The 288,358-nt window shown below is 40.3% G+C and overlaps 6 protein-coding genes and 2 long non-coding RNA genes across 13 annotated transcripts in view; 4 read left to right on the top strand and 4 right to left on the bottom strand.

Moving 5' to 3' along the window:
• RAI14 (retinoic acid induced 14) overlaps nt 1-6,824 on the bottom strand; it is an 85,838-nt gene extending 79,014 nt beyond the window's left edge. For 4 of the 5 annotated variants that reach the window (XM_015848303.2, XM_015848305.2, XM_015848306.2 and 1 more), the window contains exon 1: nt 6,693-6,824. The gene's annotated coding sequence lies outside the window, so the exon portion shown is untranslated. The other variant, XM_015848304.1, reaches the window with a different exon arrangement.
• Nucleotides 6,825-13,822: 6,998 nt separating this feature from the next.
• LOC107305767 lies at nt 13,823-15,565 on the bottom strand. The gene is made up of 3 exons (XR_001551891.2): nt 15,470-15,565; nt 14,805-14,902; nt 13,823-14,640 (listed from the first exon to the last, which is right to left on the bottom strand). It is a non-coding gene; the product is annotated as an uncharacterized LOC107305767 (long non-coding RNA).
• A 47,560-nt stretch (nt 15,566-63,125) lies between these two features.
• C1QTNF3 (C1q and TNF related 3) lies at nt 63,126-78,806 on the top strand. 2 transcript variants are annotated; one of them, XM_015848398.2, is made up of 6 exons: nt 63,126-63,739; nt 68,672-68,783; nt 70,931-71,085; nt 74,408-74,537; nt 75,066-75,165; nt 76,929-78,806. In XM_015848398.2, exons 1-6 carry the CDS (start codon nt 63,452-63,454, stop codon nt 77,086-77,088), a joined length of 945 nt encoding a protein of 314 aa, XP_015703884.1. In that variant the 5' UTR covers nt 63,126-63,451; the 3' UTR covers nt 77,089-78,806. The 2 variants fall into 2 exon arrangements, with proteins under 2 accessions (XP_015703884.1, XP_015703885.1); XM_015848399.2 differs by having other exon boundaries at nt 63,193-63,535.
• Nucleotides 78,807-81,668: 2,862 nt separating this feature from the next.
• On the top strand, nt 81,669-100,437 carry AMACR (alpha-methylacyl-CoA racemase). The gene is made up of 5 exons (XM_015848396.2): nt 81,669-81,951; nt 86,817-86,960; nt 88,291-88,451; nt 93,007-93,193; nt 99,418-100,437. Exons 1-5 carry the CDS (start codon nt 81,669-81,671, stop codon nt 99,825-99,827), a joined length of 1,185 nt encoding a protein of 394 aa, XP_015703882.1. The 3' UTR covers nt 99,828-100,437.
• A 911-nt stretch (nt 100,438-101,348) lies between these two features.
• On the top strand, nt 101,349-114,605 carry SLC45A2 (solute carrier family 45 member 2). Its single transcript, XM_015848455.2, has 7 exons — nt 101,349-102,001; nt 103,133-103,309; nt 105,657-105,973; nt 109,049-109,192; nt 109,875-109,998; nt 110,949-111,154; nt 113,304-114,605. Exons 1-7 carry the CDS (start codon nt 101,563-101,565, stop codon nt 113,526-113,528), a joined length of 1,632 nt encoding a protein of 543 aa, XP_015703941.1. The 5' UTR covers nt 101,349-101,562; the 3' UTR covers nt 113,529-114,605.
• Nucleotides 114,606-122,891: 8,286 nt separating this feature from the next.
• Nucleotides 122,892-128,759, bottom strand: RXFP3 (relaxin family peptide receptor 3). The gene is given in 2 exon segments (XM_015848444.2): nt 122,892-127,939; nt 127,941-128,759. Coding segments are annotated over 2 exon segments (1,476 nt in total). The 5' UTR covers nt 128,067-128,759; the 3' UTR covers nt 122,892-126,589.
• Nucleotides 128,760-135,204: 6,445 nt separating this feature from the next.
• On the top strand, nt 135,205-284,205 carry ADAMTS12 (ADAM metallopeptidase with thrombospondin type 1 motif 12). The gene is made up of 23 exons (XM_015848413.2): nt 135,205-135,539; nt 141,111-141,469; nt 192,904-193,078; nt 214,762-214,958; nt 216,837-216,920; nt 218,442-218,566; nt 220,467-220,616; nt 223,485-223,628; nt 225,815-225,959; nt 229,723-229,815; nt 230,023-230,168; nt 230,999-231,168; nt 236,606-236,739; nt 245,209-245,329; nt 249,816-250,060; nt 250,954-251,095; nt 258,289-258,415; nt 263,851-264,061; nt 266,068-267,210; nt 271,111-271,263; nt 273,223-273,396; nt 279,105-279,258; nt 281,313-284,205. Exons 1-23 carry the CDS (start codon nt 135,428-135,430, stop codon nt 281,543-281,545), a joined length of 4,737 nt encoding a protein of 1,578 aa, XP_015703899.1. The 5' UTR covers nt 135,205-135,427; the 3' UTR covers nt 281,546-284,205.
• On the bottom strand, nt 160,436-173,885 carry LOC116652493. Its single transcript, XR_004305579.1, has 4 exons — nt 173,805-173,885; nt 166,419-166,541; nt 161,889-162,013; nt 160,436-160,703 (listed from the first exon to the last, which is right to left on the bottom strand). It is a non-coding gene; the product is annotated as an uncharacterized LOC116652493 (long non-coding RNA).
• Nucleotides 284,206-288,358: the final 4,153 nt, after the last annotated feature.

The raw sequence follows: 288,358 nt of genomic DNA, 5'->3' as shown, positions 1-288,358 counted from the left end.
GAAAAAAAAAAAAAATCAAGAGAGATTTCAAAGGCTGAGAAACATCAGGCAATATCCAACAAAACACAAACTTAACAGGTCTTTTCAAAATTAAAAGTTAAGCTTATCTGAATAAAATAAAAAATAAAATAAAATAAAATAAAAGAAGAAGTTTAATTACACCAACTAATAAAAAAAAAGTAGAACCAAACACTTTGCACTGGAAATCAATAACAGATCTCTTACCGTATACAAACTGTCAGATGACAGTCTGCTATAAGCTGTCTTTCCCCTTCCCATGCCCTCACCTCTTCTTTCTCCCATAAACAAAATATTTGTTACAGCTTCCATGGGAATGAAGTAGTCATCTTTGGGGTGATAAGAGAAATGGTAGCTCCTTATAGATGCATGCTCAGAAGAGATGCAAAGCTGAATTCTTTTGGGGAGAAACCTATTGCAGTCTAATCAACAAGCTTTGTTAGCACTCCCAGTATGCTGTTTTTCCCCATCTTGAGGTAGGAAGAAGGGAAGTGAGTTGTGATGCCATCAGAAGCCAACTTATTTTTTTCCACAAGTTACTTCACTTCTTGTGTAAGTGCACTCTATACAGAGGATTTGAAAATGAAATCCACAGAATAATAATAGAAGCATGGAAAAACACACAAAAAACTATTTCTGAGTTCAGAGCATGTTATATCTGTATTTATTTTCTTTAAAAGATAGTTAAACGCAAACACTTCAGCTGTAGAGATAAAAACCCATGAAGCAGTGAGGGCTGTCTTCTCTTGGCACTGCTTTAAGGAGGAAGTCACCTCTCAAAGGGTGTAATTATTGGAATTGATGCAAAAAGAGGTCAGCATCCTGATTCAGCAGAGCTTTATGACAACCGCTCATTTGCCAGAGGGGGAAATAAAGGAAGCACCGTTAATAAACTCCTTTTTTTACAAGACAGGAAATGACAACTAGAAATTCACTAGGGAGAATCAAGACACTTCAAAACTATTTCTGCAATGAATCACAGCTATTAACAAGAAGCAAGTTCTACCTATTGTGGCATTTCCCCCTTTATCAAAATAACTGTGTAATAAATGCTGAGTGCTGTCATTCTGTAGCTGCAAGTTACCAGTACGGAACTGCTTAACTCCAGAGATTCCCTACAGCTAATGCTGATCACGTGCTGTCAACCATTATATCTAAAATTAAATATCTTCCATCTCATCTTCCCTCAGCATAATAACAAGAAAGAGTTTTCAGGAGCACAAGTCACAGAAAACATCCCTAGGTTGATGGCAAACCTATCTAGTGAAAAAGCAAGATATATTGATGCATTAGTAATATTCAACCTCAATAATTTCACTGAAATTCTGTTTTAATATAGACCAGCATCTTCAAGTTTAAGTGTAGGAAGCAGATTAAGATAATCTTCCCCACTGATTTACAGTAAGATTTTGGCAAACCACAATAAACAACTGTACTGATCTTTTATTTTTATTTTTTCCTTTCAACACTTTGCTGCAAAACCTAAGCAAGGTCCTCCACCCAGTATGGATGCTACAAATAATACATTGAATGACCAAAGATTCAGTGATGTAATAGTAAAACAGCCTCAGGATACGCAGTGCATACTGTTCATGGTAATGACTGCTACCCTTTAACGATTAGTGCATGCTGAATTTAATTAATTTTAAGTGTTAAAGGACCTGCATCTCTTTCAGAACACACTGAAGAGTTTCCATCTCAAAATGCTCTTCTGCAGCAAAGCATCATTTATAACATCAGCTGATTACCTGATTCACTCCCAAAAATTCCAGATTTTTTTTTCCAGCTTATGTGGCTACAGACTAGAGAGACTCAATGCAAGATCTGTCAACATAAAGGGAAAATGATGCATATGAAAACAAAAAGTCTAGAGAAGTACCATTGCTGCTATATAATTCTTTGTGTGAATGTAACTACTCTCAAAGGAGAAAATAAGAAGTCCCAGAAGTCACTTCAACTACAACAAAACAGCATCGTTCATTCCCTGAATAATCATCATCTTTCTGCACGAGCCCTGATGTGACCCAGGAGAACAAGCCTTTGAAGCAGTCAGCTCTGCAGAGCTGCCAGAGGCATCCTCAGCTCCAGCATTTCTGCCGCTGCCCATCTTCTGTACCCAGCTTGTCAAACACTTCACACGCCTGAGCTCCCCTGACCTACAAACCTATACCAAGAACATGCCAAAACACAAGCCTCTCCAAAGCCACTGGACAACCTGAAGGCATTAGCAGCTACCCAGACTCTCCAGTTGTTTGCATGTGAACACAAGTAAATCCACAGTGTCCTCAAAGTAAATAAACTTTAGAAATCCACTAAGCACTCCATCTATGACTACCATCTAATTACCACCCAGCTGAGCATATTTCTCTACTTCTCAGTCCAAAGCAGAGAAACAGACAATCAGATCAAGAGTTACAGGAACATTTCCACAGCCTTTGTCAACACACCTCAGTTCTTCCATCTTGAATAATCTATCTTCCTATTCCTATCATAGGAAAAAAAGCAAATGGAACTTAGTGTCACCTATAAAGACAAATAATTCTTGGCTTGGTTAATCTGCTATTACTTACCAATGAAAACATACCGAAAAAATGCACCAAGAAGCCCAAATACTACACAAAAATGGGAGTGATTTATAGACCGTTAATCCCATGCAGAACAGAATCAGACATAAGAGATAGCAGGGGCCTTGGGTAACTTAGTACAATCCCTCAATCTGCTCACAAATCACTGACAAGGATGTGCTGAACTGTACAAATTTAAGCATTTGAGCTCAGAAGTTAAGAACTCCACAGATATTGCATCACTAACAAATGTAGTTATCTCTCCTTCCTCCAGAATGCTTTTCCTCAGCTTTCTACTCTCATACATCCTCTACATTCAAAAGGTGCAAATATTTTACTTCATTTCTAATGGACACAGCTATAGCCAGTTTCCGTGGATGTTATACAACTAATACAAACCAATACTCAACTATCAATCTAGGATATGTGCAATCTGTTAAACTGTTTTCTCCTATGGAAAAGTCTGTACGAGCAAGGCTTTGTACGTAGTTAATTACAGAGAAGATTAGAGAAACAATTAAAATGTGACACAGCTCTGACTTGTTTACTTGACATACTGGACAGAACTCCAGGCAAAACTGCATCTCAAGTGAAGCCCAAGCACTTTTGTCATTTAAATCATTATGCTACAACTTCACTGTTCTTACTGTAGTTCCTTTGTCTCAAACTATCTGTCAAAGGTGAGCTCAAAGCAAGACAAGACTTACTGCATAAACTAGGACATACCGTTATCTTTCTCTGCTTTGAATTTCCACATCTCCAAACTAAAAGGTTCCCCCACACTCTGCGTCACTCCATTTTGAGACCATATTCCTGCAGTTCATCATAGATAAGACACACTGCAAATCTGAAGACTTTTTCCGTGTTCAATATTTAGTCCAAGGGGACTAGACAGGAACTTAAGCATACAAATCCAAACTGAAATAGAGAAAAAGGCTGCAGAGTTCCACTTTGCAAACGCCAGTTATTTAAATGAGAAATCCAAGAAGATAACAACGAGAGCTTGTTTATACTAACTTCCTAATTTCTGTATTATTCAATAAATTGCACTTCAAAAATCAGTAAACATGAGAGTCTATATAGACGAAACTTTCAGTCTGAAAAGAGACAACTGCATCAATTTATAGACAAATACTCTGAAATAGCCAAACACAGAACAGCATCATACTAGAGCATGAGCTAAGAAGAACTGATTTAGGTTACCAAAAACACCTGCCAACCCCACTTCCATTAACTAAGGCCTTACACTGCTGAAAGGCCTTGGAAGAATATCCCACTGAAAACCTCTCTAGACTACAAAAACTTTCAGAGATGGTGCTAATAACACAGCTACTCTATTCAGCTTCCAAGTTTTTGGGTGGGAAAACATTTTAGCTGATCAAAGCGCACTACATTTTTAAACACTGTCTGAAAATGAAAGGGAACTGGATGTGTTTAGAATCCAAAAATTTAGTACATCCACATTTCATAAAAGTCATTAGGAATTCAGATTTTTTTTCCGCCCTGAAAGACTGTCAGTGATATGAGTAGAACATCAGCAAGATCAGTATCCACATCTTAGTGATAATCGAATCAATTTTATCAGATTTCATTTATGCTGTTGAAACTCATGTTCAGTAGCAGCAGTACTAGGCACTAGACAGGTACTGGAGAAGGTGCAGCACATAGGATACTTCTCTGCTTCAGATACCTGCGAACATCTAGAAGGCCCTAACAGATATCCTGGTGGGAATTCAAACAGGACCTCACATACCAGGTTCTAAGAAAGCATCTGAGTGCCAAATTTCCCACAGACATCTCAAGGCATTCCAGTGCCTCTGGTAATTCAGATGTGAGGCACTCTTTCTGCATGCCTACCAGCAATAGCTCCCAGTAGCTTCCTGAGCCTCAGCATCTATGAGGAAAGAAACTGGAACACCATCTACCTACGGTCATAGAAAGACTTGCATACAAGTTTTTTTCTTCCTAATAACTGGACAAACTCTGGACAAGCTCTGACACTCCTCTGCAGTGTGTCTTACAATCTTAAGTGCAAGTGGAGATGGTCCATTACTTCCACAGTTTACCAACAGACTTCCATCTGTTTCTGGCAGTCTGACAGTAATAAGCTTCAATATAAAATATTACCTGAATCACAGCTATTTGCCCTATCTCCTCTACAGGTTAAAATTGCACTATTAGGTGACTCTCAGCAAGGACTGACAACTCCAAAACAATCTCCAAGTTACCCCACATGCAGAGTTACCACCATTATTTATGCATTCACAGGCACCTAGACAGCAACCCCAAGGAACATGTAACAGGGACTAGGATTCTCAGACAAGCAGGAAGTATGCAGACAGCAGGAGAGCCAGTTATTCAAATCTATAAGCACAGAAGATGTTATGGATTGCTATGTTCCTGCTCAACACCCCGTTAATAAAAGCTGCCTGGGATTTTCAGTAGTCCACCATCTCCACCACTAAGTGAAGCACAGAGCCTACAACTGATTTGTTCTAGTTTTGCTTGGCTTTCCTCTACAGCTGTTTCAAGTATTAGCCCTATGCAAAAATAACCAGCCCACAACCAGCTCACAAAAGGAATGTGATCAGAGTATTGTTGCAGTGGGATTTAGAAACTGCTAACATCTCACATAAGAAGTTCATTTTTGTGGCCTCCTGCCACTACTTCTCACTTAAAAGAGGCATGAAGTAATTACCCATGAGAGAGAAAAGCAACATAGCAGGGAGCATACAAAAGAAAAAGTAAAAGATGGGGCAAATGAGTAAACTCTTCTGTGAAACGCCTGCATCACCTGTGAGATCAGCAGACTCCTTCCACGTCCCTTCTACCATCAATGTGCACCGTTTCTTGGTTTGGGGAAGGAGAGGGGAGGAGGTTTTATTGCCTTGCTAGCAGATGCAGTCTTGGAAGAGGGAAGAGCACAGGGCTGATATTTTTAGAGGTTGGACAGACAGATGCCTGCTACTGCACAGTGACTTACTGGCACTGAGCTCGGCCTGAACTCAAGAGAACCATGAGCTAATATCCAGCTCTTCCACTCTGGTTCATACAGCTCTTATGCAATTCTTCTATTAGTAAATAAAATCCCATTGACAGCTGAGTCAATGAGTGTCCGGAGACAAGAGCCAAGCAGGTCAGTGACAGATATTTATCAAATTCATTTACTCCCAGTTAACCCAGAAGGCCTTTCTAAGATGACATGCACACAAACAACATAAAATTGAAACACTGATCTGAAACCTGCTGGGATACAAAAAGCAAAAAGAAGAAAGAAAAGGCCTCCCTCCAGCTTGTACAGCAGCAGCTCTAAGCAAGAGCTCGGCGTTAGTTCTGCGGCAAGCAAGCTCACTGTAGAAACACTGACAAGAATTCGCTCCAACGCCACAGTGCCAGCAGAGCAGAAATCGTAGCAAACTTCTGGCAGTCGTAAGGAAAGTTCAGATTGAGACAAGTGGACGGCTCCAGGCTTCTCGCTGCCGAACTCTGTGCAGGAGAAAGCCAGCCCTCCCGCGAACTCTGTGAGAAGTTGGGAGCGAAGGATTCCGGCTGGACTTGATGCGATTAGGGATTTTCTCAATTGTATTTCGAAGCAGACACACACACAAAAAAAAAAACCCTGAGGTTCCCTTTCAAGCTTCGCTGCGGCCGCAGGGCTGGAGGGCGGCGCGGTCTTTATGGGCGATGGGACCCCGGCCCGGGAGCCGCCGTTCAGAGCTCCACCAAAGCACCGCCCGACACCGCCGGTTCGGTCCAGGGTCCGCCGGAACCGCTCCCCTCAAAGGATCGGGGAAAGAGGAGGCGCGCCGCCCACCCCCGCCTGTCAGCCCTGCCGAGCTCCCACGGAAATATAAAAACACATAAAATAAACACAAGGAGAACAACCAAACGGCGGAGACTCACGGGCTGCTCCACGCTCCCCCCTCCGTGCTCTCCGGCCGCGGCGAGAAGGAAGAACTTTCCTCCTGTTGCTCCACGCGGAGGAGCCGCTCCCCGCGTACACCCACCGCCAGCAGCACCAGCACTACCGGGGGCGGGGGCAGGTGGTCGCCGCGCACAAAGCCCCTATTCACAGCACACCGCCTCCCCCTCGCATCGCATCGCGCTCACCGCAGGCTGCAGCCTTGTCCCCCTCCGCTCGCCGCTGTGTAGGGCGGAGCAGCGCCGCCGCGCGCCCCGGGACACTCAGCGGCTCCACGCGGATAGGGCGGGGGGCGTGACATCATCCCGCGGTCACGTATAGGGGGGTGGGGGCTTCTACAAGCGCTTCTCCGCTGCTCGGATTCCCCTTTCTCAGAGCACTGGGCTGCAGCAAAAAGGAAACACAAAAGTGGGTTTCTTTTAGTGCCTGGATTCTGAACCACGGTGGAGTTTGGTGACACAGGAGCCCAGCAGTTCTACGGTCCCAAGTGGGCTTTATGGCTGTGCCGACGTACCGCTTCACTGAGTGCCCTCCACAAGTCGTCTTCTTCCTCCAAGTTGAACCGCCATCAGCAGCCAACCACTGCCCCACCTCTGCGTCTCACCGCTAACACCACCGTCCCGTTCCCTGTACAATAAACCAGGATGCTTCACCTACCAGTTGTCCCAGCCAGTTGGTGAACCTCCTCCACCACCAGAGGTGCCAGCCCGCTCCCCACCTCCCCATCACCAAAACCCATCTGCTGGTCCCTCCACCCCATCACCAAAACCCATCTGCTGGTCCCTCCACCCCATCGCCAAAACCCATCTGCTGGTCCCTCCACCCCATCACCAAAACCCATCTGCTGGTACCTCCACAACAACCGCATTCCACACCTCACTGTTTGCCTTTAATCTTTGCCATCTCTCCTTTCTGTTCCCAACCATCCACACCTTCTAAAGTGGCAAACAGTACGGAGAGGAAATGAGCACTTGAAAATGTTAGGCCGGTATTGTAATGGTGGCAAGTATTGTTATTGAATAAATACATTTGATTATACCCGGGAGCGTACTTTCCTCTGTTTATGTGCAGTCCTTACACTGGCCGATTTATTTTACATGTGTTTCACCTTTGAGAATGGCCATAATTGTGCCAACACCATTTCCTCTCCTTTTTCTTTTAAAAACCCGCGCACCTCTGTTAACCTAACAAAGTTAACGCCGAAAACATAATTTGCACAGAAAGAAGGAAAATAGGTAAAATAAACCTGCCCAGCAATGTTAGCTCTGCAGCTACAAAATGTGTTGCAATTATTATGCAATTATTTTTAATTCTGGTGTAATGTGTGTGCGTATAATGAGGTTAGAAAATACCTTGCCCACTTCTTCCCATGCTGGCAAAACACGAGCATGATTTAATACTTAAGTACACTCTCTTTGAGTGTCTCAACCATTATGAATGTCTACTTCTGTTTTCAGTGCCAGGGTATCGTGAAGATGGGTTTGGTATGCTTGCATGGGATAGTCACATATGACATCACTTTAGTACTAAGTATATTTTGGCTGTGGTACGATTTTTAAAAAGAAAAAAAAAAAAAAAAGAAAAAAAAAACCAGTTCTTGAGAACTGGAAAATATGATATTTACTAATTCCCAGAGAAGCATTTTTCACTGTATTATAAGCTGCAATCCAAGAAGAAGAATTTGGGCTTTGTAGCAGCAGCTAGGTTAAATTTGTTAAACTAAGCTGATGCCTCATAGACCCTGAGTGCCCTCCAGTCTGGTCTCATTCCACGGTAGACAGTGCCTTCACCTTTCCTTCCCTGAGCTCCCTTTAGTGTTTCTCTCCAAGGGCATTGCCTAAAAACTCCTATGTATATTTTGTGGCTCACACCTCTCCAGGTAGAGCACAGGACCAGGGGTCAGGAGATTTCGTGTGCTGTAGAGCACTGGAATAGCTGTTTTTTCCCACCTGTGCCTCTACTGTCTGCCTGTCTGTTGTAACAGCAGCACTTTGAGACCTGTAGTTATTAAATGCTACCTGTGAACAGTCAAAAGTTGTCAGCAAAATGGAGACAGTCTATTCAGCAACTCACAAGGTGGAGTGCATTCAATACAAATGGAAGAAGCTTAGCTTATCACATAGCACACTGGCTATGCCCTATACCTCTCCAATCCTTTATCCCAGGAACATGAGAAGGGGGGTGAAAGAAGAAGACAGTATTGCCTTCTGTTCAGCCCCTCCTGGAAAAGGTCAGGTGCTTGCAGCCAGTAGTGACCTGGAGCCACTGCTCACCACAGTGAGGATGTAATGAAATCTCCTGTGCCTTCCTATCTACTTCTCCCAAAAGGAGGGGCCCGTAAGTGGCTTAAAGATGTCTTCAATCACACCTTATCACTCTACTGTCTTGATAGTATCTGCTAATTATCTTACTTGGCATTGTTACCCTTTTTTTTTACTGCTTCTGGCTATTGCCTTCTGCAGTACTCAAAGCTCCAGTCACTTCTCCTCTTAAAAATTATTTGTAAAAGAAATTGTGCTCCTGAACTGGTTTATTACTTCCCTTCTATCTTGAAAGCAGCTTAAACTTGTTCTGTAATCTCTAAGTGTCTTGTATTGTCTTTCCACATTGGACTTGTTCTGAATTGATTGCTTGCAGTCTGAATATAGCTTGTTTTGATAATAATGTCTTATTTTTTGCTGAAGAACAATTTAAAGAAAGATTATTTTTATATTTTGAGGTGTGCTTTTGTTCCTGGGTTCTTCTTTGCTCACACTGAAATATTTTTTTTCACCCTTTGTGACAGATATCCCTCATAAATGCAGGAATCTCTGTCATAACAAATGAGAGAGACTTTTAAAGTGTGTTTTTCATTTATCTGTTCCCACCAGAGTGCTTTCTTTTTTTTAATAACTTGCTAGCCCAGTTAGTAAATGCATCTCTTGTGTCTCAGTTCACAGTATGGCACATTTCAGAAAACCCAGGGAGGAATTTTTCTCCTTTACTGTTCTGTGCAACTCACACAGCAGCAGCAGAGTGTCCTTCTGATGCATAAAGAGGTATGGGGGCAGCACAGGAAAATACTGAAGAGTGAAGAAAGTCGCAACTGGAGCTGTTCAAACAGGGCTCTTAATTGAGACAATATTTTGAGAGGAAAGGCTATCAGCTCCATCAGCTGTATCCCATAAATCTGTGTATTTCTCATCTGCCATAGGAGCTAAAATAGGCTGTTCTCATCACTGCTAAATCTTTTCACGGGGTTTGCAGCAGAGATCAGCTGGACCTCAGAGATCATGCCTTAAAACGTAGTCTTACCTGGATGGAACAGGAAGCATAAATGCCTGAGCTCATTTCCAGTTAGGAAGTAGAACAGCTCTCAAGAAATGTAGTATACTCTTCTCTCCCTGTGAGAAGAAGGACATTATCTGCCTCTGGACATATATATTTTTTTTCAGTTTAGTTTTACCCATTGGGTTATACAAAAGGAATTAATACAATCCTTCTTAACTACAAAGACTAAAAATCCTCTTTTTCCTATTCACTTTCTCACATTATTATGGAAATTAGCGCTTGTGTGTTAGTGTCTTTGATATGAATGTGCTTTCTTTATGCTTTACTAGGAGAAAAATAATTTCCTGGCCTTTCCACTAACATCCACTGTAATGTAAGTTTACTGTCTTATGGAAATTCCCTGTGGGTACCACAGCTTGGAGCTGCAAGGTGGTGAGCCTGATTATATAATGCAGTTTTCCCAGAGACTCATCTACAGAATTATCCCCAAAACATATTTCATTCTTAAATTATTTTCAAAACACGAGTCCATGGAAACTACAAAAGAGGATTAAACTCTTCTTCCACAAGTTGTACCTAAAATGTCAGTGGATCTATGTGAATAATTTAAAAAAAGAAAAAAAAAAAAGAAAATGCTTTGTATCTTTTTTCAGAAAAACTCAGCAAGCAGAAAGGCAGCTCTCCAAACCAGGGGGAAGACCACTGGGGGTAAAGAACAAAGCTTTGTTAAAAATCCCAGAATCAAATAGGCCTATTTTAGTTTTGTATATTATGTATGAACTTTACTGGTGTAGCATTCCCTGCCTTGGTTTTTTTTTTGGTTTTTTTTGTTTGTTTTTTTTTTTTTAACTAAGACAGCACCTCACCTTCACTGCTAATGGTGTAAGGAATTATGGAAACTCTTTGAGATTTGGCTTGCTGAATTTTTTCCCTTTCTTTCTTCCACATGCAAGAAGATTTTCTCATTGCTCAACACTGCAGATAATCCAGGAACAGTTGGGAACCAAGATCACCCGTGAGGAAATCTCTTCCATCCCAGGATCTGTGCAACCCAGAGACTTCTCTGCAAACTCGAGGGCTGACAATCCTGCAACATCTGTGTGAAACTACCAGGCTACTGGAAGCCAGGCAGAACACACCTTGCAGAGAGCTGACTTCAAACTCTCAGTAAATATAAAGGGTTCTTTGAAGGCCCATCACTGAAAGTCCTGAAAGGCCAGTTGCCCAAGAATAACCACAGAGATTATACTAATCTGAGGATCACTAAAGAGTAAAGCCCTAGTATTCAGTTACGCTGGAGAGCACCTTGATTATGTTGTAATAGCACAAAAGTCAAAGCAGTTCCCACAGGCAGAGGCAGTTATACTGCATATATACTCCACACCATGCCGAGAGTTGCTTTGTCTCTTCTCTTGCTGTAAAGTTTCTGTTTCCATTCAAGATTCGTAAATCAATTTCCTCTTCCCATTCAAACCGAAGAAAACCACATTCCTGCATATTTTATATGTCTATTTGCATTGCAGAGAAACCAAGCACCTTGCAAATGGCATTTCAAACTGCTGATTTTTATGTCTTTGCTCTGTACAGGATTTCTTAATGTGCTGGGCATCTGCAAGCTGAAACTTCAGCTCTATCCCATGCTTTATTCATGCGACACAACTTGTGCTGCTGATTTTATTGTGGAGGTGCAAAATCATATAAGCGCTCTTTCTTTTGTTATGTATAGTAACAACCTGACTTCTCGAAAAGAAAAACAGAAAAAGAAGAAGCTTTCTTTTGTATCTCTGTAACCAAACCAACAGTTTGTTTGCATTTAATTCACTAGCGGTGCATTCAAAGAACCAGGTGTACACAGACTTGGTGTAAATGAGCAACATACCTTCCTTTTTATTTCTGTGTACATGCTGGATCATAAGGAGAAAACAGCAAATAGTTGCTAAGTGTGATGGGATCCAAGGTTAAGACTCTGATTTAATATGCAAATCTTGGAGATTTCTGCACTCTGCAGAAGGACAGATACATAAATCTTATGCAGTCCTACTTGAACAGAGAGGCTTTGCATAGGGGCTTCTACAGATGAAGCACCCAGTTGTCACCAAATATGTAGGAAACAAAGCAGTGAGAGAAAATCTTTGATCAGTCTTTGATATATTGTACCAGTTCTTAGACAATGTGACAAGCGAAAACATCACGGAGGAATGCAGTTGTGTATGCAAGACTGTGATTGTGGAGCCAAGGGCTGAATTTAATGAACTGATGAGATCTAGGTTTAGCATAACAAGGTTAAAAAAGCCAAAGATACTCTCTGTGGACCTGAACTGTTATTAATTCATTGCACTCATGGAAAAAGATCATACATTTTTAAAGTGATATCTTTAGTCCAGCAGAATTTTGCCATGTGGAACATAGCTCATCTGTGCAATGACATGTTGAAACTTCTTGACTCTCACAGTTCTATCTTATGTACTTGCACTGGCACTTCCATGTTCCATTTCAGATATTTCATGGCCTACCATCAAAGTTGCCTCAGTCTCTTACGCAGGTTCCCTTTGCCTTCAGGGCAGAATATCTTTGCTGCCCTGTAATGACTCACAGGATCACATCATCCTGCACAGAATTACCTCAAAAGGCCACAGTAGTCACCAGCTGCATGATTCCTGTCTTCTTCCCTAGCGCTCATCCATCTGTTATGACCCACTGTAAATTCATTACCAAGTCCAGGCCGAATTTTACCCTTCTTTCCCAGTCAGAGGAATACATGCAATAAAAGCCCCAGTGTGCTCTTGCCACAGACCCATTTTTTCTTTCCCATTATGCCAACCATGCCATGAGTATTTATTTCCTAGGAGACATTACTGCTTCTTCCTCTGCTTCCCTTTCCCTCACAAATGAAGATCTGGGCAGACAGACAGATCAATCTGTCCCACCAAACAGACTCTGGTATAGAGGAATGGAGAATTTTTTCTCCCATGGATTGTTACGTAAACCACTCATTCTCTATTTGGACAGGTGGAAACTGGTAGTGAAGACACTCAAGAAGCAGACATTTTCTTTATAATTGGCAAGAATCTGGGAGCTGGCAATTCAAAAGGACTCAACAAAATGAATGGCCAAGATTGTGGGAGGGGAGCAACAATCCACTGCAGGCTTGGAGACTTTCCAGAGTTGTGGAGTAGGAAGTGGAATGCAGGGAATACCGAGCAATGTACTCTTTGTGCATGTGAACACCATGTTGTAGCTATATTGATTTGATGTCAGATTAGATGCTCTCAGATTTAAGCCAAACCAAGTTTATGCTGAGAGGTGACAAACTGTGTACATAACCACTATCAAAGCAAGCACATTGACATGATGGATAGTACTCAGAGTTCCTAGAAGTCTAGTAACACTTTGGAGTGTCTTACTGTAGTCGACCAGTAAACAAAAATTTCAGGTTTACTCATACCAGCACTTTCAGTTTCAAACTTTCCCTGAATTTGAACTTAGGTACAAGAAATATGAGCAGAACACCTCTCTAGAAAGGGTTCCAGGTTATGCAGGAAAGTTGTGAAGAAGTCCAGCAGCATCTACCTTTAGAAAGCCAGACTCTGGATCCTGTAAGTTTTTGCCCTGGGCGCAGCAGTCTCTTCTTGTAGGCCATGACTGCGAGAGCCCAGCTGACAGTCTGGTGCTGCTTCTACTTCCTTTGGCTTTCAGATAGAATAAACATCATTACATATAAAAAGTCAACATTTGTTTCTAGTCAATTGCTAGTTATTCCCTTCTTCTGACTTGGAAGGAAAAACATAACTACTGAGATATATGGCTATAGTTTATTAATTAAATTTAAATGCATTTAAAATAAAAGCCAAGAAACTGTACCTTCAGGCTAAAAGTATGATAGTAGGAATGGAACTTTTTACAATGAAGTGTAATAGTAAATCACAGAAAAGTAGTTAGGAAGGAATAGCTTACTTGGGTACTTGCCTGACATTTTATTTTATTCTCAAATTTTAAAACATGAAAATATATTTTGTAATTTTATTTATTTATTTATTTGTCTCATGATGTTTCCAGCAAGTTTTGCTAATCTCAAAGCCTATCACTTATAGATTCATGCAGCTACTCTTAAATTCTGTCAGTATTTACTCATGAATCCTGCATATGTTTCGCACTATATGTTTCCCTTGCAAGTTGTAAGTCCAGCTTATATATGAAGAAACCTGCATGATGAAACGACATTCACAGTAATCGTACCTGTAAAATTCGTTCTTCAGAGATTGCAGAGAGATGGTAGGCAGCTGCAATCAGGTGCCTACAGGTGAAGATGACCATCTCTGATACTGTCTACCTACTTTAACATGCTTTGTGCTTTGTGAGATTTGTCTTCAGGATTACATTTGCAGTCCATCTGCTTTGAAAAACTCTATTAATGTAATCAAAGGAATCAGAAATTCCCTTGGGAATGGCAGCCTTGCCTTTGAATTTCATTTTCATTTTTATTTTTATTTCAGACAGAGCATTTGTGTAGCTTTTGAACTTCCCTCAACCTCTGTCTTCATTAACATCATTTGGTCCCAAGGTTATTCTGACGGTCCCAGAAACCGACCTTTCCTCTAATATCTTTTAGAATATGTCAAACCATACCTTTTCCCCTCTATAAGAAATGCCCATTACACAAGTGAATAGAAGTTCTCAGTAAGAGACTTCCACACCTGGCTGAGAATGAGGTGTGCTTTCTTCTCCAAACTATTTGGTGCAAGATCAGAACAGCAGCAGCTCAAAGCTCCTGGACTTACACTGCATGCAGCTATGAGTTTTTCCTTCAGGCACATTCATTCTGGTCTTCTGAGAAAAGCATCACCATCACAGGGATTTCAAAAATATCTGAAATACAAGAGGCAATGAGAATCTGGAATGGAAATCTTTCTGTGTTTAATTCATATGCACCAAAGCTGCTCTGCATATCGAACCAACATGATGCAAGATTTACACCGAATAACATCAAACCAAAATACTGACATAGACACAGACAGACTTTCCTGACTTACTTTAAATTTGTTTGTTTCACCTCGATTTAAGAATCAGGACTGGGTTAGCTGCTTTATCTTGTGATGCAGGCAAATGCCTGTCCAAATCTCCTCTCTGCCTGAAAGAAGGTGGGATTGCACAATAAATGTATCAGTGTGCAAAGAATGTATCACATTAAACTGAATCCAACCCCAGTTCAATTTATGACAGAGTTACATCAGTACTTAGGATAATTTAATCTACAAACATGCATTGCTCTGTACAACTGATATTCAACAAAGCATTGGTTTGCTAGGCATGGTTTTGTGATTCACTAGAAAACAAAATGATATAATTCATTTTTTCCTCATTTTTCCTCTTACGGACAGTTAGAGAACAGTTTCTTTCCTTGAGAACATTGAGATTTGTTGCTGAGTCTCAAGATAAAAGCATTAGCACAGAATTTGGCTTTGTGAGCCTCGTACTTTATGTGGAAATTTGGTTCATTAACACAAACTTTTTTATATTTAACAAAAATGTTTATTAGTCAAGAACTCTCAGAAAAAATATAAATCTTAATTTTTTGCCAATTAGACCTAATATAATAATTGAATTTTAATTTGTGTTTATAGAAGTTATTTATGCTGTTTCTTGTACACAGAGTTCCTTAAAAGTGATCCAGTTACATTTTCACTGCTAGACTCACCTTTTAAGTAAGAACCTATCCTTATGCTTTCCTTAAGCTAATGTTAAGTAGGTGTCTGTTCCTGGAGACAGATCTGCTTTCATTTACACAGTTACAGATCACAGTAATTTTAAAACCAGTCTGGTGATTGGATCCTTAGGTCTTATCTCAATATTGAAACTAATTATGGGAGAGTTAACAAAAGCTGAGTCAGTGCTGAATCATAAGATGATGACTGTATTCTTACCAGCATTCCAACCATACCAGTATAGATGGCAGATTGGACTGCTGCTTTTCATTGGTTGTGGGTTTTTAATTCCTCTTAATTACCAATTGCAAAATACAGGCTTGGAATTTACAGTCTGTAAAACAAAATAAAAGTTACTAAAAACCCTAATATTCCTGAATCAGGACATGCCGTTAATGCAGAGCTACTTACCTGATTATGTACTTGCTGTTTGTTTAGGTTGCATCACAAGAAACCAGATCAAAACCGGTTAAGCCCTCAGTTAAGTAAGCCACATCTTTGCACCAGAGATATTATACGACTTAGCAAAAAGAATTTGCATTTATATATTGTAGTGTCAGAAGCAAGCAAACAAAAAAAACAACACCTTTTTAGTATGAATCCATCAACTAATAATTGTTGGAGTATTTGGTCTGGAGCTGCAAAAGAGGTTTATAGCTATTTCCTGGTCCTTGAAATTCTCAAAGGGAAGGCATTCATTTATGGAATTAAAATGAAAAAACACAGATGGCCAGTGTTGATAACCATACCAAAAGCAGTTAGGGGCCAAACCTGGAAACATTTTCTTACTCAGATAGCTTATTCTCACGCAAATGTTTCTATTAAAACAAAATGGTTTACAGATATAAAAAAGGACTGAAGTGGCTAAATATCCGACAAATAGCTAAAGCCTGTAACTATATGTGTATTACAACTAATTTAAAATATTGCAACAGATGTTCGTATTCCTCAATCCTTTTACTTCATGAACACGTATTAATATAAAATGTTCCTCTCTTTCCTGCCCAAGTGATCTAAAGATCAAAAGCGAGCAAATACTTCTCATCAAATCCCCCGGTAGTAGCAGGCTGAGACTTTATAGATTAGCTAATCAATAAGACCTATTTATGTTAATTTAAATTTTAATCAGTACAAACCTGACCTAAGATTTTACTGCTCTGAGATGAGATGAAATTCATAGGAGAAAGAGCATTTATATTGAATGTTGGAGCACCGTCTACTAAATAGGAAATTCAGCATATAAGATTCTTTCTTAGACCATCCCCTTGAGGTCATAAATCAAGCGTGTAGGCAATCATTTCTAATGTCAAGAGCAGCCATTAAATATCATTTATGCTGACAGTTCCCTTCACTGATCAGAGGACAATTTGGGCTTCATAGCCACACATGCAAAGAAGTGCCCTGTATTCATCTTCCCGTGGAACACATGTACATTTTCGAAAGGACAATTCATCTATCAGGTTTTTTTTAGATATTTCCATTCATTATGACTATAATTGATGGAATAAGTTTCTCCTGTTCCTTCTCTCCTTTTCACTCCCTCCCTTCTGTCTTTGTCTCTGTTTCATTTGCTCTCTGTCTGGACTTTTTTTTTCCTTTATATCCCCTGTCACCCCTTTGCACTTTTCAACAACCTGTGTTTTCTTTTCTCTGTTTGTCTCACTGTCTCCCACTCTGATTTTAACACCCTGCTTCTCTTCTCCACTCTATCTACTCACCCACCATTTCTTCTCAAGCACTATGTCAAGAAAGACCACCATTGCAGTGTGACTCAGTTTTTCTAAGGCTGCTGATCATAGATGAGTCTTTATAAAGGCCAAATATACGCTTCTATTTACCAGTTAATCTGTTTATCCAATCCATCACAGTGGAAAACTATGCTGTTTTCCCAAAGCCCAGATCTCTTCACTTCCACCATTAATTACCTAGGAAAGCAGAAGCAGCCCCATGAGCATTCCCTGAAGGTCAAAAGAATGTGAAAAATATTCCAAGGCTGGTGATTAATTTCCACTGTCTACCAGGCCAGAGTGGGCAGAATTTCTAGGGCTGGACAGAAAATTTTGCCGTGGGCTTCTCTGGCCAGCTCATCAGGTAGCTGTAGCTGACCTCTTATACAAGTGTGTCTTCAGTCATTTACGCATTTGGAACTCTGATGCATTTACATTAAGTCTCCTATACATAGCTCTGCCAATGAGAGAGGAGTTCTGAGTGGCTGTAAATTATATTCATATCTGAGGCTGAGGTGGTGGAGTGTTAGAGCACAGTGGTTACTGGCCCCTGGAATTCAGTTCCAGCTCTGCAAAAGCTGTCAGGAGGAGCCGGGTGCCTTGCAAGGGGGGAGAAGTTAGTGGGGGGAAATTCTGTGGCACAGACTACACCTATGATGTGATGGAATGCTCACAGTAGTAACTAATAACCATAAAAATCCACCCATCATACTTTATTTTTGTAGATCTTTATCTCTATTTTTATGATTCCCCAAAACTATAAAAGGTACAGCATTTTAACGGTGATAGATGGGTAAAGATGTAATAACATTCTTTTTACCCTTAAACAGGATTAACATGGAAAATCACGAGTAAGACTTAAATAGGAGGAAAAGCTATGCACAGGACTGTTGATATGAATAAGAAAGCTAGTTTTGTATTTATAAACTCACGTGTCTCCAAAGCAGATTCTGAATGGAAACTTCATGTTCACACCGAGGTCACTGATGAAATCATTGCTATTCATGTACTGTGATTAATTCAGCTCTGTGGGGTTTGAGTCCTTGTCCTTCCCATTTGGCCTCTATTCCTCCACTCCAGCCTCCACTGGCTTAGAAGAGTTATGATCTGGGAGACAGCAATACGTGATAACTTAGAAATTACACTATGAATGCTCTGTAAATATGTTTTAAAGCAATAATGAAAATGCATGAGTAAAAACAGATAAGCCTGGAAAATCTCTCCTATTTCACTAAATTGTTCGCTCAAGTGTAGTTTCTTTTTCTATCAAAAAAAAAAAGTTTCTCAGGAGTGTAGGCCTAGATCATGATTTCCTTAAGCTTTAGCACTGGACAGGTAGATATTCAGAATGGATGGAATATCAGCTAAGGGAAGCATCTGAAAATTTACCTGTTGAGACAGTGAAACAACATAGCCTCAAACAAAAGTTTCCTCTGTGGCTGGTACAAGGTTTTACAGGCGGTGGTGGCCTGAGAGGAGATGAGTGAGGAGGGTGTGTTTGAAGATAACGATGAGCTAATGATATCACAGATCTGAGTCAGTTATAAAAATACAAAGGTCATTCCTCAATAAAACCTCTACACTAAAAATATGCTTAAAAAAAAAAAATAAAAAAAAATGCTCTGCCTTCTGAAAACTGGGGAGACTTTTACTGCACCATCTTCATAAATACCAGTACAAAATCTGTACAGTGTGGCCTTAAAGGTAATTGTCTTAGCTCGGCTCAAGAAACTGTGAGCTGTAAGCCCAAGTTCCAGGCTGCAGTGTGTAATGGAAACTCTGTATGCTGGCCTTACTGCTGAGGAAAAGTGGAAATGATGTGAAATTCCATCCTCAAAGCGATGCTGCCTGTGTATTTTTGACCTTTGTGTATGTTTGATTTATAAACACGGCATAATAACCCTGAGCTTTACATGAAAATTTGTAGCTGAGAGGGACAGAGGAAGGGAGAGAAGCAGAATGACAAATTTTTTTCTGCTTATACTTTCTGATCTTATTAACATTTAGGAAGGTCAGCAAAAGCAGAAAATGAACAAAAAATATATTTCTTATGTGCACGCATAAACAGAAATTTAATGCTGTTTGTTTGCGTGCATAGCTTTATTCAGCTAACATTGAAAATACATAATGAAATGGGTGTGGGTTCTCTGGGTGTGAATGAAAAAGTAATACTGAAATATAAATACCAGCTCAGTCCACAAGTGTGCACTGAATACAGATTCAACATTTCTTTTTTCTTGTTGCTAACCTAGGTTAGCACAGGCCAAAGCAGTGCAAACACTAAAGAGGAATGAAAGGTTGTGGTCCAGCTGCTTGACAAACAAACCTTAGCTATTGTCAGTATTGGTATGGCATCCCAAACTAACTAGCAAGCTGGAGCTGATCTACATTAAGATCTAGTGATGCAGTTGTAATACAAGCATAGAATTTACAAATGGAAAGAAGAACATGGACTTCTAAACTAAGCAAAACAGAGTTGACATGGCATTTCTATATCTAGCAGTATAAGGACAAAAGCATAATGCAACAAAAGAAGAAATGAGAGTAGGTCATTCCTCTGTGTTCCACGGGTGCTGATGTATATCACTGGTGCTGGGCGTGAAGAGTTTCTTGTAGGCTGGATTCCAGAGCCCCACCAGCAGTGCTGTGCTGGAGATAAATTAGTATACCCTCATTGCGCACATTAATTTTCAAAAGTCCTTCCTTGGTGTTCTGGAAAAGCAATTTGGAAAAACCTCTCTGTCCTTTCAATGCAATCACAGGCTCCAGAAATTCCTCAAGCACTGAAATCAATCTGTCTGTGATACTCCTCCCCCATCACAGACAGAGCAGTAAATTTTTATTTAGTTCCAGACACTGGCCTTAGAGAACTACTTTTAGCATCCTTACAAGTTCCAGTGTTCTCATGTTGCATACAAGTCAGCAACACTAGGACTTCGTGTTTCCTACCTGACTCTGCAGAAAAAGGAATTCTTTGTCTGTAGTTTCTAGCTCAATTAAGTGATAGTGTTTGTCTAACTACAGCTGTGGCTGTCTGTGGTCTTTAGCCACAGACCTTACCACTTCCCTTTTCCTATCCCTAGGGCCCCTAAGCCTCTTCATCTTCTCATGCATATTCAAAAAGTGGTCAATAATTTGGCGGCCTTACATCTCAGCCTGCCATAGACAACTGCAGCATTGATAGACACAGAAGATGTTGCCAGACCAGGTTTATAGTTCTCATCCCATACCGTGGCTGGGAGATCGACACGTTTTTTGATTTATTAAAGCCTGGACCCTGCCGCTGGTGGGAATGTAAAAGCTGTGTGCTTAGGTGGGAAGACAGTCGGAAGTTGAAGGGCATGTAGCCTCTTAAGATAACTCACAATTCTTTGCTCATCTTTTGAAAATCAGCCTATTTTTTCTTCACCTTTGCTCTGGACAGATAGGCACACTCAACTCTTAGACAGTCTGCTGGAAAACTCCCAAATTCTTAAGGCAATAGGCAAGCTTGTCTTGATCAGCATCAGATTAATCTGTCCCAAATAAAACAGAAAGGAAAGCCATGGTGTTTGACTAAGTTTTAAAAGGGAATTTTAGCTGCCAGCCCCCTAATTATGTTTACATGTTTCTTTGCCCAAAACGCAAGTCATGGTACACTGGTGAAACAGGAAACTTTCACATTCCAGAAGGTCCAGACATCACAGAAACCACTGTGAAAAGTTCATGCCATCGGTCAGCTCGTCCCATGTGGCTTCGGTCAGGCACTGTGCGCCTGAGAACTGGCGAACTTACGGTCTGAGCAGCATGGGCAGGCACTGTAGAAAGCGTGGGGCTGGGCAGGCAAGCAAATGAGGTGGTGTTAAAACCATTAACTGTCTGATATGAACTTGTTCACTGTTAGCTCAGAATATTATTTAAGTAATTCCCACTTGAGGTGATTTTCAGTTGTCAGAAAGCTTTTATTCCAGACAGAGCGCAGTTCTCTGCTTGGCTCATTTCCCTGTCACAGCAGCATTCTCTTCAGAGACTTAAAAATGACAGAAGTCAGTCTAAATTCCTACAAGAACAACGTACGCTCTTCATGGATAAAATATTTATTTTGCTTTTCAGGCATAACCGCCATCATACGTAGCATCCAGCCTTCATGATTCTGAGTAAATTCATCAAATAAAGGGTTTAAACTAGAGAGGAGCCAGAATCAGAAACCTGGATTCTCACCAGCACTCTGACCTTGGCCATCTTTCAATTGTTTTCCAAGCCTTTCAGCAGCACCACTTCTATGTGCTGCTGAAATCTAGATCTAGACATGCTGAAACTTTGCAAAGTGATTCAGTTTCAGAACTAAAAAACAAAGTTTTACTTTGTAAAGAATTGAAACCAAGTTTTTAATTACAAAATGGTGACTTTGGATGACTGCATTTTGAAATGAGATAAAATTAATGATTGTGACTTTTTTGACGTGGGTGCTTGAAACATTTTGAATATCCTGCTTTTCTTGAGAAATTTACACCTCAAATCACTTATCATTGTTTAAAAGTCTCTTCCTTCACAGAACTGTTTAGTGGTGGGGAGCGCGTAGTTGAATTGCTTCAGAGAATTGATGGATATAATAAAACTAAAAGAAAAAAGAAAAAAAGAAAAAGAAAAAAAAAGAGAGAAAAGCTGATTTTATCCACAAAAACTCATCTATCACATTTTAATTGTTTGAACACCTAACTCAGTGTGCACAATTCTGTTTTTGCTTTACAGCATTACCAGCAATACAATGTACATCAATCACTTAGAGATGTCAACTAAAATTTTATGTTTTAATATCTGCTAAGGAAACCCTATAAGCACAGAGCTGGCCCCACATTCCGGCACCACAAGCAGTGAGTCTTTGGCTTGCAATCCTAATGGTGGCCAGATAAAAACATTTATTTTAGTTTAAAAAAACGTTAATTTAGCTACCCCTACCCTTTAGCAAGCTGGGCAAGGTGAAGTTAATATCTCTCTGCGAGGCTCTCTGGCTTAATGATACTATAGAAGTTAAATGTGGCCAGTGAAAGGTTTTGTTCTGATTTGCACTTTCTGGAGTACGGCACTGATGACAAGGAAATTACCATTATGTAAATGGAAATAGAAGTGAAGCTCAAAGTGAAGTCCAACTTAAAGATGAACCAGTTTTATTACTTATTTAATATTGAGTATCTTATCCATTACACTTGAAGCTAAATTTCTTGTCTACAGAAGTCTGTGGGCCTTCAGCAGAGCAGTGTGTACTTGCTCCCAAACACCCTTAAAATAGCATTATAACACTCTTGCTGTTTACTGGCCTTTCTCTGTCAACAACTGTGCTTTTTGTATGAACACACAACATATGTTTTTCATTTCCTTAGAATAGTAAGAAATCTTTTTGCAGAAACTGATGCCTAAGCAAATTGCAGATCTGTGATATTTCCATTAAGAGATCTTACTTTCCCAGTGTTAAGTGCTTTTGCTGGTCTGTTAAGAAGTCCAAAGACATGAAGTGAAAATTGTTCCTGAGGCCACAGAAGCATTTTAGATTTTTCCAGTGAGGCCTATATCCAGGACACTGAAATACGTTTATTTTTCCTTTTTCTATTCATAAGTTATAGAGATAGGGAAGAGATACAGAATTCATTCTAAAAAATGTTGTCTCAATAGGAGAAGAACAACTTTCACAGGACTCACACTACACTTTGCCTTACTGAGGAGTAACTGGCATACTCATTCCCAGGGTTATAAAGGAGCAGGCTGATGTGGTTGTTGGGCCTCTCTCCATCATATCTGAAAAGATGTAGCTGCTGGGAGAAGTCCTTGGGGACTTCAAAAAAGGAAACATCACTTCCATTTACAGGAAGGAAGGAGGACTGGTGAGTCTTACAGTGTATCTGGGAAGACCATGGAACAGATCCTCCTTAAAGACATGCTAAGGCACATGAGGGTTGAGCAAGTGATCTGAGACAGCCAGCATCGCTTTACCAAGGGAAGGTATTGCCTGGCCAGTACAGTGGCCTTCTATGATGGAGCGACAACTTTGGTAGACAAAGGGAAGGCAACTGATGTCATCTACCTGGACTTAAACAAGACATTTGACATGGTCCCCCACCACATCTTCAGCTCTAAACTGGAGAGATACAGATTTGAGGGGTGAATTGTACGGTGGATAAGAAATTGGTTGGAAGTCCATAGACAGATGGTGTTGAATGTCAGTATGTCCAGGTTGAGGGTGGTGACGAGCAGTATCCCCCAGGGGTCTGCCTTGGGATCAGTGCTTTTCAGTATCTTCATCAGTGATATCAGTGATAGGCTTGAGCACACCCTCAGCAAGTCTGCCAAAGACACCAAGCTGAGTGATGCATCTGACACATTAGAAAGAAGCGGTACCATCCAGAGGGACCTCACCAAACTCCAGAGGTGGGTCATGTGAACCTATGGTTTTGCACTTGGGTCAGAGTAACCCCAGGTATGTATACAAGCTGGGAAAAGAGCTCCTTGAGAGTAGCCCTGTGGAGAAGGACCTGGGGGTCCTGGTGGATGAAAAACTGTATGTGAGCCAGCAGTGTGCTCTTCCTGCCCCAGAGACCAGTCATGTCTTGGGCTGCATCAGATGAGGGATGGCCAGAAAGGACCCTCATGAGGCCCTATCTGGAGTACTGCATCCAGGCCTGGGGCCCCCAATACACGAAGGATGTGGAGCTGTTGGAGAGTGTCTGGAGAGGGCCATGAATATGATCAGAGGTCTGGAGCACCTCCCCTATGAAAATGGGCTGAGGGAGCTGTGCTTGTTTACCCTGGAGAAGAGAGGCTGCGAGGAGACCTCTTTGCAGCCTTCCAGGATTTAAAAGAGGATTATAAGCAGGAGGGGAATCAACTTTTTACTTGGGTAGACAGTGATAGGACAAGGGGGAATTATTTTAAGATCAAGGAAGGAAGGTTTAGACTGGGTGTCAGGGGGGAGTCATTCAGTGAGCTGCTGGAACAGGCTGCCCAGAGAGGTTGTGGACACGCTGTCCCTGGAGTTGTTCAAACCCAGGTTGGATGGGGTGCTGGGCAGCCTGGTCTAGTACCAGCTCTGGAGGTTGGTGGCACTATCTATGGCAGGGGGGTTGGAACCTGATGATCCTTGGGGTCCCATCCAACCCAAGCCATTCTATGATTCTACGATTCTGTGATTCTATGATTGTATGATTCTATGATCTGTGTGGTAGCTGCAGCAGCAGCTCACAATGTGAGTGTCTTTATGGGGGGTGACTGCTGTTACCCTAGCAGCTGATAGGATAGGACACAGGGAAAGAGAAGAGGGATGAAAAACCTCCATTCCTAAAGTGGTTGGTGTCTCTTCTGCTTCCCTGAAAAGTTCTTTTAGGAACGTTAAGAGCTCTACAAAACATAGAGCAGCAAAGTGTCAAACATTTAAAGCCATTTTTGATAAAATATCTTACAGACTCAAATACGTGGCCTGAGAGCCTGGTTTACATATGTATGCAATCAGGAAGTTGTTGGCTTTTTTATACATATATTGTAAGTCTACATCAAATCAAACATCGGGTTTTTAGTAGCTACAGGTGCAAATTCAGTGATGTAATTACTAAAAGGCATTTGCAGATATCTGCAGATATTGCAGGAACTTTGCAGACTGACTGGTTGTGTGCCTGTGGACTGCTAAGGGCCAGTCCCCAGTGCATGGGGCTTGTAACAATACCTATGAGCATACACAGACACTGTCATCTCCAGCTTCAGAGAAATGTGAGGTTAAAGACAGAATTAAGAGTCTACTCAGGAAGAAACACAATCTGGCTTTGCATTACAAGACTGGAAACAAATTTACTGTGAGTACACAAAATCAAAAATCTTTCTTCATCCTCTGTTCCTCACCTCTAATTCCTGCAGCCCATGTTCCTGTATCTCCTGCCTCACCACCAAGTGAGCCCATGAGGCTCAGGTGTCCCTCCTGACCCTGCTACAGCTCTCCAGCTCGACTGGCCTCTCTTGTGCCCACAAAAAGCTTCATGGCTTCAATAGGACTGTGATATAGAATAATAGAATCACAGAATCACCAAGGTCAGAAAAGAACTACAAGATCATCCAGTCCAACCGTTCACCTATTACTAATAGCTCCCACTAAACCATGTCCCTCAACACAACATCCAGTTGTTCCTTGAACACCCCCAGGGTCAGTGACTCCACCATCTCCCTGGGCAGTCCATTCTACTGCCTGACCACCCTTTCTGAGAGGTAATATTTCCTAATGTCCAGCCTGAATCTCCCCTGCCACAGCTTGAAACCCTCTGGTCCTATCACTAATGACACGAGAGAAGAGGCCGACCCCCAGACCACTACAACCTCCCTTCAGGAAGTTATAGAGAGCAATGAGGTTTCCCCTGAGCCTCCTCTTCTCCAGGCTGAACATTCCCAGCTCCTTTGACCTCTCCTCATAAGGCCTGTGCTCCAGACCCCTCACCAGCTTCGTCGCCCTCCTCTGAACACCTTCCAGGGCCTTGATGTGAGGGGTCCAAAACTGGACCCAGTACTCAAGATGCAGCCTCACCCTAGCCGAGTACAGGGGGACAATCATTCCATTGGCTTCAGCCCTGCCTGTCCAGATCCCTGGGTTAGGGCTGATGCCAACAGGGACAGGCAGAGTGGCTCTGAGCTGACAGTGCAGCACAGCATGGATTAATCTCAGGAAAGTTCAGAGATAATATTTCAGTTGTCAGGACCTGACAGATCGGTCTGTTGTTCAGAGGTGGTGCTGAGCCAGGGAAAGTGAGTAACTCATCCATGCTTCAGATTATGGCTGAGTGTGCATACGTGGCTTGTGAATCCATTTGTGTAACCTGCTTGCCAGGGGCCAGTAGCCAGCTGGACAGCCAGAGTTCCTGTATCTCTTGGCCTCTGTCTGGCTATGACTGCCTCTTTATCCAGCCCTCAAGTCAATGAGAAAAGGTATTTGGAAAGGAAAGGGAAGACAGAAATATTGTCTGTGTGGAGCAGGGAAGGGCAGGTGCGAGTAGTTTTTACCTAGGCATCCCTAAAGATTTGGATCCAGTCTTAGTTTTGGGGTTTTTTTTTGTTATTTTTTTTTTGTTTGTTTTTTTACTGGTGCTTCCATTCATGTATTAGATGTATAGGCATAGTGTGTCTCCTAGGCCAGGTCCTTGAAAATGCCTGAGCCCTACTGTGACAGCAACAGCCTTTCATTCCATAGGCTGGATAAAAGCAACAGTGATGCACAAATAAATCGTCTCCCTCAAGAGCAGAATCCATAATTTAATCTCAAAAGCATCTCTTCCAGACCTGTCTGATGTACCATCAATCTTAGTTCCACTCCTTTCACTTCACTGACACTCCCTCACCAAACATACTCAGTAAGTTTTCCTGCCTTGGTTTTCCTTCTACTTCCTCTACTGGCACTCCTCAGGCAACTCTGATTTTCCTTCCACTCTTCCTGTCTGGATTCCCATTTCCCTCGGTGATCTGGTCTTTGGTCTCTCTGCTGTATCATAGGTTGGTTTTCACATTACTATTCCTTCTGTCTTTCACTCAGACTTCCCACACGTGGATCAGCCTCTCCATTCTCCGAGCCAAAATCTCGTGGACGCTTTTCCCAACAGCTACACTTGCCTAACCAGTTCCCACCCACACTCCTGATTGTGTCAACCTCATGCCTCCTCATTCTTCATGCTAAAACAAGTGTTTCTGGTGTCACATGTGTTACATGTTGGAGCAGATCAGCCAGCTCCTAAAATTTAAAAGCCTAGGTGGAAAAGGAGAAAAAGGCATTGCTCGTTCAATCTGCTTCTGAGCTCCTTGGGCTGCTGCATGGGAATAACTCACGGGCAGTGCTCGGAGACAAATGAGTGCTGGGTGTGCTGGAAAGCCACAGGCTTCACTTGGTTTCCTTCAGACAAATACTTTGCTCTGGGCACTCCTCCGCACGGAGCTTTGCCTTGCCTTGCCTGTGTTCTCTGCTGCCCGGAAGCTGTGTATGATGGGGTTTGTGTGGCCTAGAGTTCCAGTTAACAAGCTCTATTAACAACAGGATGTGCATCAGCCTCAAGCAACCCTCCCCTGTACTTTGCGTGCTTGTCCCACCACTGGCATGGACAGAGCTAAATTCCTCTCCTGCAGGCTCTCTTCCTCTCACAGCGCACAGCACCACAGGGGCTCCACATCAACTGTGTCCAGAACATTTTTCCCGTGATTTTGTGTGCATTCTTTGGATGTCAGTCTCATGGACTGTACAGTTTGCATGCACTGCAGTGACACTACCTAGTAGCTCCTGCTGGCTGCTATTTCTTTTTCCCCCTCTGGAAAGTGTTTTACGTTTAATAAGAACGAAAATAATATTGAAACAAATTTGGACCAATCTAGGATATACCCAGCAAATGAAAATTCAGTACTAAGTGATATCCATCCAGGAGAACTTTGAACTCCACCTAAGGAATATAAGTGAAAAATCCACCCCTGTTATTAGGTGTTGTACATTGGTTTGATTTTTTTGTTCAAATGCACTAACACTCAGTGAAATTCACTTGGACTTTTCCATAGTCTTTCACAGCTGTGTCTGCTTAGTATTCTCATTCGGGTGGACAGAGTTTTCAGAGGATGATTATTCTGAAGGTTTGTTTTCCAGGTAACACTTTCTGTCCACTCTTCTAATGGCCAAATTAAACAGAAATCTTAAAATTATCAGTTGATTGGACTATTTGTAAGAAAACATCCAGGGCTAAAAACTAAAAGGTTGCTTTACTACAATGACTGGAATTCTTTGGCATGCCAACAGAGTTGCCAGCTGGCTATAATAGAAGAAAAATGAGCAGAGCATCTGCAAGATATTTACAGTGAGGGTAAATGCAGGGTGAACAGCCTCCAGAGTTTATCAGTGGTATGCAAAGGTCAAAACGTTTATCATATCAATTTGATGTTAAAAACCCTAATGAGAAAGGGATCCTGAATATTCTGAGTAAGTCCCATGCTGATGAGTTGTGTCTTCCTGAGTTCCCTTGGGAAAGGGAAGGGAAGGAAAGGGAAGGGAAGGGAAGGGAAGGGAAGGGAAGGGGAAGGGAAGGGAAGGGAAGGGAAGGGAAGGAAAGGGGGAAAGGGAGGGAACGGAGGAAGGGAAGGGAAGGAAGGGAAGGGAAAGGAGAAGGGAGAGGGCGAAGTGTGGTACAAATTGGCGGCAAGTGTAAATCTGATGAGAAGAGTCGAAGAATGTGAACAGGGGAAGCGGGAGAGCACACGGTGGCTGACGGCGAAGGGAAGGCCGAAAGGGAAGGGAAGGGAAAGGAAAGGAAGGAAGGAAGGAGATATGTATGTCTGTGTATGTATGTCTGTGTATGATGGTGCACAGCGATGATGTGGAACTGCTGTTCTGTTGCCTATGAACTGCCGAAGCCTTGTCTTGAGCCACCTTTGTTGTCTTACCCAACACCCCCATTCCCTCTTCTTCGAATGGATTTCATTATCACTGTCTGGAATGTACAGGACATTTCTTCCAGACAGTAATGTACATATATAAACAAAGCAAAAAGGCAGAGGAAGCAGATGCTGGTCCCTTCGATGCACTACCATGTCTCAGATGAACTCCAGTGTCTCTGTCCCAAAAGGGTTGCTGGGAAAGGAGTAAGAAGGAAAAGTCCCTGTAGCCCCCAGCCCTACTGCTTTGCAGTACACATTTCTCTGCCCTGCTGCCAGTGTATCAGCCCTGCCTCACCCCCAGCTGGACTGCTGCTGATGGCAGGGGATTTCCAGGAACGGGGAAGTGTTCCAGACTTCTCTGTCACTGCTGGAGTGCAGGGGGCTTTCCAACATGCAGACTCCCATTTCCAAACACTAAATCGGAAAGGGAGAAAGGGTGAGTGTTTCAGTCTAACTCTCCTTTAATAAATGAAATATGAGCTTCAGACCCCCCATTTTAGACAAATTGAAGTCCTAAGGTACAAAGAGCACAAAAGATGTTATGAAACAAGTTTTGTCTTTCCACCTTCCTGCTCTCATTTTTCAGACATTAAGGTCAGTTCAAGGTCTCATCTCTGCCTGCAGAATAAAGTGTGCAACTCCTGATGGCCATTTCTCCCCTCAGCCCAAGGAGAGCTGGGGTCTCCCAAAGAGGAAATTTCAAACTTCACTGCCTTAACAAACTTAATTCCATGCTTTTCTGCCCTCTCCCTCCCCAGTCTCCATCCAGTATCTCAGTGATGCTGGGAAGTTCAGAGGTGAGATGCTCAGGCTGGGAAGGATGAATGGGAAGAATGAATGGTATTTGCACTCCTTGGCTGTTCCAAGAGCCCTTCTCAGCCTGTGGTCAGGGCAAGCTGTGGACAGCAGCAATCCCACCACAGCCATACCTAGCAGGTTACTCACTACTTCACAAGAAGTGAGATCAAGTCCTGAGGGTCTGACTTTGTTCTCTGCTTCATGTGTGGTGGTTAGGGTGACTCCTCTAAAGCAATGCAAGCACCAGGCTGGTTTAAGCAAGAGCCCTTGGCACTTTTCCTCCACATCCTGAAGGATGTTTCTTAGCTGTGGGCTGTGGTTGATCAGAGAGACATGAATGAAAGCGTGCTCTCTAGACCTTAGCTGTGAGCAATGACAACTGGTTTCAACTATGTGATTCTCGAGGAGTAGTGGCAACTTCTTGTTCTTCATGCTTGCAAATGCAGTGTACCTTAGAGCTGCTTTCAATGAAGTTAATTAATCCTGTGAGTCCAAAATCACAGCTGGAATAGTCTGTGTATAAACTAGTTTCTCTCATCTCCCTGCCCCCTTTTCCCAGGCAAACAGCCCTAATCTGAGGCAGAACTGAATTTGAGGGAGGTGAGGCTGCCCCTCTGCCTTCAGCCTCTGCAGCTCTTCATGATCCATCTGTCAAAACTAGCAAGCCATATACCTGACCTCTCATTAGAAGATACCCAGTGTTATTTACAGCATCCTGCAAAAGAAAAAGCAAAGAGGAGTTGCAAGATGGTTGTGTTGTTTTAAAAGCCAACCAGCTGCCTAGTGTGGAAAGCCTGGGCAAGCTGCAGGCAGAGAGGAGCAGACCAAACTCCTGCCCTGCTTCTCCAGTATCCCGTGCTGTGATTTTCTGATATTTACAAGTCATTCTGTTGCCCTCTTAATTCCTCAGTATATGTTTTGGGAGAGTAACAGTGCAGTTTTGGAGAGGGCAGAGTGGCAAGGTATTAGAAGCTTCAAGGGCAGCTATGCATGGAACCTGCAGGCCCCAGTGGAGGAGGGTTTGGTAGGGAATTCAGCCAGAGGAAACAGTGACAAATGTCTGGTCTGTGGAGAAGGGATTAGGAAGAAGAGGAGAGGAGAGAAAAGAGAAGATAATAGGGTAGGAATGTTGTTCTTGGAAGAATTCTTTAAAGAGGAAGCAGATCATATAACAGCTATGGCAATAGCACTAGCATCTTAGTTATATGGGACCCTGGGCAGCCTGATCTGGTGCCTGATTTAGGGGGTAGCAGTCAGCCCATGGCAGGCTTGTTGGAACTGAAGGTCCCTTCCAACCCAACCTATTCTATGATTTATACAGCTGGGTTTCATAGTATTCAGGGTTGCAATTACTGCACCATATTCATTATTCTTTTGCTCAGTTTTGCATTTAGGACCCCTGCCTGTGCCTACAGCTTATTTAACTGCCCCTGTTTCATCCTGGGAGAAAACAAGTCCTATAGTGGCTTCCCTGTGCTTCTTTTCATACACCAGAGCTGCTTGAACCTTTCCACTCTCTCCAAGGCAATGCCTCCTGCTCTGTAACCCACTTTCCTGGGGCATGCTGCTGCTTCAGACTCCATCTGGAAGGGATCAGATAGCTCCTTGTCTGGTAGGAATCATTTCCTTTAGGTGAAATGCCTTTTTCTGTACTTGGCAGAGATGAGCTTCCTAAACAACTTTCTGTGTGTGTTAACACAGTGTGTTGTTTCTTTTACTTTGATATGAGGAGGTTTTCAGACAGAGCCCCCTCCACAGAAGCATAGTCCCAGGAACAGAGCATGCACAGAGCCCTGAGGTCTGTGCCACTGCCCTTGTCCCTGTAGTGCCAGAGAAACACTGTCAGGCACAAGTAGGATGACACACCCAGCACCCCTGGAAGGGAAGTTCCAAGTGCTGTTAATTCACTGGTTTCATTATTCTGCTTTTTTTTTTTTTTCTTTTTTCCTTTTTTTCCCTTTTTTTTTTTTTTTTTCTTTTTTCCCCTCTAGTGCTGCTCCATGAGATTTGTCTGTGGTCATTTTTCTGTTTGCTGCAGACTCCAGAGGTGGGTAGGTAAATACAAAGTAAGGACATGCAGACAAGCCTATCTCATCCTACTGTAGGATGCCGGAGACATTAAATCCCAGCACACTCAGCACAAAGGGTGGCCTCAGTCTGTCCCAGAAGCCCACATACCACAGCCTGCTTTTCCTTCAAGGCAACCACAAGTAGATTTATTTGTCTAGAGGAAGGGGAAGGAACAATTTTAACTCCTTCCTGGTGCAGCTGGTCAGTGGATTGCTCCCTTACGTAGCTATGTGTGAGGTGGTCTAAGCCTCCCAGATTCAAACAGCTCTGGAAGGGTGGGATGTTTTTTTAACTGTTCCTTTCCTCAGAAGTGATGGGGATGTCCATCACCACAGGAGTCAACACCTCAAATCATAACAGCTGTTGCAGAAACATCTGTACCCTCACAGCTATTACAGATTTTGGATAGACGAAAACCTCTCCGGTCTCAATATAGCGGTGTTGAAATTTCTTTGCTTTGGTTTGTGCCAGTCCTCATCTCATCAGTGCTAATACTGTGACCTTTGCAGTACTAAGTCCTTTGTTTACACTGGGACACTTCAGCTTCCATCACAGGCTCCATGCAGAAACTGCCTCTGTCCCTTGACTTCACGCTACTACAGCTCTGCAGCCTTGGCATGCCCTACTTGGAAAATGCAATCCAAAGCAAATATCATTGCTGCAGGAAATGTGCTCAGCAGTGTGAAAGTATTTTTCTGCTCCCTGCCCCAGCACAAAAGTTCAGCTCACCCCTTCCATCCCACCATTCCCTTATTTTCTGGGCTGTAACACTTTGCTAGCATAACCTTCCTGCTCCATACCTTAACCAGCAGAAACAAATTGATTTGTTTTTAACAGCTTCGCCCTCAGCTGCGCAATGGCCCATTAGTTATCATTCTGTAAAACAAGCTGAATCTTTAAGAAGGTACATGACTGCATTTCTATTCTGCCACAGCAGTCCGCTGTTGGGAGGTCAGAGACTGTGTGAAATGTGTGCTTTTCTGCACAGCTGCAGTGGAAAGGCATTCAGAAAGGAGAAAGGGAAAATGGTGCTGGAGTGCAGTCTATCTTGTGATGTGTTTAACTACAGTGGTAAATGATGCTGGGGACACATGCAGGGGCAGCAGATGTGCCCATGTCCTCCAGGGATCCTTTGCTGCAGCACTCAGCTTTGCATTGTGCTGCTCACACCGTGGTGGTTCAGAACCAGGAAAACCCATCCTTGCTTCCACTGGTGTCTCCCATGTTCTCAATGAGCACGTTGGCTGAAGGAAAATGTCCCAGCAAAATGCAGTTTTCTAAAAATAAATATTCAGCATTCTGAGAAATGATTGTGGACCACAGATAACTTAGCTTGCATTTTCTTTAGGTCAGCTGCCTGGAGCCCTATTTATCCTCCTCTGGAGCTCCTGCTAATTGCTCTGAGAGCTGAAACCTCTGTTTGGACTGTGCTTTTCAAAATATGCAAAAGCACTGGGTATCATTTCACTGTAGGTATGTACAGAACAATTGAGCCAGAAAATGTAAAGACCTTTGTGTCCACAAAGTGTGATGCCACCTATTTAATTTTAGCCATCTAAAAGCCATGGCATCTCACCTAAGTGATTCGTCTGGTCTCTCTCTATAATCAGTAGCAGGCGATAAGCCTGTCTGGAGATGACTCATTCCATCTATTTTAGGGTGGGCTGAATCACTCCCTTTGCAGCTGTCATTCTGTCTGTTGGCTACACGAGGAATCAAAACAAGTCCCTTATACCAGAGGTACCTAATGTGAAGTAGCTAGAATTACAGCTAGGAACCCTCATTCTCAGTAATACCAAGAACTGCAGACCAAGAATGCACTATGCTCCCTGCATGTTGTCTGATATGGAAAACAAAAAACAAACAAACAAACAAACAAACAAAAAAACAAACCTTAATAATAATTAAAATATATATATAAACCTTTGTCTCATTTCTATACACTGCTATGGAGGAATCACCACTGCCTTTTGGCCTATTGCATTTTCCCTTTCTGTGTTTTCCTTGGGTGCCAGGGTTGCTTTTAAAAAGCAGTGAGACAGGATGGCAATGAGCATAGTGATGGCTGTCCCAGAGGTGCAGCATGATTAAACATCCCACAAGCACCTCTAAGATGGGGGAATTAACAGCCATAAAGGCCACTTCCTTTGCAACTTAGTCTTGGATTTCTGGCCACCTGGAGGAGCAGGAAGAACATACTGTATGGTATAATGTATAGAGTACTATGTGTGCAATTAAGCATCACAGTGCCTTTCCTATGACTTTGACCTGGAGCTGCCTCCATTCTGTATTTCCTTTTGTGCTCACTTTGACCTCTCGTACAGCAGCTGCATAGCAATACATTCCCAACTGAAATGTTAGTTCAAGTTAGATGTGAATCCTCCTCCCACCACCAGTGCTGCCTGCTGATTCACTAAGAGTGACTGGAGGAGGGAAATACACCTTGCCTAGCTCCAATGGACTGACTTTCACTGAGCTGCTGCACCTCAACGTGAGATTTGCACAACATCACAGTACACATGCTGGGGGTCCAGTAGGTCCTGTGTGCATGTATGGCAAGGGCTGACTGCATAGGAAGCTTCTGTGAAACCAGAGCATGATGTGTGGGGAAAAAAAAAATAAATAAATTAGAGAAGAAAGTTTTAGAGAGTGGGAGAGGCAAGGAGTTGCTTCTTTAATGGGTGCATAACATCGTATGTAATTACTGTCTTCATGCCTGTCTAGGTGTTTGTATGACCTTAATACTCCTGTACCAACTACAACTGTTTAAGCAGTATGCAAATTAGAAATGCACTATGTCGATGCTAGCTTGTCCTACGTCTGGTTTTGTTACTCAGAAGTACCTGATCTCAAGCCAAAGTCTTTTCTGCAGGATGCCAGCATGCTATGTGGCAAGCAGCTTCTGTTTCATAGTTTTCCATCCAGACTTTTGAATCCAAGGCAATTGCCAAGCTGCCTGCCAGGCCAGTTAGGCGATCACTCAGGGTAGTAGCAGTCTGCTTAACCAACATTTTCCTACAGTTACTTAAGAAGGGTGTAGAATTTTGGAGGAATATTTCAGCTTGTCTTTAAAAGGCAAAGTGTGTTTCCTCCCTTACCTGCTGTATCTGACCTCATCCTCCACACCTGTACTGTCAGCCTGCTCCCAGTTGGTAGCAGTTTCCACCCTTTATGCTAGTGCTATTTGTGAAAACCTCTCCTAAGAGCTCACTCTCTGGCCAAACATATTTGATTACTGAGTATTTATCAGTCCTGGCTGACATGTGCTCTAATAAACTGCGGCTTCTTCTTTGGCCATTTCTTCTTATATTGTGGCAGTTTAATTAATTAATTAATTAATTTTAAGAGCAGCATTGTAGAGACTGGAATACCTGGGCAAATTTCAGCTGGAAAATCTTGCTTAAAGGAACTTCCTTTGGTAGTAACTATAGGAAAATTATTCTTCCCTCTCAGTCCTACTAAAAGTGGGTGTGCTCTAGCTGCTGTCATCCCATCTTTGGCTGAATAGGGGGATGGAAACATGATGAAAACAGTTTCAAAGCAGATTCATATGAAAGTGAGTGTCTCCAAAGAATTCATAGGAGGATCAGTTTAGAGGAAAAAATGTTATTAGCTATTCACAAGTGGGTGTTAAATACCAACCCCCATAAGCTGCTTCCATGAGTCACCTTAGAATACCCCAGTGATACAATGAAAAATTGTATCTGAAGAAGAGTTGCCATAGAAACACAAAAATAGCTCTGGAAGGGATGTTGGAGGGCCAGTTAGTCCCTTCCTCTGTTGCAAGATAAGATCAGATATAATTTAACCATTTCCGACAAAATTTCTCTATTTTTAGAAACCTCCAGCTTCCTAAGGCCACCTGCCCCATTACTTAACTTCTCTGGAAAGGTAACAGTCTATAGACAGTTAATTACTCTTGTTGGCATCCCTACAGCGCTTAGTTTCTGGATTTATGATGATAATTTCCCCCTTACAGACACAGGTTCTATAGGTGAAGCTCTGCCAGTGCTCACTGGAGGGGAATGATTCCTTTTGGATCATATTTACTACCCTTCAAGTGTAGCTCTTGTATTTTTGCACAAGGATGGCACATCTGGCACATGGCAAGTTGCATTCTGCCAGAGCTCCCAGATAACATGTCCATTCTGCAAACTAGAGTGAATAAAACGCACATGCCTTGTACAAGCTAGCTTGTGCATATTGTCAAGGGGACCTTCCTCTTCCTCAGCAGTGCTTTGCAACGCTTGTGGAGCAGGCTCATGTGGACAGTGGGAATCACAGTGAAACTCAGCCGCTCCTGTTCACACTGAAATGGCTCTTGCTGCTGTTACAGGGCGTTGCAGAAGGATAAATATTGTATCTCCTGAATGAGTTCAGAGTTCACTGCCTGGAGCCCTGCATGCAGAGGAAGAGGACTGCAACTGTTTTTCCTGCGCAGTCAATGCTGACTCCTTCCCACTGAGAAGCTGGTATTTATTCCTCATATTTACCACTTAGCAGGGCTGTTGGCAAGGCTCGTGTACAAGACTGTCAATTAGTTTGTGCTAAGAAACCTGAACAACCCGGAGTTCTCAACCGCTTTGCTCTCTATTGGAAATGCTTCTACCTGGGAACGGTGTGGATTCTTGCGATGTCTTAGAGTTTTCCTTTTTAGTTGTCTAGTTGTTTTACTTGAATACCATACTACTGAAAAGACATGGGGTTTCAGTGTATACATTTTGTGAGGAAAAACAAAAGTAGTAAATTGATTTTTTCTTAATCCATGTACTGAAATCATTTGGCATGGATATTGTATTTGAGTCTTCTGGAAGACAGTGCAATCAGACTTCTTGACACCTTTGTACTTCTCTGTTCACTGCCCCCTGAGCTGAACTACATTTACCACTATATGATCCATAGAATCATAGAATGGCTTGGATTGGAAGGGACCATAAAGCAAACTCAGTTCCAACTGCCTGCCAAGAGCAAATTGCCACCCACCAGACCAGACTGCCAAGGGTCCCACCAACCTGGCCCTGTGTGCCTCCAGGGATGGGGCTCCTCAGCTGCTCTAATAATAAAGAATTATAAGTGCAAAGTTCAAACAAATCCTGAAGAACAGTGGTGGAAGTCATGAACAGAGCACAGTATTTTTTCTAGGGCTTACTACTGAGGTGACCAAAGAAGAACACTCTTGCTGCTTATGTTAACGTCTATTTCCCTGTTTCCCCTGAGGCTTCCTCCTTGTCTTAACACCATTTCTCCATGCCAACACATTCCCATGATATCACTTCTAGTTTCTGCTAGGCAAGAATGTAGCAGTGAAAACATTTTCCCCACTTGTAAAGAAATGACAATTAAAGGGCTCGTTCTGATCTATTTTCCACCCCCCAATAAAGGCTGTCTTATGCACAATAAAATTATGATTACCCAAATGAAAGGGGGACAATACAGCATGCACTAGATTAAAGGCCAGATTTCTAAAGCTAGCAATGGGACCCACTTATTTGAATACTTGCATTTCTCTTAGCCATATTAAGGAAGAGCACTCATCACCTTTTTACAGTTGGTAGTGCCAAGACTTCTGAAACTGCCTGCCTAAAGCTGTGTCCCTGAGGCCCACTGCTCAGCCATCTGAATAAACTGACCGATTTTGAGATGTTCGGAGCATTTTACAATTCCCACGTGACTCTGCTAGCAGAAAATCTTGGCCTCAAAGCCTAGCTGTTAAATTAAGCAGCACAGAGTCTGGCTGCGATTATAAGAGCTGAGAAAAGCCTCCATTTGTGCTACACTGCATGCCAGGCAGAGCTGGCCTGTGTCCTGAGCAGACCTGTGTGAGGTTGTCATTGCAAGCAGATTTGCACAGCTTTGCTCAAAACAATCCCCCTGAAAATGTGACCCCATGTACAGAAATGCTGGGTGAAAGGACTCCTGTAACTCCAGTCGTGTTGCAGAGCAGTCCTGAAACCAGAGGTCTGCAGTGGAAGGGATGAAACAAGCTGTGGTGGAGGAGATGGCAAGAATATGCCCAGCTGTGGAATTTGAAACGTTCTTTGAGATGAAATTGAATTTGCTGAGGTTTCAGCTCAAACTACTGAAGAAGAAATCCTGCTCCAACATATGGTTCTAGTTTGTATGCTAAACTACTTCTCCTTCAACTTTTTTTTTGAACATTCAAATATTTGTGTGTTACATAATGCAATACAGAAAGCAGGCGCTTCCAGTCAATTAAAATGAGATTTGCATGGGCTTGAGACAACGTGGGGTTTGTGCTGGTTTGTTGTTGTTTTGTTTTTGTTTGTTTGTTAGTTTTTAATAACAAAAATCCAGAACGTTTATTTCATCTTCAAATGAATCAATCAAAAAAACTTCAAGCCTCTTGCAGAAGTGAATTTTCTTCTTACAGATGTAACTTAGCACTGCCACAGCTGTGTGCCTGGATCAAAGGCACAAGAGAGATGGGAAAGGGGCAGTGAAATGGTGCAGCATTCATCCAGCACATGACAGGGAGTGCAAACGTTGGTGCCTGGAATCATGATGTCATGGTATGAATTACAGACCAACATGGCAATTCAGGGAAATTTTCATCTCCCTTTCCTGTTTTAGGGTATCTTTCAGGCTGACCACAGCCATGTTTACATACAGGTCACAGTCAGTCAAACTTTTACGTTTCAATGGGAGTTCTGCATTAATCAGGAGTAAAAGCTCTGAAAGACAGGCTGCTGCTTTTGCTGTTGCACTGCACCTGTGCTCAGAGACGTATTTGAGACACTAAATGAAATAGTTGACAGCAACACTGTTTTTTAGTGTGGTAACATTCATTTTGTGCTCTGTTTTTGAAGGAATATTATGTTGCTGAAGTTAATTGCAAGTATCCCAGAATTCCCCACTTCCCAGGTGGTTGTTTTGAACATAATCAGTGAATTCAAGTGACTTTGAACTCCTGCTCTCCTCCCTCAGTTCTAGTTCTTTAATGATGTCTCTCTGTTGATTCATTGTCTGTGAGCACAGTGATAACCTGTCCTGCTCCTTGTAGCTCACATCATCCACAATCGCAATACAGCCCATATGATTCAGCGCTCTGATTATCAGAGCTCCGTGAGTCTGGAAATGAAGCTTTAGACGTCCATCAACTTCCAGATAATCAAGGAGTTGAAGAAGTTCATGGGTAATAAATTACAGACCTTGTGCTTGAAAGAAAACCAGGATTGCTGCTGTTTTATCTTAAACACATAAACAGCTGGGTCAGAGCCTATGGCAGCTGGGAAGTGATTAAGGAGACTTTTAACCAGGCCTGCTCTGGGGTGGGGACCTCTGAGAGAGAGTGGGGTGAAAGGGGGCAAGTAGTCAGGTCAGCTCTCCCAACTTGTGGTAAGACCTTGTATGTGGCTTAGAGCCCTCAGCCCAGCTGAACTCATGAAAGCTTTATGTGTGGGTGTCAGCTGCTAGCATTACAAACTGCACTTCCTTGAATGGGTGTAGCCTACCAACAGCATGAGGGGAGCATGCACTGGTTTTCTTGAAGAGCTGTAAGAAGCTTTTCTTCAGGACCTCTCTGTTAACCAGGTCTATTTATGTAACTACCCAGTGCTTTGCAAGATGTTCTAATTAGAGACTGGAAAGCATAATTTTAAGCAAAATGCAGTCATGATGATATCTGATAGCAGAACTCTGTTGGTATAAGACTCCTCTGGGAGTGGATTATTTGGAAGAAGGGGGTATTATTGCTGCATACAACTGTCTGAAGATAGGCTAAAAGCGAGCCAATTATAAGTTCTTGGAGATCTGCAGTGGTAGGACAAGAAAGATTAGAGGCACAAGCTGGAGCATAAAAAAATCTTAATTTAGGTGAAAAAAAACCATTGTGAGTGTGTACGGGAACAAACACTGAAACAGCAAACAGTGATGGAGAGAATTTCCATAGCTGCAGATCTTCAACACTCAGACTAAAAAGCACCTGAGCAACTTGATCTCACCTGCCTTGAACAGGGTGTGCTGGACCAGATCTACACTTTGATGTCCCTCCCAAGTCAAAACTGGCTTGTTTTATACCTGTGAATGCAACTAGGTGGGGGAAAAAAAGAAAAACAACCAAAAAAGTGTGTTGTATGCTTCAAATAAAAGTAGATTTGTGAAGAGAATATCTCTAAAGGTAGGAGGGATGAGGCAGAGAAGGCGACTTCTTCCTTTCATCCACAGCAGCCTCTCTAGGGAGCTCTAACAGATACGTAGCTGCACTCTGGCAAAGCTTCCAGTATGGAGACAAATCGGAAAGCATAGCACTTCTAATTCAGCATATGGCAATAAAATCTCACATTTAATAGAGAATTATCCCTAAGAAGCACTCAAGAAATATTAGGAAATCCATTTAGCCTTGTGCTCATGGTGCAGTCACTTGGGTATGTTATAGTCCTTCAGAGCTAAACCTGAGAACCTGCGCTATGATCTTGGCCAACGTGTACCTGTGACTGCCACCTAGTGGGCTCTGCTTGTCATGCAAACGCAAGGGAGACCCGGTGCGTTCTGGAGCAGCCTGCTGGAAGCAGCTGTGCCGTTTGTTTGCTTCCTGAGTTAGCTGGTAGATTGGCCTGGTCTGGCCCATCTCCAGAGCTTTGTGACCCTCCTTGCTCCGTCCCACAGGTATTTTCAGCTGGAGTTGTCACTAACTCTGCATTACCCAGCCCAGTGGCTGGTACCCAGCTTCTGTACAGGATGGAGCATGACAGATCATTCCAGCACACAGAGAAGCCCAGGAGGATGTACACTCAGTCTTGTGCCACGATGTGTGACCATGGTGTGATCCAAGACACCACACCAATAATCTGTCAAGTGCTAATATACAGAGAGAGCAAGTGTGAGAGATCTCCTGCTCAAGGAAAGTAATCTAAGGTATTTTCTGAGCAGTGCATCACATAGAGCCAGTGCATGGTACCAAGGAGACTGGACACACTCCCTTGAGATGTGAGACTCTTTTGCATCTCCTGCTTTCTTGCCTTGTGAACTCCCTTCACAGGCAGTCATCTCCACAGCTGTATGACCTTGGCAGAAGCAGCTGGGTTGAGCTCTGACATGGCCTCTGCTAGATGAGGCTGCCTAAGAAACTGCAGCTCTTCCATTTGATGTCTTCCCACATGAATAGATGTGGCCTAGATGGATGTAGCCTTGGCCAGAGTTCTGTCCTGGAGACAAAGATAAAAACCATTTATCACTTATGGACTTGGGCTTCCCACCATGTGTTTGTGAAGGAAAAGTAGGTCTGGTTATGGTCTGGGTTCTTGTGTTATCCCATATACCCTTGTGCGATGCAACTGTGGCATGGGCTGAGGGTGAAACTACTTTGTTTCTGTTTGACTTGCAAAATCAAATGTGGTCTGCTTATCCTTTTTGTAGACTTGATGGTTGATATCATCCCTTCAGGGTAGGAAAGAGGGTGATAAGATGCTTAGGGAAACCATGGAGAGAGGTGAGGTCCTACAGAGATGAATAGCCCTTCCAGACTCAGCCATAAGGCAAACTGGGAGGTGAGCCAGACTGAACCTGAACCAAGTCACCCACCTTCCTGCTCCCAAGCATCACTAGAGGGAGATAGAGCACTGTCTTGCAGCACTGCTCTGGAGCCCCTTCTTAAACACCTGTTTTCCAGGACTTCCTGATAGAAATTATAGCTGGAAATACTTCCTTATGGAGCACATCAGGCTCCTGGTGGCCCTGGGCCTCCTCCTGTTGGGATCATGTGAAGCTGCCTCACAGGAACATGAAGCCCCGTGGTGCCAGATGGCACCAATATGCATGTGTCCTGTCGGTAAGGAAGAGAAGCAGTGCATAAATTAAGGTCTACAGAAAACGTGTAAGAGGATGTGAGAAAGTGCTCCAGGTGAGGCCTCATCAGCACGCAGTAGAGGGGCAGGATCCCTTTCCCTACTGGCCTCGCTTCTTAGAAAGCAGCCCAGGGTACAGCTGGCATATGGAAGTCCAGATAGGTGACATCAGCGGCTCTTCCCTTGTCCACTGATACAGTGACACCATCATAAAATGCCACTAAGGTTGGTCAAAGAGGATTTGCCCTTGGTGAAGCCATGCTGGTTCTCCTCTATCACCTCACAGCCTTCCACGTGCCTTAGCATAGTTTCCAGGAGGATCTGCTCCGTGATCTTTCCTGACACAGAGGTGAGGCTGACAGATTGGTGGTTCCTGGGGTCATCCTTTTTACCCTTCATAAAAATGGGTGTGATGTTGCTTTCTTTCCAGTCACCAGGGACTTTGGCTATTTGAAGAGTGGCTTGGGGACTACAGCTTATTCCCTCATGACTCTCAGATGCATCTCATTGGGACCCAGAGACTTGTGGATGCTCAGGTTATGGCCATTGATAGCCATACTCCAGTCATGGGAATTATCCCACCAGGTTTTAGCAGTTATATTGTGCTTTTTTAGTACTTGAAGTACCTGCTGGTCTCATTGATTAGGAGTGTGAGCGACCATAGGAAGATTCAAGAAGCTGAGAAGGATTGAAGTGCAGAAGGATGCAGGATTTGAAGCAAGAGATCTGTTCATACTGAGCAGTGTATGTATAAATACAGCCAGGAGTGACTGTTCCCCACATGACCAACAGAGAGGCCAAACCTTGGGTTAAAACTATGTGTGATAGCTGAGTAAGGACTGCAGTGGTCTACCTGGTCACTTCAGCTCAAGTGGAACTATCAAGCAGTGCTGGGACTCACCGTGCATAGTTTACTCAGAGGCTTAGGCATCAAGATTGTTTGTTTTCTTACTCCAAACAACAGACGAATACAACTCTAAAAGGCAATTCATCTCCTCTTGAGACTGGCATTTGTGGTAAATGGTGTGATCACTACAAGAACTACCGATCTGTTGGCACGTGCTGAATAGACTGGGGGTGGCTTTTATTTTGATCCATGTATCTTAGTCCATTCCACAACAACTTCTTTCTCCTCCATGATGAAGAAATATGAATTCATGTCTTCCAGCAGAATGCCTTTCAAGCATATAAAGCACCGGACAATGTTCTACTTTCATAGTTTTATAATTCTGATTTGAATTCACCTGGTTTTATGGTCTAGTTACAAATTCTTACAATGCGTTTGCCCACTGATATTTTCTCTCCGTTTGTTTAAACAATATATGAAAGAAAATCGAGAGGACTCAATTTTCTTTTCAAAAAAGAGGTGAAGGAAGATTATTTTTAAAGACGCTCTGAATAATTTCATGACCTTCTTCTCCAGTTTGTTCTAAACCTTCAAAAACACTGCCGGCGTACTTGCTAGCACAGTTCCTGAACTGAGCTCATTAAGACTACACATAGGATGAAAACGACTTCACTGATCATGTGTTGTTATCCATTGGGTACAGATTTAACTCTGTCCTGGGGGCTTTGACTGAGCTGTGTCCGTTGTTCTGTTTCACTGCCAGAATTTTCTAGGACAGATAATGAGTTGGTTTTTTGGTCTATAGCTTTGTACATTTGCTTTAACTGTGTTAGAAATACATTTTTAAAGGGCAATTCCAAAATAAGTACAGTAGTATTAGAAATTTTGCCTCTGGAATTTTTCTACTTGATGATATGAAAGCTTTTGGAAAAGATTAGTTCTGTGTGCTATATTTACACCTTTCCTGGTTGTCCTCGGGACAGATTTGCAAATACAGATGAATATGCAGCATGTTTTCTACTCTTTGTCATGTGGACTACATTACCAATTCAAAATCTAAGGAGAAGCCTGTTGGAGTGTTTGCATTCTGAAATATATGTGCCATATTAAATGAGAAGATTACAGCAAATAGCGTGAAATTCAGCTATCATGCTGTTCTCAGTAGTTATATTTCTCTGGTAAATTATACTTTTAGATTTATGTAACTGCTCATGAAACACTGTTGTATGTATAAAATCACTGCAAATTCTGTTCTCAAGAAGCTCTTGTGCTTCCTTCAAACTTTACTCTAGAGAAAGGGTGAAATTTCAGTTCTAGAAGCTAGAGATGCTGAGAGATTGAGGATTGAGTTATAGAACTGGTTTAGACCAGTGTGGAAACTGACTGTCTTATTTTTTCTATTTAATTTGTCCACTTGTCAGATAACAGCTACAGAACCGTGCTGTCACGGCTTGCAAAATGACTTGAGAAGGAAAAGCTAACAAAAAGCATGCTGTTTTGATGTTGCCACCACAATCCTGGGGAAAACATCCCCTTACTGCAGCACCACCATGGTAAAAGAGGGGTGCTGATGTCTGGGAAACAGCTGGCTCTGCCCCAAGGACCACACCAACAGAATGCTCCAGACCTGCCAGCAGCAGGAGCAGCACCCTTCCCAGAGCTGCAAGGCTGTTTGGCCTGGCCAGAGAAGCCCTGTGCTCTCCTTTGAAATCAGAGTCACTTTTGCCCTTCTGGGATCACAAAGTTTCCACAAATGCCCCCTTCACTGGGGCCTGGCCTTCTGCCCTGCCTGGCTGTGTGAGCTCTCAGTGTGGCTGGCAGCTGCCTCTCGTGCTGTCAAACCAAGCTTTTCATCATCAGGATTCATTGCCTCTCCAGAGACCTAAAGAAACACCTCCCAGACTTCTCACAGACCATTAGAAACACCAAGGCACTACAAGCCTGCCTTTTTCCAGCTCCAGTCAGACATTCTGGCTAAACAGAGCCCTTCATCATTTCCTGACGAATGCAAGCACTGCACCAAGTACTGCAGCCTCTCAGAGCCCTTTGCCCATTAGCTTGTGTTGCTCTGCACATTGTCTCATACCTCCTCATTCCTGAGACATCCTGGTAACAATCTCCATTATGTTTTAAAAAAGATAATACTAATGTATGGAATTGTCAGAGTGGGTTATTAGCCAAGGAAATAAAAACTGAAAAAGAAAAATAAATCTACGTGTTTCTATGACAGGATATCAGGAAGAAAACTTTGGGAAGAAGGGAAAGATCCCTCCAGTACTGTTCTGTGGAACAACTGTTGGTGATTGAGTGACACCCTCAGAAAATGCTGCAGTTCCCCTTTGCATGCAGATGCATGCAGTCATCCTATTTCACTCAGACCTAGAATCACAGAACCACAGAAAGTCAAGGACATCACAGACCATCTGCTCCAACCCATGTTCACACAGGGACACCAATGTCCAGGTGGTTATAGAAAAGCATTCTTCAAATGCTTATGGAACTCTCAAGAAAAAAACAACCTACTTAATCCATGCCTACAGAGTCACAGGTCCCACATCTTCTGATATCCCATGACAGAAGGGTGACATTTGGAATAAAATGAAATACTTAAAATCTGCCAAGAAGGATTGTTTTTGCGGGAAGTCCTCAGTTAACACTCCCAGGAACACACAACATTGCACTTCACAGATGTGACCAGATCTCTTCAAAGCTCATCCATTCAAGCTCCACCTGAACTGCTCAAAATCCTCAAGATGCAGCAAGACTTGTGTGCTCCAGTGTGCAAGGCATGCTTATCACCTGCAACTGCAGCTCCTTTCTGTTCCTCCCACATGCTCAGTGTGAGTTTCTCTCTTGCCTGCTTCTGCTTCTGGGACATCCATGACCCCTCCACTCACTGCCCTGTGTTGCGGTTGTGTGGACACCATGTTGTGCTCTATTGGTAGCATTACTTTCTTCCATGTGTGCCCCCATTCCTGTCTCTGCACTGTGCTAAGGGCTCTTAATGCCCCTTTCCTACAACTCCAGTTCTTCCATTTCCACCTCTCACCAGGGGTACTCTGTCCTCTGCTGCTTATACACTCTCCTGTGTTTCCATAGGCTGTCCAGTATCCTTTAGGGCTTTCTCTACCTTTAGCTCCCAGAATTTCAAGACTACATGCTGTGTAAATACAGCCTGATTAATGCAGTAAAGCTGTATTAAATTCAGAGATGTTTACATCCAGGGATCTGGCAGCTAGAAGTACATCTGTGAAATGGAGATGCTATCTGTAATTTCCAAATGTCCAAATTTCCATATCCAAATACCGAGGATGTTCAGACATTTGCTGATGTATGTTTATGTATTTATTGAATTAAGACACTTAAGGAACAGCTGTGTGAGGATGTCGCCATGCTAGTACATTCCAGTATAGGCCAGCAAGAAGCACTGAGTGCAAGCACGTGCTGCCCTGTGATTATAATAATAAAAAGATTATTACTATTATTATTATTATTTGTGTAGAAGAATTCAATGACACACCTTTGCTTCATCTGCATCTCCATGTCAGGTGCTGTTCTGTCAGACTGCCCCTCTGCTGCCATCTGTCACACAGCAACAGCATGTAATGGGATACTGGAGGGAAGATTCATCCTCTACAGCCATACCACCAGACTCCACCTCTGATGTTCTGAGCCAACATAATGAAACAGGAGGCATTACTTTTGGAGCATCTCTTGTACATATATGCACTGAGTATACACTGGATTTATGATGTACAGAGAGCTGTCTTCTGCTGTCAGTTAATTTGTACGAAGGAGATTACACGTCTCATGCTGGCAGACTTGATCCTATTATTTTCAGCTCTTATGCAAATGTTCAGACTTGGCTCCTTCTCTCCTAATTAGGGAACCCTTATGATACACTGTCATTGCATACAGTAAATCTCTGTGAACAATCTGTGAACTACCAAAATTCCAGGGAACAAGGGCTCTTTCACAGCTCTCATTTAAAGTTAAGCTTGTGTTGCATTCTTGAAATGACCCTTGTCTTGACTGTATCTTGTGATGCATGAATGGATTATAGGAAGATGGTTCTAACCTAATGTAATAATGCAACCTAATGTAATGTATTAATGCAACAGTTGTGCGTCTTATCTACATATCTCTGACCTGAAGAGTCATTATTTCTTGGAGTCCTCACCACAGCAAGGGAGAAATACCGTGGAGCATTACTTAACATTGCTTTGTGTGAGCATAATGTAATTTTATAACATTTTCACAGTGTGCCTCTTTTCCAAAGAACAACTGCAATATCCAGAAAAGCCCTCTGAGTGGATGGCTCCGAATTACTGACAGGCACCAGGTTTCAAAGCAGCAAGAACCTCGCCTGCATTTCTCACCCAGAATGTATGTTCCATAGACACAGCCTGGCCTAACTCCAAGGAATCTGCTCCAATTTGTCAAGTGAACATCACGCGTCTGGAAGTTATCTGCATACTTATTGACTTCCCTGCCACATGAACTCCTGCAGGGACCTGAAAACAGCCCCTTCCCAGATCCCCACTGAATCTCCTTGTGCTTCCTGCTCCATTCCACCGCACACTGGAATTCCTGGCCGCATGCCTTGGCAGTGATACGGCCTTTTGAGAACAGCGTGTCGCAGTGTCTGCAGAGGCACTGCCCCTCACTATCTGTATGTGTGGATCTTGAGGAGATCTTCATGTGAAAGCAAAGCACATTCATTTTTCCAGACACTTTAAGGCAGATGAATAAGAAGTGCTGCCGTTGCCAATCGATTTCCTGTTGAAGATGGAGAGTGACCACTTCTGCTTAGACAATGAGGACCTTATCTTCCATCATGATTCATTCCATACCAGACATTTAATCTTTCTGTAGATTATACTTCATTTTATCTATAACACTAATTGCTTCACTTAACTGGTACCTGGGGAGTAGGCGTCACCAGTCTGGGCCCTACACAATTATGGCTAAACTAGTCCTGTGGTCTCCTTCCTGCCATAAGCAGGGAGCATTCACATGCAAGCACACTCCCAGAGCTCCTCTCTGCCACCAGGAACCTTTCAAAGCACATGGCTCACCCACATGAAATAAATAGTTGATCTGCCTTTATTTTTGCTGCAGGAGTGAGTCGCACAGTGAAAGGGCTCAGGCTGAGCACTGCACTCAGCTTCAGTTACAGCCAAAATAAGGGAAACTTGAGGCTTTCTTGGTGTTTTTCAGAGTAATGTCAGAGGTATGGTGGAGAAGTCTTCAGCAATGCAGTCAGAGGCAGCAGCAGTGTCCCATTCATCCATTACAAGGATAGGGAAATGTACAGGAGGAATACACCTATCAGCTGTAGGGATTTCTCCCTATTTCAAATTGCACTGCATATCCCACAAAGAGGGAGGTGTATAATATATAAATTCCCATATAAATCCCCACTGCAGAGAGGACGGTGTGCACAATTTGTTTCCCATCAATGCAGCAGGTTGGGTAGAGGAGGATGTGCAGTAGGAACATGAGAGACATGGGGAAAAATGGAGAAGTTTGTAGGAGAGAATCCATGACGAAATGAACTTCTGTGACATCTGAAATTATAATACAGCTTCTGAGATGTGAGTCTTTCTTAGAACTCTGTCTGTAATGTCATCAGCATCAGCAGCAGATGCACTGTGACTCCTGTTTGTTAAGGAGCTACAGCCAGGCTTCCAGTTAGTAACAATAAATGAAGACATTTACAGCTGTGCAGTTGTGGAGTTGTTCTACTGTGTTCAGGTGTGTGCATCTGTGGTTATGTCAGTCTGTTAGACTTAATCTGAAGTAATTATTGCAGTCCTACTGAGAAAACACCTCTGTGAACATGCTCAGTACATGTGTGCCAGCTTCTCTTCATATCTGTGAGATATTATTTTCTTTAAACTAAGACCAGCAATGAGCCTAGAAGTATGTGGATATGTAGTATAGACCAGCCACTGCTGCTGTTCACAGCTTGCTCTGGTCATGTGAATTCCAGGCCCTGTCTATCTTGTAATTTGAGATTAGCACTGCAGTCCATGCTGTATTGTGCATTTCTTGACTAAAATTCTGCGTGTTTTCCTTCAGAGAGCTGAGCCATGGGCTTGCTGTCCTGAGCTCATTTCTTCTGGCAAGCAGTAGAGAGCATGGGTGACTGCAGAAGGCATCAGGAGGAGAGAGATCAGGTTTTTGGTGTTGGTATCTGAAAGCCCAATGCACTGCCTACAAAAGGGGAGCTGGGGAGCTGCTGAGAGTTAAAGTGGTGATGGCTGGTGGAAAAGGGTCTTACAGACCTCTCAATTCAGCTTGAACTAGCAGAGTAGATGTATGTGCAGTGATTCCTTGCAGCACTCAGACCAGTACAGAGAGAGGGATTGTTTCATACATCATTCTAATTCATTTTACTAGTGCCGATTAACATGGAACTCAAGTTTCTTGGGACTGTTTTGTCAAAATCTATTGATGCTGATTTTCTGCTGTGCAGCGTGTGCATTTCTACTGCTTTGTAGGATTATCTAAATATTGCTTTTCAGATTATAATGAATTTGCTAGTCCAAGACACATATGAAGAGGAATACATTGGAATTTAAGTACTGAAAAGGACTGTGGTTGGTCCAATATAACCGAGGTCTCTCCATCAGCAGCCAACCCAGGTGTCTTAAGAAATACATGTACCTCTGGGATCACACTGGAGCCTGTGGTTGTCATATTTGAGCAGGAATATACAGCCCAAATTGACTGGGAAGGAATACAGATAGGCTCAGGTCTGCCTGCAGGCATGGCTGAGCTCTGTGGGACTCCCTTCAGCCAGGCTACAGTTTCCCTTGATCACAGAGATACTGAAACCCTGAGTGGAGGAGAACAGTGCTGAGTGGTTGGAGAGTGAGAGATGTTGGCTGGTGCTGTGGAGGAAGCACTTGGGAACATTCAGACATTGCTGATCACCCACTATAAGCAATCTGTCATCCACCTCCTTCCCTTCAAGAGTTATACTGAAAAGCGAATTTCTTCCCTGAGATCTGACTATCATTTCCCAAAGGGATCAGGAAAATGCAAGTGAAGTGGTGGACATAAGGTTCATATGAACATCACTAGTTTTTAAGAAAAAGGCCTAAAACTGAGAGGTTTCCGTGCAATAGGCATGTTGCTCCCAGTTTTATTTTTTTTATTATTTTCAGTCTTCCACTTTGCAGGATTATAATACCTCCCAGATGTCTTTCCCAGCATGCACACTCCCTAGCAGTGGTGGGGTCTCTGCTTTATGCATTTTGGAAAGTACAGTCTTGATGATTTTCTGGAGTGAGTTTACTCTGATTTCTACACTACCCTGCTAGCCTGCTGCATGGAGCTTCCTGTGTCTTTTACCACCTCTGGTCTGGCCATCCTTTCTATGTGTCAGTCTCACCTCAGCCTCCAGGGTTGTTTTCTCCCAGAGCAGACCATCATTAGCTGTCGCCTCACATCCTGCAGAATGGATGCATCATTACTGGAGATCAGAGTGTTCTTGATAATCTTGTGGGGAGGGTTTTCTCAGAGGTATTCCCTTTATTGTAGCTGGCAATAAAAAGCAGAATAAAGAAAAGCCAAGCACTGATGTAGACACTTTCCTTGGTTTTCCAGACCCCGCAGAGGAAGAACTAACACATCAATACTATGCACTTATGTCTGGAGTGCATTAACTCAACTTTGCACAACTGTTTCATCCTCTAGCAGCAGTTGCTTCCTAATCTAATGGGGACAAGTTAGGAAGTTGATATTCTGCTGCGGTTATACCCTGTGCTGCAGTGGGCAGTGTTGATGAAGGGGAAGGCCCAACTGCACATGGTTTATCTGCAGAAATAATGAAGAATCATGAACTGAGAGCTCTGAAATGAAAGCACATTCAGAGGAGCTGATAAATTCCCCAGCTATCACCATTAAGTTTAAAGGGGGTGGCTAAAAAATAAATCCACTTCGAACTCCTTCTGCTAGCCTGGGTGTCCTATACTCATCCAGCGGTACACGATGTTTCAAAGGGTTGCTGCCAATTTCAGACAGTCCTCACAAGTTCTGTCTGCATGGAAAGAGCTCTTCATATATTTTTTCATCAAATATCAAATATTTTTTCATCAGAGTCTGCAATGCAATTGATGTCTAAACCTCTTATGGATAAGCTTTGATTTTTGACAAAAATATCAGCATGAAAAAAAATATAAATTGCCAAATGTAGTTTTGAGAAACAGCTGAAGAACAAGGAAAGCAACATTTAGTTCCACTGCAGTCTTTAATTTACTGTTTCTGCCTTTTAAAGCTGCCATATCTCCCCCTTTTTAATACCTTCACACTTTTCCCCGTGGGATGAGAAAAGAAGCTATTCCAAAAAAGCTAAAGCAAACTGCTTTTTTCTTGAAGTGGAAACCAAGACTTGATGTGAAACAAATGTCAGTTTTAGTTTGATATTTTATATAAAGAAACCAAACACCTGAGTATGAGGAAAGAAGAGTGGAGAGGAGGAAGTTACATTTTCCACCAGGCACCCTTAGGGTATCTTGACCATAACCTAATGTTCAATTTTCCATATACAACTCTAACAGTGAGAGAGAGCAGCAGCTGCCAGCTTCCTTTGAGTCCTTCAGCCCCCTCCTTCAATCACTAAGAAGAGAGTAATTTGTTTTTCTCACTTCATTTTCAACATTCATATAAAAAAAAAGAAACTACTGGCAGTAGGCCCATGGAAGGGAATACAGAAGGCTGTGAATGGGGTGTGCTCTCCTCCAGTTTGCTTTGTGGATCTGAAGATCCCATGGAGTCTGGTATCTTACACTGGAACTGTGTATGGGTGAGCACAACACTTAAGTCCTGAACCAGCTCTTGAGCATTGCTTCAGGTCCAGGGCAAGCATATGGTACAGTGGGTGGATAACAATATTATTATTGCACTGTCTGTAAAAGATCTTTCCTTGCCATGCGTGTAATGGGTAATAACAAAGACTGTAACTGCCTATTGTTTTTCATAATAGCTTATACTGTAAGATGCTCTTTACTGCAGACCTATGGAAACTGAAGGTCCCCTCTCCCATATGTGGTTATTGTGAGTATGCAGAGATTTCCAGGCTCACCTTGGCACCTACACCATCTGCACTGAGAGGAGACACGTGAGATGGGAGCAAAACAGGGACAAACAGCAGTGGAGAGGCTGGAGAGCTGGGTGGTAAGAAACCAGATGAGGTATAACAAAAGCAAGCATAGAGTCTTGCACCTGGGTAGAAATAATTGCATGCACCAGTACAGGCTGGGGGAAGACCTGCTGGAGAGGAGCTCTGCAGAGAGGGACCTGGGTGTTTTGGTGGACAACACATTGGCCACGAATCAGCAGTGTGCCAGAGCAGATGCTCTTTCACAGACTGACTGACTCACACTGAACTGAGGAAAATGAAGAGAAATTTTCCACCATTGCTACCAGGGTTCAGCTGCAGCAACATGAGAGCCCTGCTGTAAAACAGCTTCCAGCTGGGAGCAGGGTTTTCAGCACAGTGTCATCTAACCCTTCTGGGAAAGCAGTCTGGGGAAATGTCTTGTGTCAACCAACCAAATAATGGATGGTGCTGTTTGGATAAGATGCATCTTGAGAAATCTCAAGCTGACATGTAGGGATCAGACTAGACTGAGAACGTATTTTCCATTCCTGGTGGTTATAATTTTATGAGGGTCATTCCTACACCGGAAAACTGCTGGAGAAATGTGAAATTAGTACTGCATTTACTGGATTTTTGAAAAAAAACCAACATGGATTGTCCATTGTTTCTGTAAAATGAAAAGGCAGCTGTGATTCATCCTGACATGTCAGACGGATCAGGTTAAATTATTCCAGTCTGATCATACCTTGAGAACAAACATTTTCCTCCTCATTTAATTTCTGTTGTGTATGATTGATTTCTTCTTATCATCCTCTGGGCAGTGAAAAAGCTGCTGTGATTGATGGCACAGAGAGCAACAGATGGTGCTGTTTCTGTTCAAGAGAGAGCTGGAGAAACAAGGCCACCACTGGCATTACAGACTGCTGCTTAACTTCATCTTGTTTTAGCTCAGTTTTCTGAGGTGAGTTTTGTCAATGTCTTTTCAGTCAAGCACTCAGATACACATCGGCTTTAAATTAAAAACAAGAGCATGTGCAGACTTACATTCTTCATCAATACATCTTACAACTTTAAATGCAGACAGTTTGTCACACAAGCACCAGTGAGTGTGCTGGAGTCCAGAGCAACGTACTCATTCATGGTGCAGAATTTGCAGATGATCGCTTGGGGCTGGTTGTACCAGGCAGTGCAAAGGAGAAGCTAAATATCACAGTACATATCACAACAAGAACAGAATAAGTTAGTAGCTTGAGTGCATATCCAGAATAATTACATATACTGTTTTGAAACAGATTGGCGTAAGTGGGAATACCTTGTGCTTGTGTGAGTAAGTCAGATAGAAAGTGCTCAGCAAGTCTGTATACTGGATTTCACAGGGAAAGTAATTTCTATACATTTCTTTCTGTGCAGTCAAAGTACAGCAAGACTGGCAAACAAGGCCCCAGTAATCGTAATGTTAAGGAAATCTTTCATGTAAAGGAGAATTTCAAGTAGCTCAGCTGTCCTACTGCTAGCTTCACACAGGCTTCCTCATGTTTTTGATTGTCTAGACTAGATATTCCTATTCAGTTCTACTGTGGGGTTTTTTTTTATCTTTATATCATTTGCCTCTAGCTCCCCATGCCGCTATGTAAATTAGTGAGCTGTTTCTTGTAGGACATCAGGCTGACAAAGCATTACCTCGGGGCTGTCATGTGGACGAACTTTTCATCGTTACCGCTTGTCAAGCCAAAGGTCATTTGTCAAGCCAAATGTCAGGGCCATTCCCTGCAGGGCATGGGGGTACTCCTCCTCAGCTCAGATTTCCTTTGTTCCTACCAGACATGCCTCAGAGCCCAGTGGAGCCCAAGGTGAATCAAATCATAGTTTCAACAGCAAAACTGCATATCAAAATATTCACAGCCTGATTCAAAGCTTACACACAGTACATGGCCTCAAGTTGTGCCAGGGTAAGTTTAAGTTGGATATCAGGAAAAGCTGATTTAAAGAAAGTGTGGTTAAGCACTGGAATAGGCTCCCCAGGGAGGTGGTTGAGTCACCATCCCCGGATGTGTTTAAGAGCTGTTTAGATGTGATGCTCAGGGACATGATTTAGAGGAGGGTTGTTAGGGTACTATGGTCAGGTTGTGGTTGGACTTGATGATCTTTAAGGACCTTTCCAACCTGAGCAATTCTATGATTCTACAATTCTACATCTGCCCAATTTATCTGCTTGGACACATCCTCTCCTTGGGGGCCAGAGGCAGTTTCTGAATTGCCTTCACAAGCAGCCCTGTGAATGTGCTGCATTGTTGAATTCCCAAATACTCACTGTGCAGAGTTGCACAGAGCAATGTTGCTGATGCAACACCAGATTAGGAGAGCAGCATAAACATTTTGCTGAGTTGAGATGAATACACAGGTTTAAGGACTTTCATGAATTGGGATGACCAGTGAAATGTTTGGTGCTGCCTCTGAGCAGCAGAGATTTACACAGTACTTCAGAGACCTCAGTCATTACCCTTCCCATTACCCACCTTGCCTACAGCTTTCATCATGGATTTATGAGGTAAGGTTATTAAAGCCATGGACAGATGGGTATGTGGATAGACGAATGGATATACCATACGAGCTGCTCTTGTTGCACATACAAGGTATTGAGTAAGGAAATTCTATGGATGTCATATAAATTAGATGTTTCAATTAATGTCTCTGAAGCCAGTTTTCTGCCCTTCAGGCTGGAACAAGGGTTATTCAGTGTATAGATTATTCCTTCAGTGAACGTGTTTCTTTGAACGCCCACCGTCTGATGGCTGGCAGGCATTCCCAGGGTACAAGATGGTTTTATCTGGCAGGATCCACCTCTCCTGACAGCAAGCTGCAGGCACTCTACACTCCCTGGGTGTGGAGACAAATTGAGCTGCCTCCTAACATGGCCTATTTATCTCTAATGATAGAGTTTGCACTATGAATACTTCAGATGTGAAATGTTTCTTGCCTCTGGTTCATTCTTCCCTCTTTCCCTTTGCTTTCCCCCATGTCAGTGTACTGCTCTGCCCTGCACAGTCCTCAGGAGCCCTGGTCCCATGGCAACTCCTGCCACACTGTTCACTGAAAGAATAGCATGGTGGGGTCCCTTCATTTCAGAAAAACACATCTTCACCTATTGCCTGGGACACTGATAATCTGTGAAATACGGTATTTCTCAGTCAGCAGATGGAAAACAAAGTGAGGAGGTATGGCAGAAATTAGCTGGAGAGCAAAGAAAATATACCACACTGATGTCTTTGAAATTACTTGAAAGGGTCCGATTTCCCTCCCAGGAGCACCCTAAGAAGCACTGTTTTTCTCTTTAAAGAGAAATAATAATAATAATAATAATTTAAAGGAATGTTGGTAGCTATTGTCCTGGATCAGCTTCAGCAGCAGATGAGTGAAGCCAAGTCTCCAAGCAGAAGTGAAAGCTGCTGATCTACAGAGAGAGGTAAAGACATCCAAGTCCTGAGGCACTGCTGCGTGCGGCCGGTCCCTGCCACATGCCAAGGCAGCCTCCTGCACCAGTGTCTAAAGCCACCCATTGGTGCTGACACTTGCTGATAGCATTACTCTTTCCACACACCATTGCAGCTCAGCCTGAAGGTGGAAGTCTGGGCTGCCTCCTGCCTTGGGTGGTTCTCTGCCATGGGACCATGGCTGAGCCTTTCAGAGCAGTACTCAGGTTTCTTTCCTGTCAATAACTGAATCTGGCATTACTGATGAAGTTAATAGGAGTTACAGACACGGGGTGAGTTTTGTTGAGCCGAAGTGCCCCACTGCAGATCTCTTGGCTGTAATTCAGAGCCCATCTGCTTTTCTTATGAACCAGTGAAGAACGTTAAAATCCGATCAGTAAATCTAACATGTGCTTTAGTAGCTTCTGTGTCCTGAGGTTTCTGAGGTGTTTCTAAAGATGTTTTGCAGGAATGAAGGCTATTTCTCTCCAAGGCCCACGTTGGCAAAATGAATATAAATCTATATGAAAAAATTACACTCCCTACCAAAACCTTTTAGTTCTTGTCAGCTTTAAACACAAGAAAATGCCAAGATGATCGACTTCTCTAAAAAAATTGAATACTTGTTTTTTCTCCTAAATAGAAAAGTTACAAGTCAACAAGAAACCAGTTTAATTTGTACAGCTTAGAGGTAATTGATTCAGGTAACAATTTTATCTCTGTCAGCTGTTCCTCCAAAAGGCTTGTAGAAGGAAATTCTTTCTTTCCAGAAAGCACTGTGAAAACAAAAGGCAATGTATCTTTCCATAACATGTTTCTAACAACGCAAGTAGGCATAGCAGTGCTGTGGGTGGCCATTGCAAATTAATTGCAGCTGATGAGGAGAGTGCTTTTGAAACAAGATGATGGCAAAGATACCAGCTGTGCCTACACACTTGTTAAATGTCTGAAGTTTCTCACTTTATGTTTGGAGTAGGCCGCCCAAAATTAAACTCTGTACCTGAGTTTATATCTTTGTCAGTGTCAGCTGAAACACATGACTGAGCTGCTCAGACAGCCTTTCACTGTCCTGACTGTGCTTATGTGTGGCTTACACCTTATTTGAGGAGCTGGATGGCGTTATACAAGGTTCTCTGTCACTGCTGTGACTTTTATTTTCCAGGTTATTCTGTCTGCTGACAAAAATCTTGTAGGATCAGTACATGGGAGGAGCAAAGAGAAGGATTCTGTTGTCCTTTCCCCTCACTCAGAGGAGATCAGGGAGAGTCCAAACTGCTCTGTGAAGGAATTATCAATAATTGTACAATCCTGTATCCATCTCAGATGGAAACATCACTGTTGCCACCTGGGGGGCTGCCACAAAGGTCGCTCAAAACAGTCAGAGTAAGGGCCTAATCCAGAGCTAAAGAGCCACGTCACCTGGCTGACACCAAAATGTTTCACAGCTCTCAGAAGTTATCACAGTCTGAGAAGCAGCCTTGCTCTGTAAAATGCCTATTCCTGCCACCGCTGTCTTCTTTAGAGACTGTACCGATACACTTGGCAGGTTACAAGATAACTTCCTTGACATGCAGCCATAAACACTGCACCCACATCCTAATTTTAAAGATGGAGTAAATTGGGTCTTTAATTACAAATGTATGGACAAGATGTAGTATTTGTAATGAGCATTACAGTAAGGAATGTAACGTGTAAAATGTCTTCCTTAGCAAAAGAGCGCATAAAAAGATGATGTTTTGCTACTCAGGACTCAGACATGGAATGAGTGTACAGCCCCAGACAGCTCTAAAACCTGCAGACTATTCTCTTGTCTTTAATACAGTAAGATCTTAAATTAAAATGGCTGCTGAAACAGCAGATAAAGAATCAGTGATGTCGATGGCACCACAAGAGAGTAGAAGTGCCCAGTTAAAAAATATTTAGGTCTAGCTCTCAACAGATACAGACAGCCTTCCATATTATGGGGCTTTTATTTTCATTTCACTCGCTATGCATCAGGCCAGGAGCTGCCATAAGCGGAGGAACATTTGCTAACAGCTGTGGCTGTCAAAAACTGAACAAACTCCTGGATGTCTTGCAAAAGCCATCACCTTGGCCAGAGGGAGTCATTACTGACAGCCCCGAGACAAAGGCCTGGACGTGGCTGGTAGCAGGTCTACAGGAGTGTGTGGAACATTATAGGTTTTTCTACTACTCCCCATCCTTTCCTTTAGATGAATAAGAAATTCCTTATGTGTATAAAGCCATAATCTTTTACAAATGCCATTCAAAAACCACTGCGGTGATATAATTTCCTTTTCAAACTATCTCCTATCCCTCCCTTTGAAAGAAATATTTAGAAACCAAATTAGGAAGACAAACACAGCTTTTGCCTTGCAGGAAACACATTCTTTTCTGTTATAAATGGTGCAAGTTGGCAGGGCTTTTACCCAGCAAGGGCTGCCAGTTCTGTAAGAGAGCTCACTTTTCCTTTCAGCTCATGTGGCTCTTTCCCAGTTATTATTACAGCATATGTTTTTAAAAATATTTTTAGCTCAGACAGACAGGCAATGAATGAAAGTTAACAAATTCTATCTCGTGCTGTCCCAGATGTCCCTCTTAATTCATAGAAGTGCCATTTTTGTGCACTTTTTTTCTGGGGTAAACAGATGTCTGTGGATTGTGAATTTATCAAATAATATTTTTAAGGTGAAGAAGTGAAGAAAGGGGCTAGTCCTGACGCACACCGCTCTAACCGGGTTTGTATGTAAGCTTGGCACCTGGCTTCTGTTGTTTAGATAAGCCTGATCTTTTTTCCTCTTTCTAAGGCAGGTTTCTTAGCTCCTTACAAGCCAGTCCATTCATAGCATGCAGTGTTGGTAGAAGATGCAGATACTTCAGCAAAATCAGAAAATAAGTTGGTGATGGACACTCTCCTCTCTCCAAAATGGGATCTGAATAAACTGATCTGTGACCCAAACACTGACTCAGGTTTTCTCATTTGGGAGCCTGCACATTATACATTTACAATCACTCACCTGGACCTTTCTCCTAAAGATCTCTGCTGGGCTTCCCAGAAGGATGTAATCCACAGCTTTGGTGCTGCCTTACTGACATTTTCCTAATGCTTGAACCACAGCCTTGCTCTGCATCTCAATAAAAGCAGAAAGCAAAGACTTTAATAATCTGATGTGAACGGTCAGGAACTATCCCAGTGATCAGGCCTTGCTGGGTCAACAGATCGTGAATAAGACACTGTTCATCTGGTGTTCAAGTAGAGTAGGAAAAGGTTGATGATCTATATAAGCCCCATTTTTCACCTGATATCACACTTCCCTGCAGATGAAATGTCTTTGATACGTCTTATACATCTGAGAAACTGTAATAACTCTGCATCATTAATATATGTGAAATCATGTCACCAAAGCAATTCTTACAGACCATGGATGAGGACTGCACAGTTTATTCTTGGCCTTTCCCGATACTGGGGCTCACTGAGAGCATTTTGTCTTTAAGCCTATCATTGTACAGTCCAGAAGAAGAGTCTTGGGTAACAGTGGGCCCGAGTCTGTACCTCAGCTTCTCATCCAAAAACAGCACACTGTATACGAACTGCTCACATCAGCTGCACATGCAGAACTCAAGCTGGGGATGCAGTCAGAGAAGGATTTCTCACAAGATGTTCCTTATTTCTTGTGGCATGGTTAAAGTAATGAGCAGTTGTTCCTGTGGTATTTTAGCCATTACACATTTGGTCCTGTCAGAACGGAGAATTGCAGAGAAGAGCACATTTCAAGTAATAAATTCAAACAGTTTGAAACTTGAGAAAAAGGTGAATTGAGATAGAGCCAAAGATTCAGGTTAGGTCTTGCTTAATCCAAACCAGGATATCTATCCCTGACAAAAATGTTGACCGTGGCTATTTTTTTGGCACCGTGTCTGTTTTCTCCCTGCCCCAGTTTCTTGGAAGTCACTGTGCTCTGGCACTTCAATTAGAGACGGATAATTGATGCACTGCAGACTGGAAAAAGCTTATCATGCTGTATTATTTATTCCACCACTGGGGCCCTATCACCACTGTGAAATCTATTTCTTCAAGTCTGAAAGAGACTTGGATAAACCACCTGGTGATCCTGTCTGGGACTGTCGACAGGCTGATACAGTTTGTCACGGATCCTTGCAAATGGCATTAACAGAGTGAAGGGATCTGTTTCTCCAGTGCATACTTTGGAGGGAGGCTTTGTGCTGACAAGAGCTGTGCTGTGTACTGGAGGATCACCCAAACTGTGGCTCTGCTCAGAGCCTGTGCTTCTGCCTGTTGCTATTCACATTGAATTTCCTTACCACACCCTGTCCCAAAGCCAGCCTGAACCTACAAATTCTGCTCTTCCTCATGGTTTGGGTGAATATATCAGCCACTAACCCATCTCTGCAACACTAGGCTGCATCCAAAAACTTGCTGAGCAAGAGCGCGTGAAGCCATTTGGGTACACGTAGCACCAAGCCAACAGTGCTTTAGGATGCCTCATCTGTAATTTAAACCCAAGCTTCCCTTGCTAATCACTCAGCAGACACTCAGAGGGGCTTTTCCTAGCACTGAGCAGGGCACTGCAAGGACAGAGACAATCCCTGAAGCAGGAGAGCTGGTCATACCAGCAGCATCATGGTGAGTAGTTTTTCCCACCAGGCTTTTTTGATGTGCTGAGGGCATGTGGAGCACCTTTTGCAAGAGCCCATAATGTGTCCAGTACCAGGTAAGACACAGCCTTGTGTCTCCCATGATCTGCACTTTTTAGGACATCCTGCTGTGATGTTGGTGGCTCCCCTAACCTCTTAGGTTATATGGACAAAAATGTATGGAGGTTGGAAGGTCCAATGATGAGCCAGGAGAGGCAGTTCAGGGCTGTTGTAGCATATCATCCTCAGGAGGCCTCCCTAGACTGCCCAAAGTAGTCATAGACATCAGCAGAGAATTAGGACCTTTAAACCACCACAAGCTCTCAGATCACAATGAAAAGAACATGCCAGCATCAAGCAAGGCAAAAGGAATTCCTGCTGGAAGTCAAACCTAGAGGAGATCCAGAATTCTCTCAAATCCACCCACTTCAGATGAGGGTAGAAACCACATAACACAGCTGGATCTGCCCCACTTTCTTCCTCCATCTGTTAGTGATAGGGAACCAGTGTAACAGTACAAATTGTGCACATCCAGAGAGTTCAGTGGAACCAGCTTGCAGGAGAAGAATGTTTAACCATGGGGAAGGTGTTTCTCGTAGAATATGAGTGTGAGCCCTTTCTGAGTGCACAGTGCCTGGAAACCTCACAAATCTGCTTTCTCCTGGATAGCTCATGTCTGTGGGATTTGCCTAAATTCCAGCTGCTGACCAAAAGTCCTGCAGAAGTACAGAGCAGATCACAGAAGCCTTCCATGAAAATACCTCTCTTGCTCCTGTGGGTTTGCAGTGGTCAGCACCAGAGGTGGGAAAAGGCTTCAAAGGCATAATATGAAAAGCAAATGCACAGCTCGTTGGCTCTTCAACTTCCATCTCTGCTCCCAGGGGATGACACTTGCAAATCCCATCTGAAAGGGACGTCTGTATTCTCCCTGCAGCCACGCTAAGCCCTGAGAGCGCTGCCGGGACCTTTCACATGGCTGATAGAGAAGTAAGCCAATTAATGGCACAGTGCCGGGCATTGTGCTTTGGTACTGGAGAGAGAAGGCTTCACTTCTGTGTGTCTGCAGCAGCAGCAACAGTGCCAGCCAGATGGAGAGCACTGGTGGCCCCACAGAGCAGGGCAAGGAACATGCTGGGAATGAAGGAGATGGGGAGTTGTGGTAGAGCCAGGAGTTCTGTGACTGTCATTCATCATGGTGGCATGGGGCTGAGTGGCCTTCATCCAGCTGTGTCAATATGTCTCGGTGGAGATGACTTGTGAAATAGCAGAAGGTGCTATTCTAATAACCTGAAGGGGCAGATTATCTATGTCTAACTGCATCTGCACTCTAAATGAATGATTTCTAAATAAAGGAACAGTTAATGTTCAATTGCAGATACAACCCTATCTCAGTCAGAGCAAGCTTTAAAACAATCCCACAAACATACACAGATCCATGCTCTAGACAGAGGCAGAAGCTTCTCTCAGAGAACCATGTCAGCAGGGGAAAGGCAATCATGGCTGCACTGGAGCTATGTAGCAGAGCTTGGAAGGGTGCTTCTGGGTTCTTTATTCCTTTTTGGAACTCTTACGATGCACACTGGTCCCACAACTAAAAGCAGAAACCAATCGTGTGGTCTTTTTCTCATCTCCATATCAGTAGCACCCGTTCTTCTCATTGTGAACCATTCTCGATGTTTTATTCCAGTAAAAAACAAAGAATCCGGAATACTGCTATTTAGATGTCCCATTATTTTAGATTCTCCTCTCACATTTGGACAAGCGCATTTCACTCCTTGGAGACCAGGAATGAAGAATCGGAACCTCAATTTCTTTTTAAATCCAAGTCCAAACTTTCTGCCTGCAGACAATGTCTTTGTGGGCCAGCTATTCTTTGTTGAAGACGCAGAGGAAAACAATGGGCAACAACACTTCTGCAGATGGGATTCTGATCAGAAGCTTGAAAAAAGAAGAGCAGAGGCTAAACTCCATCATTAATTTGGACCAAAAATTGTGAGTAGCATCAAACCACCAGAGCAGTGATGGACAGGAACCAGGTGGACTCTATTAGAAAGCAAAGAAGGGAATGTTTTCTAGTAGCTGCCAAGAAACACGCTTGTTTCAGCTTTTGCATGAAATGATAGATGGGTTCTTTGAAGCCCAAATCTCTTGGTTTTATCCTTCCTTGCTTTGGGACATGGGTGCAGTGGATATTCATTACTCATACTGGAAACATTTGCCACAGGAAGCTCCTGGAACAGAGTTTGGAAAGCCATGAAAGCCCTAACGGCAGCTGAAAATATCAGTGCTGTCCCAGCACTTGCTGAATCAAATTATTGAATGCCAAGATAAATTAATGTTTTTCTCTGAGTCATTTTCAGTTCTGAAGAGCTCAAGGTTTTCAAGCTGCTTTCCTACCAAGAAAGTCTTATCTCCTTGCAAAAGCAACCTCATTCTGGTGGCAGCATCTTCTGAAGTTTGGAATGGTGTTTAGAAAGGACTTGAATAACTTTCCAGTAAATTCCTTTCTATTCCTCTTAGACTAGTGAAAATACTGGAATATTTGCTTTTTTTTTTTTTTTTTTTTTTTTTTTTTTTTCAAATGGGGATTTTCAGTAGTCATAAAGCATAGGCTAATGAGCATTTTCTGCTCATGAGATCCTCCTCTTCTACTGTGCCCTGGTGAGGCCACATCTGGAGTACTTGCACAGTTCTGGGCTCCCCAGTTCAAGAAAGACAGGGAACTTCTGGAGAGAGTTCAGCAGAGGGCCACAAAGATGATGAGGGGCCTGGAGCACCTCCTGTACACTCAAGGGTTGAGAGACCTGGGGCTGTTCAGTCTGAAGAAGAGAAAGCTGAGAGGGGTCATCATCATTGTCGAGAAATATCTAGCAGGCAGATATCAGGTGGATGGGGCCAAGCTCTTGGTGGTGCCCAGCAACAGAACAAGGGGCAATGGGCACAAACTGGAACATGGGAAGTTCCACAGGACTAGGAATCGTTCCCTGTGACTGATGCACTTAGTGATGATATTGTAGCTGTGTTCTGGATAAGTGCTCCTCTAGGCCAGGATGCTACCTGCTCTCAGGAGGGCTGTGTGTGCACGTGTGCTGTGCGACATATGGGTGTATGTGCAGAACTTCAGTCTGCAGCAGTCACAGTTCTACTGGATACTAGTGGGTGGTTGAAGACACAGTGCAGGATATTATAATATATAGATATAATTTGATACATTTAGTCTAAAATAACCCCCCAGTAAATTTATATTTACTTGGCAGAGAAGATACAAAATTTGGTTTGGCAGTTGATTTAGCAAAACACTGGAAACTCAAGGGAAAAAATATTGCCTGGCTGAGTGTGTTGAACTAATACTGAGAAATGGGTCTCTGTGAATCTGAATTCAAACCAGTTTTTCAACGCTACTTATCCAGTCTACTTCCACCATTGGCCAATTGACAGAAATTCAATATTTTTCTTTTAGTGAATGAAAAGCATAGTCAGAAACAGCCACTGGGTCAGAATCATACGCGAAAGCTCCTCTTGTGCTTTTGTTTCCTAATTGCTCTTGGAAGGATTTTTCAGACTGGGCTGACGCAGTTGTGTGTGTGAATTTCCTGGCAAATGAGGAAGGTGACTGTGTCCAAAAGACATTTTAGAGTGTGAATTCACAGCTTTTCCATGTCTAATCAGGGAACATAAACCATTAGCCACATGCTCTCCAATTCCATCACATTTTTTCACACTTAAACAGAAACATGCCAAAGAAAAGGTGCTACATTTTTTAATGCCCCCAAATAGGAACCATGGGAGTCCGTTAAATGCTGTGGCCATTTCCAGCATACAAATCAATTTTCCTTGTGGTGGTGAAGTGGTGAATAATGCCTGGTTTGTTTAAAGGAGCATGACTGATTTTGGATGAAGTATCCTGTCACTTTGGCATTTTCAGTTTTATTTATTGCGCACAACAGTATAAAACCTGGTACTGGTCTCAGTGCCAGGCTTACGAGTCGGATAGCTGAAAGGACTACATAACTGCTGGTGCAGCAAAGAGGCTCTCCTTCTGCAAGACTTTTGCTGGACTCCTGAGAAATTATTTTGAATAACATGGCAGAGAAGGATTTCATCAGTTGGCATCTGCTGGCTTTATTTTTTCTTCCATTTTGCCTGTGTCAAGATGAATACATGGAGGTGAGCAGAAGATCTTATAAACCAGTGGCCAAAGTCTTGCAAAGTCACCACCAGACTGGCCACAAAGGTTCCAGAAGCAGGGAAATTTTGAAGCAGCGGAGTCAACTTATAGAGTGGACTGTTGCTAATAGCTCTTCTACAGACCAAAATGTTCTGAGACCAGAGGTAGATGATGTAGAACTGACTACCTCAGATAGAGTCCAGGTACTCTGAATTAATCTTCTAAGATAACTTTACAGCTAATGAGATATTATATATATATATATTACTATATATAAGATTACTAATAATGTATTTATGAAATGAATTTTATTCTAGCTGTATAATGGTCTGTATGCTGCTGGGATGCTTTATACAACTTTTAAACTAGCTGGGAGGGCCAACAGCATATTTGGGGATGACGGTCAGAACACAGATAGAAGCCCTCTATGTCTGGAACTTCGATATGTTGGAAGCATACTGTCAGATAAAGCCTCTTAACTATCAGTTGTTAGTTGGTTAACATGTTAAGGATTCAGAATCAATCAACTGATTTGGCTTTGGAGTGAAATTAAAGGATTTCTAGAGACACTGGCAAAGATTCAATTAGCAGAGAATGAATTTACTTGAAAATCATAGAAATATAAAAAAAAAAAAGACAAGCATAAAATTCTGAGCAGTCAGAATTGTAATTCTGAAGGAATGTTTGAAAAAAAAACACTTTGTGTCTGAGATCTGAGTAGTTTAGTAATTACAGATAACAACTTCGTTTTGGTGGGGAAAAGATTTGGATTGGAATGAAACTTTTAAGATCAACCGCAGTATCTGCTTTTAAAACTGGGGGTGTTTTTATGCCTTTTACGTGGCAATTTGGGTATTATAGTCATTAGCTTAGAGCAAACTGAACAGTTCGATTATACATAAATATTGCAATCTACATTTAAAAGAAGAATCTGAAGGGCAGAAGGTGAAGCTTTTTCTAGCACAGCAAAATGCTACTGAAAAGTTTGTTAATTGGTATTTTCGAGAAATAACAGAACATGAGTGTTTTGTTCTCATTACTGATATGAATGTTTGGTCCTGCACAGCTCACCTTCTGTCATTGATGACTTAAGACTCTTTTAGATCAAACCATTATATTTTGCATTCCAACAACCATGGATGTTAAAGACAAGTATTGAATAGCAACCTACTCCACAATCTGCTTCATGATAAGCAGATGGGAGATTTTAACTCCATTTTAAATGACCGAAACACATCAGAGTATGGGAATGAGTTTAATACATCCCTGTATGCCTTGTCTTTAATTTTTGTAGTTGCATTTCATATTATTTCCTGCACAGGAATTTTATGTTCTTCCAGTGCACTTGGCAAGATAGATATTTGACTGCTGTTGGGCTGAATGACATTTCCAGCATGTAAATAATGCGATCAATTGGGTATGTAGTACGAGTCAGTTAGCATGTGTGTGTCTTTAAGTGCACAGAGAATTGTGCAGTTGCATACTATAGACTCTGCATCACTTGTAGTTAAAGGCAGCTGCCAACAAAATATTAGATAGTGCAAGATTTAATGCAATACAATGATTTTTTGAAGGTAAAATTCTCCATCGCAATAGATTCCACTGCTTGTGGGTGAACGTATCCCTCTTAGCAGAATTTAGTACCTGTATGAAGTTGTCTGCTGCTATAAGGAACTGTGACACTAAAATTGAGCCCAGCAAGTCTGAGCTCAGCTGATGGCAGTCATTTACTTGCCAGTCTCCTCTCTAGGAAGCAATCTTTGCTGGAGAGATGATGCAATTTTTGGCTTACTGAAATGAGACAGAGCACTAGCAGATGTGTGACAGGGCTAATCCATCATGGAGTGTCTGATGCAATAGGTATTTTCAGTTCTGGGACTCCAGGGGATTCCAGGCAGAAGAGGAAGAAAGATGGAAAGGACATATTCTAACCTATGTCAAACCTCTCCCTTCCCCTTGAGCTATCTGAAAGCTGTTTGGCAGCTGCTGGAAACAACCAGTCTGTGAAGTCAAAGAATCCCCTAAGTCCCTACTTTCTTAATTATCCTAGCTGTGGCTAGAGAACTCTTGCTGAAGTACAGTAAAGATCCCATTCCTTTGGCAGTGAAGCAATAGCAATTGATTAAGGAGCTAGTTTCTGTACTTACAGTAACTTATGAGAAATATAACGTGCATTTCTCAAACATAAGAACTCAATGAATTAAGAGACATTTCTCCTTTTTGATCCTGCTCCTTGAAAACCTTCAGGTACTATTCAAGATACTGGTGTTTTGCCTCAAATGCTGGTGTTTTTCTTATCTCATTGCTAGTGAAGTAGCACAGAGAACTCTGGTGCCCACACAAACAGGCTGTTTTGCATTCAAAACAGGAGCCAGGAGCAGTGGGTGTACATTACTTGTCTTCTGCATTATCTTATATGGCATAACAGAAACCCATAAAATTAATCAGGAAGTAAAAAGAACTAAATCTCCAATTATGATCAGTTCATGAGTATAAATTAAGGGAATTTTATAGACCATCTGCTGCCTACAACTGCCTCCTACATACAAAATTGTAGGAAAATCAACAAATATCCCCACTATCACTGCTTCCAGTTTTCTATCTGTATTAGGTTAGTCATATAGCAGATACATTTCAAAAGCCCCTAAGTGATATTCATGTTCTGAAAGCAATGCCAAAGATTCATTGTGCAATAAAATTTATGTGGAAATGGTTGCATAGATCACCTTTGGCAAGTAAGCTGTAATTAATCTCCGAGTCCCACTTGAGTGTACTTTTACATTAGGCACAGGCTTTTCTTTTAACTGTAGCTTTCATTTAGTTCTCTGATTTCAGAGATTTAAAAAGTATCCTCAGAATTCACTGTTCTTGGCAGCTGATTGTGAACATTTTTTTCCTCCTAGTCAAAGACTTAGCAGAGTTAATAAATCAGTGCTTCCTTATGGCATGCACAAGTATTTATTCACAAGTCAGTGGGACTGCTCTCAGTATAACCAGACTGGCAGGACTTGCCTTCCTGCACATGTAATAACCTGTTGAGTTTTTGGAGAGATTATGTCAAAGCAGGTTGCTGGCTATGATCAGCAGTGTTATCTATTTTACAATAACACTGCTGGTTACCTAATACCATAGAATACCATACCTAATACCAGTCCGAATTTCAGTGCATTGTGTAATATAACAAATCTTACCCATGCAGAGACTCTCCCATGCCTGAAGTGAGGCTTTCTGACACGTACAGCTCATTTTGGGGGACTCATGATTTCATATAGCAGTAAGACACAGTTGTAACTATTTGGATATTTCTAGGCTGACCACACTTATTTGTACTTGGCAGATGTCTATATGGTTGGCTTTCTCATTTAACTTGGATATCAAACACTATCAAAGAAAAAGCTGGAGGTTTTGATGTCAGCAAACACTTCATTCTGATGGTGCAAAATGTTTGCACAGCTCCTGTCCTCTCAGTTCCCCTTCATGGGCTGAAAATGAGCTGAAAGCAGTTACTTCTCATATTTGGAAATGTTTGATCAGTGTGATTATCTGTTCTATTCTTCATAGAAGCTAGGAGAGATACAAGATCTCCAGGGACAGTCCAACAGGTAGAACTCATTTTTCTCATGCTACCGAGGCTTTACGCAGATTAAAAGTAAAAAAGCAAAGTGTTGACCAGCATTATATAAATCCAAAGCCATCTGTCTACTGCAATTATTAATATTTCTATGAGTCTTTGAAAAAAGAGTATGTTTGCTGAGCTGTCAGATTGGCCTTTATTCCCATGGTAGCTCCACTATCAGTGGTTCCAGCTGTGGAGGACACATATCTGTGGCAAGCAATACTTTGGCGGCATGAATAGTATTTTCCGTATCAGTGGCATAAATTTTAAAGTCTCTTGAAATGAATGAACTTTGAGGGTATGAATTCAGGGGGATTTCTTGAAAGCTTTCAAAACATGGGCATAAAACTTCAGTATTTCACATTCAGCTGGTGACAGAGATGGCAAAAATACAGCATAGCTGTATGATCATTTGGCAGTTTCAATCCCACCAGAGGCTAATTTGCTGCTAAACCAATAGATCTGCATTAAGCAAGTCATGAGACGATAATAAAGAGGAATGGAATGGAAAGAAAGTAAAGGAAGTGAAAAGAAAGACAAATAGTAGAATGCTGAGAGAAAATATACAATTGGAATTGCTGGCCTCTGAAGTTAAGAACTGCACATTTGTGACTCTGGATAGTAGCAAAGAAATGTTAAGAAAATTGTTAAAAAAGCAACAAAACAGGATGAATGAAGATGTAGAGAAATAAAATAAAATCCAGGACATCTGCCTCAGCTGAGCCTTCAGAAGCTTTGTGACCACTAAATCACTATAGTGAAAACTAACCAGGATTCAACGAGACTCCACAGGAATAAATACAATAGGGTGTAATTGAGAAGTACTGAAATACAGCCATTATCAAACTACTATTCTAGAAACTGAGCTGTGTATATTTAACCTATTACTGTATTTATATTGCTGTGCTACTTTTATCATACAGACTGGTTTGAGATAACCACCCACAACTGCGAATAATCAAATGCCATTAATTCTTCAGGTTCACCCAACTTAAATAGCTTGTACATACACAAGACTGAGGACTTTAAGAGCTGTGTATTTTTAATGTCTTTCTAGCAGTCTGTCCCAATTTCCTCAATGCTTAGTGGAGGATCATTGCTGATGGCCAGATGAAGTCCCTTTTTTTTCCCCACCACTTGTTGACTGTAGGCCTGTTTGTCAATAAAGGTCAGCTGAAATGCAGGATCAGCAAAAAGTAGTATTGGTGCCTAATTGGAATATTAATCTAGCCTTTATTGCTTGGTATTATTTTATTTTCAAAACCCCTATTATTTGACAGAACTTCCCCCCCCCCCCCCCCCCCCCCCCCCCCCCCCCCCCCCCCCCCCCCCCTCCCTTAAATCTTTTCAAAATAACATTTTTGGAGAGAACCCAAGTATAGCAGATTTCAGTCCAGATAAGCATTTTGAAAAATCAGCATATATGCAAAGTCTACATAATGAAGAGCCTGTGTCTGACATGCATGTGATCAATTTACTCCATGAATGAGTTATTTAAAGCTTATTTTTGTGCCCTTAGCCCCCACAGACTGGACCGCAGAATCCAGACTGTAGCTCCTGCTGCCGTGGTGACTTTGGAGTTCGACTCTACCAAGGGCCCCCAGGACCTCCTGGACCCCCTGGGATGCCAGGTAAAGATGCACTTTAATTGATTTTTGAGCAGCCTAATTTTAGGCTATAAATTTCAGAGAAATCTGTGAAGTACTGCAGAATGATCCAAATCAGTATCAGGGGATGGATTTGGAAGCAAGTTTTTCTCAAATTTCCTGAGGGGACAGAGGTTTTCAATTAGACTCTAAAGATTTTTCTAGTGAAAAAACATCTGTTAATAAAGTTCAGCTTTCACAAATTCATGTTGAAAGCAACCTCATTGCATTTCTAGGCCAAATTATTCTTTCTCCTTAAAGCAGCATGAAGCTTTCATTAAAGCTGGAACTACTTATTTCCTGGAGTTGATTATTGTTTTCTCCTCTGAACATCCAGTAATGCTATTTTGTGCTGTGTTCAGACAATGTATTCATTGGGCATACCGCTAGCCAAATTTTTAGAGACACACATACCCCTATTCTTTCATGGAAATTTCTTCTTTTCCTTCTTGCTTGTTTTGATTTTCCATAATAAGAAGTATCTTTATTTTTATTTTTTTAAGACAAAATATATACACAGAAGAATGTGGTACATGAGAAGAATGTATAGTTTCACCCAGAAAAAAAAGAAGGGCCCAAAGAAAGAAAAAAGACAGCTGTGTGTTGGTCTAGGTTTGTTACAGAAGCTACTGCCAGGGATTTGAAAATTACCATCCCTAAAGCAGATAGATAATATCAATGAAACTAATGTTGAAACCTCTTATGCGTTTTGTATCAATTCAAAGGAGACTTCTTAGAAGTGGCACATGATTTGATTTTGTATTACATCCACACTTTCAAGGCTGCCAGTTGATATACTGAGATGCAGCCCAGTCCACCTCTGCCTTTTCCTCATGTGAATGTGTAACTCAGACACACTCTCTTGCTACCAAAGGATGTCACAATTGTATGGCCCATGGCATCTCTCTGCAGCTTGTAATTCCTCTGTTTCCTTCATCTGCTTCATTTCCTATCATTACGCACTTGAGCTGAAGGGCAACAGCTGTTTTTCTCTTGACTGAATCAAATATTGTTTGTACACTTCAGTTCTGAGCTGTTAGAGAAGTAGTTCTCTTGTTACACAAAGGATCAATCTTGTAATTTTTAGGAGTTATTGATTTCTCAAGCAAAAATTGCTTCTATTCTTCTGTCATTCAGACATTTTATTTGAAGTCATTTTCTTAATACAAAAGCTTTGAAGAATCACTTACTCAGATTTGCTCTCAGACTGCACCATTCTTGAAAATTCATAACTGAAGTGAGTAATTAGAGAATAAGCAGAGTGACAAAGAATATAATTTAAATTCAAGTAGAATTAGATCATCGAAGACACTAATTAATCCTCTGAGCAATTAAATTAAAGATCAAGCTCTTGCTTTGGGCAGGCATAATAATTACTCTGTTATCTTGACCAATTTTAAACGTTTGTCAGATGCATAGATGCTTGGTCAGTAATTTCTTCAGTAAACAAGAGGAAGTAGTACTGCAGACGCAGAAATGCATTTGTTGTAATGACCCCTATTATAAGAAGCCCTCTCAGAAAAGGTTCATTGTAACACTAATGTCTTCAAACTTAGGAACAAGCAACCAACCTGTTAAAGCCAACTAGCACACCAAGAATGCAGCTCCCACAATTTTTGGCACAGATGGGCCCATTTTTAGCTAGTTTAAGGTTACACACTATAAGTGCTACCTTAAGTTTTAAAGACAGCAAAATGTTCTTCAAAATCATCTTGTCCTATTCTAGTCACCCTGAATTAGCAGGAAATATTTTTACAAGAAAAGAAAAAATAAGACTGAAAATGCAGACTACCTGATATGTGTCAGCCAACAGTGTCCTTCACTTCACCCAAGCCTTGTGTTTTCTGAGGTCTCCTCCTTGGACATCATCCCTGCAAAGCAACTGACCTGAGACATCTGCAGCTAATAGAGCAATAACAAGATAATGTGGTGTCTAACTCTTAAGCATCAATGTACATCCTCCTGGAAAATGCTCATCAAAACATCTCTTTCTTTATCCAGTAGCACTGAAAAGTGCAGGTGTTGTAAACTGCTGGGAAAAAAAAAAAAAAAGACCGTTCCTTTCACTGTATCTGCTAAAATGTATTGTATGAAATTTCTAAAGTTACATAGGAAGGTCTGTTTCTTTTAAGGAAATCATGGAAACAATGGCAATAATGGAGCAACTGGCCAGGAAGGAGCCAAAGGTGAGAAAGGAGACAAAGGAGATATGGGACCAAGGGGAGAGCGCGGCCATCATGGACCCAAAGGCGAAAAGGGTTACCCTGGGATTCCTCCAGAGCTACAGGTACAAAACATCTGCCTCACGTTTGCTGCAGCAGTGACTGCCTAAGAAGTTCCACCTGTAAAAGAACACAGTGAAAGACAGATGGAGCATTTGTCATGATTGACAGATATGCTTCACCAGATCTTCCTGGAAAAGAAAATCAGCAAAGTTTAGGTATGTTAGACTAAGATTCCATCTAATTAACAGCAGAAAATATGGCTCCCTTTTGCAATAGAAGGCCAGTACCTGCGTGGTAACAAGGATGAGCATTTTTCTATTAAGCCCCATTACATTACATAGCTCTGAGCTTCCTTGAGAAAAGAGCAAAGAAGTTACTTGAATTTATGCTCCTCAAGTCAGTTAGGCCTTGTGAGATTCTTAGAATGTGTATCCAAATCACCCAAATATCGGCCCAAAACCTTTGAACTCAGAACAAAGCCCTCTTGTTTTGAAAAATATCATTCAGCAGACATCTATGTTTTCCCATGTCTCAATATCCTAACTATGCTGAGAAGAATGTAGGCTGTTAGGTACGAGCCATCCAAAACCCAGGGAAGCATTAAAAACTGAGTTCAATTTTGAGCTGATACAAATGCATATCTGTACTCAAGAATTTATTTATTTATTTATTTATGTATTAAGCCTAGTTTTATAGCTTTTAGATCAGAGTTTATCCATTCCACCAAGAAACAACATGGAAATACTGGTGACAGGAGGATGGTTGGACTAGATGATTTTGGATGTCTTGTCCAACCTTGATGATGATGCTAATCCTGTTCTTAAGGTGATAAAAAGTGAATGGGACTTAGATATCTAGGATCCTTGGTTACAGCTGAAAATGGAATTTAAGAGTTGTTTATACTATATGCTACAGTGTAAAGATATGTGATCAGTTCATCACTGGTAGCAGTAGACTTGAGTATGTCTGTGGAGCGGCATAGGTACAAAATGCAAGATTTAGGTGTGTGGAAAGGCTTTGGGATTAGAGTCTCCATCTGCCACTGTGGTGGCTTCTGGGGGTCTTGTATGAGATCAGATAATCTCACGGGGCACTTCATATGGCTCTAGGTGCATCTGTGTAAGCCACTGATTATGGCTGGGTTTAGATCCAGACTGAGGAACCTACTTATACAGCGAGCATCTAAACTCCTTTGATAGTTGTTGGGGACCTAGAAGAACAACTCAACTAACAGATATTGCTGGTTTTGGGCACATGGGTCTTCATACTTCAAGGAGCATACAGACTAACTTTCCAGTAATTACAAGACAGTTACATCCTTGTTCACATGTACATACTCAAATAGAAGTGTCTTAGTCTTGAGCTGATTCATATCTCCAAACTCTTCACCACTGAAGGTACAAAACTGGGATAAAGCAAATGTACAGGAAAATTAATTCTACTTATAGCCCCTCTGACTCTGGGCAAAACTGAAGTTCTGATCTACTTGAAAATCCACAGGTTTTAACTGAAATGTTTTTTTCCAAACAGAAGTCATTCATATCTGTTTCACGTCCTTATTAAAATTATACAAATTCACATCACTAGTAGAATCACTAGTACAACCAACCTGTGCAATCTGGGAAAATGTCTTTGGATTTCTTGGTGTTGTGTATGCGTGAATCTTCAGCTCCAGGTTGCATTAAGGTGGGGTAACTGACAGAATAAAATACATAATAGCTTCCAAATAGCTTCCAAAACTACTAGATGTTTGTAATAAAGCATAATTATCTTAGGAGTCTTTAAAAAGCAAGTGGAATTAACATCATAGCTGAATATCTTGGAAAATGTATTTGTTGCAATTATCTTCAACATTGATCTTTTTGCAATTTTAAATGAGAAATCAGTATTTTTTCTTACATAAGACAGTGGTAATAACAATGAATAATGACATGGCATGAATAACAAAGGCTCAGATTGCAATGACTGCTTTCAGGTAAAAGTTAATCACTATTCGATAGACGTGCTTCATCATATAGCAGCGTATGTAATTTCTTGTTAACATCATGCTTAAGAACTTTGGAGAGCAGAGGGGAAGAGTAAAAAAGATGTCTGAATAAATAGTGGTTGAAGCACAGAGTTATTTTGAAAGACTTGTAGTTCAAAATGAGACAGAGGGAGAAAGGACATTCTTTTTTTTTTCAGCTGTTCTGATCAGCCCAGAAAAGGACCTTTGAATTGAAGAGAGAGTAAAATGGAAACTGAACAAAGAGTAATAAATTCCATCTAGTGGCCATTACAGCCGCTTTGCTTTAACATAGAATGAACTTTGATGTGCACCTGGCTGAGAAGTAAGAACGTAACGCTTTGCTGTCAGAGAAAATGTACCTGTGTAAGGATAAAGAAAATCAGCCCAAGCTTTCAGCTCACATCTGGAGCTCCTCAAATTTCTGAGCAAATGGCTAATTATTTCCATTGTTGCATCAGAACTGGCATCTGATTTCACCTCATTTCTCATTTGGATCTGAAATCAAAAGATTTGGGTGGGCTTTTTTTTGTTTTTTATAACAGTTCTGGAATAACAGGTCTGGAATCTCATTTTAAAAACATGGTTATTGTAGGGAGGACTTAACAGCTGTAATTGAACACTCTTCTAACTTTTCTTCAGAGAAAGAGAGAGGAATAACATTTCCACTACGTCACTGTGTGACTTTCTAGCACGCAGGTGCTGCAGTTCTTCCTGTACTCTTTCTACGGACAATCAGGTGGGAGGATTACAGACTGACCAAAAGAGATAACCCCTTGCCCCACCCATGGAACGCAGTTTTCTATTGGTTGTACCTTGGTGTCTTACTGAGGGTAATCTGAGGAAAAGTGCTGATTACTGAATCCCAGCCACTGAACTTCTAGAAGATCTCTAATAAAAATACCTAATTTATCTTTGAAGGCAGTTAGAAAGAAACAATAATGTGTTTGGATTCTACCAAGATTATTTATTCAATATATTCCATTTAAATTAATATCCAGCCTAGGTACACTAGGGAGCATATAAAAACTAACTAATTCACATTTATCTAAAATGCCATACCAGTTGATCGTTGCATCATTCTAGAGAGACTTGAAGGTAAATAAAATCCAAAATTAAGGTTCTGCCCTGCAAACACTTACCCATACACTTACCTTTACAGCCATGAATAGTCCAATTGAATCCAAGAAGGCTAGCACTCTTCTAGCTTCCTTCAATGGGAGTTCTGTTACTGGAGTTTAATGGCCTTGGAGCAGGCCCTAGAAGAACATATCTGTCAGGAAAATAAACAGAGTGCAAATCCAGGAAAAAATAATGTAGCTGATTCCCTGATACATGCACATTTAATGAATGATTGCCTAAGCAGTAAATTTTTCCAGGTTGCATTCATGGCTTCCATGGCTACTCACTTCAGCAACCAGAACAGTGGGATCATCTTCAGTAGCGTTGAAACTAACGTTGGGAATTTCTTTGATGTAATGACCGGGAGATTTGGTGCTCCAGTGAATGGTGAGTACTTGTCAAACAAAATAATGCAGTCCTCAGACCTCTGGAGAAAAGTGTGGTCAGTAACAGTGAGAAAAAGGTACTGAGTTAGAGCAAGGAACAGAGCAGACTCACTCTGCAAAATGATTTCCTGCTTTTGGAGAATTGAAACTGGAAACTGAGAAAGTCAACAGCAGGCTTTCCAGTCAGCAACAGGAGATGGAGGAGGGAGGACAATAACACATGTAAGTGAAGACTAAGAGCATCTTCCTCCATTTGGCCTTTCTCACACTTCTATTCATCTACTTCCAGTTATGACACATGATGTTACATTTAATGGAAGTCAGGCCCTCCAAGCTTGCTGTGTCACTTGTCTTACTGACACTTAGAAGTGTAGGCGATTATTCTCCCAGCTGCTTTCTTTTGAGGTTAATATATAGAACCATAAAAACTTAGTTGGAAGGGACCCATAAGGATCACTCAATGCAACTCCGAGAACAAATCTGTAGAGTGGCTACTGCTATGAAGAAAACACTTTGGTAATCATTCCAGGTGTGTATTTCTTCACCTTCAATATGATGAAACATGAAGATGTGGAGGAAGTGTACGTGTACCTGATGCATAATGGTAACACAGTATTCAGCTTATATAGGTAAGTGGAGGACTACGACATTTTCTCAGCAAAATATGTTTGCATTGATGTGACTACGACTACATGCTTACACTTCAAAACACAAACTTGTTCTTTTTTGAAGAAATTTCATAGGGTGAAATAACCAAATAAGGAAAAGTATTACATTTTGTGCTCCCCAACATATAAATTTACATAACATCTATCCTTGAGACAAGGCTGGAAAATGATTCTTAATCAGAAGTTCCCCAGTGCTGAAGGGAAATGAATTAGCACCACAAGTCAGGGTTGGAGTCTACTGGTAGAGTGCTGTAATTCTGCTGAAACCTACCTTCACTGTTATATTTTTTTCTGTCAGAGAAAGAGTGTAATGAAATCTTCAGCAACTAAAAATAGTCTTATGGAAGGTTAAGGGAAAGCACTTTACTTTAAAGGTGGAGAGCATTCAAACTGCAGTAGTGAAGATCAGTAAGAAGCAAGGCGTTCCATTTACTGGCTTTGTTATCATTAACACAATTTGAACCAAAATTTTCTAAGCTCTATATATTTATTGCAGATTAATCAAGAGTAAGATCCACTTTTAACTTAGTATCTTCTATATGGATCAGGTCAAGAAGCTTATTGCCAAGTGAACATGTGCAAAAGAAGTGTTTGAAAAAATGTAATTTGTTCAATATCAGTAAGGAATCTGGTGATAAAATCAAGTTTATCTTCCAAACCTGATAAAGCACACATAAAAGCTGAGATTCAGCACACTGGATTTTAGGCACCTAAGATAAGAGCATCTTTATTTAAGCCATCTAGACTCTTTCAGTGGCCAGTAACAAAGGCACAACTAAAGGGTACTTAGAATCATAGAATTGCTCAGGTTGGAAAAGACCTTAAAGATCATCAAGTCCAGCAACAACCTGACCATACTACTCTGACTCTAACAGCCCTCTGCTAAATCATGTCCCTGAGCACCACATAAAAACACTTTTTAAACACATCCAGGGATGGTGACTCAACCACCTCTCTGGAGAGCCTATTCCAGTGATTAACAACCCTTTCTGTAAATCAGTTTTTCCTGATATCCAACCTAAACTTACCCTGGCACAACTTGAGGCCATGTCCCTTTGCCCTTCTCCCCTTGCACTTCATTCCCAGCAGAACTTCTCTGCGAAACAAAGAGCACCCTATTACTTTCCCCCAAAGCATTAATGTCAGAAAAGGCAAAAGTTGGAGGAAAGAGAACCAACAATCAAAGGAATAGTTGCATTAGCCCACATGAAATGCATCTGTATTTCAACAAAAGACCTCAAGGCGATTTGAGTACCCTGTCTGCCTTCTGCCTGTGCAAGGAGCACAGGGATCCTGCTCACATGCAACTTCTGACCTGGAGGCATTTAAAACTGACTGTGATGAATCTCACAGAGAGACCATCTCAGAAGATCCAGAGTGTTGCAAAGAGTGAGCATAAGTTTATTTTAAATAGTAAACTCATAACCTGTATGCAGGAAAAACACCTAATTTAAACATTCAGAATTCCAGAATTTCAGAAGGAAATAATGATGAGTACCTAATAGATAAGGTGCAATGTTTGATTTAGGGATCAAGTGCAAAATGAATGAATGAATAAATAACTAAATAAAACTCCAAAATTCCCCTCCCCAAAACTGAGAATGTTGGCAAGCCTGAATGTGGTTTCTTGGATGCACTTTTTTTTTCTTTTTTTCTTTTTTAAAATTGTTTCCTTGATCATTGCTGACAAAGAAAAACTGACTTGTTAAAATATTCATCCTTAGCTATGAATCAAAAGGGAAGGCGGACACCTCGGGTAACAGCGCGGTGCTGAAACTTGCCAAGGGAGATGAAGTTTGGCTGCGAATGGGAAACGGAGCCCTCCATGGGGACCACCAGCGCTTCTCCACCTTTGCAGGGTTTCTTCTTTTTGAAACCAAGTAGAGAGGAAAACAGCCAAATAGCTGTTTATGTGAAGAAGCTTCTTTTTGGAACTGCATTTTTTTTCAGGACTGTGGAATTGTAAAGGTCAGGAAGGCTTGTTTTGATGCAGTGCATTGCTATTTTGGAGATGAGCTGAACACATTGGGTAGTTGACACAATTTTTATTGCTCTCTTCTTCAAAGAGAAAAACAAAGGGAAAGTAGTTTCAGTAATTTAGAGAGCAGTTTGCACAATAAGGACAATTTTGTCTGTAAGAATACTATAGTTAAGTGTGTACCAGGAACTCAGCAATTGATTTTTTTAAATTTTAAATTTTTATTTTTATTTTTTTTCTTTTCCTTTCTGGTGTGTTCATTTAAATTTGCATGGAACCAGGACGGAACGAGTTATAAGAAGGCTCAGCTGAGACCAGTTTTAAAGGAAGATATTTTTACTGGACTAGAGTGAACTTTACACATAGAAGAAAAAAAATGTGAAAACAAAGATGTCCAGAATTTGGGTTTATTGTGTCCCCATCTCAAACCTCCAAAGATGCATTTTATGTCAATTTTCACATATTTTTAGTGTGTATTTATGCTTGCTTGCTCCCTTCAAAAAAACAAAACAAAACAAAATAAGAGCAGCAGTAATTTCTGCCTTAGTAGCAACTTGTGCTAAGCTAGTTCAGTCTGCAGACTGCAGGGAACTGGGCAGGGGACCTGTCGTGTTTCTTCCCAGCCTTTAAATTGACAAAATGCAAGCTGTCAAAACAGAGAAAAGTTGAGATATGTCAACAGCACAGAGAAACATATGAACTATGGAGTTTGGGGATCTTTCAGAAGGATGTATATTTTAATATAGCATATTTACTTAAAAGTGAAGATGTTGATACAGTTGTCGTACCAGCCTTCCTAGAGCCAGTATTTCAGGAAAAGACATTGCAGCCTGGCAAAGCTGTAGCAACCTAGTTCAATATTTAGCTGGTGAAAGCAAACACTGTCTGGGTCAGCAGTTCTGACCACAGTAAATCAGGCCTTTCTTCAGCAATAACATTTACCATCAGTTTTTCAAAATCTGTGTACCTGAAATCCTGTCTTACTATTTTCTTTTTGTCAGAATCAACAACGAATATACTAAAGAAGTACAGAAGTTTGAATGTATCTTCTGCACTTTCTGGCTCTCCACCATGAACTAACGAAATACAGATTACATTTCAACAGGCTTATGACAGACACTACCTGTCATTAATATGTAACAAGCAGGCAGGGTTAGGACAACATTTGTTTGAAACTCTCTAATACTGAATTTCTAGAATATGGAAATCACACTTTATGATGAATTATGCATGTTGATACTTGACTGTGATTTGAGATTTTTTAGTTTTTGCAACAACCACTGAAAAGATTCATCTTAAAGAACTCTCCTCTAGTGACTTTTATTCTTTCATGAATTTGGGGTGGGTTTCTACCACGTACATTTTAAAGCCTGAGACCATGTTATTATGATAAGTGTTTTAGTATGATTCTGGCATGCCTTCAATTTAAAACCTACCAATCAAGTATTCAGATAATGCTGTTCTATGGAAATAAATACACAAGGTATGATATGTCATCACAAGCTAATGTTCAAGTCAGAAAAAAACCTGGAAAAAAAAGTATTCTGTGTACATGTTAGCAATGTTTGCTTACTTTGTAAAACATACATTTACCCAATAAAGATTAATAGTCATAAAACTACAATGCTTTGTTCATATCTATATATTCTACTATATATCTGAGATCAACTAAAGACCTTCACCATTTGAAGACTATAGAGATATATACACAAAATATATTTCCTAAGCATTAATTTTGCTACTTAATTGGAGAAAGCTGATATTAAGTGTCATAAAATATATTCTTTTTATACGCATATATTTATGTGCACACACACAAATATAAATCTGTAAGGCTTCCTTTAAAGAATTTGTTTTCCTTTGGTAAGGCTTTTTTTAATTCATTAGGGGTAGCATACACTGCTTAAAAACAAGGATACCCACAAGAATTTTAAGGCTCTTTGTATTACACAATCTGTTGTAATGGCCAATAATATAAAATATAGTTTTGCCATTCTCATTTTCCATCATTTTCACAAATTTTATACAACTTGGCCTTTTAAGACAGAGTGGAAGGCAACAGAAAAACACCACAGAAACTTTCTGACAGATGGCAGCATATGGGAACACATTCCTTATACAGGAACTGAGTGTTTGTACGAGTAATGTGTAAAGTCCTGGGCTGCAGTGAAAAGTCCTGGATGGAATTTACTTTGTCTGCTTTTCATCTTCTAAACGATGAAAGAGTGGACACACTGTTTCAGATGAAATATTTCAGATAGTAAGTCCATTCAGATCAATGCTTTCTTTCTTTCAGGATTACACGTTACTCAGAAAAGTCCACGTTTGTTTTCTCAACCTATCTAGGGATCAAAAAATGAAAAAGAACATGAACTATAAATTAATTTGGCCATCACTGAGGTGCAAATCAGTGTCCTATTGGTGACAATCTGTCTGTGCGACAGAAACAGTTCATAAAAACAAAGGCCAGTCACACTGGCAAACCTAGAAAAATTGCCTATGATGAGAACTGTGGAAGATGCCAGTCAGCAGGAAAGGAATTAGGGCAAGACTGACAATCAGTGTAACACGATGCCCAGAGGAGACCTGAAGCTCAGTATCCAGGCAATCAACATCCAGGAATAACCATGGTCTAGACTTTCCAGTTCATACAATAGCAGTTAATGATAAACTTGTAGGAAAATATTTATTTTCCTCAGTTTAGCCAGCATAAAGGTTAGTCAAATCTATTTGCCAGTCTCTTCATCTAAACCAAGAAAGCACAGTTATACTAGAAGGCACAACTCAAAGGTGAATACTCTAATTTAGGTACAAGGTCCAAAGCATGGAAATCACTGTCACAGATATCAGTAACTTGTCCTCCTGTTTGAACAGAGTAATAAGGAGTAAACCGAAAATTAATGGCAAAGCTTGCCTTGCAGCAAGGCCAGATCTTCACCTCAGTGACTGCCCGGACTTAACCAATCAAAAAGCGCAGAATTTCTAGGATATGTTGATTTTAATATAGAATCACAACACAGCTTACACATTTGTACTCTGCAGATGGGAGTGGACTTTCATTTCTAAATCCGTAATTCACAGTCTCAGACAGATTCCCAGGTGGTATGAACTCACGGCTACTTCAGAGGGATGTATTGACCTCACCCACACCCATTACCTCTGCAGTACTGAATTTATACAATCACCTATTTCTTGCTGCAGAGTCATGAATCATATTAAATGATATCAGCGCCGTACTGTTCTTTCTGCAAGCCTATGACAGGGGATGGCTGCCTACTTTCAACACATATTCTGTGTGGTGTGACTTATTGCTTTGGTAGAGTTTCTTGGATGCAGATCATCTGTGTCATCCCTCGGTAAACTAGGATATCTGTTTCTCCCTTACACCTATGTATTTCTTAACTCGTTAAAATGCAAATTTTCAAAGTGAATTTAATGCTCATAAAGTTTTGCCCACACCTTCCTGAAACTGAAATCATTTAATAAGGTTCTGACTTGGATGTTGCTGCCCCAGAGTACCCACTGAAATGGTTAATGGCAGCAAAAAACACGTGCACAGCATTGCAAAAATGGGTTGCTCTGATAAACTGGAAAAATCTTTGCCAGTGCAAAGTTAAAACAAATTCAGCATTTGCAGCCAGTGATCGTTTTTATAGTCCAAGTAACTTAAAAATAAACGAAACAAATATGAAATTGTCTTGAAGGGCCTCTTTGCTCTGCTAAACGGAAAGACTCAGAGTGGGACATACACTTGAAAAGCCCTGTGAGCCCTAAATTCTTTGTTAAAATTTTTATTTATTAAAAAATCTCAGTGCCATACTTGCTACAAGCAGCTGTGCCAGCCCTGCCTTGACCACTTTACCTGGAGGACAGGCTGAGGTGGGGGCTGTTCAGCCTGGAGAAGAGAAGGCTCTGAGGAAATCAGAGTGCAGTCTGTCACTATATAGATAAGGGCTGCAAGAAAGAAGGGAGCAGACTCTTCAGCAGGATCTGTAGTGACTGGACAAGGGGAAATGGCTTCAAACGGACAAAAGGGAGATATAGTTTGGATATACAAAAGCGTTTTAAAATAAGGGTGGTAAAGTACTGACACAGGTTTCCCAGAGATACTGAAGATACTGAAGGTGAGACTGAAGCAGTCTCTGAGCACGCTGGTCCAGCTGCAGATGTCCCCATTCACTGCAGGGGAGTTGTACTAGATATCCTTTAAGTCTCCCTTACAAACCATTCTGTGATTCTAAGATCTGCTGAAGGCAATCTTCTAATTGACTGAGATATCTATGTGTGAGCACTGGCTCTCCAACAGAGAATACAGCAGCTGTAGCAGGACCAGACAGCCCAGCTAAAGGTTTTAATCAGCCTATTCTGATATCCTGGAGTATGGCATGAGGAGGCTGAAGAACGTGTGTGTCTATGCTCTCATGAACAGCTGAGGGCCCGACCCATGCGGCCTGCAGGGCGGCACGGCCCCGCTCTGCGAGGATCGATGTCTCGGCGCTCGGCAGGCAGCGGCGGCGCCATGGCGCTGAGCGGGGTGCGGGTGCTAGAGCTGGCGGGTTTGGCTCCCGCTCCGCTCTGCGGGATGATCCTCGCCGACTTCGGGGCCCGCGTGGTGCGGGTGGACCGGGCTCCCCGCTCCGCCGTGGCCACCGACGTGCAGGGCCGCGGAAAGCGCTCCTTAGCGCTCGACCTCAAGCGACCCCCGGGCGCGGCGGCCCTGAGGCGGCTGTGCGGCCGGGCAGACGTGCTGATCGAGCCCTTCCGCCACGGTGAGGCGGCGGCGGAGCCCCGGGTTAAGGGTTGAGGGCTTCCCGCAGCGCTCGGAGCAGCTCCATGGTGTGCTCTGTGAGAGGGAGGGGGCGGGTGCGGTGCTGAGGGGGATCCCTCAGTGTGTGGCTTTTTTGATGTGTCTAGGGGAAATGGGAAGGGAACAGCTTCTGGGAGTTTTATTTCCTGTGGCTGGGGTGGGACAGACGGGGATTTGTCAGCCCAGATGCACCAGAGGGAGAAACCGTGCTCTCCACCAGGCTTTGCCCCACGGCCTGGGGCAGGCTGAGAAAATGGTGCTGGGAAACACCCGTGTATCTGACAAGGCGTGTGTGAGCGTGGGCTGCAGGCCTGTGGTGTCTGTCAGCCCTGCTCACACTTGGGAGGTTAACACAGGAGGTGTTCTTGGAGCTTGTGATTCCTCTGCGGGCAGCAGATGTGTATGAGATGCTTTATTCATTCGTAAAACATGTTTTTAACTTTAGGAATTTCTAGTTTCAAGAGATGGGACTTCTCCCCTGTGAGGACAGAATGAGGGAGATGGGGCTGTTCAGCCTGGGGAAGGGAAGGCTCTGAGGTGTCCTGATAGAAGCCTTGTAATATGTAACTAAGGGATGCAAGAGAGACAGGGATGGACACTTCAGCACGATCTGTTGTGGTAGAACGAGGGGAAATGGCTTCAAACTAACAGAGGGGAGATTTAGATTGGATATACAGAAGTTCTTTACAGTAAGGGTGTTGAGGCACTGGAACAAGTTGCCCAGACAGGCTGTGGATGCCCCATTGCTGGAGACATTCAAGGCGAGACTGGAGAGTTAGGCTATGTGACCTTTAAGAATCTCTTTCAACTCAAACGGTTCTATGATTATCAGAAAATGCTGGCGATTTTTAAACTAGACATTAAGGTTTGTGGGCCTAAAACTGTAAAAGATAAATGTGTGATCAGCATAAGGTTAATGTGAACCAAAGAGACGAGAAGGGCCTAAGTGCTTAAGTGGAAGGGAAGTTTCTTTAGGCACATGTATTTTGACCTTAAGACAGTGATCTTGAGGCATAGTGATTGTTGAACAACCAGTCCTCAGTGGTACTTGAAAATCTTGCTCATACAGTAACAAGAGATTCAGTAGAAAGAAGCTTTTGACTTTGTGTATTCTGAGCCAGTCCTCTAGCTTTGATGTCAAGTAAGTGAATTTATGGATGGAGTATATTTGGCACTGTCAATAACACTTTCCATTGGAAGTCTTTATACAGGCCAGACCTGATCTTGTTTGAAGCTTCTTGACAGTGGTTCCTATTTTAAGCTACGATCATGAATCCTCAAAACTTCTGTCTTTAGGAAGACTGAAATTTTCTTTCATTTCCTCGTGGTAATTAGATAAACCTTGCTTTTCTGGAATTGGTGTGAGTTTGTAGAACTGCGGTACCAAATATCACCCATTTCTCTGTAATGTTAAATATTTTCAGTGCCTGTTAATACAAGAGAAGTAGATCTCAAGGAATTTGAAGGTGTAGTAATTCTGTGAACAGCCTGAAACAAGTTGCAGTAATAGGTTGTGGAATAGAACAGACATACCAGTTATGTCAGTACAGGGACCTGTCCTGTTTAATATCTTTATGGATGACCTGGATGAGGGGATTGAGTGGACCCACATCTCTGGGCAACCTATTCCAGTGCCTTACCACCCTCACTCTAAAGGACTTCCTGAAAGACCCCTCTCAGATCACTTCGCAACCTTCTCTTCTCCAGGCTGAATAGCCCCAGCTCTCCTTCATCCTGTCCTTGTAGCAGAGGTGTTCCATCCCTTGGATCATTTTTGTGGCCCTCCTCTAGACACACTCTAGCGGGTCCGTGCCTCTCCTGTACTGAGGCTGGCACATCTGGATGCAGTGCTCCAGGTGAGGCCTCATCAGCAGAGAGTAGAGGGGCAGTCACATCCCTCACCCTACTAGCCACACTTCTTTTGAAGCAGCCCAGGATACATTTGGCTTTCTGGGCTGCGAGGGCACACTGCTGGCTCATGTCCAGTTTCCCATCCACCAGTACCCTTGGGTCTCTTTCATCAGGATTGCTCCTATCATCCCCCAGCTTGTGTTGGTAGTGAAGGTTGCACTGACCCAGATGCAAGATATTTATTTGGTTTTGTTGAACCTCATGAGTTTCACCTGAGCCCACTGTTCCAGCCTGTCTGGGTCCCCCTGGGTGGCATCCTTGCCCTCTGGTGTGTTGCCCTTACCACACAGCTTGGTGTCATCAACAGACTTGCTGATGAAGATATTAAAGAGTATCCACCCTAGCACTGACTTCTGGGGACCCCACTTGTCACTGATCTCCATCCAGACATGGAGCTATTGAATACCACTCTATGGACTCAATCTTGCAGCCAGTTCTTTATTTATTGAACAGTCAACCCATCAAATCCATAACTTTCCAATTTGGAGAGAAGGATGTAGTGGGATACCTTGTCAGAGGCTTACTGAAGTCCAGATAGGTGACATCAGTGGTTCTTCCTTTGTCCATTGATGCAGTGACACCATCATAAAATGCCACTAAGGCTGGTCAAAGAGGATTTGCCCTTGGTGAAGCCATGCTGTTGCTCCCCTATCTCCTCATAGCCTTCCACGTGCCTTAGCATAGCTTCCAGGAGGATCTGCTCCGTGATCTTTCTGACACAGAGGTGAGACTGACAGATTGATGGTTCCTGGGATCTTCCTTTTTACCCTTCTTAAAAATGGGTGTGATGTTGCCTTTTGTTCAGAGACCAGAGTTGTCTGGCTGCCATGACTTTACAAGTATCGTTGAAAGTGCCTACCCCAAGTCACCCCCTCAGGATTCTGGGATGCATCTCACCAGAACCCACAGTCTTGTGGATATTCAGGCTCCTCAGGTGCTCACAAAGTTGATCTTTGCTTACAGCAAGAAGGATGTTGCTTCCCTGATTCCCCACTACCTAATCGAACATTTGAGGGCTGTGTGGTGAGCAGATATTAGAGAAGATGGAGGCAAAAAAAAAAGTTAATTTCCTCAGCCTTCTCCTTGTTACTGTTTTATCTGCTTGCCCATGTCACTCACTGGGCAAGTATACCCTCCTGGACCTTCCTTTTGTGGCTGAGGAACCTGAAGAAGCCTTTCTTGTTCTTTTTGGCATTCTTTGCCAAGTTCAGTTCAAGCTGGGCCTTGGCTTTCCCTTCCCCATCCTTATGTAGCTCATCTTTTGACCGCAGACTCATTGCTATGTAGGCCATCTAGTTGTCTAGAAATCCAAAGTTCTGGCATTGGCACCAGCTACAAAGCCACATATTTAAAGGTAGGAAGATCCTTTGATTTGTTTCCATGTCCTTTCCCAATTCAAGAGGCAGAGAGGAAAAGGTGATCGGTGCATTCAGTTCCCTTAGCTGTTGTCCCAAGACCTTGAAGCCCATGACCCACTTATAGCTGCTTCATCTCTCGCTGTATAGAAAAGCAGTATGGGCTTGTAGCCTGACAGCTATACCAGGCTAGGTAGTTTCCTGGTGACATCTCTAAGAACAGGGTCTGCTCGGCATACTGGGTATCAGTTCCCTGCGGGGAGGAATCACCTACAACTAATAAGTGTCTCTTTTTCTTTATCATGACTGAACAAAACCAAAATCCAGACAGCAACCACAGACAATGCTGCAGGCTTGGGGCAGAGTGTCTGGTGCACTGTAAAGGACATGGACCCAGGGGTGCTTATCAGCGTTTGACTAAACATGAGCCAGCAGTGTGCCCTACTGACCACAGAGGTTCAGGTTGGAAAAATTTCTTCTCTGAGAGAGTGGTTGGGTGCTGGAAGAGGCTGTCCAGGGTAGTGGTTGAGTCACCATCCCTGAAGGTGTTTGTGAAATACTTTAGATGTTCTACTGAAGGATGTGGTTTAGTGGGAAATCGTGGTCATAGGTGAGTGGTTGGACTGGATGATCTTGGTGGTCTTTTCCAACCATGATGGTTCTGTGATTCTATAGAGAGTCAGTCCCTTCCTCTCCAAACTCAATCTCCCTGCAATCCCAATATAGATAATGGCATACAGTGTGACCAGAAAGCAGTGAGCCAATACAAATACGTATTTATTTGCAACTTGAATCTGCTTCTTTAAAATCCGTTATTTTAGAATGCAGGATCAAAAATTTAGGCCTGATTACTGTAAACCCGTGCTGATCAAGCCTATTTTTCATCGATTTCTAAAAGTTCCTTTTTCTCTGTGTTATTTTTTAACGCATCTTCTTTTGTACAATTATTGCAAATGATTTGTGGAATCCATACTGGCATGGTCCATTTGTGTAAGTGAGTTAAAATACACAGGAATGCATGTTGTACTGAGAGGTTAATATGATGAGGAAAATGAGCCTGGTCTGGTGGTTGGTGACGCTGCCTGTGGTAGGGTGGTTGAAACCAGTTGATCTTAGAGTTCCTTATCTACCCAATCCATTCTATGATTCTATGATATATTCCAGTGAAAAATGGAAGCAATTTCATATCATTTAGATGTGGAAAATGTAAAAATCAACTCTTTTCTGGGAGGGATTGTTTTAAAGTTATGCCTGCTTTTGGTAGCATTCTACTGTAGAGCAGAGCAAGCTGTTGGCCTGCTTTTGGAAAACAAAACAAAAAGCAGAAGAATAAGAAATTACCCTAAGACTTAATTTCCATTTAATTGGCTTGCATTCAAAATGTATGCAGTTGCTGGTAATTTGTTACATTCTGACTGTTAATGTTTTAATATGAACAGTGATTTAGAATGTGTTATTTCAGAGATGGCAGTTCATTTCAGTTGTTTTATGATTAAACCTTTAATCATCTATGTTATTAAACACAAATGCGAATTAGGATTCTGTGGTTTGTCTCATTAAGGTGTCATGGAAAAACTTGGTCTTGGTCCTGAGGTCCTTCTGCATGAGAACCCCAGACTCATCTATGCTAGACTTACAGGATTTGGTCAGACAGGAAAGTATGCCAAGTCTGCAGGTCACGACATCAATTATGTGGCTTTATCAGGTAGGCTGTAAAATTTTCTTTTGAATGAAGTGTTGTTCTTTTCCTAAGAAAAGACTGAATAATTCACTGAGAAGTTCTTTGCAGATAGCTCAGATAACCTCATATGCAGTCTGATGAAACAATTGACCAGGTCTAAGGCATACTTGTCTGTATTGATACGAAGTGGGGAAAAAGGCAGTTGAAAATAATGTGTTTTTGTGTGTAGTGCTGTTTTCTTTGAGTATTGCATTGTGGACAGAATGCTGATTTCAAGTATCACAGTTCTACAGGTATGTAGTATTAGACAACAAAATTACCCAACTCTGATGGTAGCAATCAGTTCATCATCAGTGCTGTCAGGCATGACCTGATTTAAACAGCATTTACTGCTGTTCTTACTGCTTCTGATCCTGCTGCTTCTCCAAGTGTATGTGCGAGGAGAGAAAACGGGCCAAAAAATTCTGTGTTTCTTCCAACTTTAAAGAAATAAGACAAAGTATTTTAAAGGTATCTGTCCTCAAAATGAGACGTCACATAATGGGTGACACGACCACATGCAGAGTTTTATTTACCCTAAGGGACATACAAGGAAGCTAAAAAGAATGAAATGACAGTAAGAAGGCTGTTTGGGATGTCAGAAAAATGCTGACAGATTCAGAGCTCTGACTGGAGTAAATTTACCTAACCTTTACTCTATAACCTTTCATTTTCTGCATAATTTCTGGCATAAACATAGGTTCCTAGTGCCTGTTGCATGCAATCAGAGGTTGCCTTTGTATGTTATTCATCCATTCCTCTGATACACAACCTGTTTTTAGAAGACAGTTCAAATGAGAGAGTAGAACAGAAACAGGGATGTCAGTATGAAATCTTTTGTTAGTTCTGTTAATTCATGGATTATGAGCATTGAAGATTGTAAATCTGCATTTTACTTTAAAAGCTCCAAACAAGAAAAATTCACTATTGTTGCTCTGAGGAATGTTCATAATGCCTACTAAGTTTTTTTTATGGGGGCTCTATCCATGTAGAAGTATTAATGTAGAACTATTGTATACAAGTTAATTTTCTATGAAATGTTGTACTTATGTAGCCAAATGATCAGTGATTTATTTACGAGATACTAACTTCTTTATTAATTTATATTTTTAGATATTGTCTTCACTGAAGTAATTTCAGATATCCTGTTATTTCATGAATGATGTTTGCTAAGATGTAGCTGGAGATGAATCAGAAAGCCGTTGAGGGAAGTTTGCTCTGGCCTATATTTGCCTGCATAGATTGAAAAGAATGAAACTTGACTTACAAACATCAGTTTTAATGCGTACATTTGCTTTGTTTGCTCTGCTTTCAGGTGTGCTGTCAAAGCTGGGCAGAAAAGGTGAAAATCCGTATGCACCTTTAAATCTTCTTGCTGATTTTGCTGGTGGAGGTGTGTTATGTGCGCTGGGCATTATTATTGCCCTTTATGAACGTACCATATCTGGCAAGGGGCAGGTTGTTGATGCAAGTATGGTAAGTCTTGTCTTGGAAAAATGGTTGAATTTGTTTGCTAAGATTTTTGTGGGTTTTTTTACCTACTCTAAATCTCTTAAAGGGAGAAAGTTGGAGCTACTGACTAAGGTTTAAAATTGAGAACTTGGAATAGGAAAGTAAATAATCTCATAAAGTAGCTATTTTTTCTACCTGCAGGCAGGTTTCAGAGGTCAGTGTTACCATGACATCGTTACAACATGGGGGGCATACTGCAGCTTTTCTCCAGTGCCTTTCCCTATTTTTCTTCTACTAGTCTACCTTCTTCAAAAACTGTTAGCTGAGTGCACTGGTGAATAAATCTGATATATGAAAATAGGGTATGCAATAAACAGCAAAATAATGATCCTATTACAACATTTGCATTAGTTTTGTCCTGGATAAAACTGCTTGTCAATTTGAGGTGCATCATGTCTTATGAGGAGCACCGTTCCCTAGAAAAATTACACAGCCATGGATCACTGCTGAGAAATTAATTTCAAACACTTTGCATTAATGTGCTGTGAAATGAAGGGTATTTTTTTTATTGCTTAATAATTCATATTGTAGAATTTTTAATTATAGAATCATAGAATTGCCTGGGTTGGAAGAGACCTCAGGGATCACCAAATTCCACCCCAGTGCAAGGCCACCCATTTACACATAAAGAAAAACAAATATATTCATGTTTATTCTTGAAACCTGTGTGCTGTCTCCCTCCACTTCCTCCACTCCTACCTTCTCTCTTTTACTTTCCTCCTCTCTGAATTTGTTCACGGGCTTATTTTATTTCTAATTATTTTTAAGTGTTTTTTTGCATTAAGGTGAATGCTGGCCAAGGGATGTTGTTTGGTAAATTCACAGAGAATGTGGATGTGGGAAGAGCTGCAAGCATGTGGGATGACAGGATTAGAATTGAAACTGACCTTTACAAATCAGACAGATGACCTGGAAAAAATTGCCTGAAATTCATTGAGACCTCTGCTCTGTAATTTTCTAAAGCAGAAACAATTAGCTGCACAAATGTGATATGAGAACAATAGGCTGAAGTATCATCCTGGAGGTTTATAGTAGTCACAAGCTGAACATGAGTCAACAATGTAATGCTGTTGTAAAACACATACACACTGTATTGGGATGTATGAGCAGGAAATAGAGCCAGCGAGGTTTCTTAAGTAATTCTTCCAATCTAATCAGTATTTCTGAAGCCTCAGAAAAATACTTTTTCTGACACAACATTTTCCTTCACAAAAAATGACCAATTTGAGGAGGTCCAGTGAACATAATAGAAATGACTGTGAGTGTAAAAAACATGGCCTACAAAGGAAAACTGAGAGGATTTGCATCTTTGTGAAAACACATGGCAAGTATATACTTTAAGTAAATACTCAGAACAGTTCCTGTAGTTCAGAATAGAGTAGTTCAGTTGGAAAGGACGTTAAGAGATCATTTAGCTCAAGTATTTGAAGTATTACTTTGTCTTCACTACTCACAGAATCACAGAATTGTAGGGGCTGGAAGGGACCTTTAGAGATTAAGTCCAGCGCCCTGCGAAGCAGACTCCCTACAACAGGCTGCGCAGGTAGGTGTCCAGGCAGGTCTCGATTATTCATCTCCAGAGAAGGAGAATCCACAACCCCCATGGGCACCCTGTTCCAGTGCTCTGTCATTCTTACTATGGAGAAGTTCCTTAACATATTGGTGCCGAACTTCCTATGCTTCAGTTGTCAGCAGTTTCCCCCTTGTCCTGCCCACAGATCACTGTAAAGAGATTGGCCATGTCCTTTTGACTTCCACACTTATAATATTTATAAACGTTAATAAGATCTCTTGAGTCTTCTTTTCTCAAGGCTGAATAGACCCAGATTGCTCTGCCTTTCCTCATAAGAGAGGAATTTTAACTTACTAAAAAAGAGAAAATATTAGTATAAGTTACTAAAAAACAAAACTTAAATACTTTAAGTTATTAAAAAAATTCTGTGTCTCAAGTCAGTGCAAGTCCACTGATGTCCTTACAAGATCTCTGTCTCATTGGGAGTGAAACAAGGGATATTTTTTGGCTGTAGGAATGTGTGTCAGCAGGTTACCTCAGAAGAATTAAGTAACTGGTCTGGACAGCTTTATATATTGTTTCATTGACTCTGTAAGAATAGATTTCGGTACAGTGGTCATAATAGTTCCCACATGCTGGGTATGGTGCAGGGAGGGTGCCACGAAGTAATATGGTGGGCACAGTGATGCTTCTGCACTCTCACACGTATGAGTTACGACAACGCTTCAGGTTCACATGAAATTTAGACACAGAGTCTACAGCTGTTGGTAGGCATCTGATCAAGCATGACTCACTGCTTGTGGAAAGACAGCCACAGGAAAAGATGGTGGTAATGATCACTTGCATAACTGTCCCATGGCAAGAGCATTTAGCTGTCTGACAGAAGGCTGGGGTTCCAAGTCTTTCTCAGCCTAGAGATGTTCAAAAGTAAAACTCCCACATCCTTGAAGAGTTCCTCAGTCACGAGGTTAGAAGTTAGGTTGGTGTGGGTTTATTCTCAGCTTTGTTTTGAACTATTCATTCTGCTGAGGGAACAGAAGACTCATGGATCTGACAGAGGTCATCCAGGGAAATTATGCCTCTGGATTCTTGTCCCTCCTTCAGAGGCTGTTAATGCTTTTAGCTTTAGGAAATAATTAAATGTAATGCCTAATGATTATGATAATCACCGTACAGTTAGACTAAAGCGAAGTCCTCCCATGTTGTCCTTTTCATGTTTTAAAAGAAAGTGACCACATTAATGTGTGTATGTGGTGTAATTTGAGCATGCCTTTGGAGATTTGTTGAGGATGCTAGACACTTTGGTCTCTGAAGCACAGCAGACCTCATGCAGATGCTAGCTGTCCAGTTACCCGGATAGGGGTATTTTGAAATCCATGTATCAGACCAAAATAGTAGTGCTATTTTTTTATGTTCCCAGGGCAGATAATACAGTGGATAGATATTGTCAGTAGTTCTGACAAATTTGTGGAACCAAAACCTAACTTGTACTTAGAGCTTATTCTGGAATTAGCCCCACCTGTAATTATCCTTACTTGCAGTGTTTTTTGTGTAATTGTTTGTTAAAATGAGCAGTGGAAGATAAGATCCTCAATAAAGTAAGCCCTATTTTGATATCTTTGCAGATCTTGCAAACTTGCATATGATGTTACGTATTATTTTTTTCCTAAGAAAGTTAACATCATCATATGACAATTAGGGCAAAAAATAATTCTTTATTTGTGGCAGGAAATTGAGAAAAAGGTCAAGCAATACATATGAAATGAAGACGCCTTCATGACTGCGTGCTTCAATGATCTGCATACTTTAAATTCTTGTTTTAAAGGGTAGAAATTAATATATATGAAAAATACTTTGATGCATGTACTGTGAAAATATGACATCATCTAATTTTAATCATGCTGTTTACACAGTCCTCATTTGCACACAGCTTGAGTAATCTTGTCTCAATTTCATTGAAATTTCTGTTTTGAAACCATATTAAATTTGTTTTTACGGTCATATATAATGCTGATACCATAGATGTATGTACATTATACATTGCTACGTGCTTATTGTATATTACATACCTACTGCATATTAGATATGTATTATGCATTACGCATGTATATACATAGCATAACATATATAGTACATGTATCAAATACACATAGAGTACTGGTGAGAACATAGTAGAAAAAACCTGTATTAAAATGAGGTGAATGCTGTTTTGCCTTTCAAGCTCCTTGTATTTCTACAGAGATGTGAGTGTTGGCTAGATAACTGCACAGCTCAGGTTTTTCACTTTTCCATTGGAATGTTTCTGGTCATGTCCTATTACTGTCACATCTTCACTTACAGTTTTTTTAATATAGTCAGAAGAAATTAGAGCCTTTTATTGAGCAGAACTGTATAGTTTCACTTGGAAAGATGGAAACAGGTGATTACACAAAAGCTGAACAACCTGAATTTTCAACTAGTTGTGCTTTGCATATCCAAAATTTTGAGGAGGAATCTGAAACAGGATTAACCATGTTTTCTAATGCTGTATTCATGAGACCGTTGCCTATTCAAAGGTTACCTTGGTATGTTGCTATCCTTCTCAGTGACAAGAGTGGAAGAATGTATGTTTTAACACAGGGATCCAGATGAACTTTTCAGTTCTCATGTTATAAGAAAATTTTAACCTTCATTTTCCTTCTGGCTGTAAAAATAGAAGTATAGTCAGTACATTCAAGAAAACACAGTGTTCAGGAATGTATGCTTTTATATATTTTATATAGTCTTATATACATAAATATAAATACATGAATATAAAAATACAGATAAACTGATACTTAAAGGATTGATGCTTACTGGTGTAGGCATCTTGATTTCTAGAGGTAGAATGCTTGTTGGTGTACAGTGTTCTATACAGGCAAGAAGTTTATTCTTTCAACTGAAATTACTTATTGTGCTCTCCTGGTGGATATAAAATCACCTAAGCTTTACTGAAGCTGTTGTTTTGTTTTTCTGTGTGTCTTTAAGGTAGAAGGAATAGCATACATAAGTTCTTTTCTGTGGAAATCACAAAATTTAGGACTCTGGAACAGACCACGAGGTGAGAACCTCCTAGACAGTGGTGCACCATTTTATGAGACCTACAAGACCTCTGATGGAAAATTCATGGCTGTTGGTGCTATTGAGCCTCAATTCTATGACCAGTTAATAAAGGGTGAGTAGCCTGGAGTAGTCTTTTCTCATCAACAATGCATTATTGAATGACATGAAGTTAGTTATGTCAATTTCTTTGTGAAAGCTAAACACTTCTTGAAACCAAATTAATAGTATGGTAGCAGGAATCTTCTTTCAGGAATTGATTTCTTTGTTTTTAATCCCTTTGTGTTACTCCCAGATACTACACTTAAATTAGAATTTTTCTTCTAGAATAACAGCAGTGGTAGTCTGTGATGTGGTTTGGTTTAAGCACTAATGAACTATTTTTAGAACTATTTTATTAAATAGGAAGTGAATATACTTTAAAAGAAGGCTTAATTCTTTGATACAACAAATAAAATTGCAAGCAGTTTCAGTTCTTTCTGCTGTAAAATTTTTAAAGTGGTTTGAACTTATTTTAGAAGTAAGTGCTTATTGAAAATAATAAAGGTAAACCGGAAAATTTTATAAAAACCAAAGTTTTGTAACAGGATCTGAGTGTTCTTTTTTATGTGTCCAGCTATGGATGTGATTTCTGTATTTGACTTTAAGAGTTTTGAAATAGGATTATAAAATTTAGTTTACCTGTTCAATAAATTAGAATGATTCATAATATGAAAACTACATAAAACAAATGGAAAGTGTCCAGGGGAGTGTATCAAAGATGGAGAGGGTCTGGAGGGCAAGGTGTGTGAGCTGAGGACCGTGGGTGTGCTGGGCACAGGGCAGAGGAGCTGAGGGGAGCATCATGGCGACTGCAGCCCCTCACAGGGAGTGGAGGGCAGCGCTGAGCTCTGCTCTGTGTGACAGCAATGGGGCCTGAGGGAATGGCATGGAGCTGTGCCAGGGGAGGGCTGGGGTTTGTGAAAGGCTTTGCCCCAGTTAGGGCACTGGGCATGGAATGGACTGCACAGGGCAGTGGGCACAGCCCTGAACTGCATGAGCCCAGAGAACATTTGCACAGTGCTCTCAGACTTTGGGTTTGAATTTGGATGATGCTGTGTGGAGCTGGGAGTTGGGCTTCGTGATCCATGTGGATCCTTCCTGTATAGGTTATTCTGTAATTCTATGAAGAGTCATTATTGCATGAGCTTAAAACATGCAGTAATGTTTTAATTTCATAAATTTATGGTATTAATGAAATTAAGTTTTACTTCCCAAAATAATTTGATATATATTTTCTGCTTCTAGTGTTCTGAGCATGATATACATCAAAATTTGTCAATGTTATTTTAATTCAGTTTAATGAGAAGGACTACCAGCATGCAATATAGCTAATGTGGATATTTTCAGACAGTGTTACGTGTTCTGCTTTTTTGCATGAATTACTTGCTCATGGTAAATCTTTGCTGAGTGAGGATGACAGTGCCTTATTCAGTGACTCTCCACTGATGATTCCATCATTTGTAGAGTGGATACCTTCTCATAGGCAGTTCCTGCCAGCTCTGCCTCAGTCAGCTGCTCTGTGCTAACAAGAGCATAGTCAGTGCCAGGACCTGCTCTTTTATTGGAGTTTTTGGAACTCAGGAGTGCAGTTAAGACAAGATGTCATGAAGGAAGGAATGGGGTTGTAAGATTGGACATGTCTTTAGGGAGAATGCCCGTATTAAAAACAAAAGAAAGATAAAAAGAATAAATCTGCATCTTCAGGTACCCACAGGTTTGGCTTGAAGTGTTCAAATAGTACTCATAGTATTCACTGCAGTGCTCATGGCTGCAGTGTTCTACTCTTCTCAGGAGATTAAGTTGCAGGAGTGGAAGAGACTTGACAGTTGTTATTAATGGGAATAGATTCTGTAATGGAGTCAGGTGCTGATTTGTCACTTTAAGTGAACTTTTGCTGAACACTCCAGCATCCTGTGCTGATTATTGCTCCAGGATGAAATCTTAGGCTTTTCTCTGTCAGCGAGCCAATATGTTATCTAAGAAGATCATTTTGATGAATGAATCTATTGTCACTGTGTATCATGATCACTGACTAGTTTCTGTTTTACCCAGACATCTATTTACTGAGGAAGCTGCTGAAATCTATTTTCTTCCTTGTGATTTCTCAGAAATTTATAGTGTAAACTTGAAGCAGTAACTATAAATTCACCTGCCAATGCTGGGACATCCACATTTGCCAACTGTATTTTTATGCTTGAAAGTATTCCATTTGCTTAAAATATGTGTTTACTTGATTTTAAGTTTCAGAAGTTATTTCAGCGATAAAATACCTGTTTACTTAGATGTAAGTTATGGTCTCACAGAATGTCAGGGATTGGAAAGGACCTCAAAAGATCATCAAGTCCAATTCTCCTGCCAGAGCAGGAACACCTAGACCAGGTCAGACACACACCAGCCCTGAGTCCAGGTGGAACAGCCTGTTCCAGTTACCCTTATTGTGAAGAAGTTTTTTCTCGTATTTATGAGGAACCACCCATGTTCTGGCGTGCACCAATTGCCCCTTGTCCTGTCACTGGTTCTAAGTATCCACATTCTAAGGCTGAAATGTATATTCACAACTTGTTTCACAGTGTTTCAGTGAGCTTCTTTCTAAAATTCAATATACAGACTGCAGTCTTTTAAGGAAATACTGCTTTTTGCCTTTAATTACTTTTTTTTTTTTCTCATACCTAGGCACTAATTTTCTTTCTGTGCTCTTTAAATCGAGACTGAACTAATATTCTTTCACAACACTGTATTTAAAATAAGTTGCTCTTCCTCATTGTATTCATGAGCATGTTATGAATTTCTTTCACATAGGAATAATTACCCTCCTCAGTAGCTCTGCTTGCAAGCTTTCTGAAACAGTACTGTACATAATTAGAACAGATGATTTGTCTTGTGGCTTTGGGACTTTTTTGTCCTTTCTGAGATACCTGTTACAGAAATTCGGTTCAGAATTTAAGCTTTTTAACGTTACAGGAAGTAAAAAGCAGCTTGTGAGAACAGTATTTCTATTTCATAAACTGAAGGAACTTTGACTTAAGCTGAGCCATCTGTTCAAGGTATTAACTCTCTGCTTTGTTCACTTTAAAATAGTATGTTCCAGTTTCTATAATTTTATTTCATACTTCATTTTTTCCCCCATAATTCTGGTCAGTTCTGGTGCTGTTCCAGATAAAATCTGAAGCCTCTGTATGTCTCTTTGTCCATACTCAGAGAATGGGTTACTTTTACCATTCTTTTATAGTGAGAACACAATGATAGAGGTTTTGTGAAAGCAATAGCTGGAGATTTAAAGATTGCAGAAGTGAGCAGAGGATGTGATTTCTGAAGGTGTTGTCACTGCCCTGAGAATTCTGGTGAGCAGAAGCAAAACCATCTTTTGGCTTTTGGTTCATTTCAGTGTTTTCCTTCAGAATTAGGATCCCAGTACTGGAACTGAGTGCAGTTAATGAAACAGTGAGGAAAGTTCTTTTTTAAGGATCTTCAGAGGGAGCCTTAATAAGTTAGAGAAAATACGTCTTGGTTTGAGAAAAATGTTGGCTTTGTGGATAGTGTTCAGCAGCAAAAATTAATTTTTTTCTTACCATAACTTTATAAAATTTAAAAATAAATTGCTTATGTGAGAGGCTGAGGCTGCATAAAATTGACATGGTAAGTAATTGGTGTAATAGCTTCAGTGTCATGAGTGGAATTCTGATTTCACTATAGACCTTTTCCTGTTCACAAACATGCTTAATCCTTTTGCTTATATTAATTTTATTACTGCAAAAGCTAACCAGTGAGTAATGAAAATACCTTTGCATTTTACAAGAAATCTGGTGTAAGGTACATGTGCTAATATTAAGTCTCAGTATTCAAATAAAAAGAATGTCCTCTAGCTGACCTATAAATTGGTTCTGCAAGTTTCTCTTGACGTTTAGCAGTACAAGCTCAGTATTGCAGTAGCTGAGCTAGGAGAGGCATGCAGAACATGAAGTTCATGTGTCAGGTAAGAAGCATGAACTTTTCACTGCCTGTGGCAATGGGGCTTGAACTTGATCCTTGGGGTGCCTTCAAACCCAAGCCATTCTGTGATTCTATTATTCCATGAACCTTACCATAAAAAGTGAAGTTTGTGTAAATTTATATTGATAGGAAAAGCAGAAAGAGTCATAAAAGTTATGAACATGTGTTTAATAAACTTTTTACTACATTGTGCATCTTCTATTTAAAAAGGATGGAAAAAAAATTAGAAATCATTTGAATAACATAGTTAATTAAATCCTTATGAGGGATTTCTTCAGAGTTCTCCATTTAGTGATGGTGACATATAATGTGCTATTTCAAAAATCTATTAGTGTTCAATGCAACAACATTGCAATTAAGAACTGCACAGAGTGGATAACCTTATAGATCACATTTAAATTGGAGCTAGTGGTGCTGATGGTTTCCTCATTACATTTTGGACAATTTTCCCATATAATTTTAAGTTTTACTTGAGTCTGTTTTGTGTGAGTTTGTTTTAAAATTTCTGAAGGAACTGTGTTTCCAATTTGTTGCTTCAGTAAATAGTGCACAGGTAATGATTCAATAAAGCTGTGGCAATTATGGGGAACTTAAAGCTGTACCATTGCAAAGAGACTTAGTTTTTGTTTTTTCCTTTTTCTTTTGAAAACCATGATGTCAAAACTGTACCAGGTAGGTACAGCTTTTCTGAACAAAAATCTTTAGATGAAAATCAAAAACAAGCTTGGAAACTGGTCTTGATTGCTCTACCAGATACTTTGTGTAAAGGATATTTTGCTTTTGATTATATTGAGAGAAATATATCATTTTGTGGTATCCCAAACAATTCTGTGCTGTGTAATTGTTTCCTTGTTGACTCAGTTGTTCCTGCTGCAGTTCTCTTCATCTGCACCACAAATGGTTAGCACAAGCTGGAAAATGAGAGGCTTTGGTGCTTAAGTGTTGTCAGTTCATACTATTTAAAGTTGAGGTCTTCAGTGGTCCTTGGAAAATGAGCATGTAATATTAAATTCTAGGTTCTGCATATTGTTCTATTTTACTGGAGCATGTGTGGTTAGATTCAGCCAACTTTCCATCTGGCACAATCTCCAGTTGTAATTGTGTAATGGGATAACTGTATCTCTTTATTCGAATTGGACTGAATGGTAGAACAAAAAACAAAATTAATAAGCATATTAATGCTAATCAGACAGTGTTCCCAGTTGACCTAATATCAGGCATGGGGATGGAGTCTCAGGTAGTATACTGTTACTTAGGTTTACCTGTTGTGAGAGGTAAATTTAAATCAACTCCTAGTTCTGAAGTAAAATGTCTCACACTGCTCCTTCTCGGTTCAATGATCAACTCCATTTTGTAAGGATCATTAGGTTCAGTTTAATTAAGGATACTTAACCGCTGTGAGTAGTTAATCCTTTTATGAGGGTGATATGAATGGCTAATAGATAAACGACAGCTTTATAATCTGGAGGCAACTATGAGGCCCAAGAAATGCATGTGGCGAAGATTCTGAAGAATGAGAAAGATGTCTTCTTTTCTTACCCCTTATGTTTCACATAGCTGCATTTCCACTCCCTTCAGTGATAATGAAGATGTAGAAATAGAGGAAGATACAGAAATATTGTTTTTGATTTTTTTTTTTTTCCTGTCTGCAGCTGAATATGGGAGTGCTGTGTAAATGCTACCTGCAGACAGCCTACGTACCAAACTGTTGTGTCTCAGAAAGGCTTTGTGTATTGCATACCTAGGTAGCCCATGTAACTGACCTTCTGGGAAGCTGGGTCTTTAAGCAGTTAGGGGGTGTAGGTTTAAGAGCAAAAGCAGAAGAATCTGAACCTAGAAGTGTGCTGGAGAGCTGAGAGCAGCGGATCTTCACGGTCTTCAGCTCTAGCATGGAAATACCCAATGATTCTGGACTCCTAAGAGCTTCTGAGCCGTAAGTGTGTTGCTGCAGCCCTCAGCCCATTCACCAGAGTTTTGTACTTGCCAGTAGATGTACAGTATCTATTCCAGAAAATGTTTTCAGGACAAAATGTTACCTCCAGGCAGCTACTGTTTTTATAAAGTGTTATGAAAATGATGAACTCAGTTAAAGGGCTACAGCTGATACTGTTTGCTCTAATTGGAAATCATGTAACATTTTCTTCTCCCTTACTTATGTCATCAGTATCCTAGTGATTTCTTATTTTTAGTTAGTATGCCATGCTCTGCTGGACTGTCTGCAAAATAATAGGATATTGAGAAACATACTTAATTAGGGGCAGCACTTCATTTTATCTAAGCTAAGCTATTCTGTTTTTCTCCTTTCAGGTCTTGGGCTGGATTCAAATAAGCTTCCCAGTCAGTTGAGTTTCTCTGACTGGCCTGAGATGAAGAAAATGTTTGCATCCATCTTTGCACAGAAGACACAAAGTGAATGGTGCAGTATATTTGATGGAACTGATGCGTGTGTGACCCCTGTTTTATCCTTTGATGATGCTCCGTTACATCAGCATAACAAACAAAGAAGTTCTTTTATCAAAAATGATCAGGAAGAGATAAGTCCCAGACCTGCTCCTCTTCTTTCAAGGACCCCTGCTGTTCCATCATTTAAAAGAGATCCTTTTATAGGCGAGCACACAGAAGAGATACTTCTAGAATATGGATTTACTCAGGAAGAGATTGCTAAACTTTATTCTGATAAAGTAATAGAATCCAACAAACTAAAAGCTAATTTATAATCTGATTATGCAAATCAGATGAACTTTGGGCTGATGCAGTAAGATTAACTGTATTGAATTACATGACAAGTGAACGTTTGTGTGCTGTTTCTTTTAAATGAATATTTTAAATGAAGTTTTAAGTGTAATGGAAAACAGTGGGAGTTCTGTGTTTGTGGATGGCTTGCAGTCTGCAATGACACCAAAAATGTGCTCTGAAGTTCTGTGCTGTTTGTCATAGCAAGCAGATGTAAGTCTTCAAAATGTTTTTTAAAATAATTTATCCTGTGAAACTTTCGGTTCTTTTAACTCATAATTAAACTACTCCTTTGCAGTATAATTACGTGAAGGCCATGCTCTTAAAATATGGTTAAGTGCTTAGTAAGCAGTTGATTCTTTACTCATAGATTAATGGGGATCTCACCATATTGGTTGATGTGCCTTATCATACCAAAACAATGGTCTGAATAATGCTGCTTCCTCGTGTTGCTGCAGAGTTATTATGATAAAGTAATTGTATCTAATATCCTGTCTATGTTTTCTTAGTGCAGTCTCCTGATTGTGTTATGTTCTGCATCCCAGTTTGCCTGAAAAATAATTTCAGAAATAAATTCCTCGTTATAAAATATCAGCCAGTTTTTGATCCTTTACTTTCTTTCTGGAAAGATGAAAGGCATGGGGGTAGTTGCACAGCTTGTATAAAAGGTTATACTGTAGAGTTGTTGTTTCCTTCAAAATGAGTCTTTTGAAATGTTCTTTACTCCTTCAACACAAATTATATATATATATATATTTAAACAATCAGTTATATGGATTTAAATGCAATCTTTGTTAGTCCAACGTGTCAAGAATTTTGACAAAAAGGGTTGTTTTTTAAAATAATTTTGGTCATTTTTCAGTCTTGCTGAAGATAGGCTTGTTGCTTGTGAAGGTTTCCATAGCTGAGATACACTTTATTTTACATGTGTCATGGCAAAGCATCTGCATTAGTACTATACAAAAAGACCTTTTACGTTCTACTGCACAAACACCCGCATGGAAGCAAGAATTATCTTGTAGACACTGACAGATTAGTTAACAATTATTAAAAGCATTTTAAGTTTCCCATTCACAATCAGTTTGATGAAAGAGAATATTATATACCATTGCATTATCACAGAGCCATACAACATCCTGAGTCAGAACGGACCACAGTGGTCATCAAATCCAATTCCTTGCTGCACACTGAGATCTGAGAATTGGCTTAGTGTCATATGCATCTGATTGTATTGGAGCAGAGTAATTATAGCTAAGCATAATCCCTCAGCACACTTAGGTTTTGATCCAAAATTTGGATGTTTGCCTTTTTGTTTCGCTGCCTGCAGCAGATCAGCGCTCTTGCTGAATGAAAAGATGAGGTTTCCCAAGTCTTGGAGTCACCGTTGTCCTGCAGCAGCAAGAGGGAATGACTGGCTTTGTGTCGGGTTAATCCTGCGTCTCTCCCATGTGATGTGTGTTGTAGGCGTGTTTTGTGCTGCAACAGTACTGCTTTAGTCTGGGATAGTTGGGAGCTCTACAGACGCCCCAGAGCGCAGAACTGCTAATGTTAAGACAGGCTTCCCCGCCCCCTTCCTTCATAACTTGTGATCGCGGAGCCATGAAAGTATGCGAGTCCCTCCCCCAGAACAGAGCGATTGAACCCGGCATATGATCAGGGCTCCATGTCAGCCAGACCAGGCAGCACTGACCTGCCCAAGCACTGCGCGTAGCCAGAGCAATGACCTTAACAGAACAGAGCTTCCAGGAGCCTCCTCCACCCCTTTCTGAGGTGGCCAAGGCAGACATGGACAACACAGGAGGGAAGGAGAAAGCTGCGCAGCCCTCCACAGCAAGGACTGGAGTGCTGGTGCCCAAGCAGCGAGCGACAGGAAGGCTGATCATGCACAGCATGGCGATGTTCGGGAGGGAGTTCTGCTATGCTGTGGAGGCTGCCTTTGTCACGCCGGTGCTGCTCAGTGTAGGGCTGCCCAAGAACCTGTACAGCCTGGTGTGGCTCATCAGCCCCATCCTGGGCTTCGTGCTGCAGCCTGTGGTAGGTTCTGCCAGTGATCACTGCGCCTGTAGCTGGGGCAGGAGGAGACCTTACATTCTGGGTCTGGGCATCATAATGCTGGTAGGCATGGCTTTGTACCTCAATGGGGACGAGATGATCTCAGGTAAGTGAGGGGAACGCGCTGTACTGGCTGACAAAACTCATCCTACTGCTTTGAATGGGGAAGGATGGGGTTCTGTTTTTTTTTACCCTGTTAAAATTAGGTGTTAAAATGGGGGATCATGCTACTGAGCAGCACTGAAGGAGATTAGGAGCACTGCAGTCTATTTACATTCAATCCTAATGCTGTGTGTTGTGTATCCTGTACGTAGTGTTCATGTAGTTCATGTAGTCTGCATGAGATTGCCGTATTATATGATGACCTGGCTGCCTGATCAGTTCATACAATAAAGCACTGCTTAGGCCCAGAGATGTATTTGATAACTAAAATTTGCCTTCTAGAGTTAAATGATTGAAGTTGCTCATATGATGTAGTACACATCCTAAATGAATCTGTGTTAGCTCCTATTTTACATGAGTTGACATTCAAAACGTTTATCTATCTTAAATTATTGCAGCACTGGCTTGACTCAGGAATGTGTCATGCTGATGAGTAATAGAAGTCACAACTCCATGGAAACAGCGCACCTGGAATGTGCAAATCAAATAGGACTGACATCCCCAGGCACTGTTCTATTTCAGCCTGAGATGTAACTTCTCAAAGACTTGTTGGAAAATCATTGTTGTTGCTGTGACTAGTGGCTCCTCCTCAGGAGGAGTGTGTTTCCACAGGCTGATCTGTTCTCTGTTCCTGGATTTCTTTGCTGTTGGATGTATTTGTAATTGTTGAGCCAGGAAGAGATGTTAGGCCAGTCCTGATTGCCTAAAAGTGAGGAAGGGTGAGACAAATGGAATGAAACAAAAATGTACTCCAAACAACATGTGCTTTAGGCTAACAGAGCATGTGGTGGAAGAGCAAAGCAGTAAGGAAAAGTGAATGATGCTCTTGACTGTGGAGCTGGGGATACTCAGAGCTTCTGCTGATCCAGGGCTCGGAGTGAACCTATCACAGCACAGTGCTGCACAGACTCAAAATCCAGTTATCTCGCTTCTTAGATGTCAATCATCCGATATCAGAGGTCCCTCATGCATGACTGAGCATTGTTTAGATTTGGAGGAATCTGGAAAGATGAAATGAGGTTTTGCAAAACAAAGCACTATTGCTGTCACAATGAGAGTCTTTTTGGTTTTGTAGCTTTCATCGGTGAGAGAGACAAGCAGCGGACATGGGCAATAGTCATTACCATGCTGGGAGTGGTGCTTTTTGATTTTGCAGCAGACTTTATTGATGGCCCCATCAAAGCGTATTTATTTGATGTCTGCTCTCATCAAGATAAAGAGAAGGGTCTGCATTATCATGCCCTGTTTACAGGTACTCATATCCCTTCTTTTCCTTCCTTCTTGGAGGGAGAGGAAGGAAACTGCATGGATTTTGTAATCACTGTGTACTAATCTTGAATGAACTGATCATCTGATTCTGTGCTTCAGTCACGGGTCTCTTGTTGCTGGGTTTTCACTGCTACAGAGAACTGCAGCTTGTGGTTGCTGGTGCAAGAACTCTGCTGCAGGAGGCTGCAGGCCTAAACATTTACAGCAAAATAGCCATGGCTCAATTAAGAACAATTAACTGTTTTTAAAATGAAGTAGCATTTATTCAGTCTATTCTGATCTTCAAGTTTTGATGAAGTCAAATGACTTTTGGCCTTTAGAAACAGACACAAATTTTTCTAATCACTTGTTTGGGGAGAATGAGGAGCAAGTCGCTGGGTATATTCCTGTCTGCAGCAGAACTCTGCTTACTGTTCTTCCTATTAAAAAGTTTAGGTTTCCACATTTAAAGATATGGATTGAACTGATTCGTTTGTATGGGAAGCTGTAAATGGGGATGTTGGGTGAATTGCATTAGATAAGACAGACAGATTTCTCTGTGTTATTTGGACCAACACCACGTGCTTTCTGTAGCAAGGCTGTCCTTGCCTAAACCCTTCTGGATAGGTGATTGCCCTGCCCATTCCTGAAGTCATGGAATCATAGGAACATTAAGGCTGGAAAAGACCACTAAGTCTTTTCTTAGTGGTCACCATCTAGACACCATCTAGTCCAACCACCAGTCCTCCCACGCCATGCCCACTAACCATGTCCCTCTCTACCACATCTACATGGTTCTAGTTTTCATGTCTGCCCTTGACAGTGGTCCTGCAGCCCTCTCAGAGCAGCCTGTTCCAGCATGCCACTGGCCTTGCTGTTGAACTGCATTCCCTAAAATTTAATCATATTATCCATCTAATACATTTCTGACTTTTGTCACTCCTTTTTTCTATCCATTTCAGACACAAAAAGCAACCTTCCTTCCTCATTTTTCTAGCTTCTGTTTTGTGTATTGAGTTTTCAATTTTCCACTACTTAATTCCTTCTTTTTATATTAAACATCCTCAAGACTTTGCTCTTCAGTTTGTCTTCTCTGTGTTTAAATTCTAAACATCAAACTGGATGGATTGTTGTTATAACAGTAAGGACCACTGAGACAAGAAGAAGATACATGGTACATATCTGACACAACTCGAGGCTGTGCATTCCAATGCCGTGATTACTTTTAGTCAAAACAGTATGCAAAAAAAGACCTCAAGCATCAAACATGAGCTACTGAGCAAACACTGAATGTAGATCTTCTTCCAGAAGATATTAACAGCTTAATTGTCTTTCATTAAAACAAGCAGTGATATAGGCCCTGTAGGATTCAGTAAGATATAACGAAGGAGGGCTGTAATCACACGTAAGAGGAAAATATGTACAGAAAGCCCAGAATGGAGTTACAATACCATGGCTTTTAGGGGAAGAAAATGTTAAGTCTTGTTATTTCTATTTCCTTTTCTTGCACAGAATGTCTGCAGTCTCCTAAGCAGAAGGGTAGAAATTCTACCACATCCTTCAAATGATCTGTGCTGGGCCAATTCTCCATCCTGCCGAGCTGCCTGGATATCAGGGAGGGCAGGACTCGGCAAATGCTTTCTCTACGAGACCCATTTGCTGAATGCAGCAGTGCACGCTTCCTTGTGCTTCTCAAACAGTGTGCACTATCAGCAAAGGAAGAAGTTGTTAAAAAACAAATAAATATAAGAGGGGGGATTTTTCTTTTACTAACTCTGAGACATACAGATGTCTCTCCTAGCAGAGAGATACTTGCATTTCAGTGATTACAAAACTCTGTTTTAAATTTTATTCCCTTTCTAAAAGATAAGTCATGTGGAAGCAGTATTTCTGTCTAGAGTCAGCTACCTATGGTACAATTTACAGACTCTGCTTGATATAATAGAAAAATTGTTTGTTCCACAAAGCTTTAGAAAGCAAATTCCAGTAAAGTTTTGTAGAGGAAATGCAGCCTTAAGGAAGTGCTTCTAAGCCATGCAGAGTATTTGCTGGAAAAGAGATGAAATCCCATGTTGCTGTGTACTGAGATCTTTTTTGAGAGCTCCTTCACGGCTCTTACCAGACCTGAGGAAATCTTGTTTCGTATTTTAATAACTGCTTCTATGTGCGATTAGCTCTGAGTTCCAGTTTCTTTTGATTCTTCTTGTATGTACTGACACCTGAGGAGTGAATATCTGAGGGGTGATTATTCAAGTTATTTCTAGAGGGAATCACACAATGAGAGTGTTGTATACTGCATACTTATTTATAAATACCAATAGATATTTTTTCTCCCTTTTTTCCCCCTGTAGGCTTAGGAGGAGCGCTGGGCTACCTGACAGGTGCTGTGGACTGGGGTGAAACTGTACTGGGATATTCCTTGACATCAGAATTCCAGGTGATTTTCCTCTTGTCAGCCTTGGTTTTCCTCATCTGCCTTATTGTACATCTACGCAGTATTCCGGAAGTCCCACTCAGATATGACAATGAAGAGACAAAGCTCTTGTTGGAAGTGACTGAGCCCTATAAGTACAGCTCCATAGAGGAAATCAAGAATGGATACTTATCATGTGCCGACTTAAATGGTACGAGTAAGCCGAAGAAAGGCACTGACACATCGTATTCAGAGGTAAGAACAGAGGCGATTTTATAACCCGTATCATTTCATAACTGAAGACCATCAGTAGCCTTTTAATTAGCTGTTGCTGACTAGTTGAAATAGAGTCCTTTCACACGCACATCCAGAAAAAATAATCCCTTTGGATTCTTTCTTCTTCTGACCTGGATAGAGAGTCAGATCAAAATCTTTCTTTTCTCTTTGGTTATTTACAGAATATTTCCAGAAAAGTATTGTCCTGATGCTTTGGTGTGGCTGAGGGAGGGCCAAATATAGTTTTCTACTCTGTGCCTGTTTCTTCATATCCTATCCATCTGAATTTTGTCAAGAGGTTCTAATTTCTCTGTTAGTCCTTGTACAATTAACATCAAATTGTGGACAGGAGCTACAGACCATTAATATTTGATGTAAGTCTGTGACTCCCATTGAAATCAACACACTGATACATGTAGCACATGAAAGCGTTCATTCTGTGATCCATTGGCTGCCATTCAGTGTTTCACTGAGGGTTTATTGATAATACTGACTTGTCTGAAATTGCTTAAACAACAATAATGCATCACGTCTGGGGTTTTATTTTATTTTGAAGTGTTGCTATGTCTGTGCCTTTGGCATAACTTTGAGATGGGGGAACTTGTATTTCAAGTAACCAGTGGTGTTTTGCCTATTCCTTGATCTTATAAGACATTACTGCAATCTAACCATCTGGGAAAAGCTGTCTACCAGAAAAATATCTGGAGAGATATGTGTAGAATGGTCTTAGTAACAGATAGTGGGTTTCACCGTTAAAGGTCATCAACAAGAATCCTCTCTGCACTTTCATGGTGTCCTATTCATGCAAAGGCTAATACGTATGTCTGGATCCAAGTGTGGCAATGAATAATGCAACAGTCTTTAACTTCACTCCTTATCTTAGCATTATTAGATATATACCATGGATACACGTCTTGGAAAGTCAGCTAAAGATTACCGAGAATGCTCAGGTGGTTATGTTAGATTTGGTAGAAACCTAAACTAAAGTTAAAGCTACCATTATAATCATACAAAAACAAAATGTATTGTCTTTTGCTATTTATCAATTGTATTCTAATAGCATTTGGTTTTTTTAAACCAAACAAGAATATCATCACACCACACACTACAAAAAGCTGGAATAAAAGACGAACACTGACTGATGAGAATACCAGATGCACAAACAAGGCAATGGTTTGTTAGCAGAGTATAGTTGGCATGCTGCAGTGTGCTTCCTGTTTGCCCATCTGACTCTGAATTGCTGGAGATTCTTGGTTGCACCGACTGACCAACAAAGGCCCTGAAAGAAGGGAAAGTGAATGGAAAAGAGACATTTCCTCTGTAGAGAGCATTCCTTGCAGGAAGCTTGCAGGGATGTATTGGGTTGCCTTTGGCTTGGCAAGAATCCCAATGAACCAGTAATGTCTGACACCCAAGGTATATCTCTGGCATTCACTGTGGGCCAGCTTGTGCAATTGCCCTCCTTTCTAGGTCTTCAGCCTGTCAGAGGTTGGTGAGCTTTGATCTGTCTCATGTTCTTTTGATGTGTCCAGGCTTGGGCACATTCTAGATGCTCTCACCACCAAAACGTTCTGTCTCCTGTGGCACATGCTTTCCAAGTTCATTCATTACAGTAATTGCTTCCTTGAAGAAATGGTTTGGTTTCCTGTTTTTCTATCTTTTTTTTTTTTCACTGCAGGCATCATGGCCTATTTCTTCTAAATTAAGGAATATGCTTTTGCATGCTAATTGCTTCCATGGTTATTAATGAGATTTGATCTCTTTCAGTATGAATAGAAATCCAAAGTTATTCTACTTTTGTTATTTGGTTTGGTGCAAAGTCACTGAGGATCTTCTGTAAAACCTATGCTATGGATTCCTCTCTCTCTGTCAGAATCATCCTAGCCTTTAAGTTATGGTGATTTTATATGGAAATGGGTTGGATGTTGTGAACTTTTGGAGGATAAACCACTTACACAGAGACAAAATTCAGAGCTTCATTTAAAAATAACAGTGTAGAATGTGTTTACTGTCAAGTATTGAATGCATGCATTAAACACTTCTTTCCATTTCCATTTTCTAAAATACCTAAACAGAGAGCAAGCATTCCTCTCTAGATGTCAAATTATCATTTGTAATTACAGCAGTGCTCTTTGTAGTTCCCTGACATTATCTTAATACTGTGATTAAAAGGCTATTTTAAATAACTCCATGGAAGAGCTGAATAAATTATATAAACTAAGTCAAAAAACAGTAGTTATCCTTGAAATAATACTGATGACTCAGTATGAAATATTGGGTTTTTTTAATTTTGTATAACTAGTTGAATTTATAATTTTCCCTGTTAAGAACAGTTAAAAGAGACAGTGATGCCAAGAGAAATTCCAGGGGTTTTTACACCGTATGCAGTTCAAGGTAGTAGTCAGCAACATTAATTTTGGCATTCCTATGAGGATTAACCCTAACACCAAAACAGCTTCATATCAAATACTCTGACAAAAACAATTCCATCCCAGCTGAAAATGTGACACTGACAGTTGTGACTGAGAAAGGAACTGAGGTTTTGAGCACTAAGTTCAGATGGGGAGAAGGAGATAAAGTGGAACCCTGAAGATGGTCAGAATTTTTTTACCCTCTGCCCACCATGTTCTGATTTTGAAATGTGTTGTTTATCCCACAAGACTGGGGATGTTCAGGTCCTGGACCCAATAGGGTTTTTGCTGCATCTCTTGTTTTGGGTGCTATCTCTTCTGTTACAGATCACTGTCTTCTGACTGCTTTGTGAGGGAGAACACAGTCTGTAGTGAAAATTTCATAGTGATTCTATACCAAAAAAGGTGAAACACAAAATTTAGTAGAGAATCCCTGTCACCTTTCAGGTAAATTTATTAGGCAGCAATTCTACAGATCAAAAGTGTAGTGAAGGATGTTCAGCACCCAACCAACCCGTCCAAGCAAAACCAAAATAACTTTGGAATATTAGCATGAAAAGACACTGAGGCCTTTTCCACTTGCTGTCAGCATTTTATTAGCCTTAAGGGCATTAATGCAACATTGTTACATACTTGTTTTTAGGCTCAAAGGCGGATGACACTTAAGTCACTCTTGAAGACTCTTTTAAGCATGCCATCCCATTATCGCTACCTGTGTGTGAGCCACCTCTTTGGATGGATGGCTTTCCTGTCCAACATGCTCTTCTTCACGGATTTCATGGGACAGGTAAATGTGTAAAACCCTCTTGCTTTTCTTTCCTCATCGCATTTCCTCCTCCACCAAAAGCAAATGAAGATATTGTTATGAACTTGAAGATGTGACTCTGGCTCCCACTCAGCGTTCAGTATTTCCTTGCCTTATTTTGGTTTTTCCTCTCTCTGTGGAAGAAGTGAGAGGCAGTTTTTGTTTCCTTCAGTGTATATGGCATGAACAACTAAAGAAAAATGAAATAGAGAAAATAATTTTGCTTGCCTGAATAAGGAGCCAAATAAGGGATTGACTAAGTGAAAAAAAGTTGAGTGTGTTTGTGTTGGCCTGAGAAAAAAAATTAAAAACAAATAAAAAAAAAAAAAAAATCATTGTAGCTAAGTTAGGAGAAGGCAGATTAAGCAATAAGTCAGAAGCGGAAGGAGAAGGAGAATGAGAAATGAGAAACACCCAAAGGAAAAAGAGCAGATGAGTCTCTATAGAGTGGCTAACACAGGAAAAAGTAAAGGGCAAGAAACAAGGATAAGCCTGGTATGTGAGAGTCTGGGAAACATGGGTGTGAAATACAGAGTACAGCACAGAGGTGATGTTTCACTGTTTGGAAGATTTCCTGGGTGCTAGCCCATCTTTCTGTGCAGGAGGTATTATATACATGCCTTGTATAATTCCTTGCCCTTTGTGATCTTTGTGGTCTCTTTAGGTTGTGTACCAGGGCAGTCCTTACGCTTCTCATAACTCCACACTTTACCATACCTACAGAAGAGGAGTGGAGGTTGGATGCTGGGGGCTGTGCATCAATGCGATTGCATCCTCAGCCTATTCTTGTAAGTGTTCAGGAATGTACTCCAACACCGTTTTGATTTTTTACTTTTTTTATTTATTATTCACATGAAAATTTTATCAATTATTAATTCTCACAGTGTTAGAAACCTGTATCTTATGGTGAGCATTTCTTGATTTCTTGCCTGGACCACATGAAAAGGGGTCACTCTGGGAGAAGGGCACCGTCCTTCAATTGAATTGACCATGAGCACTGAAAATAATTCTAAAGCCAGAGTAAAATGGATGCGGGGGGGGAGGGAGGCACCATTTTCACCTTGCAGTCCTGTTGCTATAGGTTTGCTAAGGCCCCTCAGATGGCCTCTTGCCATCTGCATTCTTCACAAATAAACTTTTTCATAATTACATAGAAGTCCTTGCCAAAAACATGAACCTTGTTCTCCAGAATTGTGTGTAAATATACTAACAAGTTTGCCATCTAAATCTTGCCATAGCCCTTACTCAGGCTTTTTTTTTTTTTTTTTTCGCTTAAAAAAAAAAAAAACAACAAAAAACAAAAAACAAAAACAAACTTACAATCCAAAAACTCACATTAACAGCGTATTGGGAGTTGAATTGAGCATCTAATAAAAGCATGAGGGAAATCCCCTTTGGAGCTCAAATACAGGCATTTATTTAACACTTCTTCCAGCTCAGACGGAGGTTGATGCCAAATGTTTTCACTGCAATCAAACAGCAGAAATGTCTGAAGTTGACCATGGGGGTTGTCCATCCAGAATGGCTGTTAACTGCTTCTCTGAGCTTGGTTACGCCAGAGTAAGAGTATCAGAAAGAAGCATCCATTTGTATCCACAGTAATTTGTAGCGACTTTCAAAATCAGCAAGAATTTCCCCTCCACTGCATCTTAGAAAATAAAACACTTAAATGAATTCCCTGATGAAATGTTGCTTGTTATGTTTAACCCTTGGCAGCAATCTCTCTTTCTTTCCACAGACCTGCAGAAAGTCCTTCTGCCATACATAGGGTTAAAGGGACTTTATTTCATTGGATACCTACTTTTTGGATTAGGCACTGGGTTGATTGGCTTGTTTCCCAATGTCTATTCCACTTTGGTTCTATGTTCGCTTTTTGGAGTCATGTCCAGCACTCTGTACACAGTGCCATTTCAACTCATTGCAGAGTATCACAAAGAAGAAGAGGTAAGTTGAAAATCTAAGGCAGGGTAAATGTCTTTCTGTCTGAATCTGTTTATTTTGTTTTGGCTGAACACTGGTTAGAAGGGGTGAATCGGTTTTAAATTATGAACTTCAAACTATTTATAAACAACACTGATATTAAGAGCTCCAAGGTCCCAACTCCAGAGAATCTCCATAGTCCCACAGTGAGATGAAGAATGATCATCACAACTGAGAGAGGCCAATTGCAGCATGTGTTCAGGCCATAAGCTGCTAACAGAGATCCAGCCAACCTGTGTTGCCTTCAAAGATTTCCTGCCTGAGAAATCTTTATTCTCAGATCTAAATCACTGAGTTTTTTGTCCCCTTTAAAAGCAAAGGGAGGTCTGAGGCTTAGTCTGAGCAACTGCTGTTACTTTAGGGAAGATAAGGTTGCTCATGTTAGCTGAGGAGCTGGCTTCTGAGTCCCTGAGGTTAATAACCACCCTGTGAAGGCTTCAGAAGCTTCAGCTAACTGTGAAGGGTTAAAAAACCTGTTATCTGATAAAGATATGCAGTTCAAGTACTAAGAGTTTAATGTAGTTCTGTAGTAAGTTGTATTCCTTGTTCTCATTCTTCTGGTGTTCTTCTTGGTCCTTCACATTCTGTTTGCAAAGGGAATCTGGAAAATCCCTTGTTCTTTATGCCACCTCAGTAGGCTCAGCTGTACCTTAGTGTTTTGTGAAGTGTTCTGGTCTTTAATGGAAACATTCTAGCAAGTTATTAAGAAGGCTGGAAACAAGCAGGATTGATGAGAAGGCAAAATTACAGCCCAGTTCTGAATCAGACCTGTTCCAAAACAAAAGAGAGACAGAATACTCTGAAGTGTTCATGGACCTAAAATATAATAAAGCGATATCTTCAAATGCCATGTATAAGAGCACTTGGCAAATGGCTATCTCATTTGATAAATGACAACCATATGTTAGGTCTGACATTAACAGGATTAGGTTTGTCTTAAGCCTCCTATAATGCAGGAGATGGTAGGAAAAGTATGATACAAAAGGAAATATCAAGTGCAAAACTGCATTCACTTACACACTCGTATTATTGTGGTTGGAACAACTGACACGTAGGAATGCTGGGCACAGCCCAACAAAGTAAATGTAATATATAAAAAAATGTGTCTGGAATTGAAAACACTGTATTATTTTAGAACAAAGAACAGACATCTTTCCTTAGTATACAATCTACCAAAATAATATGCTGGGTTTTAAATTGCTGCCATTTCAATTCCTGTTCCATGCTGCCATTCCCTAGGAACCTAATTCATTTTCAGTCCTGGATTACAAAGGCACTACTGGTTTCTGCTGCTTTTCATATTTATGTGGTAAAAGCTCAAAGGCAATATAACAGGTATAGCAAAAAGCATCCTAATCACAGTCAAGAGCATTTGGGTACTAGGAGAGAGCAGCTCAGCTAGCATACAGCATGGAAACTTTATGTCTGTTACAATGCAAACCTCTCCAAACAGCAGCAAGGACAATAAACATTTAATTATCATCATGTAATTATACTGTGAAACAGAATAGGTCCCTGTGGAAAGGATTCACAAAATTAAACCTGAGTCTGTAAGGAATGCCCAGAGATCATCTGGTCCAATACTTCTGTGCAAGTAACATCACCATGAGCAGGTTGTCCACGGTCTTGTCCAGTTCTGAAGATCTTCCTGGCTGGAGACACACCACTCTGAACAACCTTTTCCATTCCTTTTCCACTCCATTACTCCTGGGTGATTCTGTGATTCAGCCACGTGAGAGCTGGAGCTAAAATATCCTTGATGAGGTGTCCTGTCCTGTGAAATGTTCTTCTTGTTTCAGTTTGCCAGAGCTCAAATAGAGCTGAACTTCAAGGAAAAAGTTGGGTTTTTTTTCTGATCAATTTTCAGTTCTCTTCTTGAGAGAAGGGATGCAGGAAAAGCTGCTGATGGGGGAAACAGGACAATTTGGAAAACTCATTATCACTTGAACAATCTCTGTTTGAATTTTGTAACCTCTGTGGGACAGATGCTAAAACCAGAAAGGAAGCAGAGAGCCATTGGCCTGTTTTGCTGCATCTGGATGTCATGGCATGAGGGATTCAGCTTATGGGCCATGTCTAAGTCCTCTGGGTCTTGTTTTGTGCTTATTTCTAGGACCTGAATCTACAGCAGAAGGAACAAGGTGCGGAGCATGGGAGAGGCAAAGGCATTGACTGTGCTGCTCTCACCTGCATGGTCCAGCTGGCACAGATCATTCTCGGTGTGGGCCTGGGGCTCCTGGTCAGTGTTGCTGGCAGTGCAGTCACTGTGATTTCAGCGTCAATGGTGGCACTGATTGGCTGCTGCTTTGTTGCTTTCTGTGTTCGATACGTGGGGTAAGACTGTGTGAAACAACTGGAAGAAATACCCCCAGAAGATCAGCAGCACTGGTGCTGTTGCCATGCTGATACTGCTGGTACATCTTCTTCTCTTACCTGCTTGGAGCAGCTGCAATTACAGAGCGCCATTTAACCACAGAGTGAAGACTTGATGAAATTGTCTGCCTATTGCCTCAGGTAGAAAGCTTCCCCATTCTGACTGCTTTATTACTGCCTTCCTGCTGACCTCAGCACATGAAAATGCTATTACACTTGAAGACACAACTGTCTGTGGTATCCTGATGCCCTACATGAGGAGTCATTGTGAAACTCTTGATCATCTCATGGAAGTGAATAGATGAAGTATGTGATGAACTGAAGAAGTAGTGATAAGAGCTAGGATTAATTTTTTTTTTTTCTTCTCATTTTTCTGTTCTCTTAATTTTGGGGATATTCCTTCTGAAGATCTAAAGATGCAGGAGCATCAAGCAGGTGTCAGAGATCGTGTGCCATCATGTCGCATGGTTAGTATGTAGGCCACTCCAAAAGTAATGCCTCCTATTTATTTCCATGAAAGCTACAACAGATTCAAAGAGCACAACAACACTTTTTGATAGAGCAAATTCTCATCTGCAGAATGCCACCATTAGCTGTGTATTGTTGCCAGTGATGAAAAGTCTACATTCACCAGTGGAGATGACCCACTGTTGTACCACCCACCATTGTGCCAATATCCACTGTTTGATCTCCATGTTCAGCAAGTGCTGATGAGCATCAGTGAATGACATATTTTTTTCCACAGGGAGGAATTCAGCGACACAGCTTTGCTTCATCTGCACTTCTATGTCAGGTGCCATTTTGTCAAGCTGCCCCTCTGATGCCATCTGTTGGAAAGCAACTAAATGTAGTTGGTGGGATGGTTTAACCTCCGCTGCCATAGCACTGACACCCACCTCTGACATTGTGAGTCAATACCATACAATAGAAGGCATTACTTTTGAAGCAGCCCTCATGCTATTGTTAAAGGGGATAAGTTACTTCCTTGCTGCCATGAAATCCTGTTTGGGTATGGAAGGTGGCTGGAGTGTAAAAAAAAAAATTAAAAAATAGAAACTTTTTGCTTGAAAGTATATCTGTAAAGTAATTGTTTTATTGTATCCTGCTGTTTGTGTGTAATTGAAATGACAGCCCTGACTGAGCCTGTCATGAAAGTCTGCCCAAGGCTGCATTGCAAATCTTTGTTGAGGCACCTAACAATCAATCTACAGGAAACACCTTCCATTCCTCCACTCTTAAAACTCTAGCCTCGTGACTTCATTTATATGTGAAAAAAATAAACCTGACCAAAAATAAATACATAAAAATAAATAAATAAAAAATAATAATAATTACAGCCATGATGGTGCAGCACTCAAATCTTGATTTTAAATATTGCCGTATTCAACTTATCTTATTTCTCTGTTTCCCATGCATACACACAGCTTCAACTGACTTATTTTTGTTCTTTACAGGCTTTTGTAAACTAACTGAGTTCTGCAAATGAATTATGTACAGAGATACCTCTAACTTCTACCATAAATCCTGAAGTCTACTTACTAGTATTTAATTGAGCTTCATTTCTATGAAGTTTCTAAGTCCTGTGTCTGTGAAAATGGTTTGCTGTATTTATTTTGCGCTTCCTCTATTCTGGAGATTGTCATACCCATTTGCTACTCCTCATGAAGTCATCCACTAATGTAATATTGTTAATGAGTAGCAGTACAGAGAAAAATTGTTGCCAGCTAGGATTTGGTTTGGTTTGGTTTTAAGCACATGTTGCACATGTATGGTCAACACCATCATCTCAGATCTGATTAGCCCTTAGAGTAGGGACACATGGCGTTAAGCAGGCACCACTACATACAGATGGTTGGATTTGAGGGAGAGATCCTTTGCACAGGTACACTAACTTCAGCCTTGTTTTTGTTTCCAAAACTGGGGCGAGCCATTTAATCTCAGGAAAAAAAACAAGACAAATTATGACACATAAATTTACAGAAATTATATATGTAATACATATACTTACATATTATGTATATAATAACAACCCTGTGGAAGCCTCAGCTGCGTTTTCTTGGTGGTTATATCTCCACTGTAGGCACACTTTGCTTTTCTTCAAAGCTCCGACATCCTGCCTTGTGAAGAATCTGTGGTTCGTGGCCTTTTCTGCCTTGGAGTTCTTCATTAATCCCTCTAAAGTTATAGAATAGAAGAGATTGCAGGAGTGGGGCATGGGGCTGTGCTTGAAACATTTTGTGGGTATTCTGTGGGTGCTGGGATGACTGGAACACAAGGGCACAACCAGAACAAAAGACAGGATAAAGACAGAAAATGAAGGATGATTTTAATCTCATTTCTCTTATTGCTGTCATTATTTTCCGCTGATGCACTGTCTCCCCAGAGGAGGAAATTTTATGGAATTGAAAGGCTACAAACAGGGAAAGGAGGAGATGGTCAGGACTATCAGACTCAAAAGCAGCATGTAGGCCTGTGTTCCAAGAGCAGAAGATGAGTTGCTATGTAATGTTCAATTTCTAGTACGGGTCTGGGACGAGAACTTGGCAACATTTACTTATGTCTTTGTCAATATTTTCTCTGAGGCTTAGTTTAATCAGAACACTGACATTTGAATATTTGTTGTTATCCCTGCTCTCTTATTCAAAATGAAAGCTGGCACTGATTCACATCCACAGTGACTGAGATCTGTAGCAACATCAAAGTTGTGAACCTGAAAAAAGAAGGGAGATGTCCTTAGCTTGTATATCAATCTTTTATTTACAGACCTGTTCAGAGAGTACTGTTCCAAGCATTCACATAATCATCCTCATTATCTTTCCTTTTAAAGTAAATATAATCTGTAGAACATACAGCAGATTCATAGATTCAGTTTTTCTTTGAAATTCTTCCTATATTTGTTTCTTAGACTTAAAGTAATGCTCGTCATAACATGTCTTTCTCAAAAAGCAAGAAAACAACAAAACAAGTGCCACTCGAAAAACAGCATTTGGAACTGAAGATTTATGAAGGTGCTCAATCCAAAACCAAAAATACATTTCAGATGTCACTGAAAATAATAAAAAATGTTGCTTATTCATGAGAAGGGAGAAAATTGATATTTCTTTCAGCACTTGAAATATACTAAATGCGCTGAGGAACCACTATTAATTCAAACACCTTTTCAATCTCTTTCTGTATTTCTTCAGGATTTCAAGTGAATTATCAGTATATTCAGCTTTGGCATTTAATATCAGCTTCTATTGCAGTCATATGAGTTTTGAATTTAGAAGGGAATGATCTGGTCTTTCTCACATAGTTTTGCTTCCATATACATAAAATCAAATATAGATTCAAGTTGTGTTTATGCAAATGATTTGTCTAGGTGAAGGTGCAGATGTTTTGCAATAACCAATCCATCCACCCTCCCACTTTAACACAACTAGTTGTGGTTTAATGAAAAGAGGCTGGTAACAAGGATGCCTTCTTATCTTCCCACCTCTTTCTTTTTTCTTTCTCTTAGCAGTGTCTGCCTTTTATTCCCATTTAATAAACTGGCTTGTTACTTAGAGGAAGTTTTGATTCTCCTTATAGAGTACCTGCAGTATTAGTTTTTTTCACAGTTACTTTTTTTTCTTCTCCAGTTTTCATCTTTTCTCAATGATTTCAATAGATACCTTTGACTTCTGAACTAGCAAATGGGGGTTTGTGGGTGACACTTTCTCAGTCATGAATCATTAATATCTTTGCTTGGTAAAGTTCACAGTTTCAGCACTGGTGTCTGCAACTTTTTACCAGTCCCTGCAATATGTCAAAACATGGGGAGAAGGCAGCATAATTGGGTGTGGCAATGATGACTTTTGGTATTCTGTACTGAAAAATGAGTTACTTCACACAGAAAGAAGGTGGAATTATATGTGATAAAATGGGATCAAATTATTTTTGTCATGATACAGCTGTATGAATTTTATGTACAACCTTTTACCTGTAAGTTCCCAGCACTCATTTCTCATTCCCTTCCTGCTCCTTCTTTGTTCATCTGAGCAATGTTTTAAGCTACTTGTGCAAAATTAAACTCCGAAAAACATTTCACAATTCAGTTTTCTTTAATCCTTTTTCAGTTTCATGCAAGCTTGTTTAGTTACTCAAGGTGTATTCATTAGTTGTATTTCATAAAGCTTGTTCTTGAAATTTGATGCAGTATCTCCCCTTTTCTACTCTTTTGCTGCACATTAAAAGTAATGACTGCACATCATGTAGATACATCCAGCCAGAGAGTACTGCCTGGTGTTGCTTTATGTAATTATTTGCAGAATTAACGGGGGTGTTGCGCTGGAGGGAAGGGCTGCTTTAGAAAGGAATTAACATCAAAGACGGGAACGCTCCAAGGGAGAAAGGGAACGGACCTGCTGACTTCCTAAAAATCGAGCACTTCTTTTCATCCCTGAGGCTGAGTGCTTGCTTGCCCCCCAGTGTTCAAAGGCATTATAGCACTTCTCTGGAGCGCAGGCACTGCCTTCCCTTGCATTACTTCCTAAACGAAATATCTCCTCTGTTTTATCCTACTCCGATGCTTCCTTTTATAGACGTACGGTCCATCTTTCCATTGTGTGTAGACAATAAATAAGTTTGCTTGCTATTAGCTGTAATCTAGCAGTGTAATACTAATTAAGATGCTGCTGTATGGACAGAAGGCAGTAGGAGACATCCAGATGTTTTGTATCTCATGCTAAAATTAAGCCTTTAGAAACATACCACACCAATGCCAAGAGTCCAACCTGCGGTGCAGCTGTGCCAATTGGATGGCAGATTAATTTTTGCTGCATTAGTTCCCAACAGATGAGGTGCATTTTGCAGCAGGACAAGAGCCATCACAGGACAAGTGGCAGCATCACCCCCCATAATCTCTGCTTCTTCTCACCATTAAGTGCATTAAATACAATTTGCAAGCTATGGAATTGCAGAGATTTCAAGGAGAGCTAAAGCAATTGCTTTTTAAATAAGTTAGTGCTGATATCCCAACATAATTCCTAATCACACTAGCTAGGACTTTAAGAAATACTGATTGCTGTAACTGCAAACACTGTTGCTAAATCTACATTGCCTGTAAGGGAGAAATGGTGTATTGTCAAAGAATGTTCTTCCTTTCTGAACAGTCTCTTTAAATTCATCTTGTAATATTTGATTTCTTTGCACTTGGAATTCAAGATCTCAGTCTACATCTGAGACAGTGGCATGGAGAGCACCCTCAGTATGTCTGTTGTTGACACCGAGCTGTGTGGTGCAGTTGATATGACAGAAAAAAGGGATGCCATCTAAAGGAACTTGGACAGGATTGGGCCCGTTTGAACCCACTGAGATTCAAAGTGGCCAAATGTGAATTGTTGCATTTCAGCTGGTGCAATCCCAGAGATGAGTGTGGAAAGAGAGTTCATTGAGAATAACCCTGTGGAGAAGGACTTGGTCATTCTGATGAACAAAAATGAGAATATAAGCCAGCAGTGTGTGCTTGCTGCCCAGGCGGCCAACAGTATCCTGGGCTGCACCAACAGAGGGATGGCAGCAGGGATGGAAAGGGAATTGTACTGCCCCAGCTGCAGTACTGCAACCAGGTCTGGAGTCACCAGCACGAGAAGGACATTGGAACTGTTAGATCAGGTCCAGAGGAGGGTTGTGAGGATGGTCAGATGTTTGGAGTACCTGCCTCTCTTATGAAGAAAGGCTGAGGGAGCTGGGCTTGCTCAGATTGGAGAAGAAAAGGCTTCAGGAAAAGAACTGTTGCATCCTTCCAACACTTAAAGGCTGCTTCCTAGTTGGAGGGGATCAATTTTTTACACAGGACAAGAATGAGTGGTTTTAAATCAAAAGAGGAGGGACAGAGGTTAGATGTTAAGAAGAAGTTGTTTACTCAGAGGGCAGTGAGGTGCTGTCACTGATACCCAGAGAGCTGTGGTGCCCCATCCCTTGAGGTGCTCAAGGATGGGCTGGATGGGGCCCTGGGCAGTCTGAGCTGGTGGGGACAACCAGCCCATGGCATATTGGAACTGGGTGGGCTTAAAGTTTGTTTGCAACCCAAGACAACATGATTCTATGATCTCTGAAAACATATCCCCAGATCTTAAATTCAAACTATGTGCTTCCATTATTTATGGTTGGCTTCACAGGTTCAGCGATTATTTGATATGCCAGCCATGTCCTCAGAGCAGTAGGATTCCTGCTTCCTTCAGTTCATATGGAGTACTCTACCATATATGTGTATCACTGCCTATAAAAACAGGTACTGGAGCTCAGTAGGAAATGACTTTTGATGACATAAAAAGCAGGTTCTATTTTCTCTTTGCCCTCTGAGCTGTTTCAGTGGAAGCAGAAAACAGTACAAACAGCTTTGAAGACTAAGTGCTTATTACTATAGATGCATAACATGAGTTTATTTGAGATATAATATAGAAATATAGAAAAGGATTTTACTGCAGAAACTGAATTTTTTAGAGGTTTTTCAGCATAAATGTCAAGTAGTACAGATGTATATTTACTCTGTTGTACTGGAACAAAGGTGTATTCACAACAACTTACCATCGTAAAACCACATAGATTCACAGCATGGTTGGGGTTGCTGGCAGAGATATTCAGTCCAGTGCTGCTGCTCAGTGCACCATCAGCTAAATTAGGCTGATCAAGAATATGGCAAGACATGTTCTGAGTACCTCCAAAGATGGAGACTCTGTACTCTTTGGGCAATCTGCCCCAGAGCTTGACTATATCACTGAAGAAAAAAAGTTATTTTCCTACATTTAGGTGAATTTTACCGAATTTCTATTTGTGCCAACTGCCTGTTGTCCCTTCCTTGAATAACACTGAGAAGTCTGGGTTTGTCTTCTTTTCCTAGCAAGTATTTATACATATTGGTTAGATCACTCATTCATCTTCATGCTCCCTCACTTAATTCCCTCCAGTAAGTCTTTCCCTCTCCTGCACTGGGGAGCACAAAACTGGACACAGCCCTTCTGATGTGACTTCATCAGAGCTGAGCAGAGGGGGGATCGTCCCACCTGATCGTCTGGTGATGCTCCAACTGGAAAGCTGTTGGTTTTCTTTGCTGCAAGAGAACTTGCTGGCCCACATTCAACTTGTCCAAAAGGATACACTGGTTCTTTTCTGTCAGCCTTCTTTTCCACCACCCAGCCACAGCCTGACTGCTGTGTGCACTGTCCATTCTCAGGCACAGGTCTTTGCAGTTTCTTTGAGGTTCTTGTCAGACTATTTCTTCAGCCTATTGAGGTTCCTATTAATGGCAGTGGCAAAATGTTCTGGTATATCAGCCGCTCCAAATTTTGAATGATTTGTTGGGATACATTCTGTTCCATGATTAGATCATTAGTAATGTTTTGAAAAGGATTGGTTTTGGTTTTGACTTCACATACCCTTCTGGTCACTGATCTCTAAGAGATCTTCATTCTGCTGATTGCAACTCTTTAGGCCCAACAATTCAGCCAGTTTCAATCCAGCTCACTTTCCACTTATCTAGTCAGTAATTGATCAGATATTCTATGGAAGGCCATGGAGAAGAAGTATTAGAAAACTGAAGGAAAGCCAGAGTTACTCCAGTCTTCCAAAAGGGCAAGAAGGAGAACCTGGGAAACCACAGGCCAATCAGCCGTCCATGGGAAAGTGATGGAACAATTTGCTCTGGGTGTCATCTCCAACCAAGCAGAAGGAGAAGGTTGTCAGGAGTAGTACACATGGATTCACCAAGGGAAATCATGCTTGATCAGTGTAGTAGCCTTCTGGGATGTCCAGACTGAGCAAATGAAGGGTGAGCAGTGTGCGTTGTGTACCTTGACTTCAGCAAGGCTTTGGCCTTTGTCTGCCACAATATCCTCATAGGTAGGCTTTAGTAGTGTTGGATAGATGAGTGGACAGTAAAGTGGATTGAGAGCTACCTGACTGGAAAAGCTCAGAGAGTTGTGATCACTGCTACAGAGACTACCTAGAAGCCTGTAACTGGTGTTTCCCAGGCATCAGTATTGAGTTCAATCTTGTTTAGTATCTTCATCAGAGTTTAGTAGAGGATTACAAAAATGCTTAGGGACATGGATCACCACTTTTCTGAGGACGGGATGAAAGACCTGAGACTATTCAACTTGGAACAGACTAAGAGGAAATCCAACAAACTCTTATATGCATCTAAAGGGCAGGTATCAAATGGATCAGTCAGGATTTTTTCAGTGGTGCCCAGAAACATAACAAGGAGCAGCAGTAAAAATGGGAAGACTGAAAATTCCATATGGAGATGAAAAATCTTCTTGATTTTGAAGGTCACAGAGCACTGGAAGGGGCTGCCCAGAGATGTTGTGGAATCTCCTTCTCTTAAATGTTTTTTTAAAAGCCCTGGATGCTTTTCTGTGAAAAGTTCTGTAAGGAACCTGCTTTAGCAAGCGTGGACCTTGATCTCCAGAAGTCACCTCCAACCCGTAATGACTCTGTGATTTTATGAAATGTCATGTGAAAGAGCATTAAAAGCCTTATTTATGTTGAGATTATCAACACCTGCTGAACTCCTCTCATCCACCAAACCAGTGGTATCTCCACAGAGGATTAGCAGGTGGATTTCCCTATCATTTTAACTCAGAACTAATGGTTGATTGGTATAAATTACTAGCAACTTTATTATCTCGGCTTCAGACTTTGGCCTAAAACAGAAGTTGAAGGAATTTGATTTTCATATTCAAGTGGTGAGGAATCATTACTCCACAGGGCTTCAGTTTCATCCAGCATGAGGTTAGGCATGACTTCCAAACAAAAATAGAAAGCTCAGTTGAACACCAGCACTCAAATCCAGCACTGAACAGTTAACTCAATCATTGTACAATGAGTGATGACCTGAGCAAGGAACAACGCAGATGCCTGCCCAAGCTCATGTATATGTACTGGATCAAAGCTTTCTGTGCAGGTACTCAAGTAAATAATAATGTTCTAGAGAAAGGGTTTTCACACTCTAAACTGCTAAATTTATGGCAAAAATCATTCAAATAGAGAGTGACATAATATTTATACTGAAGAGGCATTTCAAAGGGAGACCTGGAAGTTCAGTTTGAGGTTGTTAACATTTTAAGAGCCCCATTCATTATCTGGAGGAGGTAGGAGAGTGGCTTTTTAAAAGTCCTTAAGCGATCAGAGTTGGTACCTGATCACAGCCTTTTAGGATCTCACAGGCTGTCACTAGATGTCAGTCTGCACCTTTGAGTTCCTATCGTTCCTTAGCAACATTCTCCCCTCCACCAGCATCCCAGGGGGAATATCTATCAGGACAAGATGTATCGTGAAAACCTCTTAAAGAACTCTGAACATATTGTTTTGTTTATTTCAGCTATATTTATTTCAATCCATGAAAATGTGATTGTTAACAAATGAAAACACAAACATTTGGAAGAAACAGGAGTGTTCTTGAAGAGTGTTGTACTTACTGCTTGCTTAGGACAACCCACAATACCATACAGTCTCAAAGCTGGAGCTGCAAAGACCATCTGTTGTGGCCACATTCCCAACACTGTGTGCACACCAAGCGCTTACAGCACACAGGTTGGTGCCACTGCCTGTATAACAGAGCCCAGATTTCAAGCACAGATAGTTACAGTTCACAGCACATGTGAAAGAAAACTTCTCTCTGCTTGTGCATACTGACCAACTACATAGCTGGAAATGCAGGTCAGGTGCAAACCAGTAGTTGACCAGTTGCGGGCAGGTTGTGTCTCTTTTAAATACCATATCTGTGACTTAGATTCAGTGGCTTAAGAGACAGGTGACCTTTAAGAAAATAGTCAGGCCCTTCCCAACACACTCGGAACATTTTCATATTTGAGTGATTTTCTGTACAAAAGAGTCTTGTATCTTCAGTGGTCAGACATCTTTTACCAGCTCTTGTTAGGATTCTGTACTAACCATGGGTTGTCCTGAACTACGTGCTATTTTGCAGCCATAAAAACTGTGTGTACACTTACATCCACAAAAACATGTGAGTTTTGTCATGCTGACCACCACAGAGGATGTCACTTAGGCAATTCACCACCTATTGAAATTCAAAGCTATGCAGTAGATACTTTGATAGCTTTTTATGCAGTGCACAAGAGCATTAAAGCATCTGAGAACAGGAATTACAGATGCAGCAAGCCACACAGGAAGCTACGCTGTTCAATAGCAAACACCAAGAAAACAATGTGGCTTCAAGGTCCATTTCTCCTCTTCATTCAGGTACTTCCCCTGTCTTACAGAAGTATGTTTAGGCCTGTCTGAACTCTGGATTAAAGTGTTCATGGCATCCTTTTCCTCACACAGCAGTGTAACTACCTGCTAGTACAAGTATTAGCACTTTCTCCCTAGAATGTACAAAACCCAACAGCATTTCTTACAAATCCTTTGACACATTAGACTAACAGATTTTTAGGGCCAGAAAGCTCTGCCTGTGGAAGCCACCTCACCATGTACAGCACCAAAACATTAATTGAAACAGGACCTGAAAGCAAGGGCAAGCACGTAACCATACAGTCAGCTAGTTAATCGTTATCCTTGGGAAGGTGAAACCTAGAATTCAGGCCTGGATCCAATTTCTCTTCTGTATTTATTTGTACAAGAGAATAAAACTTCCTCTCTAGGGCTCATGACCTTCCCATTATGCTGCAAAGTATCGTTCAAAGGTTTGCATTCCCTTTCTGACCCTGTAACAGTGAGCATCTCATGCAACAGGAAACTGTTTCAAGCACATCCAGAGAGAAGCCTAGAGTTTCACCCATTCCCAGGTATAGGAAAGGTGAAAAGGAGCAATTCCTACTTTGTGGGCAAGAGCTCTGCCCAGTGATGCAGTTTTTAAAAAGGAAAGAGGAAAGAGCATAATCTGCACATGCATCAAAGACAGGACAGGAGAAGCATGTCTAGACAAAGGGACAGTGAGATTCAATTAAGCTTACATCCCCTCTTAACTTTGTGTGGCCTGGTACAAGGTGTTCTGTGTCAGGGTGCAGAGCTGCCTCCGTGGCTTATGGTGCACACAGCAGCCAGTCCTGAGTGCAGGATCCCCATAAAACATAAACAATGCTACAAACTTAAGTAGATTCAGGCATGCTCAGAAGCAGACTTTAGGCACAGAAAGTTTTCCAGTTAAATTTTAAGTACCTACAGACTTCAACTGGCATCCAAGTCAGCATTAAGGAACTTAAAGGGATTCTTGTACAGTACATAGGTGCTCCAGATCTTCAGCAGATATCTGTTGTTTTTTTATGTTTGTATTTTTTCTTCTTTCCAGAGTTTTTGCATCTTTGTAAATACATCCATCAGCTGCCAGCTCACTTCTTCTGCTCTCCAGGCTCCTTCCAAGTCTCAGCATCTTCTCCATTAGAGGCAACCAAGGCTGCAGTAAAAGTCTCTGCTGACTTGAATGAAAGAACAGTGTCTCATTGCAAGAAGCAGAACCAGCTGCTTCCAGACCAAACTGGAATTATACAACAGGAGTTACTGATGTGTACAGTAAACCTAAAGGATTCTGCAAGGCAAATTGCTACTAAAGGCATTGCACTTGTCTCCAAACAGGAATGGTGAATTCTGTCTGTATCTGTGCTTGGAGGCGACAAACAGTCCTCTGTAGAAATGCTTCCCCCTCATAGAGTAAAGTACATATTAGAGTTTCACTACAGGAGAGGAAGGTTGAAATAGAGAGGGTTTTTGTTTGTTTTTTTTTGACATTGTGTTGATGTATTCAACCCATTTGCAGCTTTGGGTATTAATCAACACATTTTGACAAAAGCAAAACAAAAGAAAAAAAATCATTTTATCCATCCTCTAAAAGGAAAGAAAACAACTTTGACCTTTCCTTTTAAAATCTTTCACCATACTAAAAAAAAAAAAAAAAAAAAAATAGAAAATATATATATCCTTAACAAAAGAATTTTCACAGCTTCAAATCGTACTTTTTTTCATGCCTTCACAAGTTCATTTCAGATCAACCCCAAATTATTCCCCAGTTGTTTCTTTGGAACACTGGATGGGACAGAAAGTCTCTGCCCTTCTCTGGGGTGCTGAACTGCAGCTTTCTGGGCTTCTCACACCTTAGGATTTGAGACTGAGTTAACAGAAACACTGGCAAGTATCAGTGCAGATCCTTTCAAACACAAAACTATGCGATTGGTTTTTGCTGAAACAAGAAGCATCCTGGAGCAAACAGTTTGAAGTAGATAAAATCTGATTTATTTTTGTCCCCCTTTTTCTCCTTTATTTACAATTGTGCTGATCTCCTGGAGTTAACTGCCCAACTATTTGAGGCACAGGACAGAACCTGCAGCTTTCATGCGCCTGGACAGACACCTGCCTCAGAGCTGGGGGCTGCAGATTTCCTGCTTCAGCAGGGCTATGGATCACAATGTTAGGAGGTGGTAGGGAGCAACTCCCTTCCCTCCAAACCCAAACAAAGAAACTTCTCTTTGTGAAGCAGCAAGTCCTGCCCCAAACTTTCTCCTTGGCTGTCCAGAATCTGTTGTCCTGCTCTGTCTTAGCAGCAGAGGGGATGAGGAAGCCAGAAAAGTAGATCCTGCAGGGGAGGGAGCACTGTGCTCCTTGTCCCCTCTTGTTGGACCCTAGAAAGGGAGAAAGGAGCTGAGCCTGAACAAGCAGGATCCCTGTATCTGCTTGTCCTGGCCTCTTCATGCTCATGCCAAGACGCTGTGGGAACAGCCTTGCTTCACCCCAACCAGCCTCACCCTCACCAGCTGAGCTCCCAGCTGGTGCTCCATCAGGAGACAGGACACGTACAAGTACTGAAAAGCATCTCTGAGAGACACCCTGATCGCTAGCACACCACAACGTTCCTTCCTCCTCCTGTTCTCCATTCTGGGGCACACTTTCAAGATAATTTTCATCACACGGTTTCCAAGAGCAGACAACTCCAGAAGAGCTTCTCCCAACCTCATCCACCCATCTCACGTCCCCTTGTTCCTAACAGGCAGTCAATATCCCAGCACCATGTCCTGCACAGAACCCCCTCCCAGTCCCATCCCCACAGCCATCTCAGCAGCGTTGTTCCACGGAGGCAGCGGGCAGCATGTCACATCGACTGCTGTACACCACCACCCCAGGTGGGTAGTAAGCCAGCTCTGGCTGGACAGCTGCAGAGGAAGGTGCAACAGGGTGGACGGGCACCAAGGCGTGCAGGGCTTGCTCCTCCTGCTCTGGCTTGGTGGTGTCGGTGAAAGGACGCATGGTGGTGAGAGAAGGTGAGGTGATCCTCCAGAGGAGGCTCTTCAGCGCCTTGCGGAACTCCCTGCGCATCAGGCAGTAGAGAACGGGGTTGAGGCAGCTGTTGGAGTGTGCCAGGCACACGCTGATGGGGAAGAGGTACACCTGGGAGAGGAAGTACTCAGCACTGAAGTGCACCACATTAAGCTTGATGAGGATGCCCCACGTCGTGAGTGCCTGGTTGGGCAGCCAGCACAAGAAGAATGACAGCACCACGATGGACACTGACTTAGTCACTTTAGAGCGGCGCTTGGTGCTTGGACCACTGCAGGTGCTGCCAACATGCTTGTCACTGATGAAGCGCACCAGGAGCAAGTAGCAGAGGCTGATGATGGCCAGAGGCAGCACAAAGCCCAGCAGCACCTTTTGGGTTTGGTACAGACCCAGCCAGAACTGTGCATTGCTGCCTCGGCCCTCGGGGAACTTGACAAGGCAGAGGACATCATCAAAAACGGTGGCAGTGGTGGAAAAAATGGCTTGGGGTAGAGAAGCCAGGATTGCCAACAGCCAGATGAGAGCACAAAGCCACTTGGCAGAGCAGCAACCACCCAGCGGGTCGCCTCGCCCCTGGTTCTTCAAGGCTGAAGCCACTGAGCGGTATCGAGCCACACTCATGGCAGTGAGGAAGAAGACACTGGCATACATGTTCATGGCTGTCACATAGGAGACAATCTTACACATAGCTTTGCCGAAGAGCCAGTTGAAATCCAGTGCATTCTCCACAGCCCAGAAGGGTAAGGTCAGCACAAACTGAAAGTCAGTCACAGCCAGGCTGGTCACAAAGAGGTTGATGGAGGACTTCCTCCAGCCTTGCTTGCTTTTCATCAGGTAGAGCACTAGCAGGTTGCCCACCAGTCCCAGGGCACACACCACGGAGTACACCAAGGAGATGACAATCCGCACCACGTCGGAGCTGTCTCCTTGCATCCCATCGGCTCGCTCCAAGTTGAGATTCTTCAGGAGCTGCAGGAAGGACACGTTACTCTTGTTACCCATCTGTCCGCCCTCCAGCAAACCCAGCGGTGCGTCCCAGGGCTCCCGACCCGCTCCTTCTTTCATGCCGGCATCCGCCGAGCAGGAGCCGCTCTCGCAGGGCTCATCCATCCCATTCTCAGTGGGGGAGGGCTCGGAAGCTCCGCTTCCCCAGCGTCGGAGCCCGAGCCCTGAGCGCTCGGCGGGCAGCGGCGGAGCCGCTCGGTGGGGCGGTGCGGCCGCTGCGCTTTTATCCGCCCCCGCGGGGCCGGGGCATGCGCGGCGCTGTCGGCGGAGCTCTCCCGGGTGCTGAGTGCTGCGGCCGCGCCCCCGCTTCAACCCCTCCTGCTCTCAGTTCCAACCCCTGTCGGACTGAGGAGGTCGCACAGCTTCAGCTCTTGGTATTTAGGGAGTTAATCGCTTTCCGCTGTCCCGCTCTGGGACGGCCGTCGGGAGTGTGAGTCGGTAGCTACCCATGGCAAAGAGGTGCTTAGCCGCCTCTCGCTCCGTCTCCTTAAAATAAATAAATAAATACATAATAATTAAAAAAATAGAGTCTGTGTTTTATGTTCCGGAGCAGCCCTGCCTTTCTGCAGCCGTCCCGCGGAGCTTTGGGAGTGCCGGTGGCGCTGATCTTTGCTTGGCGGCTCCCTTCCTTCCGAGGAAATTAAGCTTGCAGTACAGGGACACCCAACTCACAGAGCCACGGGACGTCCCGAAGTGGAAGGGCCCCACAAGGATGACTGGCTCCACACAGCACTTCCCAAAAGACAAACCCTATGTCTGAAACCGGTGTCCAAACAGCTCTTGAGTTCCAACAGCTCGGGGCAGCCTGTTCCATCCCCGACCCGTCCCTGACGCAGTTCCGTGCCGTTCGCTCGAGTCTTTCCATCACCTTTCCAGCTCTGGGGAAATCACAGAGCAGCTATCGCTGCTCTTTAGCGAATCAGCCCGGTGAGGGACTGAGGCCGCGCTATCAGCAGCTCCAGCAGCCGCCCGCCCGCAGGGGGCCCCGGCGCACCGGCAGCGGATGCGCCCAGTCCCGGAGCTCGGAGACTTCGGGACCCCCCGCTGCACCGCGCCTGGAGGCGGCTCCCTGCAGCGGAACGGAAAGCAACAGGTGAGAAGTGGAATCGGGGTTTTCCTCCTCCTCCTCGCACGGAACAAATTAGAATTAGCGAAAAGGAAATAAATCCCGCATATACTTAAATATACCAGCGTATAAAGATTTAACAGGTGGACTCCTTCTCTGTAGTCTCAAAGCAGATTTATTTTACTGATATTCCAGCAAAGATACCAACGTGTGTGTGTCACTGGTTGCGAGTGATCCCCTTTTCACTGTGTTCTACACCTGTGGTGACCCTGTGAAAGTATCAGCCAGTTAATAAAATACTGACAGAGAATGTGAGTAATCTGGAAGTTCTATGCATCAACTGTATTGCACGTAATGAAGGAATAACTTAGTGAAATTAGCTCTGTAATTAACTGCAGTGCTCTGGGGAGGTTTAGTCTCTAGATTACTTGCTATGCTAAGTACGTAGGTACTGGAATGAAAAAAAATTACAGCAGGAAGTGGAGAGAAACCATGTCTGAAAGTACATTGCTTTTTGTTATCCACGCAGAAAAAGCTACTAAGTGAGAACGGAGGTACCTGATGAGAATGCTGATAGTGGATTCTGGGCTCAGAAATACAAGTGCAACTTATTTGCCCAGGTCTTTGCTCACATTCCAGACAAATTTCCTTGTAGCTTCAAACGGTTTGTCTTTTTCTTTCATTACTCTTTACCAAAGAGGAGTTTTAGAGGCAGTTAAAAAAATATTAACTGAATAATTTATTTGTCACATCATCAGGACATTTCCATAGCTGGAAAATGTATGAAATGTCATCTGGTTTTTTTTGTTGTTGTTGTTTTTTTTTTTAAGAAGTGTTGCAAAATTAATCATTCCCATTAACTGATATTTATTATTTTGGAGAATGTGACCTTCTTTCTACTTTCTCCATGTAAATGTGGTAATGTTGCCAAAGACTTGCCACTAGTACGTGACATTTTGGAGTCTGCCCTCCATCAAGTTGTTGGTGCAACTAGTTTTACTGAATTGATTTTTCTGAAAGCCCTAACAAACTTCCAAGAGGTATTCTGATGGCTGCAGTAAAAGCGGCTGATTTGCTTACTCCTGCACTCTCAAACTGATGGTTTAGAGCTTTGTGAGGCTTTTGGGGTTTGTATGACACTATGCTGAAATAACCACGGGTCCAGCTTCTCTTGTTTTCAGATAGCATTGATCTACATAGCAGAAGTAGGAGGCTGCCACCAGAGTTGCAGTGGCAACTGCCCTTGGGTTCAACTCTATTGTGTCAGAGTGAATGTGAGACGATGTAAACGTGCCCCTGCAAAGGCATGTAGAACAACCTTTAGGAGTGCCTCAGATAAGCATACCAAATAAACATCTGCTGAAAATGGTAATTTTCTTGCAGCACACCCTGAAAAATCTATATAATTTTTTCACTTGCTTGACAAACCTCTTCCAAAAATAAGGATTGGTGATGATTACAGCAGTGGCTGAACTGGCTGTATGCAATTCTAGAGAGTCTTGGCAGGGGGGCTTTGTTTTCAGTACAAAAATTCATTGGTTTTGTTTGAAAGTATATTTCTGAATTATTGAATGTGTAACTATTTCAACTATGGAAACAAAATAAGCTAGACTGTTTCTCAGGGCATTTTTGAGGCAGCAAAATAGCTTTATTTAATTCTTTTTTCTATTCTGCATACCAAAGAAAAGACCAGTAGTACAAAGGTCCTGAATGCATTTCATTAAAGAGAGTTCTTCATGCATTTCTTAGATGGACTAGACACGATTCTTAAATGTTACATACTTTCCATAGGATTCTTCCTGTTTCTTTTAGTGAATATTCTCTTTTCATTAATATGTATTTATATTTGTGAGGGAGGCAGAAACAGAAGTATGAAAAATGAAAGAAGTTTTAACATTTATTTATTTTTCTCTGCTCTAATTACTACAACCTATATCGTCTCCTCCTGGCTTTTTTTTTAGCTGGTGGCTGAGTTCTCATGCTTTTGGCTGCTCTCAGATACTCAGCTGTTACATTTAGTACTGTATTTTATGGCTCTGCTATCTCTGTCCTGATGGTGATTATTTGGTACAATTTGACATGCATAGAATCCCAGATGGAAAGAACCTACGAGATCATCCAGTCCAACCATCCTCCCATCACCATTGCTATCACAGCTGCTAAACCACATCTCATAGCTCCTCATCCAGATGCCTCTTGAACGCTGCCAGGGAAAGCAGTTCTTTGGCTTTGAGGTATTCTATGATCCGTGTCCCCTCCTCATTTAATTTCTATGCACAATGCTAAGTATTCTCATGGAACTAATTTAAAAATACAAAAAACAACAATGAATTAATTTCAAAGTGATCTACTGCTCCACAATTTGCTTTAGATTGTTAATATAGACAGTAAGATTAAATGTGATTTAAATTTACATGAACAAAGTGATCATTTTGAAAACTATCTGTACAATTAAAAATAATCCAAATTTGAACACTGGAACCTGAATATAAACCTGAATATCCCTCTCTCCCACCCCTCCCCCTTCCACAATTCTTTTTATGCAACCACTTACTGCTTTAGAGATTGTTTCATTCTATTACTAGAATCTGCTCACAGACGTACCATAAGTGGAATGTAAGCAAATATTTTTTGCATGAGTAACTAACTTAAGAAATTCCAGAAATATTTAGAGTAGAACTGAAATGGAAAGTGGGAGATCCAACATGGGCTCAATTCCACACTCAAAAGATTAGCTGTTAGGAGACTGCATCTCTAAAGGAGAAAGAGGGGAAAAGATTAATTTTTAAAAAAAGTTATCACATACTCCCATCTAAATTTGTCTCTGAAAAGAGCCAGCAGATGCACAGATGCTCTCAGAGTACTCTCTAGTGCCCTTGGGATTCAGAGTCTTTCCCTCAAAGTTTGTTTCCCTGCTAATACTTTCTAGCTTTAACATGCTCCACCACAAGTGATCTATCTCCTCAATATTTCTAATCCAAACGGATTCTTAAGCTGCCTGTATAGTTAACAGACAGTCAGGCCCAGATGACGTATCACCTTATACGAGACATATAAAGATGCACCTTCCTCCAGAGGCACTGCACCCCTCTGCTGACAGAAGGAACAGACAAGCAAGCATTTCTAATCTGTCTTTTAGATCTCTCAGCTTAGGGCAGGAGATGATAATTCTCAGTGCCTTCAGCTGGACTTCATCTTTTTGCAGCTCCCAGATGTCAGACCACGTAGTTCATGGTGCTGTTCCTCACTTTCCTTTAACCTCTACTTTCCCACCTCTCCACACATATTTACACAAATACATGAAATCCTATACACACATTTATTTTACCTAAGGTACAGAGGTCCACTTAGAGAAACTGAAGGGTGTTTAGGGATGGGTGACTTGGCAGTGTCCCTTGATTGTATGTCTTGGCATTTCTGATCTCCTTTCACTAAGTGTACAGTTACTGAACCACAGTACCATTGCTGTTTCAGGAATATAACTGATGCTGTGATGTACTCTTTTTTCTTTTTGTAATTGAAATTGAGTTATAGAAAGAAAAAAATAGCATTTACTTTCTGAAAGGTTCTAAAACATCAGGATATGACTCTTTTGGAATAGGAGACAACAAATTAATTCCTTTTTGTGAGATTTTAATAATTTCTTGTGAATGACAAAATGGTTTGTTAAAAAGGTATGTTATATTCATTGCCCATAAATGCTCTCCTAAGTCAGATCTGCTCTGAGAAGACACAGTTCCATGAATTCTGAGCACTGAAATAGCTGGTCTCAGTATGTCTGCACAACACGAATGTGCTTTCTACTTGTGCCATTGCTTCATGTTTTAAGTGTATGATACTCTGTCAGCCAGCACCAGAGCAGCCTGCAAGCTGGAATCCAACTGTCCCCCAGTGTATTTTCCAACATTACACCCAGTGTATGCATATGTGAGTGCTGGCACAAAGCCCAGGAAATCATAGATGTTTTGGATCAGATTCCCACAGTTCTTTTCCACCATTCTTTATGGCTTGTACATCTATGATTTTTGGTCGTTAATAAAATATAATCAGAACAAAACACCCACATTCTCACGAATGCTCTTAAGTTCCTCGAGTTTTCATTTCTTCATCATTTCCTGATTTTTTAATTTTTTTTTTTTTTTCCCCTTGCTCTCATGTCTGGAGAAAAGATATTAGAGAAGAAAACATACAAAGCTGAGAGAGTTAAACCAGTACAAGCTCTGTAGTTTTGGAGGGAAAAAAAAAAAAAAAAAAAAAAAGCAGGAGGAAAAATGCCACATGATGTAAGAGAATGATGGGCAATGGGAATAAACTTCTCCTGCTGAAGAAACCAAGTGTGGGATCCTACACAAAATATTAATTGCCTATTCCCAGATACAGGAAACAAGCAGATGAGTGAAAATTCTAGCAAATAAACTTTTTCGTTCCTCATGCAGAAGAGTGTTTTTTTCTGAATGCCTTCAGTAAGTTTTCCAAACCAGGAGTTTGTTTACACATGCCCATCCCTTGAACTTTCACCCCTTCTCTCCAGCACTTGTAGTCAGTTCTGCTCATTTTAGTTCTTTTCCTTTTAATTCTGCTGTAGGCATGTCCTTATTCTCCAATTTATTCAAAATAATAAAAAAAAAATTAAAAACTTATTTTTTTTAAATGTTAAGTTTTAAAGACTTCATATTGATTTCAGGTCACACATTCTTTTAAATTAATTTTAGTGATGTGCTGACAGAGAGCTAAATAAGCTACAATTTCAAATGTCACGGAACAGTCCAGTGCCCAGTATGTGAATAGAATATTAAAAAAACCTCCTAATGGCAAGTGCATCAGGGAATTTGTCACTTCAACATAAAAGACTCATATGTAAAATACTGTTGTATTAAATAACTGTGGTCCAAAGAAAAAAAATTCTTTTGGCAAGTGCTAGAATATCAAACATTACACAAAATCACTCTATTCTGCAAAGTCTGTGCCATTCCATTTGACATTCTGTTAGCCAGAAGAGAGCACATTATGACTCACAAATAAAATATTGCTACTCTTTCACAAATATATCTTGTTTCCGGAGTTATCGTGGCCCTAGCTTGGGAGAAACCACATTTCTAACTCATTTGGAAATCCTTGGATTTTTAACTCTTTCTTGCATTTTTGTCCTCTGGAGTTTGAGAGATGTTTGCAGTTAAGTGTGAGTTAAGAAGAAATTCTTTACTCAGAGGGCAGTGAGGCGCTGGCACTGCTGCCCTGAGAGCTGTGGTGCCCCAACACTGGAGGTGCTGAAGGCCGGGCTGGATGAGATTGTGGGCAGCCTGAGCTGGTGGTGGCAACCAGCACATGGCAGGGATTGGAACTGGATGGATGCCATTAATTGGTTGATCAGGAAACTCCCTAAGACTAAAGTTGGAGGGTTGGAAGGCAGGCATTCTCTATTCTCAGCACTGGGTGCGCGTGGAGGATGAACTCCTCCTGTTATGCATACCTTCCACAAAAGGTCTTCTGTTTATATACACACATGCAGAAGTTTTCCCAGAGATATATTCATATTCATTACTTGCTTTCACAGCTAATAGATCCAAAGCAGAACTACTCCTACCTATTCAATACAAAGATTTAAAGAACTTCCACTCTCTGCTTGGTACTAGTACATCACCATTACCTAACCAATACAAAAGCACAGCCCCTTCCCTTTGTCTAAACAAACTACACAGTTATTCACCAAGGGGCTTACCAAGCTTAACTATGTTGCTACAAACTTTATCAGGATGATCTCTGAGATCCCTTCCAGTCCAAAACATTCTATGATTCTGTGAGGCAGGGGCTGCATTTAGTAATCCTTGGTGAAGTGTAGAGAGCACCCAGTTAAAAATGCAGATGTTAAGGTGACTAGAAGCCTTCCCCACGATGGACCAGATGGGGCAGAGCTAGTGTGATAGAAACTATAAGGAAGCTGCCCCATGGTTGCTGAGGTGCCAGGTGCTCAGTGGCCTTTGGGCATCTTCCAGCTTCTCAGGTATTGCCTCTTCGGTGGAAAACACATTACATACACATTACATCGATGATCTCTAAGGTCCCTTCCAACCCGCACGAGACTATGATACTATGATACTATGATACCGGATACAGTGCTTTCCTGTTAGGTGTAGTTCTTGTCCATGTGAGCGGGGCTGCCCTACTGGACCGAGGATGAGGAGCAGCTTCCTTCCCACGGTCTTTCAGTGGAGACCCGAGAGGGTCGCCCGGGTTGGCCCTCCCCACGGCCGGCGCTGCATGAGACGGGCGGAGAGGCCGGCAGCCCCCGCCCGCCGCCGGTCCGGTTCGCTCCGCTCCTCTCGGGCGCGTGAACCCCGGCGGCTCCGAGGCGCGGGGAGGGGGGTGAACCCGTCAGCATCTCCCTTCCCCCCCGGCCCTCCTTCCTCTGCCGGCAGAAATCAGACACCGGGACGGCCCCGCGCAGCCCTTCTGGGGAGCGGCTCCGGAGTGCGGGCGGTGCCGGGAGGCCGCTCCGCCGCTGCCCGGCCATGCCGCGGCCCGGCTGAGCGCTCCCCTCCCGCACCATGCCATGCGTCCCGCCGAGATGGGCGGCGAGCGGCTCCTTCTGGATCCTCGTCCTTCACGTCCCGGCGCTGTGCGGGACGGGCGGGTCGATCTTCCCCGACGAAAGGCAAGGTCGGTGGCACGCGGGCGGAGAGAGCTCCGGAGGGAAGGAGGGATGAAGGGAGGCGGCCGGGGCGGGCTCCGCTGGTTCCCCGCCGGGCAGCCTTGCTCCGGGTTTGCTGTTTTTATGGAATTACCCAGGCAGGAGAGGCTGAAATACGCCGTGCTCCGGCCCCGCCGTGGTTCTGTCGGTGCTGTGCTGTTGCGGAGCGTGAGCTCCGGACTCTGCCCGTGTGCTGCCGGTGAGAGTTTGAATTAAACTTTTACAGGAGTAAAGCGCAGCTCTGGTTGTGCCTTCCTGTTGCTTTTTGGAAGTCACTGAGTATGTAGATAAAGGCATTGCACATCCCATGTTTCGTTCATGTTCCTCGTTAGGAACCATCTTCCTAATTAACAGTGTCATTTCTTACTACTAAACTGAAAAAGCTTACTCTTTAATTATTTCTATCACTTCTGTACTGCAGCAGCATTTATTGGTTTTAACAGGATATAGCCTAGCTTTGTTAGGGTAAGACACAGAAGTTTTGCTTTTCCAGATGAGGGGGAAAAAAAAGCAGCCAAGAATGAATCCCATACATTTGCATCTGCCAAACATTTGCAGAGTAAGGCTTATCATGAGAGGTATACCACACCCACAACTCAACAGGTACCAACTCCTTCACCCTTCATCTTCATTAGAATGAGAGGTGATGACTTCATGTTGTTCCAGAGGGGTTCAGGTTGGATATTAGGAAATACTTTGCCTCAGAACAGGTAGGTGATGGAGTCACCCTCCCTGGACATGTTCAAGAACTGTGGAGATGTGGCACTTGGGGCTTAGAGGGCATTCTGGTGATGGGCCTGTAGTTGGACTTAGTGTTCCTACCTGTCTTACCAGCCTTAATGATTCTATGATTCTGTGTACAGTGAGGACAGTGGGTTAAGGTTGAGTATTTGTATGCTAGAGAAGCCTCTCATCAAACACTCCTTGGCCATCAGGTGACTTCCACAGGTGGCTTAACTTCACCATAGCCATTCAGAGCTGCTGGACATCTAGGGTAGTGTAACTTAGGAATTCTATACTGTTTCCAGTTTAAGGAGTGTTAAGAGAAGCAGTTCCCAAGGGAAGAAAGTCATTAGCTGGAAGATGCTGCCAAGTCATCAAAGTCTTGAAAGAGTAGGAGAAAATTTTGTTTTGTGAAAGTCTTCCTGATTGAATCAACACGTGTAGTGCTGTCAGCGGATGAGTGTGAACACAGAGAAAGTCTTCTGTGTCCCTTGGAGATGTTGGAAAGAAATGGTTGTCAAATGAACTTTTTGGAAAGTGAAGAACAGCTATCCTGAAGTTAGTTTCTGTTGGATTCACTTCGACTGATCAAATACAATCACTTCATTTCTGTCCCTCAGACACGACAGGGATAGCTGCATTCGCACTTCTTAGCTGTTTATTTCCCAGGTATTTAGAAATGGATGTAGAATTAACTAAATTTTATAGACATCAAATCATAGGATTTAATAAACTTTGCATAAGGGGACAATTCAAAATGTTATTCTTTTCCTGAGGAAGACAGAGTGCAGATAGAGATAAGTGCGAAGTGTGCAAGAACTATGACTGAAACAGCATGGGTGTTATGTGTGTATGTTCACTTGGCATCCATGGGTGTGTCTGATTAGACAGGTAATGTTCTGCATGACCAAGGCCTCCCTGGGTGGCTATTTCCTGTGTGCAGAGCCTTTCTTTGGCTCATGACGTCTCCTGCCAAACATGAGCAACACTATTTCATATCCCAGAGGATCATATGGTCTGAAGGGCAGATGTGGATGGACTACAAAGATGAAGATGAGTCAATGCGAGTGATGATGCGTCACATTTTAAAGGAATGTTTTCCGAAGAACGTATTTTCCTTCTAAAATAAATTGTACATTTTCTGTTCCACGTGACAGACCATGACTGCTTTTTTCCCCTGTTTATCTGTGTACAGCACTTCTTAATATAGGCAGTACTCTGTTGTGAGTTTGAATCCACACAGGAGTAGAGTAGACAGCACTGGTTTTAAGTATTGTCAGATGTTTGTCAAGTCACAGAAATAGCAGGGTCTGTAGGGAGGGTTCCTCAAATGACTAAATCAATTCTTAGATTCTTAATGCAAGCCCTATGGACCTGGGGCTTGTCAGTCCATCAGTCTGAAATGTCCCTTGTGTGCGCTGTGGTTCCAAGGCAAAGAACTGAATGATCATATGTGTCCTGCTTAATGTGATGCTGTGGTCCTGCTTAAGGCAATGATGCAAGCCAGAATGCCCAAATGGCAGTTGTGGGAAGACAAAATATTCTCCACACTGGTGCTCTACAAGCCTAAATGGAGATCTTCTATTTCCTGGCCTGCAAATCCTAAGCAGGGTCACTTGGTGGTCCAGGCTTCCCTGGAGAACAAGGAGGGAGGAAGTCAGTGTTGAAGATTACAGCCCTTATTCTTCTGAAGTGTGTTAGGGTTTCTTCTCAGGTGTGGACTGCATGTGTGAAGTTATTCTGTCAGTTACTGCTTCCTTTTTATTGTTATCCTTTCCCAGAAGTGCAAAAAGTCATTATCAAAATTGTGTCTCCTATCTTTGTTTAAGACTCTCATCTTCTGTTTGAGAGGTTAGCCTTAGCATGGAGCTCAGCAAATTGTTCTAATATTGATAGGTTTGCCTCTGCTAACATTGATAATGATTACTTGCAGAAGTACCTTTCACCTCATCTTGTTAAACTTCATTGTGTTGTAATCTTATTCCCTGTGGTCTTTTGCAGACTTTTTAATAATTCATTTCTGTGGTTATATTATTGTATAATATTATTTCAGCCTAATTTCACTCTCCAGTGGCTAGCATTCAGACATGAGTATTGAAAGAGTGGGTGCAAGAAGTTAGATTTCTCTGCTTTGATAACCCCGTTGTCAACAGATACTTATGTATCATTTCTAGTTTTCCTGATGATGTCTAAATTGCCCTAACTTTTGCACACTAATTACTATACTGACAAAATAAGAAACTTCCTCAAATAATTTGAAGTCCAAGACCACAAGCCTTTGGTTTTGAGCAGAGCCAAACAGTTGAACCACAACAAATTAAGGTCGAGTCATCAAGCAGAGTAACACTGTCCAGTGATGGCAAACCACTAAGACTTCCTTTGGGGCTTTTATTTGATTGTTCTGGCTTTTGGCTTTTCGGCTTCTGGCTTTTATTCGATTGAACTGGGTTGAAAAGCAGGGAAATGGGAGCTTGATCTTCCAGGACACACTACTCACCCTGCTTTTGATTGCACAGTATAAGACATGGCGGAAAATACACAGAAATTTTGTAACAGCATCTGCAGGTAAGGTGTATTATTGGGTTTTTTCTCTCTTCCTGGTGCTCATTCTTCTTTTGCACTGGTATGTGATGAAGGGAGGGGGACCCCAGTGTAGCTTCAGCTGCTAAATTGTCAGGCAGCAGACACCTGCTGTGCTGTCAACAGGCTGCATAAACTCTAGTCAAGAGTGTGTGGGTTTAGTTTTCAACCTCTGATTTCCCACAGTGCTGATACCTCTGAGGTATCGAGGACCTCAGCCTTCTTATCCTCAGCGGCCACATTCCCTGCTGCATCAAGTAAAGGGTGGACATTTTCCTTGGTTCTCTTACTACTGATATATATGTAAAAGGATTTCCTATTCTCTTTTACTGTAGTGGCCAATCTAAATTTGAGTTGGTCTTTTGCCTTCCTAGCTTCTACCCAGAATACCTTAGCAACTTCCTTGTAATCTCCCAATGTAGCCTGTCCCTGCTTCCAGAGGACATAGATCCTCTTTTTCTTCCAGAGTCTCAACAATAGTTCCTGGTTCATCCATACCAGTCTTCCCTTACGGCTCACCTTACAGCATTCAGGGACAGCCTGCTCTTGTGCTTTTAATATTTCCATCTTGAGAAGTGTCCAGGCTTCCTGGACCCCTTAACCCTTATGGAGTGACTCCCAAGAGACCCCTGCAACAAGCATCCTGAACAGGTCAAAGTTCAAGAGAGCAGTTTTTCCAGTCAGTCTTCTGACATCTCCAAGAACAGAGAATGCTATAATTTCATGGTTGCTCTGCCAAGACATTCCCTAGCCTTCATATCAGTCAACAGTCCTTCACTGTTAGTGAAGAGCAGGTCTAGCAGGGCACCACCCCTGGCAGGCTCTTCTACCAGCTGCATAAGGAAGCTATCTTCCACACACTCTAGAAACCTCTTGGACTGCTTCCTCTGTGCTGTGTTATATTCTCAATATATATCAGGGAAGCTGAAGTCTCCCAAGAGAGTGAGTGCAACCCCAAGCTCTTCAACATCAAAACAATCTTCAATATAAAGGGCTACACCACCACGCTTCTTTCCTCGTCTGTTCCTTCTGAAGAGCTTGTAACCATCCATCACAGCACTCCAGTCATGAGATTGGTCCCACCATGTTTTGGTAATAGCAACTAGTTTATGGTTCACCTTATGCATCACTTCCAGCTCCTCCTGCTTGCTGCCTATGATGTGTGCATGGTGTACATGCACTTCAGCTGAGTCATCTGCCTCACCCCCAGCTCAAGCACTGTTCCCCTAGGCTCATCTCTTGTAAGCCCTGTTTCATCCCCTTCCCCTGTCATAGCTAGTTTAAAGCTCTTTCAATAAGCCCCGCTAGCTCCTGCACTAGGATTTGTTGCCCCCTTTGAGATAGGCAGGTTCCATGGATGGACAGCAGGCCAGGGGCTGAGTAAACTGTCCCATGGTCAAAGAACCCAAAGTTTCTGGTTTGACACCAGCCTCTGAGCCATTTATTCATTGCTTGTACTTTCCAGGCCTGCTCTGTGTCCCTCACTTCCCCTGAAGGTAGAACAAAAAATCACTTGAGCTCCTGCTCCTTCAACTAAACACCATGATAAATGAGATGTAATCACTTTGAATGAGTGACTGAGAAAGGAGAAATTGAAGTAACATGCATCCTCACAATTTCTTTTTTATATTCAGCCTGTGATTTCTTGGACTGAAGTCAATTATGCCAGGTTGAAGATCCTTCTTTTAGGATATGATCTCTTATGATTACATTTTACATAGTTTTATTATTTGCTTGGGACTTTTAAGGTTTAAATTAATTAAGAAAAACAAACAAAACACTACAGCAAGAAGTCAAAAACAGCTGTATTGTAACATAGCAGTGGACAAGAAAGCCAGTGATGCTTTCATCTGCTGGTTCCTGTTTCTTCTTCTAGTTCCTGATAAGGTATCCAGTCTTATCCTTTAAAATTCCTCTCACTGCGGAAGCATCTGCCAAAGCTGATGCTACTGATGTTCTTGCTATTCCTGTAGCCCACCAAACCACTTAGTAGTGTTTTCTTTTATTTTTCATAATTTGTAACCTCTGTCTCCTACTTAAGGTTTCTGAATGTGTAGAGATCATCTCCTTGATCAGAGCCTTTTGTGCTGGGTATGCAAGATACAGAGTGTCTGCTCTTGTGCCAGTAGGATGGCTTGGTAGACTGCTGTCACTCTTGAGTTTTCCTTTAAACCACATGATCTCTGAACAGGATTGCATTTACCCATTTTTCTTTGTTTTTTCCACATTCATTTCAGGGCAATTTATCAAGACACTGCAAGAATATGAAGTTGTTAATCCAGCAAGAGTAGATGAAAATGGGCATTTTGTTTCTTTTAATGTACACCATCACATCTCAAACACAAGAAAGAAGAGAGATCTCGGCAAAGAGAATGCAATATATTATAAAATTAACCACAAGGAGAAGGATCTGTTTTTCAACTTGACTATCCACATGGGATTTCTTTCCCACAACTATGTAATAGAGAGGAGACGTGGCAACCATAGTCGTGCGAAGATTGAAGTCCACTCAGGAGTTCCTTGCCACTTTATTGGCACAGTATTGCAAGCAGGTTCTGGGAGTGGAACAGCAGCAATCAGCACTTGCAACGGCTTGGTAAGTAATCATAGAATCATAGAATCACAGAATGGCCTGGGTTGAAAAGGACCACAATGATCATCAAGTTTCATGTACCTGGGATTGCCCCAACCTAATGGGTTCAGGACTAATTTTGGTGTCATTGGAACTGTGTGGAGCATTTATATATGGATGTGTGTGCTTAAAAACTAAATGAGCCTATCCAAAATTTTAGTGACACAATCCTCTAGAAGAATCAATTCAGTGTTTTGAGAGCTGTTTCTGAAGAAGAGGAACTGGAAGTCAAAAGCTGAAGCTGAGGACCCTTGGTGATTACTTTTAGCTAACTGTTTTTGTTGTTGTTGTTTTCCTTTAGTACTCAGAACATTTTTCTATGATTTGAAACAGTTTAAATATATACTTATTGTTTTGAACCTTCTAGTAGTTGGAATGCCTTTGCTGTGCACCTGGATGGCAAAGCTTTAGTTTCTTCTAAAAGGAATGTAGCTCAGGTGCACCAGTACTTCTTTACAAACCAAATCAGCAGGTTGTAGGTGGGGACAGATGGAAGAATGGCATTGCAACTTCAAAAATAGATGGTTGAGTAGATGGAAACTTAGCTAGGGCTTTAAATTCAAAACTGAATCAAATGTAGGCATCTTTCATTCAAAGGAATAGTTACAAGTCTAGAGCACAGTAGTCTGTGTCTCAAAGTGAGATATAAGGAAGTGGAATCCTTGTTTTTGTTACACTTTGTCTTTTATCAATACTGTAGCTCAGGTTTCTAGTTCAAGAGGAAGAGGCTGTATATATCTTGTGGAGGGGAACAGGAGACAAAGTGCCTGGATGTGAACAAGGTGATGTTTTGCAGTGTAAAATGGCAGATAGTGTGTGAGAGGCAAAAGGCAAAGGACACTTGGAGTATACAAGCAGAATGGAGTACTCAGGCAGTATGTGCAGCCTGCGGGTGCTTTAAAGCCTTGATCCTAGTGTGATAAATGGCAGTAGTTTAAAATGGGTAGAGCAGCACATTGACCCCTCTTGACCAATGCATCTCAGTCTGGAACAGGCTAAGGAACGATGATTCACTCTTTGGCCTGAATTCCTCACCAAGGTGAGTATCTGTAAAGTACATCTGTTCTCTGCCAACCTATTAGTATCCAAGTTAATTCCTTTCCATTGTGAAGCATGAATCTGCCAGCAGCTTTGGGAACTCAAAATATACTAGTAGTGTCTGAAGAGTAATATGAAGATGTATGGTGTAGATGAACATGGAAACTTTGGAATATCACACAGCTGAAACCAACAGTTCTGGGTATTGCCTGGAGAAGTAGACCATTACTTGGTCAATCCCAGCCAGGATGGACATCAGGAGTCTTCTTAGAAATTCTTCCAGTGGGGACCAAGTTATGAAAAGTTCCCTAAATCTCCTTATGGTTTAAGGGTCTCTAAGGTAAAGGTGGTATGAATATAAGATTAGCTTCTTTGGTTAATTTGTCCTGTGCTTTGATGAAACATCCTGGTTAGTCACCATTAGATTGATAATTTGAAAATGAAACAATAGAACTTCTCTATGCCTTCTGGAGTATTTTGTCCACAGTAAGGATTTAAAGAATGATTTCTTAAATTAAACCATAAAGTCGGCTTAATAATATGTTTCAAAATGACCATTCCATTGCAGTTACAAACTTTTTGAGGTTTACTCTGATTTGAGTTTTTTCAAAACAGTTGGCTAGAAGACAGGCTGGGGGATTTTTGACAAAGCACCTGTATCTGAAAAGTAGTCTCTCTCTCTCTTTTTTTTTTTTTTAAAAGTGAAACTTTGAAAATGCAGAATCATAAATTAATTCAGATTGCAAGTGGCCTCAGGGGAAAACCACTATAGCTTTGATGGGGGTGATTTATGAAGTTTGAAAGTCACTGAATTCTGAAGAAGTTGCAGTAGGAGTTGGGCCTGAATCTCTTAATATCAGTAAGCTCCACAAGCACAGGAATGCCATTTTTCTTGTCCTCCCCCTGATTCTTTGTAAGAGACTACATCACATGAAACCATATTAATGTTTTCTTATCAGCATTGAGAAATTGTCCTGATTTTATGATTATTGTTATGGGTATTCTGCATCATAGCATCATGTAGTGCACTGGGAGTTAAAGAATTAATGCTCCAGTTCCATGGACTGCCAATTTTCTGGGTACCTGGTTCTCAGAACAGGAGAACTACATACCCCAGGGGACTTTGTGTTTCTGTTTTCTGTTCAGAGGGAAAGATAAAACTGTTTGCAAGTCACAGCATGTGCCCCCCTTTTTTTCCCTTTTGCTCCTTATCCCTGCAATGTGTGCACTACCTAGCCACCTCACTTCAGCGTTAGAGTAAGGCCATGTGCTTTTTGGACACACTCTCACAATTGGAATTGCTCCAATTCCAATTTTATTGTATTACGTTGTGTTATCTTACATTCCAATGTAATAGTTAGTTATTTAATTTTCCTTCTCAGATCACTGCCACTGTTTTATTTTTAGGCCTATCTCTGTACCCGTTCTTCCCTTCCCACTTCCCCCTTTCCTGAGGCATGAGTCCATGGGTCCCCGTGCCCCGTTAGTCTCGGAACTGGGCCCAGATGGCCCAGAAACCATTGACTCTCATTGACAATCTCATTTTCAGGATAAAAACCTGAGGTTTATGAGCTGATTTATGGTGGCCTTCTTCCTCATGAGCTAATTTATCTCCTTTTTGCTTTTACTTTGAAATATGTTCCTACTTCCATTGTCACTGCAGTTTTGAGCATCACTCATGCAGTGATTATATAACTCTTATTTGTAACATATATCACAATCCAATTTTCTCTTGAATAAACCATGTGAATAGACTGAGCAACTATAGTTTTCAGTGGAGTTTCTGAGTCACATTAACAAGTATGAGGCCCCATCTGGAGTACTATGTCCAGGCCTGGAGTCCCCAGTGCAGAAAACATGCAGAGCTATTGGAGCGGATCTAGAGGAGGGCCACTAAGATGATCAGAAGGCTGGAACACCTCTCCTGTGATGAAAAGCTGAGGGAGCTGGGATTGTTTAGCTTGGAGAAGTCCCTAGAGTGACCGCTTTGTGATCTTCCAATACATGAAAGAAGCTTACTAGCAGGAGGGATACTAAATTTTTAGACAGGTAGATAGTGATAGGACAAGCGGGGATGGATTTAAAGGTTTAGGTTAGATGTTAGGAAGAAATTCTTCACACAGAGGCTGGTGAGTCACTGTCACAGGCTGCCCAGGGAAGTTGTGGATTTCCTCTCCCTGGAAACATTCAAGGCTGGACTTGATGGATCCTGAGCCTTCTGATCTAGTGGATGGCAACCCTGCCCATGGCAGAGGCACTGGAACTAGATGATCTTGGAGGTCCCTTTTAGCCCAAGCTGTTCTGTGATTCTATGAACTAATGATTGAGAAAGAGAAGCAATGCTTTTGAAAGGTGGGGAAAGTCTTTCCACCTGATTGCTGTCAATATGGTGCTTTTTAGCTTGGGAATCTTCAAACTTGTGGCATGTGGGAGAAGAGCAGATATGAAATCTCCTTGGTATGGGAAAGCTGGCAAGGGGAAGTAAATGGAGGAAATGTTTCAGTTCTTGTCCCACTGTAGAAATAACATTTGGACGTGTCTTGGCATGCCATATATGGTACACTTCTAATAATGCTTTGTTCCAACAATGCCTTTCAGCAAAACATCACAATGAATTTTTCCTAACACTAATGCCTTAATTCTCAGTTGTGTGTTAGTCCTTGTGTAGCAGTTCAGGTTTGTGTGAGCCTATCCTTTCAGTGGGAATGGGGGGGAACAAGGCTCAGAAGTAGAATGAATGAATCCTGAGTTCATGCACTGAGTCTTATAGAGGGGGGAAGTTAATTTTTCTCTGGTAATCCATCCTCTTCATTAGGAACAAGGCCTTCTTTTGTTCATCAATAGCTCAGTCACTGTTTATAGAATTTTTAGTTGACAGGATCATAAAGGCTTTGTTTCCTTGACACTTGTTGTCACTGGACAGTTGCTGTTGGGCATCTGGTAATGTTTAAATCTTCAAAGACTTTAAGCATTATCATTGAAATGGAAGAGCAGTGGAAGAACATTAACATGGAAATTAAAAATGATCTGTACCTTGTACCTGGTAAAGTCTTAGGCCTTGCGTGGCATTGAATAGGTCAGCAGGTTGCCTCTGTCCTGACGGACATGATTATTTACCAGAAGTGCTGCTGTTGTTTGCTGCCCAGGCAACAGCAATGCTGTACAAAGTCACGAAGTACTGTTTGCTTATTTATTCCTCCTCCTGCCTCCCCAAGATCAGCACACAGCTTTTCCTTGGTATTGGTGAGCAAGCAAACCAGACATCTTGGCTGTATAGAATTGGGTCAAATCTGCTGCTTGTGCTCAGGAATTTTATGAAGATTTTCTCCTCCTCAGTTTTTCCTTCTGTGCCCAGACACATACAGGAGAGTCATCTGTGAACTCTTCTTGACGGCTGTGTGACAGCTTTTCTTTGTATGGCAGCTGGTGGGAGATGTACTAAGTGGGTCCTCTCTCTGCAGATTGGTGTGTGCCCTGATGTTTTCAGCAAGCTTTTCATTGAAAAGCAGAATGTTGTTGATTTTTGCTCATGTCTTATTGTGGTATAGCACCACTGTATGAGGCCTGAAAGCAAACTCTAGCACTAACAGAGTGCCAACTTTTTTCTTAATCTTGTCCATTCATCAATATCATTTTCTCTTTCAGTCTTGCTTCAACTTTAAAACTCAGCATGATCGCTGTCTAAGGAGGCTTTTCTACTTAGCATGCGATACCTTTGCCATGTTGATCAGCAGAGTATCATCTTTGTCCCATGTTGAACTGTTCTGAGCAGATACCACAACAGTATTGCACTGACAGTGTATTCTGTGAGATTAGTTTGATACCACTAGTCTATACTTTCCACTCTTGTGGATGTAGAAAGCTTGCACCAGGTTGACAGATTTTGCAAAGGTAGCATTTTCCTTAGGGAAGATTAGGAGGTAAAGAAATCCCTAGAACATTTAAATAACATTTTGTTTTAAAGTAATAGACAAAAGCATCTAACCACCTCTACATCTTCCAGTTTGTGAGGTTTGTTTGTTGTGAAGAATGTGCTTATTAATCTATTAAAGGGAGCTCTACAGCCTTGCAAAACACCTTTTGAGCAAATTTAGTTTCTTTAGCCCAGAAAACGTCAATGTCTTTCTATTCCGTTGTAGTACACTTGTGGGTGATAAAACTGTTTCTCCTAAAGATCAAGTGGATTTTGATCTTCACAAGTGGATAGTGTTTTGGTAGTACAGAAGTACACCTTGGGAAAGATCACATTTCATTTCTCCTTAAGTTTCTCTTATGGCCATATGAAATTTGATTGAGCGCTGTCCCATCACATGGAAAAGTACTGACCCATAACGTATTTGAAAAAACATGGAGTTTTGGTGGCTAATGGTAATGAATTGAAGCATATTACAGCTGTGCTACCTCAACAAGGAAGCTCAGTTCTTGTAAAGAGTGTCCTTCGAGGTTAGTACACGAGTGTTTTTCCAGGGGTCTCTTCCCCTTATCTCATTACTTTTGCTTTCTTTAAGGGCATTTGTCACTTCTTTCTTTGCTGTTCTCCATCCTTATAGTACTTGGTGAATGGTGGATGTGGTGGGAAGTGTGGCAGGTGAAATCTCTACAGCATCCTCTTCTGCCTTGTCCACACACTGGAGCTAAAATGTATGAATGAGGAGTCTGGAGAATGCCAGGCATGATAGTGATCTGCCTACCTTTTGGTTTTTTTGGTTTTTTTTTTTCCCTCTGGGGGCTGGGAATTCCTCCATGCCTAAATATAATGAAGTTTTCCGAAGTCTGAATGTTGCAACCTGGCTTGTTCTGTCATGTGTGAAGGGGGAAAGACCTACTCGGTAACTCCCTAAATCCCTTAAATATCTACTGTACATTTCTTATCTTGGAACAGTCTGTAAGCAGAAAGAAATCACACAGTAAATCCAGTGTTCCCTGGGCATCTGTCCTGTGTCATGGTTTGTTTTCCACCCTTTTGTATGTAATAATAATATCTGGGTTTTCTCCTTGCTTGGCTTATGTTGCAGGTTTTTGTTTTTGTCATTTGTTTATTAATTTTTTCTATGAAAAACATTAAAAAGCAGACTGTGTTGTGGGTGCTGCTTGCTTTCTTTAAACAGATAAATAATTCAAATTTTCAATGGCATTTACTTCAGTACTTCAACATCATTCCCTTTCTTTGTCTTTGAAATCCAGCTTTATCCATCTGCCAGCTCCCTTCCCCCCACTCTTTTGTCCGCAAAAATACTCTAATTGACAGGTCAAATGAATCTCATCCGTGATCTCAATACATGAGAATCCAGCTGTGTCGGTGGCTCCTGGTCTTGGCCTTGTCACCTTTGACCAGTATGATGTTGCTAGCCTGGAAACTGGGTTTGGCTGCTGCTCTTACAGTGTTGTGACATATCAGTGAGTCTGTCATTGACTGATTAGGTACAGATTAGTTGCTAGTAGCTGGTTTGAATGGAGTACCCAGGATTAGACTGCCTTGCTCCTTCAAGATGTCCATCTTCTGTATTTTCAGAAAAAAAGTTATTTATTGTATAGTTTTAAGAAATCTTATTATCTTATTTAACTCTGTGACTACTTGCTAAGTGATTTAGAATATCATTATAAAACTGAGCTTTCCGAACATGTTTCTGGTTTCCATGAGTCTTTTTAATGAATTGTGTGTGTATTTCTGTGGTTTTGTGTTCTTTTATTTTTTTCCCTGGAAGTCTCCACTCATGATTTCATGCGTGGTGTTCCTAATAAAAAGCTTATAATTCACTTAGAGGAAGCTGTGGGTGTGTGACTTCAGACTACAGGTTCATAACCTAGCAGTAAAAAATATACTTAATGCCTTTTCTGGTTGATTTTGTAATACTATGAGGTTTGTAAAATTATCTGTTTTGTGGTATCTTTGCAAGATTTTTTTTTTTTTTTTTTTGCCAAACTCAGCCTGATCTGAAAGAGAAACTGAGGAATCATATACTAAGCTCTTGCAAATTGTGCTGGGACAGATAGGATTTTTTGATAAATGAAATGGCTGATGAACATACACTGGTTGGCCAGTGACTGAGCAGAACTGTGACTTGCTGCTGAGGATGGTGCAGTGCTACCCATGGCCCAGCTGGCAGTGACGGGAGCTGGAAGAAGAGATTCAAGAGAGACTAGAGAAAACAGGTTTAAGAGGGGGAACTGGTGCAAGTGAGAAGCAAATCTATGGAGAAACCAGGATTTGATTGCTCTTGCTATCTGTATAATCTTTTTAAATCCATTTTCATGATGCTGAAAGGAAGCTTTTGGATTAACAGAGTTGCTTTCCTTGGTTGCCATATGAACAATGTGCTGTACCTGCTGCCCATCATAGCATATACATTGTATGTAATCACAGATGATGAGCACAAGGGGAAGAACTCATGCTTTCCTACATACACTGTGATGCATATAATGTGGCATTAATAAGGACAAATCTCACCAATCGTATGCCCTTTTATTTCCTAGTTGTTCAAAAGAAAAGCAGAAGTAACATGAGAAGTTTGTCTTGCTCCTGTTCTGAGCAGATAGACAATGGCAGTAGGTTAGGTGATAAACAGCAGTGGGAGTTATAAACAAAAGAGCAAAATACACCATCTCCACTGCTTATGTTTAGAGGGTAGATGACTACTGTTACTTACAGTTACTTACAGTGCAGCTCTATGAGCTTGGCTTCTGCTGAAGATCAGACCCTGCCTCCTCAGTTCGTCTGCTGGAAATGAGCAGTTGCAGACCCTGAGCTGAGTCAGTAAAAGGGGCTATTATATGTATATTACACATATGTAATGCTTTTGCATTAGGAAGACTTCAGCGATGTTGTATGTATTGGTTATTATTGTGTCATGCCCAAATATATTGGGTATCTCTAGAAGCTGAGGACTTCCCCAATCCATTTTTAAATTGAAACAGATTTCAAGTAGCCACTAATTTAGGATGGGATAATTATGTGCTCTATGTACACACTGGCTCCCTACCATGCTCTGGTTAGAGACTGATTTGAAATTGCAAGCTTCTAAAATAACTAATTAAGTAATAATACTAATCTGGTCGTGTTGTCTAAGCAATGGCTATGTTTAAATACATCAATTGTTTTCCAAGTTGTTCTGATGGCAAACAGACTGCTTAGGCTTTTGTCTGCCTGTAAACGCTAACAGGAGACCTAAATATCTTGTATGCTTATGCAAATATGTATGTATATATTCATATTTTAAATATATATGTTCATCTTTGCTTTTGTTTTCAGCTTTCATCAGACTTGTTATGAAATTTCTTGCATGTTTTCTCTGTTGAATCTCTTCAACAGCTTCATCTTTCAGATACTTTCTTGGGCTTCCTTGCACACTTAAAACAATTTAGATGTAACTTTTCTTGTTTTTTACCAAGCTTTCTCTCAGCTTCCATTTAATGCCTTATGAAATTACTGTCTTACAGGAGAGAATGAACAATCAAACATTGATTACAGTGGCTGTGACTGTAAAAAAAAAAAAAAACAAAACACAAAAAAACAACCACCCTTTTGTTTTCAGGTGATTCTGAAAACCTAATATTTCTATTTTGGTAGCTGTTAAGCAGCTGTATACAAGCAGCTCTTGCTATGAAGATGTCAGCTTGGGCTCATGTTTATCCAGAGCAGCAGGCAGGTCAGAGCCTATCTCTTAACATGCACAGATGAGATTGTTTCTCTGCTGCCTTTGTCCCTTCACCATGCCGTAATATTCCACTTTTCATCAACCTGTAGTGAAATCCTACCTTTGTGCTCTGCCTTCTTGGTGAATTGTCACCAATTAAATGAATGCTCACCACCTCCTGGGCAGCTATGTCTGTAACTTGTTACCTGTAGTTAAAGGAGTATTCAGAGACTAAAATGTGAGCTGCTGCTTGTCTTTGTATAGATTGTGTTTCTGAGCTCAACTTATCAGAGTGTTTGTTATAGATTTCTTTCCAGTCAGCAGATTCCTATCCCAGGAGACATTTAAATGAAAAGGAAAGGCAAGATAGAGCTATATTATATCCTGTGTAACAGGTTCTAGTTTTTAATCCAAAATTTAAATGCAAGGAAAGTTGCCATGAAGAGGGAGATCTGCCTTTGGTTCCCTTGCAGCATCGTTACATGGCCATATCTCTGGAGCTTAATGGAACTTAATAGTACAAGCAGATATTTTTTTTTCATTCTTGTTACCTGTGGTTTATGCCTTCATTTTCTATTCTCCCAGATATTCTCTGAGTCTGACTTTATTAAAGAAATGAATCAAGATCTGGCCAGGTCCGCTGTCTTTATGATTAGATCAGATCAAGCGAATAGTGGATTAGGTATTAGGGGACAAAGCTTGTTTGCTTTTGGAAAAAGCAATTTCTAAGTAATTTATTTTCCTCTTGCAGCAATTCCTTTGTTAGAAATTAACATGTTTCTACATTTGCAAGAGGAAATATAAATAATTTGTTTTACTATAAATACAAGCCCACCAGGAGGATTTGTGTAGCAGAAATAATACTAGACATAGTTTTTAACTGTTACTGAACTGTTACACTGCAGTTCATAGATACCATTTGAGAGGAGTCTCTGCCAAAGAATAGACTATCAGTAAACACTTGTAGTAACTTCAAATAACTACATATAGTTTGCAGAGTTTCGTCACCGAACATAACAAGACTTTTTAACCCAACTCTGCTTTTCCTACATGCCCACATCATATAACTTCAAGTGGAAATTCAGTTAGATCTAAAACTAAGACTTTATGTTGGATTTTGTCTCTCAGTTCAGCTTTGGAAACCATTACTAAATGAAAACTAAGATATCCACTGTGTTTTGGACTTATGAAAACTACTGGAAAATTCTCCCAGCTGGTTCATTATATTCTTTTAGATGACCCCAGTCTGCACTGTTTTGGAGTGGAAGGGGTAGGAACTGACAGAAAAAAAAATCTACAGCTTTAAAGTGCTTGGAATTCAGAAATATAACAACAAATGGTTATTCTGAACTCAAAACCTTCATTAATCAGTTCCTGAATGAGTGCCTGTTACTTTTGGGCTGTATTTAAGGGCAGACAAATTAAAAGAAATAGATGATCCTTCTTATTTCCATCTCTAATGTGGAAGAACAAATTATATTGCAGTGGTCCTGAGCAAATGTTTCCATGATGTTTTGAGTATTAAACTGAATTGTTGCTTATGGTTTGTACAACTGCGTGTAGTTCCAAAACTTTTTACATTTTTGTTTTCCCCTCAGGTCCTTCAAATGAAAAAACAAAACTTAGTTAGGCTGTCCTTTTCAAGATTTTCACTTGCTTGTAATGACATATTTTAGTACACCAGAAGGTCATCAGTCTTACATCATAGGTGTCCCTAGACACTTTAGTAAGCAGTGCTGGACCCTTTTTTGTGCAGGCTATGAGTACAATACTAGGCTGTAAGTTTTCAAATAGTGACATGAAGTTGGGCATAGAAAAGGCAGGTGAGGAATGTGTAAGAAAGCCAGAGGGTTGAGCAAGCACCTGCAGACATCACATGCCTGGCTCTTGCAGTGCACTCATGCATGAGAGGACTGCATTTTTTCCATAATGTGACTTTTTTTTTTTCCTTTTCTTTTTAAAATATCTTTTCTATAGCACAATTGCTATAAAAAAAAAGAATCGCATCTAGAGGAGTGCAGTATGATGGCAGGTGGCTGACAGACTAAGTGGGTTATGGTATAATGTGGAGCAGGATGTAGAATAAAACCAATGAATCCCAGCAGTGTGCCTCACAGAGGACACAGAGGGTATCTCTGGGATGAACAGGTTTCTCTATGTTGTTCCTTCAGGAAAGAGAAAATCGAATGTCTTGGAAGAGAAGAGCTCCAAACTTGACTCACGGACATTCACAGTGAATCCTGCCTACTGATGCATAGGGGAGATATCTTGTATGTAGTGCCTGTTTATCACTGCAATTAGAGTGATAATGACTTCACTTCATACTCAGTGGCTTTGTACTGAAGTGCCATATACAAAGGAGGAAAACATGAATGAAATAAAACGTTTCCTTGTAGCATCACTGAAATGTTTTCTTCTCCTCCTGCCTTGCCAGCTGTGCAGTACGGCATATTGTACCAGCTGCCAAAGTAAAATTACCCATGTGGTTGCTGCATTTCATCTGCGCTATGCTCTAGCTACTACTACTTTCATCTGTGGCCCTATACCATCAAGGAAAATTATCTATACATTTTATCCATACAGGTATTAAGCATATAATATTTGCCCCTCCCAGTCTTTCTTCTGTGTTAAAGCACACAAAACAAACAGGAAGAGGAAACTGTGCTTGTCTTAATGAGGCACTGTAATTTCATATATCTATTATTTTTGAATAGGAAAGAATTTTATGTTTCTGAATCTGCTGTGTGATTGTTTTTTGCTTTTGTTTTTTCTTTTTTTTTTTTTTCACAGTGGACTGTCAGATGTCATTCTGCTAGGTTAAAAAACATTTTTATACCATGTCAAGTAACATAATAAAGTACTCAATTTAATGCTGGGACTCTTTAGATCTGTTAAAATTACATGCAGTAGTTGGTATCTGTGAACTTGTACTGCAGCTTATGGTCCTGATTTTTGTTTCTGTAGATCCATTCTATTATGGGTGCATATGATTTTCAAAAGGGAAAGTGCTTGATAGTGACGAAGGTCTGAAAGGAAGTAGTTAGAGAGATAGATATGTGAAAAGTACGGAGCTTTGTTAAATAATTTTTTTGAAATAAAAATTTTTTTAGAATAAAAATAAGTGAATGGAAAACTGAATTTTTTTTTCTTGTAAATGCAGTGATTGTTGGTAAGGAAGGAATTAAAATTAACACTGGCAAGATGGCAGGAAAAATGGTCTAAGCAAAAACTGTCTTGAACAAAAACTTGTTGAAGGTACAGAAATTGAGAGTTTTTTTAGAGTTTTCAGAATCAGGAAGTATTCCTATGATTTTTCTTTTAAAGTGTGTGTGTGGCTGAGAGTAAAAGAAATGGCTGGAGGAGATGAGGCTGTAACAGGGAAGCTCTGTTGCTTAATGAGTAATTATATCTCACCAGCTGTGAGGCACGATCTGTCACTTAAATTGATCTTGAAAGATGGGTAAATGTGAGACAGTCAGGATGGCGATATAGAAAACAGATCAAATGTGCAATTGGTGGAGAAAAAGTTGACTTTGTATGTGCTGAGAATGTGGTCTTTGATTGAGGAAGTGTCTGTATGGAAGTGTGTCATTTCATCCTTGCATATTTCTTACAGCCTTCTTATATGAGCATACATGTCTGAAGGGCTCTGTGCTGTAATCCATGTCTAGCCATTCTTGTGTTCCCGCAGCATTAGGTATTTGCCAGCTTTTCATGAAGTCAGAGTATTGTTGCAACATATCTTTTTGATGATTTAGAAGCTCTCATCTTCAGTTTTGAATTGCGTGTTGCATAGATGACAGCACCCGGCTGCCATGAGGTTTGAGGTTTTCTTCTGAAAACAGTCTTTCTGGCTCTGCTACCCATATGATATCTGGATGGTTCTTATTTTGGTTCTTTGTCCTCTGAGGACCTCAGATTTTCATCTGTGTTTAAGTCCTGGCTGTGTCCATGATGATAACAGAATATTTGAACTGCATTGTCTACATATTTTTTGAGCAGCCTTCTTCATTTTCCTAATAACTACCAACTGATTTTAAATTGTCCATTTAGAGTTGCTTACTACTTTGACAGCTTTTGATATGTCTTTATGTAGTCTAAATAAAATAAAGCCTGGTAGCAGGTATTTGACCAAAAAAAATGACGGGAATATTTAATGTTTCTTGCATGACAACCCACAGAGAAACCACTGTTATTTCTTCTAAGTAGGATTTCAGTCCCAACAGCCAGAAAAAGAATAAGTTAGAGCAGTACGGGCTTCTTCTCACACAGAGAAGTGCGTGGTTCTTTTCTTCCTAGCAAAGCCACAGGTAGAGTATGCCACTTGTTTATCCAATTAAGTGTTCTCTATCAACTGAGGAAATGGATTTCACTTAGCTTTCAAGAAGCATTCAGAAGTCTGAGAATAGTAGTAATTCAGAAGAAAGATGCCAAGGAGAGCAATAGAACTTAAACATCCATTATCACTCCTAGAGGCAATCCAGATCTAAGGAGGGAATGAAACTGAGTGTAAATTAGCTGTGACTAACTAAAAGCCCCTGCCTGCATTAATTATTATTGTCTTCCAAGAAAAGAGCTGAAAGGGTATTGAGAGACTAAACATACTGACTTCTTACCCAGGTGAACTTTTAGGTTATCAAATTTGTGTTGCAACAGTGCTCAGAGTGTTTTGCTTTTCATTAGAATGAAAGGTGATCTCCAACCCAGTACCATTATCTTTTTGGCTGTTCTTCTACAGGGAAGATCCCAGAGCAGATTTTGACATAGATTTTTCATGGAATGCATGTGAATGTTGTTTAATATGGTGCTTGCTCCAATTAAATTGATTATTGTAACACTTCTCAAGAAAAACACACTGTACGGACCTTGAATGGCAGGTATATTAATATGTAAACCAACCACCTTGTTTATGTTCCACTTCCTTATAGAGACAAAGGTTCGCAAAACTTAGTTATATTTTTCACTCTTGGATAAGTGTTCTGTGTGTTTTCTCTATTCTGAAGATTTTCTGTTTTTTACAGATGATCATAGATAAGAAAAACAGAGGAAAAATATGTCCAGTGTTTTATTTAGAACAGAACAGACATCACCACTTGAAGAAAGAGGAGGGAGAATGAATTGGATGTACCATATTCTATTTTACTGTTTTCTAGGTATCTGCATTTGGCAGTTCTTGGAAATGGTAGGGTGAGAGGTTTTGGTCTGAGTCAGTCCTGCTCTTTTATGTGAGATTTAGTTTATCTGATGGAGAACTGGAAGCTGGATCTGCTGATTCAGGATTTCCTTTCGAGATTTGTTTCTAGCAAAGCTAGAGTATTGGTTTGGGTGCTCAGAGCAGAGAGTTTTGTGAGGATTGATTCACAGACTCTTGGAACAAGCAGGCTGACGTTCCTGGGAAGACCTGGAAAACAGACAAAAAGTAAACAAGCTTTGAAGTAAGAGTAAAATCAATTAGTTGACTGTGGAAGATGATTAAGCATACTTGAACCAATGAGGGTGGGATTTTGAGAAGGCAAGACATGGCCTGTTGGCTCTGCTCTTATATCTAATGATAAACATTTTATGTCCTTTACAAGTGACCTTCATTCACTTCATCGTTATCATTTTTTAAGGTCGTGAAAGCCAAAGTGAGCGTAACTCTCTAAGGCACAGTGTGACTGTGTTTGGTATGAGTCCAGGTAATGGCACATATTTAAATAAAAAGAACAAGCACTTTTCCAAAATACAGCCAAAATACAACTCAAAATACTTCTGAACCAACAGAGACACCTTATGTGAGCTAAATTAACATACTCAAGGTTTAAATGCAGGGAGACAGGAGAGAGTAAAGGAGAGAAAGAATATAAAGGAGAAAGAAAAACCAGGGGGAGGGAAGGAAAAAGAGGACTGTTGTTTATGTAGGTGATTACCGGGAAGATCTTGGCAGCCATATAGTTTGTAAAGTTGTCTGGGATCTGTTATACACCCTGCACTGACTCAGTTTCTGTATATATGTTGAAAGGAGAGAGAGCCAAGAACTATTCTTCCAGGGTTTGTGTCAGGGAGCACTTAGCAGCAGTATGCATCAGGAGAATCTGCTTGCGAGTGGCTTTATTTGGGAACAGAGTTAACTAGGGAGAACACGGCAAAACCTTAAAAACTGCATAACAGCTTTTAAAACAGTAGCAAAATAACTAAAAGTTGCTCTGCTTTCTATCAGAGTGATAGCATAGTTCTCTGATACCTTCAGTCACAGGCAGCAAGATATGGGTACCACAGCATTGCTGCTGTGGCACATGGCAGAGCACTAGCCTCTCTCTGGCTGTTCTTTCAGAAAAAATTCTTGGCAAAAAGACTCTTGAAACTGACTTTGTTTGGGCAGCTCTGTCTGCCTTCCCATCTGGGAAATTCTGTTCCCTCGTATTACATGTTTCTCTGTTGATGACAAGTGATAGGTAGCAAGGGAAAATGATACACATCCTGAAAACAGGCTTCACATGAGAGCGTCTCTGTATGATCACTCTAGGTCTGCTCAAATGTTATTCTGTTCTGATCAGACTTCTCAACTTCTCTGCTTCAGGAGGCTGAAAGTGTCCAGCTCACAGAAACAGAAGAAAACACATCAGTGCTTTGGCATGTGAAGGGTGCAGTGCTCATGGCAGTGTGTGTGTTGGCATTTGGTGCTGTAAAATGGAGGAGGCAAGTATGAGCTCCAGATAGGACATAGAAAGATTTTTATAACCTCTTTCACTGTTGCATTCTGAAATGAACTGCCATACTTCCAACTGGAACAAATACATTTCACACGTGCCTGCTGTGGAGCGCAGGCCCTGGGGAGCAGTGATGGTGTGGTGCACTCTGATGTGTGTGACCAGAGCTACATAAAGGCAGTGTCTGCATGTACTGGTATTCTGGACTGAGTGCAGAGAGTTTCTGGTTTGTTCAAGCAGGAAGCACTAAAGATGTCTGTGGTAATTTTACTTAAAAATATCAAGCAAGAAGAAGGTCCTCCTAATGTTTTCCATGTAGTCCAGTCACAGTGTACTGACCATTGTGTTCTATATCCATTAGCAATGTGCATTAAAATATGCGATGCCTAAAGTAAATTAAGATCTGTCTTGAAGAAACTTTGCCACAACATTGTTTTGTCTCTTCTTTGGTGATGTACTGTGAGTGCAATCCTGTAATGCAGTGCCAACTTCACTGGGTGTGACTGTCATCTGCCATACAGTGCTGTGTGTGGTACAGCTCAGCTCGTTTGTTCATTGCTTCCTCTGACTTCTGTTACTCCCTCTGGCCACTGCTTCCTGCTGTGACTGACCACTTGTGGGGCCTCTCCAGACTGAAAACCAAGAGAGTGATGGTTTTTGGAGCCATGTTGAGGCATCCTTCCATCAGTGCCATCTTTCTTCTCTTCAACAAAGTGCTGCAGTACAGCCCTTGTGTGGTGTCAGAAGTGTTCAGTTGTAGGAGAAGGCTTATTGAGGGTAGAAGTCTCATACATTGCAGGAGTGTTAGTCTAAATACAGCCTCTGAATGTAATAAAGAAATAAGCTCAAATTACTGCCTATCATCTTTTGTTGATATCTACCTGAGAGATATATTTGTCTGCAAGAGCACGGTAACCCAAGGTGCTGCCGAGAATATCCTGAAACTCACTGACTCCTTGTCCAAAAGGCTTAATTGTACTACAGCTTTTTGTACTATCGCGTGTCTTTTTGGTGTTGGTTTCATGAAGGATTCAAATTCTCTGCTTTATGTTGCTGAAACAAGATGTCTCTTACTCTATTTCATTATGTGATCACAGTGCATTGGAGTTGCAGATAGATAAGCCTGGGCATCCTGTACTTGCATGGTAAATTTTGTAACATGAGTCACATTAGCTTTTTGAATTTGGAGAGTTACTTTCTGAAGAGGTTTCCAAGGCTGTAAAGGCTCTTGGGGACACCTTTCCCTTTAAGAAGTTGCTGGGAAAGTATGTCTGGCAGTAAACTATTTACTTTCTGGCTGGGATTCTGTTATGTATGGCTTGCATTATGTTTAGTCAGACAGCATACATGCTGCTGATTCTGTAGTCTCTGCTTTTTTTTTTTCCTTCTTTTTTTTCCTTTTGAAATATGAGTTTGTGTGAAATGTGAGTTTGTGCTCCAGGGGTCACGCTAAGAAAAGGGAGGGGTGAAGATGATGCTGATGACAAGAAATTCTAATTGTTTTGCTCTGTGAGTGTTGGGCAACATCACAGAAAATACACTTGTAGCGCTTCCAGATCTGTCTTGTGCAGAAACCTGAGACAAAGACCATCTCTGGTTTCCTGTATTGCTATAACATCAAAGAGCGAAATGCGCTATCTCTGTTTTCTGCAGTAGCATAAACTTAATGGCTGCCTTGTAACACAGTTCTTCATTTTCTATTATGCATCATTAGAGCAAAGATTTACCCAGAAGGGTAGTTTCATGCTGTTGTTACAGTAGGAAAAGAGACAGTAGTCCCGGTTGATTTACTCAGTGGTTTCTTAATCATTAACTGTGCCAGATTTCCCCCCACCATCTGTAAAGTGTGTGGAACTGCTCATACTGGAGCCAAGAAGGGACGCAGGGCTCAGAGATGGAAACAGAGTTGTGATAGTTACAGCAAGGTGAGCAGGTCTAGCAGGTGTACATGATCACTGAAGCCCTTGCTACTTTTTCTTTGCTATCTCTATGAACAGAAGCCAGTCTTCAGTCAAATCAGCCTTAGCCCTTCTGGCTCCCAAAACATCCCAGCTTACTCCTCTGCCTGATGCAATGGTGTTGTCCTCTCTGCTCTTAGCATCTTCCAGGAAATGTGTTCCCCTTTTGATGTCCCCTATCTCGTTAACCAATACATGAGATGATCAAATATGTTGTGAAGTTATTTAAAATGGAAAGCTGTGAAATACAAATTAGAAGTAGAGCTTAAAATGCAAAGTGTTTGCATTTGCACATGACTTACTATGTACAAGGGCTATTTAAGCAGTAGTACAGCAGCAGTTTGGCATAGTGTCTCCAGGGGGATTTGGAGTATGAGAACAGCAGAGATGTTTGTCAGAAGGAAAACAACACATCCTGAACCATAAAAGCTCATAAGGATATTTGCAAAAGGCAGGCACAGCTAAGGAACAAATTCTACTTTTTGCTTGTAATGAGTAGCTCCTGACTGACTGAACTGCTTCAAAGTTCTTAAAGGGAGGGTGTGATCATTTTATTTTTTCTAGCACAATGCCAGATTGTAGAAGCTGAGAGGTTTCTTGGCATGGGTGGACTTTGGGCAGACTTTTAGAGAAGCCACAATTCTCGTTTGCTGGCCAACTCCCTTACCCTCCAATCTGGTCAGATAATGGGACCTGATGGGGAGCAGAGTGCTGCCTGGAGGATGAAAGGAAGGATGGCACAACCGGCTTCAGAAGTTGCACTGTTGTTTCCTGCATTCTTTGCTGTTAATTTACCATTTGGTAACAGGAATTAGCAGACTGAACTCAGATTAAGATGGTTGAATTGAAAGTTGGAACAGTTGAACATCTCACAGCATTTATCTTCATAGTAACACTTCCATGACTTGCTAGACTGTTAACTTCAGTTTGCAGACTGGATTGTTAACTCTAGTTTGCAGAGTGTAGAGGTGTAGAGGGGACCACTGGTTTCATTCAAATCAAAGTTTATACAAGAACCCTGTGATGCTGCAGGTGCAAGGAGATAAATTTTGATATATAGCTTCAAGTTTCACCTCTCTACTTTTGAATCACAGGAAGCAGTGTTTGGTGAGATCTTGACAGAAATATGAATGTGAAGTCAGAGTACAGTGTTTTCTGTGCAGTATAGAGCTTGCATTGCCTTTTTTAAAGACTTATGGTGTTTTTTGAGTGATCTGTAGTAAAGTCCAATATCTTACTTCTGATTTGACATTTATTTGTCTGGCAGGGTCAAGCCTGCCACAATACGTGTGGTGTTCCCACTATTCTTGATGGAGCTTTTTAGTTTGTTCTATTTCTTTTGCTACTGGGCTGTATTATAGAAAAAACACTATGAGTAGAAGTTTAGTTCTGATAGCAAGATGCAAAAGGGGAAAGTTGTGTTTCAAGATTAGGGTGGGTTTAATTTGTTTTAAATTTTTTTTTTTTGCTCCTTTATTCCTATTTTGAAATGTAGCATCATGTTGGGAATTATGTATTTCAGATGGACTCTTTTCATGTGGAAGTAATCTCTGGAAAAAATGGGGTGTGATTGTCATCTAATAACAATAACAAACACTTTATGTTTCACAGTAAGATTTTAATAGAGTGAGAAGTTCAGGCTTTGCTGTGTTAGTGGCAATTATATGGTGTTTAAGTGGTGTTGTACATGCAGTCTGATATTTTGGTATTATAAGATATGTTTGTGAGCCACTCTTCCCTGTGGAGAGAGCAGGGATGCATGAAGTTTGGATGCTTGGCATGGATGCAGTGAGCACCTGTACACCTGGTAGTCTTAGTAGAAAGGTTTAAGGAATCTGTTGAGTCTGTTCCACTTTCCTTTCCTTGTGTGGTCTTCTTTCTGATAAGAAGGAAAGTGGAAAAGGTATGTTTCTCTTTTAGCAATGCAATGGGTAGTAAAAAATCTTTTGCTCTTCCGTGCTTCACTGTCTTTGTATATATTTTCCTATTGCCCTGTTGATATCTTGTATTTTTGCATGATAAAACTTACTTATACACTTTTATAAGAATGGAGCTATAAAAATACAGGAAAGTGCCTGTATTTTTTAGACAAGCAAAAGTCTTCCCCTGACCCAACAACAACAGAAAGCAAACAAGCAAACAAACAAACAAACAAACAAAAAAGTAACCTAAGTACTGAAATAAAATGAACAAAACAAAACCTGCCAAACACAAAAACCCACAACAAAATCCAGACAAGGAATGGAAACAGACTGGTAAGAGGAAGACAAAGCCAACAAGAGAGTAAACACCAGGTTTAGATGTTGAATTTTGTGTGCTCATACGGCTTTAGATCCTTGGCTATATGCTGATGCAGATTTCCTTGTGTATAGTGAAGCGAGAACATAGTTGTCCTGAACAATTTTCCATTTTTGTACCAGTGTTAGATAGCACAGCTATTACATAAATAATCAGCTGCATAAAAATTATTTTTAAAGGTATTTTTTTATACATGATGTGTTAAGGGCAGGGTCTGCAAGCCTGACCAACTATTGTACTTCAGTACAACATCTTCAACATCTTCAGACCCAGAACAAGGAGTTCACATCCACAGTAGTTCAGGTTGTTTTCTTATTTATTTACTTACTGATTTAAATCCAGTATATATCTTTGAGGGGGAAAAAATATCTCCTTGCGTATTGAAAATTGTGGCAGACCATAACTGGTATTTGCTGAAATAAGCCCATAAGAAAGGCAGCAGGCAGTTGAAAAGAATCCCCTGGGTACCTAATCTAAGCTAATTTTCAAGCAGTTTAATGTGTCGACTGTTTCTGCAAGCATGATGGTGCTTCTGAGCTTACTGGGAAAAACAGCAAGATCGTGTCCTTAAGACTGCTGAATTGAGCTTGATTTTAAACTTACAGGATGTTCTCTGTAGCTGACACATATGCCATGCTTTTTGTCCACTATACTCTGTCTTAAATATTCTGTGTGTGTTGCTTCAAAAACATTTACCAGGGAATAGTAATTGAAGGGGTAGTGTTGGGAGCAGGCTGAAGGGGTTTGAGACATTGATTTCCAGTACCTGGTGTGTGCCTTTGCAAAGGCATACTGTGTCCCCAAGAGTTTTCCTCTGCTTGAATGCTGCATTGGTTTTGCCAAAATACAAAAGCTGGATAGAAGGATGAATTAATGGTTGTTGTTGTGGCACTGAAAATAAATAAATAAATATGTAAAATATATTTTAAAAAAGCTGTAATTTTCTTTATTTCTGAGGAAACATAAGCTAGCCTGTACACTCAGATGCAAGCAAATCAGCAGTAGCAGGTAAAACAATAACAAAACTGTAATAAGTATAACTTGTACAAATTCAGATCTAACTGAACTGGTTGGTGAAGACAAAGAGACCACAGAGAGAAGTACAAAACTGTCACACTGCTTATTGTATGGTGGTAGGTAGGAACTAGCAATTTTCAGGATTGTACTTTATTTTTTGTAACTCTGTGTGGCAGCCCTGAGAACAGAAATTACTACTAGTCTGTTACCTGCTTTCTAGCAAACCTTTTCATGCTGGGCAAAGACTGAACAATGATGTAAGCCATTTAAATGTTCTGCCTAGGCAAAGCAAAGTTGGCAGAGATGCTAGCAGGCACATGCATCAATGGATGATGTCCTCTGATGTCTGTCTGTATCTTCTAGGATTGCATTTACCTTTTTGACTGCCAAGGCCTATTAAGAGCTAGTGTTCAGCCAACCTGAGGTGAAACCAAGAACCTCAGAGTGGGCTTCACAGACTGCTGCACTGTTTTACAAGGCTTATTTTCTCTGTCATGTAACTTTTCATTTGATCACATAGAATTTTGCTCTCTTTCCTGAAGCTCTGATCACAAGTGGCTCTGCTTGTTGCGTACCTGCCACCTTCCCAATAACAAACCATTCGTGTGATCTTTGTATTATCTATACCAGGAATGTTTGTGTGCTGCTTTTCAAATCTTCCTAAGAATGTATTGTTCCAGAGGGAAAAATTGATGCCTTCAGAGAATTTTGATCGAAAAATACCTGCCTGATAATACATGCTGTTTTATAATTGTATCTTAAGCTCTCTCAACTGGCTAGTTTTGAATTAGGTGAATCATTCTTTGTCAAAATGTGCCAAGATAGATATCTTACAGAGCTGTAATGTGTTATATGCATACTGTATTTTTTTTCTGGTCAAACTTCTAATTTCATTAGGAAATGTGATTAGAAAATGTAAAATTGTAATCTCATTAGATAGGATCTGTTGTTTATAAAGTTGGCTTTCACCATACTTCCTGCTGTTAATTCTTTACTAGTCTGGCTAGTATCAGCAGTCCTTCCTTCTTTGCCCTGAATCACGTCAAGTTGATGTTACTATGATATCCTATGTTGTGCTCTCTCCTATGTTATCATTGACTTTGCCACTTCTTGAGTAGAATATCTCTAATTCCAAATTTATGGAGCAACAATGTGAATTTCCCATAGTTCTTGGGCTTCTCTTTTACAACATTTAGATACTAATTGCTTGATAACCCTGAAAGTGCTTTATTATTTGCAGTTTGACATGTTCTTTGGTTATCTTACAAGCCGAAATGTTATGATGGCTTTGGAGAACTACCTTCCTGTACTCAAAAGAAGACTTTCATGAGTGAAACTGTCTTTTCAAACTGTTGTCAGTTTTTCTGGCTCTCTCTCTGTAGTTCTATCATTTCTGTTTAACAAGTGACCATAATTTATATTAATGCTTTCATTTCCAATATATGTTATTTGTGTTTCATTGGTTTTGTAATCAACATCAGCAGAGCAGAAATTATGTAGGAATGGCGAGATCTACCTCAACTGAATTCTTCAATTCTTCTTCTCTGCTGGATTGGGTGTCTGTATATTTTGTTTGAGGAAAGTTGGAAATCCCAGTCCCTTCATTTGAGTCTGGTAGCTTAACTTGTTCATTAATGCAAGCGGACACATAATAGTTGCAGTCTATTAGAGTGAGATTGACAAACATGCACATATTGCAAGGACAGTTAGAATTACAACAGCAAAGCTCTGTCTTCATTAGGGTGGTCTTTAAAGTAGCTAGCTTGCATAAAATGAAGTTTGATGCCTATGTTTTTAAGTCCAAGACTTTTTCATGCCATTAATTGAGCACAACTTTAGTTGGTATCAAAAGATGCAGTCTCAAAGAACACCAGGGAAGTTAGAATTAAGACTGTAATTCACATGCAGGTTAGAGAAGTTTATTTCACTGAAATATTTTTGAATGCCCTAGCAAAGCTAAGAAAGCTGAAGAAATGAAGGCTTGCACTTCTGTCTCCCAGAAGGTTTAATTCCATTAACCTCTCCTACTTTAAAAATAGAATCTGTTTTTACACAGTTTTTTTTTTCTCTCTCTCTCTCTTTTTTTTTTTTTTCTTTTTTTCTTTTTTATGTATGGCTGCATGTGGGTTTAGGATTAGTTTATTTTGGCTTGTTTTAATAAGTACTGTGAGATACAGGCACGAAATAGACTTGCATGCATACCAAGCAATACTAAGAATTTTCATTCTTTGTGAAAGCCAGAAATAGTCTTGAAACAACATTAGGGCTTACACATCAAATTCACCCCTGTTGATGATAGCTTATGTTCACTCTCTTGAGTCTTTTATAAGTTTTGCCTCATTGTGCAGGCTTGTAAATCCCAATTATACTAATGGGTGTCATGCTTTCACAATATAGGAAAGAAGTGCCAAATACAGCCCACAGTGGGATGCCCTCATCTAGCAACTAGCTCTTACACTATGGAGCCTTTCTCTTAGCTATCAAAAATATTTAACACTGGGGAAAAGAACATTAATACAGCTTGTATTTGAGTCCAAGGACAATGATCCGGAAAGCTGTTTGCAATCATGTTCTGTCAGGCTGTTGCATATTGGAGCTAGAGATAAAGCAGTTCTCATGTGAAAGAAAGTGGCATTTGCTAAGTTGATGGTCAGTTAATTATTGCTGAAAAAATACATAGCAACTGGCCCTTGTACTTTTTAGAAACATTGTTTGATATGCTACCCTCGTTCACTGAAATGTCTCATAAAATAATTCTTCGCTCTGAATTATAAAACCAAACATTTGCGCTCCCCTGTTTCTGAGAAACCAGTTTTGCAGAAAGATATGAAGCAGACTGGTACCACCATATGACATTTTGATGAGGACTCATGTCCTGTCTTTGTTTTGAAGGAAATCAAGTCACAGATGTGACTCTGCTTGGCTGACTACTGTTTGATTAGGAGTAGTGGTTTTATGTTACCAATTTGGCTGGCAGCATTTTGAAGAGTCTGAACAAGAAATTGATGCATTACACTATAACCAGCATTTTTCTACCTGCTAGCCTGTTCTTAAGGTTTATATCATATCTAGAGTCTCTTAGAGGGGAGCTCCAAGCTCTCACCCCATTTCAGTGGGACATTTTGTTTAGGCTGTGGCTTCCCAAATTAGCTACTTCTCTGGACAAAATGTTGTCTTTTTGCCTATTTCAAGATTTAATTTTGGAACACTGTTATCCCTCATTCCCCTCCATTCTATCCTTACACAGACCTGTTGTTCCTTATCTTAAATTACATTATTAAAGGCAGTTTCTCTATTTCTTTGCAGTTTAAAAAAAGAAGCGAGAACTAAAGTTACATAGTATTAAAACCAGAAATCTGTGTCAACATGTACTCTCCTTCAAGTGGGGTGTATAATATACATCATACAAAGATACAAATAGGTTAAAGAAATTGATATCAAATGACTGGAAATCTGGAAATAGATTACTTCTTGTAATCTGTGGAGTTTTTATAAGTTGCTCTTCTCCCTATTTCTATGTTACAGTGTTATGTTGTTTTTTTTCTTGTATTATTAATAATATTATTATTTTTAGTGAACTGTCACTAGATGTGTAGAATAGAATGTGCTAAATGTATGGTAGTGGATATTAAATTTTACCAGGGATGGCAACATTTAACTCTTAGCATAACAAGCAGAAGTCTACTTTGTTCCAGGATTATTTCACAGGGTGTAGCTGTAATGAGAAGAATGGGCTGTAATAATTCCAAGAATGAGGAGTTGAAGGCAGGCAGAAGGATTGTTCAAATGCAGCTCAAATACATGACAAAAGGGTTAGGTTGGCTTCTGCTAATCTGGCTGCATTTGCTTACATTTTTATTTTGTAAAGCAGTAGATCTGAAAAGATGTGTGAACAAGAATTAGAGTAACCTTTATGGATACCAGAAAGATCCAGTTCCAGCAATCTCTCCCTCTTGTAAGTGGTGTGAACAGGTCTCACATCCTGAACAAGCTGAATTCAGAACTGACTGCTGTTTTATATCCTGCTGCTTGCCTTGTGTAGTGCCAGAACCAAATATAGACCCCACTTAAATGAAAGGGAGCTTATTGAATTCAGAGCATATTAAATAACTTGATCTTGTGATTTGTTCTTGATACCAACAGCTGCTGTCTGATAACCGTATGTTTACTTAAGTTTTACCACTCACCTGAATTTTAAAGGTGGTTTGGACTTTGGAATTTGGAATTTGAATAAACACTTATTTTTAAAAAGTTAGAGTTCACCTGCATTGTCATTTACCTGTTTGGCAGCTCTGAAGTAGTAAAACAAAATTGTAATTGTCTTTTCAATGTGGCTTAGGGCTGTAGGTTTCTTCCCTCTTGGAGGCAAATGGGAATGTGACTGAAATCATAATTCTTCTTTCTAGAGGAAACAGAGAGATATGCGTGAATGACACAGCTGGTCTTCATGCATATGGTCTTCAAAGAAGCTCCTTTATATTGTTTTCTTCCCCGTTGTCAAGAGTAACCAAAGTAAAGTAAAAATGAATCTAGAGAAACCTTATCTTTCACAAAATTTTGTAGCTTATATCTCATAGTCATTTTTTTTTTTTTTTTCTCAAGTCTTGGTCCTCTTGTGTGTGCAGAGATTAGGATAACTGTGTTGGTGAAATGCTCTTTAACTTGCAGAGAGGTGGTGTGTATGAGAAAGATGAATTTCCCATGTGAAGCACACCTACAATTCAGTTTTTAAATCAACTGTCCGATCTAAGTTTTCAGGGATCTTCTCCTTGACAAATTTGTATGCAGTGGTACAGACTGTCCCTGAAGTTAACCTGCACTTCCATTTATGTTTTTTTGCTGTGCCTGCTCCAAAAGCCATCTCTGTGCAGGTTCTTCTCCATTCTCGTGAGAAAATTCTGTCTGAAAAATAGATATGTTTGATTGTTTATGGTCTCTGGCACGCTCTGATTCTGTGTGATTGTTACTGTGTGATGTACTTGAGGCTACTGACCGAAGCTTGGTTTCGGATACTGCTCACTTTTCAGTGTTAGTATTACTACACTACTGACAATTAATTCCATTTCAAATACACCTGTAATGCAGAGTGAAATGGATATCAATTGCTTGGCTGCATAATCTGATTTTCAGACTGAAGACTGCTTAAAAACCAATGTCATTCTGGAAATATCTATTATCATGTGTATTTCTCTTCAGGCATGCTGATGGAAAAGGAGGCAAACCAGATACTTTAAAACAAGATTCTGACAGAATGCTTTTTAATTGTTAAGATGGGTATCTAAAATCCTACCATGGTCCCAGAAAAGGTATCAGTCTTCTTTCTGTCTGGAATTGTCTATTAGAAGCTCCAAAATACTAAAACTACACCTTAGCCTGAATTATCTCAGTGATTCAGATCTAGCTTCTGCAGAAACTGATGGGAAGCTGGTTGTGCTAGTGGCAAGGATTTGGGTAGCAATGTTTATATTTAGTATTATAGTGTTTGTGTTCTCTTCAGTAAGTAGGTAAGCCATTTCAAGGCTGAATTCAAGATATAGGGACATCAGGACTAAGTGCAAAAACAAAACAAAAAAAAAACAAAAACAAAACAAAACAAAAAAAAGGTACATCTGAACAAATAGATGACTAAATTTGCTATGTGGATTCTATCTGAAACATCCAAAGCTGCATTGCTGAAAGAAAGGTTCAGTTCTGCAGCCCTTACCTGGATCATACCACACAGTCTTAAACTTAACCCTGGTTTTGTTGTTGTTGTTGTTGTTGCTTTCTTTGCTTTTCAAAGACATATCTACAACTTTCCTGAATGTAAATGGATTGTTAACATTTCAGAGGTAAAGAACTTCATCTTTCAGCTTTCATTGCCAGCTTTTGGTGTTGTTCTTCTGTTCTGTTTTTGTTTTTATGAACTTGCAAAGCCAGGGAGTTGTGCAGCTCTAATTGAACTGGAATGTGAAGTCTTTTCTAGTATTGTAGATGCCTTAGGACTATGTGATGTCAGATTCTTTACCTTTGCAGAGGTTGGAGAACCAAAGTAGAAAGAGGAAAAAGTGGGTTTTCTCCTTTAACTGTGCTTTTTGCAGGCAAGATGGTATTCAATCCATGTTCTTTTTTGGGTGTAGAGGTGCCAATAAAAATTAATAGTACAGCAATAAAAACAAGATGGGTATTGTGCAGATTCTTGTTTCACTTGCCTTCTTGTGCCTTCTCATTCTATGCCTGAGAATTTTTCTGTGTTTGTTGTTGTTGTTGTTGTTGTTGTTTGCTTGCTTGTTTGTTGGATATGCATGAATGGCAACTAGAGATCTACACCCTGTTTGAAAGCAAATGTCATAACTGGTGTTTCTGTCACTGAAAATCTGTTTATGCTGTTTTGGGGACTTGATACCATTTAATGCCATGCTCGTGAGACTAGTCTAAAATAAATATAAATTGTGTTTTTTTGGAATGGATAAACGTGCTTTTGTACTGTCCAGTTTTGAGTCAGTGGACAATGAGTCAAAGTCTTTGTTTTGAAATCATGCTGGTAAAAATAATGTTGTTGGTATCATACTGAGTAATTTGTGTGTATGATAGGAAAAAAAATACTTGCAAATAGGATTAGTATTAATCTGAAGCTTTTTAAGCAGGCCAATGTAGATGCAAGCTTCTGGTATGATTTAAAATTCTTCTGTTTAATGTTTGATCTATAGATGATATTTTCAGGCTAGTTATATCTGACCACTACTTAATGAATCCCGAGGATCAAAGTGTGCTTAGCAGGTGGACTTGGCTTTTTTTTCTGGGTTCTTTTGTTGCTTTGAATAAATTCTTTCTCTGTTTACAGGAAAACCTATTATGCTGTGTTAAAAGATGTGGCTGTGTAGTTTATTGGATTTGCCAGCACGTGTTTAGCACAGCTTGTATAGTCATGAAAACAGCTTAGTTCCTTCCTAGTGCGCCTCTGATGCAGCAGCCAGTGTAAGCATGGAGAGGGAAATGGAAGAACTTGAATGTTTAAACCTATGTATTGCAGGCTTTGCAACTTTGGAATTAGTGTTTTCACACTCTGGAAACATATTGTGAAGTTGTTTATTCAAATGATATTGTAACTGCAGTGGTGGAAAGATCTTTGTTTCAAAGTGATAAATGTTGGTTCAAGCATCCTAACAGGCTTTACATTGTCTGTATTTCTATTTGAATGGAGACACCAAGATGCTCACCTTAAATTTCACCCCACTACCTTTGTCTTGGTAGCATTATTACTTAGCAGTGCACTAAAGTTTAGATTTCTCACAATGAAGAGAAGAGGCTTTAAATGCCTGAATTCCCAGAAGTGAAAGAAGCTGTTTGCTCTGCCTGGAGGATTCTCCTAAGTTGTGCCACATTGTGAAAGTGGTACTGGTTCCTTTCCTACATTCCCTGACAGTTTGATTGAAGAGGAAGAATCCCCACATCTGGGATTTAGTTTAACATTCAAGGTTTTAGCTATGCATATATGTTTGCTGGCACAGATTATATCTACATTCTTTCACTCTTTTTTTCAGAGCTATGCTATTTCAAAACAGTTAATTCTGATTATGGTCCCAGAAATGCACACCCTGCCCATAACAAAGAGATCTAGGGTGCTTTTGAACCTAGAACCAACGTAGTCTGGGGCACAGAGTTTATAAGATGTAACAAGGAAATAAGACATCTGGCAAAGCTGAGTTTTCTGCATGTGTTTTTGCTGGGTGTAGTCATCTGTTGGATGAATGCTGTAGAATGAAATTAACTCCTTCCTTTCTTGCAGTTAGGACTGAGGAGGAATTTCCACTGGTGTAAAAGGTAACAATTTCTTCTTTAGGAAGGCTATTATTTTCAGTGTCCTCTGCAAATTTCTCAGGTAGTTCTCTGCAAATATTCCTTATGATTCTGCTGTGGTTGAGCAACCCAGATGGTTTTTACTCTTCCGATTTATGTAACTTCTCTGTTCCTCAGTGAAAGGACTTTCTGATGGAAGGCAGTTACCTCAGGCTATGTGCAACAAAAAATTGATTAGGCTGTTGCTCAAGAATGCTAACAGCAGCCTTTGTTCCAATCCTCATACCAGCATTTATTTACATCTGACTCATTGTCCCCAATGTTAGCAGTCAGATAAAGTTGGTTTGAGTTTCACACTTCATCTGAAATACGAACATGATCAGTTTTTCTTCCACTCACCTGTGCTGTTTATTCCTTTTAACTTTAATTTGGTTTCACACCAAGATGTGCTGTTTTTCTTATTAGCTAACTTGTGTGGTTGTGGCTTGCGTGAGTCTTGCAGCAAGTTTTTAACAGTGTTGGGACAGGAGAATTGCATGTGAAATGCAGACATATGGTACAGTATGCAGTTTGGGCACTGAAAAGCCGGGGAAGAAAATGATCCAAAAGAATAAAGCAGCAAATCTATTTCTCTCAAATCAGCTTTTCTTTCCTAGTTCTGATTATTTCAGAGTAGACTTTGAAGTAATGTGGGAACTGCAGGTGAAACTCATGAGTACAGGTGGACTACTGTTGTTCATTGTTGTTGTTTGTTTTTGTGGGTTTTTTTTGTGTTTTTTTTTTTCCCCTCTGCTTCAGGAGAGTTTTTACTCAAAGTTGTTAATTGCCTTAGGAAATACTTGAGAATACAGTACTTCCTCAGGCTTCAGGAACTGCTTTCCAATTGCACACAAAAGGAATATAGGGGAGGTCAGATACAAAACAGCAACAGAAATATTTTTTCTCCCAAAGGACTAATATAATCTGGAAGTTTGTTGGAGAACTTGCATGACTAGTTATGTCTGCATATTCATTTAGGAAACAGACTTTGTGTCCAGCATCATTTTCAGCTTTTAAAAATAAGATATTGCTGGTTGTGTGAGAATGGCAGACACTTGGTAGCTTTGTCTATAGTCTAAATTTCTGTCACTCCAGTGGATTTGCTACTGGAACTTAAAAACAGCTGTATTAAAGCACTGGCTCTTCATGGAACAGTCACTTCTCCATGACTTGATAGAAGAAATTCTGCTGTATGTTCTGCGTTACTCATGGTTATACTGGTATGAGATGCTTTGGAGCTGTAAAAGTAGCTCTCTTGTCAAATGTCACTCATATCTCTTCTGCAAAAACTGGCCACTGTATGGGAAGAACCCACTGCAAGTGGCATTGATATGGGGCTTATGTTGAAGCCATCTCCTGTAACAGCATCCATATTGAGGAAAGCCTGTTGCATTGCTGCTGCTACAACCTTAGCTCTGAAATGGTGTGTGTGTTGTATGAGACCTTTAAATGACTCAGTTATAAATCATAAATGCTTTTTCAATTAATTCCTCTCAAGTGTTCTAGCAAGACTTAACTGTTTCCATTTCAACTGTTTTTCATTGCTCACAGAGTGGAGCAGTATTTTGTTTAACTACATGGTTCAACCCCATTCTTTGGGAAAAAACTATAGTTCTTGAGTTTTCCTGTGTTCAGCAGTGAACATTTATGTATATTCAGAAATCTAAAGTGGATATGCTAATTGACCTGTTTTATATCTTATAAGTTTGAGCAGAGAGATTGAAACAGCTGGATTTACTGCTTTGAGATGATTGTTGTAGATGAACTCTAGTACATACTTTGTATTATTTAAGACATACTTTATATTTTCCTTTGAAATACAAAACATTTAAGAAGCTTGTAATTGTACATGTTTGATTCCTGCCAGCTATCGCTGGAAGTCAGATTAAAACAAAAGAAAAAAGAACATATTCACGAATTTCATAAGAGGTTTCATGTTGATGATGTGCCCAGTATCATGTAAGAATGCTACAAGAGATACAGTGGTAATATTCAATTGTCAGATTGCTGTAACAATAGATCCTTTATTCTCTTCTAGAATATGCTCACAGGTATCTCTAAGTGGTAGTCTGGTCATACAGATCTTTTTTCTCCCGTCTTTGAAGAATATGTAAGCAGAGATGAGAATCTGGCTTTGTGCACTGTTCTATAGGTGCATCATCACCTATAAGCAAGTGAATCCCCCAGCAGTTGTTTGGTTGAGTTTGAGGTAACAAGCCCTTTTGGGAGACCCAAGTGAAAAAACTGGTTTTTGCCAATACCTTGTCAATTGCCAGGTCACTTGTTACCTATTATGATTGTTATCCATAATGATACATTTTTTTTAATGTCAGTAATGCACAAAACATGAAAAACTGTTGTTTTTAGGGGGAAAAGCAGAGTTACTGTATGAAGTGAAATAGAATGTACAACTGTTTTCTTTTGGTTTTAGAACTTGGCTGATGAGACAGATTTTATGCAGAAATAGACCATAACATAGTGCCATGGTCCAAAACCTGGAACTTAATGCCTTATTAGGTATAGTTGCAATCACTCACAATCTGTTTTGAGTGATTACACATGGAGACAGGAATTTGGATTATGAACATGATTATTAGCACATAAATACCATTCTTATGGTTAGCTAGCATTCAATTGTTTGAGTAGTTTACTTCATTTCAGAATTTCTACCACTCTTCTAGTATCTTCAAGCATCAACAAATAAAGTTATTACACATTGAACAACAACATTATAATTCCCAGATGAAGGCTTGCTATTTCCTTAAGTAAAGCTACTGGACCACGTGTGTGATGAGTGTTCCTGGGGCTCTTGCTTTTTAAAGTTCCCTTCTGTTTGAAGCCATTGCTAGTAGCTGCATAATGCAAATAAAGGACAATTGATTTTGTTTGTTTGGTTTTTTTTTCTCCAGCTCCTTATTGTTATTCATTTCTGCACATACTGCACACAATTGAACCCAACTTGTGCAAGTCAGAATAAAGGCATTTCTAGGCGTTCTGTATGTCGCCAGTTAAGAGAATAGAATTTTTGCTTCAGATAAAGAATGGAGAGATGCTTCTCATCTTGATAGTAACAAAGGATTTCTCAGTGAAAAACATCGCCAGCCAGGACCAGGAGATTACAGATTTTAAAGTGCCCACAGGTAGCTTTACTGAACTGCTACTGTCTGGGAGGAAAACTGCTTCTTTCAATTTAGGACAGACAAGGATTGTTTTTTTTTCTCAAACCTTTCTGCAGATTTTCCCCCTAATTATTATTCCTTGTAAGTGGCTGGGTACCAGTTCATTGAGCTACTTTGAAAGGGTTTGAAACTATCTCTCCTACTGGCTATTGGCTGAAAAGCCAGACTTTTAAAAATAATAATAATTGATGTCCAGAAAACGTTTCCTAGTGAACTAAATTGTTTTCTGCTTTGAGTAGTTATTGAATCTCCGTGTCTTGTGTGTCTTCTAAATCACATGCACCAATTCAGAAAGCTTCAGAAAATTGCACTCAGGAGGCTCAGTGATTTCTCCCAAGATTGGAGAAATACCTTTGTTCTTCACTGTCAAATTGCCCGTGGGCATAAATCACCTGCTTAAGTTCCCAGTCCTGCCCCTCCATGTTCAATAGAACATCTGGGCAGCAGTGGCTACACAAGGCTTAGTTATCCCATTGGCCTTGCTACAGTATCTCACTTGGGCTAGTTACAAATATAGAATTAATTAGGCACTGCTAACAGTTCAGAAATTGTTTTGATTCTCATAGACTACTTCTGCTAATTTCTCTTGCCTTTACTGCCTTCTGTTAATGTGAATTCCTTGCTGTAGAGTCTTCCCACCTACTTATCTGAGAGTTAAATTTAGATACCTTAATCTGTGGTCCTGTAGCCAACAGTTTCTATCTTCCTATTGAGGTTCCCATGTCTTTCCACAGACAACAGTTATAAAAGAGAGCACAACTCAGTTGTTTGTATAATGATTTAGTCATGAGATCAAAGAAGGATGACGTGTTCAAAGAGGTAGAGTCAATTCTAGTCAATAGTTCACTGCTGTGCTGTGACATTAAGCCCGGAGGTTGCAGCCTCTGGCAAGACTTTTCTGTCGAAATATCACGCTGCTTTCTATGCCACACAATAGAATACAACCATGGGCTTTCACAGATACTTGGAACTGCAAAAAAATACTCTCAGTGGGTTTACTTCTGGGAATATGCAACAGAACTTCACAAGAACTTGAGGACTCTGCGTAGCTCTTTCTTCTCCCTTCCCTGAGCCCCCTGTGTGGGCTCAAGCCTTGGAAAAAAAAGTGTTTGTATAACTTCAGATCTCTGCATTTTCAGAGCAGCTTTGGTGTCTGACTGAGAACGGTGTGAGCTCAACTAAAGCAGCCATACCATTCAGTGAAGTTATATTTTGAAATGGACAAGGTAAACATGAAGAAAGTAAAGGCAAGAAGAGCTCAAGAATCTTACATGCACTAACCCTGCATAAGCATCAGCCTTTCAAGAAAGCATCTTTAATCCCACAGCAGTTCAGTCTGGCATCCCACATGGAAGAGGGTTCACTTGATGTTAAAAGGAATCTAGAATATCTACATGCAGAGTGTAGCAGATCCCCTGTAGCGAAGTCTGTTCCTCCGAAGAGTCTGGTGGCTTGTGTCAGACCTGCCTGAACAGCACACACCACCACCCTACTGCCCACACCTCTTCCTTCCCCCTGCCCGCTGACTGGAGGATGACTGGATTTTGGGTGAAGGCTTTCACTGCTCCATCGTGTCAGGTTGTTATCCATCAGAACCAATCCCAATCCTAGCCAGATTTTCTCTGTTGTTTGAGAACTAGCCAAGGAGACATTTTGAAGTTGATTCTTGGACAGCAAATACAAGAATAGAGTTGTGCAATGAGACCTTCAAAGCCTGTTGAGTGGAATCCTAAGTTATGTTAGTTACTTCCTGTCTATACATTGTATAAACATGCCATACTATAGCAGTGGCATTGTCTTTAACTGCATCTTTTCACTTGTTTCTGTCCAAATGAACATCTGGGACTGCCAGTGCAGGCAGAAGGGCAGTGAATTGCAATAAAGTACTATTCTTTGCACAGATGCCTGAAATTAATTGTGCAGGCAAACATCATGTTCAGCTTATAGCTTCAGGCTTTATGAAAGTTTTTTGGCAGTGTGAAAATACCATTTGAAAAGTGGTATATGTTGCAAAATAAAGCAATGTAAATTATAAAGTTTGCCTTCCAGGCCTCATTACAATTTGAAAGGAGAAAAACTAACGCAGTACTGTTTTGGAGGGGGGAAAGAGGGGGTAGCAGAGGTAGTCTTGGTCAGTGTGTCTGTATAACTATAGCTACACAGACAAACTTAGGACAATATTCTCAGGTTGTGTTTCTGGTGTACTTCCAATTATTCTGCACTTGGTGTGTTTGACAGATTCTGGAGTCTGTCAGGAATGTAAAATAAGTAAATAAAGCACTTAATCAGTAGCCAGTCATAGAGATTCCCAGCAAATATTCAGATGTGATTACGTGTGGTAGTTGCTACACAAAACATATACTGGGGACCCTGAGGCAGAGCAGGACCCATGACAGCTTGTACCTTTGACTGAAACTCTCATTTTTCTGTGCAGCTGAGACTCAGAGGTGCACACTTGCACACCATTATGACAAATAAGCATGCACATATCATTTGTCAAAGGGTTTTCAAGCCATATCTCCATAGGGAGCTGAAGAAGTGAAGGAAAGTTAACTCCTCTTGAATATTAGTCAGGTTTATTATTGTTGTATTCAAGATTAATAATTCATACAGCAGTTGTGTTAGATATCTGAACCATAAGAGTAATGCATCACCAAAAATGTATTAAGTGGTTTATTCATTATAGAAGGAGCAGCAGCAGATAAGTACAGCCTAGAAAATGTTATTTTCCATACGGAAATTGTACATTTGGTGCCTGTTTTTGTTCTTTACCTTCCTTTTCAACATAAGACAGTGAGCTTTTTGTGTAATTCCAAGGCTTTTTGCAACCTTCCAGCGCAGAAATCCAACTGGCCAATACCAGTAATTCTGTCAGCAAGGGTAAGTGGGCAGATGGTATATGTCATCAGTGAGACAGAGTTTGCCACTGGATGCTAGCGTCAGCAGGCCAGAACCTGCAGCTTTTCAGCACAGTTGACCCTGGTGATTCAGAGTTGCAGCTTGTGTTTTGTTGCGCAAAAATCTTTTTGGATCCCTTACGATTGAAGCATCTATAGCAGGTGATTAATAAAAGTGGTCTGTGTGCTCTGAACTTCTCTCTTTCATACATCAACACGTGCTAAAAGCAAGCTAACGTATGGTTTTCCTAAAGGATGTCTGGCTATAAAGAAAAAAATATTTAACTGCAGTTTATAAAAGATTAACATTGTGTATTATTATTAATTTATTTATTTAACAGATGTTCCATCTGGCAGACTGGAAATTTAGTTAAATCCACTGATATTTATTTATATATCGCCAGTATAATGAGACAGAGGTCAGTTCAATTGTTGCAAGTCAATTAGATTAATTGGAAACTGCTGTTGATAGACCTCACTGCACAGCAGCTTGTCACATTTTCTATCCAGTTTCAGGAATTTAACTGAAATATTCGTTTTAATTTCTGTTCAACAAATGTGTCTTGTTTGCATAACTGCATCTTTTTCTTTCCTTCACTTGCGTTCTGCATTCTATGCTGCTATGGTGGATGTGTGGAGCTAGAGCTGATGATGTATTTCTGCAGCTATTACATTCTTCCCAAATTTGTGGCATTATATTTAAGCAGCAGACATCCCAACCATTATACATTATATTTATGGCAGCAGACATCCCAACCATTTCCATGGAATCTCACAAAATATGATGGCTGTTACAAAAGCAGTTCCTCTTGTTTTAGTGTTTGGCTCACAGTTTCAGTACTGGTAGTATGGCAGTAAAAGAAGATTCAGTACAGGCTGAATCTTCCTGGTTGATGGATTTAAATCCAGCTGGGAACCAATCATTACTGATGTTCCCCAAGAGTCAGTATTGGGGCTGGCCCTGTTTAATATCTTTATTGATGATCTGGACAATAGGATTGAGTGCCCTCTCAGTATGTTTGCAGATGACATGAAGCTCGGAAGAAGTATTGGTCTACTTGATCAGAGTAGGAAGGTTCTACAGAGAGATCTAAATAGGTTGAATCAATGAGCTTACGCCAGTTGTATGACATTCAACAGTACCAAGTGCCGGGTCATTCACACTGGTCAAAACAACCCAGTGCAATGCCACAGGTTTGGGGTCGAATGGCTGGAAAGCTGTTTACTAGAAAAGGATCTAGGGGTACTGGTTGATGCTTGGCTGAACATGAGCCAGCAGTGTGTCCAGGTGGCCAAGAAGTCCCAATGGTATCCTGGGTTGTATGAGAAACAGTGCTGCCAGCAGGAGCAGGAGGTGATGGTACCTCTGTACTCTGGTAAAACTGTACCTTGAGTACTGTGTCCAGTTTTGGGCCCCTCACAGCATGAAACATTGAGGTGTAGTAGCATGTTCAAAGGACAGTGAAGCTGTGAAGGGTCTGGAGCACAAGCCTAATCTTGAAAGGAGCTCAAGGAAGAGGGATTGTTTGGTCTTGAAGAGGCTCGGGAGAGATCTCATTGCTCTCTCCAATGACCTGAAAGAAGGTTGTAGTGAGGTGAGAGTTGAACCCTTCTCCCAGATATCAGTGAAAGGATGAGAATAATGGCCTTAACTTTGCAGCAGGGGAGTTCAGGCTGCATATGAAGAATTTCTTCTCTGGAAGAGTGATATTGCATTGGCATAGGCTGCCCTGGGAAGCGTTGGAATCCCTGTCCCTAGAGGTGTTCGAGAACTGTGTAGATATGGTGCTGAGTGGCATGGTTAGTGGGGACAGTGGAGATGATTTGATGGTTGGACTAGATGATCTTTAAGGTCTTTTCCAACCTGAGCAATTCAGTGATTCTCTCAGATTTCTGCAGTAAAATTCTGGCATTTAGCTGTGCTGCTTTCGCTGATAGTGACAGCTGTACATATTGCTAATTGTAAGTATAAAAATATACCATTTTTGTTAGATCACCTTCGTGGAAGTTGAATGAATTACTGGCAGTTCAGTCCTGACTTCCTTTCTGACTTTCTTTCTAAACAGTCTCCTGACAACAAGAATTATGTTATGGAGGTCTAGGGGTAAAGTGCACCTCTTTTTAAGAACACAGAGTTCTTTCAGGACTGCATGTGACCTAGTCCTTTTATTATCTTTTATTTCTTCTTGTTACCAAGACTATAGATTTTCATTAGCCTCCAGCAGGCAACAATTATTCTGAGTAGGAATTGAAGATGCTTAGTATCTCTTGGGTTTAAGGCTTGTAGGTGTTTGCTTTGTCAGCAACATAGACGTGATTAACAGCATGCCTTCAAAAAAATATTTATTCTGCATAAAACATCTGTCTGAACCCCAAGAGGAGTGTTATGCAGAAGTACAAGCATATCCCTCTGCATATTTTCCTACATATCACTGTGTTACATATCACAAAGAGATACTGTGCTGAGTTTTTGGAAGTGCTGAACACCCGTGCCTTTTTTATTTTTATTTTTTCAGATTAGAAGATGTTTTCATCATTTCAGAACCCCTGCAAGATGCATTATGAGAATTTCAAAACATGCCAGTTTTGAAGACAAAAAGTTAACATCCTTTGAGCAAACAATGAGATGGCAGCAGAGCTGCCAGCAGAAAGAAAAATGGGTTCTTTACTATGGCAAAATATCGTTCCTCACCTGCCTGTTTCCCAAGAATGTTTTACTGAACTTTTTTTTTTTTTTTTTTTTTCCCAGATAAATAGTTCGATTCTTCTCTATATTGCTTTTTCTTTGTGCTAAGGTATACCACATCTAAATCTTGAAGGCTGACTGCTGCTTTTAAGAAAGACAAAATGAAACGCTTTTATTACAAAAGTGTTTTATTTCCAAAATAGTAGAAACTATCTCTTTGCACTTAAAAAAAAAAAAAAAAAAAAAAAAGGATAGAAAAGATTTTCAGGAAAAGTCTGATTCTTCTGTCAGTTTCAGAAGGTTTAGTTGTCAAAATACTTGAAGCTGATCGTACATTCATCATTTATAGTCTGAAACCTATCCCTTAGATTTCCACAGGCTAGCTGCGCAGCTAAGTCATCCTTCCTGTGTTCAAACAAAGAGGAATAGTCAGGAACCATTTTTAAAGGTGTCACTTTTTAAATGAAGTCCTTGCTGCTTGTGTGAAGCTTTAAGACCCCTGGCCCAAGGGGTCAGCCCAATTGTCCAGCCTCCAGTATGAACTGAGAAGAAGGGCTTTACTGTCAAGTTCCAGTAGGGTACCTTGGTTATGTCTAAAAAAATAGGAATCTGGAGAGTGAAAGTCACAATGGGAACAAGTCATTCAGGCTGCAAAAGAGACACAAACCAGAAAGCCTCTTTCCCTAGTGAAAACCTCCTACAAAGGCAGGACTGAGCAGCAAATTGTGAATTTTCCCTTTGAGGGTGTTAATTTGCCAGAGCCATGGTTTTGCTGAGTACACAGCAGACTTTCAGAAGGAAATAATGGTCAACAGCAGGTGGTTCCCAGGGAGAGGTGTAAGTACAGGGCTAGGAAATAGGAACGTGTTCTTGATGTGCTCTTTCTGAGCTGTAGGTGGTATTTTTCTATTTGAGAGCCTGGAATTAATTTTCTCTAAATGGGTTTATCTGGAATATCTCTAAACATTTCCTATTTACAATTCTATGTTGCAAATGCCTCCTCAACTAAAGCTAGTCTTAGATGGAAAATTCTTTTGTTACTGCTCGCTTTTTAAAACTCCCTAGCTCTTGTGTTAGAGCTGATAAGAAACAGGTAGGAACTCTTCAGTTTCTCTGTGCCTGCCCTGTGTTGTCTCTTTTCTGTCTTTTTAAGGTACTCATTCAGCAGAAGCTGCTCCTTGCACTTACCCACCTTTTTATGTACTTCTCTATTTCTATTGCACTATTTTTTGAATCAAGTGACAAAACTTTACAAAGTGCTCAGTGTGTAGGCAGGCATGTTGTGGATTTACAAAAAGGCACCGTAATTATTTCTGATTTGCTCTGAATTATTGTGTTGGTTTCTATTTAATGCACTGTATTTTGCTTTAGTTTTACTAATGGTTTCACTAAATTCTTGTAATTTTCCAGGAGAAAAGGAAGCACCATCGGGTTAACAGGCAGTTTTTTCTTGAGTGCCTTAGCACACATCACAGTGCCTACTATGAAGCATTTTGCTATATTAGGACATAGCTGTCTCTAGTTCCTGGAAGTGTTCTAAGTCATTTCAGTGCATATTGTATTGGACTTGAAACATCAGACCTCTTCTGATGAACACAACCTGAACATTGGTGCTGATGGAAAGGATGTTCTTCTGTTCCTCTGTTTACACACTGCCAGGTGCTGCTGTCTCTGCAAGGCAAGGAAATGCTTCAAGTCAAATCTGCTCTCTAGGAGGCAGTAATAAGAGAGGCTGCCCGTTTGTTGCTTTGCCCCATGTGCTGTTTCCTGTTCAAGACTGGCCTGCCAGCTGACCTTCTCTATGGTAAAATGGCAATTAGTACATTTGTATCACGCCAGCCAATGCTACTTATTGCCATTTGACTGCTTGAATCATAGAATCAAAGTACTGTTGAACCTTTAAAGTCAAAAAAGACCTCTGAGATCATCCAGTTCAACTGTCTGCTCTCCACTAATACTGCACACTATGCCATGTCTCTAAGTACTACACCTGCTCTTTCCTTTAGCACCTCCATTGACTTTACCACTTCCCTGGGCTACTTTTTCTAATACCTAACAAATCTTTAGGAGGAGGAATTCTTCCTCATATTCAATCTGAATCTCCCACGGTGCAGATGGAGGCACCATGCTCCAGCTCATCGCTACCTCCCTTCAGGTCATTGTAGAGAGCAGTAAGGTCTTCACCAAGCACCTTCTTCTCCAGACTTAACAGCCCCAGTTCCCTCAGCTGCTCTCCATGAAAGCTCCAGACACCTCACAGCTTCACTGAACTTCTCTGGTCACACTCCAAGGTCTGAATGCTTTTCTTGTATAAGGGAGCCCAGAACTGAGCACAGCACTCAAGATGTGGCCTCACCAGGGCAAATTACAGTTGGACCAATCGCCTCCGTGATCACCTCATCACTTGACCCAGCAGTCTTCATAGTTCACTTTCTTGAGATGTATCCAGGGCACTCATCGCTTGTGAACTTCATTTTTTTTTTAAATAAAATGTCCTTTTATAACATATGTATCTCAAATGCATGGTCTGAAGGGGCACTTGAGAGAGATTTCCTGCAATAGCAATCTCTGGAACAGCAGAATCCAAGAGAACAGGCTTTTTGTTCTTGTCCTCAGCTGCTTTCACCGCATCCTATTAGTTCCTTTCTCAAACAGGTCTGAAGGTGAATGGCAAAGCCCTCGATCTGATACTGTTATTTTCTGTTTATAATTAGAAGAGGTTATATAGTTAGAAGAAGGGATTAGAAGGGTGCTTGTCACTCTTCCCCAGCAGGGCAGTGCAAACACATGCACCCTTCTCCTCCTCTACAGACAGAGGCCGAAGATGTAAAATTTACCCTGAGCCTTATGAGGAGAGACTGAGGGAGCTGGGATTGTTCAGCCTGGAGAAGAGGAGGCTCAGGGGAGACCTTATAGCTCTCTCTAACTTCCTGAAGGGAGGTTGTAGTGAGCTGGGGGTTGGCCTCTTCTCTCGTGTAATCGATGATAGAAATAGAGGGAATGGTTTAAGCTGTGCCAGGGGAGATTTAGGCTGAACATTAGGAAATATTACTTCTCAGCAAGGGTAGTCAGGCATTGGAATTCACTGCCCAGGGAGGTGGTGGAGTCACCGACCATGGGAGTGTTCAAGAAACGTCTGGATGTTCTGTTGATGAATATGATTTAGCTGGGAAGTATTGGTAATGGTTGGACTAGATGATCTTCTAGGTCTTTTCCAACCTTGATAATTCTGTGATTCTGTGATTCTGTGAATGTACTGGCTTCCAGCAGCTTCAGTAGGAGCTAAAGGACTCAGCACTTCAGTGGCAGTGATTGGCATTTGATCAGATTTAGCTCTCAGCAGAAAGAATTTGGAATTAGCAAAGATCTAATTATGCTAGTTCTAGCATAAGTAATTTACTCAATTACTGGTTTTGCACCAACTTTGGATTTGATTTGATTCTTCTTGAACCTGCATCTTGCCAAGTTTTGAACTGAAACTTGGTTGGGAATGGATGGAGGGCTTCTTATTTTTTGTGCAAGTTCTTGTTCTTAGCATTTTGCTTTTGTTCTTCTTTTATTAGGTTGTTGTTGTTGTTGTTTGTTTTTTGTTTTAATGAATTTCAGTCTTGAAGCTCAAAGCTGCTGCTTTGAGTGAGTGGTTGTTCTGCCTGCTAGCTGTAGTGTCTCACACATGCAGGTAATTTGGATGATATATAAGTGTGCGCAGTGTACCTCTCATATCAAAAGAAATGGATTTCAGTCAGAAGTCAAGATTCTAAGGGGGTGGAAATTAAAATAACTTTAAAGTGTGCTTGCGTACTTTATGCTCTTAAAAATGATCTATGGCCAGTGCTGAATCTGATCAGCTTTCAGCTTTGTTATGTGTGGGACCTGGAGCTTTTACTAGATTTGTGTGCCGGATACAGTCACAAAATCACTTAGTTCTCCTTCAACAGACAGGCAGAAATAACAGGGAAAATCAAATGAGTGACACGTGGTTTGCCTCAGGCCAACAGAAGTGTAGCAATTCTGCTGCAATTACCAGTTTTTGTCACGCAGGTTCCCAGGCTGCCTTGTGCTACACATCAGCACTTTGTTCTCTAGATTCTGGAACTCAGAAGATTTTCCTTATGATTTTATTTCATTTCTTCACCTCTCTCTTTCCATATCTCATTTCTTACTCTCAATTCTTTTTCCAAAGAATAATTGCCCGTGAAACAAAATAACCTTTTCAGAGTACAGTCACTTCCTCAATACTGGTATCTTAAGGTCCCCTCAACAGGGGACTGAATTTTCCTTGCTTTATAAAGTGTTTTTCTTTGATAAACCCATTCTCCCATCATCCCTTCTCAGTGACAGTGCAGCATGCTGCCACTGGACTGTGGCTCCCAGTCTGCTGCAAGGCTGCACTGAGCAAGAGTGTTTTGCAGCTGTTTTCTCATGCCTCTTACAGAAACAAGGGTGGGATGTTTCAAGCACTTGTTGAACAGAAGATGTAATTTCTCAATAGGAACTGAGCTGAAACTCGGTGTCACAGTGCTGCTCTGAAGTTATGCTGTGATGCAGGGAAGTGATCTTTTGGATGCTGCCTCTTAGGTGACCTTGATGTGACAGTATCAAGTAAGTGGTGTAGTGATATTAATTTCTTAGTTTCCTTTGCAGTACACAGCCAGAGCTCTCATGATTTTAGAGGAAAGAGAGGCAGAATCCTTCTTCTTTGACACACCTGTGATCACAACTGCAGACCTGAATTATGCCATCTGCTCTTGACAGCTCCTTAAAATGGAGCTGAACAGCATAAAGCTAGGAGAAGAGAGTCAGCAGATGGGTCAGTGGAATCCAGTTTGATGTTGCTCTACCTTTCAGTCTTCTGCTTCTTCAAGCAAAATCTTTTCTGTGCAGTAGATGTCGGCCTGTGACCTTCCTGTGCTCTAGTCTTCAGGAGAGTAAAGCTCCTGCTAGCCAGGCTTTGATCCACAGCAAATAGGCATAATTGTGCTTTCTTCCATCTATCTGCACATGTCGTGGCAGCTGTCTCTTGTTCATCATTTGTATCTCTGCTTTTCTGGCTTTTGAGTAGAGTTCCTGTGGGTCACGTTAATACAAATAAGACTTGTCAGTAGAAACAATGCCACTTGTCACTTGCTTAAATATAAATATGTAGTTATTCTCTAGTAAAGTTTGAGCTCTGCAGTATTAACATTGTTATGCTTGTTAGCATGGATTTAGTTTTAGGATAGAAGTGAGCATAAAAACAAAACTGCCCTAGTGCTTTCAGTGTGTAGCATTAGGGGCCACATTTGTAGATCATGCTTGTTTTTTCACTGTTATTAGAAATAAAAGTTTAGGAAAGGATCTTCTCACCTATTTGCTATTTTTTATTTTCTTGTAGGCATTGAACCTTTAAACATAGTCAGTTTCACAAGCAACAAAAGTTTGCTGTTCCAAATTAGAATCTTACTCTCTTATCAATAGCCTCAAAGGTTCTTATTAGCTAAATTGCATAAACCACTCTTATAATGTTTATTTCTATTTTCATGAGACGCTGTTGTGATATTAGGGTGGGAAAAAGGATTTGAGCCGTGTAAATCCCTTAGAGGCAGTGCTGAACAGGCTTAATTTCAAAAGACATGAATTGCATGTTCCAAGAGTATTTTCCAAGAATGAAGCAGCTGTTGCTCTTCCCTACTTCTCCAAACTGGGAGTTGTTTTTGAAGGAATTGGGAAAACATATTTTGTCTCAGAACAGTGATACCTGCCAAGTTGTTTTTGGACTTCAAATGAAGGCAAGAGCCTGCTTATGACTACAGTCGGTGTGCCTCCTGCACTTGAAGAAACAGCTTATGGTTATTTTTTGGTTTTGTTATTGTTGTTATGTTGCAATTATTTGGGTTTTTTTTTGGTTTGTTTTTGGCAGTACTATTTGCCATTAAAACTTGCAGTGCACAAGGGTTTGTGAATCAGGATAGAGAGAGCAAGGATAGGAGAGAGTCAAACACTCAGAAAAATACCATGGTGTCATTAAAGTTGGGTAGTAAAGGTTGTTTCTTAACTTAGATTTAACTTGCTATTTGGTCCACCTTTTAGGAGGGCTGTATTGATACTTTTTCATATTCGTTGCTTGCTGTACTGTCCAGTGTCCCCTAGTTGGCTTGTGCAGGAGGAAGGCCTCGTGCTTGTGCTTTTTGTTTGAGAGTGCTGCAGTAAGCTGCACAGCTGAGCTCAGGGCACAGGCAAAGAGCTATCCACTCATCCTGCCCCATTTAGAGTGCCATCTCCCTAGCTTTGGGCAGATAGACAGCCCAAAGGGCTTCAGCTTTATCCCCAAAGGCAAAGTGGACCTGTCAGCTATCAAACTACAAAGGAACTGTTCATCACTTCTGGAACGCTGTGGGCTTCAGAGAACCCTCAGTAGTTCATGTCTTAAATGTAATGTGGAAATCACAGTGGCAAATAGAACAAGAAATCAAACTGTTTGAGTTAATGAATTACGAGTCAGCTGTGTCATGCAATCACCCTACTGGACACTCAGCCTGTGGTGAACACGTACGTGTTTCAAGTTAATATAAGCAGCGCTGGAAGTTGTGTAAGATTCAATAAATGACATCTTTGCAGTACATAAGACCATGAAAATGGATGGTTACTGTTTCTCTTCTAATAGATAATAAATTTTTGTAAATGATGTGTCTGAGGTTTATATGCAGCAAAGGAGCACCATTCTGGTGCTTAAGAAGATTAAATGGGATATATTTCAAAAGTGGAAAATGGGAACATGGAAGGTAACAGAAAGGCTGTCTGGCAATTAGACAACTTGAAGTGCCTGTGATTCAGTTAGACATGTAGAAGATGTGGGAACACATCTTCATCTTCTTTGTGAACCACTGAAGATGTCAAAGCAGAAAGCTGCATAGAGATTAATGAGGCTTTAAGCAGCTTCATGGCCATGCAGTAATTTTTCATTTTTGCACCTTCTATCATAGCAAGAGTAGTCTGATGGGGTATGTCTGTGATGCCAATCTAGCCAGGGGCCAGCAGGATATAATGAAGATAACATTGTCTGCTTCTTCTAGAGTAGCCAACAAAGAGTTAATAACCGTTTTTAGGATGAACAGCAGCAGTTGATAATGAGGGATACCATGACCTGAACTAAGACCAGAGATGTATTTTAAAATTGCATGTTTGAGGTCATGTGTTTTTTAATGTATCCTCGAATTCCCACAGAATATTTTGAAAATAATTTCCTCTAAAATAAATGAATATAGCCAGGTACTTCAAATTCTTCAGGAAATGCAAAGCTTTAAGTGAGATGAAGCCCCTACAAGTTATTCCTGGCTGTCAGAATTACATAGTGAACCATTTCTGGGGCACTGCAGAAGAACAGATGAACACAGGATTTGAGCTCTTTGCTTCTCTTATCCATTTAAATGGTGGATTTTTATTGTGCAGCTGCCTCAGTTTTAAATGCATCCAAGATAACCCTCATCTAAGTTTCCATCTCTGTTACACTGTGAAAAGACCGCTCTTTTCAGGGCCTGTGGGGATATAGGGAACAAGGGAAAACAGTCATAAACTTGAGCATAGGAAGTCCACACCAATGTGCAAAAGAACTTCTTCATGGTGAGGCTCACAGAGCCGTGGAATAGGCTACCCAAGGAAGTTATGGGTTCTCCTTCTTTGGAGAAATTCAAGACCCACATGGGCACTGACACGTGCAGCCTTCTTTAGGGGTCTAATTTGCAGGGCAGTTGGACTCTGTGATTCTGCCATATCAACTTTTCTCCTGTGCTCTGGTTTTATCATCAGACTGTTTACCACTCAAATCTGATTGCCAAAAACTGAAAACCAGAAAGTTGTCAGGTACTCCTTCATTCTCAATTACCTTATTTCTGCTACAAATCTCCATCTCATGGCAGGTTTGACCTTGGATTGCCAATTTTCCCTCCTCCTTTTTGTCTAATAGAACTTGCTGAGCTTGTAAGTGGACAAAGCATAACTCTGCTTGTACCTGACATTTCTCAGCTGTTTTCTGTTTGCTTTTAATATGCAAAAGGTAGTAAGCATGATGGAAGAACATAAAGTCTTTCAGTATATGGTCTTGTTCTTTTACTTGCCTTACACTATAAATAAGTTGTTTTAATTTTGGACCAAAACAATGTCAGTGTCTTACAATCTTCGTCACCAAATCTATCATTTGTTTCTGTAGAACTCAGAAAAAGCTAGATTGCTGATCTTTTCTGTGCATGATGCTCATAATGAAAGTGTCAGACTTCTCAGTGTCTTACAAAGGATCAGCCTTAGCCTTAGAATCATGGAATCATACTGAGAAAGTGTTTACCTGAACTAAAGCAAACAAATAGGTAATACCACTAACTCTGTAAACCAAATAGCTGTTTAAATAGACCACACAAATCCTAATGTTTGCCTTTTACTTACAGGATTTTTATTTCAACTACTTTGTCCTTCATAAAATCATTAGGATTGTAAAACACCCCTAAGATCATCTAGTCCAACCACTACCCCATCCTTACAATGCCCACTAACCTGGGCCCCCTCCAGACTAAGCAGTTTCAGTTCCCTCAGCTACTCTTCATAATACTTGTTTTCTAGGCCCCTCTACAGTTCTGTTGCTCTTCTCTGAACACACTCCTCGATGTCTTTCTTGTAGTGAGGAGCCCAGAACTGAACACAGTACTTGAGGTGCAGCTTCACCAGTGCTGAGTACCGAGGGATGATCACCTCTCTTCTCCTGCTGGCCACACTATTTCTGATGGAAGGCAAGATGCTGTTGATCTTTGCCACCTGAGCATACTGCTGGCCCGTGTTCAGCTCAGCACTGACTAATAAGCACCCTTAGGTCCTTTCCTACCCTGCAGCCTTCCAGCCATTCTGTTCCAAGCCTGTAGCATTGCCTGGGGTTGTTGTGGCACAGGTGAACAACCTGGCATTTGATCTCGTTGAACCTAAACCTTCTCCTCTGTGCCTGACAAATGGCTTTGCAGGTCTACTTCTTTGTATCTGTACCTGAGGAAGTATGTGGAATTTCACTTGGACCATCGTGTCACAGTATTTGTTTTAGCTGGAGGAAGTAACTGATGACATTTTACACAGAAAGATCCTGTAGGGGAAAATGCTCGGAAAGCAATTAAATCAGAATCTGAAAAAGGAAAATGAACTCAGCATGTATAATGTTTATAGATAATTTACTTCACTAGTTCAATTTTGATTATTTGAGGCTGAAGTTCTGTGGTAATGAGTGTGGGAATGCTTCTGTTTCCTACAGTAGAATTTTTTTTCTTTAATTAGAAAATTCTTTTACTCAAATTGGATTATTCTTACCACGCACAGCAGTTGTAATGCGTGGCTGTGGAGCGAATTACTTAAGGGTAAAACTGAGATCTTTTCTTCTTATTTTTGTTTCATTTAATTTCTACAAACTTACAGTGTTTTCAGAGCCTGCTGCTGCTCTGTTGTCAGAAATATTGCGGTTTTCTTTGAGTAAGTAACAAATTGCTCTCATTACAGTGTTATTTTTTTCATTATTATCAATTTGCTCAGTAATACAGACTTAGTCTGCAAGATTTCCATTCTTTTTGTTTTTTTGGTTTTTTTTTTTGTTCTTCCCTTTTGTCTGACATACACCCACTAATTCCAGGCCTTTCCTTCTGATACTTAAGTACAAATTGCAAAACCTATCCAAGGCCGAGGCTGCTCTTCTTCCTTCTCCCCCTGGATGCTGCTTCAGCTTCCCATATGGAATTGATTAAAGAAAGATATGTTCCAGAAAATATATTTAGACAAAAACAAACAAACAAAAAAGAAAAACCCAAACCAAACCAAAAAACCCTGAACATTTCACCGGAAGAAATAGTATGCAAAAATTCTACTGGAAAAAAAGCTTTCTTCTGAAAATCAAAGCATTTGGCTTAAAGCCTCAAGTCAGAAGTTTCCTAGAATTGCCTTGTGCAGAGTGATGTGCAGTGTGGGAGATACAATGTGCGCACAGAGCTGTTTGTATGAGGAGAATGAGGCACTTGAGTGAAATATCCTACTAAATAATGTAGCGTCACTTCCAAATAGAGCTTTGGAAAATGTTCTTCACCAAAACATGTCAAAATGAAAAATTCTAGTTTTTCCCCTGTAGGCATGGAGAGACCCACCTAATTTTCAGTACTTTCCTTTTCTATTATTACCATTTTATACTGTAGCATTTCATGAGGGGGCGGGGGAGGGGGAGAAGGGAAGAATCTTGTCCACAGTCACTTTTAAATGATAAAAACTGAACTTTGTAATTTCATTTTATAATAAACTTAAATAAAACCTGCTTATTTATGATTAAGATTTCATAATGGGGGTCAGTTATGCATACTGAAATTGTGTGGATGGGCGCAGGAGCTGCAGATCATGGGATCACCAAATGTATTGCAAGATGTGGAAGAAAAAAAGAAGGAAAATTGATGCTGCAAACTCCTAAAGAGGAAACAAGTATATATTTTACATATACATAGCTTGACATTATAAATCAAAACAACTACTGTTCTATTTATGAGTTAAGAAAAGAAACAGATGTAAGAAAACAGCAAATGTAAGAAATGGCAAAGGGAAATACCAGTTCTGAGTGCTCTGAAGTTTAATGCAAGGATTTGTGGTGTTTTCTTCCTCACGGACTCATTATTTCCATTCTTGGTAAATAGCCCATGGGGAATGAAAGTGCAGCTGTGCAGTGCAAGTTCAGTAAGAACTAAAAGTCTTTTGGAATCTGCATGAAAGCATGCATCTGCATGGTTCACACAGACATATGGTCACTTCATCCCAAGCAGCGTTGGTGGAATGCAATGAATCCTATTGCACTTATCTCATTTGGTTTTACATATAAACTTACATGAATACCACATTTCTCAAGAAGAAAGAACAGGAAATTGAAATTATAAAAAACATATATTTTTTTGCTGAGTACGCTAATGTTAGAAATATAAAATATTACTCGTATATTTCTTCTTCAGCTATAAACTATTTCTGAAAGCTGCACATTTCTCAGGGTTTTAAATTCTGATAACTTTATGCAAGCACTAATGTGCAGGATCTTTATATTTGCAGCTGATCAATTGTAATTGTTAATTTGTTTAATGTATGACTTAGTATACAACATTTGTTCTCCTCTTTATGGTTCCATACAGGAATGAAAATGGCTGTTTCTGCCTGACAGCCAAATTGATCAGAAAAAAATAATGATAAAGCAGTTCCAGAATAAACAAAGCAAGGATGAAGGATCTTGTTTCAGAATGCAGACTAATGCCTGTTTGGGTTAGGCAAAGATTATCTTTCTACAGAAAGTCACATAGAAAAAAAAGAAAAAAGAAAAAAAGAAAAAAAAAAAGCATCATTATTCTCATGGTGCTTTTTCTACTACAGCAGGAAGCTGTTTTGCATGTGTGAGTGTGAGTTCTGGCTGCTTTATTGTGTTCACACTGCATACCAGGCACGTCACAGCTCAGTGCTGGACACAAGTTTTAGGAGTGATAGATATGTAGAGTGAAAGGTCTGGTCACTTTTGTTTGGTCTCAGGTCTGTTTCTAGGATCTGAGAGAAAATTAAATGTTCACAGTAGAATTATCAGTGGATAGACTCTACAACTGTGATGAGGATTTTGTAGGTCTTTAACAATATTGAACAGTCAGCAGGAAAACGAATCCTATTGAGGGTTTCAGTTCTTCAGTCCTATAGACTGCTTGGGTTAGTCCTAAATTGCCAGTCCTTTCCTTGCCATCATGCTAAACCCACCCATCTATTGTTAAGCAACGACATAGAGTTATAGTGGCAGCAAAATTTATGTACTATATGTAGAATGTTCTATTCAGTGCACTCCACTTCTGAATTGCAGTTCTAGTTCTGACAGCTTGTGAGTAATTTGGTAGTGAAGTAGAGTTGGTGTAAAAAGAGAAGTGGCAAAAAGTGTCAGGGCTCAGAAAACACACGTTCCATTCTGAGAGAGAATAATGTTTTGGAAACTGAATTAAAAAAGAATCAATGGAAAGTCCAAAGCCAAGTTTTGTGTTATCCAGTGGCTGTTGGCTCAATGAACTACTCTTTCTGTCACGTGTGTTTAAGTGGGCAACATGAAATATGAAGTATGATAAATTTGTATTTATTACCCTGCTCCATAAAGCTGAGATGGATAACTGAATTTTGGCTTGCAATCATTGCTGTGGGAGCTTTGTGCTCACAACATGCATAATTTTTAATAACTGTTATTACCTTTCTTTTATGGAGGCAACTCTGACACAATAACTAATCATTCTGCCCTACAAAATCAGGATCTCAAGTGAAGATGGCTAGTTCTTTCTGGTTCCCACTGGTTAAAAAAATATAAGGAATAGAAGGTCAAATAGCCCAGACTTATATAATATCAAAGAAAGGTTGATTCCCGTGGAATAAAACAGAATGGGCAAAGATCTGGGCCAATGCTTTGATTCCCCCAGCAGCAGGAAGAGAGCCACATCCACTGATTTTGTGGTCTAGCCTCCATATAAACATTCCCGCTCCTATTTTCTTGACATTTTTATCCATTCTGCACATATGATCTATTGCTTTTATAGTTCATTTCAGACTGTGTCAAAAGTAGCTTTGATTTATAATTTAAAAAGAAACCACAGCATTTTGGTTTCATGTTTCTGTGTTGATAGTCTTGATTTCATTTTTTTAAGACAAAAAATGAAAACCTACAAGCAGTAACAATATTCCCTAAAGAACAATCATATGGGACTTTGAGTCTTGAACCTGTTACATGTATAACAAAGGCTTCAAGCCAACAGCCGCCTCTGGCTTTTAAACTTCAGTTTGCTGTGGAAAATTGGAAGGAAAGGGCTTTTACTTTTAAGAGGTGCTGATGCAGACTGTGAAGAGTTCCCTCTTTTCCTTGTCCTCATGCTGGCTTTCCCAACTGTTCAGGCAGAGTGGAAGACTTCATAGTATTTCTGTGATTTCAGAAGTGTTTTGAAATTTATTTATCCTTTTAAATCTGAATGCAGCAACTAAAGAATCTCAGTGCTGTTGTATTTTTTCCTGTCCTGGAGCAAGTTAAGAAGTCTGCACTGACCACATCAAGAGCAAGAGCAAAAGGGAAAATGAGCTGTAAGAATGGGTGGGATACCTCTATCTATTGTCACATCCCTGCTGTGGGCATGGTGATTTTAGTAGATTATTTGCTTTAGATTGTGTATTGCTTGGTGTGTTTTGGAGTGGAAGGGTTTTATATATAAATATAAATATAAATATAAATATAAATATAAATATAAATATAAATATAAATATAAATATAAATATATAAATATATATATGTGTGTGTATGTGTGTGTATGTATGTATGTATGTATAATATGTATAATATGTATAATATGTATAATATGTATAATGGTTTTGCAATGTTAGTGGTTGCTGCACTAATGCAAACTAAGACTCAAGGGACCTAGGCTGTACATGTTGCATGCATGCATCTCTTGGATTGCATCAGGAGATGGAAATGAATCCTGTGTAGTTCAGATGGCTTTCAAAGGCCCTGTCAAAGTGTACTCAGTTAAAGTTAGGAGTTTGATACAAATTTTACCACTTTTCTTATGCCAGTATGGTCAAAATAGCTTGTTGTACTACACAACAAGCTGCTTATTTCTTCTACTGGAATCTTGTGGACTCAGGGAGGTGAGGGGGCTTGCTATCTGAGTTGAGAGTAACCACACCGTTCAGCCAGTTAGTGTTGTGTAATCTGTAGCATTTCAGTAGGTGCAGAATCAAGCTTTTAGCTTTTGATATAGCTTCTCTTCAGGGCTTTTTCTCTGAGGAACAGCTGCAAAATGCCAGAAGAACAAGATGCAACTCTTTGTAGTGCATCATGTTTGACTAATTAACTCCTGACCTTTCAGTGGCTTTGCACAGATATGGAAGCCTTTGCCTCACTACATGGAATTTCAGGATATTAGGAAGAAGATATTTCATCTGTTCTCATTTAGCCTCTTATACCCTAATGAGGTAAAAAGCAACCATGATGTGTGCAGCAAAATGAATGCTGAAAACCTACTGTTTTCATATTTTGATTCTGCACTGTAGTGACTCACTATGAGAAAAGCCCAGGGATGGTGATGTGAAAAGAGTCTGGTTTGTTTTTACTTCTAGCGCTGGAAAGTATATTAACTATTTTATGCTTATTTTCAGACTGGATATTTCCGTCTGCCCCATGGGGATTACTTCATTGAGCCCATTAAAAAACATCAACAGAAAAAGGGAACACCCCAACCTCACATTATCTATGAAGCAAATACCCTTCAAAATGCTCTACGGAGAAGACGAGCAATCCCAGTGGGAGAAGAACAAGCGTGTGGAGTGAATGGTACAAATGTTGCTGAATTTCTACCCAATTTCCCATCTGCCTCTTTCTAAGCACCTTTATTTTCCGCTCCTCTGTGCCATTCATTATGCCAGGCATTCCTAAATTCTGGAAAAGGAAAAGGAGATAATACAAAATGAGAGCACCTCAGTCAAAATATTTCTGTTACCGTCCATCTAGGTTCTTTTCTGAGCCTGAATCTAAATTCTCCCTTTGGCTACTGGGATAGTTTTTCACTGCACTGATCCCTTCTACCCCACACTTCTTTCTCAAGCATGAGTGGGTCAAGTAATTTGACTTGAATTCTTAAGTAGTTCTGGAATGACAAGGACTGCAGCCACTACTGATTTTCGTTAGATATTCTTACTCCATGCAAGTATTGTCCATAGTATGAAAGATCTCACCTCTAATCCATGGCTTAAACTGAAGATTTTAGGATTCTTTGTGATTGTTACCAGAATATTTATTTTGTTTTTCTGAAACTGAAGCACAAAGCACCAACCATGCGGTGGGAATTTTTGTAAAGAAGTGAAAAAGTAAAAGTGATTTAAATACTAAAACCACAGTGATTAACATCATGCTTCCTGGAAAAACAAGTTAATATACTATCCTGGAAGGGGAGGGGGGTAAAATACATAAAGGGTAGTTGATATCTCCTAATTACAAAATGAGGTATTGTAATTATTTTTGTAATCATTTACTTGATTTATTCATTAGTGAATTTATAGTGTTGGCAGGGAGAATGAATAACCTAAACGACATAAAGCCCAAGCTACATACAAAAGGAGGTGCAGAATTCTTAGTGTTTTTCATATGTGTCTTTTCTTGACAGGTTAATAGTTAAAGAATAGTTCTTTTCTGAGGACAAAAAATAAAGGAATTTATGTTGGAAATTTTAATTCTCACTCATGACTGCTGCTGAAGTTCTGTTGCTGCGTGATGTAAATTGATGATCTGAAGAAGGAAAAAACAGTTCAGCCCCAATCTGTTTCTGAGCACAGACCTGGACTGCACTTACTGCTTGCTTTAATGACAGTTAAAAGAAACTGGAAGCCTGATGGGTAGTGGGGAGATTGTCAATCTTCTATGATACTCAGTAGGTTAGGGATAAGAATCCTGAAGAGTTTGTGTTGGTGCTGCTTCTCATTATTCTTCATCAAAAAAGGTGTTTCTACTTGGTTGATAACTGAGCCTTATATGTCATGAACATCTATAATTGTTGTGTATTTTATCTTAAAAATGAGATAGCTCCCTACATTTTTGTTTCCTTTCCTGTCTGCTGGGCTATACCATAGAATCATAGAATCATTGAATCCTTAGAGTTGGAAGGGACCTGTAAAGGTTATCCTAGTTCAACTACCCTGCAATGAACAGGGACATCCACAGCTAGATCAGGTTGCCTGATCCAGCCTCACCTTGAAAGTCTCCAGGGATGGGGCATCAATTACAACACTGGGCAACATGTTCCATGCCTCACCAACCTCACTGTAAAAGATTTTTTCCTCATATCCAACCTAAATCTATTCTTTTTTTGTTTAAACCATTTCCCCTTGTCTATCACCACAGATCCTGCTAAAGAGTCTGTGCCCTTCCTTCCTGTAGCTCCTCTTTAGATACTGAAAGATACCTTGCAGCCTTCTCTTTTGCAGGCTGAACAGCCCCAGCTCTCTCAGTCTGTCCTTATAGAAGGAATTATTTTAGATTTGCCTGTTAAAAGTGAGAAAATATTCCTGCCTACTGTCTTTCATGCTTCTCTTATGCATGGAATAATGTTTGTAAACAGAAAAATTAAGTACAGAAAGAAAATAGAATATACAAGGTATCTATCTGTGAATTTGCTTTGAGTAGTCTGCTAGTTTTCATTCTTCAGCTCACTTTTTACCTCTGGTGTTTTCTTTTAAAGTTCTGCAGAATGAGACAGAGAAGGACTGACTGTACCTGGATGCTGGGACAAACTGAGCATAGCTTCCTGGAGGTTTTTTGACTTAGCCTAGTTAAGCTTACATGGATTTAAACTTCTTGTCTGTTATTATTAATTATAATGTGACAGATCTGTTCCTTGTAATAATGGTGTGTTCATGATAATCCAGGCTAGCAAAGGGAGGATTTTATGAATTAACAAAGTAGTATACTGTCACTTACACTTCTGTGTGCTAGTGGCATAGTCAGCCTTTATAGGTAATGCCTGCTTTTGGTCAAGCAGTAGTCTGCTTGACTGTCGTAAAAAGAAACAATGTGAAAATGTGCATTGTGCTGGTTAGCTATAATCTTCGCTATGGTTCCACTCTGTGTGAAAGGATATAACAATCACTGTTTCTTCTAAAGGCCTTAAATCTTAGTTTCTGTGTTGTAAAGTAGCCAGCTCTCTAACTAGGATAGAAAAAAACCAAGAGTGTAATGTTCTGTTTACATCGTGCATTGTTAAAGAGCAGTTGCTCTTCTTAGAGATAGACACAAACACAAAAGGAAGGTGAGTTAATTCTTGAATTCTGTGCTAAATATATTCACTATATAAGCTGTGGGGAATATTTGTTGCATAAATAGATTACAAAGGTGGTAAATTGACTCTTCCCCCTTTCAAGACTACAAGCAGCTCATGCTCTTAAGTTTGATGCCAAAATTCTAGCATCTGATATCACAGATGGCCCAGATTAATGCCTTTTGGAAACACTTCAAAGCAAAACAATTCCAATTTGCCATTCTGTTTTACAGATTCAACATCATGATCATTTTTCTGTATTATCAGTTCTAGCTCTGACTTCTCTATGCTGGGGAGTAACTGGTGAAGAGCTGCCTGCCATATCACATGTTTGACCTGCTTGTCAGAGTCAAATATTTTAAGCTTGTGGGCTGAGGTTCACGATAAGGGCTGTGTGCTGTTGTTTATTTGATTCAGTTTGTGCTTCTTTTTAACTTAAACCAGGACAGCTGAGACATTTCTAGAATCTGCACTAGGGAAGGGATTGAGTGCCAAAGTTAAAATGTGGTGGTGATTTTTGCTTGGAAGACTTGAACCATAAGGATGTTTTCAAATTAGTGCACAAATTTTGGTGCTGATATTGGTAATTGTCTCATCAGAACTAACATATCTTTCAGGCAAGGAGTGTAAAGCAAAATCAATGGGAATTCATTTGGAAGGGGGTAGGTGAGGACTCTGTCCTCATCTGCAGTATTTTTAAGCTTTTTTTAATTCAAGAACTATGTCTTCTTTTGGAATAAAGCTCTGTACAATGTGTTCACAGCAGCTTTTGCTGTGACAATGACCAGATCAGTCTCCAGGTTCCAACCCTACTTGTCATCTGTCTCTAGTCTACACAAAGTAATATTTTGGCAGCAGTTACATTCCAGTATTTTTGCAATTATGATATTAATTAACTTATAATTTGCCATATTTCTAAGTTGCATATAATTGCATTTAAAATTAAAACTCAGGTATGTACCTTACACTCCCACTGCTGCTACAGCAGTTGCTAGATGACTCAGTCATTAGCTGCATGTAAAACTGAGTGCTTATCTGGTGAACAGCATTATGATACAGTGCATTGCAAGCTGCTGTCTTTGTGTTATTTGAAATGTGTGTGAGAAGGGCCAAGCATGACAAAAGAAAAACTGTCCTGACCTTTACAGATAACTCTTCTGACCATTTGTGCCTGGAAGACAGGAAAACTGAGTATCTGAGAATTTGTTTGGTTCTCATAAATTGGCTGTGTTAAAAACTTTGTAGTGCTCTGACATGTAAGCATGAAAGAGAAGGAATTAATATCTCCTCTACACAATGAGCACTTATCTCCTTCAGTTTCTTTCCCACAAGGTGTCTGCCACAAGGTGTTGGGCTCATTTGTGAGATGCAAAATGGAAAAGCTTTATGAAGTTTGTAACTAAAAAATGTGCACTTCCAGATTCAGCACTAATATGAGACTGCTGCACTGTAGAGGGGCCAGGTACATTATGAAAGAGATATACTCCTGTATGTTGGTTTGTTGATGGGATCAAGTAGCAGTGGTTTAGAGTTGGGAACACTGAGTTGTATTTGGACTGCAAACCTGCAACTGCTGCAGTAGACTGTACAATATTACAGAGGTGAGATTTAGAGTATTAAAACAGATCTCTGAGAATACGTCCTATGTTGGTGTTTAATGTTAGTTTGACTTGCACATGAGCAACTCCTTGTCTACAGAGGAGTTATAAAACTTATTAACAGAAACTTCTCCATGAGATTGAAGGCATTCATTTCCTAAAGCTATTATAGGGTAAGGCTGGAATGGGAGAGCAGATGAGAATCTGTCCTGGTTCTATATGAAGAGAGTAGTGGGGTGGAGGAACTGAAGGAGCAAAGCAACATCAACTGTGCATAACTTATTTTTATGACTACTGCATAATGGTCTTGCAGAATGAGTCATTTAACAGGTGAGTAGAAAGCTATTAAGATTCTTTCAAACAATAGTTAGTTACCTGTTGTTCCTACAGGTTGTGTCTGAGCACAGGATTTTATTGAATAAAGATCTTGCCTGTTGATGAATAACTTGCTGCTGCCAGAGAATTCTTATTTCTTCTGTCTGTAAGCATACAGCGTAAAATGTTAGTCCTGGCTCGACAGTGAAGCCTTTTGTTTAACTACTTGGAAGAGCAAAACAAAACTTCGAGGACACTGTTTTATTCTCAAAGGATAGCCTGTCTTTTCTTGGAAGAACATTGTGACCAATGTAAGCAGCTTCTTGCTGGCAGAAACCCTGATACATGCTGTGTGACTTTCAGATCTTTCAAAGAATGATAGTTACATTATTCCAGTATTTGTTTTTCCTGTATTTAACTAAATCATTTACTGCTCGGCTTAATTTGCGTAGCTTCTCCAAAACACAGGTTTTGGGGGTTTTTTGTTGGTTTTTTTGTTTTGTTTTGTTTTGAGGATAGTAAATTTACATATTGAATTGTAATAAGCAAGATGGATTTGATGCAGAGAGAAGAGCATCTTCTCCCCACATCCCTCTGCTTTCTATGAAGGTCTACTAGCGTGTTTAAAAGATATTTGCTATGGGCTGGGGAAAAAAAAGAAGAAAAAAAAAAGAGGAAATGGATGCATTTGGACAGAATGACCTCTTTTTCAAAAGCAGGAACAACAAAAGAAGCAGCCTCCATAAGTGTGGAGTGTACCTCATTTCTGGAACAGGCTGCACTGAACTGAAAACAGTGAGGACCTGCTTGCATGTATAGCAGGAAATTGGGCTTTTCAGGGCTGGTGTACCTTGGAAACAAGGTCTTCATTGCCTGTTTCTTCTAACAGCGGATGTAACCGTTGTTTCTAGTTGTTTGTTGTCAGCATTTTCTTTCCCCTAAACAAGCTTTTGAAATAAATTCATGTTTCTAACTTAATTTCTGTTCTGATTTCAGCTGAGATAGTTTTCCTGCCAGTGCCTGGTACGGCTCTATGTTTTGGATTTAGGATGAAATAGTGGTGGATCACATGCTGATGTGTTGGCACTGAGTCAAGAGCTTTTCAGCTTCCTGTTCTGCCCTGCTAGTGAGGAGATGTATGGAAGGAGCTGGGAGGGGACAGAGCCAGGACAGCTAACCCAAACTGCCCAAAGGGACTCCCATACAACAGAGTGTGGAACTGTATAACTTGTGGATTTGGTCAGAAGTGCTGTCTCTACTTGAGGACTGGCTTGGTTTTGATCACTGGAAGGTGAAGAACTGCACTGTGTATCACTTGGTTGCTCTTTTTTTCCCCTTTACTTTGATTTTCTCATCATTACTTTATTTCTATTAAACCATCTCTATGCCAGCCCAGGAGTTCTCACACTCCCACATATTTCAGAGCTCTCCCCTACACTGTCTGAGGGCACTGAGCAGCTGTGTGGTACAGAGTTACCTGATGATTTAAACCACAACACTTTCAAGTTTCAGAATTTTTCTTCAGGCATTCCTCGGTGCTTATTAGAAGCTTATTAGAGATAGGTTTGATTATTTCCATTTTCTTGAGCTTTCCTTCTCCAGAAAAAGGAAAAATTGTCTTCTGTTTCTGAAATCTCTGGATTCTGTGCTGGGGAGATAAGGAACTTTCAATTTGCAGCTGTTAACATTTGACATACAAATTTAAGAAGATTTACGCTTTCATTTAACTTTGCTGTCAAAAATGCTGTTAGTAAAAGTGGGTTTTGTAATGAATAAGCAGATGCAGGTGTGTAGCCTTCTTACTAAGGAATAGAAAGGATTTTAAGTTTCATTACCATACAGATATTCAATGGATCTATTTAAAATATTGTTTTAACTTCATGTTTTAAGGGCACAGGATAATGCTGATATGTCTTAACTTCAGTAGCCTAACAGTTGAATATTTAAGCTAGTACTTGTATTATGCTGAAGGAAAGTGTGAAATTAAGGGAAAACCAAGGAAACTGTTGATGCAACTTGGTAGCAGTAACCTGTTTCCATCAAAACACATCAGAAACAGAATATGCTTTGTCAGTCAATGACTGAATGAATTATAAAGGTCTGTGACTTGCCATTTTTCACATAATGTGAATCAAAGCTATAAGTGGGGTAGGGGAGGAATCTGCTTCCCTATATTTCAGCAGCGTCTTTCTGTTCCTTTCTGTGCCACTGGGAAGGAAGAGTATTTTCTGTACTGTGCTTACTTAACTATTGTTTAAAGGGTAGATTGGGATCTCTTCCTTATCTTCAGTGAAAGAGTCTGCTTAACCAGTCACTGGATTAAAGAGCATCTGATTGCAGACTGAACTTAGGTTCAATATTTCTAAACACATTCTTTGGTAGATAAATATACTCTGCTCTTGATCTTTGCTTACAGCTTTCCTTGTTAAACTGTGTGATATTATTTCACTTTTAGTGTGTTGATATTGATTTGGTTTAAAAAAAAAAAAAAAAAAAAGAAGAAAGAAAGAAAGACTTTTTAATGTAAATATTTGTTGCAGTATTGATTTGGAGAGCCTTAGCAAGCTTAAAAATTAAACTGTAATGTGTCAGCCATCCATCTCTCCTTTACAGGAGAAATACAGTGTTAGTCTGGAACAACATTATATCTTATTTCCACAGTTGCAATAAAGAAAGAAGAAAACAAACAAACCAATCTAAAAAAAAAAAAACAAAACAACAACAACAACAAAAAAAGCAATACAAAAACAGAAAGTAGCATTTGTAAAAAGTTTTTATTACAGGATTTTGAAAACTTGCTCAGGACACTTGTCTCGTTAATAGAGTTGTATTGGCAAAGCTGCTCAGCCTTTAGTGCCAAATTTCACAGTCATACTGAACTTTCTGTGAACTTTCTAGGAAGAAACTACAATTACCTTATTATTTCTGGGCAGATCAGAGATTTCTAATTCTTCTGAGAAGTGCTGGACATGGGGCTATGGGGCTAATGAACTGATACGAGCTCAGCATTCACAATTAGTTTCTTCAAAGTCTGTATGTCCCTGATGAGCCTCTGGGTAGCCTCCTGTTGTATGTGACCCACTTAAACTGCAAGATGCTCATGGTGTTTGGACACTAGGTTATTCTGTGTGAAACACAGTGTCTTTACTGCTTGAACTTGGATATGTTTTGTGTTACTGGAGAGGATTCTCTGCTGTTAAGACAGGCTGAGAAAGCTGGGCTTGTTAACCTTGGAGAAGAGAAGGCTCTGGGGAGACCTCATTGCAGCTTTCTAGTACTAAAAGGGAACTTATAGACAGAAGAGAGTCCGACTGTTTACATGAAGAGATAATGATAGGACAAGAGATAATGGTTATAAATGCAAAGGGGAGGGTGGGGGTTGAGGGGGGATGGCGGGGTGGGATATAGATCACATTTTAGGGGAAACTCTTTACTCACAGGATGATGAGGTGCTGGCCCAGAGAGCTGAGCTGCCCCATCCCTGGAGGTGCTCACAGGCCGGTTGGATGGGCCCTGGGCAGCCTAAGCTGGTGGAGGCAACCAGCCCATGGCAGGGGTTGGTGCTGGGTGGACTATAAGGCCTCTTCCAACCCAACACATCCCATGATTCCAAAGTTCTGTAGTGAATTATAGTTAATGATCATCTCGCTCCTCTCATAAGTTTTAACTTTATGATGTACTGGAATCAAAGGTTATTGCATAACTTAGGAAGTTGTAAGATTTTCCTATCCATCACTATTTCAGTTATTTTTTTAGAGCAAATTCTAAATTCTATCTTTTGAAGGCAGAAGTGTTTGAATATCTGCAAGAGAAGAAAAGCAGTTCTGAGATTCTTCGTTAGCAACTATACCAAAGATTAGGTGAAAACATCTATTGTATGCCCATGTTCTGCTGCAAAGAACATAAAAGAGAACACTATTGCCATCTCTTCTGTACCGACTTCCTGCTTTTCTTCTCTTTCAAATATTCAAACTTACTGTGAATAATTTGTAATCAAGTAGCTAAGCTGAAAAAGATGTATTCGTGTTCTTTTAAAAAAATTAATGGTGAAGCCTCTGTGTACATAAATCAGTCTGTTAGGTCAGAGAAAGTCTACTCTAAGCTGTTGTAGTCATTCTCATTGAACACTCCCAGGCAGAGAATCTTTGTGCAATATGTTCTTTGTTCACTTCTTCAAAAACAGTAATTCCATGCTGACTCTGCTTTATACACATTTTTAAATGGTTTTGTCTAAAGTTTTGCTCAGCTGCAAAACATTATTTGAGTTAAATCTGCAGAGAAATGGTTTTTTGCATTTTAAATACTTCTTAAACACAAAGTACAGCATTGATTTGAGTCTGTCAAAGTTAGAATTAGAAGCAAGTTTCTTGCTTGCCTGATGGCTGAAATAAGCTGAACCAAATTATTTCCACTCTGAATCTCTCTGCTGTTAATTGATCCTCAAGTCTGCATTTCCCTCAGCTCTGTGGACATTTGGGTGTGGATCAAAGTCTTCTTACAGCTGCTGCAGGAATTTTAGCAAGGGATTATTCCTGACATTTTCTATATTATTTGTCTAACGTTCTCCAGGTAAAATATTCACTGAGCTGCTATCTGTCTAACAGTATTTTCAGTGTCTCAGTTGCATCCATTGCCCAATGTGAAGGTTAAAGATTCTGTGGTGATACTATGAAGTGATTCTGGCAGCCAGGTGTTACTCTAAGGAGATGGATGGGTAGGAGAAGTATGAAATTTTGTCTACTGGGCAGGTTCTGGAAAGGAAGTGCAGTCAAAGAAGGGGATTTCCTGCAAAGCCTGAGCCAGTACTACTGGCAGGCAGCTAAAAATTTTAAAGCAGAAATTGCCTTATGTTTAGAAAAGGGATTACTCAACAGCCTCTTCCCCAGCTTCTTTTTTAGTACAACTTTCGCTCCTTAGGCTATTATTTATCATTTTATAATGTGTTTGAACTGGATGTTTTTCAAGCAAACACACCTGCGTTTTCCTCTTTCTGGTCCCATGCTCTTACATATCTTAAGAATTTCAAGACTACCACACAGAAGAAGCCAGGGAGTTTCTGCAAATGAAATCCAGGATTGTCATGTACAGAATTATAAAGGTTGAATCTGTTAACAAGGTTTTGCTTGATTTTCTTTCCAGCGGAGTGCAAATTTCAATGCTCAAACCCAGTTCTAGACAAACATTTGCAAACATTTGCAAACACCTTGGTATTTATCTATGGGAGCCACAGTAGCTCCTCTCTCTGAAAGACTGTGTCATAATTTTCTATAGGCAATCAACCACAAAGTGTCATTAATTATAACTGGTGTTGCTGGTCAGTATCCATCCAGTGCATGACAAAAATAAGACAGAATCATGATATGCAAAAAGTGATAATTCCACCAGTGTTTGATAGAGATCATGAATAAATGAAAATCATGCTCAAAACTCTGGCTAAAAGCTGGAGCACACTGGCTTGGGCCACAGCACTCAGGAGGAATTCAAAGTGTCGGAGGTTGCCCCATGATGATACCATAACAGGGCTACTTAAGTGGAATGCCCTATGGCTGAAGTCCTTGACCTCCCATATGCAAAGATTTCTCCTCTGACATGTCTGGTTTCATTTGTACTCTTCTGCTTCTAGAAATGCCTTTCTGAGTTTTCCCTCATCACAGAGCTGAGTAGCTGAGACACATCTTGTCCCTGCTCTGTTCTTTTGACTACTGATCTGTGAAGGCTTCTGGTTTTGGAGAGGCCTGAAAACTTGCATGTCAAGGGGAGCCTCTATGATGGTCTTTCAAAGGGTTGGGAAGGTCATCTAAGAACAGAAGACATTTTACTTAAGTAAATCCAGCTGGCGACTGGTCACGAGTGGTGTTCCCCAGGAATTGGTGCTGAGGCCTGTCCTCTTTAGTATCTTTATTGATGACCTGAATGAGGGCATTGTGTGCACCCTCAGTAAGTTTGCAGATGACACCAAATTGGCTGGGAGTGTACATCTGTCTGGGGGTAGTGAGGCCCTACAGAGGGATCTGGACAGGCTGGAGAGATGGGCTGAAGCCAATGGGATGAGGTTCAACAAGACCAAATGCTGCATCCTGCACTTTGGCTACAATAACCCCAGGCAGCACTGCAGGCTTGGGGCAGAGTGGCTGGAAGACTGTGTAGAGGAGATGGACACGATGAACTTGGGGGTACTGATTGATGCTTGGCTGAACATGAGCTGACAGTGTGCCCAGGTAGCCAAGAAGACCAAGACATCCTGGCTTGCATCAGAAACAGTGCTGCCAGCAGGAGCAGAGAGATGTTCCCCTGTACTCAGCTCTGGTGAGGGGTCTGGAGCACAAGCCTTATGAGAAGAGGCTGAAGGAGATGGGAATGTTCAGCCTGGAGAAGAGGAGGCTCAAGGGAAATCTCATTGCTCTCTATAACTTCCTGAAGGGAGGTTGTAGTGAGCTGGGGTCGGCCTCTTCTCTTATGTCATTAGTGACAGAACTAGAGGGAATGGTTTCAAGCTATGACAGGGGAGATTCAGGCTGGACATTAGGAAATATTACTTCTCAGAAAGGGTGGTCAGGCAGTAGAATGGACTGCCCAGGGAGGTGGTGGAGTCACCAACTCTGGGGGTGTTCAAGGAATGACTGGATGTTGTGTTGAGGGACATGGCTTAGTGGGAGCTATTGGTAATAGGTGAACGGTTGGACTGGATGATCTTTTAGGGCTTTTCCAGCCTTGGTGATTCTATGATTCTATGAAATGCATCCTCATACATTTTTACTTAACTATTTAAGACATGGTCAGAATACTTCTTAATCAGTCAATTCATCAAATACTATGCCAAAGATCCATCTAGAACCAATTTTAAATGTTTCTTCTTTAATTTTTACCTGTTTCATGTTTGGACTTGAAATTGTTTATTTCTGTGTTTTATGGTGGGAATAGCTGTCATGTTGCAGCTGGAGAGCTTTCTGAAATTCAGTATATTTTTAGCTGAATTCTTGACTTATTTGCTAACTTGGAAAAGCTAAAATGTATGAGTCTGTCATCTTGAAATCTTGCCAAGGTTTTTGTGGTGGTACATCCAAAAAGTAAATTGTATTTTGCTGTAAGCTAAGTGCTGAGCCTATGTTCACTCCTACATCTTAGTACTGTAGGTGTGCATGGCAACCACAACCACGAATCCTACACAATTAAACCACATTTGTACTAATACATGTAATGTGTCTGTATTCTTTGGCGTTGCAGCCAAGTAGCAAAGACTGATCTGTGTCCATGCACTTAACTTGACAGAGTGACCATGAAATGGTAAGATTCTGACTATTGAAAGGGATTCCTGGTGTGTGTATGCTCCTTTACTATTCTCAGGATCTAATCAGCAGCATTGTTTTCATCCCTCCTGAGGTCACAGAACCAATCACTTTAATAGAGTCAACAAGATCCAATATGTGTGTTTGTTCCCAAAGCCTTACATTTTACAGCCCAATGGGGCAAGATCTATACCAGATATCACTGCTGAGTTTGTGTTTAACCTCTTGCCACATATTTCCCAGTCTGTTAGCGCAGTAGGACTATCCATATTTGGTATCTTGGATTAGGAGTGAATGAAGCAAGTTATAAGGAGAGGTGAAATATAACATCTTTAAAAGGCAATTAAAATAATCTGTATGTTAAGTAAACAATGAGGTTAACTATTTAGAAAATGAAAGCCCAATACTACCCGAGTGCAGAAAAGCCTGCAAAATTACTATTCCTGCTAATAAAAACTGAAATTGAGAGAAGTGCCACCTGCCTCCTGAAGTCAGTGGGATAATGAGAAATGAAGAGCAAATTTGCTCTGAATTTCAAACATGCAGGCTGACATGGCAGAGACAGTTAATTAATAAGGGATACTGTGCAAATTTCTATTTCTCTACAGAACCCGTCTAGAATGTGAGCAGTCTTTGTCACAGCAAGCTTCATAGAGGAAATGTGAAATTCCTTATTTAACTCCAAGGAATGCAGATCAGCTACTCAGAAATTGTTTTTCTGCACTCTTTGTAAAGATTGTGCTCATTTGTGGTACCCAACAGGGTATCTGGAGGAGGATCCATACCATGGTCTTAGGGAGCATAGAGTTCATACACGTCCTTGATTTTTGCAGCTTTCAATAGAATGTAAAGGACCTGTTTTGGTTCCTAAATATTTTTAGAGTGGGTGTGGTACAGCCAGAGCATGTATCAAGAAGTGTGTAATTTGAAGTGATTTATTTCACAGAACTGGTAGATTTCATATTAAGTTTTTGATGGGAAGCCATATCCTGACGTCCTACACATTGCAACAGATAAAACTGACAAAACCTGCCAGTTGTTAAGCAAAGTTAATGCTGCCTTCAGCTGAAAAAACTTCCCATGATTTAACTTTTTAGCCAAGAGCATGGGCTAATTTATTGACAAAGCCAGAAAGACTTGACATGTACACCTCTCTGCTTACAGAGTTTGAATGTTACAAATGGGGAATTAGCTGAGCAGCATTTTTTGAGCTCTCTGTGACCCATCACAAGTCAAAGGAGAGTGAAGAATGCAGAGCAGAGTGTGCTGAGATCTGGGACAGAAACTGTAAAAGCAGAACAGGGGGTTGGGTGCTTGGGCTCACACATGGGAGCTGCAGCAATGATGGACTCTTGAGGAGTTCTTGGGTGGAAGTTGTTTTGAGAATGAAGCTGAGGAAGTTAGGGCAAGAGGAATAGAAAAATGCAAAAAGATCAACCAAGCAGGAGACAGATGTGACATGGAATAGCTTAAACTCAACATCCGCACTTTTCACAGCCAGTTGCAAATTAAACTGTCGAGATTCAGTTAACTTGGAAGTTTCTTTCTGAGGCTGAAAATACGAGTCAAAGAAAGGTCACAGACTCCAGGGAGGCTGCATCCTGTTTTGGGACCACCCAGCAGCTTGGGTAAACACAGGAGTGATGGCATCTTGCAGCTGCCCCTTTGCCTCTCACTTCCATCCCCAGCAGCAGCAGCAGCTGTTCCCAGCTGCTCTGGTCTAGATCTTTGCACCAAGAGATGCACGTGGCTGTTTTTTTGCTTTGTTTGCTGAAGTGAAATGATAAGGAGCCAGAGAAGAGTCACTCTGGCAAACAGGCCAGTTTTTGGAGGCCTCAGGGAAGCTCTCAGATACCATCCAGCATTTCTGATTCACATGTGAGGGGGAACATAGGCAGGCAAAATGCCGTTGGGCATATTTATTGTGGTGATGGTGACAGTACAGAAAGGATTTTTTGAAGAGTGTCAGTGTGGAGGAAGTTCTTAAGAGGTTACTGCAGGTCTGAAAGAAAAAGTACGTGTGTCTTGGGTGTATGAACAAGCAGTTGGTTCTCTCCAGAGAGGAGCTAGGAAATCTTGAGTTGTTTGCAGAGAGCTGAGCAAGGCTGGACGTAGGAGGACAGACCTCTTGATTTCTCTTGAGGGGAATCCTCTGCAGCTGTTTTTCCCTGGTCAACTCCCAGGAAACTGTTCTCTTGGCTGGAGGGAAGGCAGTGTCGAAAGAAGCATGTGTTATGGATCGAAGGGCGTTATGCTAATTTACCTCTCTCCTTCACTCATAGATCTTCCAGGGAACAGAACAAAATGTTTCTTCATTTTAGGTTTTTGAGAGGTATCTGTACCGTGCATGATTCAGTCTCTGATGAAAGGGGAATTGCACAACATCTCTGAAATGAAATATTTGCACAGGGAAGAACATTGATTTACTTAAATCCCTGAATCAACTCTGGTTATGCTCAGTAAGACACTTCTAATAAAGAACTTCCAATGTGCACCATTTTTAGATTCAGTTTGTGCTATGAATTTAAGTGTTTGTGAGTGGACAAGCTGCCTGGAGAAATTACTCTCCCCAGTGCCTGTGGGGCAGCATCCAGTCTGCCTCTGGGCACATGAACTTCCTGGGGCCGAGGAGTGGAAGGCAGTTTTCATCTGTCTACTGCATCTCTCTCCTGGCTGGCTGTAGTTCTCACAGCTTGAAAACCATTGTGCTCTCCTGTCCTGCCCCATATAGAGAGAAAGCCTGAGTCCCTCTCACCTCCCCAGTCCTTCAAGCACAATCCTGAGTAGTCCTTCCCCATCCTTTGTTTCCTCCAGCATTGTTTTACATTTTGTAGCACCTGTCCTTGCAGTGATGTGATCTCTCCACCATTCTCATTTTCTTACCAGCTTTTGAAGTGGAGCTTTTGGAGACCCTGCACTGAGTACCAGTTCTGGGGATCGCATGGGTAACTTCAAAGAGCAAATGAGCATTCCATAGACCCATGTTGCCAGTTTCCTGCTAGTTCATAACTGTTCTGTTCATCTGTCCAAGAACTTTTCACAGTACTTATCCTTCCAGAGTTTCATTCTTTCTTTCACTCCTCAATGCTGCTGTGCCTGAACATGCTCTCCTGCAGCATGCAAGCTTAGGAAAGACTGCAATAAGATTCCTGTGCCTTACTCTTGCTCCTGGTAGAAGGGGTTTGGTGACCCCCTGATCACCTACATCTAAGCAGTTTTTTTAATCTTCATAATAGAAATCTTGGAGTTTTATTCAAGAGCTATTTCTTTACGATGTTTCTTTTAGGTACTTGCTTTTGCTTCATGCAAATGAATTTTCATACCAATACATACAAAGATGAAAAAAAGATATTAATAAAGCCTATATGTTTAAATTTTTGTTTGCAACATAATAGTTCTCCCAGTTTTCTTTAACTGAGGTTAGCAATTCTTAAATTTTTAGTAACAGACATTACAATATGGACATAAATTAGTGGGAATCTACACATTTGTTTTACAGTGAGGTATTCAATTTTAAAACATACTTGGTTTTTCATAAAATGAAAACAGAATAGTACCACAAGATTAATTGTTGTGAGGTGTCATATTACAAAGTGCTAGATGAAATTCATAGAAGTCACCTTGTTTTTCTAATCCATGGCTTTGATGTTATCAGCAAGATAAGAGATAAAACAAGGATGGAAAGTTCAAACCATTCCTTGAGCAGCACCTTATGGATGCAGTTTTGTGTTGTCTATTGTTGTCTTGGGTTTAATCCCTCAGGAGAAGAAATGAGAACATTCAGACCGAAGGAACATAGTTCTTGCAAAGTGTAGGCAGCTGTAGATGTAGCTGTTTCCCATGACATTGTTCACTGTATGTTTCCTGATGCCAGTGATCCAGAACATTTGTCATTCCATCCTTTCACTGTAAGTGGTAATGAGTGGCAGAGACACTTGCCAGCTGTTTCTGATTAAGTGCATCTGTCAACACAGCTTTTAGCTTCATTCTGCATTAATGTGATATGATTCCACTAATTGACACTTCATATATTTGATAACAGGAATGCTGAATTTAAAGCTTGCAAAGATGCAGCTTTTCTTTCTCTATGCTTTTTATTATTTTTTTTTACATTTTGGTTGGGTCAAGGTGGGGAAGATCCCATGTCGACATGTTTGAGTATTGGTAATAATTTCCTGTGTGAACACTGTTCTTCAGAACTCAGAAGGCATTTATCTGATTTTAGCTTTGTTTCAGAAATGTCACTGAGAAGAGCTGGTTTGCTTACCTGTTCTGTTCTAAATTCATGTCCTTTGTTCCTTGTTTTAGACAGGTTTTTTCTGTATAAACTGTGAATATTTGCTCTCACGTTATCAGCCTCCTGACTTAGTTTTAATGGGATTATTTGTAAGCAAAATTGTACCCATAGGAAGAGAGTAAGTATATAGAATTGCTAGTGTACTTAGTGTCACTGAACTGTTCTAGATAGCTGCATTACTTACTTCAGCAAAGAGAATTAGAGAAGGGGAGGTAGTTCACTTACTATATTGAGTAAGCTGTTGTTTTTTAGTTTTTCAGATTAGTAGTCAAGTTCCTGTAGTAAACCAGCCACTAGTGTGGAAATACTGTGGTGCTCAAGATGACATGTATTTCTAGCAACTAGTCTTCTTCATTTGAAAAAAGCAAGCTATACATTTATTGACAAAGCATACCAGATCAGCAGTGTTGTAGGTAATCACAGAAAAGGAGTTTATAGGAATATAGCTCCTTCCCAGTCTGGAAGATAGGAAATGGACCTCTGGTTTTGGAACTTCAGCTGAATCCTGAGCAATTCACACCCAGCTCCCAGGTGGATGAGGATGATCAGGAGTCTGGCAGAGTGCTGGGAAGCCTGAATTTATGTGTGTTCAACAAGGCTCATCAGGTCTTTCCACATGGTCGTCCCAGCCCCAGAGCCTGTTATCTGCCTGCAGCCGCCTCTTTGCTTTCAGGACACGTGGTGTGGGCCCTGTGTCCTTTAGCTTTGCTGGAATCTTAATGTAGCCCTGAAAGGTTGGATATTAGTCATGTGAGAAGCTGGTGCTGACATAAAAACCATGCCCTTTATTAGATATAGCCTGAGCATCAGGGGGTAATGACCACTTTTTAGAAAACAATCTTGATTTTCTCAGTGTCCTTTTGATTCTTACTAGCTGAGTCACTCCTCAGACTTTCCTTTATTTGGTCTGTGGTTGAACTTGTGTGTTCTTTCATATGCTTGATTAATGTTATTAATTATGATTTCATTTGTTTATTCATCACTCCATGTATGGTAACTTCCATTAACAGTTTACTGACCTTCTGAAGTACTCATTCCAAAACTAGTTTTTCTGTTAATACTTAAAGAAAAGCCACATCTTCAAACAATGACATAAAGTGAAGGTTGTAATAAAAATCTTAGTTTACAAAGTTCTGAAGAATGTGAGATTTAACATTGTTAACATTATTAATATTATTCATACCTCGCATGTGGAATTGTATTGTTTTGACTGTGAATGATATGGAGTGGTGAACATAATTGAGCTCTTGTTCAGAGAGAAAGCAGATGAGGATGGAAAGTGAAGACATAAATTTGTGCTGTTCTACTTTGTCAGACTTCAGTTGTCCGCATTCTCCTCTCCAGGAAGTTTACAGACATTTTAACTTTTCTTATATGCATCTATGCATATGAGCCCCCACTGCACCTCCTTATGTGTTGGAAGATGGCTGTGCAGACAGCCCCCTGAGGTCCCTGTCTGCACTCCGTTCTGCACTCTGGTTTGTGCACCATCTGCAGGGGAAAAAAAGAAAAAGGTGGAAAGAGACTCTTTGATATGGAAATTTGAAGTAATGCCTGGAAAGGAAGGGAGTCGTGTCAATACTTTTTGAGAGTTGGAAGGGGAAAAAAGCAAAAATTTAAAGGAAAAACATCCACACACCCTAATCCAACATCACTGTGAGGGAATAAATTGTTCAAAGTGAAGAACGCATACATTTTTTTGTAGCAAAGCTATCGAGTTCATTTGCAAAATAACAGCAAGTTAATAAAACAAGTGTAGTTGACACTTAATGAAAGGTGAAATTGATTTGCTAAAAGAACATGAATTTATTTCCTTCACTGAAGCCATGCATGTTTTACCTGTCCTGGGGAATTTTTTTAATACTACTGTTTTCTCATGTTTAATTCAAACTTACAGTAAGCTTAAAATCTTACCTTGGAGCTGAGAGTTAAGGGTTATAAATGTTGTTCTGTTGGCCAGTTAGCATTGTATGGATAGTTTCAGGAGATTTTTAAATTATTATAATTATAAACTAATGCATCAGGCTTGTTTGACAGTAGTGGTTACCATCTTAGTGAGCTCTCAAGGTGATCAACAGAGATTGTGGATGAAATATTACTTTTTCTGTGCTTCAACCTTGACAAAAGTTGTTTGCAAAATGTACATTCTGCCAAAAAGGGGTGACATGAATAAGTAGTGACTGTGAAGCACATGATATTATTCCCTGGTAAGATATAGCTTGTGAATGTCTGGTATAGGGGCATGATCAAGTTTTTCTTTGAGTTGGGTTTATGAAAGGCAGGTTGTGCTTAACCAACCTCGTCTCTTTGGGTGACAAGACTGGTAGAAGAGGGAAAGGCTGTTTATGTAGTCTACCTAGACTTCATCAATGCCTTTGACACAGTCTCTCACAATATTCTCCTGGGGAAAGTGGCTGCCTGTGGCCTGGACAGATTTACACTTCCTTGGGTAAGCAACTGGCTAGAGAGCCATGCCCAACAGGCAGTGGTTAATGGAGTTAAGTCGGGCTGGCTGCCTGTTACAAGTGGTATAACCCAGGTGTCAGTACTGGGTCCCATCTTGTTTAATATTTTTATTGATTACATAGATGAGGGGACTGAGTGTACCCTAAGTTTGCAGATGACACCAAGTTGTGGTGGTGTTGATCAGCCCGAGGGTAGGGAGGCCCTTCAGAAGGATCTGGATAGGCTGCACCACTGGGATGAAGTGAATGGGATGAGGTTCAACAAGGGCAAGTGTCGGGTCCTGCACTTTGGCCACAATAACCCCATGCAGTGCTATAGGCTTGGGGCTGAGTGACTGGATGACTGTGAAGAGGAAAGGGACCAGGGGGTGTTGGTCGATGCTGGGCTGAACATGAGCCGATAGTGTGCCCAGGTGGCCAAGAGCACCAATGGCATTCTGGCCTGCGTAAGAAATTGTGTGGCCAGCAGGAGCAGAGAGGTGATCATTCCCCTGTAACAAGGCAATCATTTGTGGAAATGTAGAAGCAGAACACATACTATAGCCACCTTTGTTTTACTGTTTCTCCAAGAGCTTCTCCCGCTGTGCCTTCTTCACTAACTGAGGACTTAACACAGCTGGAGATATAGTTCTTGACTGCATGGGTCTGTGTTGGATCCCTGCACTAGAAGGGGCTGTCACTCAGGAAAGAGTTTTGTCAGTGGTGCTTTCTTGCTACTTGTCAGTAATTTTTCCACCTCATATTTCTTTTCCAAAATTTTCCTGCAGTTCATAGCCTTCTGTTTAACCTGGTCTGCAAAACGTTTTTTGGAGGTTATTCACTCTAACAGTGTGAATAGCTTTGAACATTTTCACTTCCAGAGCTGTCACGTCTCCTGACAATAAACAAAAGTCATTGATAGATGTGAGTACAAAGCCTGACCACTGATGTGATGTTTTATATGGCCATAAGTAAATCATTTAACCTGCAATGTGAAGAAAATATTTTGTTCTGATGGCTGTGGGAAGGCTTTTCTCAGCAGAAAAGCCTTGAAAATGTAGCTAGTGAGAAAAATAAGTCTGCTGAAAACCACGCAAATCTATGAGATACACCAGTGAATACATTTCACAAATAGCCCCAGTAGAGGTGAGCATTACAGTAACTGGATAAAGCTTTAGGAAGACAGTAGGAGTGATGCTGCAGCCTGGGCTAGTGGAGATAGGACAGGGATTACATCAGCGATAACTTGTTTTCCTTCTCTTAATCAAATAAAAATAAAGTATCTGCTTTATTTTCTTCAGCTTTATTCACAGATTACACATATATTCTTCCATGCAGATATGAAAATATTTTTCCATGAAGCTTACTTTTCATGATCAAAGTACTGTAGGCATGGGCATGTCTTTCTTTGAGTTCCTTGACACAATGGGAAGGAAATTTTCCTTAATGAGTAACGTTAGGCAGGCAGTGTGCCCTGGTGGCCAGTGGGATCCTGAAGTGTATTAAAGGGCGTGTGGCCAGCAGGCTGAGGGTGCTGATCTTCCCCCTTTACTCTGCCCTGGTCAGGCCTCATGTGGACTACTGTATCCAGTTCTGTAATCAGGTCTCTCCAGTACAAAAAAGACAGGAATCTCCCAGAGAGAGTCCAGTGGAGGGCCACGAATATCATAAAGGGCCTCGAGCATCTCCCCTGTGAGGAACGGCTGGGTAATCTGTATCAGTTCAGCCTTGTGTGTGCTGCAGCCTAGACAGTCAGCTGTCTGTCTGTATCTAAAGGAGGGCTGTAAGAAAGACAGGGACTCTTCAGTAGGGTCTAATTCAAAAGATTCTGTGATTCTACGATCTCCTGCTGAAATGAATACACAAATTTGAGACCTTGTTGCTGACCTATCCATACCTGAAAGGAAGCAGGGTCTTGGCAGTTGTCCCCTAATGCTTTGTAGCACTATGAGGTGGAGATAATGCTGGACAGCTGTCCTCTGCCATGCAGTGCTATGAGGCAGTGCTGTCTGTAACGTCTTGAAGAGCTGAGCTGTCTTTCTGCTCTCTTTGAAATAATGGCGTCCTCTTCTGTGAATGTCCTACCAAAGGGCTATGGCAGTATCTAATAACAAGAAGTACTCCTGATTCTTCTTAGGACTCAGGAAATCCCAGAGCTGTTAAAGTACTTTTCTGGCATCTAGATTGGAAAAATGCCACTACTTGTCAATAAGCCAGCATCTCTCACTTCTTATTCACGCATTGGGATATTTACATTGCCAGTATTTCCCCGGTAATGCAGCTGGTGGGCATTCTCAACTAGAATGATGGAATATACAAATCCGTACCAGAGGATGTTCATATGAGACATTAGGCAAAATATCTTTATGCTGTGAGGCTTGTCAGACAGGCTGGAAGAGTATTTCTAGCAAGATACCCCTTGGCTGCCAGGGTTCAGGAGGCATTTGGGTTATTCCCTCATTGCTATTTTTTAACAGTTAGTTCTATTCTATTCTATTCTATTCTATTCTATTCTATTCTATTCTATTCTATTCTATTCTATTCTATTCTATTCTATCCTATCCTATCCTATCCTATCCTATCCTATCCTATCCTATCCTATTCTGATTAGCACCACTGAGCACAGGGAAAATATGCTGGCAGCTCTACAGAGCAAAAAGTTATTCCTGAGATGATCTGTATGCACAGAGGATTAGTGGAAGCACAAAGGATTTATTCTGCCATCTGCCTCACCAGTTTTCAGATGATGTCTACTAGGGAAGCACTCCTACACCTCCAGACTTCTGGGATGAGATTTTCCATTCACAGAACCATCTGCCATCCTGTCAAGTATAGGAGCTACATGGGGAGAAAGTATGTCCCTTATTTTGATCTATAAAATGATGTTGCTAGAAAGTCCAGAGCTAACACTCTAGACAGAGGAGGACTTCCTTGAAAAGGGCACCACCAACTCAGTTTTTTTTGCTTGACTCTGTCTTGCACTTTAATGCCTGCTGCTTTGAGTATGAGCAGCCAGATTTGTAAGTTAGAGCACTGTTTAATCCATCATGAGGAAATACTTAAAACCTCACTGGAGCTGGCCTTCAGCAAACTGATGTCACTTTGAAGTTTTTGGGCCAGGTAGGTGGTGGCCAGAGGTCCATTCCATACGGCATCCTGCGACTCTGCAATGCTGCTTCAGTATCTGCAAGTATTACAACCATACACTTCAAATCTAAGTCAGCTGTGAAAATATTTTGAAGTCAGTGTCTCTTCTTACCCTTCCAGACACCCTTAACTTTTTCGAACAAGAAAATCATCGGAGGGAGAAATGGGAACGAAATCATGTAGCTGTCAGAAAGGTTTCTCGGCGGTCTGTCAGCAAGGAGCGATGGGTGGAGACGCTTGTCGTTGCAGACAGTAAGATGGTTGAATATCATGGAAGCGACCACGTGGAATCATATATCCTCACTATAATGAATATGGTAGGTAAAAGATTTCACCTTTTTACTTTTATTTTTCAAGATTAAAGAAGAAAATTATAAATTTGTTACGTTACTAATCACACAGAAACAAGTCTGCAACATTTATCACTGAATGAAATAGAATCCCATTCATATATATTCATTAAGACTGTTTTTTGAAGCATTTTTTTTTTCCCTTTTATTTTGCATAGATGCAATTTTTCTCTAGATTTTAAGTAAGGGAAGATTCTGTAATTCTCAGTTTTGAGGACTGTACAATATAGTTACAAATTCCAGCACTAATTTTCATTCTACTGAAATGAAACACCTTGTTGCCCTTGGAGACCTGTGCTTCATTGGCAAAATTGGGTTGGTAGCTGCAGCAGTAGAGAGAAATTCTGCAGATACACATTCTTTCTCACATCTTTGAATAAGAAAAACACTAGAAGTTGTAATAAATTTGAGCTTCTTTTCTAACGTTATGAAGATAGCATAGTTTAGTGTGTAGCATAGTACGTGACAATTTTGACCTAGAGGCAGTTTATGTTCACTGCAGTCTGTATCCAATCAATATTTCTAGTGAAATATGGCATAGCTCACTTATAATAGTGCTGCTCCAAAAGTAATGCTTCCTATTTTGTCATTTTTGCCCTCAACATCAGAAGCAGATGTTGGTGGTAAGACAGTAAAGGCTAAACCTTTCCACCAGTATCCTATTACATTCTGTTGCTGTGTAACAGATGGCAGCAGAAAGGCAGTCAACCAAAATAGCATCTGACATGGAAACATGTATGAAAAAAAGGTGTAATTGAATTCCTCCATGTGGAAAAAAAGGCACTCACTGGACTTCTTTGATGTTTGCTGAACATTTATGGTAACTGAACTGTGGAGCAGAGTGAAGTGATGGATGGTGTGTTTCAGTAGTGGTGACAGTAATGTGGAAGACAAACCACCTTCTGGAAAGCCGTGTAGATTTTTATGAGCATGACAGGCTTTTTACAATTAATCTCAGCTGAGAGCACATACCTAGTCATGATGACTGTGTCTAAAAACACTGTTCTGTAGCTGATAATTTGCTGTATCAAGTGGTGTTAGTGTGTTGTGCTGTGTCTGTTGTAGATTCCATGCAAATAAGCAGGAGGCATTGCTTTTGGAGCAACCTACGTAGATAAGTTCTCACTGTGTACTGTTCTGATTAACATTCTTTCTGCCTAATTCACCACTGTGTTAAGGTTGGCCAAACTTCTCAGGAGCTCAGTTACTAGTGTTATGCTTTTTTTTTAAAACACAGATTAATTATTTATTGCTTTTGTTCTTAGCATTCCCTTCTGTGCTGTGAAAATCCAAGTATCTGTAATTTAACTAAACTGTCCAGTAGTGACTTATTTTTGCTTTGTTGTGGCAGAGGCTGATTCCTATCAAATCAAAACATGAGGATTTGATAAGCTGTTCTTTTGAACACAGAGAGGACCTCTCCATCATTATTATGTGACTGTACATGTTGCATTCTTTCCTGCTCATGTTTTTCATTACCTTTGAAGTGGCTGAACAGACAGTAAAGGGTGCTGGCACAATGCTGGTGTGTTCATCTAGAAGACAAATGGGCATAAAATAATCTTGTGTTTACAGTGTGTTCTGTATCTTACTAATTTTGCCAAATCCTGTAGCATCGCTCAGCTGGCAGAGCTGCCCTTTGCAGTAGTTCTGACACCAGTTGCATTTCAGTAAAATTTCAGTGAAGTGTGTTACACATCTAAAAAAAAACCAAAAGAAAATCAAAACAACACCCCACACACTACGGTAGATGGTGTGCTTGAAGTGAATGTTATATTTTCTCTCCAAAGTTCTGTTCTGCTATAGAGGAATCAGTTAATCTCATACCTCCTGGCTCTGGCACAGGTCACAGGGTTGTTCCACGATCCAAGCATTGGCAATGCAATTCACATTGTGCTGGTCCGGCTCATCCTTTTTGAGGAGGAGGAGGTAAGGTTTTTGTTTTCTTCATAATGTTGTTTATTAAATTTTTGAGTTGAGCCAAAGTTACAGAGTGAAGCATTTGTTTGTTTAAGATCATTTGTTCATTTTACTCTTCTATTTATTTGGTGACCGTGGTGTGTCTGGTTTTAGAATAAATGCTGCCCTGGATAGTATAGTATTTAGTTAATGACTTCAGGTATTTCTGCATAAAATACTCAAGGAAAATGTAATTTAAAAGGTAAATAATGGAATGGGGAACATGGAGTGTATCATCTAACTATCTTGCATTACTGAAAGTGTTGAGTAAAATGCAATGCTTGCATATTTGCAGGTCTCTTGAAGAAGTAAAGCTATTCTTGTGGAGGCTACAACACACATTTTTCTTACTATATCTCTTTCAAATCTCAAAAAATGAAAATTAAGTAGATACTAATTGCTGTGAACTAGTTTCACATTTGTAGATTATTATGTCTGTTCCACATATCCATTTTGCTTTATGCTTAAATACATACTGATTGTGGTAATTTTGTGATTATTTTTAAAATACCATGAGTGATGTAGCCGTCTCTGGCTGCAGGAACACATTAAGGGGATTTTCACAATGGCTCATGGTTTATGAACATATGCTAAATAATCTTAATGCTATTGAAAATGGAGGACAAAGCTGTGGAGCAAGGCAATGCCTTCTGAAATAAGGACTAAGAATAGAGCCTGTCCTAATAGCCCTTGGGGTAAGGATATGCAGCCAAAAAGTATAGTTCATGTTTTAAACACGGCAGATAGGACCTGAAGTCCATGGTGACATGCAATTATGAGTACTTCACAAATTCATACGGCTGTTTTGTAAATAGAACATGGATTACTATTCAGTTGAGCGTGGCAGTGCTGAAAGCAAAGATGGTGAATAACCTTAAGATCTGGTTTCAAATATTGGCACTAAGACATTCATCATTTTACTGCAAAATTAGTATCTGTTAACAATGATATTTAGGTATTTTTTAAAAAGTTTACATATATAACCTGAGGAAAGGTACAGTGGATTCTCAGTACCAGAAAAGAGACAATAGGCTTTTGATTTAATTTGTTTTTCACACTTTCTATTTCAGAAGATTTAGTAGCTTGCATATGTATTATATAATCATAAGATGGGGAAGGAAGACTGTATTGCCTCTTTCTGGAATTTACAAACGTTAAAATCTCCTGTGAAAGAGATATATCCTTCAGAATGTAACCATTCCTTAGGCATGAACTTATTCTTACAACATTGAGTCACAAACACAGAAGTTAAACAGCAGTTAATCATTACCTTCTTTAGTAAGAAGAAAAAAAAAACTTGCTCTCAGAGAATGTAAAATATCAAGATTTTAACTTGATATTCAAGATGATATATAAATATCAAGGATTTAGCTTTAGACAAAAGCATAAGCAGGGACATTTCAGAGACTACCCAGCTTTATGGCTAACATCACTGACAAATAATTGCAATTCGGTGTTGCCTTTACAATATTTTCCTTCACTCCCCATTAGCAAGGCTTGAAGATAGTTCACCACGCTGATAAGACACTGGCCAGCTTCTGCAAATGGCAAAAGAGTGTCAATCCTAAGAGTGACGTCAACCCTACACACCACGATGTGGCTGTTCTTCTAACAAGGTATGACAACCAACTGTTCAGCAGTTGTGATCAAATATTGCTTAGTTATATTTCTTTTGGTGATATTTTTTTTTAATACTCATGTCATTATTTAGTTCATCCTCCGTAGAGCCCGTGAAAACATGCTGTTTGTAAAATACCACAATGAAAGCAAAATAACATAGTGTGAGCATCCCTGATACTCAAACAGGCAGAGAATATGAGTTATATTATAAAAACTTGGTTACGATTAGACCTGCTGTACCTTTTAAAGTTGTTTTTCATTTGTTTTCAAAGTACACATAATAGTCTATGTACGTATGTGGGTGTTTTATTAGGGATGCGTCTTAGTCAGGAAATTGAGAACTGTATGCCTCGAGAGATTAGCAATTTACAGAGCTCAGGTCATTTTCTCCACTTGATCCTGTTTCATTTTGTGCTCAATCACTTCTTTATTCTCCTTTGAAGGGATGTACTAAAATAGCCCACTGAGTAGGTGAGCAATTCTATAATGGCAAATCCTCAAATAACACACAGTTACATCTCAGAATGGAAGAGCGTTTTATGAAGACTTCTGTTTAAAGAGTGTGATTTTTAAATAGTGTCTCATTATTCACTGAGAAACAATACGTAGATGTATTTATGTGCGAGCAATGGAGACACAGAAAACTTAAAAGTTTGCGGTTATGCAGGGAGTTTATGGCAGGGCACAAAGCAGAAATTCTGCTGGCCTGTCAGAATGGATCCAATCTGCACACAGCTGAGAAGAAAGATTGAGTTTCAGATCCAGAAAAAGTTGGGCTTTTAGACAAAATGAAACAACAAAAAAAACCTCAAATGGTATGGGAAGAAAATCCATTAGTGTTAAAGAGTGAGAAAAAGAAATCTCAAAATGTTGAGTGGTTTAACTCTCCAGATAAATAGGCATTAGACAGTTCATTTGAATGAAGCCACTCCGGCAACCCTTCAGTGTCTTCAAATGAGTTGTACCTGGCAGAGCTGATACACAGGATTAAATCACATTCTTCATAATAAATCTGCCATTTAGCCTATTGCAGTAGGATGTTCCCCAGTGAACGTGACTGAGATGAGGTTGTAACCCTTCAGCCTGCTCTGTCTGAACTGGGAGAAGTTAAATCAACCTGACCTGCACAGGATGTCTGAATCATTCTTTCTTTTATAAGTTAGGGATGTAGAGGTTTGTATTACGGTTTGACCTGTTCAGAAGTAAAACACACATTTCTTCCTTTTATTTATTCTAGCAGATCGCTTGGCATCCAGCTTGACATTTTGAAGGAAGGGACCATTTTCTGACTGTGCACAGTTTCTTAATGCTCATGCTGCCATGGCAGCATGTGCCTACTTGCTAGGGAAAATAGTCCATGCTGAGGGACTGAAGTTGTTATCCAGAAGAGCTCACAGGGATTTTGGCTCCATGTTAGCATGCATTCTGTTCTGTAACAGCACCGTAACATTGGCTGCCTGTAGCTGTGAGTCCTGTGTCGTATGTGAGATGATGGAATTAAAGGGAGAATTTTCTTTAAGATATAAGAGAGAACTAATAAATTCTTGGGCAAAATTAGAGAAAAGGAAATAGAGCATGTAATTTGCCATCAGGCATTTACTATAAAATGTACAATGATCAAAATGATGTCAGAGGTGGAGATTTTAGAACTTGCTTATGTGAGTTGAAAATAAGCGTGTATTTAATCACTACAGTAGTGTCATTATTGATGACTAATTATAGTGATATAATACAACAGTAGCAAAAAAAAAAGTGTATGTTTGTAAAATGTTATCACAACTCCTTGCTTTAAACACAGATACATATGTTATGAGTTGGAAGCATAACACCCAATGTAAGGGACACCGTGGTTGCTTTTAATCTCTTTTAATATCAAGTCATTTTCTGTGATTTTAGAAAGGACATTTGTGCTGGCATGAATCGTCCATGTGAAACCTTGGGTTTATCTCATGTGGCAGGAATGTGCCAGCCCCACAGGAGCTGCAACATCAATGAGGACACAGGGCTGCCCCTGGCCTTCACTATTGCTCATGAACTTGGACACAGGTATAATGGAAAGTGAAGGGGGGGACCCTGCTAAAATTGAATTATTATTTGCATATTAATCCTTAAATTGCCAGACAGAAACAAAAAAAAAAAAAAAAAAAAAAAGGAGTAAGTTGATGTCTCTATATTATTAAATCAAAACCATAGTTATCTTAATGAGCAAAATTACAAGAAACAAATTCTTAAGCCTTTAATTTTTTATAATTACAGCTCTTCAGTATACCCCTTTTAATAGTCTACTACATTAGCACATCAGGATGAAATAATTCAGCTGTGAAGAATCATCACTTAATGCTTTAACTTTTCACTTTTTTTTCATTTTTTGAGCCTGTACTGATTTACTATGCAATTACTACACACAATCTTCAAATAAATCATTTACATTAAAAAAAAAAAAAAAAAAAAAGCTTCTGTACTGGGTATTTCAGTATAGCAAATCAACTAGAAACAGTGTTTTTATAAAACTAGTCAAGGGTCACAGGAATATCAGGTTTCCTGTCTTACTAAGGTTACCTTTGGACACACCTGGACTACTGTGTCCAGTTCTGGGCTTCGCAGCTCAAGAAGGACTCCTAGAAGGAGTCCAGTAAAGAGCCACAAAGATGACTAGGAGGCCTGGAGCATCTCCTGTATGAGAAAAGGCTGAGTAGCCTGGCTTTATTCATCCTGGGGAAAATAAGATGGAGAGAATTTCATTATTGTTGTATCTAAAGGTAGGTGGGAGACAAATAGATGAGACCAGACTTCTTTTGGTGATGGCCTAAAACTTGAACATAGGAAGTTCATCACAATATGCAGAACAACTTCTTTAGGATAAGGGTGACAGAGCACTGCAACACACCACCCAGAGGGGTGTAATCTTCTTCTATGGAGACATTCAAGACTTGTCTGGACACCTACCTGTGCAACCTTTTGTTAGGTACCAGCTTTAGCAGTGGGGTTGTGCTGGATGATATATTGAGGTCCCCTTGCAATTTTGGGACTCTGTAAGTCTGCAATTGGGATTTTTTGCTTTAAACCAAATTTGTCCGTATTCCAACTTCGTGAAAGTGTTTTGGTTGATTAGCTGGTTTATTAAACTCATGGGAAATACTTTATCTTTTGAATGTTGTGACACTGAACTGATTTCCTCAAGGTACAACATTATCACATGGACAGTTCAGTTTGCCTGCAGTTTTCTGCTGGGCTAGGTGACAGGTTTATTCTTGTATCACATCACATTCTGTATACAGCCAGCTGCCTCTCAGGCTGAAGTCTGTACTTCCTGATGGGATTTAAAATCTGGTCTGAAGACTATTAAGGTATGAATTGGCCTTTCTTTATTCAACCCGTGAATTCTCAGAAATTAAATAATGATAATTATTTCAATTAGATTTAGGTGCTTTGAAGTTCTTTCTCCTGATCCCCACAACCTCTTGCTGACAGAGCAAGACTCTTTCATTGACACTACTTGCCAGAAAATACTTTTTCCCATTGACCATGTGTGTCCTTCTCCTGGTCTAGCCCAGGTCCTTTGGATACTATGAGATAAAGTACAGATGTGCTGCTGTTGCAGGAACACTACATGGGCTAGCCTTCAAGGATAGCCTACCAAAGAGAGCAGTAGCACTCATAATTAATTTGTAACTATCTTTCACTCAAGCAGCGTTGGAGAAAAAGCGTTAAGAATTTCTAATACGGGCAATAAAACAGATGAAACAAAACGATTTAAAAAAACCTCCCATTTTTAATGGTTTCCAAAAATCCCTGCTTACCCTGTAGACGTTCTCAGCCGCCTGTGGCATCAGACCCTGTTTGTAGAAAAGGACCTGTCACTAGGGGGACACACTCGCTTTTACAACTCAGGCCTGCTACTGGAGTGAAATCATGCTCTGTCTTCGGAACGTTTGAGTCACAGTACAATTACATTTTCCAGAAATAAAATCTAAGTGGTTTGAACTCACCAGAACATCTTTGTCTGATCCATGGCTAAATCATGACCTGAGTTAGTTTTCAAGGCTGTGGAATAAGGGTTTATAAAAGATATTAACAATTCAGGTGTCAAAATATTCATATACTACTACCTTTGTATATTATTACTTCAGACAAAACCTCCTTCACAAGGAGATGGTGTGGAGGTATGGTGCTTAATCGGGTGAATCCTACTAAAATGTTTTTGGGTGTTTGCTTGTTGTTGTTTTTTTTTTTAATGGTTTTTACTAGCTCTTGAATAAAGAAATCTCCTAGTATGGCAGAGAAGCTGTAGAGAGCTACATCAGGAAGAACTGCTATGGGAGACCAGCATGCCTGTAAGGCACAGCTGGAGAAAGTTAAATAGAAATGAATGAAGGCTGGAAGCTAATCCCCTGAATGCTCAGTAATGTGCAAACCAGTGTCTCTACCAAAATAGATTTACAAAGAAGTAGAGATGTAAGAGGGCAATGTATAGCAGCATAACAAAATCTGATTGCAGTTAAAGTGGTACAAGTCTAAGTGACTGGGGTCCATGAGTGAGGAAGGACTACAAGTTCTGACCTAACTCTAAATCTTAAATGTAATTCTCGGACAGGCTGTGCAATAGTGTTCTGACTCTCTTAGAACTACCCCTGAATGTATTAATCTTTGACAGTATGTTCTTAATTTTTTACCTCATTAATATTGCTGTACCTAACAGATTTACATGACAGCCTAACAGAGTGAGAATTTGCTGTAGATTTTGGGTCATCAATTATTTATTTATTAATTTATTTTAAAAACAGGACCATACAGTTCACCAGGTGCGGAAGCAACTGACCCTAGCATCTTTTTAAACACAGCACAGAACTGATAGGTGAGTGCTGTGGTACAACCAAGCAGTTGGAGTTACCAGATGTTGTTTTCTGTCTCCAGTTTTGGTATCCAGCATGATGGAAAAGAGAATGACTGTGAGCCTGTTGGAAAGCGCCCGTACATCATGTCCCGACAGTTGCAGTATGATCCCACTCCACTCACCTGGTCACAGTGCAGTAAGGAATACATCACACGATTCCTTGAGTGAGTGATTGGGTTGTAGCATTTCCCTAAGATGAGTACAACTGTGTATGAGATGTTTATGTGAAGTTCGAAGTAAATCCTGTATTATTATGCTATTAGATTTAAGTTTCTGTAGTATGCATGAATTAATTACCATGGAGGAGTTCATAGCTCACTTAGTAATTTTGAAAGCTCCATTATATTTGTGTTTTCTGGGTTTGAACTGAAGTCTTGTCATAAAAGGTCAGGTTTGGTTTAACCTGCAATTTTTTGAAGTTACCAGAAAGAAAGAACCCTTCTGTCAAGAGCTCTGGGGATCTTGCCTCCATCCAAAGTGATACATGTTCCTTTTCAATGATTTGTTGAAGTTCAGCATGTTATTTATATGAGCAGCAACATGGTATAAATTTCACCAGAAGCGGTAATATTCTCTGAAACTACTTGGCGATCTATAATGACCTCATGATATTTCCACTTTGACATGCCTTGTTTTGCCTACCATCAGGATCATCGGCACACCTAAGAATCACAGACATTTAAATCTCCCAGTGCATTCTCCCAGAGAATATGAGCTATTACATTTTTTATAGTACCTAGTCTTGCTTTTCTGTAAGTTAAAGAAGGAGAGGAAGGAGCTTGCTACTGTAAAAGTCTACATATTTCTTGCTATGTTTTAAGTTGGACATGATTCAGGATGCATAGCCACCATCAAATTCCTGAAGTAAATCACTAAGTAATATTTATGGTTTGAAGACTGCTTAATTGCAGCCTGTATGTTGGAAAACAGTTGCCATGGGGATCAGTGAGTCTGTTCTAATAGACCAATTATTAATTCTTGATTCAGGTCCATTAAAGTACAAGGAAGAAGACTCATTTCAATTTGAACTAGTACTCAGTGTCAAGTGGGCTGCTACAAATTAATTTTTCAGTATAGGTTAATACTCTGAAAAAAAACCATGATCTGTCTCCAAAATGACTGAAGATTAGTCTCATAGAAGACTGTGGAATCATAGAATCATTTGAGTTCAAAGGGAACTTTAAAGGTCATACAGTCCAACTCCCCTTCAATGAACAGAGACATCTATATCTATATCAGATTGCTCAGAGCCTGGTCCATCCTGACCATGAATGTACCCAAGGACAGGGCAATCATCATGTGTTTGGGCAACCTATTCCAGTGCTTCATCACTGATTATGTGAAAACTCTTTTCCTTATACCCATACTAAGTCTTCTCTGTTTTAGTCTGAAACCATTTCCCCTTGTCCTATTACAGAAGATCCTGCTGAAAAGTCTATCCCTTCTTTCTTATAGCACCCCTTTAGATACTGAAAGGCCACTATCAGGTCACCTCAGAGGCTCCAATTCGCCAGGCTGAACACAGTGGGGGAAGAACTGAGAGGTTTGTAGTGGGAGTCACAACCAGCAATGGAGTATTCTTGAGTATCATGTGCAGTTCTGGGCTTCACAATGTTAGGGTTCTTGTGAAAGTGTCTCAAGGAGGGCAATAAAGCTATAAAAGAGGAGGATAATGTGTCCTGTGAGGAAAAGCTGTGGACACTTGAGTTGCCAGAACTTGGGTTCTGGAGAAAAGGAGGCTGAAGTGACCTCACTGCTCTCTACAGCTTATGAGAAGGGGAAGCAGAGGAAGATTCTACTCTCTGTGAATTGATGTCACACAGCAGCAGCACAAAGCTGTGCTAAGGGACATTCACATGGGACATTAGGTAAAAGTTCCTTTACAGTGAGAGTGGTCAAACCCTGGAACTTCCTAGAGAGGTGGTTGATACCCCATGGCTGTCAGTGTTCAGGAGGCATTTGGATAATGCCTCAAAGCACATGCTTTGGCTTTTGGATAGCCCTGAAGTAGTCGGGCAATTGAACTTGATGTTCTGTGAAGATGCCTTTCAACTGAACTGTAGTCTATTCTGCTGTATTGATCTCTACTTTATTTTGCTACGCTATGCTGTTTCTTCAGGTTTTTTCTTTGTTGTTCTTTAAAATTTCATTAACTACCAGAAGTGAGTGCTGTTTGGTAGTAGTCCCTCAGCATATCTTAGCTGGAATATGGAAGAGTTGTTTCTGAAGGCTATATAAAAAATGCAGACTTGCATAGAATTATCAAAAAGTGTGGTTGATTGTTCTTTTGATTTGGAGTTGGGTGTTCTGTTTTGTTTGTTTTTTTCAGTATGCAATTCTTGTCTTTTAGCCGAGGGTGGGGATTCTGTCTGGATGATATCCCCCAAAAAGAAGTCTTAAAGTCCCCAGTCATTGCTCCAGGGGTGATTTATGATGTGCATCACCAGTGCCAGCTTCAGTATGGTTCCAATGCTACCTTCTGTGAAGATGTGGATGTGAGTGTTGTATATTTTTATTCATTCCGCTAATGATAACTTACTCCTTTTCAACAGTGTGGAAACACAATCACTGAAATTCAGTTGCTAACAACATACAGCATGTTCAGTCTTATAGGCTATGTATGCAGTACAGACATTGCCTAACATGGTATTTTAACTGCATACTACAGATTCTGCAAGCGAGTTATTGTTCTGTATGCTTTGTTTATTCAAAGACATTCACTGTGTCTGGGCCCATATCTGCTATTAAATGCCTGTTCTCCGCTGGGTGGAGTAATTTTGACTTGAAACTTCTATTAGTGAGCTTAAGTTAGGTATCAGTGGAGTCACATTTTCAAAAAACAAGATACTGCCAAAATATTTCAAATGGCAGCAACCATTTAGTTACAGAAAGTATTTTCTGAAGAAATCTGGGTTGTGCTGTTTTCTGGTGTCTTGACTTTTCACATTCTTGGTAGTCCAAGTAATTAAAAGCAATTCCAATCCATGTCCCCCAAAGAATCTTTAAGTCCCCATCATGCATGAGATTTATATACACAAATGGGTAATTGGGATAGTACCCTGCGGCTTTATCTCACAGCACAGCAAAACAGAGATGCATAAGAGCATTATACTGACATCAACACAGTTCCCCATAAGAGCTAGAAAGTAATGCAGGGTGACAGATCGTATTAGCTATGGTGCCGTGCTATGCTATTGTAACTGTACCTAGCATCAGAGCTAGTTGGATCAGCTAGTACTTTTATAGTTCAGTTCAGATATAGTGGTTCCAAGTGCTAAACTAGCTAAGTGATCACTAAATTTTGATGAGTTTAGGACTTCAGTATTCAGCAAACACTGAAGGCAGCAGTATGTTTCATCCACATGTTAAGAAGGGCTGTGGCAGTAGTGTCTTCTCTAGGCAAGGTATTGCACACAGCTGTGGAGTGGGGACTGCTGATCTTGATTGTTTATTCCATTCGGATAATTATGTGTATCCTCATTTAGTGTATCCTATTAGAGGGATTATTTCTGATTAATCTCCTTAGCCTTAATAGATAACATGATTACCAATGTTGACCTGCAACTACTGAATCTGAAGGAGGTATTGAAAAATTACTTTCATTTGCTGTTCCAGTTTCCCCAGCTACTGTAATTTGTCCAATGGTACAGATAGAAAATTGAAGTGTAATTTTGCAGCTCTGGTTTATTCTGTGTCTCCTTTGGTTTGAACCTAGGAGACCTTTACATTTGACATCTTTTGATTGACCAATTTTACAATTGTGTAAGCATGTGTCAGAAAACTAATTGGTATTATTTTATTTTGCTTTTTATTGCAAGGACTTTGTTTTGCAGGTAGCTGCAACTGGAAAGGAAATGAATTGTGAATAGTGTAGTCTGCCTGGCATTTCATCTAAGAGGTCCGACTATTATTTGCCTTTCCACTGTTTACTTAACAGTCACTGACAGAACTATGTTTGTTGCGCAACTCTTAATGTCTATCTGAATTCGATCCACAGAGAAGAATCTGTAATTAGATGAAGATGCCCAGGTGTCCAGCAATTACACTTAGCAAAAACTGAGCTTTAGAATTCAGATAGTGGTTTCCATGAACCAGTTTAGTTGCAGGCACTCCAAGTGTCTTGTGAAGTACATGTGTGTTGTCCCTGTAATAAGAAAAATTAAAAATAAGAAGCCATATACAGATTAGGGAGAGGAGCTTTCCAAATGGTAAGTAAACTTTTAGCTTTCTACAGATAACGGAAGCTCAACATCCTTCTCTTATAACCCACTCCTTACCTCCAAACTTCTACTGACTTTAGTGAAACTGGGATTTTTTACATTGGACTTCTTAAGGTACAGACCCTCATCTCACAGACTGAGTGGAAAGTGTACACCACTCACTTGCCTTGCCTTGAGTCAGGGCTGCCCAGGCTGCAGGCACAGCCCTGAGCTGCTGGAGCTCACAGAGCACTGGGACACTGCTCTTAGATGTTGGGTTTGGGTGGTGCTGTGTGGAGCTAGAGGGTGGTCTCAGTGATCCCTGTGGGTTCCTTGCAACTCAGGATTTTCTCTATTTCTGTGATTCTTTCTCTGGCGTTTGAAGCACAGTGTAGTAGTGTGTCTTAGGCACATGAATGAAGCATATTCTATATTTAGCAGCTAAAAATAATGGGTGAATTTCATAATGAAGAAATATTCACCATCTGGAACATTCGGGCAGCTCTGCTTTTACATGCAGACAATGATGGTGCCACAAAGAGTTGCAAAGTAATACCTTTCTTGAACTATAAATAGGAACTGCAGAACAGCTTCTGTCTTGTAAATATCACCTAAAAGTGGCTGAATGAGCAGAACTGCAATACCCCAGACAATATATTCCCAACTAGATATGTGAAGTACTTAGAGATGTTTTGTATAACACACAATGCTCAAGGAAAATAAGAAGCATTTCTCTCAAAGGAGACTACCTCTAAGCTCTGCTATTTTAAATAGAAGCAGGACTGAAATCAGCAGCCATATTTTGATTTCAAACTCAGCCAAATGCTGCTGGTTTATTGGAGCTGCATCTTCCCAAGTATCCAGTTTCTGCCATGTCTCTCAAGCCCAGAATGCTTTTTACTTTGAGGATCCCATTGGCAGCTGAACTCTGATTCCAGTACTGAACTCTGCAGTTAAACACCCTCAGACAAAACCTGGTACAGAGTCCACAGGCTTTTACTTTTGCTGTTCCAGTTGGAACTGCACAGTTTCTTTTACATCTCTGGTTTCTCCAGCTTGGAAATGTGCTTTCACACAAAGCCCTACTCATTCAGCATGTCCTAAGCACATGGGATTCCTGTGTGTCAACTAAAAGTCATGCTTACGTGTATGTGAACTGAGGAAAGTCTTCCAGAGATACCTTAACCACCTATGTCAAGGGAGAACTGGCCTCATGTATATCCTCAGAGAATAGTTCTGCTTGTTTGAAGAGGATATGTTATAATGTTGTTGCAATGATTTTTGACCTGCTATCTTTCACTCTAGGGATGTCTGTCCTATCTGTAGAAAGCTGACCGCTGCTTGTGCAACAACAGCTTAAGTTTGTGCTTTACTGATGTGGAATTGCATGACACCAGCTTCTGACCTTATTAATATGCCAGCGATCACTAATTAGAGTCCCTATTCTACTCAGGCTACCAGCTGTTGTTTTTTTTACAGCCAGCTACCCTGGCCTGCTTTTTAGAGTACCACCTCATTGCCTGCTTGGCTGTTTCAAGAGACCTCTTTTTCTGCCTCAGATTTTGGGAGCTCATGACATGGCTGTTACACTTGTAGACAAGATGTTGTTTTCACCTACCTGACAGGCTTTGGTAACCTTCTTTAATTTCACTGTTTACAAGCAAGCAGCAATAAAAAAATGCATATTACATTGTACTTTTAATGTGAAAATAATACACTCTGTTCATCTTCACTATAAACAGTAGTTTCCAAACACTGTAATTTTTCCTCTATGTAGCTGGAAGGTGAGCAGCCAATGAGGAGAATATTTAAACTCACAAAAATAGTTCAGTTAACTTGCTTGGCAGAAAGTATTCATTGTTAGGTATTTGTCCCTCTTTGTGTGCTAACAAAGTGCGGACTCTTGGTGTGTCCTAACTTGTGGAGAACTCTGAACATGTCTCTGGAAACACAGCCCTTATAAGGTTTGTAAATTGATGTACAAAGCTGTGGAAATACTTTTAACCACAGGAGCTCTTGAGCTCTTCTTTATATTGCAGCAGTTTTCTTTCTTTTCCAGAACCTCTGCCAAACACTCTGGTGCTCAGTGAAAGGCTCCTGCCGCTCTAAACTGGATGCTGCTGCGGATGGAACTCGGTGTGGAGAAAACAAGGTGTGAGGTTTGGTGCCTGCAAAATGTTTGCAGAAAAACCATGAGAATCTCTGCTATTGTTTAACTGTAAAAGAGAGGCACCCTTTGATATCTGCTTTTCAATTTCCACTGAAGTTGTCAATCTTCAGGAACTGAAGTAGCAAGCAGTTAATGTAACATTTTTCTGTGCTGTAATAGTCTTGTTTGTCATTTCTCTTCTCTCTTCAGTGGTGCTTCTCTGGTGAGTGCATTACAGTGGGCAAAACTCCAGAAGCAATCCATGGTGGATGGGGTGCTTGGTCATCCTGGTCCCATTGCACAAGGACCTGTGGGGCAGGAGTTCAGAGTGCAGAGAGACCATGTGATAACCCAGAGTAAGCTGAGTACACAATCTTTTATGCCTTTTATTCAAGATCTTCGTGGTACTTAGGACGTAGGAGACATTTTTGTGTGCCTCTGGTTTACCATTGGGTACCCCAAGTTAAGCATACTTGTGTGAAATTCACTTGGCTCACCTTATAAAATCATTGTATCACTCTTTAATCCTTACCTTCCATAAAGCTTACTTCTGCAGAAAATAGAAGAAAAATAAACAAATAAATAAATAAAAATCCTGTTATTTTGCATGCAGGCTTTGCATAAATGCTATAAATGTTGATTTAATAGCACTGTCATGAATAAATAAATATTCATACAAAGAATGGGAACAATAGGAAGCATTTTGTTCCTGAGGGGAATCAAGGACTTGCCTTTCATGTTTTTAGTTAGTCATCAGCTTTGTTTTCTTCTTTATATACATGAACTGATAGGTACAGAATGTGATGGGCAGAGTTTTCTAATACATACTTGAGTTCATGAGGACCCTACATCTAATTTTGAAGAATCACTCAATCTTTCTGGAAGATCTATCAAACAGTGTGGAAAATACAGTGTTTTACAGAAGATTGTTTGATAAGGCAATTTTGTCATAAGCTTAGCTGGGCAGTGTACGAGCACTTCTTCCTTCTTGTACCAAGATACAGGGTATCTCTAAAACCTCATACTTCATACTGGTATGTTCAAGTGTTTGAATGTGTGAAAGGTGTGTTTATCCTATAAAGGTTTCTGATTCACTTTGTTATCTCACTGGAGCCTGAAAGCCACTGCTTGTTTGAAACTACTTTTCTCTCAATATCACATCCCAGTCTCAATGTTCTTTTTGCAGACCACAGTTTGGAGGAGACTACTGCACCGGAGAAAGGAAACGCTATCGCATGTGTAACATCAGCCCCTGTCGGAAAGGCTTGCCAACTTTTCGCCAGATGCAATGCACTGAGTTTGACACAGTTCCGTACCAAAATGAGTTTTACCACTGGGTGCCAGTTTATAACACAGGTACTAAGTTGTGAATTTTAAAATTTCTGGTATAGTTTTACAGATCTATGGGAAGCATCTATTTAGGTTCAAAAGTTCCTGAATTAAAAGTCTTCATAGTACTTGGGAAAATTATCTCTTGCTTTGTAACATCTTGTTACTAAGTATAGGGGCAATAGTTAGTACCATGAAGCCTAAATCTGGTTTATGCGGAAATTTAAGGAGCTAACAGAAGCAGCTATCTGTGTAATTTGTTTTTAAAGAAAAAATGAAGCTCAAAATTCAACTTGTAATTTTGAAGTGGTCAGCCAGTTGGACTTGATCTTTTTAAGTCTCTCACAATTGTTTTTATTCTATTCTACTCTAGCCTAGTCTAGTTTGGCCTGGTCTGATCTTTTTCCTTCTCTTTTGTGGATTTTACTTGTCGTACTCCAGAGTTTTGAATTGGTGTGAAAGTCTGTTATTGCTACTGCGGCTACTCCAGAGTGGGCAGTTTCTTCTGTATTTTCAAGGCTTTTGTTTGCCATTAAACTAATGTCATCCAATTTTAAAGAATTTTCATAGCATTCTGTTCCAACATTAATCATGCTTCCAAGAAGGTTTTGGTTTATGTTTTACTATTAGACATCTTCAATTATCTCATCCTATATGTGTGATATAAGGGTGAAAGAAAATGTTTCGAAGATTTCCCAAACCCTGAGTAATATAACAGTTTTTGTGTGAAAACGTTTAGTTGAGATGGAAACCTGATTTAGAAATCTTTTAGATGCTGGTAATTTTTGTGTTCCCTCATCCTTCTAGAAAAAGGGTAAATGGTGAATGAACCCTTGCATCTTTGATTTCATAGTTTCAATAACCGTATTCTAGTCACTGTCACTTAATTAAACACTGCTTTTATGTCCTACAATATTGTGTAAATTGTACCCTTATAAAAGAACAAAGATTTCCCTGTGAAGAGCTCAGTATGCCACATGTAGTTTTAACAAGCAAACAGGAAGAAAAGGAGTGAATGATACTTTGCTGTTACCTAGACTAATTATATTTGAGGTTATAAATACTTGGAGATTTTTCCTCCTGTTTAAAATGAGTTTTAGCCTCCTAGGGGCTTGCACAGATTTACTTTAGATTAACTGTGGAGCACAGACACCCATCTGCTCACACTAGAGTACGTAGTACCCCTGAGAGGCTCGATATGAAGAGAACATTAAGGTTCAAATGTGGCTAAAGCATACAGTGGCTCTGGTCAGGGTATTTTCTGAATTGCTTGATTCAGGTCCCTGCATTGCTTTATGCAGAATTTGGTACTAAACAACTTCTCTGGCCATCATGCTCAGCCCACATCTATTTATTTCCTACCTTTTCACAAATAACATTTATCTGAACATGATAGCTACCTGGGATTTAAAGTCAGTGTAGTCAGTTTGAGTTTCATGCTGAAGTGATAAAAGTAATTATGTAAACAACTTTCTGTTCTCAGTCAGTGCTAGGATCAGCTCATGTGCTGGCAGATAGGAGCTAAAGTAGCTGAAGTACTGAAAATCTCATACTTCTTCCAAAACATGCCTGTGTGTCAAATAAGATCTGTACTGATACTCACAGGGTCTCAGCTAACAGTGCAAGTTGTTATTTCTGCTGCCATTGGAGCACCAAGTTAGGTTAGTGTGATAAAATACCTTTCGTTTTACATGTTTTGTCTGTCTGATGATTGTATTTTCTAATTTTCTTTGTTTTGGATTTCCTTATCCAATTCAGACTTCCCGCAAGCACACACTGGCAGGGGGTTCAGAATTGGAGACCCACTTCTTTTATTCCTAGTGATAGAGAGGAAAAAAAATATTGAGGCCTTATCATCTCCCAGCAGTCATATTATTCACATCCTTCTCTGTCACATTAAAGTGACCCTTCCAGCACACATACTCCAGTGATTCAGCTAAGAGAGAAACATTCACATTCTGTATTTCTACTCTGAGCAGGGACTGTGCTCTTTTCTGGTTATCTTCATGTTGTTCTGTTTATACTCTGTGAATATGACTTCTATTCTGATATACACAGGGGAAAAAAAAAAAAAAAAAAAAAAAGTAATAATCCTGAATTTTAGGATTTTTAATCAGCTTTGCAGTCTTGCTACCTTAGCCCTGTTCTGATTACAACTAAGTCAATGGCTACTAAAGAGAACCCTTACGCTTGGGATTCCATTATATCTGATACTATTCTATGGCTGATCCTGTCCCACTTCAAAACAGCATGATGTTCTTGATGCAGGATGTGAGCAGTGTGCATAAAAGAAAAGATACAATTTTTCTGGGCTGCTGAGCATTGAAGGCACCTCAGCTAATATGTTATGTCCAACTAGAGCCATTGCATTTCCAGAATGACAGTCATGGTTTAAAGGAAAAAGTCTTAAAAAATCAAGTGTTGCTTTAGAAAAGAGATTGAATTAAATATGAGCTATTTAAAAAGACTTTCAAAAGGTGTACCACATGGAGTTGGAGGCCAAAAAGCCCCTTTTAACTGAGTTTGAAAAGCAAGACGCTGTGGTCTTATTAGTTCAGTGTAAATGTAACTCTTCTACTTTCACTCTTGAGTATGACATCAAGTTTCATGTAATTGTACTTCGTAATGCAGTTCTGACGCCCTCAGCTCAGGTAGTATAGAGAGAACTAGAGTGTAGTTCTACACGCTACACTCAGGTTCTCTCTATACTAGAGAGCAGCTCTTCGTGCCTGCGAAAGTCAGAACAAGCAGTAGCAACCAGAGTAGTAAATATAATCTTGAGAATACACATAGAGTTCTTTATTTCTGGCTACCTAGAGGGTTGGGGGAATTAGTATTATAATTATTATAATTTAAATACAGTCTAGACTGGAGCAGAAAAAAGTGGCTTCAATCCTATGTGGGGAGGAATGGGTAAACCTAGGTTAAAACTGACATGGTTCTACCCAGGTGTTCATTACTGAGTGTTTAACAGTTGGATCAAGTATTTCATGTTTATGTTCAATTGTAAGATTTGATGTGTATTTTGGCTTAAAAACTTCCTAAAATGTAACAACCTTTTTAAAGTCTCATCATGAGTTAATCAAATTTGCTGAAGTGACAGAAACTAAACCAGCTGCTTTGAAGATTTCCATCTGAGCAACCCTGATGCTTGCACTGATCTCAGTTTAGTCTTATATATACTTAGACCATCATTGCAACTGGGCTGTGCCAGCACATTTTTTTAAACTGACTGATTTCTAAAATGGAATTGGGTATCATTCTGCTTGTTATGCCAACATACAGCTTGGGAGGAGATACAGATATCAGAGTAATACTTCACGTATTTTATTCTGAACAGTGTAAAACTGAAGTGGCTTTATGTAAAATCTGTGTCTGGATGAATTTTGAGTGGGTCATGGGCTAACTGGAAGTCTTTTGACAGACTGACTACTGTGCTTTGCTGTTAAAAAATGGTGCACTGAGGAGGTAAACAAGGTGGAGCAAACTTTAGAGCATGAAAGAGATCAAACTAGAAAGAAAAACGACTGCTTCAGATAAAAGTAAAATAAATGTGACAGATGTTTTGTCTAACAGTTTTTGCAGAGGGGCTGAGGGCTGATAAGGTTTACAAACTTGATGTTCTTGCCTGAGACTTATAGCTCCATCTCTGCTGATATTCTTGAACATGACTCGTTATCAACTTGATTTCCTCCAGTTTCATAACCTTAGTCCATGTGTTTCTTCTGCCACTAATTCTTCTATTGCCCTTTCTTTACAAAAGCATCCTAATTTGAGATGACACAAACATGTCACTCTTGTCAGGGTTTAGGCACCATTTTAGCTCTACCGACAAGTGGAAAAACACAAAGCTCACTCCTCATTAAGGTTTTGATTTTCCTGGTGGATCCTCTTTTTTAGTTTCTGGGTCCCAGTTCTACAGAAATGCTGTTTACATAAATGTGATTAATAATTAGAACTAAGACTGTGCAGGAGTCAGTGCTGGCATTGCAAGCACCCTGGAGCCAGGTGCTGCTCCCAGTTTCGTGCACAGCATGGTGCTGTGTGTATATTGGTGCTGTACAAATCAGAGGTATAAAAGTGAATTTCCCCCTTCAAAAGCATAAATCCTTTCAAAGGAAATGATTTGGTTTCTTTGCATTAGCCAAAAATTGAATTTTTCTCATTACTTGAAACTCCTTCAATTTTGAATGCAGTTCTTTGTATGACAAAAGCAAGATCAAGAAAGGAGGAAAGGGAAACAGTAATTCATCACCCAGGATATCCATCTATAGTTACCCTGTATGGCTTTCAGAGCAGGGAAGTGAGCAGCTTTTGTTGGCTGTTGATGAAGCTGCGACTCTGTAGAGGTTCCTTTGTAGCACCCAGAGAGATTTTATTAAAATGGCTCCAAATCGGTCTGATAAAGTTCCCAAAGCTGACATCTTCAACACCTATGGCTTTGCTGTGCAAAGGATTTCATTTTGCTGAGAATGAACAAATTGCTGTAGGTTCAACCTAAGGCCATTACTTCTCATCCAGACACACCTGGGAAAAGAGGTCAACCCCCACCTCACCACAGTCTCCTTTCAGGCAGTTGCAGAGAGTAGTAAGGTCTCCCTTGAGCCTTCTCTGAACAGTCCCAGTTCCCTTAGCCTCTGCCCATAAAACTTCACAGTTTCTCTGTCTTTCTTTGGACTCTTGTTGTTCTCCATTGTTTTTATTTGGCTCTACTAAATCCATGCACAGATTAGAATTAATCTGGGATGCTGTGGAAAATCTTGTTTTAGAAACCCACAGATTGCTTTTGCTGCAGTTTTTCCATTCGTGCATCTATGCAAGAACAGCCCGGATCTGTCAGATGTACCAACATTATCTCTATTTCATAAATTGACAAGCAGGAAAAAAAGTGGAGTGGTTGGAATAATGTAGTAACTGCCAGCAAATGTCTGAAAATAAGCAGTGATATGTCCCTTGACTGAAGCAGTCATTTCCTTAGTGGCAGAACTGATCAGGAGTTGTAAAATATACCTGAAATCACTCAGTCATCAGGTTATGAAAAGCAGTTGCTTATCTCTCATAGTCTTACTCCTTTCCCCTCTTTTCCCCTTTTCCCTTTTCCTCTTTTCCCTCACTGATGACAGCTGGCTTTGCTGGTCTCCTGTCCCTTTCTACTTTGCAATTGAAGACCTTGTTATTGCTTGACTCACTTGGGTGTTAGTATGTCAGCAAGAGAATTTGTGGAGGTGTGAGGACATTGGGCTCCAGCTGTTCTCTGTACTAGTTGCATCTATCAGTCCTCTTACACTCTGTTAGCAATGGTATTGTGGCTTTGTTAATTGCTTCTAATTATGCCATTACTTGTCATTAAATGCCAGAGGAAGTGGGTAGATGGTAGAATGAAGACACACCGTTATTCCGTGTACACTGCATGTCAATGTCCTGCTGAAATATTTTCTGAGGAATTATTTCATTTTCCTTTCAGCTAACCCCTGCGAGCTCCACTGTCGCCCAATAGATCGCCATTTTTCAGAGAAGATGTTGGATGCAGTCACTGATGGTACACCCTGCTTTGAAGGAAGGCACAGCCGAGATATCTGTATTAATGGCATGTGTAAGGTATTGGGTATGTTTGCATGTTTCTTTCTCTACATTTTTTATATAGTTAAGGGGAAAAAATAATGCTTTTAGGTTTTGTTTTGTTGGAAGATCCATGTGAAACACTTGATTGCATTTTTAATGCTCATGGAAATAAATCCACAGAAATAGCTTTTCTATGTAGACATTAGAGTTATTTCTACCATTTTTAGCAAGTCCATTAGCCTAATTTCTTCTGGCACCTTCGAATGCAACCTTTCTTCCTGTATTTTAAGAAAGCCTGTTTGATTCTGGTGATTTTCATGGACTATAGCTTTGGTGTTACAACTGGTATCTCCGCTGCATGGTTTGGTTTTGAAAATTCAGTTCAGTATTTCACACTAAATAACAGTTGTGAGCTGGCTTGCAGTAGGACCAGGCGCTTGCTCTTGAAAATAATAAAAATAATTTCCCTTTACAACAGTAAATTGAATAATGTGGTAAAAGTAGTTAACTGGCAAACACACAGTAGGTAGTTCAGTAATTTTCTGTTTCTTGAAGAATAAATGTAAGGTTCTCTGCATGTTCTGCACATTAGTAGCTACTGAGCTTCAGGGAAGAGCAACAAAAAATTTGTTATAAGTTTTCCTTGCAGGACATGCATTTCTGAGAGGGAGTTACTGAGATTCTGTTCAAATTCACAGTGAAGAGTTTCCATTCAGCTTTGCTGAATGGCTCTTTTAACTATGGTGGTGAAAGTGTTGACTGGCAGTGAGCCAGCTGGAAACAAAGACTAATATACTGAAGTATGTAAATGTTGCATATTGTACTGGTGTTTTTGAACCTCACTAAGGAGACAGAATGCACTAAACTCAGAAGGCTGGCCTTGTGTTGTTATGGTTTTGTTTTCTGGTTTCCACACCAAATAGATCGGGGTACCTATGGCTTGTCATAGCTTCCATATGTTTTCTGTATTTAACCTTGCCTGTGACAATTCAACTTTATAGCTATATCAGAAATAACATAATGGTAGATCAGAGTTCAAAGGACAAGTTATTTTAGCTGCAGCTTCTACATACCAGATATACTAGTTCTTAGGGCTCAAGGTGTCTCTGAAAAGTTTCCTCCAAAGCACAGCCCCTACCATAAATATGGTTTTGTCAGCCTTTCACATGTCATCTACTGCATCAGATTTAATTGGAGTCAGAATCATGGAGTGAACAATATCATCATGCAGCTGCCACATGATACCCAGTGATGAATAGGTTACCCAAATAGCTCTTATTTCTGAAAGATAGTGTTTTTATCTGCAGTAGGAGCACTGCATAACACTTGAGGAGAAGCATTTTGAAGTACCTCTTAATATAATTCATTGATATTTTAATCCAGCTAGCTAAACACAGTACCTATATTATAGACCATGGTGAGCAAATCAAGAAATGCACTTAAGAGTATTAGTCTGGTATATAATTCTTGCACTCCAATAACAACAGGTTTATAATAATGCGGAAACATTAAGAAACATTAACAGCAGTGTCTCATAATGTTTTCAAGTCTACATCTCGTAAAAGTGCATCACATATTTTTCTATTAAAATAATGCTTGGTTTGCAAAGCAGCTGTTATTTAAGAAGGAAGTTCAAACTCTTTGTAATGGCTATGTAAAAACAAAAGATAGGTAGACTCATATTCAACCTATAACTTAAATCTCCTAAATTCAGCTGATTATAATCTGATTTCACAGATAGCCATGGTTTTGCTCAGAATGGATAGTTAAATTGTTCTTACCTAGATGACTAAATGTGGATTGAGGTGCCTCTTTTTAACTGAGGTTTACTGAATGCTTGCCTAATGAACTTGGCATTTATATTATTTGTATCTTCAAGTGAAAAGTAAGTACAGACACCAGTGCTGATTCTCTTGGTCCCTGCAATTTGTCCAGTATATAAAGCCAAATTTTTCAGCTAGCACTGCTTGTGCCGCAGTGTGCAAGGAAGCCTTACCTGTTAGATATTGGTATGATATTTCTTTAGAGCTTGCCTTGTTGGTTCAAAGACAAACTGGAATTGGTACCTCACTGGAGGACATGGCAAATTAGACAGTGGGACTCTCTGACCAATAACAGAAGAGGAACTCCCTAAATATGTAAAGCTGTTAACACTCAGCATTGGAACCAGTGACAGCAAAGAGGTGTCTTCAAAGTTACATGCATGAGGCTGCCACCAGGCTTTGTTTCCAGGTGATGCTAATAAGGAGAAGAGATTCCTCTTAACTCTTTTATTCTGTTTGCATCTGTCTTGGCTTTTCTTCTTGGACTATCTTCAGTCACAATGTCAAACTCACAGTTTTGAATGGAGACAGTCAGCCAGATCAGCTGGAAATGTTACATAACATCAAAATATATTGTGGCTAGTTTGCAATTTAACCATATTTCTCTACCCTTATCCTTTGGGTACCGTTTCTTTTTTCCTTCATTTAGAAGACATTTAAAAAACATATCGTATCTCCCTCTGCTTTAAATTACTTACCACAAGCTGACTCTAATTCTTATTAGAACACTTGATTGCTCCAATAGGGTTAATAAGAAAGATACTGCCACAGTGGTATGTATGTTGAACATTGTGCATGCATGAGTTTACCAGACTGAGGATTTTTGTTAAATATGCCATGGCATTATCTGGAAGTGAAAGCTTAGATGGTACATGCACTGAGATAGTGCAGACACTGACAGTGAAGGACCTGGCAACTCTGCTGTTTATAACAGGCATTCATCTGCTGCACAGAATTTTAATAGGCTTAAATGACCTTCAGTCATGCAAAACCTTGAGTTGTTCTCTATAGTAATGCACAATTTTTATGTTCAGAGATTAACATTGTATTGGAGAAGTACACAGCATCATAGCAGGGAGAAATGTGTTTGTACTTTGTTTTTCCTTTTTTCTTGTTAAAAAGCAGATTACTTTTTTTTTCTTTTACTTTTTTTTTCTCATAGTACTTGTACTGCCACTCATTATGGTTCAATCTTTTCCTCCCACTGCTAGCCCAACAGGATATTGTTTCAGCCACATCTAGACAAATTATAAGTGAAATAAGCACATCAATGCATATCTCTATTTATGGTAATGTCTTGGCCAACATGGCATTATTGTGATTTCTCAGTTTGGAGGCTAGTGTGGAAGACAAGTAGAAGAAAGAGCTTTGAAGCATAATGTAGCATTCATGTAACTTTGATATCCTGGCAATAGGTCCAGTACATACCCCTTAGTGACAGCAAGGGCTCCACAGCCAATCTGATGCAAAAATTTCTCCCAATGGAAGTGGCAAGAGGAAAATGCCTCTGGCTGTTTTCCTTTTAGTTAGCATGCAGCAGGAAATAAATTACTTTTCCTTCCTGTAACATGGCCAAGGCAATTCAGGTTACTATTTTTGCCTCCACATTGTGTGGTAGGACCAGTAATAAAGCTAGTCTCAGGTGTGTTAGAAAAGCACTTGACAAATAGGGCAATTACGAAGGGCACAGAAAATGATGCTGATTTGCAACACACATGATACGGCACACAATGGTTTCTTGTTAGCACAGCACGTTCAACTGGCAGAGGGTGCACAAGAACTTGTATGCAATAGATTCAGAATCTAATTGCTACTGTTTTTGTTGTGTTGTTGCTTTTTTTTTCTTTTCTTGTTTTAATAACCTGCATGTAGTCTCCAGATCTATTTTAACAGTCAATTTGGCAGAAATGTTAGGCTTGTTATTTAAGGCAGTTTTAGAAAATATTGCTACTGCATAGTTAGGATAGAAGATTAGGGAAAGCAAATAAAAGGGAGGAGGACGCATTTAGAAGTAAATCTAATGAATAACAAAAATAATGTGTTATTCACTGGAGTGGCAAGGTGGAAATTAAAGTTCACGTAAATGTGTTCCTAATGAAAGACATCTGGAGCTGTTTACTCAAAAATGTACACGTTGTGAAGGTCATTAATAGCCTTGTCAGAAGGTGACCTTCTGCTAGATATGGGGTCACTGCACCAACACCATCATTCTTTTAGCTCGGGAGTAAAACAAAAGTTTGATTAACTCTTGCAGAGCTGTCCAGATGCTTCACTCTTTGGGACCTCTGCAGCATATCCTTTCTTTGCTTATATGGTGTGGTGATGTCTGCTACAAACTGTTTCAAATGTCAGAGGAAAATCAAAATAAAAGTATCTATGTCTGGAAGGGACAAAGGGATTCCTTTCATGTTACAACATCATATTTTGATGCCGTTAATGTGTTGCTAAGGGAAATGTATAGCAATGTGTGAAAGATCTGAACTGACACAGAATGAAGCCTGTGCAGAGACACTAATTGGTACCCTGAAGGCAGGAAAGTGATCGTATTGTGCTGTATTGTGGAGCTTCTATTGGACATGGCCACCAGTGCCAGTAGAGTAGCTGAGGACTGATTTGTTAAGTCTTGGAGATTTTCTGACTAAATGGTACTCAAAAGAAATATATGTTCAATGATTTCAGAATGTCTGACTGATAGCTCACACTGGATAAACTGTCACTAGGTGTAAATACTCAAGCAAGCATGAGCAGCCAACAAAAGGTGAACAGAAACCATATTAAGAATATGCATTTTCTACCAGCAAATGCTTATTTGACAAAAACATTAAAAATTGAAAGCACTTTTTTCCGTTTTCCTTTCCAGAAGTTTGAGTAAGAAGCTCTAAAACAGTTCTTAGTACTGCCTAGTAGCAAAACATGCAGTGTTGGAGTTCAATCTCTGTATTTTTCATTTGCATAGTTAAAAATATATGTTTTGTCCACTTGAAACATTTTCTCCTCTACTTTCTGGTTAACAGTAAATGTGTGCATAGAACAGAAAATGAACTTCAACTTGCAGGACTCCCCAGAGTGGCTTGTTACTGCTTCAGTCCAGTGATAAAACTGATTGCACTGACTTTACTAACTTATTATAGACTGTTAATAAATGTGCAGACAGTACAGTAGATACACTGAAGTGTGCATCTTGGGATGAAAGATAGCCATCTATCTATCTCTTTACATTCTCAAGAAGTGCTAAGAATAAATTGTATTGCATTCTTAGCTAACAAGTGTAGGTCTGTGCTCTTCACCAGATAAAGAATCATTCTGCACTCATTACAGTGTTGTCTGAGAAATTTGAGTACCTCATTAGAGTAATACATTCTATGATTTAATCCATCCTTGGTTGAGTAGCGACATGCTTGGAAGTAAAAACTGAGTCATGAACCTTCTCAGCATGTATTTATCTCTGTAACATTCTGTACTCCTCATAAATGTGGTCCTTAGTGCTGAGATATATCTGTGAAAGACACATCACTAACGGAGAATAAACTTTCCCTCTTTTTTAAAGTGCCCTTCTGTGAATCAAGAGAGAACATCTTGGCACATCCAGTGTTTTTCATAGCAGGCATCAAAGGTGCTGATGAAGTGCTGTTATTATAGTGACAGATGATTCTTTTTTGAAACTTCTTTAAAAATGTGAGTGATAATATTATTATATAAAGTGGCATCATTAACTCGAGGCCTTTCCTGGGAGCTCCCTGTAGCTGTTCATTAAATCAATGGTGCACAGAGTAAAAGCTCAGGTGTTTCTTCCCCTCAAACTGACAGGAAAAAACAGTAGAGTATGAAGAAGGCTTTGTACCTAGATTAATAGGTATGCTTTCCTGTCAAAAGCTTGTGGAAGATTACAAGCGCTGATGTACTGAAGGTAAAAGGGGATTAGAATCAAAAGAAGGAATACTGAGATCTTCATACATCAAGGGGATATTAGAGAAGTTGGCATGTTTTGCACCTGAAAGTTTATTTTGACAAAAATCAGTAAAGAAGAACTTTTAACTACTGCCATATCTCTTAAGGCTGTTCGTCTAAATCATACAGCATAGAATCCTATCATAGCAGCCGGCTATGGTAGGATTCCAGATGTCTCAGACACTGTTGACAGCCACAAAGTGTTAGACACAAGTAGGCTCTGGTTGTGTTCTGCAAGTTTAGCTTTCTGTCATGATAGCACAAAGCACTGTGGAGTTTCTCTGATAAAAACAAATGAACAACGATGCATACAAACAAACAAATGCTTACTAGAAATGAATTTAGGATCTGTGAAGTTCAAATACTGTACTGAGACTGAATCTGAGGTTGTAACACAGCAGAGGATAGCAGCACTTCAGTCACTTGTACAAGTGACAGTATTCATGCACAAAAGGGAGCAAGTTGTCAGGTAAATGATTCTCTTATCCCAGTGTGCCAACCAGCTATGTCCTTTGGGGTGGTGATGTGCCCAAGAGCTGACTAGAACTGCCTCTCTAACTACTTCTCTCTAAGCTAAATAGGTTTTTATTGACATGCTTAATAAATCAAGAAATGTAACATCTAAAGGATTTAAGCTAAGCACCAACACATGTAATAATTTGAAAGTAAGACTGGAACTAGAATATGGAAAGGAGGGGGCAGAGAATGTAGTGGTGTGAGTGTTGATGCACTTTAGTGTGGTTTGAAAACAACTCCATTTCCCCTCAAAATTTACTCTGAATTTTTGAGAAAAGGGTTTTTTTTTTGGTTGTTGTTGTTTTTAATGATTACCCAGATGTTATTTTCAAGGTGGAGAAATATATATATACATGTATATATATTGTTCCACCTTGAAATACTGATATATATATATATATATCAGTAAGTAGTGTTTATTATGTGTGACTGAATAATTCAGCTCCGGGAGAAACAGATCAAATGCAGCACGCTCCTTAGGTGACAAATAGATAAGGTGGAGCACTGCCAAATATGCACTATCTGCATGAGAGTATATTACAGCTGAATCCATACTGATACACACAGCAAGCATGGAACGGTGCAATTGGAGTTTCATTTGGTTGGGAAGCTGCAGCCAGCTCCTCAGTAATGATAAGCTCTTGTACAAAGTGATGTCAATATACTTCAGAATTCTTTAATATTCATTTGTGACAAAATTAGCTGAAATGCAGATATGATTTAAAGAGATTTATGGTACCAAGGAGCTCAGGAGTGCTGTTATGCATATACCGCTTATTCTGAAAAGCAGTAGTCTAAAAAGTGCAGAGCTTAACAGTACTTAATAGTCTAGCTTTTGTTTTATGCTGTATGCTTTTAAAAGTTTCTAAAGTTGGCTGCTTAGTCTTGAATCTATTTATTTTGGGATTCTTTTCCTGCTGTATTTTTGTAGTATTGTATTAGCACAAAGCCTGCAAGAAAGTTTAGGGCTTGATTGCCCTTCGCCAGCTGAGCTCTGTTTAGAGAAAGAAAGAGAAGCTTCACAGAACTCCAAACCATTACATTTACCTCCAGGTTAATTCAGATGGTGAAAGGTTTTTTCTGCTTTATACATGGGCAGGAACCTGACTCTTCAGTTTAACCCATACTGCACTCTGATTTCTCACCTAGGACATATGCTGCCTTGATTCTGATGAATGGACATAACATTTAAGAAATTTCAGATTATTTTTATACCACATTATATTAAAACACTTCAGCTTAAAAATCTCCCTAGTCCTTAAAGAGAGGCAAAAACTTTACCCCAGAACTTAAATATGATTCTCCTCAAGTGTAATAGACTACATGGAATTTCTGTTTTGGCAAGGAAGAAGTTTTTCCTAACTCAAGATGAATATTTTTTCTCCTGCTTCCTCCCCCTAGCAAAAATGAATGGAAAATCAGTCTTTGTCAGAGCTTTCAATCTGACTCATTGCTCTGTGCTGGCAAGCTGGAGAAGAAAAAGCTGTAAAACTTTTTTACAGCCTACTGAAGAGTTTTATTTGTCTGCATTAGGGGTTCTTCACTAGGACTGCTACAGAACATGACACAGTGATCAGAAAGTGTTCTGTCATTTCTTGAGTTGCTTTGTGACTTTGGTTGGGTACAGTTGTCTAGGTTCAGCATGTTCAGTAAGTGAATCTTTAGCAAGTAATCCTTGCCCCTTGTGCCATTATTAATAGAGATTCAAAGCATCTGTTCCTGTGAGTAGCTTTTGTTCTACCTCTGTTGAAGAAACAGTGTGAAATATTTGTGTTTGTGGGTAAGACACTGGGGTTTCACTGAGACACTGGTGAGATTCACTGTATTTCACTTCTGTTATTACATTTTAGTTCTGAGAATCCATGGCTGTATCTATGATATACGAAAGCAGACATGAGTGGTAGATGTTTTGGATAGTCCAAAAAGTTGAAATCATTTTAGTGGGATGTTTCCAGTTTAGATATGCGTCTAGTCACTACTGTATGTTTCATGGCCTAGTGGTGTTTGTGGGTTTTTTGTTCTTTTTTACTTCATTATACATATTCATTTCACTTTCATATACATACTTCAGACACATATTTCACTTACATGATCTCTACTACTATTGCCTTTATGTAATAAAATATATATTTGTAATATTTATGTAAAATGTATATGCTGAAGTTTCATTGTGAAAACAGTATTAATTCTGAAACTCCTTTTGGTTTTTTTCCCCTAGGCTGTTGGCTGTGATTATGAGATAAATTCCAATGCCACTGAAGACCAGTGTGGAGTTTGCCTGGGAGATGGCTCTGCCTGTCATACAGTGAAAATGACATTTAATCAAAGTGAAGGATTTGGTAAATTGGGTTCTTTACTTAAACTCTTTTATTGATGAAGTATTGATACTTGTAAAAATTCTGAAGAAGTGCTTTCCTTTGTAAACTGAATGATCAATCTGCATAGGAAATAGCAAAAGGATGTTTCGCAATTAATCTTGCATGTACCTGAAAAGATTGGTGAGCTGTTTTTAAAGTTCACCTCATCTAATAAAAATGATGTCAGAGACTAAGAGGTCCTGTGCAATTTACACTGATACTGACAAAAACCCAAAATAGAAAGTGCATTTACAAATTATTTCTGTAATTAGTGCCCTTGGAAAATCTGAACTGAATCTCTAGACAAAGTAAAGCACCCAGAAAACACTGGACCAAGTGTTTCAAAGTGTCCTAAATTTGATAGCACTGGCTTTAGTGACCAAGTACAGCCTTTTCCTTGTGCAGAATTTTGCACATCTGTTTGCTGGAGAAGTTTCTGTGGTAGAAACTTCTGGGCTGGAAGGGTGGAAAGATGAGTCCCTGCAATGTTACTGAGGTCTGAATCAGCACTTGAAAGTCTGAGGCCTTCTTCACTCATGGCAGTGAGACATGCAGTCCTTAAGTTGCCTTATGTGGGATGAATTGGTGCCAAAAAGTCTTGAAGAGGAAGTGGAAACTAAAACTAATAAAATATTATTTGTGCAAATAATTTAGAATTTAGGGGAAAAGCTGCCTTTTTAGGGTAGAAAGACTTGAAGTGTAAGCAGGATCTAGGCTTGGCCAGAGTTACAAGTTTTTCTGAGACTGACATAAAAGATGTCCACTTTTTTTTAATGATATTTTAAAGGTAGGGAAATATGGAGAATATGCCCTACAAGGAGAGACTGAAGGAACGGGGGCTATTTAGTCTGGGGAAAAGGAGGATGAGGGGAGACGTTATTGCTCTCTTCCAGTATCTGAAAGGTGCTTACAGTGAGAGTGGGGTTGGTCTCTTCTCGCTGGTGACAGGACAAGGGGAAATGGCCCCAAGTTGCACCAGGGCAAGTTTAGGTTGGATTTCAGGAAACACTTTTTTACAGAAAGGGTTGTTGAACACTGGAATAGGCTCCCCAGGGAGGTGGTTGAGTCACTACCCCAGGATGTGTTTAAAAACTGTTTGGATGTGATGCTGAGGGACATGATTCAGTGAAGGGTTGTTAGTTAGGGTAGTATGGTCAGGATGTGGTTGGACTTGATGATATTTAAGGTCTTTTCCAACCTGAGCAATTCTATGATTCTACATTCTAACTCTTGTTCTTGTTACTCCCACTGGCTGCTGAGGAATATTACTATGCACAGCAGAACATTGATCAGGCATGCAGACAACGGAAGAAGAATAAATGGTGCTGCTCAATAGGAAAAAGTGTTGGGGTAGAAGAAAGACTGGGTTGCAAATGACAGGGGTTTAGGACTGCGGCAGGCAGAATGAGAAGTAAATATGTTAACAAAAAGGGGGAATAAAGTTTTACAGTTCAAACAAAGGAGTCTTCTTGGGAAAAGGAAGAGGAGTGGCTAGAGACAGAGCAGTTGTCAGAAGGACAGGGATTTGTCCTGCCTTCACTCTTTAATGCATGTAGGGGAAATGATTTTTCAGAGTTTCATTAGGAACCTTTAAATCTCTGAAAATCAAGAAATGAGGGATTGTGCAACAGGGATGAGGAGAGGTCTGATTCAGCTAGGAAAAAGGCAGAGCTTGGCCCATGTCACTCCTATGAAGGGATGAATTTTCCTGAACTGACAAACAAATGAGGAAATGTGATGGCATTTGCTTTAACCCAGAGGTTTATCTTGGTCCTGACACCCTGTGAACAACCTGATTGGAACTGATTCCACACTTCTTGCAGTCCCTTGCTGCCCAAATGCACACAGAGGCCTGATACATTCTGGAGATTAATTTTGGATACAGCCATGATACAGAAAGGAATCGGAGAGATTGGAAGTTCTCCTGCATCCTCACTTCAGAGATTGCCTCTAGGCTATGATTTTTTCCCCATTACCATTACACACCACAGTGCTCCTTCTATTCCTTGGAAAGGCTGCGTGCAACTGTACTTTGATCTGCAAACCTGATTTGCCATAGGAAACCTGTGCTGTTTCATGTATATTTTTGTGATAGTGCCTAGAGCCTGGCTTAGAAGAAAATCGTGCTTCAGGAACTTTCATTTTTTAAGTAAGAAACTCACATATATGACAAACTAGAGACCAGGATAGGAGCTGGTGAGATAAGGAGAAATAGAGCGATTGTAATCTGATTTGCAGTACTGTGCTAAGTACTTTGGTGAAATTTCTTCTGACTTACAGCAATGGGAGAAGAGAAACAAGCTCTTCAGCCCCAGTAGTGATGTGCCTGCAAGGGTTGCATGAATTTATTCTTACACTCTTCTCCATGATTAGGAAGATATAGATTTAATTTTTGTTAAAAATTGAAAGATTAATGGCACCTGAAAGTTGCCATTGCACGGGTGTGTGACAGCACCTACAGCATGGATGCTGCAGAGTTTAATGAATACAGCGTGCAGGTTAGCCAGCTGACATTTCAACTGTAATTGAATCTCAGATCTCTAGATAATCTTAACAGATGGGACCATATAACCAGGAACAATTATATAAACACCACCTACACCATTTTTAAACAAAAAATAAAATGAAATAAAATAGTGAGCTGCCTGATAAAATCAAAAGCTTGTTCCTGATTTGTGTTGCTTTCAAAAACAGGTAACATTCACTGGGAATTAAACTGATGACCTGAGAAACCAGGAGATAATTTAGGGAGGGAGTGTGATACGTTGGCCAAATGGGAACAGCTATCATCGGACAGCTGACATGTATTTAAAATCAGGTTTATGTGCAACAGTGATTCAGACAGAAATAATTATGCAAATACTTGACAGGGTACAGACTTCTTATGTTATAACAACAGAGAGAAAATTACGTTTGATTGTTTTTATATTTTGTACTTTGAAAAATGTTATTCAAATTACATCTGGAAAAGAAAAAGAAAAAAAAATCTGCTAGAAAAAGGACACCAAGTTTGCAAAGCTCTCAGAAAATTCCACAATAAATTTTTTGCATGCATAAAATTTAATTGGGCCCACTTGTGAGTATGTCTTCTAATCAAGTCTTTAGTTACACAGTCACACACAGCTTGTAACACGTCTCCACCTCACCGGATGAATAGAACGTTTGGAAGAGTCATTAGACCTCACTTTCTTACAAAGATCTGGCATCCAATGATAATCCAGTTATTTAGTAATCTTCCAAGTGTCGTCATGCCCTTCTCTTTTGAAAGACTGAAGCATTTTAGCTTCCATAGCTAATCTCAGAAACACACAAAAGGTGTCATGGAGAGAACAATATACGTTTAACATTATGCTTCTTTTAATTACAGAGGGATTGAAGTAGACAGATCCATTTTTATTTGGTTGTGGATTCTTATTTTCTGTTTTTTGTTGTTTTTGTTTTAATGGTTATATGTTGGGGATTTTTTCTTGTTTTTTGGGTTGTTTTTTTGGGGGGGGGGATGTGGGGAGGGTTGGACAATGAGGGGACACAGATGGGTGGATATTTTCATTTATTAGAATTTATTTCAGCAGCTTTATGTTTTGTTTCTTTTTACCATGGGCAACATATATCAGTAAGGCCAGTACCTGTCACCATGCAAAAGAACTACAAGCTGTAACTTACTGAAATAAGTTGTCCAGCATTTTAACTGTACCACTGATTCTGAAGGTCGCTTATTATGGCCAGTATGGTTTATGTCTGAGTAATCAAAGCTGATCAGCTTATTTCACAAGACAGGTGATGGGAATGCGATTCTCAGAATTTAATCTGTGACAACAGCTGTGTGTGATGAGTGACTACGTACCTACACTGTGACCAGACTTCTGCAGCTTCCATTCCTAGGGGATCTGCTTGTAGAGCTTGTCATCCTTATAATTTCTAAAACCCGGCCCGGAGCAACATCAAGAAAGCTATTTGAGTCATGGAAAACTTGAGTGACTTCAGACTTCAGGATTATGAAATCATTTACATCCACTGATGACAGATGAAAATGTTCCTTCCTTAAATTAAAAAACTTTTCCTACAACAGACTCTTAACAAACTGAGACTCCCTACTCTTTTTCCAGAGTACTTGTGGTTACAGTATGCCAGAGCCCTTGGGCATGGCTGTAGAGATGCTGATGCTCAGCTGTGAAGTAAATTTCATGTGGCACAGCTCAGAAGAGCATTCACATCCACACCCCTTCTAAATGCCACTGTAATTGCTTAAACATAGTATGTATACTCTGACTGATACTGGAAAATCTGTGTTGGAAAGTCCCGCCATTAATTAAATGAAAAGAATACATGAATATGTAAATGAAAAGCTCCATGACAGAACTTATATATATATGTATTTCAAGAAAATCTGATGTTTTAAAATGCCTTCAGTAAACTGCAATGACATTTTTGTTGTTTACCTCCATGCGTCTGTTTTGTTTTCTTTTAGGATATGTTGATATTGGGTTAATCCCAAAAGGTGCAAGGGGAATCAGAGTGACAGAAGTTGCAGAAGCTGGAAATTTTCTGGCGCTGAGGAGTGAAGACCCGGAGAAGTATTTCCTGAATGGAGGTTTTATCATCCAGTGGAATGGTGAATACAAAGTGGCAGGAACGATATTTCAGTATGACAGGACAGGTGATCTAGAAAATCTGACTGCTCCAGGACCCACCAATGAATCAATATGGATTCAGGTAAGAAGCAGATCTCTAGCAGAGCCAGTTGGGTTTGGAAGATTGCTGAATATACTAAGACTTTGAAACTGTGGCTGGAATAAGATGTATATTTTTGTGTAAACTGCTCTACTAGCATCCTGTCTTTCAAAAATCATTTGAGCTACTTTGGAAAGAAATATATTGCTTGAGAAAGCAGTTCATCCTACCTGGAAACATGTATGTCCTGTATCATAGTATGATTATGGTCATGGGAGAGGGTCAATGTATTGGGTATTCAGTTGTCACTGTCATGAACTAAATCCAATGAAATGAACAGGAGGAAGAGGAGAAATTCATTGCCTCAGTAGTTGATCCCCTGACGATGCTCTTACCTCTCTCCTGTCAGCCAAATGATGATACTCATGAGTGGCTCTACTTACTTGGAATTTTCCTTCTTAATCTGGAAATGGCAAAAAGTAATAATAAGAGCATCTGAATAAAATCTCTAGTTTTCTAACTTACTGGATATTGTTTAACAGTTGTTATATATGGGTAGGGCAATTACCATTTATAATGGAAGGCAATAGCTCTAAATCAGTGCCACATTTTCCAGCACCTTGGATGGACTTTGTGTTATCTCATGATCACTTATGTTGGCCCACCTACACATGAGCTTTCAAAGCTGCATGACAAACAGCTGTGTCTTCCACTGTCAGCAAGCAAATGGAAAGTTTGCCAGTCTGTGTTTCTGAATGGGTAGTAGGATCCAAAATGAGGGTGCTTTTAAACCTGCTGGGTTTTATTTTGTTGTTTTTTCGTTTGGGTTTTTTTTGTATTTGTTTGATTTTGTTTTGGCTGTCATACCTTGAAAGCTTTGGGCTAGAAGATTATAGTAAACAGAAATGATTAAATGAGCTGTACTGTTTCTCCAGCTACTTTTTCAAGAGGCTAACCCTGGAATCAAGTATGAATATACTGTTCGTAAAGAGGAAAGTCATGAGAATGAGATTGAAGAGCCAGAGTATTTTTGGCAATATGGAGAGTGGACAGCCTGCACTGTGACCTGTGGAAGAGGTAATTTCACATTTCCTTTTCCTATTATTGTTTGTTACTTTCCTTAAAATGATCTGGACCATTTCTGTCATTTCTCTTTCTTTAAGAGGCAAGGTTCTTACATGTATTTTGTGAGAGAGCTTATATGTAAGAATGTATTTTAGCTTTAAAATAAGATAATAAAGCTATTTAAGATGAGGAAATGTGTGTATCACCTGCCCTGAAATTCTCAGCATCTATGAGCCAAATTGGAAAATCTAGTTTTCTTTTCCCTTGCACTTTACTTTCAGAATTATTTGTCATAATCCAACTTCCCAGTAGAACTGATTTGCAACCTACTTCTGTTTCTCTGTGTAAGTGTTCTAAACTCAGGTATCTTAAATACAAAAAAATACCCTTCTTTTCTGTCCAAAAAGCAAAAATACTTTCATGCATTTCTCAGTAAATACTCTTTTTTGTTAGCAAAAAAACCAAACCATTTTATTTAGGTACCTAAAACAAATGCTTTGCTCAATGGCATGCTGCATGTTTCAGCTCCTTTATGTGCTTGAGGTTGATTTTTAATCTAACAGTTGTCATGATAGCAAAAAGAGGGAGGAAAAGTGAAATTAGACTGGTTATTATGTTTTTATTCAACATCTGCTTCACTTTTCCCAGAATTGTTTCCTACTAAGTAAATTATACTACTGTATACTATCTTCTGGCTAAAGAATTGTGTGATTTGGCTTTGATTTCTAATTGCAACATGATTATTTAAACAGAAGACTGCAGGATATGGGCGTTTTTTCAGTTTTTATTTAATAGGTGGCTTCCCCCTTTACCATCTTTGGCTTCTTAATAAGTATTTCTTGAGCCTATAGGCATAGGTCAAAATAAAACACTTCAGGAAACACTGTGAACTTCATCATATGATTCTGCAGGGTATAAGGTACATCACAGCACAAAACATGGAAACCTTCTCCATTCTCTGTATTCATTCAAGGACAAGATAAAAGGAATAAAGGAATAAATAAATATTTTTCTCTCTTTCCCCTTAGATACATAAATTCATAAAAATTTCAAAACAGACTTGAAGGAAGGTGCAATCTGCTAGTAAGTAAAGAAGTCAGGATATTGTCGCTTACTCCCCGCACAGTCAAAAAAGGAAAGCCTGCCATAGGGCTTAAATGAATTGCTTGAACAAGGAGAAATAGACAGTATCACTGGGTTTGGAAGGAACCTCAAGAGACTGAGGCCAATCCCTCTGCTAAAGCAGGTACCCACAATAGGTTGCCCAGGTAGTTGTAGTATCCTCGTAAAAGGAGACTCCACAACCTCTCTGGGCAGCCTATCCCAGTGCTCCATCACCCTTACCATAAAGAAGTTCTTCCACATGTCAGTATGGAACTTCCTATGTACAAGTTTTAGGCCATTGCTCCTTGTCCTACCACTGTGAGCCACCAAGAGCCTCATCCATTTGCCTCCCATCTCTCTTTAGATAGTTATAAACACTTATCAGATGCTCTGTCCATCTTCTTTTCCCCCTTCTGAACAGATCCAGGTTACTCAGCTTGTCTTCATATGGAAGACGTTCCGGATCCTTAACCATCTTTATGGCCACCCACTAGACTTCTATGAGATCCTTGTCTTTCTTTTTTGAACTAGGGAGACAGAGTTCTGGTATTACAGTCTGTTCGCATTTCTCTGCAGGTATTCTATGCTTAATTTGACTCTGCTCTGGGCTGCCTGAATGTGAACCACTCATGCTGTTGGCATGCTGAGCTAGCTGTGGCCTTACTAGCCTCCACACCAGAGTTTGAGCTCTGCTTATCCAGACATTAACATCAAAACCTGGAGCTCTCAGAAGCAGAGAACAGAGTATTTGGAAAATGTTAATGGTCCTTCAGCAAAGAAGTTTGTAAACTCTGAAGTCTTGCCCCATTTAGCAAGGAATGGAAATAGTAGTAATTGTTTATGTAGAACCAGAAATTCTCACAGTTGCACATTATTGTATTTGTTCCTCTTGAGTTCAGCTAGGAATCATGAGGCAAAATAAAGGCAGGACTTAATGTTCCCAGTGTTGCTGCATTAATCAGTATATTTCCCTGACTTCTGCAGAACTTCCCCCTAGGTTTAAATAATGAGATTGATCTTATCTGAATGTACAGGCTGTTTAGATCCAGAATTTAGTGCCATTGGCAGTAACAAACCTGCTGTGCCAGATCTCAGGCATTAAAATATTTTCTTAAAGCTTCTAATGTAAAGTGTGTTAAGTAGGCAAGAAGATAATCTTCTGCTATCAATATGCTGCATGACAACTCTACTGAAGACAAACCTTCAATGGGGGTCAAGGAGATTAAAAAAAAAATAAGTTGTGTTTGTTAGGGTAAATATGACAGTGAAATAACCTTGAAGTACTTTTTCATTCATCATTTGGTAAATAATGGCTGAGTTGTTTTTCAGGTTCAAAGAGGAGGCCAAGAAAGGTGAACCACTGAAGTAACTCTGACTGACATAGCCAGTGGCAGAAATTGATTTCTAGAGGTTTTTTTTTTTCTCCTGGCAAACATGGAACTGCCTAATGATTCATTGTAGGCCTCACATCAGGACTGGACAATAGAACAGTGATAAATCCAAGAGCCCTTCAGCTTTTTGTAACCACAGGGATCAGGACAATGCAATCATGCTTTCCATAGCCAAAAGAGAAAAACAGAGTTAGGGAATGGCAAATGGGACAGCATACAGAGGAACAGGCTGGTCTCGGAAAGCCTCTCCTGTCTAAAAGAAAAAAAAACAACACAGTTTTACCTCCTTAACTAGAGGAAATTTCCAGTGTTGCATAATGTAGTTGTAGAATTAAGCTTTGCCTTCACAGAATGACCTCAGGTCAACTCCTTAAGGGCATTTTCTGATATTCCTCGCCTTAAGGTTGTGACACATATATTGCTGTGCCCTGGTCCAAGTCCTTCTCCAGCTCCACTGTAGCTGTGATGGAGAAGAAGCAAATGTGCTCATGTTTTACATCATCTCCTTCACACGCCTCTGTGTCTTATAGTTTCAAATAGTTAGTGCAACTGGCTTGTCAACAATATAGCAGGAAATAATATTGTCTGAAAAATCGATATTTTCTGTAGTAAAGATAGGTAATACTGTGTGCAGGAAAAATGAGAACAGATATCAATACCTGATATCTGTTTCTAGTGTAGAAAATAGTTTGGTAATTTTGTTTCATGACAAACTCATGGCCATAATTTACAGTAAAAATAATGAGCGTTGCTCAGTCTTTGTTGCAGATTCTTTTGCTTTATGTAGAATAGAATTTCTTTGCCATCAGGATCTGTTCATTACAGAAGGCATCCTGCAGACTGCTGCACAATCAAACTTGAGTTGCACGCAGCAACCCTCTGCCTAAGTGGGCTGTCTCTCCAGAGGCTGCTGTCCAGACAGATAGCATATAAAGCCTTTAAGCTTCTTTCATAGGACAGTTAATTTAAATTCCTAAGTATTTTTCTAGAATGGCTACCCATTGTCGTTTCTTTAAATAACGGTCAATTAGAAACTATAAGCAAAATCCCTTTGTCCTTTTTGAAACACTGACATGATGTCTTGTAGGACTAGTTTTGAGTGGCATGGAATGTAACAAGAAGCAAAAAGTACAGCACAGCTACAACTAAGGCAATTTCAGAAGTGTTCTCCTCCATAGATAACACCAGCGATTGGCAAAGTTTCAAAGTTTTTCAGAAGGACTTAACTGTGAGATTTGTTTGGGGGTTAATTGCTTTGTGGCCTCTAAATCCTTCACAACTGCTATCAGGGCCACTTTGAAAAATTACCTACATGTTTTCCTGAACTGAATTGTACTACTAAACTTGCAGCACTGAGACTGAGAAAACAATAGTCACAATGCTTTATTTCACAATTATGGGTTATACATTTACAACATCAGTTGTGCACGTGATCTGTGCATGCATGGGATGTAATTTGTTCATTCAAGTACCAAAGCGAAGTCCATGCGAACTATTTGATTTGATGCACAACAGTGACAATTCCATGTTCACACAAAGGGCTCTTACTATGCCCTTTTGTATGCACGCTTTGTACATACGCTTCTGGAATGTAGGACCTTCAGTTTTGTCATTTGCAGCTTTAACGGTGCCCAAACTCAAAACTGGACTTTCACAGAATGGGTTAGGTTGGAAGGGACCTTAAAGATCATCCAATTCCAATTTCCTTGCCATAGCTGTTATGCTAACAAGTGCCTGCTCTCTTTTAAAATCCTTTCAAACCCAACTGATTTTTAAATGGGTACCTTTTTTTGCCTGGGGAAAATTTCTAGGAAGTTCAGTATTAGGGTTGAAGCCTCATGGAGAGGTACAAGTGCTTTCTGAGTTGAGTGAGTGGAATTAAGACCTGTGTAAATATTTGGTACAGCAGTCGAATGTAAGGCGACTAATTTTCTGTGCCAGTTTTTTTGTTGTTGATGCTGTTGTAATTTCCATGCAAATAAATAGATGTATTACTTTCAGAGGGAGCCATGTATCATTGGAGTGCTTTCTAATTCAACTTGCTCAAGATTAAAAAGAAAATTAAGAAAAATCAACTACCTGCGAATATCTGTTGTATTATCTCTAATCATAGAAATGGTAAGAATGTTTTTAGAGTGACACAGGAAATCAAAGAAAACTTGAACATTCAATAGAAGGATGAGGTTTAGTAAGCATGAAGTATCTGTTTAGGTATATTCAAGCCACTTTTTATGTACCGTTCAGCAGCCCATCTTTCTTTTGCTATCTCATTTCCAGACCAGCTGAAAACCTTGAAAACACGTGATAAAACTGCACGCAAAGTTCCCTTCTTTACACATCTATATTGAAACACCACTGTATTTTTAAGATGACAGTTCCTAAGAAAATGTATGTGCATCTATACAAGCATCTAAAATTATTTTCAACTTTGTAACTGAATTGTATATAGTCCTAATGGGAAAAAAAGAAAAGGCATTTATGGCTTCTTAAAACATACGTACTCATCCTAGAATTTACCAGGTTTTAAAATTACAATATAAATTCATGTAACTTCTGTATTAAAAATTCTGTTTGTGCGAATTAAGTTTATTGATGGCTGTGATCAACAAATGTTTTATGAGAATGTACAGCCTCAAAGCAATATTTCTGCTAAGGTTTATAGCTGTTTTAAAGTGAATTACAGCAGCTGAAATGACACTAAAAATTTATTGGAGCCAAAGAGGAGTTCTTAATTTGCATTTATAGCAGCATCATAGCATTACTTCGAAAGGGTCGGAACTGTATTTCTGTAAACTGCTTTGTTTACAACTAGTGCAAAGGCTGCTTACTATTCCACTTACGCTTTCCATAGCATAAACCAGGACTTTGCTCCCTGATAGTCCTGCAGTGGACCAAGCAGCTTTCTGTTAATTGATGTCCCCAAGGAAAAGGAGAGCCCTGTGCAACAACACTGCAGGCAGGATTGCTGTGCTACCATACAGCTGCCACCTTGTCATGTACCCTAAAGTTTGAATGCCTCAGCAAAAAGAATATTAGCAGAAGCATAGGGCTGCAGTCCCCCTAATCCACTCTTCTAGATGAAACTAATTCCCATTCTGAACTAAATGCTACTGGGTTAGATGACTCTAGAGGTCCCTTCCAGCTGAATTATTCTATTCTAAAACTGGCTCTTTTGTATGAATGGTAGAGACTCAATGTATTGGTTGCATAGAACCTAGTCATGTGTCTGAAGGCTGTGTAGAAGCTGCACTGTTTTTTTAAGCATCGTATACCTGAAATCTTGGAGTACTACCCATAGAAACCAAAGGTTTCTGTCTGTTTCTATAAAATGACCCAGAGGCTTCTCATCCTCTTCTTGTCATGAAGTCTTTTTTCAGTGATGTCTGACCATAAACTTCCCCTTCATATCTACATGCCATGCTCAGTTTTTCTTTGAAGAATTACCTCTAATAGTAGCTTTGGATTCCTTAGTATCAGATTTCGTAGTCTGGGATTTTTTTCCTATGTTTATTAGTATATGTGAATAATTTAATTTTTTTTATTTTTTTTTTTTTTTTGAGAAGTGTGTTTTTGAATGCTGTGAAGTCTCTTACGGCAAGCCCCCAATAATGCTAGTGTGAAATGCTAGGATGTATGCGTTAGTTGTCTTGTAAGGGGACACTGCAGGGAGGATGAGAAGAAAATGCTTCACAGAGAAATATTTTCAAGTTACAAAAGATACAAAAGATTTACCTCTGACGCATAGTATTAGTGCTACTAAGCCCATTTCTTCCCAGGAGAGGGATGAAAGTCACAGAAATAGTGCCTTAATGTCTGCATGTAAATTGCTATGAATTATTAGCACACTTAATAGCAGTGAGCAAACAAGATTTCTTCAATCGTGTTTATCCCAGACATTTGTCTGGATTTGCAGCTCAGGACTGACATCAAATTATTGCAGAACTCTCCTGGAATGTAGCTTTCTTTAGGTTTGCACTGGGATAATGCAGTATTTTGTTTCAGGTTTCTTTCTCTTCAGTGAACAGACATTTATGTGACTGAAACTGCTAATACATAACATAAATTGTATGTATGGAATATCTCTTCGTTACAGTGATTTGCCTCCTTTCTGCTGTGCATCAGTTATTCAGAAAACAGATTTTATCCTTTGTATGATGACATCATTGTTTTAGGTCAAGACCTGTACTGTTTTTAAAACTTTCAAGCAGCAGAATTCAGCATTAGCAATCATAGAGTTATATTCTTTGTAAAACATTCTGGTTTGTTTTCTGCTTAATTGCCTGTTCCACAAAAGCAAAGTGAAGGTCAGTAATAATCCACATGCTGTGAATAGTCTCCTGCTGCCCTGTTGTCTGTTCTCTGTGAGAAATCCAAAAAACAATTCACAGCCCTTTAAACTCAACTTCTATCAGGGGTATAAGAACACTTTCTGAGACCAACAACATCACTGAGATAAGAGTAAGTTCCTTCTAGTGTGTACCTTCAGCCAGAGCTCTGCATAACACCCTTTCAGCTGACTAGGGGATACTTGTACCTGATCTAGCTCAGACGTACAGCAAAACTGACTTTTACTCCTGAAAACATCACACGGCTCTTTCTGTATTCTAGGATGTGGTGTGCAGACAGTGTGTGCACCTCATGCTGGAAGACATCTGCAGTTTATCCCTGGCCTACAGGGATTACTTTTCTTTTTGGGTCTTTCTCTTCCAGGAGTGCGTCGCCAGATTGCCCTCTGCATGCGGAAGGGAGGTGGAGCGATCAAGAACTCCTTTTGTGACCCGGCCACACAGCCAATTGGAAGGCAGAAGAAGTGCTACGAAAGGGACTGTCCACCAAGGTACCAATTTCTTCAAAGGACCTTGCAATCTTAAATAAGAGTCATTCAAAAGAATATATTGGTTCTAATACCAGATTAGTGTGGCATATATAAACTGCCATAAAGACATCTTCCAAGTGTTCCAGAGCAAAGGCATCAGAAACCCAGCAGTGGTCTAATTAGTAGTGAACTAATTAACCACTGTAATCATTTTAGGTGATGTTAGCCTATGGCTGTAAAAAACGCACAGATTTGCTTCAGGGCATCAGTGGTGCAGAGTACATGACAGGAGAACACCTGTGTTTTTTGCTATAGTCAGTATTGGTTTTAGTTTTTCCCTTTGGGTACTGACATGTCCTACATTCACCATTTACTGTCTTTGGAAATCCTTTGTCATGATGTCCACAATGGTAAAGAATCATAGAATGGCTTGGTTTGGAGGGATCTCAAAGACCTCCCAGTTCCAGCCTCCCCCAGGGAGTTGTTCTCCTAGTCTGTATGTGTTTCTGGGATTGTCCCAGCCCAAGTGCAGTACCTTGCATTGAGTCTAGTTAAACCTCACTAAGTCTCTGTGGGCACACTGCTTAAATTTGTCCAGGTCCCTTTGCATGGCAAATACAAGTCTTATACAAGTCTTTATCTAGTAATTCTAGTTAACTCAGGATCAAAGTCATTGTAGCTATTCTCTTAAAGTATTTCATGCTATACTTGTCAGCAGCAATTTTCTTAAAGTTTTAATGTAATAATTTCTGTGTGGTTGTTGGTTTTATTGATCATTTCCAAATATCTTCACAAGATTGTGTGATACTTCATTTGGGAATTACATCTTTCCAGATGCAACCTCTACAAATGACTGTTAAAAGTATAAACCATAAACATTTCATAATTCTCCATAGGTTACAAGGAAATACGAATAGACAATAGATCAAACTTAGCAATTAGTTGACTACATAAGAGCAGAACCTACCTGTTAATGTGAGTGTGGATGCTTTGTATTTATAACACGTATAAGCTTGATATTGATTCCAAAATTACAAATGAACTCAAGTTACCCCATTTGCTTGAAACAGTTGCATTATTCAGGGATGCTCATGAGAGGAGAATTTTTCCAGCAATACAGGAATGCTGGAACATAACAGTTATGGAATTATATTGCATGTGAACTAGGCAGAAAAGCTCTTGTTCATTGCCAATCTGAGTCACGTTTCTCAAACATGATAAGTTTGAAACCCAGACAGATGGGTCATATTCCTCTGTCTGAAAAGCAAGAAGGCTCTCAAGGTAGTTCACTTTGGTGGTTCTAAAGAAAACCTGAATGTTAGAGAATGATGTGACTATCTTACACAGTACAATATAGCATAACTGAGAATTCATATGAAACTACTACAAAACAAGAGTTTTGCAGAGATGGCTGAATTATGTGCTAGAGGTGAGGACAGTGTATTTGAACATGGCATTGCTGGGAACTTTTTGTTAATGCAGTAGCCACGGAACTGGAACTGCTAGATGATACCAGGCTTATCCAAAAGCAAATAGGTATCTTTGTGGGAACATTCTGTGTGAAACAACAAGGATGTTCTCTTGCACAATCCTCCTATAACCTGTGATATTTCATTGAAAATACACATGCCACCATGTCACTGGCTAGTAGACACTAACTCAACATCAGATAATGTATCAAATAGTATCTACAGGAAAAGAATAACATTATAGTAATGTTTGTAACTTGCACAGACCAGATATCTCATTAATTCTTTTCAGGAAGTTAATTATAAACTGTTTAAATGACAGGCTTCTGCAAAGTCCAGGTCTTAACATGATTATTGTTTTTTTGTTTTGTTTTGTTTTTCCCTCCACTTCCTACTAAAAGAATCTGGAGTAATGCATGTATTTTAAATATTGCAACACGTATGTGCCATATATTGTATAACAGCAAAATAAAGATAGCTGAGCAGCTGAGAGTTAAAAGGTGATACAGCTTCTCATGTGAACCTTCAGTGATTCTTTCTAGCAGGAGTTGCTGTGTGTTCTCCACACTGTGCTATGGAATATGTTTTTCTGCCACACAACTCTTTGGTAGGCAGGGATTTTGCTCCACAGGTGTTCATGATAAAAATCAACAGGCAGTACTCAGAGAGTGAGATTTTAACTGCTCATGCTCTGAATTGAATGTTTTATCTCCACCATAAAGAAAATTGCCTTAAGATTTTTTAACTTAACTACATGTATGCACAGAGGAATTGTGAATAGATTATTTTGGAAGTATTTGGGATCTCCTGCAGGGTCCACATTTATCTGTTGTTACTGTATTGTCTTCCTGCAGAACGGTTCAGTAAACTCAGCAACACAATAAGAACAAAACATCCTGTTCTTGTTATAATAAACAGGCCAAAAATCAGTGCCCTGTTGGTATCTGCTGTGCCAGACATTCTACAGAATACATAGTGAAAAAAAAGTGTCTTTCTTTAAGTGTGACTCAATATTCAACCGCATAGGCATGAATGTAGCAAACTTAGATTCCAAAGTCTCAACAAGATCCATAACCTTATTCAGTGAGCATCATCTGTGCATAGGCAAAAAAAAAAAAAAAAAAAAAAAAAAAAAAGGCTGTTGGGCTCTGCTTTAATTATTAGTTCCTCTTATGTGCATATCCTTCATTTTTTGGGTGCATTATCAGCTGCTTCTTGCTAGACTGCAGAAAAGCTGAATGCTCCCAGCTGCAACTGAAAGTCAACCAAAGTTACATTTTCACTATACAGTGAATATTCTCTAGTTTGTGAGCCCCAGGAAAGTCTGTTCTCACTCAGATTAGTTCTCTGAATCTTAGTTTGTTAGTTAGCATAGTCTTTCTGTGCTGTAGCATGTGTGCCTATAGTGATACAACAGTCCTGTTGCTTTGTAGGGACAACGTGATGCATTAATATTTAAGAACTTCCCAGTTGCTGCTGCCCCAGAATACCAGAGGTAGGGACAAGTGTTAGATAAAGCCCATCAGGTTTCAGTCTACGCCAGCTCATCTCAGATTCTCATCACAGTCAGCACATCTATATATTAGTTTTCTTCCCCACACCCTTTCCTTTGCCAAGCATCTTTTAGTGTGATTAAAAATAAGTAAATAAATAAATCCTTCTTTATAACATGCCTAAAGCTGTGTCTGTCTGGCAGTGCCCTTCATTGTCCAACTCAAAGCTGAAAAGTCTGTCAGCTTGGTCATCTCAGTTTAGAGGCTGATGATGAGGTTGCAGCATCAGTTCTCAGTTCTACATGCTCAGCAGTTGTCTCCAGTTTCAGTCATGCCTCTGCAGTATGGAGACAATAGGAGTTCCTAGATGAATGATGTCTTGTCACTTGGGTACTGCTACTGTGTGGTCCAGGACTTGCTTTGGAGTATCCTGTAACAGAACAGATGTAAGAATGTTGACATTCTGCACTCCTTGATTTGCCTTTCTTCCACGACTGCTGGAACACTGCAGTTCAGAAGTCCTCATGATGGAGTGTTTATGTATATGTATATTCATATACAGTAGAATCAAAGTAAGGATTATACAGCCTTGAGAACTACACTTACTGATGAGAAGAAACTTTCAGTAAAACAAAAAAATAATGCTGGGGTAGCGTGTAGTGAAAGTTATCGGTACAATCTATTACCTACACTAAATGAGGAAGGACTTGGTAGAAAGCTACATGACTAAATGCAGTTTAAGATTGGCATGAAGGTGGAATAAGATACAGTCTTGATTTTGGATTTAACAACTTCAGAACCCATACTTTATTTCATGACTTATTTTAAAAAACAGGTTTATTGTGCACTAGATTGTTACCAGTGCACTACTACTACTGGTCAAGGTAGATTCTGTAGCAAAGTGATAAAACATTACTTAGAGTTCAGTACTTAAACCTGCCAACTGCTGGTCCATTACTCAGAGCTATGTGAGAATTAGGGAGGGTGGGAGTGTCAATATAGCTTCTCTGTAACTACAGACATGTGATTTGGTTCCATTAAAATTAATAGGGCAATTCGCATACTTGAGATTGCATTTGTGGCGAAGCTATTTACAAGATACCTAAGATGATAAAGAGAATTGGAAGTAAGATGCAAGAGATGAAAACAACCCTGAAATTACTTGGTTCAGGTTACAATAACATATTTTTATCTTCTTTATTACCACATTCATCTGAGGTGCACTTGTTGTTTTTTTCCTTTTTAACTGGTTATTTTTCCTTGGTTATTTGCAGAATCCCAAAAGAGAAAGAAACGCTCCAAAAAAAAAATAAAAAAAGGCAAGAGACGAGGAGAAATAATAAGTTCTTTTTATTACAGCAGTGTCCAGAGGGCTCACGCAGGTTTGTGGCAGTGGGCTACCATTCCACAGCATTTTGCAAAACAATCTGTGCCTCAAAGGTCTTAGAGTGTAATTTAAAAGGAAATGCAATATTTTTTCATACCTAAAGAGAAGAAGGAAGGTGTAGGTTCCCCAGAGGAAGCCAGATGATTGCACAAGTGAGCTGTGTGCACAGCTTGATTGCTCTAAGTTCTTATATTTTTTTTTCTGATTGATCATGAGTAGGTATCAGTGCCTTCCACATCAGTGACACCTGTTTGTTTGTTTGTTTGCTTTGCAATTGAAGAATAAATTTATCAAGAAAAATGGAAACTATGGAGGAAAGGGGGAGAACGGATTTTTAGCAAACAAAAGAAGCCATAAATGCATTGAGATTGGAGATTGTGACTGAGCCAGATAAATGCTACTAACAGTTTATTAACCTGCTGTAGAACTTCAGTGTTTTCATCAGTATGGAATTAGTTTGCTCAAAGTTCACTGACCTAAAAAAGAAGAAAAAAAAGTACAAGAGAATAATGTTGTTTTTAAGTCAAGAACAGTTTTTTTCCGGATGGAAAGGCATTTCCTAAGTACACCCATTATGTTTTTGGAGGTATTTTTGTTTGTTGTTGTTGGTTTTGGTGTGTGTGTGTGAAGCTTTGTCATCATGACCTGCTTTAAAACTCAGGAACAAGAAGCAAGGAGCATCTTTTGACTTAAATGTTTTGACCAGGAGCATTTTTTGACTTAAGAGCCCACCACTGGGCTAGATTTCTTATACTGCAGCTTGGAGCTATGTTCTTGCCATGGTAAACTAAACTAAATTACACTGGAAAACATTGCACTAGAGAAAACATTTATCTTTCACTTAGTGAAGCATTGCATAGCTTACTCTGGAAGACCATCTGTGATCAGGAGAGGCAAATATAAAGGGCAAATGTTTCCTTTTTGAAGGAACAAAGTACCAGTTCTAATTTGTTAATTCTTTCTGTATTAAGGTAACAATAAGCAGATAATAAGATAAAAAGATTGCTGAGCTGCCTAGTAGTTACTGAAATCTGGATGTGGAAGGCTATCCTTAGTGCACTGTTATGGATTATTTTCTGTAATGTGCCTTACACATCTGTTTGTCAGATGGTGGGCAGGAGAATGGCAGAAGTGTTCAACAACGTGTGGCCCAACGGGACAGAAGAAGCGAACTGTGCTTTGCATCCAAACAGTGGGATCTGATGAGCAGGCGTTGGCTGTCACAGAATGCCAGCACCTGCTTAAACCAAAGACCCATCTGTCATGCAACAGAGATGTCTTGTGCCCATCTGACTGGACAGTGAGCAACTGGACTGAGGTAAGTTTGTGTCAGCTATGACATTCAGTGTTTGATTTTTTATTTTTTCTTTTTTTTGTGTGGGTGTGGGTGTGTGGGTGTTAGTGCTTTTTCTTTTTTTTTTTTTTTTTTTTTCCTGAAGTGGTCCATCATACTTAACAAAAAAAGACCAATGAGCTCTTTTTGCTATATTTCTTTTTGCCTTATTTCTTAACATGACTTCACAGGTTCTTTATATGGATGAGCAAAAAAGCTGCATTGCTTGCCAACAACCTCCAGGAGTGTGTTATAGATATCTCTAAGGGTTTGGCTTGCTGAGCTTTTGGTGTTTTAGAACACAGCATGTTTGCGTGCACAGAATTCTATGGAATATTCATCACTGCTGTTAAACAGACAGGGAGAGGTTCTGTGTCATGTCTACATGGAGAAAATGAAAAGTCTTTATATTTTTTTTGCATTTACATTTCTTTTGCATTTGTCTCTCTGCTGTTTTGCAGCAGCATGCTATCTTTTTTCCTTCTAGTATTAATCTGAAGTCCTGATAAACACCAGAATATTTTTGCATACTCCAAGAGATAATTCAGTATTGTGCAGTTATTTCACCAGCCAGTGTTTAAATATACTGGAACTTATTCTGCAATATATGTCACTATTTATAGGGAGTACTCTTTCGTTGTGCTTTCTCATAATTATTCTGTGGATGAATCTCATCCTTCTTAGCATTGTTTAGATTGTAGTTAGTGTTGGTATCTGCAAATAACCAACAAATCTTAGGTGATAAGTGTGTGAGAGGGATTTCACACAGGCAAAACTTCCCTTTTCTCTGAATGTACCTGGTGGTTAAAAAATCATACTATATGTCAAAAGTACCTAATTGAGCAGATAACTAAGATGAAGTGTTACAGATATTCTGAAATCTCTTTGTTACTACATGTCTGTAATCTAAAGCAGGAGTTTTCAAAGCTGATTCCAGGAGGAAAGAATTTTGCTCCAAGTAGTTAGTGAGGTTAGATATTCCTTCTAATTCACAGAAATGGTGATCTAAGTCAGCCATGTAGTGTATTCTGACATTCTGTTGTATTTCTGTGGAAGCAGCAACAAAATACCAGAGGTTACTGTCTTCCTCAGTAGGCAAAACACATTACTACCAGTGTCTGTAACTTCAGGGGCGAAACTGCAGCTGACATAAACTTGCATAGCTCTGAGTACAGTAAATACACTGTTCTGCCAGAAATGCAAGGAGGACAAACAGAATAACTGATTAGCCTTCCTGCTCTGAGGATACTGTTCTGGTGCTGCAGAGCTGATGTTATTTTAGAGGTGTTAGCAACACAGAAAGCACCCGGAACACCAAGTCATGTGTGTTCTACTGCACTCTAACCCTGAGAAGGACTGTATATCTCAAGGGTTTTAAAGTGTTGGTTATAGGAGTGTTTGTAAGTCTGTACTGGGCATCTATTTTAAACCAGCTAAATGAGTTGGTAGTGATCCCTCAGATCCTAAGGAGACATCCTCCACTAGGTTATGTGTAACATCTCCAGTGAGCAAGTCAACCAGCCTTATTCTTCCAAACTCTTGATAAACTCATTGTTTTACCTGTGAGACTGAGGACAAAACATCAGAGAAAAAACTGTGTATCCTTAGTTTCTAGCATTCTTTGTACGTGAAAGTGCTCCCATTCAAATAAAAGCCACATTGGTAAGTAGTCCATAATTTAGAAGGGAAATGCTTGCAGCCCTGGCATCAAGTGCACTAAAACCAAATGAGAGATCTATTAAATAAAGTTAAAAAGGATCTATGAGCTGTGCAAATCTTCAAAGCAAGTCTGTGGCATTACTTGAACAGCCAGTAGTAATTGATATATGTGTTCTTAATGACAGTTTTTTCAGTCTGTTTTTTATACTTCCAATTGTACAGGCATTGGATAAACAATTTTTGTGATTGCTTTACTTTCATTATGACTAATGATCCTTCTTTATTTGAACTGCTGCAATTTGACAATTACATTCATTCTACTTCTTTTGCAGTGCACAGTTACTTGTGGTGGTGGGATAAGGACTCGCAGGGTCACCTGTGCCAAAAACAATCATGAGCCATGTGATAGTTCCAAAAGACCAAACTCTAAGGCCCTGTGTGGTCTCCAGCAATGTCCTTCTGCTAGAAGATTTGTGATACCCCCCTTGGCACCTAGAAGAGGGAAGATTATAATCCAAAAAACTAATCCAAATCCCAAATGGATTTCCACCTCACCCATTCCTGTACCAAGCCCAAGGTTTCATACCACAACAGGAATTCCCAAGCCTGAAACTGTCACTCCCTCGCCTATATCCCCTGTGGGTAAAATCCCACCAAAAGAAGAAACAACCAACATATCATTACAAAATAATGTTGCTGTATCAAGTGATGTTTACAATTATCCTGTTTTTTCTACTGAAAATAGTTTTCATCAAAATACTACTTCATGGCCTTTTCCTAGTAGCTTAAGAACTGAAATTATAAGGCATGTTGAAAAGGTTTCTAAAAGTGAGACAGTTTCTACTGTAGAGGATGGGTTGCAAAAAAGTGAGGACACTCCTGTCTCTCCTTTTACGAGTAGTCCAGAAGTAACTTCCAGCTATGATTACTTGACTGAAGAGTCTGATGATGTTGATGGGTCAACAGAGGGAAGTGAGAAACCAACTGATCACCTTTACAGCACGGAACACAATCTGGAAATCAGAACCAGGAGCACAACGCTAGACACCAGCTCTCCCATCCTTCAAAATGGGGGTGTGACTTCTCATCTCCCCACCTCATCTCATCCCCAGGAACCTTCCGTGCCCCTTCCTGATAGTAAAGCATCACAAAGACTGATATTTCCAACAACAGCAAGCTCTATCAGTCTGCAAGTTGATGTGCCCATCAGAGGAGTAACTACCCAAGAAGCATCTATTACAGTAGTGCCCAGCACATTTGGTAATGTATTAAGAGGACAAGCTGATGGCAGAACAGAAATGAAGCTCCCTGACAGCATAACCTCCAGCGCACAATTGTTAGTAAACAAGCATGCTCTCAAGAACCACATGGCAACATCTGAGAGGACTTTGATGAATGTCACAGAAAGTAGCCTCCTGGTAACATCCAACAGTTTGCCTGGTGATGCCTACTGGATAGTAGGGAACTGGAGTGAGGTATGTTACTTCTAGTTCATAAACAATGAAGAGTGTGTCAGTTCTCTGAACCACTGCTGGGGAAATAAATTATTATCTGAAACAAGTATCATCAATTGAAATTAAAGACTTGTTATGTCAAAAAAATGGATAGCAGAACTAAGGATATTTGATATTAGAGTGCTTAAATAAAACATATTTGTCTGTATGGATTCTGCAAAGCTCTGTGCAGCTCTTCCAGGAACATGGCATGTAGGTTTGACTGTAGCCTTGAGACCTCAAAGTCTCTGTATGAGAGCAGAGGAACGTATGAGACACCCAATGAATGTGCTTGCATTTCCAAATAATAAGATAATCCAAGTTAGCTGTACGTGTGCTACTATATTATAACTTATATATATCATTTCTCTCTAAGTTGTATTTCCTAACTTACATGCTTCACCTTCATCATGTACTATGCTAGCTTTATTTCTAAATCACATAAATATCATGATTAGTAAACATATCTTTAGTTGGCTATTAACAGATTTATGTCGTGCGTTTCTATCTCATACCACTATCAGTATTTATGTTCACCATTAAGCAAATACCTCCTAACTCAGAGCAGCATTTGACCTGCTAAAACCAGTTTGAATATACAAAGTTAAGATGAGAATGTTTGTCTGAAGCTAAACTGGTATGTTCACGGAGTGACACTGCACTGCTCTTTGAAGTTTGGGTGATCATATACTGGAACTAGTTCATAGCAGTAGCAAACAGGAAGCATTTTGTCTGCTTCATATACAAGTTAAAACTGTTGGGCCTGTGGTTGTGGTTATTACAGTAACTTTGGATACAGTAGCTGATAATTACAGTGTTAAACTATGTCTTGAATGGAGAAAGGAGCAGCTTTTATATGCATTAATGACTTTGCTTAAAGGAGGTTGGCCCAAAACAAGTTTTAGCATCCTGTAATACTTAGGAAAGCTCTGTCATCCTGAGTAAATGAGCAGTTCACATAGAATCTTTGAGGTTCACAGTTCACAGACTCATTGAGGTGTAATGCAACTGAAAGGTCCAGTCTAGTTCTGAAAGGAGTCAGCTTGTCCCAGTTCTTAGCTTTTTAGATACAAAAGCTTTTAAAAGAATAACTTTGTGTTACTCTTTCATGTGCAAAATAGATCAGGAGAGCTGGACTTCCCAGACTGGATATTTCTGATCTTAGTGAAGGGTTATAATACTTGAGTAACTTCTTATATTTTCTCTGAAGGAGCAATATAAATTGTCATGTTTTCTGTGGCTTCTCAAAAGTTCACAATCTTTCGTTATTCAGTAATACCCAGCAATTTGTTTTTTTTTGACAAGTTTCTGTGCTGTTACTTTGCTATATTCTGGGACAGTAGTTACTTTAGGGTGAGAGCTGGTAAAGGGACAACCACTGCAAGGAGTCTGTTCACATACATTTTTAATCCAGAACTGGAAACTTCCTTGCACTGAGCATAGAATCATAGAATGGTTTCAGTTGGAAGGGACATCACAGACCATCACGTTTCCATCCACCTGCCCAGTCCTCTGCTCTCAATCCACTCATTGCCTAGTTTGTATTGGGCAAAGTAGATTACTGTGCTCCTAAGCCCAGTGCATCCCAAACAGATGTTTAAAAGAGAGATCCAATGATCTGCCTTAGTCTTTCATTGCCCCCATAAGAATGATTTTCTTTACATTTTACTTTAATTTTCTATGTTGAAAATGAAGATTATTTTTTATAAGCAGTGGCTATGGTAAGTCATTGCCTTATTAACAGTGGTTTGGAGGTCTGTTTTCTAAGCAAGCCCATACAGTTCTTTTCACACTTTCCTTGTATTTTCTAAGCATGTGGTAATTTTGTTTTGGTGTTCTCTCAACTTGCTTTAGTTTCACCATACATTTCTTCAACAGAAAGAAATGTCCCTGACAACTCTCCCGACCAAGTGTCATCTGCACATTTTATAAGTGCACACTATAGTTTATCATTCATTTAGTCAATGAAAATTCTGAAAAGAGCTGGGCCCTGGACAGAGCCTTGCAAGGCTGCGTTTGAAATGTCTTTTCATTTTGACTTGAAATCATTGAGGATCACTTTATTACAGTTTTTCAGTTAGCTGTCTACCAGTCTTGTAATAATCTCTCTTAAATATATTTCCATCATTTGCTAAAAGAACAATCATATAAAAAACATATTATGTTGACTGTTTTTTTTACCATTAAACAAGATACCCCAATTTTTCTCGATAGCTCCATGTTGACTGCATTATTGCTTTATCATCTTCATCGCTGTATGCCATCTTGGTCTTTATTGTTTAATACTTGCTTTTGTATCTTGTGAAATGAAGTTAGGCTGTGTGTTCTTCAGTCCACTGATCTGTCTTTTCTTTTTCCCAAAGACAGTTTGAAAAATGTTATTCTGCAATCCTCTGTAGCCATCCCAGTCCTCCACAGTATATATATATTTAATAATTCTCAACACTTTAAAGAATATTTGTGAGCATTTGAATGACTATTGAGGTGAGAAGGTCAATGCATTCAGTTTCATGCAGCAAATGAAATTAATTTGAGGTACTCAACTCATCTCAATTTAGTCTTTTGTAATGCTTTAGAAATCACTTGCTATTCTGATGCAAGCAATGGCTTCTAGTTAAAATTAACTTTAAGTGAAGCCTGGCCTATTTAACTTCTTCCAGCTTGCTATGGTCCTGGGCAATGAGCTTTAAGTCATCTTGCTTGGTTAAGACAACCTCTAGATATCACTTACAATGGTTTGAATGTCAGCTGTTATACTTCACATGGGACAAAGGGCTTGTATTTCCTCCATACAACTTGATGGAACTTTTTCTTATTGTTCCTTATTTTCAATTCATTTTCATTACAATTTTCTGACCTCTTGCATATATTTTTTCTGCTTATGTGTCCTTACTAGAACTTTGTGCCTGCTTTTTTTATGCCTTCTCTTTAAGGCCTTGATATTTCAATGTTGCCATACCTACATGTATTACTGTCTGGCTGTGTTCTCTTTCTACTGCTACTGTAATGCAGATAGTAAATCTCATAGTAACTATCAGTATTTTGGCACTTCTTTGCTCCTTGGATATGTTTATACCAGTAAATTTACTATAAATCACACAGTAGAAGTTGTTCTCTTTGTTATTTTTCTGGCTTAATCCAAGATTATCTGGGGTGTTTCTTATACCAACTACAGGCTGATTGGCATGTTCTGTATTTGACTGCATGCATATCCTTCACTATCTCTCATATTTTAAGGGAGGAAAAAGGCAAAAGAGGATTTCTAGTTACATTTTATCTCTTCCTGCTTCAGGATGTAAAGGCTTTTTGGTGAAAAGCAGGCAGCCTTGGAAGCCTGGCTGGCATGATCAGTGTTCTCATACCTCAGGTGCTGAAACCCTCCCAGATTTTTGGAAGCACATAGCAACTCTGAATTCTTAAAAATCCTTTTCTTGTGTGATTTTCCCAAGCATATCTTGCAATTTATTTCAGATTTTCAGCATCATGTACTCAATTTACCAAATATATCATAGAGAAGTAGAAGTGTTGGAAATTTGAAGCAAGGATAATCTGCTTTAGATCCCCAAATATCAGAGAAGAAAACAGTGGAACATCTGCTATAGATTAATAAAGTCTTAGAAAGCGGAAGATTGCCAAAGAAAAGCAGTGAGTAGTATAAATCAGAACTGGTAAAGTACTGGAAAGTATTTTTAAATAAGAATTAGGTAGATTTTAAGTACGGCTGAGGTAAATTTGAAGTCTTCTTTTGAGCACCTGTACAAACATCTCAAATCAGGTCAGCTAAAATTGCTCTGAATGTATTAGTTTAGGCACATGAATTGTTTCCAGAATGATATACTAACCTTGAGTTTGCCCTTTGGGCTTTCCTCTCACTTTGGCCAGTGCTCTACCACCTGCGGAATGGGGGCATTCTGGAGACACGTGGAATGCAGCAGCAAGAACGTATCTCACTGTCAGCACACAAAAAAGCCGGATCATGCCAGAAAATGTTATCTCCGCCCATGTGCTAGCTGGAAAACAGGAAATTGGAGCAAGGTAACTTCATTCGGAGAGCTGCGTGTGAACAGTAAGCTTGTTAACTTCAAAGACTAGAGATTTCTAAATACTTCATTTTTAAAGCAAGTATTTATTCAGTGAATGCATACATAATTCCCAGTTGACCATTCAGTGCTGACTCCCTAACTAAGTTATTTGTGGAATCACAACCGCTGTGCATTTTCTTCTTCCTGTGCTAGGGTCATGTTCATTGAATCTCACACCTAAATCTAAAACAGGACTCAGTGTCCATGCTATGTGAACAAATGTGGGCAAAGCTATTCATGTTTACAAGTAGTTTTTTTACCTCTTCCCCAAGGGGCACATTCTAATTTTATTAAGAAAATGGGATTTCAGGAGAGGGAGTTTGCACTCTCCTGTTCACTTCAACTGGTACGTATTCCTCTCTTACATGACACAATCTATTCCCCATTTGCTGAACTTACAAATAACATTACAAAAAACAAAGAAAAGTATACTGAGGAGAGTGCCTTTTATGGCTAGTGTCTTAGGTAGTGCAAGTTACATATGCTGTCCTGGTCAACAGACAGAAGCATATCCAAGGTAATAAGTGGAACCCAAGTAATTGTGTTTGTGCACATTTAAAGATGTGAGATGAAATTCTGGAAGGACATCTACAAGTTTATGTTTTGTCTTCACATTGTTTAAAACTGGAGCATCAAAAAGTGGGTTATTTTTTAAGGCTCAGAAGAAGGAAAAAAAGAAGTACAAAATTTTGTTTGAGGTAATGCTGGTGTAGAATAGGAAAAAAAGATAGGTCTCTCAAGCTATTTTATCGTATTTGCAGACAGCGTTGGTGCCATTGGACTGGAGGGCAGATTTGTACAGAGAGGGGTTTGCAGAAAAACTTACAGTTACTAAGCCTGCATTACATTATTGATTTTGTTGACATGGAAGTGATTTGAACATAAAATATGTGCCTGTTTAGAAAGTCCAGGCAAGGCCTTAAATGATCACACTTAAATCTTCAAAATTGATTTTAAGTGATGCACAGACATAGTGTGGTCCTACTTCAAGCACGATGTATTTCACCTTCAGTTTTTCTTTATAGATGTTGTTGCTTTTGCAGCAAGTAGATGACAGTTATGTCACAGAAAGTAGCCTTAAATCAGATTGAATGATAAGCTATGGGAAACAAATGCTTTAGAGCACAGATAAAGAGGGTAGTTTGAGACAAAAGACCTTTCTTAGCAGATAACTGTTAGCATCTGTACTTTTCAGCAGTTGAACTATGTAGACATAACCACAATTTGATATATTAAAATGTTTGTTTGTTTGTTTGCTTTTGCTAGTCGAAATTGTTTTTCTCATTTCTTGTTCCATGTATCTTAAGGCAGTTTGTCAGAGCAAGATGGCTGCAGTCCACTGCTGGCGTAGTAAATCTGTGTTTCATTCTTCATATCTAATTCTTCCCCTCCACTAAAGGAAAAAATGCTTCAAACTAGATCTTACAGTCTGCGTTTAATACCAAATACAATTTACAGATGTTCTGGGGCTCTGTTCTCAGTTTCTTGCATAGTGACTTCTGTCTATTGTTTCTGTTCAGAGGACCAGAAACTTGTGAAAAAGGACATGATTCCTCTCCCACTTACCCTTCAATTCTCAGGGGAAGTAGTGTATTCAGTTTCCTTGTTCAATTCAGAAATAATTACTTAAATAAAAGAGAATGGCATTGGTTGTTATAATGCAACATGGTCATAAAGATCAAAGCTGATCTGAGGTTATTCAGTGACATAGGCAAAATTGGCTTTAATTCTAGATGAAGACAGAATAATTGAATGTGTATTTGTTCCTATCCTTGGAGTAGCAGAGGAGACTTTGCAAGGGGTAAGAAGCTAGTGCTGTTGCATGAGGCCTGGTAGCAATCTCCGGAGAGACTGGAAGGGCTCCTCTGTTAACATCTTTTGAAGAAGTGATCCTTTCTGCTTTTGTTCACAGTGCTCTGCCCACTGTAATGGAGGTTTCAAGACCCGAGATGTTCAGTGCATCGATGTTCGTGAGAAGCAACTTCTCAGGCCTTTTCATTGTCAATTACTTGGATATAAACCACAAATCACTACTAGCTGTAATACGGAGCCTTGCTTGCAGTGGCGAGTGGAACCTTGGAATGAGGTATTAGTCTTCAAAAGAAACTTTGGCAATGAACAATTAGCTGCCAATTTACATTGCTAAGTAAACGTCTGCACAAAGAGCAACACAGATGTTACTACTTAGAGGTTCTGCTGTGTTTCTGTGTGGTTAGAGCAAAAATTATCACAGACATTATTAAGACTTTCCAGAATCATTTCTAGGATTGCGTGTGATACACAGCTAGAGTTGTAAATTACTGTACCCTGAAACAAAGAAGCAGATGGCCTGGGAGATTAAGTGAATTTGTTTCACTATCCTGCTGGATCAGTAAATGGGATTCATTCAAATGTTTCCCCTTTTCTGCTATTTTAATGTTAAGAACTTTCTTGAGTTTGCCTTTACACTTTTTGGGGCTGGAATTTTTGGATACAGGTGCTGAGGTCAAACACAAGTAAAACCTGATTTTGAAGTCACTTTGTAATATAAATTTTACCAACAAATTTTAACAGGCAGCCAGGCACGTATGTATACCAGCTAAAGTATGTACTCTTTTTGCATTTGAACGTCTGCACCTGCGAAAAGCAGCTCTAGAGAAAATGCCCAGTGCTGTACTTGTGGTGATATGGACTTCATGCTTTTGAATTTTGCTTCCTTACAAATCTCACTTGCACTGAGTGGGAGACCTCATCCTGTGTCATCAGAGAAGTTAGCAAGGAGTTAATAGTGGCCAAATGACTGTGCCCAACTGGTGTTTTGCTACTTAAAATATTTTATAAAAAATCTTGTTCAACCCTGGCAGTTGTCTTCATGTTGAGGATACTGAGTAGAATTGGATGCAAAAAGTTCATTTCCTGAATGTCAACTCCAATCCTCTGTCCATAGGGATACAATATACCTGTCACTTTATTTCACATCAGGCTACAGGTCTTCTGTGTATTTCAAGCAGGCTCTGTTGCAGACCTAATGAAGAGATTAAATATCAGATGATAAGTAATAACAGGAAAGGGACACAAAAGTGCTTAAAAAACTTGTCACTGTCTTTGCATGACACTTTTTATTATCATTTTGTACCTAGTATATTGTTTGCACTGAGTGAATTTTAATGTCCTTAACTGCCTCGTAAAAATGAGATGTTTCATCTCATGAACATGTACTGTCTTCTATAAATATTGCAGTTTAATCTTACAGGCACGTGACTTGCAATCTCATTTTTGTTAGAGAAATTACTGTTGCTGGTGGTGTTGCATGAGCAGTTCTGTGTTGCCACTTGTCTTATGTTACTTCCATTAATATGTGTTGGGAACAGCTTTGTACTGACCATGGCTTCTTCCCTGTCTACTTCCAAACATACAGTGAAATTAACTCTCTGTGCAGAGCTTCTCTTCATAGCTGGATTGTAGGATGTGGCATGCAAGCTTGCTTCTTGTTACCTGTGGATCCACATTTCTAACTGAAGAACACTGCTGTCTTTGTGCCCTTTTTCAGGTTTCTTATTCCTTTCTATCTCTCTCCTCATGGGTTTGTGCATCTCTTTTGATTGTGTTCAAGGACATGTGGTGGTGATCAGCAATGTGTAATGTACTGCAGGGAGCCTGCTTTAGCAGAGGGTGGAATAGATGATATCCAGAGGTACTTTCCAACTCTTCTGATTCTGTAATTCTGTGAAATTTGGTCATATTTAAATTGTTGATGTTATTTAAAGATTTGACTGCTGTTAAGGTGAAAAAGAGGAGAGAGATCATACAAATTACCTACTTGTGCTCAAGTATTGGTACCAGTAAAAATAAATTTTCATAGAATCTTAGAATCCTTAGAGTTGGAAGGTTCCTCTGAAGGTCTAATCCAACTTCCCTGGGACACCACAGTTCAATCAGTTTGCCCACAGTCTTATCCAGCCTCACCTTGAAAGTCTCCAGGGATGGGGCATGAACCACAGTAGGTACCTGTTCCCGTGCCTCACCACCCTCACTGTAAAAGATTTTTTCCTTACATCTGAACTAAATATACCCTCTTTAAGATTTAAGTCATTTCCCCTTGTTACCACAGACCCTGCTAAAGGGTCTGTCCTGTAGCTACCTTTTAGATACTGAAAGGCTACTGTCAACTCACCTTGCAGCCTTCTCTTTCCCAAGCTGAAGACCCCAAATCTTTCAGCCTTCTATGTAGGAAAGGTGTTCCATTCCATGGATCATTTCTGTGGCCCTAAAACTGGACAACTGGATTTACAGTGGGAGATCTCTTGAGACACATTTCATATCCCACCCACCTCAGTTCTTTCAAGTGTTTCATGTTTTGGGGCTGTTTGTTCTTAGTTCTCTCATGAAGAATGAATTGCCATTAATATTCTTCCCTTGCTCATGTGATATTTGCAATACATTTCCAGAAAACAGCACATGTATTCTTAATTTTCTAAGAATTCATTAATTTATGATAATGTACCTTCAGGCATGTGCGGTGTGACTGTACAACCACCTACTTCATCCCCTTTATTTCATCTTCAGCTTCTTCACAGTGACCTTTGGCCAACTTTCAGCTGTTTTTCCCCAGTTTGGCGTATTTCCACTGCTTATTATGGTATAACAAGCAAGCTTTTGTCTTGATACACCGCAATTCAGAACAATTTGTATGAAACCCAAGAAAAAGTCCTTGCACCTGGTGGATACAAAGAAGCTCTGAGCGCATACTGTGTAGATTAAAAGTGGTCTGTTATGGCTTCAGAGTTTAATTGCAACAAGGATCATGCAAAACAAGACTGTCTGCATACCTAACAAAGTTAATCTGGAAAATTTTAAAACTAGTACACATCAATTCCTTTTGCTAAATTAATATATTATTCTGTAAACTAATGCAGGGCTGTTGTCCATGTGTGTAGAGACTGGATTAGGAAAGCCAAGGCACAGATGGATCTGAACTTGGTGAGGGATGTGAAAGATAACAAGGGGTTTTTCAGGTACCTGGGCAGGAAGAGACAGGCCAAGGATAGTGTTCCTTCTCAGATGAAAGGTAATGGGGAGCTGGCTTCCTCTGACATAGAAAATGCTGAGGTACTCAGTGAGTGCTCTGCCTCAGTCTTCAGGGGTGGTCAGGCTTCCAGGACCCTGAGCCTCTAGGTGAGGGTGTGGGGAGTGGTTTCTGTCCCACTGTAACTTGGAACAAGTCTGAGTCCTCATGAAAATGTACATGTAGAAGTTGATGGGTCCAGATGATATCCATCCTTGGGTTCAGAAAGAGATGATTGATGTGGTTGTTGAGATGCTCTCCATTGTATTTGAAAAATCATGGCTGTCTGGTGAAGTCCCCAGTGACTGGAAAAAGGGAAATATTGCTCCCATCTTTAAGAAAAGATGTCCTGGGAAACTACAGGCTGGTGAGCATCACCTCTGCGCCTGGGAAGATGATGGAGCAGATTCCCCTAGAAGCTTTGTTAAGGCACTTATGACACTAAGAAGTGATTTGAGGCAGCCAGCATGGTTTCAACAAGGGCAGGTCTGGCCTGACCAATCTGGTGGCCTTCTATAATGGAGTGATGACTTTGTTGGATGGGGGAAGAGCAATGGATGTCACCTGCCTGGACTTCTGCAAAGCCTTTGATGTGGTCCCTCACCACATCCTTCTCACTAACTTGGAGAGGTGTGGATTTGAAGGACTGACTGATGGATAAGAAGTTGAGTTGGCTGGCTGGATGCAGCCGTAGGGCTGTGATCAATGGTTCTGTGTCAGGGTGGAGGCCAGTCATGAGCGGTGTCCCTCAGGGCTCGGTCTTGGGACCAGCGGGCCACTAAGATGATCAGAAGGCTGGAGCACCTCTCCTATGAGGAAAGGTTGAGGGAACTGGGCTTGTTTAGCTTGGAGAAGAGAAGGTTATGGGGAGACCTCATTGTGGCTTTCCAGTACTTGAAGGGAGCATATAAATGGGATGGGGAATGTCTGTTCACATGGGTTGATAGTGATAGGACAAGGGGGAATGGTTTTAAACTAAGGAAGGGGAGGTTTAGATGAGATATTAGGTGGAAGTTTTTCACACAGGACAGTGACGCATTGAAACACGTTGCCCGGGGAGGTTGTGGATGCCCCATCCCTGGAGGCATTCAAAGCCAGGCTGGATGTGGCTCTGGGCAGCCTGGTCTGGTGGTTGGCAACCCTGCCCATGGCAAGGGGGTTGAAATCAGATGATCACTGTAGTCCTTTTCAACCCAGACTGTTCTATGATTCTATGATCTTTATTGCTAAACCATCCTGTGTCACAAGCTCTCTTTCTAAAAGCAAGGAAAACCTGAATCATCCCTGATACATAGCTGAATCCTTCCAAGTACAGCTAGACTGTTTGATCTGTCTGTGCTTTCAGAGCCTTTCCAGTCACTTTAATGTTTTTGAGTTTGAAAACTTGGAGCAAGGATGAGTTGGGAATGATATCCTGAAAGAAACTTTCTGGCATATTGGAATTGTCCATGCAAGCAGAGATTTTTAATTTTGATATATTGCCCCCTGCTTTGGATTCTGGAAATCTCATTGATCAAGATGTTGTATATTTGTTTGGAGAACTTTCATCTATCTGCAATAAATGGTTTAGCTAATAAATCTTCCCTTTCAGTTTCCTTAATAAACATGTTCCTACATTACAAGTATTCCTCACAGCAGAAGAGGACAGTGAAGCAACACCAAAAACCAGAAGCCACAAAGTGAATACTGGAGAATCATTTAATACAGAAAATTTCACGAGGGTTATTTTTGACAGAAAGCCTTCAGATGGGATAACAGTGTGATGTAATGGCTTCAATTCTGATAAACAAGGAAGTGAAGAAGTTGGGAAAAGTATAAAATAAGCAACTGAATACCAAAATTTTACAGATCCATTAATCCCATACATTATAATTTACCTAAAAAAAAAAAAAAGTTTTTTACATGAAACAAATTTGCTATGTTAGTAACCAAGATTTCTTTCTGTGTTTCACACCAATAATATTGTGCCGTATGCACAGAGGTGTATGTTACAAACAGGGTGATTTGCAACAAAATGAATGAGCCTGTCTTCATCTCTCGCACTTCATTAGCTGGCATTAGCTACATCTGTTGAACTGTTTATCTTGCTGGCCACTGTTTATCTGAAGAGAGCAAGAATTAAACATTTGTTGGAATCCTCATAAGCTCTTGGATATATGAGGAATTATTAAGTGAATTTTCAGAGTAGCAGAGGAATGTGTTCTCGGATTGTTCTGTTATGGTCATCTGCGTGTCACCAGAACAAGCGGGTGATGGTTGTTTTGCTGTTAGAAAGTAAGGGTAACCACAGTATAAATGTCACCAAAGAGAAAGCTTCACATTGAGCTTTTCTGAAATCTTAGTCTCAGACATTTCTAGACCTAGCATTATAGTTGACATGGATTATTCGTGTTTAAAACAGGTCGTGAAAAATAACACAGGATACAACAATTGTCAGTTGCAATACTAATTTGGGTTACTGCTGCCTCTGTAGTGTTTCCATTACAGGTCATCCTCCTATGAAGGAAATACTCCTGTCACCCTGGTTGCACGTTCCAAGGTGCTGAATTTCTTTTTCCATTATATCCTGACAAATCTGGCCATACAGATAGGCGTATAGGTAGAGAATGCAGTACACAAAGTATTTATTGCCCTTACTTCTGGATCATATGTTTTTTTTAGCTTTCCATCTCCTTACAGCTCACATGTTGATGTATTGCACAACTCCCACTTAGAAATACTTTGTATGTATTAAAATGACTTTTTTTCAGTGCACCGTTTCCTGTGGAGGAGGCATTCAGCAAAGAACTGTGAAGTGCAGGAATGTAGAAACTCACGAGACAGAAGATGACAGTATGTGTGTGGATAAGCCCAAGCCAACAGAGCATCAGCAGTGCAATCAGCAAGAGTGCAGAACAAGCACAGGTATGATAATGTGCCGGCAGCAGGCAGCTTCCAAGTAGCTCTGTGTTTGTGCCAAAGTCTTGGAAAAGCTGGCCCAATCTTTCAGCTTGCTGTGAATGCTACATGCTCAGTAATTACAGGTTAGTTACTATTCAGCTACGCCCTTGCCAGAATCATGCTGTATTCTCCAGTCCTTCTAGCCTTGTGTTGCTGTGATGGGGCTCTCTGAGCAAGCATCCATAATTTACAGTGCCTCAACTAAATGAACAGGTCTGCCTGCATTGGTGGGTTTTAAGTAGTTCATAGGCTGCTTTTAAGGCCTGTAGAAGGAAGTGACATGAGTCCAAACTGATGACATTTCTTCAGACAGACAACCTTTTAGGTTCTGCAAATTCTAAAAAGGGAGTACAGGCAACCAAAGTAAGAAAGACACGGTAAGAAAAATCCAACTAGCAGTGAACACAGACTCTTTGCACTTTGAATTCAGTGCCCCAGAGAGTGGGACGTGTATCTTCATATCTTCAAAGTGAAGAGAGAATAAAACTCCTTCAGACAGTAATTGTCTGGAAAAAGAAGAACTGGAGGATAGTAACGGAGTGGAAGGGGCAAGTTTACAAACAGGGTTCTTTATCCATGTTTATGACAAATAGAAAGTGTAGAAAAACTTGGAAATCCATAGTCTGTGTACTGCAGTATCCAACAGGTTCCCTAAGGGTGAGCACAGTGGCAGCTCAGATGCCTGCTTGATTAGCCTTCATAGACCTTTTGGAGGAGGATTGTTCCCTCTTTAAAAGTCTTTAGCAAGGGTGCAGTCTGATGAAGGGACAAGAAATTGGCTCCTGAGGGCAATGCAGATATGGCATGTGATTGAGGGTGATATATGATTGCCTCTGCTGTTCAAAGATCTTGAGCACATTTTGCCCTAGGGTTGAACTGGTCTGCTTATCTCTTGTCCCTCTCATATTTGGAAAGGCAGACTCAGATAAATAGTACCCATGCAGATTAGTTAATAGTTACTTCTGTAAACAGGCCAATGAAGCATAGGAAATATCCAAGTGGGCAGGCCAGCGGTGCATACAGCCCCATATTTTGTCTCCAGGAATGACTTCAGGAGGTTCCACTTAAGGAAACTACAACAGCTGAGTGCTCCTTTGTGGCTCATTTCCTGGCTTTTCCTCCAGCATTTGCAGCTGACATAGGAGGACAAATAAAAGCACCCTATCCTGATTCTTTTAGTTTAAATTTATATCACTTCTGTGAATCCCATTTTGAAACTCTGATACTGTCTGCTCCTACCACCTCTTCTGGCAATGGGTTCCAGAAGTTTGCAGCCTGCTGTGAGAAGAAGTCCTCCTGTGTTGTAAACCACATTCTACTAGTTTCATTGTGTTTCCCCAGTTCTGGTCCTGAGGAGTTTGCTGAAAAAACCCTGCATTCAGCTAATCCATCACCTTTCTGCTTTTGCAAACCTTAATTTTCCTTCAGCCATTGCTTCTCAGATTTTCTAATTCCCAACCAAGTCTGATATGTCTCAGTTTATTAAAGCTTCCACAGAGCTGTCAGTACTTTATTACAGGTGTTAGCAGTCCCTGGCTTATTTTGGTGTTGCAGAAAGAAGGGTCAAATTGAACCTGTAGTTGCATGTGCCTTGTTTATGCTCTTTCTGCCTGCCCTGCCTTGCTCTGTAGCACACTGCAGCTCTTTGGGTTTGTCTTAAATACTCTGCTAAAAAGTTGTAGAGGACCAGAATGCATAATGGGCATACAAAGCATTGTTACTGAATCTCGCTGTTCTAAGAGACAGAAATGGTAAAGTGAAAACTATAAACCAACTCTGTCTGCTGCAAAAGAAAACCGTTGCTGACCATTAATTAAAAAGTGCTTTATTTTCTGAGGCAGAAGGCCACTTGAAATTTGCTAGGACCTTTTCATTTGGTAGTCCTAAACTTTCATGAGGCCGAAGTTAACCAATGATATGAAGGAAGAAAAAGCTGTCATAAAGCTTTTTAAGATTCTTGACATGCAGATGATTTGTCAGCAAAATACAGATTATTCTTCTCATTTTCTCCACCATAGGCCTCCCGTGCAGCAAAGACCAGCTGTCGATTCACTTCTGCCAGAGGCTGAGAGGCATTGGCAAGTGCTTGGTGCCATCAATACAGTTGCAGTGCTGCTTCACGTGTAGCCATCCCCGAATTCGTAGCAAAGCAAGATACTGGGATCAGCGGGGCCTCAAACAACAATATTATACTAAATCTAGAAGGAAGTTACGTCAGAACCAAGAAAACAGTCAGGCTGCTCAGCACTAACTGCTTTTTAGCTGGTTAGTTTCAACAGGGCTTCTGTTTACATGTTTTATATGTCTTCATGTGTTTTTCTGAACCGTCCCACATAAATGAAGATCTGTGATCACAACTGGGAAAACACATTCCTTCGGGTTATCAGTCCGAATTTACTGCTTCCATTTCTTATCCTTAGAAGTCCAAAATCTGTAACATAATTTGCAGTGTGCCATCAGTTAGTACTTAGGCGTGCATAGAGGCTATAGACAAGCTTGGAATTATAATAATTTTTTTTTTCTTCTTCTTTTTTTTTTTTTTCCTTGCTCTCTTCCATCTTTCTTCTAAAACCACCTTGAAACAGCAGCACCACTTAACCTGAGTGCTCAGTGGAGGCGGATGATGGGGCAGCCACCACAGACTTGTGCTGTGGGCCAGATCCCCCCGTGCTCACTCTCTTTATATATTCTTTTCTATTTTACTTTAAAAGCCGAGGTGCAATGGAGGTGTTCCTCTTGATTGTTTGTGCACTTCAGTTCTTAAAATTTAAAAGCAGAGTTTTGTTATTTCTGGTGTGCAGCAAAAAAAAAAAAAAAGTAAAAAAGTTGTTTTTGAAAGAAAAAGTTTTCACTTAATACTTGACTGAGCATCTAAAGGATACCTCAGAAACAGGCTGTCCTGGCCAGATTTCTCCTACTGCAAAAGTCTTGCTGTAACCTAAAACAACCCGCCAAAACTGGCATTTTAAGTTCCCAAATGTGTTTTAAGCAATGTTACTTTGTGCTATGAAAGCAAAGCTTTTTGCATCTACCACATGAACAGACTGAGTGTCAGTGTGAATTATTTATCTGTGATGGAAGTATCATTTAACCAAGTAGCTCCTTGAGGGGCATAAAATCACATCCACATTATTGTTAACACTCACTCACAAAAAAATTTCCCCCTCAGTTCAATCAGTGTTCAATAGCAAAAGGTAACACTTGGGATTAGGAACCTGAGACCCAGAGTATTCTGGACATTGGGCATTAAAAGAGCACTGGCTAAATAGTTTTTTGCCATTGAAGAAAATGGCAGAACCACCTTTAGGGAGGCCAGACTGGACTCTCTGAAGCATATCTGGATATTTTCAAAAGAGGTGGCTGGAGTCTGGCATTTAGATTCCTTCGAAATCCAGTAGAAGTTGGACACCTTGAGCCTTCATATTCTTTTGGATATCTCAGATTTACTCCCTACCTTTGACAATTTGAGGTTGTAATACAGGGAAATATCACATTTTATGCAATGTAGAGTGAGATACATAGCCATGAATTGAAGGGTTGCTGAGGTTACAGAGCTATGACTAGCTAATAGTCCTATTTCTATACAGACCTGTATGAAAGTTAATCAAAATACCTAGGCCCGGCTTTGTTGTATTAACCTAACAAAGAAGACCATAAGTTTAATTGTCCCTTTTCATGGGTTTGTGGCCTTTGGGTATGGGCTCGCTTCTTCACTTGAAGTATCTGGGAGTTTAGTATACGCAGCATGATAAGGTTAGATTTACCGATCTCTGTGATGGCAACACAACCCCAGTTATAGGTGCTGATAAAACTTAAAATCCACTGTTAAAAAACATGGTGCTAGTATACTTAGATATGGGGGATGACTTACAGTGGTGCATGTGCATGCACAGCCTATGGGCACATACTCTTAAGCAATACATATCCATGGTGTTGCTGGCCAATGCCAGACATATTGCTTTTTTCAGTATCACGGGTGCTTATGTCCATCTGAGGTCCTGAACTGGCCCACTGAACAGTAGAAATCAGGTTGGTTCTTATTGCACAGGACTCAGAAATACTGAATTATGTGAAGAGATGGAAGTGTCCCACTTGTGATTCAGGACATATCTGAGCAGGCTTTGACCTCAGGTTGCATTGTAGAGAGTAGAGCCTGCACAGTGAAATCTGAGGCAGTTGTCTGATGGCCAAACAAAACTGACTGGTAGTCACAGGGAATACGTATTTGAGGTCAGCAGAGGGACCACCAGTCTGGACTAATGAGAAGGGAGCTGGCTGCATGAATGTAATGCATGTGGGAGGAAGGATGCCTTGGGGCTGGGTTGGGCTTCCCAGTGCTCCTTACAGCTAGTGTGGACTAAAATTGTGTCTGTTCTCATAGTTTTTTTTCAGGGAGTTGTTACTTCATTTGAAATGAATGAAAGTAAGTTATATCATGAACATCAATGGGAATAATCCTTCTACCTGGCATAGCGCAGTCATCGCTGCTGTTCAGCTTAAAACTTTAGGGAAAAGACTGTGATAACGACATGAACTGTTTTAACAGAGCAGCGCCCACTGCTATATTTTACATTGCACTTATCAGCCTAATGTCTCCTTTATGCTAACAGCATTTCGTCATCTTTCTCATTCATTTAGGAAAATTCATTTCTTATGACATATCTCTTTTTAAAGTAAAGGTGGATTTATGATCCAAACCCAGCTGGTCACTATTCTCAAAAGTGAATTGAGTATCAAGAGCTGAGGCATAATATCATTATATTATCATATTAGCCTGAGACACATCAGCTTTAGCAGGTTGCTCAGAAAAGGTCTGTATTTGGCACATTCACTGCTTGCTCTAACATTTCAGTGTTTAAAAAGCAGACTATGATTACTTGTTTCAAGCTTCAATAAATGGCATTGCTTACATCTGTTGTCTCTGGTATTTTGTTTCCAGCCCCTGTGATTTTTGTCTAACTATTCCAGATGTATCCTCATCATTCATGTATTCTGATATTTCATATTCCAACATGAAAAAGATCATTAAAATTGGGAGGGAAAATGTAGCAGAATCACGGTGCTAAGTTATTTGCTGTGAGATAGATGGCATCTTACTTCCTGGGACCAAGCAGGTGCACTTTAGCTCCTTGATAGCAGATGGATGTAGTCATGCCTGTAGTGGGAAGTATTTGTTTTCATGAGCAATTGTTTACAGTACATTTATTCCACTCCCACCTTTGAATTCATTCAATACTCAAGATTCAGTTCCTTGACCTGCAGCCCAGGAGCACAGGGATCTCTGTTAGACATTTCAGCTTGTATGGAGAGCGCCATGAGTTTATGCCTCATCACCCAGCTCCACCCATGCAACTGTAGGTTCAGCCTCATAACACCTGAGGATGCTGCAGGAAGTTACTGCTTCATGCTTCACAAAGGAGGTGTGAACCACCAGCCCCAGAGGCATGGTGAGTGTATGTGTGAGTGTATTTGTCATAATCATTATCCTTCTCCCTTTCTCTATCTTAGTAAATATGTTTATCTCAACCCACTAGTTCTACTTGGTTTTCCTGGGTTCTCTCCCCTGTTGCACAGGGAAGTGGAGGGGTGAGTGAACAGCTGTGTGGTACTCAGTCACCTGTTGGATTAAACCACAACAGGCAGCTCAAAACTATAATTTTTCAAGATTCTTGAGGACATCTGCTGATTCACTGTTATCTTTATGAGCCATTAGATGCAACTTTTACTAAATGAGACTTGAAACATAAGAAAAGTATATAAATGTATATAAATATGTAAAAGTATATAAATATATAGGGATTGGGGGATTTGGAGAAGTCAGTCTTTTGCTGGTTCCTTGCTATCAACTCTGTCCAGTTGTATGCAGCTGAGAAGATGGTTCTTAGCAGCTCTCTGCCCTCAGCTAGATTCACTGAACAATTAGCTTCAGTTGGATTAAACTCTGCCACCAGAAGTGCTCTACACCTCAGCTCATGCTGCTTGTCTTCGAGCACTGTCTGTGAGCTGATGGGGCTCATGGGCTCAGCAGAAAACTCACCACAATTCTGTGTCTTATTGTTGTAATGATTTATTTGGGTCAGTGCAGAGAACAAAGCCTTTTCAGGTCAGTGCAGCAGCAAGAGGACATAGCTCAGAATGAAACTTCCTCTTTTTGCAGAGAGAGAGCTGCCACTGCAGTAGTGATGCCAGAAGAGCCTACTGCTGTGTCTGCTCAGGGTATCAAGCAGTCTGCCAGCAAGAAACCAGCCTGCCTGAGCTCCATTACAGAGGTGTTAGGGGTTGGCCAGGTGCAGGGCAAGAGGGAGCGCAGCCTTGAGGTTACAGAGGAGCTGCCTCTGGAAAGGACCTCATTAAAAAGAAGCATGGAAGAAACATTTCCTGGAGAAAATCTCATGGCAGATGAGGAGCTGCTACGCAGCCCCTGTGCAGAATGGTGTTCAATAACGGTGTTCTCTGCATTAGATTTCTGCATCTTCTTTGGTTTTGGTGCTGGGTTTGATGTTTTGTGGCACCGTAGGCTATAAAAAGAAGGGAAAATGCTGGGAAAATATATTTTATATCAGATCCCCATACTAAATGCCACAGTGGAAAAACCAGAGATGGACTCAGCTGACATTCACTGGCAATTACTAAGAGTTGGAGGCTATAAACTAAAACATAAAAGATAAATCTAAGCTAGTTTGTGCAATTCAAATGTTGGTGTCTTCAGGCTAGCAAATCAAAACTGAATAGTGGAGGAATATAACTGTTTCTAAATAAGTTATGAATTCAGCCTGATAGCTGTGCTATAATAGAGCAACCACAGCATCTGAAGTCTAGTAACGTCCTTTTTGGAAGTCATTACTTGTATTATCAGGTGCATCTAAAACTGCAGAACTATAAGCCTTTCAAATTCTGCCTTTTGGCTTAGTTGCATTAAAAATACAGACGTACCTTTTCTAATATCACTCTGGACTTTGCTGGAAAATATATCAGCTCTGAAGGGGAGCTTTTCCTGTCTTGGATCTGTTATGCAGTCTTTGAAAAGAAATTTGTATGCTGCCTCTCAGAAAATAACATGGATTTTTCATCCCCGCTTATTTGCTTAGTCAACAGCACATCAGTGTTGACACACAGTATTGATCTTGTGGCTCTTACGTGAATTTCTTTGTGGAAGAGTACATGGTATGTGAACACATCCCATGGATGCTGATGGTGATGGGCAGGACTTAAAAGCCCATTATCTGTCCTCTTCCCTGACAATGAACCCAAACAATGAACAGCTCCTGAAAGTATCACTCAAGCAAAGGTAATGTCAGGGTAATTAAGCAAGTGGCAGATAAAACTGACCAGGAATACAGAAAGTTTCAAGCAGAAACCGTTGTACCAAAAAAACAGGTGGGTGAGCGCAGCCCATACTTCTTCTACCCATGGAGGTTTTTGCAGGAATACACTATTACTTAAATAATCTGGGATAGAAATTGCTGTAAATGGTCACAGTATTTGGCTTTCATGTGGCCATTTGGATGCACGTGGCAGACATGCACACCCAGAAGGACAATGGTTAAGATCTGCTGAGAAGTACGGGAGCAATTCCAGTGTCCTCAGGTTGTGAGGGAGGGTGATGTACATAGGGCGTGAGTAATTTCAAATAAATGCAGTAAGCCTGTTTAAGCCCTTCCTAAGAGCCAAGGGTCATTGTACATGACTGTGTCAAGGCAGTGCATGGCTTTGCTGCAGCTGTGGTCCTTGGGGTGTGAGCAGGTACCCGGTGTAGTCTTGCAATACTACAGTTGTGTTCCTGCCTGCCAGACTGCCTGGTCAAAGAGCACCATTCTACGGCAGTGCTGGAATTAGAGGAGATTCCCACTGGGAATGCTGTCCAGCTGGAATTCTGGCAAACGTGTCACTAATGGAAAACTGCCATTTAGAAAATTCCAGTTTGAGAGAAGCTGATTCCTCTTGTGACCTATGAGAAAGAAAGTTTTATTATAAATTCACGAGGGCTGCTTGTGAATGGGACTGCAGTGAATTTTCAAACTCCCCACACACTTATTTACACAGATGGCAGGCACAGGGAGGCTATGTTTTCTGTCTATTCTTCTGCATCTGTTATCTGTTTTATACAATAGCTGAACTAATGAAGCCTGAGAACAAATTACCTCTTATCCACTGTGTTCATTTTGAAGTGTATTGTTTGGTTGCTTGGCTCTGGAAGTAAAAATGCACTGTCATGTTATAATGTATGGCAGCTTGAATCAGTCTCAAACAATGCTGGCTTACGAAATTGGTGTCATTTGCTGCAGCTCCTACTATCTGAATGCTAACTGAATGGTGTTTTTCTCCAGAGGAAAACTGCTAATTCATTTCAGTGTGTTCTTGTCGCTAATCCTCCAAAGCTTCATGGGAACAGCACAGCCCTATTTGTCCACATGTCTATGCAATAACTGAGGCATTGAAAAGCCCGTGAGATTCTGCCCCGAGGTAAAAGCAAATCCTTTGCCCAGAACCTGCACCCAGCAGCTACGAATCAAAGTAGTGGGAATGGCTGGTGGGGATTGGCATTTCTCCTGCCCATCTGAGGGTGAGTTCAGCTGAACTTGGCTTTGAGGCTGTGTAAAATGACATTTCTGCATCTGAGCTGAGGGGAGGCCATGGGCATCCTCAGGATGCAGCATAAACCAGGAGTTTGGATGCCCCCCCCTTGTTAGCAAGTGCTCCCTGCACAGTTCTCTATTGCTTCTGAATCACTTCGTTTCTCACCATTTCTGTCTTCTAAGCATGCATTTGGGCAGAGCAAATGCTGCCACAAACAGACCTTTCTGAAGTTAACAGGAGCTGAAATAGGTCTTGGTAATTAATGCCAGTACAGTTTTGGCTAACTAGGTTTTAATGAAACCTGCTGCTCTCCTCCCACAAGCAACACACTGTTTGAAGGACAAGGGAAAAACCCCTGCAGAGATGCTGGGGCTTTTGATATGCTGCTCCTTCATCTCTTCAGCACTCATTCTGTTAGCTCCAGGATCCTTGAACTGCAGTCATCCTCCAAATGGAAGATGTATCTTTCAATCCTCACAGTATTCAA

This window comes from Coturnix japonica, chromosome Z (assembly GCF_001577835.2).
Source record: "Coturnix japonica isolate 7356 chromosome Z, Coturnix japonica 2.1, whole genome shotgun sequence".
Lineage (NCBI taxonomy): Eukaryota > Metazoa > Chordata > Aves > Galliformes > Phasianidae > Coturnix > Coturnix japonica.
The sequence above is the reverse complement of the archived record's forward strand: the minus strand, read 5'-3'. Positions and strand labels throughout refer to the sequence as shown.

Excerpts from the sequence above, each read along its gene's own strand:
- AMACR (XM_015848396.2), top strand. The coding sequence starts at position 81,669 with ATGTCTCGGCGCTCGGCAGGCAGCGGCGGCGCCATGGCGCTGAGCGGG. Across the intron at positions 88,452-93,006 it reads AGGTTGTTGATGCAAGTATG|GTAGAAGGAATAGCATACAT; the intron begins GTAAGTCTTGTC and ends TGTGTCTTTAAG. Across the intron at positions 93,194-99,417 it reads CTATGACCAGTTAATAAAGG|GTCTTGGGCTGGATTCAAAT; the intron begins GTGAGTAGCCTG and ends TTCTCCTTTCAG.
- ADAMTS12 (XM_015848413.2), top strand. The coding sequence starts at position 135,428 with ATGCCATGCGTCCCGCCGAGATGGGCGGCGAGCGGCTCCTTCTGGATC. Across the intron at positions 251,096-258,288 it reads CACTGTGACCTGTGGAAGAG|GAGTGCGTCGCCAGATTGCC; the intron begins GTAATTTCACAT and ends TTTCTCTTCCAG. Across the intron at positions 271,264-273,222 it reads AAACAGGAAATTGGAGCAAG|TGCTCTGCCCACTGTAATGG; the intron begins GTAACTTCATTC and ends TTTTGTTCACAG.
- C1QTNF3 (XM_015848398.2), top strand. The coding sequence starts at position 63,452 with ATGGCAGAGAAGGATTTCATCAGTTGGCATCTGCTGGCTTTATTTTTT. Across the intron at positions 71,086-74,407 it reads GGATTCCTCCAGAGCTACAG|GTTGCATTCATGGCTTCCAT; the intron begins GTACAAAACATC and ends AAATTTTTCCAG. Across the intron at positions 75,166-76,928 it reads ACAGTATTCAGCTTATATAG|CTATGAATCAAAAGGGAAGG; the intron begins GTAAGTGGAGGA and ends ATTCATCCTTAG.
- SLC45A2 (XM_015848455.2), top strand. The coding sequence starts at position 101,563 with ATGACCTTAACAGAACAGAGCTTCCAGGAGCCTCCTCCACCCCTTTCT. Across the intron at positions 102,002-103,132 it reads TGGGGACGAGATGATCTCAG|CTTTCATCGGTGAGAGAGAC; the intron begins GTAAGTGAGGGG and ends TTGGTTTTGTAG. Across the intron at positions 109,999-110,948 it reads TGCATCCTCAGCCTATTCTT|ACCTGCAGAAAGTCCTTCTG; the intron begins GTAAGTGTTCAG and ends TTCTTTCCACAG.